We start from the raw sequence: 269,861 nt of genomic DNA on the forward strand, positions 1-269,861 counted from the left end.
TAATTGGATTGGTTTGGTTTTAGTTTGGTTAACCCAGCCATCATGATTCATTCAATAATCCATGATTTAACAAACTATCGTTTAGCATGTTTGAATCCAGTCATAATTTTGGCACCTTCAAATGACCTGGCCTTGATTGCATAGCATGCTCATCTGAAAGGAGGGAAAGATCAAGATTTTCAGGAGAAAATAGCTGACTGAAGACAGTGCTGCAGACAGGTTAGAGAGCTGATGATTGCAGCCTTGTACAAAGTAGCAAAAGCAGATCGGCAGCCTTTGATCTTCTCTGGATCAAGGTGAATGACACGACATTGCCCAAGCTGTTTTTCCTTATGGTCATTCCTTTTCCTCATGAAGAGACAGCAATCTTGGGTGGGGGGACTAAGGACCAGGAGGTGGGGGAATTCATCATTTTGCTACAACTGCAAATTGGAGCCTTTTGAGGACACCAACTTCATGTATTTCCCTTGCTAATGATCTTTGGAAATTGGATTTAAGGAAGTTAGACACCTCCAGAATAACAAGATTGGAAACATCAGGTGAGTGGGTGCTGTTAATCCTCAATATAAGAATATGAAGATTTAATTTTATAATTTTTAAGAATTTAAAATTAAGAAAGTTGGATCAAGTTTTGGCTACAGAAAGTTGTAAGAGTTTTAAGTGTGAAGCTTTGGATATTAATACTTTGAAACTATTTTTGAAACAATAAATGTATAAATGGAAAAGAAAGAATGTTTTTGAGTTTTGGAGGTATAAAACAAGGAATTTATAATGGTATTTGGAGACATATTTGAAGAACTGTGTAGGGATCTGCACCAAGAAATGAAAACTGTGTTGTGTCTTCTAGAGAACATTCTGTTATCAAAGATATCATAGAACAATATGTCTAACAAAATTTATTTGAAGAGAATATGAACTTTGAAGAAAAATACACTGGATGAGGTACTAAAAATAAAAAAAGAAATAAAAATGAGAATACCAGGAAATAATGCAATAATTTCCCTTTGTTGGATTTATAAGAAAGACTGTTTAAGGCACTAAAGAAATGTGTATAAGGATCAACAACCACATAGATGGATTTATATAAAAGAAAATTTAAAAAATTATAAAGTTGGCTTTTTCTAGCAGGGATAAATAGGTTACATTGTTATACAGGGTGATTCTTTCTGGAATAGTGATGTTGTGCTGGATTTGCTTAAAATGATATTATGTAAAATTTTCTTCCCAAAGAGTTATTTTATGTAATTATAATTTTATAGTATTTAAATTGGGTTTACATTTAATTGTTATTCTTCAGTTAAAATAAGGAAGTTTGGATAATTTTTTAAATAAAGAGAAATTATTTCTTTTTGCTATATCTAATTTTAGGGGTTTTTAAAATCTCTATTAGGATATTGGGATTATTATATATGTGAAAAGTGGAGGGTGAAGATGAGGAAAATGTTAAAATGTTATTTGAAATATTTTTTATTGGGGCTTGTCTTTTCTAAAGGGGATTTTTTTTTTGGTCATATTTAAATTTGGTGTTTTAAAAATTTTGTTTGCAACAGAATGTTGAGACTATTTCATGACTTAAATTAAATGCAGTTTTCTTCTAGTTAACAAATAAGGTGCGGAATGTTGAGTTTTGTATATGTTAATACAAAACAGCCAGAGTGGCGCAGTGGTTAGAGTGAAGTACTGCAAGCTACTTCTGCTGACTGTTGGCTGCCTGCAATTTGCCTGGTGTTCAAATCTCACCAGGCTCAAGGTTGACTCCGGCTTCCATCCTTCCAAGGTGGGTAAAATGACGACCCAAATTGTTGGGGGCAATATACTGACTCTGTAAACCACTTAGAGAGGGTTGGAAAGCACTGTAAAGTGGTATATAAGTTTAAGTGCTATTGCTATCACTAAGTAATGTTAAAATCTTAGAGCTCTGTATGGATCTTTTACTATTAACTGGATTGAAGATGATGTCACTTCTTTGATTTTTCTGTTGTTAAGAAAAGGGTTATGAGATGAAGAGTTTACAGTTGTTAACTAAGAGGAAGTGAAGAGATTAGGGAATTGTTTACACCTGCTATGAAGGGGGTGGAGTTTTTTTCTTCTCTTTATACATTTATTTTTCTCGTAATTCCTTTCTTTCTTTTCCTTAGTCTCCATTATCTTTTATTGTTTTATTCAAATTTTTAATAGGATTATTTGGGGGGGGGGATGAAAGGAAGAAGAGATCGACTAAAAGTAACAGGAGCTGCTGCATTTAGAGAGGATTAGTTGAAACCCAAGTCAGACCTGGATTTGTTTTTGATTAAACTAATGACCCCAAGTCAGCTATGTCATCCAAATATGGAAATGAAGGCTGACATAGCTGCCAATCTTCTGTTGCCAGAGACAAGAGCCTTGAATGACCCTGCATGAAACAGGCTGCTTGACTGCACCTGTGAGTGTAGGGCAGGGAAGGAGAAGGTGAGGAGACAATCTTTTGTCTGCAGGCTACTCTAATCCCAGATATGACACCAGGATTTTTTCTTTAAAGTTTTCACCCTTAAAGAAAAAGAAGACAGCCACTGTAAAGAAAGATATAATGTTCCCAAATGAATTTTGGATAGCTTTGCTTTTTTTGTTGTTGAGAGTCTGGCACTCCTTCACTGGAGTGTCATTTACCTAGGAGGAGCAACAGACTGGATGTGCTATGTCAGGGAATCTACCTAGACTAGCTGTGGGATACATTAAAGTAATGAAGTCACATCACCATTTTATCTCTATTATTAGGGCAATAGAGAAGTTTCAAGATAGATATTGCGTATACGCTTCTTTATGAATGGTTATTTTGGTTTTATTATAGAACTGTAAATAGCCAGATACTATTATCTGACATATCTACTTATAAACAGCAATTTCCCTTTAGAACCTTTCCTGATAAGTAAGGCTTAATATCCCACTACAGCCCTAGATCACAAACAATCACCAAGCACTCTAATACTAATCAAATGTTCTCCAGATATGTTGGGAATCTAACTCCCATTGTTTTCAGCTGTTGCTCATGTTAGTTAGGAATTCTGGAAGCTGCAGCCCTAACAGATCTGCAAGATGCCAGGCAAGGAACATGACTGTTTGAAGGATGGTGAATACTGATTTATCTGAAGGAAAGAGAAGATAAATGAAACCAGAATCACAATCCACACAATTTAAATGCCTAAATACCAACAGTTACAACAGCTCCCCTTTATGCTATAATCATAACACATATGAATCTATTACAACAGACCTGCCATCATGCACTGCAGGGGAAAATGATCCATTTGGAACACAGAATCCTCCCCCTTGCCTCAAAGATCTGCTCCTTCTAGTAGAACCCAGGAGGTCAATTCTTGGTGAAATGTAACCCTGGAGAAGCAAATACTGTGGATGCTTCTGTGAGTGTTCATCCTTTCATGAGGGCAAGAGTGTGTTTATGGTTACACATAACCTATGTGATGGATAATCATGATGTGCTGGTGCTACAGATTCAAGAATAAGCCCAATCCTTTATTCCCATCTAGGGCTGGTAGCAGAAAGCTGATGCTCTCTCTTGGAGTAGTTCTTGACACAAATGACAACTCCAGCTTCCTATAAATAAAGATATGGAAAAGTTTAGATGTTGAAAAGACAGTCTAAATCAGAGCTGTCAAATTCCCAGCCCATGGGCCAGATGTGTCACACGCTGGCCATGCCCACCCCTGTTTTAGTGAAGAGGGGAGAAAAATCCCAATACATCATGTGATGCTGCCATGACAGCGTGAGTTTGACACCCCTGTTCTAAATGATACCCAAGACTGCAGGTAAACATGCCTCGTTCACTTTGTGTGCAGTTTGAATAATAGCAGTAGCTTTGTTTCTTATTTTATTTTCCAACCAAATACTAGCCAGACTTGATTCTGTTAGCTTTTAGGGATCAGCCAAGGTTAGTTCTTCTTGTCCCCTGCTGTAGGCAATTTCTGTCAAGAGAGAAGTTATTTTGAAGGACATCAGAAGCTATACAAGTATTTGGAGGGAGGTTCCTGTAGATGTTTTTTATATGTCCTATAGTACAGGGGTCCCCAACCACCAGTCCCCAGACCGGTACCGGTCCATGGATCATTTTTTACCGGGCCGCAAAGCTTGGGCACCGCCATCTTGTTTCGACGGCGCTTCCAGGTTTTCGGTTGCTTCTGGGTTTTTGGTTGGAAAGTGCTTCCGGGTTTTCAGTTTGAAAGTGGTGTTTGGGTGCTTGCACCTTAGTTTCTTTGAAGAGAGGGGGGGCGGCTTCAAACAAAGAGCCGTCCCGATGGCGGTGGAGTCTCACGTTTCTCAGATACAGGTCCGTGGAAGAATAAATAATCGTGAAACCGGTCCCTGGTTCAAAAAAGGTTGGGGGCCACTGCTATAGTATGTCCTTCTGTTTTCATTAACTGCAGTGACTACTGCCCTTAAACTAACAGCAATTTATTTCAGAGGCAGCCATGGTGGGTTAAATTCATATCCATGCCTGTTTTAAAAGAAACTTGCAATCTTCATCAACTGAATTCTCCCCATCCTTTCCTCTGCAAGCAGAATGGAACCAACCAAGAACCCAAAAATGCTTAGAGGATTCATGAAATGAAGGGACATGCTAAGGGTGGGACATGACTTCAGTTCTCACCTGTCCCACGAGGAATTTCTCACTTGTCTTGTGAGAAATTATCTCAAGTTTCATTGCTGCTTTGGTTTAAACAAAGGGAATTGCCTTTACAAGTTTAAGTGTTGCTGTCTGTCATAGGAAAAATATTTACCTCATCCCCTTTTCTTACAAAAAGTTTATTTTTAAAGTGTATATGACTACACAATTTGGATTATGCAAAAAGATTCATAATTCTGTCCATGAGCAGAACAACAATTAAAGGAATACCATAGACCACTGCATCTCCAAATTGAGGATTCAATGAATAATCATATCACTCCAAGGAAAGGATACACTGGAATTACCCACTCAAACCAGAAAAAGCTGTTAGAAGTAGTAAAAATTTTCATAGAATTGGCAGGCAGCCTCCATTCACTATGGGTGGAGACATTGAACCCATTGGAGAATTGTATGATTTAATCAGCTGATTTCCCCAAAGTCTGCTTATGAGCCTCATCACACGCTTCAGAGAATTATTGCCCTAACTTCTACTGAAGAGGCCTAAAAACTATCAGATTTTTTTCTCTAATCAAATTAACCTTTCCAATCAATAATAATTACTAGTGGGGAAGAGAAAGAAGTGTTTTCTGAACATTGCAGTGAAACTGGATTTCCATTAGCTTATTATTGTTTTGTTCACTGCTGGTATTTCAATATTAACATTGATCATTCAATATTGATCATTTCAATATCTGGACAGACACTATAACTAAATGTGACCTAAGGAGATCCTTAGATTTGTTGAACCTATGAAATGAACAAGATAGAAGCATTGGAAAAAAGCAGGAACTGCTTTAAACAGCTTTTTTTTGCCATGATTTGCATTGTTTAAGCTACTTTGATTATAATTTCACATGGGGAAGTATGATATAGCAAGACAAACCCCACATGGGACAATTTTCCTATGCCTTCCCTCTGGCTTTGAGTAAACAACGCCAAAACACGTACATGAATATTTAAATGATATTGATTGTGCTATCGTGAAATGATTGATACTCCAAGCAACTGTACCTTCTGGGGGTTCAGAGACTGGTGGGTTTAAGCAATACATATGGTAACCACGGTCACAGTCATCACAGAAGAGCAACTGGTCCTGATCCAGAATTGTTGAGAAAAGAAAGAAAGAAATGTTATTCAATCTTGCTAAAACATGTAACCCTGCCTATTGTTGTACTAAAAAGTTACTGCATCATGATAAGGAACCAAAGAGCAAATCACTAACTATGGATAAAGAGACTACTTCCTACAAATGTTAATTTTGTGCTACATAGTCATGTTCTTGAAGTCTAACTAATCTAACATTGAGATAGAAAAAGAAAACTCATTTAGAGAGGTTAATCTGAATCTGAGTGGCCAACAACAATGCAAGTAGGAATTAAGGGTGGGGGAATGTTACAGAACTTCTGAGAACACTCAACCTAATATTCCTGTTCATGGGAATGTTATGATTTTCCTTCTCATTCTCAAATGCCTTCCAGAAGAGACACATTTTCTGAACAAGTCTTAATAAGAAGTGGGTGGGCCAAATATCCAAGAGGAGGCTATTCCAAAGGAGGAATATTCTGGACCACCCAGAAGAGGTCATGGTAGATGACATTCCCTTGGTGGAGAGTTTTTCCTCTCTGATCTCACCAGATGGGTAGATTCAACTAAAATCCTGAGTCACACAGTGTTTTACAAGTGACAGCTATTACCTCGAATTGAACCCCAACTAATTGGCAACTAATGCAGCTTCCTTAGTCATATCTTTGTATGAGCAAAATTTGGCTTGCACAGGCTGTAAAACCAACTGCATGTAAAACCAACTTCCAAATGCTCTTCAAGGGGTGCTCTGCATAAAGCAAGCTTCCTGCTCCATGAAGTACCACAGCTGGCACACAAATATAATTATGCAAAGGCCATTTTGACCATTGTTGTAGAATTTGCTGGGACCTTTAAATTGCACATCAACTCTTTGTGGGAGAGTGCTATCCCTTCTAGAAATAATGATGGGCTATCTCTGGAATCTACAGTCACTCCATCGTGTTGGGATTAAGCCTGATCCCAATTTTCCCCATCTAGATTCAGACAGCCTCCAGGGATCTCTGCAGCATTTCCTGCTCAGCCCAAAGTAAAGATATACAACTGGATGTCACTGGCATATTGATGATATCTCACCCCATGCTGAGAAATTATTTCTCCCTGTCTCTGCAGGTGTATATTGCTCAGAGCACTACTTAGGGTAGAACTACATATGCATGCCAATTAGAAAAAGTTTCTTTTAGATAATGCATCAAAAATGCATAGTATCTCTAAAGGTCCTTCTTTTATTTGAGGCTCTATGGGTCATCACTGTTCAAATCCAATATACTCTGCAGCAAAACCATCATTTTAGAAGAGCTTATCATTGAATGGCATCATCACAGCCTTGAGCTCCAGAACTGACTGATGTAGTTGCCATTAGATAGGGATTTGCCAGATTTGAAAAGAGACAACCTCTGAATAGGATTGAGACTTTTGCACCTGATATATTGTTAGAACAGCATATCTTCAAATTTGTTCAGCTTGTTGCAAGTCTGTAGTAAAAATGACATGATGGGCAAATAATGTCTAATAAAAGCCTTTGAGTCATATCATTTGAACCAGCACACAATCCTTCTGGGGAAGGAAGTATTGCTCTTAAAAGATGAATTGTTTCCTTAGCTGCTAAGATTCAGTCTCCATGGATTGGCCTGTGTATTGCCACAAAACAGATAGGTTTGGTCCCTTAAGTAATCCCAAGTGAGAACTACCAATTTTGGAGGGGACAAAAGGAAAAAAAGAATGGGCAAGTGTACTGTAACTGAGTGTGCATGAAGAATTTACAAAAAGGGCTCCCATCTACTCCTTAGATGTCTTGAGCTCAATGAATGAAACCTTGAAGATTGTGTACATTAGTTTGCAACTCATTATTACAAATGGCTAATTTAGGTCTTGATAACAAAGACAAGCTTACGTCATTCTCAGAAGTCCCACAGAGGCTACAGGATTTGCATTCGATGCATTGCCACTGATAGGTTTTGACAGCCTCAGTCATATTTGCTGTGAACTGCAGGCACGTTGGGTGACCTGGGGGAATGGGAAACACCTCTGCTGAGTAGGCTGTACTTTGAATGGTTCTTTCAATCAAAGTCATACAGCTCAGGAACAAAACAGACATGGACATGGACCAATCACAACATGGGTTCCAAACTAATGGATATCAAAGAGGAAAGCAAGCATTAACCCTTTTGCTGCCGGGCACAAGAAAAATAAGTCATCCCTTCCCATTGCACCATTGGCAAAGCAATTTTATTCAGAGCTCTTAAAAACTTTGTGGTTGTTATTTTCCTTTTAATTAGAAAAAACAAGACAACTGAGTCGAAGGAAGGAAGAAAGAATAGGCTTTTCCTCTTCCTTTGTCAATAAAGGATTTGGAGGAAGGGTTTTTTTTTCCATGGAAGATTTATTTGAACTGATTGAAACATAACTGAAATGCAAATTCATACATCAGAAGGGCAATGGGGCAAACTTATATTTTTAAGAGCTCTGCACTACTAAGGTTAGCCTGCACAGAAGAAATCAAACTGCACAACTAAGCTTTCAGGATCAACCAAAAAAATCCCCCCACTACCAGCCAAAACAATTTATAAAAGGAAGAGAAGTAGGAGAGCTAGCAACAGGGGAAGGGCAACTACTGCTGAGACTCTAGACCTTCCCTACATGTGTGTGGATGGTTTTGCCAAACAGCAGGAGTACTATAGCAGGACCAGCAACGGGGAGTTCTGGAAGAGGGGTGATACAAACAAACAAACATAAGGTAGGTTCAACGTTCTTTCTTTATAACAGGAAAACAATAAGGAAATAGCCCAGTTTGTTTCTCCACGATCCTTTGCCCTATCTTCTGTGTTTCTGCCATAAGTGAGTGGCATCTTCCTTCAAAAAAAAAAAAAAATCTTTTTCATCCAATGTTCCCCGCTCCCCCCCCAAATTTTAACATGTAGCAAAATATCCATGTGCAGAAGCAGAAAAGGATAGAAGACCCATGTGTACCTGTATACTAAATGAGGCATTTTATATTTGTGCTAGTCAACAAGCCTTGGGTGGAAAGTCATTAGCAAAGGATCTTTGCTCACAACAAAGACAGTTATAAGGATCAGCAACTGAGAATGTGTGATGAAAATTCCCAGATAACTTATTCTCCCTCTGTTATTCCCATTTTTCCCCTCATAAATGTAGGTAGGCAATGTTCACCTTTCTTTCTTCTAGTCTATAAAAGAATTCCTACAACCAACGAAGAAATAATGTCTCCGCTCTGAAACCTTTCAGTCTCAAACTGTATGTTGGCTTTAATGAATATATGAGGGTGGAGAAAATGGATAGTAGGAAAAAGATTAACTCAGCCTTCCTATCAACCATTTCTCCGTTTTGACTAACAATTGTCACAATCTTTTACATTTGACACCCAGGCCTGGCCTAGAAAAAAAGTTTCATTTCTACATGAAAGAGCAAAAAACACTTTTCTTAGTCTTCTTGGAAACTAGAGGCTACAACCCAAGACAGACCTGTGCAAAAGAAATGAGGCCTTCACCTCTGTCAGGATGTCAGAGTAAATCCTTTGATCTCTTTACTTTCCTTGGATATGGCTTGGCAAAATTGCAGGCAAATTTTGTCAAATATGGTACCTCTTATCATTTTTCTTTTTAAAAAACTTTCCTACTTAACCCATGAGAAAGAAGAAGAGATTTTTTTTAAAAAAATAGACAAACTATTCTTAAGCCTTTAAGTCATTCCACACATTTTGAGAAACTTTGGGGGGATCAGGATATGACAAAGTTTGAGTATTAATTATTAAATTTGGGGCTGGGAGTATACAAGTAGCAATGGTGGGAAATAAGCTTACTCTTCCCACTCCTCTCTTTTACCAAGTTTTATGTGGTTTACTGGCTACCTTTTATTCTTCACATCCCCAGGTAGAATTTAATTCTCAAACACTTTTCTGTTCAAAGATCTCAACTTTTCATTTCAGTGTATTCTTTACACACTAACCTATTGCTTCAATTTCCAGTTATAAATATCTCTCTTTTGTTCATTTCCTGTCTCCAGACCATTACATCTTCCCATCCTCATACATACAGTACGCTACACATTGCTTTCAATGGTTCCCCTTTAATAGTGCTACTCTGCAGCTGAAGAATTTGGAGATAAATTTTTTTGGTATAAACTCCTGGATTTCTTAAGATTCTCAGCTGTTCTTCTTCCATGGAGGTTATGATGCCATGATAGCAGTCCACTCTTCGGCCTGTCTCTTTTAGTAGTGGGGAGTGGTTTTGCCCTTCCTGTATACAAGTTGCTTCTGATTTTTAATCAATGCAGAAACAGATGCAGGATTATATTGAGGAATGAGACACAGATGACCTGTCAGTTTTTGTACCATCATTTTGGTTAACTGAAAGGAGTGCTCTTCAATGGCCAAGTTGTAGCATCGCAAGAAAGTCGCCGTGAGGACAATTGCAGGATGCCCTGAACTGATTTGTGAAAATTTGGGTGAAAACAGAGAACCCTATGACCATTTCAGTGATACTGAGTTGTCTTCATTCCTGTGTATTCTCTGGTGCATGTGCACATCAGTTTCCTTCTCTTGAATCTGGGCAGATCCATTTATTTGTATATTTCACATCTTGCATGTAACCGTTCTTCTGATCAACTTCGAGAAAGGAATTTTAGAAAAGCAGAAGATCTGCAGGCCAGAAAGAGCCTTAAATAGAAACATCCATGGTTTATATTTTCTGCTACTTGTTTTTCTTCAAAAAACAATTGCAAAAGGAAAAACAGGCATCTGAGCTGTGGCCTCAGCCCAGAGGACATACTTCTCCATACAGTAGTCCTGCTCCAAATAGCCAATTCCCAAAACTGTCAAAATTGTTACACGTACAATTGAGAAATTTTGTTGAACAACTTTTTAAATCTATACCTTAACTTATAGCCCTATGGGAATATTACACAGGAATATCCAGTAATGGGCAGTATTCCTAAAATTCATACAACAGTGAACAATGCCCTATTATCTTATAGCATTTGCACATCATATTGCCTTCTGCATTTTCATTTTGCAATGAATTTTATGCAGTTTAAGCATCACATAGATTTTTTCCCAAAGCAAGGAAGATCCCATATTACCACAAGCAAACATGCAATGAATTGTAAGAAGTTCCCCTGATGGAGCACTGCATTTGTGTCAGTCAAAAACAGACAACACACTGGGGTAAAAATCTATACCTGGTATTCAATATTCAGAATGGTCTAAGGAGACCAAGAAAGGAGAAATTTCAAGAATTTAAACAAATTCTTAAAACAATATGCAGTGAAGAGTGACAGTGACCATGTGAGCTTTGCAATGTATTTTTGCTGTTTTCATATTATGAGCCAATGAGTGATTAAAATACTAGAATAATACTGGAGAAACATTTGCTCTTTCTGAGCCCAAGCCTCTCCAGAAGGTGGTGGTTGTAGAAATAAATCAGAAAGGAGAGAGCTAACAATACTATCCTGTGTTCCTGGCAGAAAAATGAGGTAGTAATCTAATAAATAAGCCATGTTAGGGATTATGAGATCATGGAATGTGGATTGATGCAATTAAAGTGATATGACTAAAAATTATACAGTTTTGAACTGTTAGCTGGAAAAGGATATTTGTTAACTGAAAGAAACCCTTTCTGGGCTATAATTCTCTGCTCAGAGTCCAGTTATAGCTGGCAACAGCTACTAACCTTTCTAATATAAGAAATGAACCAAAGTTTGAACATGGTGAAGTGATTTAGTGTTTGGGGGAATAATGAGGCTCTAGTCTTTTAGTCCTGGAAGCCACAGAGAAGATCATGGAGAAATTATTCTGAGATAGTTTTAGTCATCCTGAGGAGCCTTGTTTCCTGATTTGCTAAATTGCAAATGATTGACTTTTTTTAACCCCAGAAACTCCCGGAATGAGTTTGGGCCAGCTATAATCTCTTAGACCACCAAGATTAATTCACAGGTTTGTTTCTTGGGGAAAATAAATCCCCTTTGCTTTGAAGCTGCCTTAATGTGAAAAGTCAATAATTTCTCTCAGCTGTAGATAGCTAACACACTTAGCTATGTTTAATTTAACTTTGATTTAATCAATTAACCCAACTTCCACAGTACAATGAAATCTAAACTGATCAGATAGCATTCACAACACTATAAACATAGTTTATTAATTAATATAGACATAGTCCTTTTAAAGTGTGTTTTTAGTATAAAACATATAAACTCTGTTACTAGCCAGGATTGAATAAAAGGCCTAGGACCACTTTCCACCAAAATATTACTCTTTTGTCATATGCTCCCTATTTCCATTTCCAATAGCAAATATCCTGTAACAATAAGGCACCCTAAGAACAAGAATTTGAAGTTCCAATCTGCAGTTCTTCTTATCAACTCCCATAATTCCCAGCCAACATAACCACAGTGGCATACAGTAGACAGATCCAGGGTATCAGTTCTCCTCTAACTAAAAATGGAAATAGTAATCTTCTTATAGTTGAGTTTGACTCCTGGTGGCATCAGGGACATATTTCTATGTATACCTATTTTGAAAATCAGTAAGGAAGTGGTGTGCTACTTTATCATTAGTGTATCTTTTAACATTAAAAGTGATCTACCTATGGAAAGAAGAAGCATTTTTGGAAAAAAAACTATTGAATATATTATTCTATTCAGAGACATTTGTGGAATTATTTTAATGTTTTGTATGGAAGCTGATGAACATCACTATCCTAATAAATGTCCATAAATTCTTAAATTCAGAATAGTTTTGGCATTTCCTTACTCTTGCTATACTGATGCCTTAGAGTGAATTTTATTTTTTGGCCCTTGATAGTACAGCTCCTGTTTTTAGGATTATCACATATGAAACAGCAATTGAGAAGGCATTTAATCTCCTTAAGAATTTTTCAGGCAATGGGTTAATATATGATAGTTTCCACTGATATGTGAAGCTTTTTATTTTATAAAATTTTTGGCTTAAAATTAAATTCTTATTTAATGTATAAGTGACTGGCATTTACCAGTTTACAGATCATTAAATGTACTATCTTGAAAACATTTTTTTTTTAATGTAACCAAGTTATGTTTATGAGGAGCTCACTGTTTTTCCATTCTTCTTCTTCTTCTTTTTTTTTTTGCAGTTCTACTTTAAAAAATTGCAGGCTTATCTGATACCACTTCTGTGCCTGAAAGATTAGTCCTTAGGAGGATTATGGAAATTTAGACTATCGTTGCATTATTGATATAATCCACTACAAATGAACAGAAGACATTAACTTGAATCAGGGGTGTCAAACTCACATCATCACAGTGGTGTCATGTGACATATCGGGACTCCCCCCCCCCTTCGTTAAATGCATGGCCGTGGCCAGCACATGACGCATCCAGCCTATAGGCTGGGAGTTTAACAGCCCTGGCTTGGATATTAAATTGTCACCTACAATTAAAAGGTGCTCCTTATGCCAATGGAGAATCTCCATTGCAGAAAGAGAAAGGTCATTTCCATCAACCCCTCCCTTGTACTGAAGCTCTGCTGAAAAAAAAATCCAAGTCTAGAATGTGTTCCAAAGATTTTCAGGCAGAGTAGAAAGAAGAATTGAGTAAAGCTCTTTCCGCTGATTTGGGTATTCTATGTGCAAAGTGCTACTTATAAGAGGCCTACATCAGCAGCCAGGAACTCAGCACTGTAGCTATTGATTACTTTGCAAAAATATGATTCCTCATCATTATCACAGTAGCAGAGAAAAAGCAGAGCTATTGCAATAGTAGAAGCTCCTGGTTATATTAGGAAGATCAATAGACAGTTTTGGACCTCTTCCTGCCAGCACTCACCACCAACTTGATCCTGTGAGGACCGCTCACAACCAGTCTTTGTAAAATACCTATCCCATGGTGTAGCATTTAAATCCCATCTGCTGGCTCACTATGAAGAGGGGAAAGGATATTACATATCTGAAGGAAAAAAAGAACAGACTTTTCAAAGGCTTGTTAGAATCTAAGTTTAAGCTAATCCATTTATATTAAATAAGAAATAAGTTGTTTCATATGTATCTAGTTATGTACAATTCTACCGCAAAACTTAGAAATCAAATACTTACCTCACTACAGACTTTACCCTACTTCTTTACAATTTTTTTCTTCAATATCACCACAGTTCTACCTTCTTCACTACTCTGAACATCAATATAATCTGATCAAAATCAAGAGGGCATGTCATTTGGTATCTGAAGGGATCTCACAAAAACGAATTGCTTTAATTTTTAGAGGTTTTTAGAGGCTATATTACTATTGGTATTGGTTTCTATTTCAAGTTTTAACTCTAGTTTGTCTTTGAGAATTGTGGATCGGCCTGAATAATTAAATACAATTTACAGATCTATAAATACTATACAATATCATAAAATGGAGGAAAGACTGGCCATTTTCTGAATTCCCTAGCGTTACAGGTATATTTCATTTCTAGTCCAATAAAATCAAGCCTCCTTCAAGTCAAACTAAAGTTCTGGTGGCTTTGCAAATGCATGCATACGCTCATCTTGACAAGAGTATGGAAGTCATTTGTGCTTGTCTTCTTCCAGAATGTTTTGCTTAGTCTTCCCAGTCTAGGTTTCCTATTCACATACTTTTTAATGCTGCTCCTGCTTAGTTTTCAAGTCAGCCATTCTCAGGGAGCTTGTTAATGACCATAAAGGAAAGATCCAGGGACAAAAAGATTTAGTATGGAAAGGCAGAGCATATCACACCAGAGGTGTACACTGGAGCAATGATAGCTCACTTTGAGAGCTGTCTCATAGCTCACCACATCAGCAGTCCCTCTCGAAGGATTCTTCAAGATCAGCTATTTAGAACACGTTTCTTGACCCAAACAATCCTATGGCAGAAAGCTTAAAGATTTCAACAGGGGTCCCAGATTTGAATCACCATCCAGCGAGCTAATTCTAGGTCACCCTTCGTGAAAAGGATGCCACATAAGCAGTTCCCATTTCAAATCTGCTACGCATGCTGCACTCCCTGTCATTTGTTCCAATAGTGCAAGTAGAACTGAATCTAGGTCAAGTTCTGAATTACATACTCCATAAAATAAAAGCTTTTTTTTTTTAACCAGGAAACAGTTGGGATTGGTCAGTCACCTGGTGGCTCATAAGGATTTTTTTTCTTTTTAATCTTGCATAGGCAACAAGAGCATGTGATGCATTTACTGTTATGATCATTTTTTCGGGGTTGCATAGAAATATTTTCTTTTGGAGGGAGAAATCCCTAGTCTTTATCCCCAGCTCAGTCTTTTCTGGCAGTGAAATGTTTTTATGACAAATTATAATGTTTTGGTACATGGCTTATATAATACTAGTTTTTTGAGAACTTACATTAGGTGAAGAGTTCTTGTTCTCAATTTTAAGAGAGTTGGAAGTACTCTAGATTATTTCATTCCCCTCAGCCCACCTCCCTTTTCTTTTTCTTTCCTAATGACACCCTAAATATTTTGTGGCTGTTAAATGTTAATGCCGTGCAATATTTGGATTTGATATCCAAGATATACTTCAGAATATACAGAGGTGTGAACAAGGCAAGAATATGCCAAGTCAGCTTTTATTTTAAAACAGTTCTTCAACCTCAGCATCTCTAAGACATGTGGACTTCAATTCTCAGAATTTCCCAACCAGCATGCTGGATGAGGAATTCTGGGAGTTTGTGTCCAGACACCTCAAAGTTTCTGAAGTTGAGAAATACCGCTTTAAAACATTGATCCAGGGTAAAGAGACAGCTGCTTTGAATTGCAGATGGGCACAATGTTTTACACTCCTATATACTCCAAAATGCGTTTTAGAGATCACCGCTGAAAGCACTACACAATTCTTGAAAATGAAAGGTGTATATCTATTTAAATCTTAAGTATCTCTAAGGGCACCAAATGAAATAACTATGTTCAAAGGAGGATTCCTTCTGTAAAACAAGGTGTACGTGGCAAAATAGTGAAGCAGCAAAACTAGTTATGCTCTGTTTGTCTATCTGACATGTGTTGGGTAGGCAGTAAAAAAAAAATCTTTGGGTTCTCTGCCAGGTACAAGGACAAAAGAGGTAAACGAATAAATGAAGAGGAAAAGGTGAATGTGCAAAAAAAAAAAAAGCCTTTAAAAAAACCTTGCATACCATGTCCTAATGTAAACTTTCATAACCTAGGACGTATCAGCAGGCAGGACACAGATTCACTGCCTAGTCAGCTTAAGATGAGGAAATGATCCGTCCATACCTCGAATGGATGTTGGGCTCCCTCAAGGAATTTTCTCCATGTTAACAATGCCCACCTCACTGCAAAGGCCTCCTTCCCCCAAACGGCCCAATTTCTCTCCCTCCACCTCCCAACATTTGAGCTCCTGACAACGAAGCACCTTTATCAATGTAAATGAGGGGCTCTGAGCTTTCCATTAAAAAGGATAAACTTTGACCCCCCACCCCACCTCTAGACCCTGGCACACAGCATTATAGACAAAAGTCTTAACCTGATAACTACCAGGGGGCTACTTACACTCTTCTCGTTAGGATAAATAATTAATTTTATGCTTTACCTTGTTGGCCCTGAAACTACCAGATGTTAGGAAAGCTACTTGCTCTTTGTTCATGAAGTCTTCTGAGAAAGAATTGTATTCATGCATCAGCCTGACACCATATGGGAACAAAGTAGGTGATCCAACCTCCAGAGATGCACACCATTAGGTCTCATAAACAAATACTATGGGTTATAAAGAACAATTGCCTAAAGTAGCTAATAGGAAGGAAATCTGTCTTTGCACATTCTATCAATTTGCAATACAGGGAAATTAAGGGTAGGAATATTTATCGGAACAGCTGGAATCTAAAGTAGTAGCGTGAAGTGCTCTTCAAAATAAAATAATCTCTTCTATTTTATAATATCAGCAATGAAAAATGCGCAGATTTTACCTATTTATGGTAAAAGCTGTCATTAGATATTATAATTCTACGGAGGGGGGTGCGGAGGGGACATTTCAATGTTTACTTCTCAAGCAAAAAATCAATAGAACACATTTGAAATTGGAAATCAAATCACTAGGCAGAATAACCAGCTATCTATACAAAAGCTATAGATACTGTATCTGTACCCATTTTTGTTTTCATGACATCTTCAACCAAGTTTCTCCTAAAAAATTTCTGCAGGGCTCAGAAATTTATGATTGGTTTGCCACAGGCTTTCCACCCAGACAGTTCACGTGCCACAAAGCATTCAGTTAATTGACAAGCTCACTAACCTTTTGAAAATGTGCAACCAAGCAAAAAAAAAAAAGACAAGGACATAGATGCAAATATGCAGAATGTCTGACGGGTTTTTTTAAAAAAAAAAACACCTTAAAATTTCCCATAAACACACAGGTACATTTAAAGTTCTAATATAATGCCCTCTCTTGACCTTGTTTCTCTTAACACAAATAGTATTATGATTTCATGACTTGTGAAACTGCTTAGCATATAAAAGAATGTAAATTCATACTTAAAATAAATGAATCTATGCTTCTGTACTACAGTGTCATCTCTTACTGGGAAATGGAAAAAGTTTCAAATGTACCTTTTATGACAATGTCTATCAACTGCAGCAATTTTAAGATGCATGGACTTTGACTCACAGAATTCGGGGAACTGAAGAGCACAGATCTTAAAGTTGCTGAGGTTGAGAAACATGGCTTTGTGATGACAGTCTCACCTGTACCTACCTACCCCAGTAACTTTTTGAAACTGAAAGATTATCCAAAAACTTAGTGATCCCTCTTTTGAAACAGGTTTATCTTGTTGCATATCATGCATCATTTTGTTTATACCCTCCTTTCCAACCTTTCCGAAGTAGATTATATTGGTATATTTGAATTAAAATATGTGAATATCTTTCAGAATCGAGAAATTACAGTTTGAGAAATCTAATGCAGCATAATACACCATGGAATGTAGTGTTGGATCCTGATTCAATCAGTTCAGTCAAACTTAAGTATGGTCGGCTGAATAAGCTACACCATTGTTCAGTTACAATGCTAAGCCATAAACCCATAAATTCTAAAAATATGTAGACCCAAATTTCCACAGGTTTCAGCAACATCAACACTAGCAGAAGAATTCTCAGAATTGGAATCCAAATATCTGGAAAGCATCCAAATTAGGAAGAATTGCCGTAAAGTAGGATTTACAAACCATAATTAGTCTGACAGAACAAGCTATGCTGCATTAATAGCAACAGGACTTATATACTGCTTCATAGTGATTTACAGCACTATCTGAGCACTTTACAAAAGTCAGCATATTGTCCCCAATAATCTGGATCCTTATTTTACCAACCTCAGAAGGATGGAAGGCCGAGCTAATTTTGAGCCGGTCAGGATCGAACTCCGGGCTGTAGGCAGAGTTAGCCTGCAGTACTACCTTCTAATCACTGAGCCACCAGGGCTCTCCTTATGGTTTGTTTGGTTTCAGCTTTCAACAAAGAAAGCATTGCCCTTTTGATGAACAGAAAGGGAATATATAGTATATTCCTTTTATATAGTATATATAAATATGTACTATAGCAGTGAATTAATATCTCTGGTCCTGTGATCTTAAACATACTTCCTTAAGAAGGCAGTATTTTGCATGTACCAGGAGTTAATTTCTAGCTTGCATAGACTAAGCTTGCCTAATTTATAGACATATTTGTAACCATGCTACTTAAAATCTTGATCAAAATACTTCCAGTATCAAAACACAATTGAACTGGCATGCACACATGATCTTTTCTGCAGATTTTCCAATGTAACGTGTTCCACACTTTATATTTCTCTGGGTCCACTTAAGCTATTGTAGTTATCCTGTATAGTGTTAAAACTATATAAATTTTATAGTTAAATAAATAAGACTTAAACTACACATTATGTAAATATACATTTAAAAAACAAGTTTATAAAAGCCACTTTTACTTTGCTTCTAAAACTCAGCGCTATCCAATATGAGTCTGAGAACGCATTTTTGCTTCTATGATTAATTTCCATATGGCCAAATGACTCTTTAGCTTGTGATATTTGCATCTGTAGTTTTTCTGTAGAATTAATTGTGAATTCTGGATTATATCAGGGTTTAATCCAGGTCAGGGTTCCACAAAGCTATTTTTCGTCAACATAAAAAAGCCAATTTAACAAGTCTTTAAGTCTTCTTTTCTACATCCTACAGTTTGTAGAAACCATTTCAGTCTCCCTGAAAGCTGAGTTCAATGATATTAGGATTGCAACTTTCAAAAGTTCAGATAACATGACCTTCCTAGAACTGGAAGTAGCAGAACTGGGAAAGGCTTTGTGTTATTCAAGGCCAGAGATATGAAACTTGTTACTCTCCTGTTGATGTTGGACTCCAACTCAATCAGGCCCAGTCAATGACAAGTATAACTCCCAGAGAAGATGAGTGATAGATTAGGCAGTGGAATCATACAAATTGAAAGAGATTATTTAGACCAATGAGATCATTTTGTTGCTCAAAGGGCAAAGGAATGGGTTACATGAGCAAAAGTCTGTTTTGAATCAGCTGTTTTGGTATGTCCTGATCTGTTTTGCTACAAAGTTAAAGCAATAGGGAAAAATTTAAAAATATTTTCATAAAAAGCATTTAAACAACCAAGTAAGTAATAATTTATCAATTGGGGAAAAAAACAAAAATAATTAGAGAAGGAAATTTTATTTGCAGACTGGAGGACAACATTGTAAACCATGAGGACCTTCAAAAATTGTATACAGCAATTGCAATTTCACAAGTTTTTCTTATTTTAAAAAGGTGGACAAATAAATATTTACAGAAAAGTATACAGGATATGTTTTGGAAGTCAATTGTATATGAACACAAAAGCAATATGGACACACATTTTTTTCACCTAATGGAATATTTATATAAAATGGCAGCATAATTTTAATTTATGGGTTGTAATTGATGTAATTTTTACACATTTTTTCCTCTCCTAATAATCCTAATAGGAATTTCATTAATTTTAGTGTGCAATATCCTGGGATATTAACTTCTCATATTGGATTCCATGACTAGAATGTATGTAGTGCTTTTTTGGGCTAGATTCTGCATTGCCCTAATATCCAGCATCCCTGAGAGTCAACAGGATATGCAAAATGTATAGCACCATTGCCATGCAACTTTAATTTACTTAACTGTGGATTCACATTCCTGGACTCCTGAAAAAGCCTAAACGAATTATATAGTGATTATGCAGCAGCAAACTAAAGATTGCACCCAGAAATTCAGAGAATAGATACACCCTAAAAGAATATATGACATTATGTGTTTAATTTAATAGTTTAATGGCAGGGGTGTCAAACCTACATCATGTGACATGCCATAACTTTTTTCCCCTTTGGGTCTGGCCAGCACATGATACATCCGGCCCAAGGACTGCGAGTTTGACAGCCCTGGTCTAATGTGAGGAATGAGGGTCTGTTATACCTGAATGTCTGTTATTGGCTAATAGGATTTGACGCATATATAAGAGAGAGTTGTGCATGCATACAGTGATGGTATGGAGGTTTTAGAAATGCATATAATGTTTTTCTAACTGTATTTTATGGCAAACAGATTTTATCCAAGGATTACTGTATTCAACTACATATCAGATTAAACACTTCTATGCACACTTATTAGGGAATAAGTCACACTAAAACTCTGCAGAATCTGCTTCCAAGCAAGCACGCATAAAAATTGCTTTGCACCATACAATTCCAAGGTATTGCTGGTCCACATACACAATGGATTATTTTACATCATCTGGCATAATTAATTTAGAAGAAAACTTTATCCAGATAACTCCTTCCAGGATCATGTATTGCTCCATTATTTACATGCACCTCCAAGCAAAATGATTAGAATAATTCTGTTCTCATGTTGCAGAATTTCTGACATATATCTTATAAGCTACCAATTGTCCATGGATCATATCTTGGTCCTAAAAAAGCCTTTCGTAGAGAACAGCTATGGTCTGTTACTATATCCCATTTTATAATTTGTAGAAAAAGAAAATTAATATTCTAAATATCCCCAAATGTTCTTTCAAATACTTCATATAATACTATTAGAGGTATAGGCTTTTCTCCAAATATACTATTCCAGTAATTAAATATTCAGTTGTTCACGTTTTCTTGATTTATTTCACAAGGAGCTGTTAGCATGAGGTGCTAACACAGAAAACAGCATTTATTTTCCTTAAAAATACCTAGCTTCAGTAGCATTATTGCTAATGTCTACATTTTTGTTATTCTATGGTTTAAACACTTGCCCAGAAGTCAGCATTTGCTTTTCAAAATATTTTATTTAGACTAGGGTTTTTGTCTAATTTAGTATAGCTAAGTAAAAAAAAACATTAGCAAACATTCAAAAAATAATCCAGAATAATTTAAACTTACCACATCCACTTTGAAAAATGAAAACCCCAGCATGGTCTATGAATGGCATATTTAAAGTATAAGAGAGAGCAAAGTTTATCTTTATTTTCATAAGTTTAAAAAATTATTCTGCAAGTAAACAGCCTTTATCTTGCATTAAGCGCTTTGCAAAAGTCCCACCTTCACAAAAAAAAAAGCCTTTAAATGCTGAAGTAAAATCCATTTTAAACAAAAATACTGTGCAATGTCAGCACTACTTTTCTCTCTTAAATATTGAAATAAATAAAATAACTTGTTCTAGTTTGTGTCAAGTTTTTTTTTTCATTAGTCTGTTGTTTTCAGTCATTTCTGCTGTTGAACAGTTCCAGTTTGACCTGGGCTTAGATATACACGCATACACACACACAAACCTGCACAACACTTTAAAGATATTTTTCTTTTTAAAAAAAATGTAAGGATTTTTTTGTATTGCACAAGCTTAGGGAACCCCCAAAACTTCTCTGAGCAAGTGCCAGCAGGCATTCCACAGTCCAAACTCCCGTGTGGGAACAAGACACAGGTGAGACAGGATCGGGCAATGTGAGAAAGATCAGAGCATTTTGAACACTCTTGGTTGGTTGGTTTCTTCCATAGATTCCATGAAGAATTCAGATTCCAAATAAGCACAGGGTATTATCTGCAGAAGAAAAGCAAAGAAAGAAGGAAAAACTCAAAGATATTTCAAACAGCAATCAGATTTTCTTTTTTAAAAAATAGCAATAACTGATTTAACAAGAAATCCCATCTCCAAGCCTGGATGAACCAAAACACACTAAGACTTTCTTTGGAACATGCTTTGTGTCACTGCATCACCTCACAGCTCTGGAGTAATCAAACTAAAATATATTCAGAATATAAGTCTCTCATTACTGAGTAGGGGCTACACTTTACTACAATAAGAACTGACACTGTAAATTCATGATACAGTAGTTTAAAGCTAAGTAGAATTATGTGACAAGTCTAAGAATAGTAGACCATATAAGGGAATGATAGCTGCCTGCTTTTAATGCTGGAACTAAATGAAAAAGTTTCAGTTTATTCTTCACCTAAACTATCTGCGAGGGGATTAAGTTAACGCACCAATCCTTCAGCTTCTTAGTTGCTAAAAATAGCGACAATGATAACTCTTTCAAAAGCGCACCACTATAATCACCAAATTCTTTTGGACTTGATAAATTTTCAGAAGGATTTATTACACAAATGTTCATACTATGCCTGAATCAAATTCAGAAGTGTTACAAATTAACTCACATGTCTCCTAAAAATCAGGCCAAACAACATATACAAAGTTGCTTATTAGGAATGCATTTGATATGTGCATTTTATTACTCGGTTTCTGAATTTAAAAAATTTTCTTTAAAAAAAGATGCAAGGTGATAAGAAATCTATGATTAAGTAACGAATGAGTAGTGCCTATCAATAAAATATAATATATATATATATATATATACATTTGAATCTTTATCTAACCATTCCATTCTTTCTCCACTCTCTGGAAGCCAGCTTTTTATGACATTTAAAGATGTTCAATTCTCAATGGTCAGCTGTGATTCTCTATGGCAGGGGTTGCCAACCTTTCGGACCTCAGGGACCACCAAATTTTAAATCCCAGGGACCACTAACCAGTTCTGTGGGTGTGGCCTAATTTGTGGGTGTGGCTTGGTGGTCATGTGATTGGCTGGGCATGGATTGTATGTAAATATTATATTTATATAAATATTGAATTCTTTTATTAAAAAAGAACAACTTTTACCCAAAATCAGGCAAAGCAGCCAGGCAGATTGAGTTGCTCAAAGAATTACAGATTCATTCAGAGATCTATCTATCTGCCATCAGCTAGCTCAGTCTGTCACATAAAATTTGCTTGCAAGCAAACTCACAAAATTAACTCACAACACACCATGTATGCAAATATTGAATATTTTATTTAAAAAAGAGCAACTTTTACCCAAAATCAGGCAGAAGCAGGCAAGCAGATTGAGTTGCTCACAGAATCATTCAGTGATCTATCTTTCTGCCATTGGCTAGCTCAGTCTGTCACATAAAATTTGCTTGCCGTGAGTCTGCATTGAATAACAGATCCTTCAGTCCTAAGGGAAGTTCAGCTGTGCTTAAAAGCAGAGCTGAAGATCTAAAGACTACCTAGAAAGTAAGAAATCCAACCATTTCCAGCTTCCTAGCTAATCTAAATCTCCCGGCACAGCAGAACAGATAATGGTCGGAAAAAGGAACAATAGTAATTTAGCAGGTAAGTTTGCGGGGTAAGGAGTAAGTGGGCAGGGAGGGTTCCCACAGGCCACGTGGGTGGTGCAGCCTTGTGTTTCTGCACAGCCTGGAATAATTGCTTTGTGGGGTGCTCTGGGGGTAAGTTTTCTCTGCAGCCCACCAAAATTTTCTCGTGGACCACCAGTTGGCTACCGTTGCTCTATTGACTATATATAGACAATGAGACCATTCACTAGTCACTGAGTTATTATATATTCTTATATATAAACACTGTTAATGGTGTATTCTGTCCCTATTCTATGAGATATTGTGTTACTCAGTTTGATCATTTTTCCCCCTTTTTCCTGTTAAGTGCACATTTCCTTTTATTTAAGAGACATCATACTATTACCTTGGGGGAAGATCCTCCAAGTGCTCATATCATCCAGATTCTGATGAAGACAAAATGGTGTTCTGTAATCAGATCACATTGTTCAGATCTGTCAATATGTGGCAGCTTTAAAATATGTGGCCAGCGCTTTGAAGGCCACAGATACTGATTGAAAAGAGGATCCCCTTGCTTAACATATTGAATATACCATAATAATTGAGTGAAGATTAATTTTATTGTTGTAATGTTATATGGGAATGACCTTGGGAGCAGATACCAAGTGCTGGCTGGGGAAGCTGAATAAGGGACAGAGGAAGAGCTAAGAAGGAAGACTCCCTACTTTCTCAGGCTGTATAAAAGATGGCAGGAGATTTGTACTACAATATCAACTTGCAAGATTCTGTTAATGTAGCCCCATGGTAAAATAAAATTAGCTCATCTGATCTGGCCTACTGGGCAGGCTGACAATTGTTTTGTACTTTATGCAGGGGATTACAACTAAACTGAAGGGTTATCTTACAAAAATGCCCTCTTTTTCCCCAGGCTATAATCCATACAGATGAAAGAGAAAGAAAATATCCCAAATTTTGCAGATACTTTTGGAAGAAGTATTGGTGGACTGAAGCAAATAGTGATGAAAACTGGGGAGTAGTTGGTTCAGCATTCATGAAGGACATTAAGATAGTATTTGTTAGCTATAACTTCTGGGAAAGAGCTGCTTATGCTGCTCCCTGAGTGATGTTAGAATGAGATAGAAGTAAAAACCAATCAAAATAGAAATAGTGTTCTGCAAGAGAAAAATCAAAAGCCAGAATTTGATTTGGGGCATATGTGAGATTGCTCATGGCACATTTCAAGAATATATTAAAAGCAGAGGCATCTTTGCTTATGTTCTACCACTTCAATTATAGGCCCTTACGTATTAGCTAGTACTGAATTCATTGGGCATAAGTACACCAAGCTATTTGTTGGATTGTGGCCATAAGGAAGTCTTTTCAAATATATCTGTTCAATCATTAGAATTTGAAAAATGTACTGAACAGCAGCTACATTTTTGGGAAATGTATGTCAATTACAAATTATCATACTGTGCAAAATTCCATGTATGTTTAATTATACAAACTGTTTTAAATTTTAAGCCTAAAATTGAGAGACTATAAATCTAAACAAAGGAAGTAATATTGAAGTTCTAATGTTAAAGAAATCGGATTTTTACTTTCCCTCTATACAATTCACAATGTGCTGTACAGAATTCTGCCTTCCTTCAAGTAAATCTTCATTTTAAAAGAGAGCTTTCATTTTAAACCTGTTTTTGGTATTTTCATGACTGATGACAACATCAGCCACAGGGCAGAATATGGCTTATCATATAGTTAATGTATAATGGAACAGCCAGACTGTGGATGTTGTAGAAACAAACCAAATTATACTTAGGACTAATTCAAATTTTGGACAACAAATTTTGTTTTTGTTTCTGACCACAACAATGATAAAAATAATTTTCCAGATTATAATTTGACAGCAGGCACAGAAGGCATTTTTCACAGATGGTGTCCCTTGCACAGGCTGTGTGTATTAGCTCTCTGATCTGCTTCAGGCATTAGCAGGGATGATTTGCTACATCTTTGAAACTACAGCCAGAAGTTGAAAAAAATGCAAATTTGAACAACCACTAACAATGAACAACACTTATGAGTATTTGCTGAGGGACAGAAGATTAAAGATGAAATAAATCAATATGCCACTATGTGTTTATCCTGCATAGAAGCGAGAGAGCATTATTTTTAGATATTTTGGGATTACAGTAGGTAATTTGAGACACTAGTTTTTATCAAATCTAGTTTGTAAACTTTATTAGGCAACCTGATACTCAAATTAGTCTTCATCTACTATTAGAGTTCATGGTATATTAAAAGGTATTCCTCTTTAAACTCATTGTTTTCAAACAACCACTCATTTCCTTATACTGGCTCTAAGCATAGACAGAGATTATATGGGGAAAGGACAAATTATTATATCACTAATTTTGCTATCCTCCTGGACAACTGTTCTGAAAGTCTGATGGTAGGAGAACAAACATTTTCTTTTACTTAATATCTACTAGGTTGTCTATCATTTCAGAGGCTACTGCAACATTGTATTTTGCTTTCCTTTGTAATTGTGGGGATGTATGACACTAAAACAGAGTATGTCTAATAATGGGTAGTGCCTAGATAGGCCAAGCCCACATTTCTAATACTTAGGACCAAGCTCCTAAATTCCAACTTCTTCACTACCGGTAGCAGTAATTTCAACTGATAGTAAAATCTATCCAAAAGGAGACAAGAGCACCTTGTTTGGCTGTGAAAATGAATGATAATTATACAATTATATACCCCCATTGTTTATTTTAAATAAAATTAGATTACCTACCCATGGAAAGACAGATATGGTTAATTAACAAGGAAATAAGGAATCTAATTTATTACGTAAATTCATTATTGAAGACTATGTGCCCCCCCACCCCAAAAATCTGTTTCCCATTGCTGTTAGCCTTTTCTTTTGGAAGTACTGTTATCTGTAGCCAAGTAACTCTTGAAAATGTTTTGACTGTCTGACTAAAATTCAGAAAACAAGAATGATATATTCTCTTTGGATTAACATATTATTAGTTGCTTTGTTGTTGCATTAAAAGATCTTGTGCATTTAAATCTATGTGGGGAGATCTTTTTTTTTCCAGAAAAAAAAAGAATCTCTTTTATTTCAGGCAGAATGCAATGACTTCAGTCCATCCAAATGAGAAGATCCAGAAAAAGGGAATGAAACACAGACTCGTTCAATTTTAAAAAGGGGGGGGGGAGAGGGAGGAATAAACCATTATTACGAGAGGAGGGCAGAATCTGAAAGTAGGTTTGTTTGCTGGGGGGTGGGGGAAGAGTGTTGCAACGGAAGAGGGGGACTCAAAGCATGGGGGGTAAGGGAGATGTTAGGAAGAGAAAGCTCCAGTTTTGGGGTTTTTTATTTTTTTATTTTTAGGAAAAATAGATTTTTGGCACTGCTGGCTGGGCGCTAGGGGTGATGAGAACATGAACTATGGTTAAAGGGGGCGGGGTTATGAAAATGTCTCACCAGAGGCCAAGTTCTTCTCTTAGTTTAAGGTATGGGGGTTTCCCAATGCAGCCACTTCAAGACTGGGGGGACCTCAACTCCCAGAATTCCCCAGCCAGCATAGGTCTACATAAACTTATTTTCTTCTATTTGCATCCTGAATATGTTTTGTATCAACTAAGAATCTTTATAGAAAAAGCTTTTGATTATAGAATGGTCACTTATTAATCATTAAAAAGAAAAAAAGCACAAAGAAAAACATTGGCTTGCGTATAAATAGATGCAGATTTAGAAGGTTTATTTATATAATATTATTAGTTGTAAATATAAACTATATGAAGATGTAGTTTTGTGGGAAGAGATTACATTGCTAAGATGTTTTTAAGTTAAAAAAGAATAGAAAATGTATTGAGCAAGAAGTTTTTCTCCTAATACCGTGTTTCTCATAAAATAAGGCCCGGGTCTTATGTTTTTTTGAACCCCCCAAAATGGCTAGGACGTCTTTTCAGGGGTAACTTAATTTCTTCCCCCATGCGCACCTCCACCAAGAGCGCCCCATGCACACTCACCTCTCCATGAGGCCACCACTGGAAGCTCCCCAAAGGTGGAGTCACCAGCCACTTCTATCAGCCAGTAGAAGTGGCCTCGGGGCGAGCACCCACGCGCACTCACCTCACCACGAAGCTGTTTCTATCAGCCGATGGAAGCTCCCAAAGGCAGAGTCACCAGCCGCTTTGGGGTGAGGCATGGCTGCCCACAGGGAGCTCCTCCCCACCCGTGCTCTCCTCAAGGCCGTTTCTATCAGCTGATGGAAGCTCCCAAAAGGCAGAATCACCAGCCGCTTCCATCGGCCAATTGAAACGGCTTCATGGTAAGGGGAGTGCACATGGGAGAGCAGCTGCAAACTTTTCTTAGCAGAAGGGAAGCAAGCTGAGTTTTTCTCTCTCTCTCTCTCTCTCTCTCTCACACACACACACACACACACACACACACACACACAAACACCACCCCTGCTAGCCCTCGTCCCTGCACTGGGTCAGCCAAGCTCTTCTGGCAAGGGAAGGTCTCAGCATCTGCGGGGTTCCCACTGCCACCCTCCCCTCTCCAGGCCAGACCTTTTCCAGGCACCCTGCCAAAGTCTCAGGGCAGCCAACCTCTCTTTACCTGCTGCCGCCGCTGGTTTAAGGGAGTGGGGGAGCCTCCAGGGAGGGAAGAGGAGGCAGCAGAGCTCAGCTACCCTTAGAAGGGAGATTGGGCAGGCTCCCGAAAGGAGTCGTGGAAGTGGTCCTCGTGGGAATGCAGTGGGGAAGCAGGGTGAGTGTGAAAGGGTTGCCACCACGGCACAGGAGGGCAGGAGGGAGCTGGAGTGAAGAAGGGCCAGGGAGAAGCTAAACCATCTTTTCTATTGTTCTGGTGCGGGCTGAACATTTGCAGGGGCTGGTTGGAAAGGCCTAATTTTAGTATGAACCTTGAGTCGTGGGGGGAGTTGAACGGTGAAGGCACTTTGCACATGATCCGAGGCAATCCTGCCACATCTCACGGGTGGTGTTGCTAACAGTTGGGGGGAGTCTGAGAACTTCAGCAATGCCTCCTTTTCTCTCTCTCTCTCTCTCTCTCTCTCTCTCTGAGCGCCTGAAAGAGCGCCCATCATTAACCAATTAACCAACGCTAGCCTCGGAATTCCTTATTTCAGCATAATTTGGGATGAGAGAGGACCCGTAAAACCAGGGACTTGGCGACGAGGTGCAGTTTCTTTTTTCTTTTTTGATTGAGTTCAATCATGAGACATTTCTGGATTTCATCGGACGTCCAAGGCGTTCAGAAGAACTTTTGAAAAACTTGCGGGTCTAACTTTGAGAAGCAATGAGTTCGGTCCTCTCAAATGGCGGAGGTTAGGGACAGTCTTTGGAGTCCTCCCCTCTCCTTTAGCTGGGGGAGATCTGGGATTTTAGGCCAAAAGCTGCCCCAGAGAGATTGATCAGAGAATGGGCAGGAAAGCAAAACAGGAACACATTTGGGCTAAGGCCTTTTCTCCCATTCCCTCTGTTGCAATCTCACAATTTTTATCCAGACACAGATACATGAGTGCTTTCTCTCCTGCCCTGCTAGTAGATTCAAAGACAACTAATGTGCGCTCCCCTCACCACGAGGCCATTTCTATCGGCCAATGGAAACTCCCCAAAGGCAGAGCCACCAACCGCTTCTACTGGCTGATAGAAGCAGCTGGTGATTCTGCCTTTGGGCAGCTTCCATCGGCTGATAGAAATGGCCTTGTGGTGAGGGGAGTGCGCACAAGTGCTCGCCCCGAGGCAGCTTCTACCGGCCGATAGAAGCAGCTGGTGACTCTGCCTTTGGGGAGCTTCCATTGGCTGATAGAAATGGCCTTGTGGTGAAGGGAATGTGCATGGGCACTCGCCCCGAGGTCACTTCTACCAGCCAATAGAAGCAACTGGTGACTCTGCTTTCGGGGAGCTTCTATCGGCCGATGTTCTATCAGTAGTAGATCAGGGTATTCTAGCCTAGGCTACCTGCATGGCACTCCTAAAGGCAAGTTTTCTTACCTCCTTCCCTTCCCATTTCTCTTCACCTCGTGTAGTTCTAACGAACGATGTGAGAAATGGTGGGGAAACGCATGGTTTAAATAGGCCTAAATTTGGGGGGGTGGGGCTTAATTTCACCTCATGCCTAGAATTCATGCTGGGCCTTCCTGTTCTTGGAGGCTGTATTGTTGGAGAAACACGGTAATAGAATTTAAAATAAGCCACTGAAACTAAATGTGAGGAAATTCAGGACTGATAAACAGAATTCTGCATCATCAAATAAGTAATCATATCATTTAGATAAGTTTAAAAGGAACTATGTATTCATAAAATTAATAAATATGAATTGCTATTTCTACTGATAGCTCTGTTTCATCAATCAAAAGTACCATATTTAAATACAAGGGGGCTATTATATTAATGTCCTACTTATGACACATATTAAATTAATTAAATTAAATTAATAATTTAAATTAAATAAATAAGGCATAAAAATAAAATAAATGATACAGAATTCTGAATACAATAATGTTCTGATTCCCCAGTTTTTCAAATGTATTTGTTTATGTGATACCAGGTGGCACAATTACTGATATCTCTACTTATACTTGCCTATCAAAACACACAAAGATTTAAATATATATACTTTATATAGACACATAGAAAACAGGACATAATTCAGTTAACTAAATTGCATTTTCATTTTGAATTTGTATATTAACCACAGTTAAGTATGAAATCTTAATTAATGTAAAATATGAATATTCTCAATAAATACTATGAATATGAAATATGAAAAGTACTTTGCCTATCTATTCAGTCCTTCATTAATCTCGTTACAAAGTAGGAAGTATCACATTAACTACTATTCTGTCTGAACCAAGAAACTGATTTTCAATTTTGAAATCCAGGTAATTAAAATTAAATAATATCCTGGATTTTTCTGAAGTTGGTGGCCATCATTTCCCTATTTAAAAACAATAGATATTAATATTAATTAGACACTTCCTGTTTGATTGGTTGTATCACAAAAAGGTATCTCTTATCTCATTCATATCTTGGCTTATTTGTATCTCTACCTTGAGTTTCACTAGCCACAGTGGTTATGTCAAAGCACAAACATTTAATGAAGAACAAAACATGCTTATTTTGCAACTTACCTTTTTAATCCTGCTGTTCAATTTATGTTGCTGGAATAGCAAATCAGTTTCGGTATTCTCTGCTGCCCTTTGAAAATTAGTGAGTATTGCTTTGGTTTATTTCAAGAAAAATATCAAAAATAAGACTAAATGGGTTTTTAATATTATTTTTAAAAAATAAAATAAGGAACATGAGGTATATTTTTTTCTTTTCATTTCTTTCAAGATTCACATTATTTATTTCATCCACAGAAATAACGGATGTATTCCACAGATGTGCTCAGAAAGTTCTTTCTAAAATGGTGAAGGAAAGAACAAACAAAACTGATCCAAAAAGCAGTATCTGGTAAAAAGATGCCAAGCTTGGATAGATGAAGACATAAAAATGTGTCCAAATGAAAATCGCAGGAAATTTGTGTTTGTGATTTTGTCAATCGTCCTTGTGTTTGGCATATTCTTAGAGGTGAACATAGCAGTAGTACAAAAAGGGAATAGGAAAAAAAAATCCAGTGTGCTACAATAAATGCAATATTTTTGCAGTGCAAAATTCACACTTGCAAACATTTGGATTTCCTTTTCATCTTGAACTATTCAAACTATCATTGTTTCTCTTTTTTAATAATTAGATTACCGCATAGATTTCATGCTTTTTTTTGCCTTAATCTCAAAAGTCTTTCTTCTAATAATATATAGAATATAGAAATAAATATTTAAAACACTATTTGAGATAGGTACCTCCTGATGTCCAACCCTTCTGATTTTGTGTTGTTTCTGTGTATAATATCTATATCTATATATATCTTAAAAGCTGAGAAAATTAGCGCTCTTTTATTTAATTGTTTACTTATTACTTTAAAAAAAGGATATCCACATTTCACATTTGCGCTGTTAAGGAAATATTGAAAATAAACTTGTCCAAAAAAAAGAGTTCAGAGGGGTTTTTTTTTTAAAAAAAATTAGTTTGTTGTGCTTTCAGTGTATTCGCCCCAAAGTGAAAACGGGTGGCTCTAAAAAAAACACGCAGTAACAACAGTAAGAGTTAAGAGTAGCAGAAAGGGCAGAAAATGTCATTCATAGAGTTTGTGTGCTTTAGTTATTTTAGCAACTGCCCTTTTTCTTTGCAGAGTGGGAGCTGCTGCTCCAGTTTGAGACAGGCTCTTCTGAATCATCCTCATCAAAACCATGAAAAGTTGAGGTGTCGCTTTCCGAGGTGGAACCGAACAAGTCCTCCGTGGGATATGCTGCAGCCGCTTCGTCCTTCCTGCTTTCTCTTCCCAAATGAGCTGACATGTATGATGAATATATCAGCACATGGGTTAAGTAACAGGCATCACGATTTATTTCATTAACATTACTTTAATCATGATTAGAAATTTCAGATATAAGAGTTGTTTCAGTCATAAATATATATGTATATATGCCTGTGTATACATGCACACATGCACACAAACACATATATTCAGGACAATAATGCAAAGCGATAAAAACAAAACATGAGTAGTAGAGAAATTATAAACAACTGATATATTTTTTAAAAAAAATCATACCACTCCAAATGCCCCATATCTAAGGCAGCAAAAGGGTTAACCCTGTTTTCCTCTCTTTTGAAACACACAGAAAATATTTTTGTAATTATGAGTAATTTTATCTTGAGCCCAGAGTTTATATTGTGTATCCATTAAAGGAGCAGGGTACAATGATTATCTTTCATTTGATATCAACCACTCTATTTTAGCATAATAACCCATTTCATAAGTTCTGCATATATATTTTTTTAAATAACCTCATTGTGTTCTCTTTCTGTACCAGTTCTCCTAAGCGGTGTGACTTCTTTGCAAATTAAAATGGAAAATACTTTTAACAATAAATACATATTGCAATAAAAGTCTTTGTAAAAATATCTTATATAAGAAAAAAAATAAACATTTCAAAGCAGGAGTGAAAGAGAGGAGGAAAAATTCTAATACAGTATATAATTTTTAATATATATCAGAAACATTATGTTACAGAATACATTCCTTAACTCTGTATTAATAGTATAATTATATTATCATTAGAAAGCCATATATAAAATCAGATTGCTATGGCATATTTTGAAGATGGATTACAAACACGAAAACAAGAAGATAAAAAAAACCTTTTTTATATAAAAGTAAGCATGAGAAGTAAAGTATATTGAAAATTCTGCCTCAGGGTGGTGGTTCACAGACAATGAATATGGTCAGTATTAATTTTTCTCAATAAAAAAAATATCCAGAAGGAATTTATGCTTTCCTGGTGTAGCAAATTAAAACATCTTGTGATATTTTAAAGATAAAGTGACCCAAGCTTTCATGAACTTTCCTAAGATGAATGCATGCATCACACAGACATATGGATATAGATATAAAGAAATAGAGGGAAGAGCCCTCTAAATATTGAAGTCAACTGGCCATGGAAAAAAAGGGATATGTTTATGTGACACAGCACAAAACCCCTTTTTTTTTAATTTTCAGGACCAACATGAAACTAAAACCACTCACTTCATTTTTTTACATTATTGCCACTGCTTTTTATGCTGGCAGCAGCAAAGATAGTACTGTATTCCTTTTATTAGCTGCCAGTATATGGTTACTATACTCTCCCTAACACCCACAAAATCCTCAGAATGATGTCATGTGAAGGATGTCCATAGCAAAGGGTCAAAAAAGTCAATATTTCTTTTGTGCACAAATTTCTGCCTTTTTTTACATGCACTGCAATTTTGCCTTTTGTACATATATATACCTTTTTATTCTATTAGATAGCAGATAGTACTGTGGAACAGCCATCTATATCAGTAAATACTACTTATGTTTATATAGTATCACAGTTTCAATGGATACCAAAAATATATCTATATTATATTAGACTGACATTTGAGGGATTTATTACACTAACATCCTAGTTTGGGGCTTTCCATTTGCATCTGTTTGGCTATTACGGTGTGCTAGAATACTAGATTAGATGGATCTTTACTCAGAACCAGAATGTCTCTTTGCCAAGTTTTTATGCAAGCGTAACACATATTGAGGAATTGTAGATCTTACAATACCATTCTGTAAATATATGCATGAATAAAACTGATGGTTGGGTTGACAGAGCCTCAGATTTGCAAGTTTTTTGTCCTTTGGTTTCTATGTCTGATCAGCAGCCTGTTTTTGTATACCAATAGTTCTTTCAGATGAGGGAAAACCCACAATGCTCAAGGACAGGCCTACTGTTCAAGTAAATGTAACATTGTTCAAGTAGGGCTTTACATAATTGATCATGTTTAAATTATGCTAATTGGAACATCTGATGTTTAGGCTTTTTTCCCACTCTAGGATTAATCTGACATTATCTGTCTCCAATATTGTTGTGTTTTGTCTATTTTTCCACCTGAATGGGCTATGTGGCCTGATAGAAATCAGAAAGGATGGCCTGATAGAAATCAGTAATTTGCTGAGAATTTAATTGATTGCAGCAGAGTATAAAGGCTGTTAAATAAGCAGATAAATAATATTGCAACCAAAATCCTGAAATCAGTGTAGCTAGAGAATATGTCATGTGATTTATTCTGGTGGAGAACAAGAAACACGTATATAAGGTCAGGGATAAAAGGTAAAGGTTTCCCCTGCCCAGTCGTGTTAGTGGCCATGTAAAACATAGAAATCCCTTGCTTGCATTTTGTGACTGAAAATGCATTCTGTAGCCATGTTTTTATAATATGTCCATATATGCATGTGTGATCCATACACACAATTTGGTTACCCAGGATAAGTTTATTCAGCTTTAATTTTATTAAATTTATTATGGTCACTCATTCCAAAAGACTGGGTGACTAAGGCTGAACTAATTTTATGAAGCTGATTCTTTAAAGTGCTACACAATTCTTTGTTGTCCCTTTAATAAGTATAAAGCTCCAGAAAAATACAAAACCATTCTGCTGCTGGCAATGTTTATTTAGTGAATCAAGGGAAGTTACTGAAGGATTTCTGATATTTTTTTTAAAAAAAGCTTTGGCATTGTTTTGACAACAGACTCAAGTTAACAATTTTCAGAAGAAACAACAAACTCAATTTTATATTGTGTATATGCAGTGCATACACTTGCATTATTATCCCCATCCATATACATATTTAACACAAAAAAATAGTTCCTGTCATATATAACATCTCTGGAAACTTAAGAAATACAATAAGAAATAAAAACCTTGTCACAGAAGGGCTGCATGTATACTTTTTCAAAAAATGTGTTTTTAATTTAAGCCTTAAAGTGTTTTTTTTTAATGAGTTTTAAAACAATGCTTTTACAAACTTCAGTTTTTTTCTTTGTTAAAATAATATTCAACTTACTCATAAAGTAATAAGTTGGGATAAATTCTAATTCTAATAAATAAATAAAAATATTCAAACACAACCTCTAAAGAATAAAAAGTATTTATGATGGAGCAAGTAATTTATATAAAACACACACTCATAAATACATATACAAACATATATATTAAATGGAGAAATCAAAAACTCCCTAAAAGTTACATTCTAAAAAAAAAAAAAGTTAGACAGTCATCTTCAACCTTACCCCATAATCTGAGGTGTGCTTGTTTGTGTGCAAGTATGAGAAAGGGAAAGACAAAGAGAGACAGAGACAAAAAGAATGATCAATTGCATTGATCATAATCCAGGCTGTAGAAAATTTGAGTGGCACATCACTGAATACCAAATGTAATGTGTGAAGAGAAAAACTCTCCTTTAATCTTGTCTTCATTTAAATGGGAACAAATGTCTTTCTACAAGACTTTCCACTTTTGCAGTTTTCCATTAGTTTTAAAGTATGCATTAAATCATATATTGTAAAATATAATCCACTCAAAAATCCCTTAATCTTATCTGTATAAACATAAATATATGAAAAGAGTGTTGTTGTTGCTTAATGCTCACAGATAGCTGCAATAACATATCACCTACCAGAACGCCCACAGTCCGAACATGAAACAAGCTCCTCTGGTCGTCCACTTTTTTTATTCATATTAGATCCTCCAAGGCAGAAATCACAGTAGTTATTGGAAATGATGGCCCCATCTGGTCCTTTTTGGGCTGTAGGTAGAAGTATGATATTTTAAACTGAGAGAAATTCCATGTGTATTTTTTATTCTTATTAACTTAGTTGTATTTGTACAGTGTATTTATCAATTGAAAATTTAAACTGGCCAAAGCCAAAGGATCAAAGTTGGACTTTAATCCTTTGGCTCTCCAAAAGAAATTAAAGTAGTTGGATCTCAGTTAAGTTTTAAAGTGTAATACAGCTCAAAAGCAGTAATAATTATGACAAAAACTATTATTATACAATAGTGAGCCACAATGTGTTTTATCTTTGGCTTAGTATGATATATGAAGTCATTTACCATGGCTTATGAGCACCATTTCTTTCTTGCGATAGGTTCTAGGCCAGAAAAAATAAATAAATCTCATTGTTTAGCATGAAAGTGTACCACACATGAATCCAAAACCATGTTTTTCCCAAAAGCCTTGGATATAGCATGGCTTCAAAAGATATAATTTTTAATGCAACTGGGGAAGAAAAGTATTAAGTATCTACACAATACATATAAATGGAATACAAAATATCACATTAATGTTATTTAGTAATGTTATTAAATAATTATTTGATTAATAAGTTAAATTACACCAAATATCATCTTCATCCTGAACTAATTCACTTGTTTTTCCTGAATCCATTCCATGGTCCTGAAAAGATCAGCATGGTTCTCAGCCTGCAGGCATGGCAATTCTTACTTTAGTACTACTATATGAGTGAAGGATGACCTAAGTTCAACCAACTTAGTAGGAATACAATTCAATTTTTGTGTGTGTCAGAATTCAAGAATAGTGAACAGCCATTATTCTTTCCTGACCACTATGGCCCTTTATCTTCATGAGAACATCTGGGAGGGAGATGGAAGCCATAGCAGTTCCATCCTCATCCTTGGCCACTATCACAAATTTTCTGACCCTCAGCTGTGTTGGATATAGCTACTATGGGGCCAAAGATTATTGGCTCTGGTAAACAGTATCACATCAGTAATTTCACATATATTTTCAAAGTTAAGGAACAAACTGATCTATATAGCTCCTATGAATTGCTACTCAAAAATCAACTGTGGCAGTTGGTTTTATTCTTTTAATTTAAAAAGAAGCTTTGGATCACCATCCTCACTTTTTAAAATGAGGCCTTCTAGAAATGTTCAGAGAGAAAGGCAAGAGTTTCGTTTCTGGTTTGCCTTCTTCCTTTCCTTTCTATTTCTATCACAATCCCCATCATTGCCATCCATCATCATTTTAGCCATTTTCTGTCTATTGCAAGATGAAAGCCTCTTCTGCATGTTTCAAACCAATACTGTCCTGAACTGTCTTTTGCCAATTGGGCCTATTCCCATGCTGGACAATAAATGCTAAACTATCTCTGGGCTGTGCTAATTCCTGAAGATGTCCTCTACCTTTATCCAGGACTTTAAAGTACATTTCCTTAAGGGTGGGTTTTGAGGTGGAGTAGGGCTATAGAAACACACACACACACATCCTCTAGCACAGAGCATTATAACACTCTTTGAATTTAATACTCTGGGTAGCATTTCACCAGAAAACCAGAAAAACTGCTACCAGTTTTTACCCTCTATAATAGCATCTGCAATGTGAAATTTGTTATCTGCTTCTAGTGCAACTTGTCTACCTGCCAGCAGAGCCTTTTCTGTTGGCACGAAGACCAAACGGCACACGACACAATGGGAAATAGGGTTGGGGTGTTTTCTTTGCAAAAAGAAAAAACAAAAAGCTTTTGTTTGATGGCTAAGGTGTGCAGGAACCCGGTTTTGAACAGTTCCAATCTGTGGGCGGGATTTGGCTTCCCCATTTTCATATCTTTCCAGCCTTCATCCCTTGGAGGGACAGCTGACATACAATCTGAACCTACAGGGTAAATGGCATTGAGTTTCCCCTCGTGTGCTTTTCCCCCCCCCTACTGCTGACAGAGCTCATCTCTCCACAGGCTGACATGTTTCCATGACAACCAAAATTCCAGGCTCTGGCTGCCTCTGATCTTGCCACCTGTTATTACTCCATTTCTCAAGTGTAAAGAACTGATTTGTGACCTTTTCCCCCTCCTCCCCCCTCCCCACTCTCTCTTTTCAAAAGGCATAGATGGGTTTGAGAAATTAAAACTACCACCATCCCCACATCAAATAAACAGGAAGAGGAGAACAACACTGGCAGCTGAAAGTAGGCACGTTCCTGGAAGCGCCATGTGCATAGAGAAGAAGCGATTGAATCCCTGTTGGAGATGAGTCCACTTCCGGCTGGCTTTCTCCCAGCCATTTAATGAGAAATGAAGAAAGTCATTGCGGTAGGATTCAAAGGGAATGGCTCACTGCACAGACTGCACATTGTTTTGCCCAGGACAGAGGTGGGGACGGAAGGAAAATACAGCAGGCAGCATAAATCTCCCAGAGTGCTAAAGGACAAGCCAGATGGAGCTTACGTTTTTTTTTTAAAAAAGTTCAGACATTTCCTCTTTATTCAAAAGGATTTGTGTACTAGCCTCTGCTTTCACTGTTGCATTTCTCTACTCCTCTTCCTTAGCCTTTTTGATAGCCTGACTTTGTGTGTGATAGGAAAATGCTAATATCACTACCATCTCAGCCAAGATGCCTTATCGTTGCTCTTAAAGCCAGGTTTCTGTCACTACAGGGGAAAGCCTTTCTCTGCCCCACTAATGCTATATATATATTCCAGATCAACTCACCATTTTGTTCAAAAGTTATTCCGTGATTTGCATTTGTTTCTGAACAAGAGCTTTAAACCACAGGGCAGTGCAAATGTAGCACCTGTTTGTAACTCTTTGAAGCAGTTGTGTCATCACTACACAACATTGAGAAAAGATGAAGCTGGTTAGACAGGTGTTAATTTTTTTTTACTGGTATTTGTTTAGCTACTCATCTCACTTATATACTACTTAGTTGACTATGGACCTATGACATTTTACAAGAATAATCAACAATGGATAATTTAATTTGCAACCTCTTGAGCATTCCCCCAAGTATCTTTCTGGAATCAGGTCTAAAACTTTATACAGCCCTATGCTGTTCTGTTTGCAGTGAATTTTAGAACATGTTTTATTACTGCTGCCAATAGATCAGCAGGGCTCAACCCTACTAAAAGCATTGGGTATAATTTTCAGAACCTGACCTATAGCCTGTATTTTAAATATGACTGAAGAGAGAATTTACTAAGAATTTGTAAACCATATTTATTTAATTTGTGTTAATATGGATTAAATTTAAATGTAGTTAAATGTAGTTTTTGACCTGGCCCTGCCTTCCTTTGGAATATTATTTAAAGGCAGGGATGCTTGTCAGCTCTGTGCTGGATAATTATTTAAGAATACTAAGTACAATTTATAAAGATAAAATTTTAAAAACTAAAATAATAAATGAGCTCCTGCAATGAAATGCATGTTTTGCCTGCCACCCATCTATATACTGGTAATACCAAAGAAAACAAAGAAGGAAATGGTGCAGGAGGCTGTAAAGTACAATCTCAGTCTTATTAAGCTCTGGCCAGCCCCATGCCACTCAAGTATTGATCTTAGGCCTGTTTGCTACTACCTTGAGCACTTATCATCTTCTAGCTAGTATACTAGCTGTGGATAATTGGAGTAGCAGTTTAACTTGTTTGGACAGTACTAAATTGAGAAAGATTGCCGTTCATCTGATGATACTAGACTAAATTAACATAACAATCTAAATCTCAAAATTGTTCTACAGATTCTATTACAAAATCTGATCCTATTCTGATAGTATCAGGAACATTTGGTAAAAAATATTAAAATGGTATGAGATGATGTTTTCATATGTCATTAAGAGCCAATTTAATCTAGTGGCTAAGATAACAGGCTAGAAATCAGGAGGTTGTGAGTTCTAATGCCATTTTAAAGCATGGAAGCTAGGTGGGTAACGTTGGTCAGTCATTATCTCTCAGCCCATGATGTCAGCTCAAGTGACAAGGCTGGTGGAGGAAGAGGGGGAGGAGGCTAGTTGTTCCCGATAAGAACAGAAAAATTTGTGAGGAAAGAAAGAAAAAGAAGAGAGCCAAACAGTGCAACAAATCAGGAAAAGAGAAGACTTGAAGTGGGTTCAAAAATAGGGCAGCTCTACAATTCCAGTGGTCTGTAGACAAAATATAAGTATCTGCTCTACCATATCAAAGCTCTGTTATCTCAAGCCTGTGCTTAAAATACATTTTGAATCATTGGCGGGAAAGAGGCAGAAGATATTTGAAAAGAAGATTTCAGAAGAGTGCATTCTTCTACTATGACTCAATAATATGGTAAGGATTATGATAGTCGAAAATGCAAATGACTTGGAAATTCCAATAATGAAAGTCAGGGAGCATAATGAATATTAAGAAGACTAAACTAATGATAATAGATACGGTTGCTAACTTGAAATTATTGAAGTAATGAGTAGCTTCTGCTCTTTAGGATTGACTATAAGCAATAAAGGAATTAACAGTCAAGAAATATGCTATAGACATATTGGCTATATTTGGTAGAATAACCAGTAAGGCCTTTTGTAAAGGCTGTGAAAATAACCTTGGGAGACAAAAGACAATAATCAGACAAAAGATATATTAGCCCATAGAAGGAATGGGAGGTGTGGGGAAGGTTGTCTTAGAAGGGACTTTTCCTAGTTCTCTTAAAGGCAAGGGAGGGCAGAAATCTTTCAGGCTTGCAAGATTGATACCAGTCCTTTGAGATAGACTAGACAAGAAACCAAAACCATGAGTACTAATACTACCTTTATTGTAAGATTACAGTAACAGAATTTGGGGAGGTAGGGTTGCTTATGTTCTCAAGTATCCTTATGAAAGACATTAATGCCAATATGGAAAGTAGCCATGGGATCTGGACTATCTGTGTAATTAAAATATGCATATGGACTGTAATTTTACAACTATCCTGAAAAAAACGGTTTTCATATACAATGTAGACAAAAGGAATCAGTCATTAAAATATCTAATTTCTGATATGGTTGTAAATCAATATTTGTGTTAAACTTTGCACCTTTAGAAGGATGGGTCTTTGCAGATGAAGTATCAGTATTTGTATATGGAAACGGAGATTATGGCAAGGCTTTACTATGCAACTAAGTACATTCATTAAAACTACAAGAGTGCTCTATGCTTATACAATTGTTTGGAATTTGAAAAGGATGTGCACAGGTAATGGTCAGAGTCTATAACATCTCACCTTCTATCTTCTAGAAGGAATTTGGGCAAGAGGATTGCATTACTTCTGTTCACAGACATGTGCCAATAAAGAGACTATTATATTTAATGATAGTTGCCATTATTAGGAAACGCCATGCATCAGAATGTCTAGCAAGTAAGATCAAAAGCCATTCTCTCTCTCTCTCTCTTTCTCTATGTAAGGGCAGGGTCAGATTTGTCAGTTCTTGTGGATTGTATACAGCATAAAATGGAGATGCTGACTATGGGGTTTCCAGGAAGGAATTATGACAGTCTGATGTCTCCAAAGAAACTAAGAGACACAACAACTAAGAATGCCAGCTGGAAGATGGGCGCTCCCTTCATCCAAGGGAGATCATGAGATAACTTTTGTGCACTCTGAAAAGTGGATCCTCCTGGGTAAACTACAGAAATGAAAGTTTTTGCATCAGCTCAGGAATTGAACTGCAGGGAGTCTCAGAATTCCATGCATGCTTACAATTGCAGTGTAGTTTACCCAAACATCAACCCTTGCTAGCCTAATTTCTTAACCACTTTTGGAAATAATAATCTACAAATTTCCTTTGCTGCATAGATTAGATTATTTTATTTTAAACCTTTTTTTTTCAAGATTACAAAATAAAAAGAGATTCTAAGGATTTTAAGACTTAAGAACATTTTGCAAAAAGCTTAACAAAGAGATTTAAGGGAGTTTTAAAATGGATAAAAGGAACAGTTATTTTCCTGTTTGTTATTATTTTTATTTTTGAGGATCGTGCTTTGGCATAAACTTGAATTTAGCTGCTTAAAGAAACCAGATCTTTGTGTGAATGCTTTTTGTTTATCATTAACATATGCATTTAACTGGGGGACTCTATACAAACAAAAGATAAGATACTAAACTAGACAGTGATATTTTGGTGCAATTGTGATGTGGGTTGAAGTTATGAGGAGAGGGAAGCCTTCCTTTTCCTCTTGCTTGTTTGAGATATTTTCAGTTTTGGTTTTAATATACAATGGCAACTACTAGAAAAATTGCAACAGAGGGCAGGAGGAGATTTCTAGAATAGCCTTGAGAGAAAACAGCTACCAGATTTGCTTCAGAAATTATTTGAAGAAAGGGCTCTAAGATAGAAACTTATGAAAAAGAACAACTTGCAAAGATAAAAAGGGACTTGAAAAAAATCATTACAAATTGGATAGTTCTATAAACCAAATATATGGAAAGGTAAAACAAATCAATGATAAAGTGAGAATTTTGGAGAATAAGAGAGAAGTGCTTGATAAAGACCTGGGGGAGGAATTATATAATTTATTGGAAGCTTATGATCAAAATATTAGACAAAAAATATTAAAGTCTTGGCAATTTTTCTCGATTGGAAAGACGAAAATATGATGACAGAAACTGATAAAGTTTTAAAAAACAAATTCTAGATTGATAGAACAAGAAAAAAGCCAAGGAATATTCTGTTGTGTTTTGTTAGGAAGAAAATGACAAGGAATCAAGTTCTGCAATAGCATTTTTATACAAGATTGTAAATTAATAAGATATAATTGTTTTGAAAGAGATTTCTATAGGAGAAATGAATACCCCTTTTAAAACAGTTGAAAATTACATTATGTTCTAATTTTAAAAGGAATTTTTATAAAATGCTGTGTTGTTGATATATGTCACCAGAGATAAAGACTTGTGCTAGATATGTGAATAGTAATAGCACTAACAATAGCACTTAGACTTATATATCACTTTACAGTGCTTCACAGCCCTTTCTAAGCAGTTTACAGAGTCAGCATTTTGCCGCCAACAATATGGGTCCTCATTTTACCAACCTCAGAAGGTTGGGAGGCTGAGTCAACCTTGAGCTGGTGAGATTCAAACTGCCAAATTAATCATCTTTTTCTCCTAGAAGAACAAGTTTTTAAAGCAGGTGGTGATAGAAATTACCTTAATGTGTGGGTCTCAAAGGCTAGTCTTTCCATTGCACATAGTTCTAGCCCATCTGGAACACCAGATTTGGATTATTTTTTTTAAAGTGCAGTAAATGACTACTTATATCACACTCTCTCAGAGAATTTGTACCTTTTGAGAAGGTACAAAACACAGCTGCAGAAATGTTGGTAGGAGTTGTTCTTGGGCAAGAGCTGGTTCTTGGGCACATGTTACTCAGACTTTATACCAATGCCACTAGCAGTCACTCCACTGATGAAACTGAAGATATTTCTAGTTCCTATTACCACAAAAATTATCTGAGACAATTTCCTTAAAAGGACGTTTCCATTAAATCGGCAAGAGATGTTCTACTCTGTCTCCCATCAGTTCACCTTGTATTCATGCTAATGAGAAGATTCTTCAAGTCCAGTCTTTAGTGATTTTCTCTTTAATGATTTATAGTATCTTACAGCATCATCTAGCCATTGTTGGGCAAGATAATAGTAATGAGGACAAATTCTATATTGCCTCAACAGTGGCTGGGTGATACTAGATGATGCTATAAATAAATCACAAGTGAGGAAATGGCCCGTGTAACAATGCAGCTCTGTCAAAACTAAATTCGAGAGCCACCCACCCTAGCAAGACATGAGAAACTGGCACTCTTCCCTTGCTTTATTCTGTGTACAAGGAAATCAGCTAATTATGGAACAGCAATATTAACAATTACATGTACTGCAAGATTACATGTACCACAGCATATTTTACATCTGACCAATGAAATTGAATTGACTGGGTTTGAAACCTACCCCACCCCAAGACATCAATAACAGTCTCAAAACAGATACAGACATCTTTCACATCTATGAGAATGGAGCACTTCTTGTTACAGTACCCAGTACAAGGATTGTTTCTTACATTTAGGCCCTCTTTATTTATCTGTCACCATTGGTTGGAGGCCACAATGTTTTAAGAAGTTTTAGTCTATATTTTGTTAGAAATTTTTGTTTCCTTTGGAAACAAAGGAAAACCATTGTTTATCCTTGAGCATATGTGTTTGTTTCCTTTCTACTCCATTGGGTTAATCATGGAATGCTATACATTTATGTAAACCTCTTTGAGTACTCTGTTCAGAAGAAACTTTAAAACATCTAAAATAAAATGTACAAAATTATGCAGAAACCAGGGGTGGGTTTCTACCAGTTCTGTCCACCTCTGTAGAACCGGTAGCTCTGAAGAGCAGCAGCCATAGAACCAGTTCTATGTCTACTGATGTTTTTGCCCACCCGCCCACCTGGGCTCTTGCCTGATCTTTATTTCCTGATTTTTCAACTTCAGCTGCCGAACGAGGCACAGCTACAGTTTAAAAAGCAGGAAAAGAGGGCTATTTCAAAGGCTGCTTCTCTGCACACAGCATGCTGATGACAATTTACAGGTGTGCGGCTTGCAGAGTGCAGGGAAGCACATCATAAATCACCGAGCCTCGTAAATCCTGAACCAGTAGTTAACCCTGTCATATCCCAGCCCTGGAAACCACTTGAACTTTCTTGTTTAGATACTAAATGCTCTAAGAATCCTTATCATAGAATAACAGGCGATCTCTTCCAATGTTTCTATTTTCACCCTTGTTTTATATGACAGTTTAATAAACTGAGCAGGGAAGGGGCTGTTAGTTTAACCATTCCATTAGCCTGAAAAAATACCTAAAGTTAGAAATGGGGGGCACCAAGCTTATATTTAAATTTTAATTCTAAATAGCTAGTCCCTATGACTGTTTAAAGAACATACAGAGAAACTGTGCCATTTCCAATTTTTTTTGCTGTAATTGTTTCTGTAATAGGCAAATATCTTAATAACCTCAAATCAGGTGTATGATCCAACTTCCATGGAATCACAGACAAGTGGGGGCAGACAACTTCATTTAAGCAAGTTCATTTAAAAAGCAATTTCTGACTCTTAGGATGGCAAATGACCTTCCTGAAAATGTTTGAAGAATAGCCACTGAAATCTCAGAATTCAAAGAGGTAGCTGAATATTATTTCCAGTAGTTAGAATAAAGTTATGATACGTAATATTCCACAAGCCCATGAAGTGTTTGCAATATTCTTCTCTTCCCTTTCAGATTTTAAAAATTATGTGTAGGCTGTTGGTAAATGGATGGAGAGATGAATAGAGAGATAGAAATAAAGTACTGCAGATACATATAGTGAGGGATTTCAAAGTAGACACCTTGGCAGAACCAGGACAGTTTATGGCTAACAAAATACATCTTTTCAAAAAGCTCATTTCCTGATTTGATTTTAAAAAATAGAGAAAAGACAAAATAAAAGAACAACTTCTCAACCTCTTCACAAGTAGAAATAGTTTGATTGCCTCTTCACCTCCTATTTATTAATCTTCTGCTTATTAACAGATATAAAATTATTCACTCCTTATCATCAACTTTTATCTATAGGCAATCCCAATGGGCAATGATTTTTTTCTCTTTGTCCAGGTCTCTGGAGTTGATATTTTTTCTTTCTTTCTTAACTTTAAAACCTCATGTGGTTTTTTATTATTATTATTTTGTATATCCACTAAAATCTAGTTTATGCTGTTGTCTACAATCATCTTTTTCGGAAATAGTTTCTTCCAGAAATGGCTTGTCATAAGAACACATAAGAACACAGTGAACATTGTTGATACAAAGTCTTTGTGCAATTCCTCAAAAGTATCTCTGAATATCACTGTTGAGGTAATTCCCTGTTAGGAGAATAAGCGCATAAAGGGAGACGTAGTGAGAGTAGTGTTTGAATAATATACACACAGCACACAGATACACTGTACAGTAAATGTAGGTTTTTACTTCCACAAATGTTTAAGCAAAGTTCAGACACAGTCCAAAGTCATTCACAGGTAAAATCAGTCAGTTTTCAATCCAGGGATAATCCAATAACAAAGTCCAGTGTCAAAAACAGTTCAGTATAAGACTTACATCAAATCCAGGAATAAGCAGTCAATTAGAAGGAATGGCAATATTCTCCAACAGAAGGAAAAAGAGACTCACTGAGACTTCTTCTGAGACTAAGACTAAGACAACCCAGGTTTTGGCTCTATCTTATGGCCATTTGAGAAACCACACCCAATTACAAATTTTGCTTTTTCTTAAAGAGACAGTATTAAAATGTCTATCCTGGTTTATATATTTCCAACCCAAATAGCTGTTAGGTGACTTACATTCCTAACAATCACTTTAAGTTACCTATCTTATTATGTCTCCAATATCAACAATAATTTTGCTTTCTTGTGAAAAGGCATTTATTCTTTAAAATTAATTTCAAAACTCTTAATAAGCAAAATCAAATATTCTAATGCTTTCTTAATTCATTAAAAACTTTCTATAGGTAAAGGCATGTATTGTTTATTTTAAAGTCGTAAAGCTTATATAGTTTCATTTTGTTATGTGAAGAATTGAAGTGTGAACTCAGTATTTTTCAAAGCTGTTGGAGCAAGAATGGCAAATTGCCTCACCTCCTGGTTCCCCCATTTTCCACAGACTGCTGCCTTGCAGTCTCCTCATGAGGAGTGACCCTATGGAGCACAATATAGACAATCTCTCCTCCTCTCTTTCTTCAGAGAGGGCCAAAGAAGATTGGCTCCTTGACATTAGCCACAGTCATCAGTTCCAATTTTCACTTGAAACAATCTGGAAACCACTGTGGTTGGCACAGAATATTTAATTTGGTCAAAAAGTCAAATAATGTGTTACACGTATGTATGGAGATTCTCAATTATCTAGGTCCTGGTTGTCCCAAAGGTGCTTTTCAAAAGACAAATGACAGAGCTGAAGAAGCTTCTTTGATGAGAAGCAAAACATTTTTGAGGAAAGGGAGGGAAAAACAAGGAAGTCCAGTTGCCTTTTGAAAAGCACCTTTGGGACAATCTGATTACACCTTTCTACAATTCCAAAAGGATAATGTGTGAATCCATTCACATACCGGGAGCATTACTATACAAGGGGCAAGGGATTTAATTACATTACAACAACTGGAACTTTTGACTCACCCTATAAACACCACTGGCTGACAACCAGATAGGGGAACATACAGAATGAAACAGACTTCTGGGAAAAGTCCGAGACCTCTAAACCACCACTCTGCAGACTCAGCCCAGCTCTAACAATTTACCATTAGCCATAAGAATTCTTGCAAAATTGTAACCATTCCGAACAAAAGGATTTCAAGGGCTAGAACTTTTTGACTCACCTGATCTGGGAAGGGACAATAAACTTAGGAGTTAAAAGACATGATGATATAGTAGCAAAATGAATGTTTTTTGGCTACTACATCTGTTTATTTAATTCACTGCATATACTTTTTAAGAGACTTTATCATGTCAGGCAATCCATTTAAATGTATTTTGACTGTTTATCCAATACTGAAAATATTTGATTCCATGCTTTCCAAATTTTTCATCCTCTGCCATAAAACAGCTCTGGATGAAAGGGAGGTCCTATCAGTGTCATCACATTTGCCAGAAACATGAAAGTGGATTTAATATGAAACTTTCTCCATGCTGAGTTATGGTTGGTGAACAACTGAAGATTGAATAATTGACTTAAGATACTTGATGACTTGGGGCTGTTTATTTATTAATGTAATTATTTTATTAGAAATATTTTTATAACAGCCATTTTAATCTGACCCTTGGCAGTAACATATAAAACAATATAAATAAACACAATGAATGTAGATAGCTACCCACTGCTTCTTCTATTTTTTGTTATTGGCAGTCTTGTGGGATGATAGTTCTAAAAACGTATGAAATTATATTGTGGATTTTTTTTTTCAAAACAAGGAAAATTGACAATATATTTTTATGAAATATGTAAAATAATTCATAGAAAATTATTGTTAGCCATTGCATTGGCATTAATAAATTAGCTAATTGATTCACAGAATAATTAGGGATTTTCCTTGCATATATTTTCAATTTTATTTTTTATACTGTATCTATTATATTTTAAAAGAAATATCACATATGCTTCAGATTATCAAAAAAAAATCTTAATTCAATGAGATTTAATATTTTCATAAGTTTACATTTTATCTCGATCACATGGGAGTTGATTTCCAGACAAAGAAAATAGATTTACAATAAAAAGTTGAATAGTTCAGCATTAGAAAGATAAATATAAGCCTCCAACTATTCTGTGGTTTACAGAATTGATTAATATAGAAAACCATAGATGACTATAATGAATCTTGGCTTCAAGTTATTGATATGTATTGTTATACATTATTTTTTTCCAGCTTTCCTCTCTTCTTTTATAGTTTTTATATTTACTTATTAAAAATAAAAAAATAAAAGAAGCACATATTATACCACCAAATATAACAAAATAGCAGTTTATACTAATTTAGAATTATACTTCTAAAAAAAGACTAAAAGCCTGTTTAAAGCTATACTTTCATCTGATAAAAAAAACATTATTATTTAAGCTGCTTTGACAGGTATGCAACTCAACATTTCCCCATTTCTCCTTATCAATAGAGAGTTACATCATACCACCAATTTTATTTTACTTCCAATAACACATTCATATTATAAAATACATTATAGAGAAGCAACGTGTTCCTACAGCCATTTACTCTCTTAGAAAGGTGCAATGTTTTATAAAAATTTATAAAGGGTTCACTTTTCAATCCAACATCCAACCTTCTGTCATAAAAAAATGAGGCAAATAGAACCTCAATGCATTTTTGATAATGTTCAAATGCTTCGGGAGCAAAAAAATATTGTTGGACCTAAAGCCAACAGTAAATCTTTTTCTTTAACCAAGATCTTTGTCTCTTATTTGATCCCTTAATAGGGAACTTTACAAAACTTGGGGAATTTTGTCCAGTGACAAGAAGGAAAAAGAAATGAAAAGGGAACATATATGTTGTTCTCAAAAGGAACCACTACAAAACTGTTTGTCTTGTCTCTTCTCCACATGTTCATCCCAGAGGAACAGTGATGGCAAGCGACCCGCTGCTAAGCTAATGGGAGATCTGAGACAAATTTGGGATTAGCTGAGCTCAGCATCTGGAAAAGCTGCAGCTGATTAGTCCCATTAAAAAGCCTGGTCCTCACAATTCACAGAGGAGCAAAGTAAGCATAGCCATAACTGTAATGCAAAGATGGATGCAGCGGTGGGAGGGTATAATAGGGACTGGAGCTTTACATTCTAAAATATAAGGGGCACATATATCCTACTCACGTTTATGATTTTCATTTCTGTGGACAGGTGGTGAACATGTCTCCTGTTCCTGAGCATCATCCCCTTCCTCGCTAGCAAGATGAGTGTGAGCATAGTGATAGCTCAGTCCTGGTCGATTCTTATAGCGCTTGCCACAGACTGCAAACACAGAAAGTGCAGAGAACAACAAACAGGTTGAGCAAACGTTACATCAGAAATACTGGGCTCCTCTTGCATACTTCTGCACAAGTTGTCTGCCTATGTCAGTCAACAGAAATTCTATTTCTTGACTTAAAGCTTTGCATCCTAAAGAAATGTCATATTCCAAGAAGTTGTGCATGCTTCAAAAATTATGCAGAAGAATTGCTTGGAACCATATACAAGTATGAGTACCGAACATATGTGACATTCGTTAAAGCCACCTGATATTTTTCAGGCTTTTGAACAGCTCTGAAAGAAAAGTACTGCTGCTTTAAGCATTCCATTCATTAAAAGTAACATTGTTAGATGAAGTCCATTGTTACATGAAAGTCCTATTAAATTGATTTATTGCTAAAAATCCTATGCACAGGGATCTTCTCAACTAATGATCAGCACCTGCTTGGAGTTAGATGAGAGTCAACCAAATTTGGGGGGTGTCGACTTAGTCCATCTGTGGCTATGTAGGGATTCTAGGCTGATCCCTTTTTTAACTCTGCCTCTTGCCTCTGCCAGTCCTTCTCCTACAAATATGATTGTTCAAGTACAGCTGTATGACACATGTGTAAAAAAAAAAAGGCAGTGTTTCAATTGTGCATATGAGTCTGGTGGTGCAATGGTTAGAATGCAGTACTGCAGGCTAATGCTGCCTATAGCCAGGAGTTTGATCCTGACTGGCTCAAGGTTGACTCATCCATCCTTCCATGGTTGGTAAAATGTGAACTCAGAGAGTGCTGTAAAGCACTTTGGAGAGGTATATCAGTCTAAATCAGTGGTGAGATTCAATTTTTTTTACTACCGGTTCTTTGGGTGTGGCTTGGTGGCCGTGGCATGGTTTGGTGGGCGTGGCAGCGGAAGGATACTGTAAAATCTCCATTCCCTCCCCACTCCCGGGGGAAGGTTATTGCAAAATCCCCATTCCTTTCCCAACCCACTAACCTGATTTCCAGCACCATTTTCCTGTGCAGGGCAACTAAAGAAGACCCAGCCAATCAGATGGCAGAGAATAAATGGGGGTGGGGCCAGTCAGAGGTGGTATTTCCTGGTTCTCTGAACTACTCAAAATCTCCACTACCAGTTCTCCAGAACTGGTCAGAACCTGCTGAATACCCACCTCTAAATACTATTGCTATAGGTGGTTCCCTGATTCCTACTCCACCCATCTTATCTCTTATCATCTAGAAATGACTAACATTTAGAGAATCAGATCCTGCATCTGAGGCACGTGCTATATATACATGCAACATCTAAATACTATATGTGCTGTCTAATACAAAAAAGTCTATTCCATATCTGAATATAAAACACTAGGTGAGAACTTGCTTTAAATTAGTTGAGTTGAAACTAGCTTCTGAACCCTAGTGATCAAAGCTGAATTCACTGATGTGCTAGTTATCTGCATATCTCATGTTAAGTTAAACAAAAGCTGTCCTCTCATACTGGCTCAATATAGTAGATTGGTTTGAATCTATTTGATCTGTGTTCTATAGTAAGTTAGAATAAAAACAACAGATTCACAGAATAACAGAGTTAGAAGGGGCCTTGGAAGTCTTCTAGTCCAACCCTTTGCTCAAGCAGGAAATCCTATAACATTTCAGACAAATGGTTATCAAACCTCTTCTTAAAAACCTCCTATAACTTCTGGAGATAAGCCACTCCACTGATTAATTGATCTAACTGTCAGGCTATTTCTCTTTAGTTCTCGGTTGGTTCTCTCCTTGACTAATTTCCATCCATTGTTTCTTGTCCTATTTCAAGTGCTTTGGAGAATAGATTGATTCCCCCTTCTTTGTGACAGCCCCTTAGATATTATAACACTGCCATCAATATCACCCCTAGTCCTTCTTTTCATTAAACAGAACATACCCAATTCCAGCAACCATTCTTCAAATGTTTTAGCCTCCAGTCCCCTAATCATCTTCGTTGTTCTTCTCTGCATTATCTGAACGAAAATGCACTTCTCTGCACTTTGGACTCGTCTGCAGTCTGCACTAAAATGCATTATCCAAACGTAGATCATAAAGTGTAATATTTTGTCCCTGATGACAGCATGATTTTCATTTGCATGATACATTTGTGAATTTGTTTATAGTATTTATGTCTTTGTGATCTTTAGTGTGTATTTCTGTACAAGTTTTTCTCAAGACAAACACAGATTATAGATGCCCCCAATTAAACTTAATCTAAGTGAGTGTTAGGTTTCTAGAAGAAAACCAGCCATTTAGCTGCCAAACCTCATGATTTCAGAGAGCTGGAAAATCACAAATGCAATGTTTGGGAATCACAGTTGCAATGTCTGGGATAATAGCAATAGTGCTTAGAGTTATATACCATGGGGTGGGATCCGACCGGTGTAACTACCGGTTCAGTGATTTATGATTTGCACACGCATGTGAATCGTCGTCAGCTTGGTGCCTAGACAGCTGAGCAGCACTGCGCACAGGTGCGCAGTGGTTGAAAAAGCACTTTTTTCTGATTTTTCAACCGCAGCTGTGCCGCACAAAGCAGCTGAGGTTGAAAAACCAGGAAATAAAGGTCAGGTAAGAGCCCAGGCGGGTAGGTGGGCCAAAACAGCAGCAGACACAGAACCAGTTCTATGTCTGCTGCTTTTCAGAGCTACCAGTTCTACAGAGGTGGACCAAACCAGTAGAAATCCTACCCCTGTATATACCGCTTCACAGTGCTTTATGGCCTCTCTAAGCAGTTTACAGAGTCAACATAATACATAAATATTAATTGCTTATCAACACATGAACATAATTATGATATGATATAGCTACATTCTGCACTGACGAGTGTGAAATGAATAACCAATATTTAAAGTGAACATATTTTAGGCATCCCATCTTTGTAAAGACAGAAAGCAAGCTAATGTGTAAACTTCAGAATATTACTTCTGCTGTTTAGGAGTAATAGCTATCACATTCAAATTGAAACGAGTTCATGGAAGAAAAATGCCTAAAAGAAACAGAAGTTAGGTGTACAGGGCAACTGCCTTGAAACACTGGAAGAAAAAACCCACACTAATTTGTATTAGTCATCAGGAACAAAACAACAATGTTTCTTATGCAACACAGGCATTTCAACGCTGTTATTAACAAGAACATTAATTAAAATGCAAAAGGCAAGAATGACACGGTCATTGCTGAGAAGACTTTAAGATTATAGTCAATGCCTTTTCCTCTAAAAATTAGTGAGAAAAAATATAGAATATTTAATAAGAAATTATGCTATCTATTTGCATGAAACACCTCTCACCTTGCACTCTCTATTTACCTTGGCAGAAAAGTGTCCAGCTTGATGGAACAAAATTCTCTAAAGTGAGTTATTAGGGATAAAACACCTAAAACTGAAGGGAATGTTGGAAATTCTATATTGTTTTTGAACTGAATTTTCTATAACAAAAATATTATTTATACATACGATGGAGTCCAAATAAATTCTAGATTAGTATAATAGATACTATTAAATAGTAACACAGCCTAAGGAGTCAGGGTGCTTGTTGATATGTAGATGATGAATGCTTAACGTGCATTTTGTACCCATGGAGAAAAACCCAAAATATAGTGATTGATTCATTCACTTATTGATTATGGGCCATCTAATCAGTGTCAATTTTAGCAACCATGTACTATAGATGGATTTTCTCCAGGACATCAATAGAGTGGAGCAAGAAATAAGCAGAATTTTTCCAAAAAAAGAACATTAATGAAATTCTTATAAAGAGCAATTACATTCTGTAGATACTCTTCCATAAAATGGATCCAAAATGAACAGAAATTATTCAACTGAGTACACAGATATTGCTCAGATGTGTAATTTAAGTGACACTTATATTTAAGGATTTGTGGAATTTTTAGTAATATACAAAAATCACTTGGAACAATGTGCAGACAAGCATAAAATATAGAATAATTTTACATAATGTATGTTAGTAAAATAATAACAATATTAATAAGACTTAGAACCCACAACTGGAACCAAAATTTTCATTACTAAGCAAGGTGGTGATAGAGCTAAGTAACAGGATAATAGATAATCAGAGTTGGAAGGGACCTTGTAGGTCATCTAGTCCAACTCCCTGCCCAAGCAGGAGACCCTACACCATTTCTGACAGATGAGAGTCCAATCTCTTCTTGAAAGTCTCAAGTGATGGCGCTCCCTCAAGTTCCAAGGGCAAGCTGTTCCATTCATTGATTGTTCTCACTGTCAGAAAGTTTCACATAATTTCCAGGTTAAATTTCTCCTTGTTCAGTTTCCATCCATTATTCCTGGTCTGGCCTACAGGCGCTTTAGAAAATAGCTTGACCCCTTCCTCTCCTGGAAGACTGCTATCATGTCTCCCCCAGTCCTTCTTTTCACTAGACTAGCCATGCCCAGTTCCTGTAACCGTTCTTCATATGTGATTGTTAAACAATCGTTAAGTGAATTCTGCTTCCCCCATTGATTTTGCTTGTCAGAATCTGGTTGGGAAAGTTGTAAACAGCAATCAAATGATGCCAGGATGTTGCAACCAATGTAATTACATGTTGGTTGTCAATCTCCTGAATTTTGATCATGTGACCATAGGGATGCTGTGTAAGTGTAAGTGCAAGAACTGATCGTTAAGTCACTTTTTCCGGTGCTGTTATAATTTTGAGCAGTCACTAAATGAATGAGGCCTGTTTAATGCATCATGCAATGAAAGTTATATAAAACCAATAATGATGCTAAAAAGAATGCAGCACATTTTCAAAATGGAGGGAAAACAAAATACAAAAATGCCTTTAACAAAGAAAAGTCCAAGCTATTCATCTTCAATTTTATCTCAAAACTTCTCCAGCAAGAGAACATGGATTCTACTAGGCAGAATGAAGTGGCTGATAAGAACAAGGCCAGGCAACAACTATTCACTTGGTATAAGTTTAATTCCTCGGGGTTAAATTAACTACATCCTCAGGAACAGATGGCCTTGCTGGACCTTTATTCAACTGTTATAAGGTTTAAAAAATCTTGGAGAAAAGAGGAAGTGCCAGATGGCTGGTAGAGGGCAATGACCATATCTTCACAAGGAAAGAAAGGAAGGAAGGAAGGAAGGAAGAAAGAAAGAAAGAAAGAAAGAAAGAAAGAAAGAAAGAAAGAAAGAAAGAAAGAAAGAAAGAAAGAAAGAAAGAAAGAAAAAGTTAGTTTAAGAGAACTACAGTAAATTCTATGTAATACTAAAACCTGGAGAAATTCTAGAATTTGATATGTAAATACCTTGAAAATAATATGGTGATTGGCAAAAAATTAACATGGAATTGTCAAGAACAAATATTGCCGAACTAAATTCGTTTCAAGTTTTTGATGTAGAACTTCCTTAGTAGATTATGAATATGCTGTAAATGTAATGCTGAGATTTCAGCATTTGGCAAAGTATCCCATCATATTCTGTGTAGCAAACTACTATTATGCCAAATGTTATGGCATTGACATTAAATGAATACATAACTGGTTGAAAGATACACTTAAAAAGTGCTCATCAATAGTTTCTTATCAAATAGGAAGGAGGTACTGGGAAATGACAATGTTTTGTCCTGGACTTTGTGTTTTTAAACATTTTTTAAATTAATGACATAGATGAAAAGATGAGGGCATATTAATGAAATCTATAGATTACACAAAATTAGTGTGTTAACTAATACCCTAAAGACAGAAATAAAATTGCAAAGAATTTTGATAAGCTAGATAAATGATTTGAAAATAACAGAATGAATTTTAACACAAAAAAGCAAGTGAATAGCGCTTGAACCCAAATCGAACATGAAGCAAATGCAAATTTCACTTGCATCAACAAGAATATAAATTCTAAATCATAAGATTCTAAATCATAGTAGAAAAATAAGTATACTTCCAAGGAAGAAATGATAGACTGAAGATGGCTCCATGAAAAACAGAGGCAACAATTTTGTCAAAACGAAGAACTAAGGAATAGACCAGCTCTTTAATAATTCCTTTGTGGACAAAGGGAGGACTTGATATCTCTCATAAGGGCTCTAGACAGTTGCTCTTTGCAAGAAGACCACAAGATAATATTCTCCAATGGGTATAGGGCTCTGGGAGACAAACCATGTAGCTCAAACATTGGTTTGTGCCTTTGAAAGGACATTAGATTTACATACTTTGTTTTCTAGTTACTTTCAGCTTGTTTCAGTTAATCAGAATCTTTGGACTGACAAGTTTTAGATGACATTCCTTCAACCCTTAAGAAGTTTTAAAGTTGGGATATAGGAAGAAGAGGAAGCCTGTATATAAAGAGAAGGCAGAAAGTTACTGAATTTACTTCTGTTGGTTGTGATAAAGGTTGGAGGTCACTTCTTTATATATTTATTTTCTTTTTCTTCTTTCTTTTTCTTTTTCTGCACTTTTTATTCTTTTTTCTATTCACTTTTTTTTCTCTTAAGTGTAGTTTGTATTGGTTTTTTACTACTGTAATCAAATTATCGGTAAAAATTACATTTGAAAAAGCTGAGTGAAAGTCTGGAGATTACTTACTGTCGCAAACATAAGGTTTATCATGGTCATCCATAGAAGAAACATCATTCCTTCGCCTACCACCACCAGAGCCTCGGGCCTAGAATGAAACCAAGGTATTAATGCAAAAACTATGCTTTATAGCTATGCCAAAACACTAAAACTCAACATAATTTCACAAATCATACAATGAACTTTCTGCCTTGTCATCATTATTAGTACACATTCATGAGAAAAGCTGCCCTTGAGCAGATTAACGAATTAACACCAGCTTCTAAATTAAGTCACTTCTGATATTGAGTTGAAGAGCTGCTTGTAGATTCTGCAGAAGAAGAAGCATACATCTTTCTAATCATTGACTCTGGTGGGAAAATGTAGCATTTGGGTCCACATAAATTGGTAGAACAATATCCTTGGGTACTGCTAGGCTCCTCAAATAACATTAGCATGTCTATGCTACACTTGTCCCTATCTAAGTTGCAGTTGCTGGAAATTGGGAAGTTCCCATTTCATTGTTCCACATCGCCTTGGACCATGTGGGAATTGCAACATAGCAACAACGTTCACTCTTTCATATCCTATATGAATTCTCAAAAAGACTACAAAGAATTAGTGAAATGAGGCTTATTAAAATTAAATTAAAATATGTGTTGCTAGAATTAAGAGAGGCAAAAATAAAATAAAATACTTAGTCCCATGTATGTACCTTGATTTCTAAATGTCTCCTTTTTTCAAAGTCGTGGTTGATGGGTTATGTACATTATATTACCACTGAGAAATTGTACTATTAGTGTTATGCATATTGTTTTGCATAATAATTTGCAACCGCACCTAATCTTCACTGAAGTGTATAAAATATCAAGTATACAAAATAGGGTATGAATTGAAAACATCCACATTATCTGTATAATCTGTGTTTTAGAGTCTCAGATTTTAGTGTTCCACCACTTTATAAATCCAAGTTCTTAAGTTGCTTTCTGTGAATTCACATGTCTTTGGCCTTCAAATCTCTTTATCAACATTCCGATAATTTTATACCTGGCCTCAGGGGGTTGGCAAAGAGACAACTAGCCTCGAAGCACAAACTGAGAGCTTCATGCGTGTTCTCATTGCTTCGGTCTGGCATTTAGTCATCTACAGCTGCCTTCAGCTTCTGCCATCGTATAGCAAGAATTCATGCATACAGCTGAAAAGCTTCAGCGGCGCAGCCTTGGAGCACTCAAATGCAGCCAAATGGGAATGCTTGCCAGGAGGACAGATGAAGGAATCCAGGATTAAAAATGAAATCATGCTTTACAAAGAAAGGGACCTGCACAAATTTGGAATGTGTGGCATATTCATTTCTCTGTCTTATTTCTGCCTTGGATCCTTTCCAGTGGTGGGCTGCTACTGGTTCAGACCGGTTCTAGTGAACTGGTAGTTCCGGTGAGCAGTTGGCCCCATCCACCCACCCCTGCCCTTTCCTGTCCTATATTTCCCTGTTTTTTAGCTCAGCTGATTTGCGTGGCACAACGGATTGCCACACCTCAACTGTTTTACTCACCAGCGCTGACATAGAAGGTAAGCTTTTAAGCCGAAAATGGGCGGTTCTTGAACCCTGCACGCACGCGTGAACCGAACTGGTTGTTAAACCGGTTGCAGCCCACCATTGATCCTTTCTTATTAATTCTCTGAAACAATTGATTAGGAACCGACCTTCTAAATATAATTTAGAAGATCCAGGTTGCTTCAGAAAATCTATTGCAAATGGCAGCTTAGTGCAGACAAGGAGAAAGTCCCATTTATTTTAGGAACAAAATCCGGTGTACATAAGCCAGTCACATGTACTGGAAGTATGCCAAGAAGAGAGAGTGTTTGAAGCAAATGATAGTACAGCTTGGAAATGGGTGTGAAAGAATTACAATACATTAAAGCAAGGGTGGGCAAGTTAATGCTTTACTTTTTATAAGCTGCAACAGATAAAGGAACAGGTTTTCCTGTCCAGTCATATCCAACTTTAGGTCATGGTGCTCTTCTCTGTTTCATGGTCAAGGGAGCCAGCGTTTTCTGAAGACATTTTCCATGGTCATGTGGCTAGCATGGCTATATGCTAAAGGTGCACAGAATGCTGTTACCTCCCCACCAAAGTAGTACCTATTAATCTATTTGCATTTGCCTGCTTTCATATGCTAGGTGGGCAAGAGGGGGAGTAAGTAATGAGAGCTCACACACTGCATAGGATTCAGGTCTCAAACTGGGCTGTCAGCTTTTCAGCTGACAAGCTCGGTGTCTTTAAACACTGAGTCACTGTGCCCCCTTTTAAAGCTGCAAGGCCCATCAATTAGGACTAGGCGCAAAACAAGAATGCAATGTCCTTTATTCCATAAGCCATATAGGTAGTCCTTGATTTTCATAGTCCCAAAAGCCTCAGAATGAGTGCTATATGGCCAGTAAAACACTTCCAGGCATTGTAAAACATTGTGCTGTCCTGCCCAATTCACATGACTGCATTTCAGGAACTTGGCAGCCTATTTGCATTTACAACATGTTGCAAAATGCCCTGCAATCACGTGGCCATCATTTGCAATCATTACTGCTGGTTACCCCAAAAAGTCAGTGGAGAAGGCGTGTGGAATGGATGTTGCAGTTGAGATCTATTCTTCCTTGAACGGAGGATTTCTCCTCTCTTCCATGCAGGGAGAGGGGATTCTTCTTTGTGCTGGAGGAACATATTTTCTGCCATTGGGATTACGTTAGAAAGCAGAAATCTAGCAGTATGCACTGTTTTAATTGTTATCGTATTAAAACAATTAAGAACTAAATAGCTCCTGGTGAAGAGTTCTCTGCTGGAAAGATACTCCTGGGACTTTTGGAGGGCTGGGCTTCACTCAGTTCTGAGAGTTCAGTTCACCCCAGTGGGCTGAGACAGCCAAGCAGCAGGAAGAGTAGGAGGTGAGGTGAGCTGCCTGCCTACTGCGTGGGCTTCTTGCCAGGGGACCTGATTAGTGAGAGCCTGCAGCTGGCGCATCATGTGGAGAAGACTGATCAATAGCCAGCTTTCTCCCTTCCCTGAAACTGCCAAGGGAAATTCACACACACACACACACACACACACACACACACACTTTCAGTTGATCTACAGAGAGAAAACCAGCAGCAAATAGTACAAGTTATGTGCCATAATATAATATAATATAATATAATATAATATAATATAATATAATATAATATAATATAATATAATATAATATAATATATATGGGTGCTTTCTACATCATTTCACTTTGTGATGGCTTTATATTAAAGATCAAAGAGCGAAAAACAAAAACACCAGTGAGCCACCCATAGAGAATTTGCAGAAGATACTGATCCAGGGAAAAAATGATTCAAATGTTTAGAAATGTGCAGAAATGACTAGATTAACACTGGAAATTAAAGAAAAAAAAGAATCTGAATATTACATGGTATGGGATTTATTTTACCAATGGTTAGAAAATAAAACAAATTAAAATGGATTAAATGTATACTGTACATAAAGCAATAAGAGAAGGTTGTAAAACAGATATATTGGGTATTACTTATACGAAAATGTGATTATTGTTATATTGTTATATTGATAAGAAGAATATTAATTATAAACTGTAAACACATGAAATATATACCTAATCGACACACAGTTGGAATGAATGGAATTGTTGTAGATAATAAATAAATAAATAAAAAAGAATTTACAGGTGTGAATTAGCTACCACGATTACATGATTAAATGATCATCCTACCATTTTAGAACATACCACATACCACTGTGGGCAATATATAAAAATGTGTAAAAATGAGAATTGGGATTACTCTGGCCTCACCCGCCTCCTTCTTCCCTCAAGGCTAAAGCGACTTACCCGTCCTCGGGCTCTGTTTTTTCGTTTTGGAATATCTTCTTCTATCTCTTCCTCTTCGTTCACTTCATCTGCATTCTCATCGTTTTCCAAAACCCGCTGGAGTTGAAATAATAAACAATAATTAAAAACAAATCCCTGTGCAATGGAAGACCTTTTTGTTTTTTTAGCAGAATTGCAAAGAAAATATATCACAGAAAGAGAGAACTGGGAGAAGCCATTTGTCCAAGCTTCTGTTCTACAGGGACCCAAATTAAATCACCCCTAACCTGATGAAGGGGAGCTCACCATTTTTCTAAGAGATTGGTTTGACTCTCAAATTGCTTTTACTGTTCTAGAAACCATTTTGACATTCAGCTGAAATCTGCCTTTCTATACCTTAAATCTATTAAATTTAAGTTAAATCCACCCTTTAAAATGACAGGGAATAGACCTTTATACCTTTCTGGTGCTTCATCCTTTTAAGTTTTGCAGAGTACTATCATACATCCCCTTTGGTCAAGGATGAACATTATCTCTCCCTTCAACCTCTCTAGGTAAGACTTAATTTCTGGTCCCTGATCAATCTTAATTGCTTTTCCAAAACCTGGTTCAGTTTGTCTGACTCCTTCTTAAAATGGAACCCATAAGGTGATACAGTACTTGAGGCAAAGGCTCAAACATTTTATATCTGGCAATTCCAGAGCAATTTAAAGGATTCTTTTGACATGAACTTATCTGAATCAGAGTTTCAAGTAAGATATAGGTAGCCTAGACTTCATTGTCTTGTTGGGTAACTTATAGTAGAAATTGGATATAGGAGGGAAAATGTAGGTTTCTTTCTATAGGAGCATTATAGCTCCATTCATTCCTTTGGACTTTTAGTCAGTTTTTGATAGCATTAACCTACATTACTTTTCTCTCTCAGAATATTATGAGGTAGTTTGTTTCTAACTTTAAAGTAAAAATAAATGCAATATCTCAGTGAGAAGTGAGGACTAGAAGTGAGTTCTAGTCCTGCCTTAGGCACGAAGCCAACTGGGTGATTTTGAGACAATCTCTCTCTCTCTCTCTCTCTCTCTCTCCCTCTCTCTCTCCCTCTCCCTCTCCCTCCCTCCATTCCTCTCCCTTCCTCTCCCCCCCGCCGCGTGTAAATAGTTCCAATCTTTGCTCTCAGGCCACTTCTAGAAGGTAATGTTGGAAAATTATTATTCAAAGCCCAAGCCACTGATTTTTTTCATACCACAGATTCTGTATGTCAACAAGTACATGAAACTCATAGGGATATCAGCCACAGCATTAAAGTAGATACCATCAGTATGGTGAGAACACACATTGATATTATTCCTTATCATCCAATCCTCTAAAATGTTTACTAGCCGGAATGTCTAATTTCAAGAGGATGAGTAAGAGTACAAGGTTAACTTTGGACAAAGATAGAGGTATTGTTGGTTAATTGCCATGGAGATCACAGTTCAGATTGCTTTAGATAAGAATATTAGTCTGTTTAAAAAAAAACAAGTCCACAATTTAGGAATGCTATTTTATCCCTAGATGACACCGGATTCTCAGGAAGTTGAATTACACAACTTTAGTTGGAATGCTAGCAATTAACAATTCTAATGGCTTAGGATCAACTCATCTTGACTATTGCAGTTTACTTAGGGCTTAGAAACTCTTTTAAGGCCTTCATTGTATGCCTTTACAAAATCTGAAAAAAGTATCTTTATCCAATCTTTTAACATGCAATGATATTACTAGGTATTTTCATTTCCTTGTATAAATTGTTTAATTTTGTAAAAAAACTTGTTTGTGTTTTAAATGATAAATGATAAACCACCTTAAATATTCCATTTGACTGAAAAGAAAAATATAAATCAAGTGCATTTAATCAAGTTTTTCCCCAAGAAATACTTATATTATTTTATTGCCAATATGAGTTGATTATATCAGGGATGCACACTTTTTCTCTTTGGCTGGTCATTAAGTGGAATGCAAACATTTGTGCTCTAAAAAGTATTTGGGGAGAAGGATTCACATACATTCGTGTAAAAATAAATTGGTAAATTCTTTGAAGGATAATTACACTCAATTAATATGATTACTCCTCATTTAATCATTTTTCTTTGCTGCATTTTCCATACTAGATAATATAGCAAAATGGATGAATGAATGGTGAATAAAATTTGTTGGCAATTTTTGTAGTGCCACCTGCAGCTGTGTTCAATGCTTCTGAGGACCTCATGCAGTCTTAGGACCTCAAGTTGTGAGCTTTTTCTGTCCCAGATGGAAGAAACATGCTTTAGAAAGGTTAATTTGGAAATAAAAATACATCAGAGCAACAGCTAAATAAGGTGGTAAAGAAGCTGTAAGTTGACAATGGAAGCCTCCCTGTTCTAAAGATATTTCTTCCACCTCCCAGCTAGAAGGGATCTGTTTTACAAGTGCTTATTGCTAACACGAATATCTGTCTCCAAAATGACACTTTCCGTTCCTGTCACTTTTTATGCAATGGTTTTACAAAATTCTGAACTATTTATTTATTCAATCCATCTGGGCTCCAGGCAATCTTCTTACAGGCAACACATTTAATCTGAAAATAAAGATTAATTAGCCTATTTACACATGCACACACTTTCTTACAGTTTATGAACCGAAAATATGAGGAGATTACCTGGATTTCTTGTAGAGTATCCTCCTCTTTAGTATCTATCTTTTTCTCAAGCCCTTCTCCACGCAACAAGGCTTCCAGTGTGGTCCCTTCTGATGTGAAGCCATCCTTCTTCAGAGGCAGATCAACTTCTGAAAAATCAAACAAGAATGGCTACTATTATTTCCTTAGAGTAAGCAACAAGATGATGGATAGAATATCATAGAGTTTTCAGTCTATTCACAAGCAAGAGCAAATGTCTTTAAACATTGAGCGATACAATCATTATTTTGACATGTTAATATATACAAAAGTCAAATTTGAACTCCATGAACTAGCCTTACTCGTAAAATATTGTCATCTCTTACCAATACTGATTTTTTTCCAAGAAACATTAATGTAAATATTTGTTTAGTTGATCATTTGAAAAGTGCTTTTTATGTGGAAACAGCTCTTAGTTGGTGTGACATCAGGTTATCTTGTCTAGTCTACAAATAAAACAGTTTAACCTCGTTAGTAGTTGGAGGTGAAAGCTCCAGAAATACTAAGAAATATACACTGTACTCAATGATTGAAAAAGATTTTGGGAAATGGCCAATGGCAAACTACTTTGGTTATTGCTGACAAGAAAACGGAGTGGTCATGGCCATGAAGTAACAGGAAATTGAGCTCACCACAAAGAGACGTCATTTTTTTATATTATCAAACAATGAAAAATACAGCATCCCTTTTGACATGAAGCCTAGATGATCAGGAGATTCCATCACTTTTCTTTTGCCCAAATAATCTCTTACCCAAATAATACCCAAATGTATCACCTAATCAGCCTTATCCTTTAGACCAGGTATGGGATTCAAATTTTGTAACAACCGATTCTGTGGACATGGCTAGGTGGGTGGCCATGTGACTGGGTGGATGTGGTTTCTTTTGGGGGGTAGCATACACCCATCCCATTTTTAGGGCCTTCTGAGCCTCATGGAAGCCTTCTAGGGGAGCGTTTTTGCTCCCAAAGGCTCCTCTGGGGCTCAGGAAGGAAAAAATGGAGCACGGGGGGGGGGACACAGCACCCCCCTGTGCTCCATTTTGGGGCCTTCCGGGCCTCAGGGGAGCCTCCCAGGGGTGTTTTTGCTCCCAGGAAGCTTCCCTGGAGTCCAGGAAGCCAAAAAACGGAGCCTGGGGAAGGTGCAGCTCCCACTCACACTCTGTTTAGGGACTGCCTAGGCATCCGGGAAGCCTCCTGGGGGTTGTTTTTGTTCCCAGAAGGCTTTCCTGGGGTTCAGGAAGGAAAAAACAGAGCATGGGGGCTCTACACAGCAACCCCATGCACTCCATTTTGGGACCTTCTGGGCCGCAGGGAAGCCTCCCGGGCGAAGCACTAAGTAAGCAAGGGGAATCCCAGCACAGCTGATCATAGAAACAGCTGATAGTTGGGAGGGGGGGAAAAGAAATATCTTAAGAAGTGACTAGGCAGGGAAGTCAGTGATATCGGGCATACACACAATATTGCGCATGTGCGATAAGGACCGACTGGGAGGGGAGGCGCAGGCAGAGAGGGGAGGGGTGAGCCAGGGGCACAATTTGCTGGTTCTCTGAACTGTGCAGAATCATAACAACCAGTTCAATAGAACCAGTCTGAACCGGTAAAATCCCACCCTGTTTCAGACCTTTGGTGCCACACACTAAATAAATGCCACACTGGAAATCAATATTAAACAGTTCCCTGAATTGAATGGCTCTCTCTGACGAAATATTTATGTGCAGCTTCAAAAACTGAATAAGCTCATCTACCGTCTACCCAAACTTTGCAAAAATATATATATACATAGGACAGCAACTGTACCGCACAGAGAAAAATTCCTGCTTCCTGTGACAAATGCCTGCACATACTAGCATAATCCAAGGAAAGTCACCAGCCATGGTGGTAGTAGTGGTGGTACTAATGCATTCTTCTAGTCGGTTTAAAATGCCATAATTGGGATAAAATTCAACAGCCTGCAGCTGGATTCTTATTGTGCAAAGGACTTTTCTCTCCCCATCCCTCTCCTTCAGGCTTCCCAAAACTGCTTTGGAGGGTCACAATGTTTTGCAAGTAGAGTCTGAGGACATTTATGGGCTTTTTTCAGTGGGAAGGAGTTAACTGGATTTTTTTTCCCCCAAAAAAAGCCTCCTTTGAGTCAGGCTTGAATTCTGGTAACTTTACAGACACAAAAATAGTATCTTCTTCCAAGATGTTCCAGTCTTTTTCCTCCTCCAGTCTAGACATCTGGGAATTCCCACAGATGTCCCATCCAATTATTAACTAGCCTCCGGTTTATTAACTAGCCCAGGCACTACTTAGCTACTGAGCACAGACTCAATTGGGTAGATGCCATAACCAGAGTTAAACCAGGTAATAGGATGTCACCTTTTATGGCCAAGCACCAATTTGTATTTGAATGTTGGTAACATATCATTAAATATTATCAATTTTCCACTCAAATATTGGTGTATTAAAACAAACAAATCTGTTTCTATGTATTTTTATAGCTATTAAGCTCATTCCACTCTGCTTTGAGAACTGATACCTGATCACATTCCACCACCACCACCACCCATACACAAATGCTGTTTCACACACATTGTCATTTCAACCCTAGATGCTTCCTGCCGAAATTCACAGCATACCGGTAAATAACTTTTCCTGTTCTCTCCTCCAGGGTCAAGGGTGAAAAGAAACAAAGAATAAATCCTTCCTACAAACAGTATTGTTTTGGAAAAAAGGAGTGTATCATTTCAGCATCGTAAAAACTTCCCCTTATATTGTTCTGTACCAAATATAGAATTAGGGGAGAGAACTTTACATTCTTTCTTATTGTGCAGGAGGGGGTGTTTGTTTGATTCATGTCTTTTTTTTCTCTATGTTTTGCCCATAAAAAGTTTCTTCTCTTTTTGTTTGTTTTTGTTAATACAGTCTAAACTGGCAAAAGGCAAAAGATCAAAAGCCAATCTGTTTCTATATGACTGGTGAGAAATTAAAATGGATGAAGATCAATGCCAAATAGTGTAGATGACAGTGTTTAGGCTTCAGAATGTTAGGACCAGGCCTCAACCTTCTCTAAGTCACCTTCAAAGATGTGTCTCTTACTTGAGGAAGACAAGGACTCCATGGAGGACTGGTAATAGCCAACATCTCTCAAACGAATATGTCATGACAATAGACTAATATCAATCTGAAGCAATTATTTCACCGTTATATTTTTCTATATAATTTTATAATATTTTACTGCATAAGAAAAGAATACACACAATACAGCTCCCTTTCTGTCACTTGTGAGACTGTGAAAAATAAAAAAGCAATTCAACTTCCAAAAGAAATACAGGGGGTATTTTTAGTGGGTAGAGGGGAGGAGGAGTGCCTTCAGGTCAACACTGATTCCTGGTGATTGTCTGGTCCCTACAGTCTTTTTGGCAAAATTTCAAAAGTGGTTTGCCACTGACTGTTTTCCGGGGTTGACAAAGAGTGACTCAGGGTCCCCCAACTGGCTTCATGTCTAAGGCAGAACTAGAATACACAGTCTCCTAATTTCAGGCCTAATGCCTTAAACCACTGCATTCAATTGGTTCCCAAAGAAATGCTTTACACAATGCACATATAAATAGTTTGTCACTTGGATTCCTCGGACCAGTTTATTTTCATAAGCTCTACACTTTAGCTGATTCTGATAGATAACCATTTAACATGGCAGACCTCTTAACAGTTTTTTAAAAATTGAAATGCATGAAATGCTTGGCACATCAGAGATCTACTGCTGGGTGAATGTAACCACACAGCTCATTAACAAAACAAGGCAGAAAGTGCCTTAAAGGGCAACTGAGAGCCTCAATGAGCAATTACATCTCACGTCAGTTCCAAATTAGAATCTATCAACATCACAAGGGTATGAAATACCAGCTTCATTTCTGCTTCCCATTCTTCCCATTTTTATTTTATGGAAAGTATTTATGGCATTTATTCAAAACAACAAGTCGGAAAGACAATCATGAGGTATGCCAGGGGAAGGGGAAAAAACAGATTCAGCTTATTCTGCTGGGAAATACACACACACACACACAGAGAGAGAGAGAGAGAGAGAGAGAGATTGTCTGCTAGCTGTCGAGTTTGCAAAAGATACCATCTTCTGGGATGGTGCTCTCTGCCAGCAGCTGGAAGGCCCCAAGGGAAATGGTGGTAGAGAATCCAGGCAAGCTGCATCCATCCATCATGTTGCTCATTTCCACATCTCCAAGGCATAAATGCAACATTAGAATGCAAAACAAGGGATAAAGTTTTAGAGGTGGGGGAGGAAGAAAGTAGTATAAACATTCTTCCTTGAGTAGTTGATAGTTTAGATAAATGATGATGTCATAGGAATATAATATTGTGGAGTCTTTTTGTTTTAGCACTATACAAACTCCATATAGAGAAGGATTTTTATGGACTTATATTAGCTTCAGAAGCCCCGAAAATCAAACTAACAGTCTCCACATTGTCTTGTAACACTCATTCAATGCATTTGTCTTCCAATGTTAACCAACCTTGACTTTACCCAAACTAGCCACTCTAGATTTCTGCAAATTATTCTTGGGACATACATGTCCCACCAGTCTCCTGCCCACAAACATTAATATTGTCCTCTGCTTATCCTCTGCAAGCAACAATGTTTTTGCTTGCAGGCCTCTTCCCAAAGGTTAGTAAAAAAAAAAAAATGAAGTCTGGAAATTTTATCATATTCTTAAGAAAAAAATGGTAGATCTTTTATAAAATGAATAATGCTCAAGGGTAGTTCAAAGCAAGCTAAATTTTGCCCTCATTGTCCTTATAGATCTTTTTACTATAGAATAATTATTCAAATAAGCAGTTCTTGCAATTTTGGATATTACTGAAATAAGTAAGATTTAGAAATGAGAGATTCTACACAAGGAAGAATTGTTGTCCATCTGAAATTCTACTTACCCATTGCATATTATGGATGAGAGGAAAAAGATATACATGTTTCTGTTTCAGATATAATGATGAGAGATCTCTTTGCGGTTTTGTATTCATTATGAGTTTCATAAATTGTACTTATCCAGAAAAAGACCAAGCAATGTATAAAACTACAAAACCACAAAACACACAAGGGAGAATCATCCAGACAATGTAAATGGCAACCTCTAGGCAATATTAGATTAAAGTAAATTTGGTTTAAGGCCTCAATTTTTAAAAAAAATGTCTTTGAAAAATGACAAACTGGGTATATACAAGGACCTATAGCATTCAAATCTAAGGAAGACCAAATCCCCTTTGGAGGTGTGTCTACTAACAGAAGATTGCCTCAGTATGGCATGTGAAAATGATTTTGTTATACTATTAAAATAAAAATAGTTTATAAAAATAAACTATTTTAGCCATCTAACATTAACTACAGAACGAAGGCATCCATTTTTAAAGAACAATAGCACAGTGTACTAAGCATTTGTACTGAGATATAAATGATAACATATTCATCAGGGATTACATCCAATTAAGTATTTGAATATGTTGCTCTATGTATTGTGATTAACCTACCAAATTTATGGAGCAAACATGGTGCACATAGCCAGACATGGTGTTCTTGCACCATAGCCAACAGAATCCAAATTCTCTCTTCGCTACAAAAGGTACTTGGTGACCTTGGATGAGTCACTAATTCTGAGATAAAAGGAAACATATGACTGATATATACTTCCCTAACCCTGGAGAAAAAATAGGGGAGGACAATGTAATAAATGAACAATAAAGGATAAACAATAAATGATGTTTCTCTAATTATTAAATTTTAGAAGCAGGCAATACCTAATGACTTTTATTTCAATATCCTCCTTATAACCTTCTGAGTGACCAATGCTGGAGTCAGAGGACAGGGATAGGATGGGATTGGTCCGTCTGATTTTGGAATGTAGCCAAATGATTTTTTAGATAGAATCAACCTTGAGTGTAACTGTGCAGATTTGAAAGTCAACACATGGGAATAATCACCCTTCACTATTTATCCAAGTGTTTGCACGAGCATTGGGGAGTAGAACTAAATCCGTACGTTCAATTGATTGTTCTTACTCCACCCACCTTTCCCAACCAAAACTTCTAAAACTTAAGAAAGGAAAAGAAATCTCTCCTTAAGAAAAAGGCAAATTATAATGAAGAAGGTGAAGTGCTGATGACTTTGGATTTCCTTCGTTTGATTAACAATGAGCCAAGAAGCTGTGGCTTTGGATAAAAGATGGCTGGCTGCAGAGAGGTGCTGGATTGCAAAGATGAATGTTCATCTGTCCTTGATGTGTACAATGTCTTTTCTGAACAGCCAGGCCAAATACAGGCATGTCATGTCCCTGTTTCAAAGTCAGATAAACAGAAGGCAGATGGATCTCCTAGGGTGCATAACCCTTTTTGGATTTGTTTAATTCTTTAGCTCAGAAGGCAGGAACACACAGGCAACCTTGGGCTCCCCTTCAAGGTCAGTGTGTCCATTCATTAACATCTGTCCCTGAGGTTTGTTAAACAAGTTTTCTTCCTCTGGACATTCATCAGTCTGTAGAACATAAGCGAGGCTTATGTTACTAGGTAAAGAAAAGACTGCAGAAACGGAAAAGGTAATAAGCCAATCAATCTGTGGACCTGTTTTGATGCTGAACATCCTGCAAGCTGCTTTTAAGAGAGAGAGAATTGGCAGTGATGGTGAAAGATGGAACAGCAGCAATGGCACAGTGAGCTGGAAGACATCTTAACTCCATTAATGTGCTTATCTCATGTATCAAAGCAGTAGGAGACCTATTAAAATTCAGGAATGAAGAGCCAGCCAAAAGAGTTGGAAGGTTTGGCTTCAGCCATCTTAATGATACTTCAGATCCCTTTTCAGGTATCATTTCTAGGGAAAAAAATGGATTGATTTTTGCCTGTTAGGTTACGAAAAGTAGGAATCACCAGAGTATATAATTAGAGGTATATGAGTCTATCCATTCCAAAAGAAATGTCACTTGTTAAAAGTCTTAAATTTCCCCCAAAGGTCCTACAAGATTTACATTTACAAGAATGAAGGAGACTTACAAATTTCCTTACATTAAATCCAATGATGAGTATCTTTAAAATATAATTATAAAATTATAATTATTTACAATTACAAATATAATTTTCATTAGCTCTATGTTCTGTACCTGTAAGAGTACAGGTATTTCACTTAGGCAGCTAACTACAATTTTGATGTAGTTAGTCCTAACAACAACTGAGCCCAACATTTCTATTGTGAAATGAGACATTTGTTAAGTGAGTTTTGCCCCATTTTATGACCTTTCTTGGCACAGTTGTTAAGTGAATCATTGCAACTGATAAGTTTGTAACCTAATTGTTAAATGAATCTGGCTTTCCCATTGACTTTACTTGTGAAAAGTTTGCAAAAGGTGATCACATGACCTTGGGGCACAAAAATGGTCATAAGTTGCCAAGCATCTGAATTTTGATCACATGATCGTGGGGATGCTACAAAGGTTGTAACTCTGAAAAATAGTCATAGGTCACTTTTTCAATGCTGTTGTAATTTTGAATAGTCTCTTAATGAATTGTTGTACGTTGAGGACTACCTATATAGGCTAAACATAAAACATGGATTCATGGATTAATGCTTCATCATATTTTTGATTCCTATTGCTGTAGAATTCTATAGCAACAAGTAGAGATTAATGCAGAGTCATCTGCCTCCTTTGGATTGGTTCCAGCATCAAATACTTAAAAACTAGGTTCAACCCTCCCATGGTAAGCCTAATGGCCGCAGTCAACTCAAGTTTAATTTGCCCTTATAGCGTTCACTTGAACTAACCTCTGAGTGTAAGTCTAATTAATTGCTCTGCTTACACATTGTCAAACAATCACATTTATATTGTGTTTCCTGCTAAAATAGAGTGCTTCCAAAGCCAAGTCTCTTTTGCTATTTTTATTACTTTGAAAGTTTTGCGATGAATTTTCTAAATTATTAAATTCTTAGTTCACTGAATGCATTTTGCAAATTCACACTCTCTAAAAACCTTTGACATGATTTGTTATTTATTTGTATACAAATAAATGCTCTAAAAAATCAGATCAATCGAAAATAGATGGTGAAGAACAGTAAGGCAGATTTAACTATACAAACTAAATATAATAATGAAAAATAACATAATAACAACAGTGACATTTTAGCACTCTTTCAATCTTGCATCCATAGCATCCATCACTGAAAAACCAAGGATTTATATGAATTCAGAAGGGTATGGGAGCAGATATCACCTTTGCCTCAGGGTGGCTTCAGAAGAGGGAAACTTGGAAAATAATATTCATTTTGCTTTATGCTCACTTTATTTCCTTTCTTGGTAGAGGGGGCCCCTCACTGGATGTACTCAAATCACCTGGATTAGAGGGGCAGAATCTATTTCCAAAAATTAACCTTGTAGATAGCTAGACCCCAGAAGAGTCCTTCATAGAGAATCAATGATAATCAGCACCATAAAATGAACTTGGAAACATGCTGGCTGGAGAATTCTGGGAGTTGAAGTCCACACATGTTAACATTGCCAAGGTTGAAAAACATTAATCATTTCTGCAAGCTCCCTTTAATGCGGACACACTCTTTCCCTATCCTTAAGGTCAACTCCAAATTTCTTCACAAGTAAGCACATCAGTTGGCACTGGTTTCCACATGATTTCAAGAATGTCCCCATGTAAAGCAAATTATGGCAATCCAGATGAGAGAAGGTTAGTGGAAGGACAACCAAAGGACAAGTTACCTCCCTCTCTCATATAACTCTTCAAATTGCCTAGGCAAATGTGACCACATTATATTCCTCAGGGCGGAGGAAAGAGACCCTCATTCCATCTCTGAGGGCCTTCACCATCTATTTAGTGTCTGTACTAGGACAGCAATTACCAGGCTAAATGCTTGGGTGATTGGATTTATTCCAGCAATCTCATTTCTCAACTGCACATTCAAAGGGTTATATGGAGATCATTTAGACAAGTAGTTCTTGCCTAAATGGTGGTCTCCATATACCAAAGGCATTGTGGTGTAGTAGCTTACAATTGCAGGCACAGAAGCTCAAGTCATGCCTAGTGCCAGTAATATGATCACTATTTGCTGACATTATTTGTAATCCATAACAGTTATTGGTTCTCTTGCAGCATTTGCACCCTGCAGAATCAAGGGCACTGAGTTACAGTGACAGGTGTACTTGTAGTTGAATACCGCATTACTTTCTATCCACAGTTATGGGGGGCTTCATTTCAGTTTCAGGAATCTTTCACCACTTGGACAGGTTTGGGGGAAAGCATTTAAATTTTGGCTTATGGAACCAAACTTTAAAGACTGAGCTTCTGAAAAAAAAAATGCTTGCTTTTTTTTTGTTTTGTTTTTTAAATAACAGCAGATGTTGGATTGAAATTACCATGCTGTGATGCAACAGGAATTGCACAGGGTATTGTTGAGTTGCTTTTTGGTTTAATGTCAAGGTAGGAGCATTGATCCCAAGTCATACGATCCCGAAAGCACAGGTGCTGAGTTGAAGCCAAAGGTCCACCGTAGGGCAAAGAATATAATGCACAAATGTCAAACTCGCCATGTCACGTTGCCGTCACCTGACGTTTCATGACATTTCCACATTCACGGAGCTGGAGTGGGTATGGCCTGCGTGTGACACATCTGGCCCATGGGCTACCAGTTTGACACCCCTGGTGTAATGGAATGTGTGGATGACCTTGGGGGATGAAGGAGAGAGATGCTGCCCAGGAAAATAACTATCGCATAAGAGAGGGATGATGGATTAATGGTCAGAGCAAGAACCTTAGGAAAGTCTCAGCCTAATAGATCAAGCAGTTTAAAAGTGGGAGTGGGAAGTTTGTGCCTTTAGATCCTCAAGGTTCTGTTATTGTAGGCTTACAATAAAGGACAACAGTGTTTCTCAACCTTGGGAATTCTTGGGAGTTGAAGTCCACACATCTTCAATTTGCCAAAACTGACAAGCACGGACATAGAATTAGTTCATCTAGTTGCATTTCCTATCTGGTTTACCAGGGAGAGCTGAAAGAGGATTATACTTTGGAAGGTACAAAAAGACAAGAGAAATGCTAGATATAATTTAAAGCTAATTTGCATTTTTAAATAATTACTTTGTTAATTATTAATAATTAACACAAGGCTTTTCTTGGAAGCTGTACATCCAGGTGCCTGCAGCTGACAGCCCTTGTGTGCTGATAGGAGCTAAGCAAGGTTGGCCTGTGGCTGGACTATAAATTAGACAGGAAAATCAGAAAACAACCTGGGAGAAGGTCATGGGTGCTACATTGCTGCCAAGAATGGTTAACATGGCTATGAAGTTACCAGAATTCCAATTTAATTTCCAGACCTTTTTTTAAAAAAACTTTTTATGCCTGGTTGTAGCAATGCAGGAGTGGAATTATTGTTTCTACTAGTAGTGGGCCTATATGTAAGACCTCACCTTTTTTCCACAGGAGGAGATAAATCTAACTGAAGACTGCTACATGTGAGCTAGATAGAAACAGACACAAAAATATCTACACGTTGGCTGTCACATAATTGTCTGGATGTTTGCGTGCAGTCTCCTAAACTGTCTTGCTCTCATCCATTTGGAGCGCAGTTTAATAAAGAACTATTTTCTGATATTTCTGATATTAACATGTCATGTTATATAAAAGACAGGATGTCTGTTCTAACAAATCATACTATGTAGCTGTATCCTGCTTTAATGAATATTACATCACCTGTCCTCCTTTATCTTATCCTATAACGTTGGCACAAACACATATCTAATAATTGAATTCATCAAATACAGCATTTGGCAGGCCTATTATTTTAGCATGAAATGTTTACATTTCATTAGCATATCAAGTGCAAATTGCAAGGAGATATTAAAGTGAATTAGAAACCAGTAGAAAATTATTTACTATCCTTCAAAAGTAAAATAATTATTACACTATAAAAAGTTACCCAGGAGTAGAATAAAGGCAAGAGATTGAAAATACCCACTACAACAAATGAGGACAATGGAAAATCTACAGCCTGTACCATAAAAACTGGCTTAGAACATTTCAAACAAGAGTTTAATATCATTTATTACTTATTCCTTCATGCTGTGCACTGGAGAAATGGGGGAAGGGGAGATTATTTAAATATTAGGTTACTTCAACACCCTGAACAGTTTTATCTACAAGCCTACAGTGTAATTGAATAGAAAGAATATGACACTTTAATGAAGTATTATTCCAGGTTTCTGTAATATATAAAGTATATGAAACTTTATTCCACTTTCTATCACACCAACCACTATTTCAGATTTAGTCCTTAAACCAGTGGTTTGGGTGCCAGGGACTGTTTCTGTGGAGAGGCCGGAAGAGGCTTGGTTTCATGCCCGCTTGCATTCCACACATGCGCAGAAACACACATGTTTCTGCAGCCAGGTTTCTGGCGTGCCGCAGACCACTTCCAGACTGTGACCCAAGGTTGGGAACCCCTGCTTTAAATGGATATTAAATGGAACATATGAGATACATATAGAAAAAAAGCTGCTAGTTAAAGGTTGGGATGATTTTGCCATTCTTCTAAAGAATGATCATGATTCTTGTCATTGTCATCTGTAACTATGTGATCCAATTTCATGACATACTCTAGCCTAATCATTTAAGGTATTCCAAGCCCAAACATTTTCACCATAAAATACTTCCTTCAATTCAATTCTAGGGGGAAAAACAGTTGGGTTTTCCTGGGCAATGATCAGAAATGTAGAACTTGTGAAGAGGGAAGAGAACTGAATAAAGGACATAAGCTATATAAACATGCAATCTTGCATTTGATTATATTATATTATAATATATATATATATATATATATATATATATATATATATATATATATATATATATATATAAGTTTTCGCAGGTACTTACATGTATGGCATTCGGCTTTGCTCGGGTATTTTCCACGTCATAGTAGTTGTGCTTTTAAAGTTGTAGCGACGTTTCAGCAGAAGCCTGATGATGGCAGATGAGACTCTGCTGAAACGTCGCTACAACTTTAAAAGCACAACTACTATGACATGGGAAAATACCCGAGCAAAGCCGAATGCCATACATGTAAGTACCCGCGAAAACTTAAGAAAACATATATATATATAATGGATCTTTGGTTATTCGGGTTTTCTCCCGCGTAAGATTGGAAGTATCTAGGCAACATTTCAATGAAGTCTCATTCATCATCTTCAGGCTTGTGTCTTCGGCTCTGTACTTCTCATTACTCTGAAACATTACTTCATCGAAACATTGCCTAGATACTTCCAATCTTACGTGGGAGAAAACCCGAATAACCAAAGATCCACATACAAATACCCGCGAGAACCTCAGAAAACAAATATTATATTATATTATATTATATTATATTATATTATATTATATTATATTATTATATTATATTATATTATATTATATTATATTATATTATATTATATTATATTATATTATATTATATTATATTATATTATATATAAAATATGCTCCCTTTTAAGACAATAGAGGCAAATCTCTAGGTAGAAAAAAGTTGATTTGACAGAAAAGAAAGGATGGGAAAAGACAATAACCATTCAAATGAAATTCCAAATAAAATAATAAAGCCAATGTAATTATTCTAGCAGCAATTTTTATCTGTATTACTAATTTCGTTTGTGATGCATTTATAACTAACTTCAATTCCAGCATAGAAAAAAAATGATACAGTCATAACATCATAAAATAAGATGTTTCTAAACTAAAAGTTCCATGACATGTAATATTTTTGACCTCTGAACATTTCAAAGTGACAGGTGTTTATTTATGTATTGATTTTAAAGCAACTTCACAGAGGCCAGTGAAAAAGAAATGTGCTTTTTCAAACTTTAAGCAATTTGATTCCAAGTGTAATCCTGGTGGAAGTCTAATTCCTGGTGAAGAAACTGGAGCCTGGTGAGAACAGGCTCATAGCTATGATGTGACTCTTCTAGTGCACAGGGGAACTAAATCTCCTTGGGTAATAATTAGGTCAGCCATACAGGTCATGAGCATCAGCAGTTCCTTCCAATAACTGGGTGTTCATATGCAAGTCTTGATATGTCAATACTCTCAAATTTTACTGGTATGTGTCATGCCCCTGTTGGAATCTGATTCCGAGGGGGAGGCCGATCCGCTGACAGGGAGTGGGGGTGTGGCTCTGTTGGCTGTGGAAGAAAGTGAGGAAGGGCAAAGTGTGGCTGGGCAGAGCAGTGGAGAGGTAGAGCAAGGCAGAGGGAATTCAGAGGAAGATCCAGGCCTACTCCCTCTTTATCCTAGGGCATGCAGGGAGGAACAGAGAAGGGAGCAATGTGAATTGCGTGGCTTACGGGGGACGAAAGGGCCCTGATCGTCTTCGTTAGATACAGCTGGGAACGCAGTATTTAAAAAGGGAGGTCGTGCACAGCAACTTGTGGGAAGCAAATCGTGAGTTATCTTTTATGGTCGAGGCTTATCTGGGTTCCTCGTGTCTTCTCAACTGCGTGTGTTTTGTTGGCCTTTGAAGTCTGCAATTCCTTATCCTGCCCTGTCCAATTAATTGCTGTAGTGTGGTTTGTGTGGATTTTTATTTACAGTTTATATGTACATTGTTTTTGGATTGAATTTCCTTCATTTAAAGACTATTCTTGGGATAATTTTTTCTCCAGGCAAAAGTAATTGGACACTGGGGGCAAAGTTGGAGGTATTAAAGGGACTTTTCTTACTTATGTGATTATGTTGCCTTTGTGCCACGCCCCGGGTCATGATAGATAGATAGATAGATAGATAGATAGATAGACAGACAGACAGACAGACAGAGAACAGTATGCCTTTTATTATTCCCAACCAATGTAATAACTGAGTAAGATCAAAAGATAGCAGCAAAAGAAGGAATAGTATTGTCATGCCTCTAGTGGAGACTGACTCTGAGGGAGAGGAGGAACAGCCGACAGGGAATGGAAGTGTGGCTCCAGAGGTTGTGGAGGAGGCTGGGGAAGGGCAGAGGCCAGCTGAGCAGTCAGAGGAGGACCCAGGCCCATCCCCTATCCATCCTAGGGCACACAGAGAGGAGAGGATAAGGGAGAGATGTGGTCTACTTGGGAGGAGAGAGCCTTGATACTCTTCATGGGCTGCAGCTGTGACAACTGAATAAGAGTACGGACCTGCATATTGGCGAACGCTGGAAACAAAGCGTGTAAATATCTCTAGTTTATAGTTCCTCTTTGAGTTTGGCATCCTTCCCAGTGTATGTTATCTGTGAACACACTCCAGCCCTTATCTTGCCTGGTTTGTGTTGCTTTTTTCCTTCTTTATGTAACTGTGTGGGAGTTTTTTTGTCTTCCGTCAAAGAAATTTGGAGCTTGGAAGCAAAGTGAAGGAATAAAAGGAACTTCACCTGTTTTCTGTGACTGTGTTTGTTTTGTATCCCACCCTGAGTCATCACAAGTATTCTAGACATCAGTCAAAGGGTGGAGCAAGTTCTCAGGTAACTCAGACATAAGGCTGGTCTAATAATCCAAGTATGATACAACTAGGGCATGAACAAAAAGCTTGGCCATCTCAGTGGTGAGCAACTAATACCTTCTTTCAACATTTATCATTAAATGGAAATAATATATTTTAGTATTTTTTCAGTGAAAGAATTTGGATTCCTAAGGTTCACACAACTGGGGAACACCACATAGTAAAACTTCGTACTGGAAAGAATGGGTACAAAAATGTTAAAACTGGAGGCATTCATAAGGAGTTGACAGAGTTGGATTAAATATTAACAGGAATGGAAGATAAGCTAATTAAAAATTGTATTGTTATTTACTAGGTGTTAAATTAGAAGAAGAGCAAGTAAAGGAAACGATGATAGCATGGGTGAAAAATGTTGGGTATATCATAGAATTAGATAAAAGGCAGGAGCTATGGGAAAGAAATTATACATTAAAAATATTGACAGTCTTCCGGTTTGAGCTTCTTCAGCGACGGACCAAAATCACGATCATCTGCAGTTTTGATCTGTGTTTGCTGCTGGAGCACCCCGAGCCACCTGGATTCGGGGCTGGAGCCACCCTGTAGAGGTGGTGAAGAAGGGGGAACCATCAGCGGGGTTGAGGAGAGCCGCATCTCTCCTCCTTGGCTGGCCATTATTCCCTTTTCCAAAGGCGGTTGCAGCGGTGGTCAGAAATGGCCACCTCAAAGAAGAACCCGACCAGACAAGATTGTGCAGGAGGAAGTTTAAAGGAGAAAGTTTAAAGGAGAAAGTTTGACTGACCGGGTTGAATGGAGAACATCTATTTAAGGTACCTGGAACCTGAATTTTAAAGACTAATACTATTCCTAAAAAAGATTTTAAGCTGCGAAAGAGAAAGGGAAAGGAAACGGAATTGGCTTTTTTTCCTCTAACATCGACAGTTTTAAATGACTTGGAACATTGAGAAGAAGAGATTCGAATAAGAAATTGATACTAATCCACTTTGACATTAATAGGCTATTTCTAGCTAAAAATAAAGTGTCAAGGGGATAAAGATTCCTGGATAATTTAAAAACTTTCTTTAAAAAAAAGAAAGAAAGCAGTGGAGGGAAAAAGGAAAAAAGAGGGTGGAATCTGGAAAATGGAGGAGACCACCTTTAAAAAAAATTGATAGTAGAATTTTAACAAGGCTTGCAAAAGATACATTGTAGCTGAAACTTTGTTACTAGAGAACAAAGACCCTGGAAAGAGAAAGTGAGAAAAGAAGCAATAATCAGTTTTGGATTATTGGATGATTCCTGGAACTTTGGATGGAGGATCCTAATGAAATAAAATAAAATCAATTGGGGGTTGTTTAATTTTTTAAAAATTTTTAAAATTCTTCACTCCTGGAAAAGTTAAAAATGAGACTTAAAGAACAAAAAGAAGAAGCACAAGATGGAAGAGGATCTTTTGGCTTCGTATTTCAATTTTTAGAAATGGAGATCTTGAACTATGAGAAACAACAAGAAACGCTGGCAGAAGAAGAAGGGCTTGACAATGAAGAAGCCATCTTTAATGACCAAGCAATTTTAAGCGGGGTAAAAAAGGGAAAGGGGGGAAAGGGAATTAAAAACTTAAGCACTGAAGCAACAACCAAAAAAAAGATTAATTTGAAAAGTAATCATAATATCAGGAAGAAGCCGAAGGGAGGATCACAGAAGGGAGAATCAGATAGAAAAGAAAAAGGAATAAAAAGGGGAGGGAGAAGAAGAGAGGGAAGAGGGAAAGGAAAAGAAGCTACAAAAGACAGAAACAAGATATAGAGGTACAGGAAAAACATACAAGAATTAAAGGTATAAACCTATTTAAAAGACACAGAGACAATGGTTAAAATTTAACTTAAGAAGAGGATTCTGCAAGGGTGCATGGGATAGCATTGTTATATTAGAAATAGAAAAGGGTTAAAAAATATGTTAGATGATTAAAGTGATAGAAAAAATTTCTATTGATGTGTAGTGGAATATTTCTTAGTAAAGAGAATAAGGCTCTCAATGATTTAAAAAGAACATTTAAAAAAACTGAAAAGAAACATGGAAAATTTTTATCAGTTGATAAGATGAACTTGAATAAGAATAATAACTTTATTGACTACTGTTAATAACTATTGTTTGGCTTTTTATTTAAAAACAATAATAAGTAAAATATGAAATATAGATGATTAAAGTGAAAGACAACTGATATTACTATGTAATGTTTGTTAAAAGAAATAGAAATGTAAAAGATTGTTATTAGTATTAATGGCAGAGCTGTACTTGAATAGAATAATTATTCCATTCACTATTGTTATACATATATGCACAGATATATATAGATATATACTTTTTTTCTTTTAAGAATTTAGTGTGTATTTTAAGGGAATGTACCAAGCAGAATTCGGTTGAAAATAGGTATGTGTTATAAAATAGAGGTTAGAAAAGGAATGTTATAACTGTAAAGATGTACCTTAAATTTTTAAATAAGATTTGAAAAAACATACAAAGGTGTTACACTCCAGTCTAGTAATTACAGGGGAAAATTTGTTTTATGAGAAAAGATAATATGAAATTGTAAACAGGACAGACGAAAGTATAAAAACATTGATTAGAAAGATTTTAAAAATTAAAATAGATATGTAATTGAATTAAGAAAGGAATGAGATAATTTAAAATAAGGCTATAGGAAGTAAAGAAAGGGAAAAGCCATTGAAAAAATTATGAAAATAGTTATAAAATATGGATTAGAATGTATAAGATAAATATGTATTGAGTGTATGTCTGTATGGAGAAGTGATAACCCGGGTCACGCTGTTCTCAAAAAAAGATATTTTATTTGCATTTATATGTTTTGTGAAAACTTAAATAAAACTTTTATTAAAAAAAATATTGACAGCATATAAAGAAAATCTGTATAAGATGTTTTATAGATGGCACTTTGCACCAGCAAAACTGGCAAAGATGTTTAAAGATAAATTAGCAAAATGCTGGAAGTGGCACCAGACACCCGGATCATATTACCATATGTGGTGGATATGTGCAGAAGCTAAAAGATATTTGACAAAAATACACATGTGGTTGGAAAAAAAATTATAAAGCAACACATAGATTTGAAACCTGAAATATTTTTATTAGGGATGGTACCTGGCTGTTACAGCAAAGAAAAAACATATTTGATTATCCATGTATTAACAGCAGCTAGGATTGTATTTGCTCAAAACTGGAAAAGCGATAAAATTCCGGCAGAGGGAAAAGTGATTGAGAAAATATTTGAATGTGCAGAGATGAATAAATTAACATTGGTAATTAAAGAAAAAGAAGAAACTGAATACTATAAGATATGGGATACACCAATGATTGGAAAATAAAACAAATTAAAACTGAGCAGATGAATATATAGAGAAATAAGTGAATATTAATATAGAGGTGATAAATGTAAACATAACTATTTATAAAGGAAATGTGAGTATTGTTACATTGCTAAGAAAAATACTAAACTACAATTGTTAAGATATATGTCCCCAGTCGACACACTTGTTTAAAGAAAGATGGATTCATTGTAAATATAAAATAATAAAAAAACCTTTGGAAAAAAAAAGAAAAATGAAAAAGAGATTTAAAAAGGCTGAAAAAAACAAAAAACAAAAATGTATCATTACATTAGATCAATATTGTTCAACTATGACTTAAATCTTTTCAGCAGCAATTAAAAATAGAATTTTCTTTACCATCAATTCAACAATGGAGATATATCCAGACAAAACATTTTAATAGTTCAATATGGCCCTAATGCTTTAGCACCGTGATGGTGAACCTATGGCATGCGTGCCACAGGTGGCATGCAAAGCCATTTGTGCCAGCACATGAGCCGCAGGCAAACTTACCTCACTGTGCATGCACGTGCCTCCTATAATACCAGAAGTGATGGAACAGACCTATTTTTCGGCCTGCAAAGGCTGCAGAAGCCATCCTCAAGCCTCTGGGAGGCCAAAAAAGGCCTCAAACAGGCCGAAAATCAGCTGCGAGGAGCAGTGCAGGTAAGGGGACAGTGGGGGGGGGATTATGCACGCATGCGCAGGAGGCATGGGGGTGTGTGCTCATTGCCTTCTGGGTGCTGGCATGTGAGCATAAGCACACACAGGCACAAGCACGCACACAATTTTTGGCACAGGAACCCAAAAAGGTTAGCCACCACCGCTTTAGCATCTTCTAAAATCCTCTAAAATGGAGAGGCAATTTCTGTAAGCAACACCAGAATGTTTCCTTCCTGCCTTCCTTACAGGATTAGGCCGGTAATTTCTTCTAACAACCAGTTCTCTGAACTGCTTAGAATGTTAACAACCGGTTCTAGCGAATCGGTGAGAACTGGTAGAATCCCACCCCTGCATGTACCACCTTAGGGAATGCAGTGGCTCAGTGGCTAAAACGCTGAGCTTGTCGATCAGAAAGGTCAGCAGTTCGGCAGTTTGAATCCCTAGCACCGCATAATGGAGTGAGCTCCTGTTACTTATCCCAGCTTCTGCCAACCTAGTAGTTCAAAAGCATGTAAAATGCAAGGAGAAAAATAGGGACCCCTTTGGTGGAAAGGTAACAGTATTCCGTGCGCCTTTGGCATTTAGTCATGCTGGCCACATGACCACGGAGACGTCTTTGGACAGCGCTGGCTCTTTGGCTTTGTAACCACTCCCTAGAGCCGGAAATGACTAGCACGTTTGTGCAAGGGAACCTTTACTTTATGCACCACCTTTCTGATATAAAAAGCTGCACTGCCATACAATTTTAATACAAACGTATTAAAGGGGAAAGATTTCCCTGTCCAGATGTGGGCACGGCATTCATCTCTGTTTCAAGGCCACAAGAGCCAACGTTGCCAAAGACATTCTCTGTGATCATGTGGCCAGCATGGCTATACGCCACACTAGTAGATGAAAATTCAGAAGTTGCAAGTACTTAACAGCTCCTAATGAGGGAGCAGAAAAGGCAAATTCATTCTTCCATGTTTATTCAGCTGGTAGTCAGACCCTAATCAAAACTTTCAAAATCAGAACTGCAGTTTTTCCCTCCAGTGAGTAAAAAGTTAAGTTTACAATATTATATTTATTCCATGAATCATTTGATTTAAATATGTAGCATTTGAAATGGAAGCAGGATCAAAACCCTTATATAAGTAGTTCTGTAATATTACTCCCTCTGCTGGCCCTAAAATAGTAGTTTTTCTGTATCGATTCAAAGAAATAAAGCTTTTACGAATTAAGTATTGACAAGAGAGAGAGATATATATTTTGTGTTGCCATTTGTTACCAGAAAACTCTAAAATAAACCTCTGAACTCTGTAAAGCATGAGTTTTTTTAAATAGACATTTCAAAGAATGGAAATTGAAAAAGTCAATATCAGACAGTTATGAGGCTTTTTAACTTGTCGATTGACATTAGTTTTGTTTTCATACCCCACTGAGTTCAGAGCAAAATGTCTAGGTGGAAAAAACAAGTCATGAGAAACTGCTTCATTTTTTTTAATATGAGCAAATCTGCAAACAAGTTTAAATTAAAATTAAAAAATTCACAAAAGTTAAATTTGGTAGCTTTACCTGAAAAGCTGGAAGGCACTGAGGCCTCAGATAATGAGGTCCCAACTTCAGATGTTATACATTAGTAACAAAGTATTTTTTTTTTCCTTCCCAGAGTTCATTTCATTCAAAAGAAAAGAGAGTTTTGGTGAAATTCTCTTTGGTGTTTTAACATCTGGTTATGAAGTTTTGATTGAGATACTTCCTCTTTTCAACAGACAGTACTGCAGCTTCCCTGAGTTTTCATCTTTCAGTTTAGTCACATGGAAGGAGACCGTGAGCAGCCCTTTTCTATGAGGATTTTTCAAAAGTAGCCATCACCCTTAAAAAAAATTCTGGAAAATTAATTTCACCTTCCTCTGGGGGAAAAAATGGGGAAATCATCCATCAAACTACTTTGTCCACAAGGTTGGTGGTCATTTGTGCTCAACTCCAGGTTAGGTATAAAATCTTTCATCTAAGAAAATAAAATCAAAACAAAGAAAATCCTAGCAAGAACTCTTTACAATTACACTTGAACTGGTTTAAACTCCTTGTTCCTTACATTTTTTTCTCTGTGAGATTTGCTTAACCATTTTATTCTTTTATTCTTTTTTTCCCCCTTATTCCGGGTATATACCAACCAACTTCTAATGATTTTGGGCAGTTTGCAAAAATATGAAAAATTACCATACAGCAAAAGAACAAGAGGCAATGATGGCAAACTGAGCAACAATACATACCCATCCTAAGCAAAGAAAGACCTTAGTAAAGAGCCAGGTTTTCAAGGCCTTTTGAAATATCAAGAAGTAGGCAGGGAGCCCCCTGGATCTTAGGGGAAACCTCATTCTGGAGAGGCCTCAATAGATGGAATTGTTTAATTGGGATGACCCAGAGCACCTTTAACCCTATTGAACTGAAGTGGCTAACAGGTATTAGGGAAGACAATTGAATTTGAAAAAGAAAGCCAAGAAAGAAAGAAAAACCAAATCAAAAGAAATCATGAGACATTATCCATTATCCCCACAACAGTTTCTAGGATACAGTGGAATTATTCTGTTTGAGCTAGTAAAAGGCATTTCTGCTATTGCTGCATATGCCTTCATCTCCATCTAACATTTGCGCTACACATGGACTAAAATGGAATGCCTGCTATGTAATTGCTGCCATGAACCAAAGGCCAGCTACTCAATTTGTATTCCACTCCTTCAGGTGAAAATCTTATATCAGTCTTTTTCTTTTTGGCTGGCTTTTTATAAGATAGATAAAAATTCAAAAGTCTGGAGAAATCTCTTCATTGTATTCATAAGAACATGTATCTGAAGATTGGGTGAACCTTCATAGCCTTACAAATAATATCTAACAGAAGTAAAGGAATATGAGCAGAAGCAATTCTCTTATATGCTAGTATTTGCTCTAAATCCTTACAAGGCCGGTTGAAATCCCACAGGACCTTTTACACCCAGTAATGTACACACACTTACAAATGCCTGATAAAATGGGCAAGGTTGTTAACTTGGGATAGTTGTGTTTTACAAGTTGTCTCAATGATAACAAAAAACTAGCAGCCTTTTTTTTTTTTTTTTTTTTGCTTTCAAAGACTCCTCCTAAGTCAACAAGCCACCCAAAAGACCTTTTGCTCACTAAAACAGATGTGATAACAGAAGCTGAGCTCAGCCTCGGAATGCAAACAGAGAACTGTGTTGAGGCAGACCACGGAAGCAATCCTTACATGCATTAACGCTAACCAAACTAGCAATTGAAAGAACAGAGAAGAGTCCGTTATCTATCCTGTCCACATCATATGGTGTTGTGGTTCCAAGTGCTAGCTGTGGTTTGAAAGTAGTTGAGTGCAATAACATGGTAGAAAAAAAAATGTTTCGGTTAAGCAGTTAGAAAACCACACACAAATATGTTGGTTCTTCGAATTAGACTCTCTCTCTCTTCTGAAGGCCACCTGCTATCTTTCAAGGATGAGCCAAGTCACGGCCAGTTCAAATTCCAGCAATGATATAGGAAGAGCTCAGAAGCACAGAGAGAAATAGATAAGCAGCGCCCCATTTTCACTTATACATTGCTTATGGAGGAATACATGCTCTTTAACTCTCTCTAGTTCTGGTTCTCCTTTAGCAGTTCAGTTTTACGTTCTCGGATCTCCACACAGGGAATCGATGAATGCAGCAATTAGGAAAATAAAATAAATATGAATGATTAGACATGCAATTTAGCTAAAAATCAGGAAATCAACCAAAAGTTCATCATCATCGTTTCAAACCTTTCTAGTTCTCTGACACTAGAAATAATCATGCTTTTTATCTAAATAGCACAGGTAGTAGAGAGGTAATGTTTTGCTCATTTTCATTTACATCTTAGCATACTTCAGTGAAGGACTTCATAAAGTTTATAATACAAGACCTCCCTGAGGAGATAGCTGTTGGAACTGCTTAAAATTGACAGCTGAACAATGTGGAAGTTACTTCCCACTACACCTTTTCTCGTGTTCTCATTTGCAAATGCAATACCCAATTATGCTACTATGGTAATAGACGAATGGAACTTTAGAGCAATTTAACAGGGGATCTTTCTATCACTCCAAAATCAGCTCCAAAGATGTGTATTCTCACACCTTTAGCAGCTAAACCAATCGATTTCTACCGTAGCCAAATGAAATAGCACAAACAAGTTATCTTTCTGTAAGCAACAGTAAAACCCCACAGAACATTTGGGCTGTCTCTCCATCATTGCAGATATTGTCCCCTGGCTTCATTTGACATAGCGTTCTAATTCTGAGTCCTTCAAAGGGAAAGAGGCTCTGCAGGTTCCATTTCATACCAATTCCTCAGATTAGCAAATGCAAACCATTTCAGGTGCTGAAACTGACATGAGGATTGTCTCCTTTTTCCTTCTCCTTGGCAGGAGATCAGTTCACTGCAAAACATCAGAGCAACTGTCTCATAAGGGAGGACTATTGATTTCGTCTGGCATGGGGAATGACGGGATTTTTGTTCTGCCACTTGCTGGTATCCCCAGTTCCCACAGCAACCTTCAGCATCCCATTCATAGTATGTACCTACCCTCCCATCTGCTTCGGCCACTTTAGCAACTTGCATCCAAGGTTAGAGTTATTGGGGAGAGTACTGGATTGCCAAATTGCCTTCTAGCAAAAGGCTTTTGAAATAACAGAGGAAAAGAAACCTAGAAGTGCCAACGTTGCTTCTTGGAGAAAAGTAATGACTGAATGGTCGAGGAAGATTCTCAGTCATCCAGGTAAAATTGTCAGGAAGTTGAGTCATGGCAACTGATTTTCTTGTCAGTTTAAGATGTTTTGCTGCCCATCCAAGCAGCTTCTCAACATCTCAAGCCAACAACCCCAGTTGCCACACCCAACTTCCTGTCAATTTTACCTGGATGACTGAGAATCTTCATCAACACATTGCCACATGATTTGCAGAAGAAATCCTGAGGTTGGTGCAGGAATACCCTGATGAATTTTAGGAGTTGGCACATTTCAGTGGCTCTCTGCCTGTTCAGATTCCCCTAACCCAGGGGTAGGGAAACTTGGCTCTTTCATCACTTATGGACTTCAACTCCCAGAATTCCTGAGTGAGCCATAAAAGGTTCCCTATCCCTGGCCTAGTGGTTTTTCCGTTGTGGGGGAAATCAATGTTTGACTGGAATGGGACTGTTTAATATACAAATGTAGGACATATTCTTTATATGTATTATATGTATATTCTTTATATTCATAAAGAATATGTCCTACATTTGTATATTAAACAGTCCCATTCCAGTCAAAAATTGATTTCCCCCACAACAGAAAAACCAGTAGGTCAGGGATGGGGAACTTTTATGGCTCACTCAGGAATTCTGGGAGTTGAAGTCCATAAGTGATAGAAGAGCCAAGTTTCCCTACCCCTGCCCTAACCAACTTGTTTAGACTGAAGAAGCTGCTTGGATGGGCAGTGAAACATCTCAAACCAACAAGAGAATAAGTCCAATTGCCATGATTCACTTCCTGATAATAACAACATGGTTTTCTTGCCTGTTCCTTTTGATCAGAAGGAGAGAGAGACAGACAGACAGACACACAGAGAGAGACAGAGCTAATTGTCTTACGCTGTTCCCTTCCTGCTCTCTGCCTTCTGAGATCTGTAGCAGTGAAAGTAACTGCATAGCTAACTTCAAAATGGTTTGGAGTGAAAAGAGCACCAAGTAGCAATGCCCTTAGAAGGAGTTTTTGAACCCACCACAGTAATGCTTTCAAGGCCATCTTAACAGCACTATGGGCCCCAGGCAAAGCAGAGTACTGGGGCCCATATGACAACTACTCACAGGAATAAAAATGTTAATGGTCAATAAAATTAAACATATATTTGCATGTTGGTATTAATTTAAAAAATGCTGTAAAATGTAATAAATATGTTGCTGTATTTATCTGATGCAAGGTGCATTGAAAGGTTAACATACACATATTAGTATGGGCCCCCTATGCTCGTGGGGCCCACGGGCAAGTGCCCATCAGGCCCAGGCGTTAAGACAGCCTTGTATAATACCTAAGAGAGTTACTTCCATTTGAAACATCAGGTTCTTAAAAGATAAAAGAACACGAAGCCCTCACATACCTACTGTAGTTTCCACATCTGTATGTTAACTTGGAATGGACTTTTTAAATTCTATTGCACATTGTCAGCACAACAAAAGACAGATAAAGCTGGAAGAGAAGCAGAAAATACACTGAAGTTTGCAATGTAGATTTTTCTTCAGTGGCTGTAGCTGATGCTCTAGTCTACTCCAACAGTAACTTAAGGCCTTTTTTTTTTTTTCAAAGGAAAAGGCATTTTTCAAAGGAAAAGGAAGGGTCCTGGAAACAGTTTTTTTCCCCTGCCTTGTCCACGAATGAGACAGCACTCAATCAATCTTCGATGAAGCGATGTTAAATTGCTATATTCCTCCTTATTCTACCTAGTCCAAGAGTACTGTCACCTTCTAACCCTGGAGGAAATTCATGTGACTTGAAAGAGAGGCAACAGAAGAGATCAGTAATGAGGACAGCCCATTTCATGCTAATATAGTTTTCTTCCGATTCAAGGATGGATAGATAGGACTCACCGGTGGGCAAAGGCAAGCATGGCGAAGGAAAAGAAATGAGCAGGAAGAGAGCACTTACCAGGTTTAATCTCCAGCAACTTCAGCCTGGAGTCCTCAGGGGGATGCAAACGTCTCTTCTTGCGCCAGCATCGAGCAGGATATGTATAGAGCTGCCCTGGAGCTAGTCCTGAAGGTCAAAAGGAAACAAAAATAAGAGAATAGATAATAGATAGATAGATAGATAGATAGATAGATAGATAGATAGATAGATAGATAGATAGAAGATAGATGGATGGATGGATGGATGGATGGATGGATGGATAGATAGATAGATGATACATAGATAGATAGATGATACATAGATAAATAGATAGATAGATAGATGATAGATAGATAGATAGATAGATAGATAGATAGATAGATAGATAGATAATAGGTAAATAGATGATAGATAGATAGATAGATAGATAGATAGATAGATAGATAGATAGATAGATAGATAGACAGACAGACAGAATTTTTTAAAAAGAGAACAAAAATACAGGTAGTCCTTGACTTACAACCCCAAGTGAACCCAAATTTTTGTTGCTAAGTGGGACATTTGTTGAGTTTTGCCCCATTTTGTTGCCACAAATGTTAAGTGAATCACTGCAGTTAAGTTAGCAACATGGTCCTTAATTGAATCAGGCTTCCCCATTGACTTTGTTGGTCAGAAGGTTGCAAAAGGGGATCACATGACCCCCGGGACACTGCAACCGTCCTAAGTATGAACCAGTTGGCAAGCACCTGAATTTCGATCATGTGACCCTGGGGAGGCTGCAACTGTCATAAGTGTGAAAAACGATCATAAGCCACTTTTTTCAGTGCCACTGTAACCTTGAACAGTCACTAAACAAACTGTTGTGGGTCGAGGATTACCTGTATATACATGTTTATATCATGTTTTTCATTTAACATTCAAGTCAGTTTATTTAACAAGGGGGAGAAGCATTGAACATAAAATCTAGTGCAGTGATGGCTAACCTTTTTGTCATTGCATGCCGAAAGTGCATGCGCAAGAGCATGCATGTGTGCCTGCACCCATAATGCAATGCACGTGTGACCCCCGTGCTCCCTCTGCTCCCTGCGCATGTGCACGCATCTCCTGAATGCACCCCCATGCATGCGCAACACATACCCCCAAATCAGCTGGCTGGCGGGAGGCGCATGCACATGCACAGTGGAAATGAGCTGGGGCGATGGCTCATGTGCCCGCAGAGATGGCTCTGCATGCCATTTCTGGCACACGTGCCACAGGTTCGCCACTATCTATCTATCTATCTATCTATCTATCTATCTATCTATCTATCTATCTATCTATATATATATATATATATATATATATATATATATATATATATATATATATCTGTGGTATTCAGCTTTGTTCAGGTATTTTCCCACATCATTATAATTGTGCTTTTAAAGTTGTAGCAACGTTTTGGCAGAATCTCATCTGCCATCATCAGGCTTCTGTATTGTGTTCGTCTGTGAGTCAGACTTTCACAGCCATTTCTATTTTAAATTTGGGGCTAGCCTACTGCTGTGCCAGAATGGTGTTTTTCTTCATCCTGATTGGTTGGGAGTCTTGGTCTGTGTTTATTGGTCTTGGAGTTTGCTGTGTTCTGCTTGATTGGTTTTTCTAACATCTTCTGTCTGTTTTGTGGCTTTTTTTGTGTCTTGATTGGCTGGCAACATTGTGTTCCTGTATTGGAGGCTTTTAGTGCAGCTTGGCTCCGAGTAAATGGATGGCTATCATTTGTTAGGAAGCTAGGTTTCGTCTGGGTGCCTGGTTGGGGTGTGTTTGAGCTGGAGGTATCAGGGGGAGTCTGTTTGTGCCCAGGTGTTTGCCTGGCTTGTGGTGTGGAGATTTTTTTGTTTGTGAGTGCAGGGTTCCAAATAATTGACAGTCTGGTGGAATCATCTCTTCTATTCATGCTTTCAGGTCTTTTTTCAATCTCTATGGCTTCTCTGATAATTCTGTAGCTGGGGTTTTCTATAGTGGCTAGGGTTTTGGTGCCATTGAAGTCAGTGCTATGACCTGTTGCTTTCATGTACTGGACTAGTGAGGAAATGTGTTCCAGCTTTTTTACTGCATTTTTGTGTTTAACTTTTTTGTGTTTAACACAAAAATGCAGTAAAAAAGCTGGAACACTCTATGTTCATAGATTTTCATGGATACAGGTATGCAGGTCTTGGCATGTTCGGGGCTTTTCCTGTGTAAGATTGAGAGTATCTTAGCGACGTTTTGACAACGTCCCAAGGCGACGTTTCAACGAGGCCTGAAGATGGCGAGAGGGACCTTGTCGAAACGTTGCCAAAATACTCTCAATCTTACACAGGAAAAGACCCAAACACGCCAAGACCTGCAGTGCATGTGGCCTGATACCAAAGACTATTTGCACTGCGTTCTGTTATGAGGAGATAAGGTCAGTGGCTCAGTCATGGACTCTGCGGCTTAAAAAAGAGCTCAGTTTTGTACTCTTCTGAAAATAAGCTTCTTCTTTTTTATTTATTTTTCTTAGCATCTTTGGAAAATCACGTATAATAACATGACTCAGATTAAAGAAGAGATATGCACAGGTGACCCAGAAAAATTCAACCTGGAATTTTTGATCTTTCTGCCTGATAACCCTTGAACAAGCGACAAAGAATCTAGCAGGGTGTTTTCATCAGCCTGGGAAGCTGACAATGAATTGGTTAATAGTGGCATAGACTTTAGGATGCAAAACACTATTTTCTTCTGTACTCTATACACAGAGTAAAAAAAGTTATCCACAAAGAAATATTTGGAAGGCAAAAGTAGGCTAACAAGTACGATTTAAAGATTGGGAAGTGGACACTGCAAACAAGGAGTCCTCTTTACAGTGATTTCTATTTACCAGAACATCAAAGAATAAACCACTATAACTGACACCGCATGGGGTGTCAATTTTGCATGGTGCTTCTTTAGTGCAAGAAATAAATAGTAGTAAAATTGATAATGAACTCTACTCACACACCATTCATTCTAATTCTTTAATTCTCACACTAATGCTCTTAAATATTCAAAATATGAGGCCAGAGGCAGGGAGTCTCAAAAGTGCTCCAGTGGTATGTTTCTATTTTTATATTCCAATTTATAAAGTCCTTTAATTCCCTTACTTAGAAGCTGACCTATTTGGCTTATAGAAATAACATATCCTTGCTAGCAGGTAAAATGATCACTTATCTTGATGGAAATTACATACAATAGCATCTACTAAAAATGGTGCTGAAAATAGGATTAGTTTAACCAATTAAAGCATTTTAAAAGTGTTAAGGGGCAGTGCCTTCTTTCATGGAAAACAAAACATTGTATATCTCACCAGGAAGACAGCTCCACAGATGAGGGAAGCCATAACCAAAAAGATCTCTCTAGCACTTACTACTCACCTTATTTCTCATAGCACTCAGGGAGAAACCTTGGTACACTCTGTACTAAATGGGAAGGCAGACTTGGAAACAGATATTCCATTGAGCACCTAAGCCACAAATCTTGTAGGAACCCAAAAATCGCAATAGCCCTTAGACTTATATACCACCCCATACTGCTTTACAGCACTCTCTGGGCAGATTATAATGTCAGCATATTTCCCCCAATAATCTAGGTTCTCATTTTATCAACCTCAGAAGGATAAAAGGCTGAACCTTGAGCCCGTCAGGATCGAACTCCAAGCAGTGGGCAAAGTTAGCCTGCAATACTTCATTCTAACCACTGTGCCACCAGGGCTCTTATTAGGGTCCATAAATATAGAGAACTGAGCTTTAACAGATCTAACTGCTATCCAGAAGTCAATGAAGCACTTTCAGCTTCAGCATAAGGTTTTCCCAGCAATCAATTTTTCTTATGTCTAACCATAACTTTAAGCCAAGAACAGTCCCATATGCAAGAAAATGTGCATCTTGAGCTTCAAGCAACCCAGCTGAACCTAGGAAAACTCCTAAACTGTGAATTGAGTCGGTTCTCCAGAAAGAAGGCAATTCTATGCAAAATAAACTGAACATCACTTTCTGGAAGAATCAAATACTGATGTGCAAAACTGCTCTTATCAGCACTGAGAATCACTTTATTTTAATTTTAAACTTTACAAAAGAACTAGTTAAATCTGGTAACAGTCTACCTGAGCATCTTGTTCAGGGCAAGGAAACTAGCTGTAAGCAATGATGATACTGCTAGAAATATACATACATATACCTCTCTCTTGACATTCCCTTGGAAGGTAAGCAATTTATGTAAGTGAAGAAAAAGAGTAACAATTGGTAAGCACAAAAAAAACCCAACTAAAAGACATGAGATAAGAAAAGAAGATATTGCAAAGACCTTTTTTCCAGAAAAGCATTCCCCATTTTACTTGATGCTTTTAATTTTAAGTATTCCAAAGAATTATGTTCTTTGTAAGTTTTGTAACTATCTTTTTCACTACATACAATACCTTTTGCTCATCATTTTTTCTATTAATCATTCCCTCACACTACACTCACTTTTTTTCTTATCTACAACCTTTCATTGTTCCACCAAGCATTTTTTCCCCAGAACTTTCCATGTGCATCACTCAAAATTCACACACTTCAGGGCACTCTAGAACATAATTATTTTCACCTTACAATTCATTCTGTTGGTACATTAATCTATTTCTTTTTTTATTTATAGTTTCATTTCCTGCATCATCATGCAAGAAAACAACCAAGCTCAGAGAGCACCCAGAACTCCTCATTCAACCCTGAGCTACAAATATTCTACTTTAGAGGTCATTCTGCTCTCACTCTCATTTTGGGCTACTAAATAATCATTTGCTTGTTCTGCCATTTTTTTTATCTATTTCAGGGTAAATCTCAGAACCTGACTTGGTGAAACGTCAAAAAAATAATTGCAGACTACTTCTTCAACTACTAATCACTGTTTCTAAGCCATTTGATTTGTCCAACAACATGGCTCACAATTTTCTAAATCCCTTTCATTGGTCATAAAAATGAACCTCTGCCGGTAAATATAAATCATAATAGAACTAAACTTTTCCCACATCCCATAGCCTGTCTCCTTTCTGGCTAGAAACTAGAGAAAGCTCTCAAGGTTTTGTCAGTGAGACCAGAAGCTAGATGCACCACCCATTATTCTGGGGGTATTGATATGCTGCTGTCTTTTCTCTCAAACATTACAAAGGAACTTTAGTTGTTTTCTTCTTTGCCAACTAAGTTTATCTGAATCCCTTGATGAATTCTAAGGAGAAAGTAGTATTAAATATACATATAGAACAGAGGTGGCATTCAGCAGGTTCTTACCAGTTCTGGAGAACCAGTAGTGGAAATTTTGTGTAGTTCAGAGAATCAGCAAATATCACCTCTGTAGATTTTACAGTAGCCTTCCCCTGTCACGCCCACCAAGCCACACCCACAGAACCGGTAGTAAAAAAAATTTGAATCCCACCACTGACATAGACTATAGTGATAGACACATACACACTGAATTCAAAAGAAGCATGATTTCCAGACAGCAAAATAGTTAATCACTGAATGGCAGAGCAATTAGAATAATTAGGTGACTTACTGCTTTTACTGCATTTTTACGGGAGTTAAGCCAGGAGATCAAAGGAAGAATTTAAAGATCTCTTTAATATGCTTTAGCTGTATGTTACTTACCAGCTGTCTAGCTATACAAATGTAAAACTCCCAGAGAAACCAATGCTTTTTATATTATAGTGTTACAAATGTGTAACACAAGAATGTGTACAGTAATAGTTGTTCACAAAAACCATGTCAGCTCCATAACAATTTGCTTGAGAGCCTGGATTTATTAATTTATCTTCTAATATGCCCTCATCTTTCAAGATAACAATACACACATAGACACATGCACATGCCCAAACAAACACATGTGCATGCACGCACACACATACACACACACTCCACTCCCAGAAGCTTAAAATACCAGAGGCTCATAGGTAGAGTAGTCACCCAAAACTCAAGTTTTAGATTGACCAATGTGAGCATAGGCTAGATTGACTACAGGTAACCTATGGCTCAATACTCCACAGATATACCTGTGGATCCCTGGCACTATGTAAATGAAACAGGGTTGTGGCAGACAAAACCTGTAGTCAACTAAAGACAGCTTGCACAAGATCCAAGCCATCAACATGTGTGCCCTGGTAGTTATTAGATACCCTGCTGATAGTGAGCTGGCCAAAGGAAGACATGGAGGTTGTCCATATGAAAACTTGGAAGTTCCTTTCAATGTACAGAGGTTTCCACTCCAAGTCTAATACCCAGAGACTATACAAGAGCCAGAAAGAGGGTGGGTGGCATCTAGTAAGACTCAAAGCCACTGTTCTGGATGAAACCCAGAGCATCCAGAAGTATATCAGTAAGATGCCAAGATAACTTGCTGAGAGAATGCCTGAGGCAATAGTAATAGCACTTCAAACTTATATACCGCACTATGGTGCTTTACAGCAGTGGTCGCCAACCAGTGGGCCGGGGACCACTGGTAGTCCACGAGAAAATGTTGGTGATCCGCAGAGAAATTTCCCCACCAAAGCAATTAATCCAGGCTGCACGAGAACACAAGGTTGGTCACCCACATGGCCCACAGGAACACAAGGCTGTGCCGCCCACAGGGCCCACCAACCCACTGGCCCCCACCCTCAGTTGAGCGCAAATCTTACCTTGAGTAGAGCCATGCGAGCTGGAACTGGAAGGTAAGACCAACAGCAGGGAAGGGAAATCTGCCCCAAGGTGGCTTGCTGACATTGGTGGGAAAGTCGGTCCCATATTCCAGAGCTGCAGTAGTCACAAGATTGGCCCTTTGGTCATCCCGGAGCAGCTGCTGGTGCACCTGGATAGCCGAGGAGCTGCTCCAGGATGACCAAAGGGCCAGTCTTGTGACTACTGAAACTCTGGAATAAGGGACCGACTTTCCCACCAACGTCAGCAAGCCACCGTCAGTCAAAATTCATATTAGTGGTCTGCAGGATTCAAAATTATGAGTTTGGTGGCCCCTGAGGTCCAAAAGGTTGGTGACCTGTGCTTTACAGCACTCTCTAAGTGGTTCACAAATTTCAGCCTATTTCCTCCGACAATCTGGATCCTCATTTTACTCATTTTAGAAGGATGGAAGGCTGAGTCAACCCAGATTTAACCTTTGCTAATGCTGCATTCTGTATTCTTAACCACTGCGCCATTGTAGCAGACATGGAAGGAAGATCAAGCAGAGGAAATGCTATGGTAAAATAAGACCTTGCATGGGGTGTTCCATGAAGTGATAACTGATGTGGCAGACATTGGGAATTCTACCAGTGGGTGAAAAGAGCTGGACTAAAAAAAGAAAAGAAAAAGAACCCAGACACTGATCATAGCAGCACAACAACAGGCACAAAGTACCAGATCCATAGAAGAAGGAATCCACCACACTAGACAGGACTCAAGGTGTAGATTATACAGAGACCTCAGAGATAGTCCAATATGGTAGACTGCAAATGGAGGAACAGCATATACTGAACAGCACAACCAAGTACAGGGACATATGGACAGTGTCTGGGCTATACCCTCTGAAGTCCAGTTGGGAGATTCCACAGAAAGCCACAGAGAATAAGAGGGCTAAGACCCTGTGGGATTTCCAGATCCAGATCCATGCGGACAGGCATGTGCTGGCAAACTAACAAGATTTCATGAGAATAGACAAGAACCAGAAGACAGCAGCAGTGATAGATATAGTGGTGTCGTGTGTGTGTGTGTGTGTGTGTGTGTGTGTGTGTGTGTGCAACACACAAAAATACACATCCTTGGCAATGTTACATCTATCACACACACAAACATGCATGTACAGTATACGATATCAGCCTGTGGAAAGATCCATGGGACATTTTATCCTTTAAGAATAAAGTCTGCAGAATAAAGTCTGCGGTTCACACAAAATGTGAAAAAAGTTCTCCTGAATCTGTTTTCTTACCCCCCAAAAACCAAAAATACCTCTCTCCTTTTTCTGAATGCTTTTATTATAGGTCTTCAGGCAAGTGTGATGGCTATGTACTCCCAAATACAGTCTGGGCTATCCATTTTACTGCTGGGGAAAATGTACGTTCCTTATATAAACAAGGAAAATCAATCCATGGAGTTTTTCTGTCTGACTGCAAAACTGATTAAATCAGGTTCTCTAATAAGATCAGATTGAGAAATTGACTAGAGGATGGAAGGCAGGGAGCATTTCCTATCTGTCCTTTCCCCAGAGTCTTGGCAGACAGGAAAAGATGAGTTTGGCTTAAGGTATTTTTAAAGCCACACCAAGTGCACATGGATGAATTTTTTTTTGGGGGGAAGAATTGTAAAAATCCCACACTCAACAAGTGAAGCAAGTTAATATATATAACTACAACCTTCTTTATAAATTACATATATGCTGTGCTCAGATCCCAAATCCTGGGCTCTTAAACATGACATCATCACACCATTCCAGAATCAGCTCCACAAATCTACAGTCATTGTCTGTGTTTAGAGCTACTTGATTTATTTCTGGCTCAACCCTGAAATCCTGTCAAACGTCTGGGCAATCTGTTGTTGTTGTTTTTCCCCCTTGGGCAGGACTCAGGCCTCACTCCACCTCCTCTACACAAGCTTCAGCTGATGTCGCTGTTTCTGGATGCTCTTTCTGGATGTTGCAGTTTCTGGGTGGCCCTGCAGCATATCAGCACAACAAGGAGCCAAACTTCCTGACAAAGTCTTTAATTTGTACTGTCTGTGAGCTTTGTCCAATAACATCGGCAATCATCTATGCCCTTTCATTTGCTGGTGCATTGAGCAAATTTGCACAAACTTTAGAACAGGATTGTTGCTCTTCTTAGCTCAGCAGAAGAGACAAGGAAGGACCCAAGCTGGCAATAAAGGGAAGAAGAGTTTGAAAGAAATGATAAATCAGGATTGGACAGGGACAGCAAAAAAGTCTTTATTGTTTCTCTTTATGTATACAGAATTCTAATTTAGGATCTCAGGTTTCTACCATTAACTGGAATAAATGGACGATAGATAGATAGATAGATAGATAGATAGATAGATAGATAGATAGATAGATAGATAGATGATTGATGATAGATGATAGATGATAGATGATATGAGGGCTATCCACAAAATAGATTACGTTTTGCGATGGAAAAAAAACAAAGTATAGGAAAAAAAATTTATTATATACACTTGAAAGTGACACTTAAATACTACTTTTCAACATATTCACCAAACAAATTGAGGAACTTGTCATAGCGGTGAACAAGCTTTGTAATTCCACTGTCATAAAATTCAGCCACCTGAGATTTGAGCCAGTCAGTCAAGCCTGCCCGCAGTTCCATGTCGTCATCAAAGCGCTGTGTTCCAAGCCAGGTTTTCATCCTTGGAAAAAAGTGGTAGTCACTTGGTGCAAGATTGGGGCTGTAGGGCGGATGAGGAAAAATCTCCCACTTGAAAGCATTCAGGCTTTCTCAAGTGGCGTAGTTCAGCCATTTTTAAACTTAATGCACCATTGGCGCACTCCACCTTCAGTGATGATGTTGTGCCCGTACACTTCACACAGTTGCCGAAAAATTTCAATCGGTTTATGGTTTTTTGCCAACAAAAACCTTATCACTGATCGCACCTCACAACTCGCGGGATTTTCAACTGCAGCACACATTTCAAACGTTTGCTGTGAAATAACGGGCAACGATACGAACCTCCCACTAGCACGACTAGATGCAGACTGAGCGGCAGACGCACAGACCAAAGATGGCCACGCTAGCTCTGCCCCTTCTTGTTACAGATGAAAACGTAATCTATTTTGTGGATAGCCCTCGTAGATGATAGATGATAGAAGATAGATAGATAGATAGATAGATAGATAGATAGATAGATAGATAGATAGATAGATAGATAGACAGACAGACAGATAGATAAATTATTCCTTTAGTTCAACAGTCCACAAACTTTCTGGCTTGCAGACCAGCATGGGGGTTGGGGGGGGAGGGAGAGGGGATTGCTCCAGGCGAACGGTAGGCACATGTGTGCACACAGCTCTATTTGTGTGAGCAATGAGTGTGCATGCCTACTGCTCATGCAAATGGAGCTTTGTGCACTCATGTGAGCACCTGCAATGGAGCTGCATACACAAGCACCTGCCATTCGCACAAGTGGAGCTGCACAAGCAAGCACACTCCCGCACTGCTCTCATGACCCAGTTCCAAATGAATGAGCCACAGCGCAGTAGTTCGGCTGTGGGCCGAGGGTTGGGGACCTCTGCTTTAGTTGAAGTAGTATGTTTTTTTTTTTAAGTAGGTAATACTCATATAAGAGTTTCTTCAAGAATATTAAGGCTTTTCTTCAAATATTTATTCAGAACTATATCTCATATTGATACGGCTTCCAATCACACAAATAAAACCCAGTGCTGAATAGGCTAAAATCCTTTATTTCCTGGGAAAGTAAAAGCTAAACAACATCCCTAAGCAGAAGCAGAGATTCCAACTTTCTCTCCTGTGTAGAGATCTCTGTGGGCAAATGTTTTCTCTATCAAGGTGCAGCAGACTGGAAATAGGAGATAAGATCACTATCGCTAAATATCATTGAATCTAAGAGGCTGAAAAAACATAAAATATATAAAATCCGAGGTGGAGATTACTTCAGTATGTTGGAGGCTGGCAGTGAGTCAAATTGTGACAATGCTTGGCTAGTAATTTTAAACCGCTACATAAAGAAATGGCCAAGACCTTTGAGACAAGTTTTTAAAAAGCAGAGCACAAGAAGAAACACATACTTCTTTTTCCAGCAAAAAAGGGGTACTTAATAATGGAGGAAAGTGTTCTGTCGCCAGTAAAGAGACTCGCAGACCGGAGTTGACTTCAGCTCTTTAATAATAAACAGTAACTTCAACTGCAGTCGAACCTCAGCAGCCCTTTTTATAGCGGCTGCTCCACGGCTCGCAACCAATGACGTTTAGTTAAACTTCCCACCGCTATAGGCGGCCAATCAGGTACTAATGTTACTAACCAATCGTATCTTTGATTCTGCTAACCAATAGGAACATCGCCCTAGAAGTCTCTATTTAAATACACTACAGAAAGTATTTCACTTTCCCCACTTCTTAAAAAAAAAACCTAAACAAACTGGATTGAATTTTGCAAATATAACTGCAGGGTTTTGCTTTGTTTTTATTGTGAATTATCCAGACTTGTTGGCAGTAAGAGTTTGAATGAAATTAGTCTGATCCACCCTTCCACCTCTTGAGGCTAACAAATTATCAGATGATTCATAAATAAATTAGAAAATACAGACTCAGTGGAGTTGCTTTTGTCAGGCTAGTATAAAAGCAAGAGATCTTTGAATTCCTCCTCTTTAGGAAAAATTGGTTTTCTAGACCCTACTATAATCATTTCTTCACCTGTAATATTCATCAATTTTGCCATTGCTTATTCTGCAGAAGCATCAAAAGTATTATAGGAATTTAATAAGAGCAGATGATAACTGTGACAATACCAGTAGATTGCATACTGGTTTCCATTCACAAATAAGCAGTGAATGGAAAAATAAGAAAAATAAGCAGTGTTTACATATGTTTTTCACAGTTTAGAAATCAGAGTGAGGCCCAAAAAGTTTATGGCAGGAGAATTCTAAATACAAATCATCAAGTTTCTTATATGTAAAATTACCTGTAAGAATCTCTCTTGAATATCTAGTTTAGCAAAAATAAGTTTAAGGTTCAGAATAAATACAAAATAATATTTTGAGAGGGAGCACAAGATTAATCATTCTAGCACAAAAAACACACGTTGAAAATTGCAGTCTCCAGCTCAATACAAAACAATTTTGCATTCTCCCTTATTGCTTGAAAAGGCTTTATCAGTAAATGTTGCTCTACATTGTAATATTTCAGTTTTGATGAATTCACAGAGGTAGTCCTTAGAGCAGCTTCACAAATAGGATCTTCTGGACTTTTTAAGTAGCGGCATACAAGAAAACCCCCATTTTTCCCCCAATAACCATCTTTTAAGGTTTCTTTGCTAGATAATGTGAAGATCTGCTGATTTAAATATAAACTATCACGTCATCTGGCAAAGCCTGACATCTTATCCAAGATTTCTATGCAAGATGCTGTCAAGATGAAATTATTACCAAAACCAGCTGAGATTTAGCCAAATCTCCACATACTAATTTTTTTTAGATGGGTTAATATAAATAACATACAGGTCAGAGGTGGTATTCAGCAGGTTCTGACCAGGTCTGGAGAACTGGTAGCGGAAATTTTGAGTAGTTCAGAGAACCGGCAAATACCACCTCTGACTGGAGATTTTACAATATCCTTCCCCTGCCATGTCCACCCAAGCCACGCCCACAGAACTGGTAGTTAAAAAAAATTTGAATCTCACCACTGATACAGCTAATCCTTACTTAACAATTGCCTGTTTAGTAACTGTTCAAACTTAAAACAGCACTGAAAAAGAAACTTTATGACAAGTCGTCACAGTTATGACCATCACAGCATTCCTCACAGTCAATGTTATTGCCATTTGTGTTCTTCACAGCCAGCTTCTAACAAGCCAAGTCAACGGAGAAGGAGAGAACAAAATTGAAATTGCAGTCACATGATGTCTTGTTGAACAATTGTGGCACTTATTGATGGAGTTGCCAGTCTCAACTGTAGTTGCTAAGTGAGTACTACCTGCATATTATATATTTCTCTGGAAGTTAAAGGTGGGAGTGAGGGAGGGAGAAAGGAAGGAAGATCAGAGAATACTGCTCAATGTTAATGTATTAGAAAAGGAAGGGCCAATATCAGTACCTTGTTTTAAAGAAAAGACTGTACATTTAAATACTTGGCATTTGCAAGGTTCATAGTGGAGCTCTGGAGAATCACTGGCAGTAGACAGTATTGAGAAACAAATATTTGGAATTTCTATGAAGCAAGATTTGAGAAGGGAAGCATTTTTATAGCACTGTCCTTTGCCCTTTGCTTCATCATAGCAATTTAATGCATTTTAATTAATCCAGCTTCGATCATATTTTATGGGTGTCTGTATACCTGGGGACAATGTTTTCCCTATAGGACTTTAGCTGCTCAAATTTGAAAGCTCATCATATATTTTCAGAAGCAAGGAAAGTATGGCAAAATGGAAGGAATCAACCAGAGAACATCTAGAAATTTTCATTTATTCTATAACCCCATAGAGAAATGTGATGAAACACATTTCATTGAATCTCAACTAGATTTTGTGGAACAAAAATATAGGATGCTATGCTACTTTAATCGAAATCAGATGCTAGCTCTCAGACTTTCAGATTAATTTGCAGGCATTAAAATGTTGGTACCATTTTGACCTGCATATTTCTATACATACTTTCCCTGATGCAAAGACCTTCCCAGAATAAGCTTTGGGCCGATTCAATCCTGCCTTTCCACTAGGAAAGTCCTCTGGTGAACAATTTCCTTGACACCATCATGCACCATTACAGGTCACTTTGTTTCACTGGAAAGGGCTGCAGTGATACAATTTGCACAAGAGTGTAAAATTTCCTACTTTTAAAATTATTTTTTCATTCGTTTTAGTTGTCAAATTTCTAGGTAGCCCAACTCCAGAATGACCATGGGTGGTTTCACAACATTAAAAGACAACAGTATCCATACATACAACACATACAGGGAATTGTATAAAATCAAAATGAACATATGATCGGAACAACAAAATGTATCTTATAACCACCCTCATCTAAAAGGAGCCTGCTCAAACAACCTAAGGCCCGGGGAAGAATATTTCTTTAAAAACTACTTGAAGGTAGGCAAGATGGGAACAATGTGTATCTCGAGGGAAAGGGTGTTTTTCAGAAAAAATCAGGTATAGCAAAAGAGAAAAGTTACTTCTTGGATCCTGCTACATGACCTTGTTAATTCACAGCCCAGAAGAAACCCAAACAACAAGCAAACAGTTTGGGAGACAAGTGATCTCACAAAAATAGCAAGGCCACTTGCCACGTAGGGCTATATAGATTCAATGACTATGTATCCTTTATTATAAAGGACAGTCCTTTATTCTAGAAAGCTGCACTTTAGATTTCTTTCTTTTTCAAAAAGTCCCGCTGGATCTTTATTTAGGACTTGAACTTTTACCATATAAATGGTAGCACTTAATACACAGTTTGTCACATCCGTGTGGAAAATGTAGAAATTGAGTTTTCTTTTAAAATATATTTACATATACTATTTGATTTTGGACAATTTTATTAGAAAATGCACTTTTGTAGGAAGTGGGGGGGGGGTTGGTTTCTTTGAATTTTCCTTTGTAAAACAAAGTTATAAACATAAACAAACCCCAAGATATGAGACAAAAGTTTCCCTTCTCCCTCCCAAGAAATCCTCTCAAATACCTTATATTTTTTTCTGTGCTTAACATGATGAAAAAAACTGTGGATCTCTATAAAATCTATATTTATTGTTCCACAGAGCAAAAACAAAAGGACCTTTAGCCTGAAGTGTTACTCCTAAAATTGAATCTGGGAGAAATATATTTAAACAATTTAAGTTAATTAATTATGATGTTCATTAGTATAACTAATGTATTTAAAAGTGTGGAGATCCTAGGAGCTCATCTAATTTCACATTCACCAACCTGATACTTGGATCAGAGAAGAAGGTGACAAAACATCTTCAAATATATTACTGTGTAATCTCAGGCTACATCATCTCAAATAGGCCACTGAATCTGATAACCATTGGTTCAACATCATCTCAAGTTTTGTTTATTTCTATTAAGTTAATTTATTTATAAACTACATTCCATGCTATTGGCTTTATTAAGCCTTTTTAACATTCAAACCTTCAGCGTGGTCTAATTCCACAACAATATACGTTAGGTGTGTGCAGCCATCTAGATTTGAAGAGCAAAATGTTCACTGGAGCACATGTTGTCAAGGATCTAGAATCTTCTATGAGCAACAATTTGTGTTCTAACCTGAACATAGGTAGGCCTCAGGTTACCACTACACATTCAGCAACCATTCAAAATTTCGATAGTCCTGAACAAAAGATCTTACAACTGTTGTTAAAGTTGCAGCCATTGCATTCATATGATCACGATCAGGTTATGATATTGCATTCACAATAGTTGCAGCATCTCGCAGTCACATGATTGCCATTTTTTGACTTTCCATGCCAGCCTCCCACAAACAAAATCAGTAGGGCAGAAGGTTACAGGTCACTCCAAAAAGTTTTTTCTGCTCCTGCCAGTTTTTCTCCCACATTTTTCTCCCATCAGGCTGCAAGGAGTTTGTGGACCCCAGATAGCAGGCTGCCTTTTCACACTCACACCATAGTCCCCCCGCCATTTGCCTGCACTCAAACCTGCCATAGCCATACCTCCTTCCCAACCCTCCCAACCCCCATCTGCCCTTCCGTACTCCATCTGTATGCACTTATACCATGTTGCAAGCCCACTCCTTGCCTGCACACATGCTGCAGCACTCACCTGCCCGACAACCTGCTTGCAAGTTGATGAATTAAAGTTGTGTCTGGAACTTGCAACTTCCTGTCATCTTCCCATTTTAACTTTGCTTGTTGGAAGCTGGCAGGAAGTCACAAGTCATAGTCACACGAGGTCCACACTTAATGACCTATGATCCTCACTTAATATTGGCAACAGGGACTGCCGGGATTGTTGTTGCTAAAGTCATATGGTGTTGTGCTTTATGATTGTATCACTTAGCGACAGAAATTCCAGCCCCAATTATTGTCATAAGCCATCTATTATGTTCACAACAGTCTACAGGAAGTACTCACAAATGCCCAAATCCTATGTGCCTTCATACTGGACTAGTCTCTGCAGTTTTCTACACAATCTTTTCAGAAATGGGTTTCAAGGATGAAGAAAGAGTGACTGGCCCAAGGTCACACAATTGGCAGAATTTTAACTCATTTTCCCTGTTCCTGATCCAATAATAAAAGTACCAAACCAATATACCTACCCTTAATCTTTTTTAAAAAAAAAAAGCCTTCTGAATGTTTGTGATTAAAAGAGTATTAAACAGTTTTCAGGCAGAATTTATAACTTCTCATGCTAATTAAAGCAATATTTGATAGGCTTTGATGTTTGATTCCCTCAAAGTGACATATAATAAAGTGGAACCCCAATGTGTGAATTGCAAACCCAAAGTTACTCCTGCCTTCCACCTGTGAGATCAGATGTTCAGATGTGCACACAGAGTTATGATGGATAATTCTGTACAGTACTATGAGGTGGCTAAAACTCAAAATAAGGAACAAGCATGATGTATTATAATATAATATGGGCCTTAATAAAAGACAGGATGTCTCAAAGTAAGTGACATTTGTCAATCTCCTTCTCATTTTGAAAGTAGTGTTTAAGCAACCTTGCATCACAGAATCAGATTCAACTGCAAAACTATGTGACAAACTAGGTCACCTAACTGAAAGAAGATTTCTTTAAGGTGGGGAATGGTTAGATCAGTACAACAAATTGGTTTGGTAGCTTGAAAACATCAAGTGAGAGACATACAAAACAAAACAAAAATTGAAAGATCAGACTCAAGCAAAGCACATGGTAAAAGCAAGATACAAAGATGCTTTCTTGCCTGGTAAGTATAACTTAACAATTGTCCCAGTTAATTTCAATAGAAGAAGCTGCAGATGGGTGGAATTTCTTTGTGTGTGTGTGTATGTGTGTGTGTGTGTTGTGCTGTACATTTTTATTCCTGCAGAGCAATTGTACTTCCTAAGAAAAATGCAAGAGGAAAGGAAACAAATCTCTGTCACTCGCTCTAGTTTTCAAGTGACAAAAACCTTTCCAACTCAGAAAAAGAGCAGATAACCCCAAGAAGCCCGGATCAAAAGAGGCACAACAAGACTGGAAACTATCCTACATAAAAATCTGGTTTTCCTTTACTAATTGACAAGGTTCTGAGCTAACAAGCAAGCAGGGTAACTTCAGTCTTATTCATCTGAGAAGAACTCTTCATATGACCATCCATCTTAAAAGTAGAAGCTATTGATTTCGGAAAAGGAAAGGGAAGTGGTGAGATGAAGTCCCTGCAAGATAATTTCCTAGAAAAAAAACCTCTCTCTTTTGTTCTTTCTTCTACAGTCTTTCTCTCTCTCTCTCCTTCTCCTACTCTTTCTCTCCTCTACCCAAAAGACCCCAAGCAAGACAAAGGTAGGGGAAATATCAAGAAAAAGAAATGTTCCTGGCTATGTATGCATCCAGCCAGGTCTGCCTGAATAGAAAGGATGATCATAGGCTGGAATTGGTTTAGGGTGGGTTTGGCTTAGGGTATTGTCTTCTCTTCTCCCGAGCTGCTTTGCATTTCAGTGCTTTGTTTTTAACCAAAAGTACTAACCATTTGATTATAGAGGAAGTATCCGCATCCACAGTGAAGTACATTGCTTATCTCATTAGTGTGGAAGAGCCATAACTCAAAGCTAGTGAAAAACCTACAGGGAGAGAGGAAGACAAAGAGAGAGAAGGACTTGCGCACCGTATTGTTTAAGATTAACCCTGAACTGTTCACCATGAAATACAGCTTTTATCTGAGGAATCAGATTAGTGCAAAAAAGAGGGATGATTTAAAAATAAAAGTTGGTTTTGCTTCTTACTGTAAGTAAGCAGTAGTGCCATGAATTGTACATAAGTCAAAGAGAAAGGGAATTAGGGACAAATACATCAGTGTCAATTTATGTATTTTTATTAATTTGTTAAGCCAGCCATATGGTTGATTCATCATCATCCCAAGCCTGGATAAATGGGAAGGTTTAGGGAAAGTAATGGTGAACTACTTTGTAAGAAATTGATCAAGAATTTTCTTATGTACAAGCTGGCTTTAGAAAGGGGTGTAGTACACGAGATCACTTTGCCAATGGATTATGGAAAAGGCACACAAATATCAAAAGGGTCTATATGGTGTTTTATCTATTACAGAAAAGCTTTTGACTATATAGAACACAATAAGCTATGGGTGGCTTTGTGTGATCTTGGTGTCCCAACTAAGGCAGGTAATAGTGAGAACACGCTATGCAGAAACAGGATCAGGATCAGTAAGTGAAGTTCAGGATCAGTAAGTGAAGTCAGACAGGGATATATTTTATCACCATTTTTGTTCAATCTGTATGATGAGGTCCATGGAGATTCTCAGTCATCCAAGTCATGGTTATTTAAGAGGCAGCTGGACTTTCTGGTCAGAGTTAAAGAAGCTTCTTGGTTGAGAAGCTAAACGTCTTCAAAGAAAAACAAGAAAGTCCAGTTGCCTCTTGAAAAAGGACCTTTGGGACGTGTGTGCTAAGGTAATCATGCAGAAATTAGATCTAGAATTGCTTAATTTGGAAGTGAACATTGGAGGAAGAATCATAAATAATCTGAGGTACGCACAGGGGTGGGATTCTACCAGTTTGCACCTATTTGCTAGAACCGGTTGTTAACATTCTAAGCAGTTCGGAGAACCGATTGTTAAAAGAAATTACTGGCCTAATCATGTAAGGAAGGCAGAAGAAAACATTCTGGTGTTGCTTACAGAAACTGCCTCACCATTAACCCTTATTACATTCTTGGCAGGACTTCCTATCTCAGGAACTTCTCTGGAGTTATTTTTCCCTCCTTTGCCGGTACTTTGGTTGTGTGGAGTGACCATTCAAAGTTACAATGGCACTGAAAAAAGTGACTTATGACCATTTTTCACACTTACGACTGATGCAGCATCCCCACAGTCATGAGAGGCCAGACGAGGAGATGTGTGCCTCGATGTGAGTGATGTTGAGTTGGCCACATCCAGCCAATAACATGACCACCAAGCCATGTCCACCAACTAAGCCACACCCACAGAACTGGTTGTTGAAATATTTGAATCCCACCCCTGGGTACGCAGATGATGATGCAACATTATTGAGTGAAAATAAAGAAGACCTGGAAAAAATGATCTGGAAAATCAAGCATGAAAGTGAAAAAGCAGGACTGAGTCTTAACTTCAGGAAAAGAAAGATAATGACAACAGGTGCAGATGAGATGTTTAAAATCAAGAAATAGTTTGAGAATTTATCTTCCTTGGATCAAAAATTGTTCACAATGGTAATTTTACACCTGAAATCAAGTGCAGGCTAATCTTAGACTGCACTGCAATGGTTAACATGAATAAGATATAGAACAGCAGAAATACTGATATAAGTACAAAAAGCAGGCTACTTAAAGCAATAGTCTTCCCTATAATGATTTATGGATATGAAAGTTGTACAGTAAGAACTGCTGATCGAAGAAGAATTAACACCTTTGAACTGTGATGCTGAGTAAATTATTCAATATACCGTGGACAGCCAGAACAACCAAAAGAGAGGTGCTGAATCATATAAAACCAGAAACAGCACCGGAAGCCAAAATCACAAGACTACATCTGATTTACTTTGGCCAAGTCATGCATGCAAATTCATTGGAGAAGTCAACGATGCTAGGAATGGTTAGTGGATCAAGAAAAAAGGGCTAGCAAAGAACTCACTGGCTTGATCCCATCATATCTGATTCAAAGATGAAATTCAATCACTAAAAGAAGCTGTGCTTGACATACCAGCATGAAGAGCACTCACCTATAAAGTTATCAAGAGTTGGACACAACTGAACAGTTAAAACTATCAATTTATTTAATTTTGCTGCATTTATTTAATTTAGCATTGCAAATTTGTCAATGCTATTTATATGCGTGTTTTTTAAAGGGCTAAACCCAATCTATTTGAAGTATGCAGTAAAAGATGATCATCTGCAATTAGAAAATATTCAACAACTCAGGATAAGACTAGGTTAGAACCTAAGCCTCGGAGTCCTAAACCATGATTCTAAATATTTAATCATTCAGTGACTTATCAGGGAAGTTGAAATTTTACAGGAAAGACACGTCTTTGAGCACATATATCAACCCTTACAATATAAGAATTGTCAATAAGTCCTAGATATTGTTTTGTAAGAAAAAAATGGAAGGGATCCTCAAATGAAGTAGCAGAAGCAAAAGATTTCTGTACCTACCATTATTTTACGGAGCTCCCAAAACTGATTTCTTTAAACTCCCCCACATGCCAACATTTTTCTGTAAAATTTAGGAGAACAATCATAGATTGAATATCATTCCTTTATTTCCAATAATTTACTGACTTATTCTTCAGTCCTGTTCTCAAGGTCCTTCCTAGCTTTCTTCAGATTGTAATCCAGAGGCTCACTCTGACTCCCAAGGATAGATTTGGCACCACTAGGTTAGCATTGTTAGGTCATAACTGCAGAATTAAGCTTTCTAGATTCGATAAGCAAAAGCATAATGTTCAACAGAAAAACAAATAAATGAAGAAAAATGTTAAAAATGTTCCATAATAGTTCTCTAAAAGAGAACTCAGCAAATGAAAAAAGGAGGATAATAAATGCCTCATAATACTTGACTAAAGAATGGAGCTATTATTCCAACATTCTGCTTTTTCATGTGCCCACACACACAGTGTCAATTGTTCCTCATCAATTGGACTGCTCAGCTGGGAAATGAGCCTTGGTAACCCAAGCTGTCCATGGTTACATCTCAACAGTAATGAGAAAAGGAACTCATGCTGTACCAAAAAAATTGTAACAGCTGATTTGATCCCACATTTATCATAATCTTGAGAATAAAGAGAAAATCGTGCAATGTTTCTTTCAGTATGTATCAGTAACTAACCTTCAAGATTTATCAGTTAAGTATCATTTTTTACATTATGTATAAGATTATGGAGGAAATAGTGATTATCAATTTAATTTTGGAATTTCGCGCAAAAAGAATCCAGGGGCCATTTTGACTAAAACTAATTTTTACACATCCTGAAGTGACCACATTTAATCTTCAATCAGAGAAAGTAGAAGGTTTGGCATAACTGTTTATCAATTGACCATAATAATGTCATGCATTTGACTGACTGTTGTTCTCTTTCTATATTGCTCTCCCTACTTCGATCCCATATCGGGAGTACAATGGCAGAATTTTTCATCTAGAACAGGTATCTCCATCTCATGACCCGTGGTCATATGCAGCCCTGGTTAGCTAGTAATGTGTCACCACAAGATCATAATAAAAAAATATAAAATAAAGGGAGCTTTTATTTATATACACGAAATATATTATATATTTTATAAGTGGCCCAAGAAAAATCTTCTTCAGTCAAGTAAGCCAAAGGAAACACCTGATCTAGAGTGATTCTGAACACTGAAATGACCCTCTGAACAACTGAAATCTGTCATTTTCTTTGCAACTATCTTCCTTCTTCTCTGTGCACATTTCTTAATTTTCTTATGCAATGGAAGAAATGCCTGTAGACAAATATTGTTTAATTTCATATTCTTCAGTTCAAAATCACCTACTACAAGTTTTTTTAATTATCTAACCCTAACCCTAACCCTAACCCCTGTGTCTTCACTGGATGCTTCTTTCAGCAATTAAAAAGCTATGCAGAAAAGGCCATATTTTTTAAAATAGAGGGGGGAAGTTGTATCTCATTGTCTCCCAGTCAGAAACAGCTTACATTGCTTACACACACACACACACACACACACACACACACACACACACACACACACACACACCAGAAGGAGGAAACCACAGAATTCCATATAATACATCACTTTACTTTTATATTATAGTTGCAAGTCAAGCTCTTTCTCAAACTGAATGTCTTTCAAAATAGTGACTTTGTGGATTAGTGGATGTAGTGGTCATTTGTGGATTTCTCTTTTGAAAAATAATGTATGCTATTCTCAGGTGTCTCAAAAGTATTTTCCTCTCAGCTCTGTTTAATACAATTAAACTTTTGATTTAAGGAACTAAATGACGGAAGGTGTCCATTATATCTGAATGCCTGTTAAATATGAAAATATCCCTTTCATCAATTTATAATGTTGATGTAATGATGTCATTACATAAAATCATGTAAATTCTTGGTGTAATGACATCACTACACCGACAATATGAATTGCTCATTAAAATAAATGAAAATAAACTGAACTGTTTCATCCAGACTACCTCTGATGCAGCAAGATTCTATGTGATTTGGGAGGATGTCCAGAGTTAAAATTTGTTCATTGCCTCCAAGGTCTGATAAATATGGGTTTGTTCAATAAATGTTTTAATGAATTGTCAACTCTGTTAAGTACTGCTTTTCCATTGCATAGAAATAAACAAGCTGGAGTAATATAAATTGGGGGTAGGACAAAATTTGGCTTTACACTGGCACAGAATGCAAACTGGGAGAATAATCGAGACTTTCTCATATTCTGTGGCTACCAAGTCAGCCATTTTAGGCTGGTTCTTCAAAAAGTGGCTGCTCAGAACTTTAACATTCCTAGTAAAGGAAGCCCACATAGCTTCCCACAGGTCATATTTGTACCTGGTCCTCGATGTCTCTTTTCCATCCATATGTAACAGTTATTCTGAGCAACACCAGTCTGCGAGTCCAGGAATGGAAGACGAACACTACGCTCAGCACAGAGACGGGAATTGTAACTGCGGCAGTGCTCTATGGCTTCTTTGTAGAACTGGTCCCCAAGACTGCAAAGGAGAGAAAAAAGACAGAGCACCCATAAAGTAACTCCATCTACCCCAAGAATGAGCTAGCACAAATAGGAGAAAGTGTATGGAGTAACACGCGAGGGATAAAGGTAAACGAAAATGTATGCTCAAAATGGATTGTTGACTTACAAAGGAAGGGGTTAGTTATTTTTCAGCTTAGGATCAGCCCAAAGCTTGACATGAGTAATATTGCCCAGATTAGCCTACAAAGGACTTGTCCTGTTTATTTAATACTCCAAATTTTGCAGGACACTGCAAAAGTCTATATGCTGAATGTGAGAAAAGAAAAAGAGAGAGAGAGAGATTCACTCCTTTGATAAGTCAGCTCCCTCCATCACTTCTTGCCAGATGACAGACAATATTGCAGAGATTTTAAAATCATCAAATTCTCCCTCAATATAATCTGCCGGACTCTGTCGCTTGGGCAATCTGCCATCACTCCTCCCTTCTTAGCTGTCTCCATTTCTAACAAAAGCTCTCGCACCTGAACTACAAATATCATGGCAATCCGTAGTAATTTTAAATAGTCTGTTTATCCATGCTTTTGCAGCTCGGATTTGCTATCCTTGGCATTAACAGCCACTAGACACTAACTAACAAAAATGCAGCTTAAAATTGGGTAAAAGTAGACAAAAAGATGTAAGCAAAATAATCTGCCTTCCAGCTGATTTCACCCTCATCCCTATCCCTACCCCAAAAGGGTACTGCACCCTCTTTATCCAGAATCCTGTTTCATCTTGCTTCTGGAAAGTTTGGAAATTTGCCAGCTTAGGCTAAGCCAAAGTCTAAGAGAGCAACATAGGGAGAGGGAGGGAGGGAGGGAGGGAGGAAGATCCCTCTCTCATTTCCCTGTTTTTCTCGTCTCCTTGATCGATAAACTGATAGAGAGGCAAGATATAAATCCAATAAATAAACTAAATGGGTTGGGGTTGACTTTGACAGGGGCCATTTAGAGTATTGTTCATATATTGTCTATCATACAGCCATAATGAACCATTAGGATAAATGATGTTTTCAGCACAAGAACCAGATCCGAGGATCAGTTGACATTTTTAGCTGCTTTCAAAACTGAACATTCTTGTACTTAAGTGAAAATGCATCCCAAATCCCCCTGCTGTGTCACCAAGGATTCTGTGGTCCAGGTGGCACAGGAGGCAGCCATGCCAAATGACGCACAAGAAGGAAAAAAACAGCAGTGGTCCAAACCGCCTCAATCCGGAGCTGGCACAAAAGAAGATGCTGCCTGAAATGATGGACTATATACCACCCTCTCCAGTTCCATATGCAAAGCTGACAGCACTTGTGGCTGAATTTTATTCTGAAGCAGATGACAATATAGCCAAGATCTACCAGCTACTGGAAGGCTGGTTGACACACACGAGTCTCCCAACCCCCAACACTTTCCTACCTTTCTCCACCCCAATACCCCCATGCCTTCCAGCATATGCAATCTGATGCACCTCCCTCTGTTCAGTACAGCTGTCCCTGAGAGGGCTCCTGTATGGCTCCATCTAAAAAATGCATGTTCGGAATCTTTTTAGGGAAAAGAGGAGAGGAAACAAAGCTAGTTTTAAACAACAGGGCCTATTTCACCATTATCTCTTATTCCTTTAACCATTTCCACCTAACAGGCAATTATATAATTTAACTGAAGACAAGTACACTTCTTTGTGGACAATTGTTTGTGCTGACACAGGCACCAGTCAGCAAACTGAAAGCTTGTCATTTGAACTAATAGCTATCTTATACATTTCTTCAAAGGGTACATTCCTCTCCGGAAGGAAGGAAGGAAGGAAGGAGGGAGGGAGGGAGGGAGGGAGGAGAGGGAGGAAAGGAGGAAAGGAAAGGAAAGGAAAGGAAAGGAAAGGAAAGGAAAGGAAAGGAAAGGAAAGGAAAGGAAAAGAGGAGGGAGGGAGGGAGGGAAGGGAGAGGAGAGGAGAGGGAGAGGAGAGAGAGGAGAGAGGAGAGGGAAGGGAAGGGATAGGAAAGGAAAAGGAAAGGGAAAGGGAGGGAGAGAGGGAAGGGGAGAGCAGAGGAGAAGAAAGGAAAGGAAAGGGGAAGGGGAAGGGAGGGAGGGAAGGGGAGAGAAGAGGAGAGCAGAGGAGAAGAAAGGAAAGGAAAGGAAAGGAAAGGAAGGGAAGGGAAAGGGAAAGGGAAAGGGAAAGGGAAAGGGAAAGGGAAAGGAAATTCTTTCTGAGCAACCAATCTGCTTCAAGCTGAGTTTATACTCAGTCTTTCCTGAAACTCAGTATATTACAATAATAACAGTTCCAGGCCTATTAAATTTCAAGGTTTACAGTTTCCATTCAGAAAGGCTTTCCCACTAAATCTGTTAGGAATCAGAGGTGGATATATGCTGCAAAATCATGTGGCTTGCATGATTTTTTTAATTATCAACAAGTTATACATAAGTTTCAAACTAGGTAGACCAGGAATCCCTGAAATATTATGCTGCTTCTGCCCTCCTTTTTGAAAATAATGAAAAGAGGAAGTACATGATGCACTTGGGTTATTAAAAAGCAAAGGAATCTAACATGGAGGAGGAACAAGTAGGAGAAAGTTCCATCAGGGCTTGGGAACTGAATCAAGACTGAAGATCTTAGGGACAGAAATCCACACCCAGGTAGAAGACTGACCCCTAACATTAATTGTATTCTATTCTCCATGGATGAAAGAGGAAGTAATATTTACTACCTTTCCTTCTGTGATGGTAACACATCTCTGAATCCAAAAAGAAGAGTTGCAAAGGATCCTGCTGCCATCTTGTCTGAGCCCATTCTCTTCAGTAGATGAAAGCCAGGAAGCCAACCTTGAAATGGGAGGCACGGCATGGCTGAAGGAGAGCCTCTCAGACAAGAATATATCAAGAGCCTTTCTTATCAATCTCAGCCACATTTGCCATCTGTGCTTTCTCTGATGAATGTGGGAGATGGTTGAAACAGAGCCAGGTACGTTACACTCTAGCTGGAATCCATGAGCACTGCAGTAGCCAACTTCTGCCATGCCTTGCTTCCCGCTTCCAAAAAGAAAAGGTGTGGGTCTGATTTGATCCAGCTGGGGTATGGTAAATTCTCATCAGCACTGTTTAGTAATAGAAGAAGGGTTCTGTGAAATCTTGCAACTCCAACCCCAGCCCTGAAATGGAATTAGGCTAACTTACTCCTCGGAATGAGATGGCGGCCGGCAGATATCTCTACCCTGATGCCTTTAATAGTGGTGAAAAACCTCTTAATTGGATACTGTAATAGTTTATGTGGGAATGACCATGGGAGGGAGGATGAAGACCCACAGAGAAAGGGGGTTGTATGGGGAAAGGTGTGTTGACTGTGGAAAGCAGTGATGAAAAGATGCGCTAGGAGAAAGCAAAAAATGAGGAACTACAATTTAGCCTTGCCTGGGAGATGCCATTGTCAGCATCAGTAAGAAGCTCCCTTCCATGATCTCTAAACAGACAGGTCATGTACAATGAAACAAAGCAAAAAAAAAAAATTCCATACACTGTCAGGACATTCTAGAAAAGAAAAGTGACTAGTTAGTGCTTTAACAGACTGTATAGGGACAGAGCCTTTGTATGTGTGAAAATATAAAATTTAATAATATAACGCAAAAGCACAAGTTAAACCAATAAGAAATAGACTCAAAATGCTATGGGTCTTTATAAGCACTGTAAGCATCCTGATGCTAAATTTGTTCTTGGGGTACAGATCCAATTATCACTACATGCTAAATAGTTTTCTCTTTATGTGGGAGCTATGGTGGCATAGTGCAATATTGCAGGCTAATTCAGCTCATTGCCAGAAGTTTGATCCTGACTGGGCTCAAGTTTGACACAGCCTTCCATTCTTCCAAGGAGAAGCCAGATTGTTGGGGACAATATGCTGACTCTGTAGACCGTTTAGAGCAAAGTACTATGAAGCTGAATGTAAATTTAAATGCTATTACTGTTGCTATTTACTAAGGTGACCAACCGTCCTCCTTTAGGGAGGACAGTCCTCCTTTTGTAACTTCTGTCCTCTCTCAAAAAGTGTCCTCCTACACATCCTCCTTTTTTGATATTTGAAGACTAATCTGTAAATCTCTGTATTTGATCGATGCTGATCCGATCTGTTGTGTGTGATGTGACATATTTGTATTTGACATGACGATTTGTCAAGGCTCGGTACAATGCGGCGAGATGCGATTATGAGATGCAAGTGCTCCACACAGGAGAATTGTTTTGAGAGAGTGCGCCGCACGCAAGTGGCTTTGTTTTTTTTTTGTGTTTTTTCTTCAATTTATTTGTGTCCTTTTCATTGTAAAAAGGTGGTCACCTTATATTTACTCATGAAGCACATATTTGTTTTCCTGCATAATACAAGTCGGATGATCTGTGCAAATAAAATTGATTCACATTTTCCACATCAGAAACATAGCACCATGTATGAAAATCCAGATGCAATGCTAATCTTTTCAACCATGAATTACCAGTACTGGGAAATGAATTCAAACACTGGGAAATGAATTACCAATACTACTCTTTTTAAAGGCCAGAGCAATCACACATAAATACAACCTTGTTCTCCTTTTCTTTTCCCCCCTCCCTGCTTAAACTAAGACCACCATTTGTGGCAAGTTCCCTCAAAAACTTCATGACAAACAAGATACCTAACTCAGGAGTTTACAGTTAACTAAAGCCAAGGTGCAAGGAAGATTAAATATTAATGTCTACTTTTGAATTTGTCTGTGGCATAAACAATAAAAGCACACAAAATGTCACCAGAAATTGTGGGTAATAATCCTTAGGATTTTCCAGCAGTCAAAGAGTATGGGAAAACTGATCCCACAAAATGGACTCAATTCCTAGTGGAAGTACAAGCAAAGGAGCCCAGTTAGGATAGTAAGGGAGAGGGACAGCATGAAGGAAATGCAAGCTGTGTAAGGCAATGCCAGCCTCCCAAGACAGTTCGCTAGACAGAACTTCCAGAACTTCCTCCCTGTTTTCAATTAAAAACTTGTGGTGGGGAGTGGGAGAAGAGGAAAGTAATAAAACTCAAGCCTCACTCCAAAGCCATGACTCTGAATCAAAGCTATAATTAAAGATGGAAAATATGCACATTTGAAATCTAACTCACAAGGAAAACGAACATTTTATTTCCCGCCTCCTCCTTCATGGTACATTCCACTTATCAGTATTATCCAAATTTCTTTCTCTGTTGAAATGAAGATGCACAATAAAATTCCAAAGAGAGCATGCGGAATGAAAACAAAATAAACTCTCCCCTTTGCTTAAGTTCCCTCCCTCATGGAGCATTCCTTCCAATAATGAAATATGAGCAGTGCCTGTCACTTTGTATTAACAGAACCAATGAAATGATAAACTACAGCACTCCCTTCAAGGGATTATTTTTAGTTGAATGCCTAAAAATAAAACTAAGTTTTTGAAACTAAATGTTTTTTTTTTAAACTGGCAGCATTGAGGATTGTTTAATGTCCAGTTTTGCTCTAGGCAAAAAAAAATGTTGCAGAAAAATTGAAGGGCCTGGCAGTTATCAACCGATGGCCGAAAAAGTTATTTGTAGGTCAGCAAATAATTTCAAGCAATTTTAAAACAATGTATTCGAAAAATCATATGCTCAATTGTCTCCCTGTTTGAATGGTAAGCAAAGTTCAAACAAAGCCACACAAGAAAAGAATGCGCTGCATTTTAATATTTATGCATGAAACCTAACAGAACAATCAGAGAAGCATGCTATCTATGAGTATGACACGTGCTTGTGCACGCACACTTGCACAAGCAAATGGAGAGGATTGCCTGTGAAGCAGCTATGCAAGTCATCCAGAGGACTGTCTGGTGTCCTTGGTGAAGCATCTCTCTCAAATGCCTTGCATAGCCTTGGGAGGACCATGTTTTCAGTTCTGCTAACTGACAAATAACTGGGGAATATCAACAAATTAGGACAGTATTTCTCAACCTTGGCAAGTTTAAGATGGATGGACTTCAACGTAATTCTTTTTGCTGGCTGGGGGATTCTGGGAGTTGAAGTCCCCTTATCTTAAGGTTGCCAAATTTGGGAAGCATTGCTGTAGGCAATGACAAGTGGTTGAACATGGTTGGCATTCTGTTGAATTGAAACTGGGACCATTGTTGCGGGTCCCAGTTTGCCTTAACTGTTTTCCAAACTAATCAGAATTATTTTTAAAAATCCCCACAAAAATGCTTGCCCTCATGATTATTTCATGAAAGAATATTTACAGAGCAAGTAGCAAAATAGATAATTCTGAAATAAGTGATTTATATGATAAGTGCTCAAGGTTTACAGGCTGCAAACAGCAAATATAATTTATTTAGGCTAATACAGCAGCTGTTGTTTACAGTAAATGCTTACTAGACTAATGTTTTTTACTCAACCAGATTGAATAAATGAAATGAACTACAGTTATCTAGTACATACTACAAAGATAAAAGTTAACATGAACTTAACAGTTTGCTGTAATTACAGGACTTTTGCATAAATACCATTCCTATAGCTGTTCTTCCACTTATTATTTTTTCTACCGTAGTCCTGATATTTATTATTACGCCAAGGTTTCAAATACACTTGATATATTAGCATCTTGGTGGGGCTGCCACAAAAGATAAGAGGCTCAAATCTTTCTCGTAGACTTACTGTCTGACCTTAAGCAAATGACAATATTTTAGCTTCAGATTTTGGTCAGCAAAGCAACAGGAATGATAATTAGAAGGATTGCCAGCAGTGCAGTTTACCAGGGCAGGTCAAGATGGTGATTGCAACTGTACATCCAAAGATCCATCACTTTTTGTAAGCATTGCTTACAAAAAAAGAGGGTAAAGGTTCAATTATGCAGTCACAGCTGCCATCTTGACTTTTAGAAATCCCTCCTTATGGGTGTTCCTGACTGAAAATTTATCTGCAAATGCAGTACCAGTCTCTCTCTCTCTCTCTCTCTCTCTTTTAAAGGCAGGGAAGAATCACTTCATCTCCTTCATCAAATGATTTGTTCCTCTACTTCTAACTTTAATCTGTTGCAGAAATTTTTTGGGAGAGCGCAGAGGATGAACACACAAAGACTTTAGTCTTTTTTAAAATGTTCCGTATAATATGAATACTGTAACTATACAATCAAAATGGATCAAGAATTCAGTCCTCCAGCCATTAACTGAGTTTCATATTTCTTTCTTTAGCAGACAAATATATGATAAGGTAGGCAAGTGCAACATCGTCTAGTTTTCCTCATACATTTCATATCCAGAAGCAAGCAGTAGTGGCACATTCGAGAGAAGGAAAGCCAACCAAGCTGCTGCTATGTGTTAACAGCCATGTAGCGGGGACAATGTAGAGAAATACTGCCAATCTAGCCAATGTTAGAAAAATGGTAACACTTATTCCTTTCTAAGAAATACCAAAAGACTTCCAAGCGCCATGGGGGCACAGTGGTTAGAATGCAGTACTGCAGACTACTTCTGCTGACTGCGAGCTGACTGCAATTTGGCAGTTAGATTTCCACCAGCTTAATGTTGACTCAGCCTTCCATTCTTCCAAGGTCAGTAAAATGAGGATCCAGATTGTTGAGGGCAATATGCTGACTCTGTAAACCACTTAGAGAAGACTATAAAGCACTGTGAAGCAGTATATCTAAGTGCTATTGCTATTAATGGACAGCTGCTGGAAGAGGAATTTCCAGTAGCTTTTATGTGTTAAGAAGAACTGTGGGATTCAGTCCTATCAAAGATCTAATTAGAATAAACACCCAGTTTATTCACATATAACCATACACATTAATTAAATAAAATTAAATCAAGATTTCAAGGAAGGCATAATCCCTAAATAACATGAGAAGTACAACCTTTATTGGCTAAAGTCACAAAAAAAATGGCAAAGATACGTTCACCAGACAAGTTATTATCAGTAGTCTGGAGCTGGGAAGGAAAAGAAACTGAAACTACAACATTCAAGAATTAATTTAAAAAGCTGTACATTCTTCTCCCATCTAGCTATAGAGGTAGAAAGGGAACATAATTCCTTCCCTCTTCCTTTTCCCCTCCTTTTCAACAGTAATCTGTTTTTTGTAAAATCTATTCTGAAGAAAACTGCAAATTCAAAAGCTGGGACCTTTTTTGTAGTCTTTATGAACTGGAACAAAAGAATTGAATTAATATGGAAGTTTAAACATGATTATTCCATGCCTTTGGAGGTGATGGATCACCCATTGACAAGTGAAAGCATTACTGCCAAGACAGATGAATAAAAGCAATCTTTGGGGACATCTATTCTAGTAAAGGGAAAATATCACACTTTCTATACAGAGTTCTTCCTGTTTAATAGACAGCTTGTCATTATTATATGATTATACCGGTTTGTTGGACTTCCAGGCAAGATTTTGTGAACTAAAGATATTGCTGTGAAAGAAGAGTTAATGAAGATGGCAAAAACCAAGGAATCGGTGAGTGGACCACTTTCTTGAAACCTCTTTGGATAAGGGAGAGGATGGGAGATTGCCCGTATAAGCTCCAGAGAGCTTATTGCCCATATAAGCTCCTGCTCACCAGGAGACCACAGCGCAATGGTTTTCAGCACTTTGGTTTGAGCACTTGAGAACAATGAGATTAGCTACCTTGATTGAAATCACAAATCTTACTCTCTACTACCTTTCAGAAATTGCCTATTCATAACTTTCACAAACCCCACTAACTATTAGAAATTCCCTATTAATCATTTAACAGTTATTAGAAACCTTTGGAATGAAAAGATCGAAAAATCATCAGGTGTAATGGATGGTACCTGTGATGGGGATACTCAGGAATGTAGAATAGTCAGAATCTTGCCTAACTAAACCTTTACAATTCTCACCCTAACAGATATACCCTGGGAGATTCTAGAGAGTAGCTATCCTTACTTTCTTCTCTGTCTTCTATGCAGCTCCAGCCCGCGTTGCCTCTTGTGGGGTTTCCCCATCCCCAAACTGGAATTCTCCTTCCTTGTTGGAAAATTGCTGGTTTACTGTACGTAGTCCATCAGACCAACTCCCCTTCTGTGGGCATCATGTCTCACATTAGAAGCAGTGTGATAAAAATGTTGGATAAACAATATTAGGTTAAGATATTGGATTAAGATTAGGGAGTCCCAAATTCAAGTCCATTCTCAACCATGGATGACTTTGGGACAGTCATTCTTTCTTAACTCAACCTGCATTACAGGAATATCAGAGAGAGGCAGAGAAATGAGAGGAGAGAGCCCTTAAGCGCCTGTTGAACTTATGTATCTTTCATTATTGACTTTCAGAACCCATATAATGGCCCCAGTGGCATCTGTACCAAGGACATCAAAAGACAGCGTAATTGTCATGGTGCAATTTAATTACGTTAAGTGATGTAAGGGCATCGTATCTAATGCAAGTGCATAAATTCATGTCATTTACATGTTGACATTATAATCCATATTTCATCATTTCCCCTTCCCCACTTCCTCACCCCCATGGATGCCAGTAGACAATGTGCAAAATGGATCAATTCATTGCATTTCTTTGAATTTGTCTCGCATGCCCGAACTTAAAGCATAATCCAGTCCCATAATTGCATAATTTGCCTGTCACACTGCAAGTTTGCAAAACTGAAAAGAATTATGTAATTCTGTCCTCAAATGACTAGCTTCATGTAGTGAAATAATTTTGGCTTTGCAATATGACTCTCGTAAGCTACAATTATATTTAACAACTCTATAATAAATTTATATTAGTATAATAATTAGATTTTATTTTGCTCCGGAGTCTGGCCTTCAACAAAACAAATACAAAGATATATTTAAACATCTACCTCCCTTGAATAGATTTGCAGTAGTAGAATTTGATAATGCATAAGAAATGCAATCAGCTTACATAATGAAAGGCTAAAACCAATTTTAGCAGTCTCATCCAATACATTATTATCACCTTAAAAAAGTACACAAGACTGAAAATTAAAATTTCTGCTCTTTTAAGGAGATTCCCAAATGTCATTTTAAATTCACATGTCTTTTTTGTCTATCAAACTAACATCATTGAACCACACTAATAATATCTGCCCACAAATATAAGGCTATCTCAAATTCTATAATAATACAATAAAAAGCTGCATCCAGATTATTTCTATTCATCAGTCACAACTGTATCTGTGAAAAGTAAACGCTGGGCTCACCTGTGGGAAAATTCCATGGAAAAGGACCAATATTTTCATCCAAGATATTGCCATTATTTAGAGCTCTCTAAAAGGATGAGTGGGTTGCAAATTCCTTGGAAGATAAATGCATGGAATGCTGTGATTTTATCAAAGTTGATACGTCAGGATTTCCATAAAACTTTGTGTGGGTAGGACTAGATTTGAGGTACAGATTTGTATGAAGTCTAACCCAAAGTATATGAACCTGCTTTGGTATGGTTTTTTTTTTTTTAACTTCCATTTCTTGTTAAAGGAATTTGACAGATGCAAAAAAAAAAAAAAGGATTAAAGAGCCATATGCTTGTTCAGAAACCATGGTTAATAACACTGCTACCTCTGCCAATGGTCTGAAATCAGGTTAACTCCAGCAGCATTTATTTCTGAAACCATCTACCATAAGCATAGATGAGCCTTACCAGTCTAATGCCTTTTTAGTCTGTCAGCTGAGAAAAGCTGGTATAAATGACACTCTGATTCCACAGATATCTAAAAGTCAGCTGGGGGACCAAAATATTCCCAATGATGACATCTGTACTCCCTTTACTCCCTCCTTCCATTGAGAAGTCTAATGCTGAGATGTAGACAAGAATATAAGAATTCCATCAGGCTGGGTGCAATATTGTGCACTTTACACAACTTAAGTTTTAATTATTCATTAAAATTATTTTTGCTGCATTGTGGTATGCCTCAGAAATGAAATGCATCCAGGTAGTCCTCAACTTACAGATTTCACAGATAATCAGAGTTGGAAGGGACCTTGTAGGTCAGCTAGTCCAAACCCCACCCAAGCGGGAGACCCTACACCATTTCTGACAAATGGCGGTCCAGTCTCTTCTTGAAAGTCTCAAGTGATGGCGCTCCCACAACTTCTGAGGGCAAGAGCTGTTCCATTGGTTGATTGTTCCCACTGTCAGAAAGTTTCTTCTTATTTCCAGGTTAAATCTCTCCTTGTTCAGTTTCCATCCATTGTTCCTTGTCTGGCTTTCAGGTGCTTTAGAAAATAGCTTGACCCCTTCCTCCCTGTGGCAGCCCCTCAAATATTAGAAGACTGCTATCATGTCTCCCCTGGTCCTTCTCCTCACAAGATGAGCCATGTCCAGTTCCTGTAACTATTCTTCTTATGTTTTAGTCTTAAACTTACAACAGTTCGTTTAGTGACCATTCAAAGTTACAATGGCACTGTAAAAAATGATATGACCATTTTTCACACTTGCAACCATTGCAACGTCCCCAATGTCACATTAAAAATATGCATTTCTACTAAGCAGGTCTGTGGCATGACAAATTGTAGTACAAATTACAATAGCACTGTAAAAAGTGACTTCTGACCGTTTTTCACACTTATGACCGTTGTAGCATGCCCATGGTCACATGATCAAAATTCAGATTCTTGGCAACTGACTCATATTTATGATGGTTGCAGTGTCCCAGAGTCATGGGATCCTTTTTTGTGACCTTCTGATAAGCAAAGTCAACGGGGAATCCAGATTCATTTAACCATTATGTTACTAACTTAACAACTGTGGGGATTCATTCAACAACTGTGGCAGAAAGGTCATACAATGGGGCAAAATTCACTGAACAAATATCTCACTTGGCAACAGAAATTTTGGGCTCAGTTGTAGTTGTAAGTGGAGGACTACTTGTACTAGAATCTGAAAAAAATAAATTAAAAATACACACTTTGACTCAGATGATTTAATTGTACTTTTTAAATTTTATATTGGCTCATATGAGAAAAATCATGCAGTCCTATTGTGATTTGATGAGGAAAACCCATATGGGTGATAAACTGGGCTATTGAAGTTATACACCCCTAACTCTGGTTTGCTGACTAAGCAGAAAGGAAGATTACATGATCACGTGCAAGTATAACATTGCTGTTTCAAGTACTGTAATTATTTCCAAATTAATGGACAGTCACTTATCTGAGATTGTATAGGTTCTCCTGCTTGAGCAGGGGGCTGGACTAGAAGACCTTCGGGGTTCTTTCCAGCTCTATTCTGTTCTATTCTACTCTACTCTACTCTACTAACTTCAAAATTGACAAGTGCTAATTTTATGCAACTTCATGGCACCTTTTGAGGTATGTGTGCTTTGTTTCTTTGTCTTTTGTCTTTTTTGTTTGGCAATGTGCAATTAGTACGATGTGCAACTAATTAGAATTACTTAATATGACTATATAAATTAATAAATGTATTGAACTTCAGGCTTAAATGTACAATGAAACCTTGATTTAACTGAACACATGGAGGAAAGTTGCCTGTTCTCCTGAATGTCTGTCAGCCTGAAAACTACATATAGTATTTGTCAATTATTTATGTGGTTTATGTAGCATCTGGACAATGTCAAGCCTTGTACTACAGAGTGCAAATCAAGAAAGTCAGAATCTCACAGACTTCAAAGAGCCGTTTTATTGAAAGAATTAAAGGTAGAGAAGTACAGAATCTTGAATACTGTAAAGGGAGCCCCAACCTTCTTTTAATTAGTGAGTTCATTAAGGTCAAGTCTCCTTGAATTAGGAGCTCTGAAAGGCTTTAGAAAACTCATTTGAAAGACCCCAGGTTTTCTTCTCACTCTGTGGCAGGCTAATATATTTTTTTCTTCCTTTTTAATCACTGAAATCAACAAACCGGTAAACTGAGAATAGAGGATGAACTAAAAATAAATAAAAGGTGAGATTGCACTATGAAGGACACATCCTAAGAGAAATCCTATACAGTGGATTACACAGCATTTGTGTCACTCCTTGGTTGGCTCCCTGCTCATCTGATCTCTAAGTGCAGGCAGCAGGACCAATTTATTTCCATCTCAAATGCAGATCAAAACACAACCAGGTTAGAGCTTCTGGGACAGGAATCTCAAACGAAATTATGGGCAGGATCTGGATAACATCTTGGTCTACAATAGGGTTGAATCACACTGTTGTACAGAGGCAAAACATCAGGCAGTGGATGATATATTTCATGAACTGGCAGTTTTCACATTTTCAGAACATGGGCGTCCAGATGCTTAGAAACACCCCCTAACATTCTCTAACTTTATCTCACTTTCTAATAAACATGGTTTCTGAAGAAAGATTGTAGTTTCCACAAACCTCCAGGCTGCCTCCTTGCTAGAAATGTTTGTCTATAGTCTTTGGATGCTAAGTCTTCTTCCTTAGGATCAGAAACCCAGCAATTCCAACAAAGCAGGAGCTTTCCTCCCCTTGGGTTGCCATGCTCAGTAGAAACCACCATTGCAATCCTAATCATGTGCATTATGAAAATCGCAGTTTAGGAAAACAAAGGTGGGATACCTACTTCCACTCAGGGTCCATTGTAACTTCAAATAGTCACTAAGTAAGTCAAGGAATGCCTGTACTATAAATTTGCTAGCTATTAGATGTGAAGGCATTGTTCAACCCTATGTGCCTGGAAGTGCATACTGCACTTCACATGCTTTTAGGTCTCTTTCTCCTCTCCAGATGCAGCAGCTGGAACGAAATAGAACACTGACCAAAATCCTCAGTAAAATTCAGTTTAATTTAAGTTATTTTTATGAGGTACACAAGATCACAATTACCAGTTGATACAGTTTCTTTGAACCATAGTTAACTTTAACGAGAATCCCCCCTAAATGGAAATTCATTTATTCATTTTTTTTGTTGTTGTTCAAAGGCATATCTTTAACTGCTACCCTCAAACCTGAGTAACAACCAGACTATTTTTGGAAAAATAAAAAATCCAAGCTCTCTCCAAACTTATAAGTGTGGCTTCTTCTATCTAAGACTATACTGTTTTGCTTGCCAAGTATAATAAGGATTTTTATTCCAACATATATAATTAAATTAAAAAGCAATGGGAAATTTTAAAGTTCTATGCATCATTGCTGCTGTGTAAAATGGAACTTATTCTCATTATTCTCTTATTTTCTCTAAAAGGTTCTGTTCACTGGACACCAAATGTTTTAATGACTGGGAGATCATATCTGATTTTCTATTCCAAAACACATATAAAGCAAATATCATTCGGATAATTCTCTCCTGGTATGCATGTGTGCATAATGCAAACATTGGCTTAGAAATACTTATTTCTATCATGCAGGATAGTGGCATGACAAATTGTAGTACAAGTCTTTCAACTTTTGATAAACCAACAGCAACCCAGCTATCCCTGTAGAATAAAAATCACAATTTAACAGTGGAGGGAAAAAAGGGACTGTGAAGCCTATTTTAATTGCAAGCTGTATAGTAATTTATTATATGTGGGAGGGAGAAAGCCCACTTGAACATGTTATCTGTCAACTTATTCCATTCCTTACATTTGTTGCAGACAGAACCTTGTGAGCAGTTTACAATCGCTTTTGTCCCCCTTGCATCCAAGGAGGACAATTTCATAGGCTCCTGATATCACATGAAACTACAACCCAACCTGGAATATATTTTCTTTGTCTCTTCTCCAACCTGAAGACTCAGGGTTGCAGTTCCTGTGTAAGCTGGGAATTCTGGGAACTGCAGACTTAACACAGCCAGTGAGGGCGGGTAGGGAGGGGGAAACAGATGGTGGAAGCCTGTCCTAGACTGAATGGATTAAATTAACCGTAAGTTAACCTGACAAGATAAGAGCAAAGGTGGTTTACCAAGATGCCAGTACTATAACTGATACTGTATCACTAATTCCCTGTTAGAGTTGACAATAGCAGAGGGACAAAAATTCTTTATCTGGAGGATTGTAGCAGCTAGAAAATAACTGTAGAAATGAAAGTGGAAAAGGGAACCCTTCTTGGACTGTGATTTATCTTGCAGAAATGGCACAGGTTTAAAATCTAGTTATTCGTTTTGCACAGTAGAAAAAATAATAATAACAAAACGGTTATATGCATCATGGGGATCATTTCTTTACCTTGAATAGTTTACCTATCAATTTAGTTTCCGAAACTATGACAAAAGGAACAGACTGGGGTGAAAGAAAATGTTTATATACCATTAGTAATAGTCTTCTAACAAATATCTGTGTTTGCAGTGCCAATGACATAGGCAAAGGAAGTAAAAAAGTTAATGATTAAACTGTAATTGCATTGCTATCATTTTTCTAAAATAAGTCAGTGGAAAAAAAATATTGTAATAGCTGATGCTCCAAATGTGATGCCACCCACTCTAAAGTTCTTAGAAAGCTTTCAGATAGTACCAGCTATATACAAACTCCTGAAAGCCTTGGATGGTATTCCAAAGAAAATAAAAAATAGTTATCAACTTGCATATTTTAACATGGCAAGAAATAGAAAATATTAAATGATATACAGATAGAACGACAGTTATAAGCCATTTCGATTCAATGTAAATGAAATAATAACCATTTAGTTCTTGTTCTCTATCAGTTCTTGTTATGCTTCTGACAAGCTAGATAAAGTGCCTCTTAGTTTCTAAAGAAGTAACAAGCTATTTCTTTGCTGAAATACCACCACAAGTTACTTCTGGAGATTATCATTCAGAAAAGCTATCATTGGATCTTCAATCTCAGCTAATTAGCTGGCAATGGTTGCACAGTAATTCTCATTCTTTAATACCAGATCAGTTGTGACTGGCTCTTGACAAACTCCAGATTTTATTTATTTTATTTATTATATTTTTTTAGCCACACATCTCCCCTGCAAGATTACTCTGATCAACGTCAACTTAAAAAAATCCTGCTGCCAAAAAGTAATTTAGAATCAAAGAACAATGTAAAGTGATGGCTAAGAAACAAGGGACTACAACAACCATCCTTCTTTACCATACTGAAGGAAAGAGAAAAGCTGAGAACTCACATTGCTGAATAGTAACAAAGAGAACATTCTTTTTTAAAATGGGAAGATCAAAGCTAAAACCTGAAGCATCCATATGTGGGAATAAAATACAGAAAGGGAAGTGTCAAGACAATAATAAACTGCAGTATGCAAAAACAAAGGGAAAATGTTCTGGAATTGCTCCAGCTGAAACCATCTACTCTTGCCTGGAATGCATCTGTGAATTTCTGCTTTAGGTCATAGAGGGAAAAAGGCTAGAACAATGAAAGGCAGGCTGCAAGCTTTTTGAAGGAAGATAGCCATGTGCAAAGCAATCAGCACAAGTCTTTGACACGACATATAAGTACATGGGCATGTGTTAATTATCCAGAAACCAAATATTCAAAAATTCCTTAGGAATTCTAAATAACTTTTCTCCTAAAAAGTTTACACCACTGAAATAACATTAGAGCTTTAATATATATCGCCTGTCCTGAAGTTTTTACATCTGTTTCTTTTCTTTTATTTCCATTACACGCTCAGAAATAATTTTTATAAGGAATAAAAGAAGACTTCTAAAGTTCTCTGTTGCCAAGATGCATAGTTACTAAACAAGGTGCAAAATAAGATATGCTGCCCAGTGCCTTCATCTTGTATGACAAATTACCACAACATCAGTCATTAAGAGGGATATTATATTTGTTATGAAAGTCAGTTTGGTGAATTGGATAAGGCACAGGCTACAAACTGGTAGACTATGAGTTTTAGTCCTGTTTTAGGCATGAAGTCAACTAGGAGGACTTTAAGCTAGTCATTCTCTCTTGGCCCTAGGAAGGAGGCAATGACCAACCGCTTCTCAAAATGTTGCCAAGAAAACTACAAGGCTTTGTCTGGGCAGTTGCCATGAGTCAGCCTTGACTTGAAGACAAAAAAGTAAAAATAAATGTACTGTATTTGTCAGCTATTATAGAAAAGATGGCAGACGGATCTGGTTTTTATACCAAGTTTAGGAAAAATGTGATTGCTTGATGTACTATAAGTTAGAACATGATCATTAATTTTACATTCAGTTCCTAAGCACATTCAGCTTTATGTATTTTCATCTGAACAGCATACATTCAGTTTGGTTCTACATATGAAACCAAAATGCAGAGCTAGAGAGGGATGAATAAGGAGCTGATGGAAAGGTACAGAGGTTGTAGGATACTATAAACTGGGGGTGTCCAACTTTGACCATTTTAATTTGTCAACTTTTAACTCCCAGAATTCCCCAGCTGGCTGACGAATTCTGGAAGTTGAAGTCCACAGGTCTTAAAGTTGCCAAGGTTGGACACCCCTGTTATAGATTGTATCTGGACTCATGTCTCCAAATGCTTCTCTACATAAAAAAATATCTGCAATTGGGAAAATAGCATATCAATGAGCACATTTTGTCCTCCATGTGGGCCTCCTGTTTGGTTTGTTTGTTTTTATGCACACAGTATCTAAATAAATGAACAATATTTATCAAACTCTGAAATATTTTAAAGAACTTTTCCTCAGATTGATTTCAGAGAGCTGGGCAAGAGAGCTTCTGTTACAATGAAAGCTACATACATATTTGTTACAGTAGCATTTGATTCTCCTCCAAGACACTCAAAATAGAATTTTAGTGTTGTAATATCTGGGTGATGTAGGTCAAGCTGAGAGATTGCCATTTGTCAGAGGCAATTAGTTCTATGTTTCAGCTTCAGAGATTTTGTCACAGAAGACATAGGAAAACTGCCTATTTCTTTCCTTTAAGCCACCTTATAGTTTCATTTGCTTAGAGCAGCTTTTGACAATTTCCAGCAACAGACATGCAGATCAAGGAATCCTGCAAGTTGCAATTCACACATCTGGAGATCTTCCAGACTGGAGAAGGTGGCTAAGAGAGATCCAGTTGCCTTGCACTCTTGGAAAATGAATTTTATTTCCTGTACAAGTACCATTTTGTCCTAAGACTAATTCCATTGGCAAAACTACCAAACTTTGGAGTACTTGGAATGATGAGCACAGGCCAAAAGCCAACTATGGTGACCAGAGCTTATTTAGCAAGGTAAAACCAAGCAAAACTTACCACTATTTTTAAATCAATTAATTCAAACTTATAAAATAATTTGATTTATATCAAATTGGGACCCATAATACCATCTAAGCTTCAGTTCAATCTCTGTCATAACTTGTTGAACAGAACTTCACTTTTAAGCCAGTCTTGTATAATATGGCTCTGAGTCCTTTACCTTATCTAAAGGAATAGGTTCATAATAAAGTGGAAAACTACAGATTGCCTACCTTCATATTATTTTTTAAAAATACATTTTAGCCTATAACTTACTATTTTTTATCAGTGCTCAGGATTACTGTGGTGAAGAGCAACCCACACCTTTCCATTTCTACAGTATGTCCTTCAACTTCTCATTTCGTCAATATCATTTTTACTGGTCTTCATCTTTTACAACCTTCTTTAGGATGAGTAGAAAGATATCCCTCATGTTTCAGTGATTTATTATAGAAGCACTTTTCCTTCCCCGCCCCCCTTTCATACTATGCATGCCTATTGCTCTGTGTATATCTTTGTATATGCATTTTAAAATGAATTTTTAAGCTAGCATTTTTTTTAAATCTCAGTGATTGCTTTGGTTAATTATTCCTCATTTTGAAATGATTATTTGTCTATTAGACAAAACATATTTGAATATAACTTTTGCCTGTTTCAGTTGATGGAACTCCGTGCGTAAATCCACATATACATGTGAATGAAGGACTCCTTGCTAGAATTTTTCATTGTATTAAAAATCTTGACAGCTTGCCAATATTTCTTTCCTATATTTATTATGAAAGTATATGCTGGATCTGGACTTCAAAGTCATATCAGTTTGGCCAATGCAGTTTGAGTTCTCCTTCAGCCTAGGACGGTTTTCTCCAACAAACCCTCTATTTGAATGGAACTTGAGATACAGTATGTCCACCCTGGCTGAAGATGGAAGTTGATCTCCATCTGTTAGTAATTCAGACATTAATGAAGAAAATCCTCTTTCATTAAAGTGCTTGATGCAAAGGTGGGGGAGGGGAGAAATCAGATGTTTTATAAAAAAAATAATTGTTATGTTCAATCTTGAAAGGCTGAGTTCACATAATATATTTAAACTCAGGTTAATAGGACCTACCTCCACTACTGCAGCCAGATAAATAATCTATAGTCAGCAAGATGATCTGGTTGCAAGAGCTCTCTAAAGCACAAAGTATTCCACTTTATTTAGCCCTGCCAAATTGCGATCAATGTAACTCTTGCTTTGACTGTTGTTGCTTCTCTACCTCTGACCACTGTTGAAATCTTTAGGGTTATTTTCAGTATGATGAACCCCCTTGATCTCCCATTGGGGAAAAAAAAACCTAAGCTGGTTGAATGAATGAAGTTCCAAAAAGCAAGTCCAACTCCAGAGGAACTGCAGGAGGACTGACAGCTATCCCGGGGTAGGATATTTGGAAACAAGATGCCCCTTCCTTGTGTGAGCCTTCCATTGCATTTGTAAGTGTGTTACAAAGACAACCTCATCCTACACCCTGACTTACCTGTATATAGCAAGTGAATCAATGTAGTTCTAAGCACAAGTAGTGAAGAAGGCTGCCTGACACATCTGCAGTGGTACCACACAAGAGCCAATAAGCAAGAACAAACAGGCCAGGAAAAGGGTAGAGTTTGGCCTCTCAAACAGGAAACCCTAAGAAGGAAGAGGCAAAAGCAGCATGCTAATTAGCTGCACAGTGTGGCTGCAAAAGGCACAGAGAGATTCTCTCATCTCCCCACCACAGCCATCTAGATGACAGCAAGGCTTTGTGGAATAGAACAATAGGTACATTATACAAACCTATAATTATCTCAAGAAGAGTGATAGCTAATGCGCGGCTTTACATGGGCGCTGGAATATTGGATACAGTCCTGCAAGAAGCAAGCAGTGAAGATTGGGGTGTGGGGGGGAGGGCAGGCAGAGGGACAAAAATCTTGGGGAAAGACGGAAAGCTGCCTGGCACAAAACACAAGGATCACTTCTAGTTAGATGGGCAACTATATACCGTAAGTTTGATAAATAAATAAAACATCAAAGATATTTCAGGTTTGTATTACATTTAGGTTGACTCAGCCTTCCATCCTTCCGAAGGTTAGTAAAATGAGGACCCAGATTATTAGGGGTAATACGCTGACACTGTAAACTACTTAGAAAGGTCTGTAAAGCACTGTGAAATAGTATATAAGTCTAAGTGCTATTGTTATTTACTTGAATTCCTCTCCATAACCACAATCCCTGCTGAAACATAATGATTTAAAAACACAATATCTTCTTTCGTGAATTTCTTGGCCAGTGATGGAAGATCCCTTTTAAAAAAAAAAAAATGGGAGAAGTTTTCATTGCAGGGGATGAAAATCTCATAAAAATATCCTGATCTTCGTTTGACATTTGCAAAGCAAAAACAAAACTGCAGATAACAAAAGGCAAAGGGACAGAAACACAAATAAAAGGATTTACCGGATCACATCAAATCCCCAAGAACAAATTAAGAAAAATATCTGAACCTTCAATCTCCTTTCACTCATAAGGGACTATCTGCCACCAAACTCAGGGAGGAGGAGAATAATTAAATAAGACTGGAATATCCATGGTTGCCCAAAATAAGACTTTGGGCATTTAATATATTAATTAATTTGCAGAATAATTCATAATGAGGTCAAGAATATTCTTTCAAGCAGAGTTAGACAGATGGCTGTTCTCTTTGTAGCAAATGCTTTATCATAATTTGCCACAAGAACTTGCCGTTATCTCTCTCAGTAGCATTCTCATTCAGATCTCATTAGGCTTAATCAGATGGTTAATCTGTCCTGCTCAAGTCATTGATACCAGAGATAGACAACCTGTGGCCTTTTAGATGATGACAATGGAACTCCCAAGAACATCTAGAATGCAAAAGTTTGCCCTCCTGTATTTTATACTGGCGTTTCTCAACACTTGACCATTTTAACTTTCATCAAGGTTGAGAAACATTAGTCTATGCCAGGGATGTCAAACTTGTAACCCACAGGCCGGATGTGTCATGTGCTGGCCACGCCCAGCCCTGGGGGGGAAGTCACAATATGTCACATGACAACAATGCGACACTGCGAATTTGATACCCCTCTGTACACTGATTAGCAACACGTTTCAATGATTTCAGTCAGTTGCAGGCATCTTTTTCTGCAGACAGCAAGGACTGAATCACAAATTCTCTGCCTGCAAAACATGGACTTTCTACTGCAATTCTTTCATAGTTAATATCTAAAGTATTATATGTACTTAGCAGAGAAAGCTGAATCCCATGGAAAGCAATGGGCCTTAAAAACCTTCTTGCCCTTTTTACAAATGGAACTACCTTATCGGTGTACTTTTCACTGAGCTATACATACAACAGCTGAGCCTGCACAACTCTTTACAATCTGATTAATCTGCTTTTTCACCATATGATGCATATTACATGTAACCTTATCCAAATACCGTTTCCATTTATCCAACTAACTGCTTACTTGAAGGTCTTTCATGTGCCTCCCTGTACCCTCACCTCAATTTGATACATCTGGATAAGTAACATTGGTTTTCTGCATGAAATAAAACCCATGCAAACTGGGGGTTGGGGGGAGGGGCACTGGAAAATTCATAGAACTAAAACAATTGACTCAGAGCCAGACACAGGTTGATGTAAGATCAGTTTTGTTTCTCCCATTCATTTGTGTCCAATTCTCAGAGACTGCCTGGACAAGTCTGTGCAGTTTTTTGGCAAGGTTTTTCAGAAGTGTTTGTGACTTGCCCAAGATCACCCAACTGGCTTTGAGCCCAAGCAATGACTAGAACTCATGGTCTCCTGATTACTAGCCAGTGTTTTAAGCATTACACCAAACTTGCTCTCAAAGTCAATTACATTTAGTTCCAATTATGAACGTCTCTGTCCTTGGGTACTTGTTACTGATAGAACCTGGTCACTTCAGGGGAGAACAGTACCATCTAATGGTTGCTTTCAGGGGTCTTGGGATTGCTGTTAACTCTGACAACTTAACCTGGGGTGGAAGGGTTCAGGTTGAAGAATATTAATGTACTGTGCTTCAGGTGGAGAAACTGCTATCAGCCTTAAGACTAGAACTGAGCAGGCTACAAACCTACTAATCATACAGAACAGATGCCTTTCCACTTGAAAGCTTTGTTTAAAGCACACAATGCTGTTATCATAATGAAGAGTCCTCTCCCTTCTACCTTAGGTATAAATAAATATTTCCATAATAAACCTTTTATAGAAGAGTAAACAAATGCTTGCTGTTAGGTAGAATTTTTTTTTGCTAAAGTTAATATGCAGAAGTATAGTAATCCCTCGCCAAACTGTATATTTCAATGAATCCATAAGAAGACCAATGCAGTTACAACCCGTACATGGAATAATATTAAACATTGAGTTCTTTCTGTAAATTAGAATGTATGTTTATTATTACTGTACAATTCTTTACAGATTCAAAAAAAATACCCCAAGAAAACTATAAGCATGACAGGTGCACACCTTCAATCTGTGACATCTCATTTCCATAGCCAGCTAAGAGTCTGTCTGTTCTGGCTTGGTGAATGTTTTCACCATTCTTCCTTGCAGAACTCATCTAGCTGAAAAATATTTTTATGTCTCTTTATATGTGCTGCCTGCCTGAAACTTTCCCTCGAATATTCAATAATGTTCAAATCTGGAAACTGTTGAAAGCCACCCCAAAACTTCATTTTTCCTTTTTGGTATATACTGCATGGTTTATTTGCAAGTATGTTTCATATTGCTCTATACTGTAATATTCAAAGTTTTTTTTTGTAGTGTTGGTTTCTTTGGTGCATCTGGCAGGCATCAAAACCAGGAAGGATGCCCTTTCCTGTTACAGCCAGTAACTAGTTTAAAATGCAATTTTATATCTGTTTTGTTAAAATCATTTCCCTATTATGTTTCATACTGCTGATGGCCAAGTAATTGTACATATGAGTGAAGACATGTACAGGTAATCTTTGACTTACAACCATTCATTCAGCAGCCATTTGAAGCTACGATGCACTGAACAAATGAACTTATGTCAATGTTACAGCCATTGCAGTGTCCCTGCAGTCACGTGATCAAAATTCAAGTGACAGCCTGCAGGAACACAAGCAACTACAGGAACACAGCAATTCCCCACTCATCTATCTCCCCACCCCCATCTATGGCCTTTTGGCTTCCTACTATCCTGAGGAGGTCCACAGGCCCAGCCACCCTTTAGCAATAGCAATAACACTTAGACTTTTATACTGCATCACAGCCCTCTCAAAGCAATTTACAGAGTCAGCGTATTGCCCCCAACAATCTGGGTCCTCATTTTACCCACCTCGGAACGATGGAAGGCTGAGGCAACCTTGAGCCTGGTGAGATTCAAAGTGCCAAATTGCAAGCAGTCAGCAGAAGTAGCCTGCAGTACTGCATTCTCACCATGGTGCCACCTTTGCCATCTTCTTGCTCCTGCTGCTGAGAAGGTGTGCCAGTTGGGTCTGGCTTTGCACTGAAAAAAAAGTGGGGGGGAGACTGGCTTTGGCTTTTGGGGGTGTATATGTGTGCATGGGGTTGTTGCTGTTGTTTTGGTTGGGGTTTATTGGCAGTACAAAACCAGACATGCTTCACCAATAGCAGAAACAGGAAAACAGCAAAGCTAGGGCAGCCTCAGAGCAGTGCAATGTGTAAGCTGTAGGGTGGCAGGGGTTCAAAAGAGCTGAAATGCGGGGAAGAGAGGCAGTTGAGGGGAGCTGAAGGCAGTTCCTTACTGAGGATTGGGGTTGGGAGAGATCAAAGCCAGAATGGCTTGGATTGGAATGGGGTTCTCAGGTAATGACCAGTAAATTTCACTTAAGGACAGCAATGGTGAGTGACAGGATTGCAATAGGATCACATCGTGTCTCACTTTCCCATCCTATAGCTTAGAGATCGGAATTCCAGTCCCAATTGTGCACAAACTGTCCGTGCAAATGATATAAGAAGCTCGAAGCTAACAGCCACATATATATGTCTGTTCTTTGTGGCAACTGTCCTATGCTGAAGCGTACCCATCTCCAGCATTTTCTCCTCACAAGGAGGAAGCACTGAGAGAAAAGAATTAGAATTAGACAATCTCACTTGGCCTTTTGCTGAAGCAAAACAAACACACAAACGTCTGCAGGGAAGATAAGAGGCTGTCAGACTCAGTTCAGCTGTTTGGGAAGCGCTGCGCACTCACTGTGCAGCAGCGTTTTGTGCTCTCGGCATCAAGCCCACTTCTACACTGAGTTGCAACAGCAGAGACATTCCACTGAACTGAGAGGGACCCACCAGGATGGAACGTTTAGCCATGGGAGACCAGATCACAGAGTCAGAGTGAGAAGCAATGACAATAATGTGGAGGATCACTTGGAGCATTATCCTGAGCATCTGGGGTGACAAGGCATAAATATTTTACATTAAGGCACAAAAAAGTACAGCTCAGCAAAAAAGATTATCTTCAAGCGCATGGAAACCACAGCAATGACTTCTGCTCTCTCTCTTTATTGAGCAGTAAACAGGGGAAACCTTAGCCATCCAGATCCTATTTCCCTCACCCACAACACAGTCAAACTGATCTCATAATCTTCTCTGTGCTCCTGCGGACTTAGGTCATCCCATCCTCCCCATGTAGGAGTGGCAGTAACTGGTATTTCACCTGAAATGGATGCTTCCTGCATTTGTAATTCTGCCATTGAGTACAATTTAAAAAAAAAAACCATCATCTGGAAAGCATCCTAGAAAGAAATCTATGCCCTTCTTCAGTCTTCAAAACCACGCAAGTGGACTGGGATAAGTAAACCCACTAATGTGCTAAGCATTTCTAGCCAATTCAGTATGCTGTGTTGGTATTTTAGGAGAAGATGAAGATTCAAAAAGGATTTTTTTTTAAACTAGAAACATATTACTATAATTTGTTTTCTTATGTTTTTGTGGGTATTTATATGTATGGTATTTAGGTTTCTTCGGGTATTTTCCCACATCTTAATATTTGTGCTTTTAAAATTATTGCAACGTTTCAGCAGAATCTCATCTGCCATCCTGTATTGGGTTCTTTTTAATCATGTGAATGGCTTGGCAGCCATTGTTTGTTTGAATTTGGTGCTGGTTTTCTGCTTTATTTGCATGTTTTTTTCCTCATCCTGATTGGCTGGGAGTCTAGGTCTAATCAAGAAAACCACAACTTGAAGACCAATAAACACAGACCTAGACTCCCAGCCAATCAGGATGAGGAAAAAACCATTCAAAATAAAGCAGAAAGCCAGCACCAAATTCAAACAAAAAACGGCTGCCAAGCCTGACACACACGATTAAAAAGAACCCAATACACAAGCCTGAGGATGGCAGATGAGATTCTGCCGAAACGTCGCTATAATTTTAAAAGCACAAATATTAAGACGTGGGAAAATACCCGAAGAAACCTAAATACCATACATATTACTATAAAGTTTCTATCATATTACCGAGTTTCTATCTGTTACAGAAAACTATATCAATGTATCCTAAGTTTGTGAAATAAGATGAGGACAGCTAGTGATGTCATGCTCTTCGTCCTTCTTTTTCTTGATATAGTTATTAGTGTAAAATCATATACTTTCCTGTCTCTTGAAGATGTTCCCTGCTTCAAGGACAGCAGAAAAACAAGAAGAAACTTCTTGTCCTATAGTTGTGCAATAGAGTGTAATTTCTGCATACCGTGCCTCATGGAAGGCTTTGCCTTCTATCTAAACCTTTTCCCACTCAAGCTGCAGCTGGACTACTAACTCCCAGTATCCCTCACTGCTGATCAAGATGGCTTGGGTTGCCAAATACATCCAGGGATTGCAGGAAGTCCAGCCACCCACACAAGAACCCTTGGAGAGATGCCCAATCTGTAAACTCTGCTCCCTTTCCTTAACATACATTTGGTTATGTCATCATTTCACTGTAGTTTATTGTCAAAAGTCAGCATAACAAATATTTCGTTTTAATCCCATATTTGTTATTTTTATAAATAACTCAAAGCAGTGAACGTATTTAATGTTCCTACCTCTTCCTATATTTGAGATGTGGGTTGAGCTGAAAGTGAATGACTGGCTCAAAGTCAACCAGCCAGCATTCATGCCCAGGGCAGGACTAGAACTCATGGCCTCTTGCTTTCTAGCCTGGTACTAGACCAGACCAGTCTACATATTAAGAAACTGTGAATCCAGCCAATAACTGATAATGAGGATTTGTCTGTCTGTCTATTTCTATCTATCTATTATCTATAAAATTTCGGTACTGTCTGTCTGGATGCAGAAAAGATGGAGAAGCCCAGGGAAGACAATGATAAGGCAGAGATATTAATACTCTTGGTGACCCTGTTTAATGAAAGTATAGGTCAATGTTAACCCTGACATGTGCAGAAAGATCAACATTCAATTGGTATTTCTATTTTAAACAAAGAATCAAGCTACACAAAAGAAGAAATACCACAGCCAAAGATCATCGTAAGTCAGCAGCCTTAGACAGTAATCAGTGCTCAATTAACATGGACAAATAAACTGGTCTGATATAAGACACTGTTTTAATGATCCTACCCTTTTGCCCTTGCAATTTTTCTACTGGGTAGAAACTATGTTTATCCTTTCAGGAAAAAAAAAATTCTAAGGAAGTATCTGTCCCAATTTCACCACAATATTCAAAGCTTAGGAACTAGGATCAATTGAAAGGTTATATCCTATTCAGCAATAAGAAATGTAATTATTTGAGCGTTTGTTCAATTTCTGTCCTACAGATGTCATGCCAGCCATTTTTTATAATCCACCTATGACAAAGATTGTTTTAAACTGATACATCTTACACTTTTTATCTTTAAGTGTCAGCACTATGGCTAGAGAGAGAAAAATCAGCAACAGTGGGGTTTTTTACACCCGATTATTCATAAAGTACTGCTTTAGCAGTCTCATAATATTCCATGTATTATTCTGCTAACATGATCAAGTGCAGAGTAATACCACAAAAGAAAATCCATCAGTCCCAAATTACCAGGTGCTATAAATACAACAATTTAATAAGAAAGATTTTTCCATGAGTCTCGGATTTTGTTTATTGGCAGCCTTTTTAACATAGCACAATGTAAAATCAGTGATTCCCCCCAAAAAAAAACTAGCTCAACCATTTTTTTCAAAACACAAAATATTTCAAAAGATGTAACACACCCGTGTGCACAGGGATGGTTAAAAAAAAATATTTTTTTTTGGCCTTATTTTAATGAAAAGCCTCCGGCTTCTACATGGTGAAGCACTAGGTCTGGTCTAAAGAGTTTGAAAATCAGGTTCAAGAGGGGAATTAAACAGTAAACCATAACGTAAAGTAAAGCATATTCACACTGCACCCTTAAGCTTCGTTTATCTTGTGCTTGGGTCAACTTGACTCTGAGCTATCTTCAGAAAATCTGTCTGGTCTTCGACACTTTGGCAACAAGCTGAAAATATTCACTCTGAATGTCAAGCTACCGTCTCCTCCTTCAACTGCTGTTCTCTTCCAATTTCTGTCCCAGGAAAATGATTGCCAGCTTTTGGTGGGTCTTACTGAACATATGTATTTTTTAAAAAAACAAATTTTATTAGTTTTTAAAGGCAAACAAAACATAAAACATAAGAACATAAAACCTCTTCTCTGAAAGTTATTTATAAATTTTAACAAAACAAATAAAACATTATTTTGTACAACATTGTCACGTTTCCTTATAAACACATACATATCCTTTCAAATTTCTCATTATTTCTCCCTTTACTTTTATTCAATTATATTTCTTTTCTATATTTATCTATTTTATATGTTTTTATTCATTATACTTATATTTTCCTCTGACTTGTCTTATTCTCTTCTATCTTTTATTCTCAATTATCCTCTTGTAACATTCCCCCAAGGTTTTATTAACTCAATCAAGCATAAACACACAAAAACACAAAACATAGAAACATAAAAAACATCTTTTCTGAAAGTTGCTTAGTCCCGGGTTACAACTCTTCGTACAGACACAATTCAAATTCATATTCATTTTATATACCATTCCATATCCTATTACCATTTTCAATGTTCTATATAGCTTCTCATCTCTTTCAAACTTTCTTAGTTTTATTTTATTTATCTCATCTCAATTCAAATCATAATATTTATTATCCTTTGTCTGTTCTGTTTCCAGCTATCCATTTATCTTTCTTCTTTAAACAAAACTTCTCCTGTACACTAATTGGAGTATGATGCCATTATCTCTTTCCCCTACATTTATAATACTTAATATAATACATAGCTTACATTGGGATTCTGTTTGGTACATTCTAAAATTATACAATATTGTTTATTATCAATGCCAATACAAATCTAATCATTAATGCCTATATTCATTTATATCTTAAACACTTTACACATTACTTTTCAGTTGAATATCATACTTTTTTGGGAACACTTCTGTTTTCCATAATTATTTCCCCCACACATCACATATTTTAAATCATTATTTCATTAAAATGTTCCCCCTTCTCCTACTTCAAATCTCTCATTTATTTCATTGCCTTCTTTTTCTTCACAAAAAAAATTCACGAAAGTTACACAATCTAATCATTAATATTAATATTCATTTATATCTTAAACACTTTACACATTATTTTTCAATTAAATATCATACCTTTATGGGAACACTTATGCCTTCCATAGTTATTTCCCCCCCACATCACATATTTTAAATCATTATTTCGTTAAAATGTTCTCCCTTCTCCTACTCCAATTCTCTCATTTATTTCATTGCTTTCTTTTTCTTCACAAAAATTTCACTAAATTACACTAAATGTTTTATCACCTTTTAAATTACATATTGTTTCTAATTTTCTAAGATTATTTCTAAATACAAAAATAAAAATACAATCTTATGTACCTTTCCAGAATCCCTTTTTCAATAAAGTTTACCCATTATCTCTAAAAGAATTTTGTTTCTTTGCATCTTGCTCCCACCATTGAGGCTTCTCATCCCTTCCTTTCTCCCTTGCTTATTCTTCTCCTTGCCCTTTTTACCCCCTTGTCTCTCCACCTCCCTTTTCTTCTTCTGCTTTCCTCCTTTCTGTTGTTTTCTGACATAGTATCCACTTTTCACCTTATTTTTCTCTTTTTGGGTTGTTTTTCCAAGTCTTAAAGCCCCCTTTTCCTCTTTCTCCATTCCTTCCCCAAATAAAGTCACTTGTTCATCAAAAATGGCTTCTTCTTTATCCCAGTCACCCTGTTGCGCAAAGAACATATGTATTTTTATATCTGTTTTACACATATGCACAAATACACACACACATACTTAAATTGAATTTATATACCCAAGATTAAAGCATCCAAAAGTAGGTATGTGAAGTCTCAAAAACCAGATTTCTTTCAGCCCTGTAATTTCTAACACATTCTAAAGCTATCTTAACCAGAAATGCTACAACAGTTCAATGGTTACAGCTATTGCTGTGCAAATAGAAGATTGCTAATTCAAAACCTGGCAGGTTTTTTATTACTATTCTCCATTTCCTGGGCTAGCTATTTTTTCATTGACTTTTTTTTTTTAGAGTAACAGGGTAATTAAGTCCAGTAGTATACCATTTCATCTTTTTTTTTCCCCCACTAAAAACCTTCTACATCAAATGGCTGTGAAAATCCTTTTAAAAGCAACACGTTTCTGGCAGGTTTCAAATCACCAAACTTCTGCTTGCAAGGCAAGCATTTCAACTATTGTGCAACTGTACTATACGGATAAAAGTAATGCAGGCAGTCCTTAATTTATAACCAGCCATTTAACAATTGTTTGAACACCCAGTTTGAAGGGTGTTTTACAGTTCATAAAACACTTGTGGCCATTATAAAATGCCTTGTCTCTCCCTCCACCCCCGCCTCCGTGGTCACATGATGATGATCTGGGCGCTAGGTAGCCTCTTTCCACTTATGACCACTTGTTGCTAAACTCACTGCAGTCATGGGATTGCCATCTTTAATCTCTACCAGCTCCTTCAGAAACTCAATGAAGAAGCTGACAGGGATGGTTGAAAGCTGCTGCTGTCTACCAGAGGAGTTTCCCTCCCTTCAATGCACGGGGGACAGGGAGTCTTTTGCTGGGCTGCAGGAATGAAGCTCAGATCTTGGGGATCTAAGCTTTGCTTTTTTGCAGCCTGACAAAGGAGAAGAGAGGAAATCCTACAGCGGAGCACAGAAACAGAGCTCAGCTCTTCAGGGTCTGAGAGCTTTTTTTAGGCAGCCTCCTGCAAGAGTTTTCTTTTGCAGATAGAAGGAAGGTGAAATTCTTCATCAGGCTGCAGAAACGGAGTTTGGGTCCGTAAAATTTGAGGTGTGCTCCTGCATCTTGCCGTAGGAGTTCTCTTCCACACATGGAGGGGATTTCCTTACCTGTGATGACCCAGAGTATCTCAGAAATATAACAAAAACCAAAACATAAATAAAAGTCCTTTAATGCCTTCAACTTGGCTTCACTGTTTAATTGTTCACAGTAGAAGAGTAAACTATTTTCAAAATAACATTTCAAAAGCAAGAAACACAGTTCACATTCAAAGAGCCGATAACAAAGCAAAAACCAAAAACAAACTGCACTGAATAAAGTTCCTTGTCAGACCAGGATAGACAATTGCCAACTTCAGGAAGATAACCAGGTACAGTCCGTTGGAAGAACGCCAACCAAGATAAACCTTCTTTAGGAATAAAACACTAATTTGTCTCCAGCGTCTGTTAGCATGTAGGTCCAACTTTTTATGCAGATCTCACACCTGCAACCCATGAAGAGGACCATGGCCCTCTTCTCCTGAGCAGACTACATTTTACCCTGATCCTCTTCTCCCCGCGGGCCCCAGGATGGACAAGGGATGGGCCCGGGTCCTCCTCTGACTGCTCAGCTGGCTTCTGCCCTTCCCCAGCCTCCTCCTCTACCTCTGGAGCCACACTTCCACTCCCTGTTGGCTGTTCCTCCTCTTCCTCAGAGTCAGTCTCCACCAGGGGCATGACATTACCCTTCTTTGGCAGCAGCTCTTTCTCTCCATTCATTTAACAACTCGCAGTCACTTAATGACTGCAACAGAGGAAGTCAACTTTGCTGTCATTGAGGAAAGTAATCATCTTCCTTAACCACTGATTTGCTTAACCAAGATTCCAGTCTGAAATACATTAAAGATAATGGTAACCACCAATTCAGGCAATTCCCCCCCACCCCCCCATGAGGTAGACAATGAACTTCTGGGATTAGCTTGCAAGAAAGTAAAATTGCCAACTAAAATAGGCAGGAATGTTCCAAACAATGGAAGAACCCTATAGCAGGAAGGTCACATTTGCAATGTCCAATCCTGGCCTCTCAAAATGGCCACTGGCCTGTTCTGCTGACAGAGCAAGAAAGAAGTGCAGATAAAACTCCCATTCTACTGAATACCTCTTTATCCTGTAGCAATGAATACCAGTAAAGGCCTAATTCTGGGCCTTTATCAAGAAGCAAAGGGATTAGGAATCCAGCCTTTATCTAGCATCCTAAATTTGATCCCAGAATAATCCATGATGGAGCCTATAATAGGCTATTGTTGGTGTAACCATCAATAGTAACTTTTGAATTCCAAACGTATACACAAACACCTGAGTAGAACGTCCTCTTTTGCTCCATAAGGAACACACTGAACCAGTTTATTAGCTTTGTAGTCTAATGACAACTAGAGTGTGGCTTAATTAGTAGGCTTGCTTTAGTGATGTTAGAAAAACTTTATTTCTACTTTCGTCCACGTTATAGAAAGCTAACAGAATTTCTGCTTATTTGTAAGACCCAAAGTGAAAAAGTGTGAGGAAAAGAATCCTAGATGGAATTAGAGTAGAGCTATTGAGAGTGTTTGTCCACATAAAAGAGTCAAGGGTGAAACCTCTCTTCCCCAATCAACACTGACTAGAATCAGCCCTGAAGGAAGGAAGTGAAAGGGCGTTGGTACTTACCTGACACGCCCGTTCTCTTTGAGCTGTGAAGAGCATCCAGTGGGAGGTGCTTCAGTCTCTGCATGTCTAGGCTGGGCTTAATTTGTGGAACTCTCCTCCTCCTCCACGGGACTCCTCCCCAGCGTTCCCCAGTTTTGGCGAAGATGAGAGAAATAAACACCCTCGTCCTCAGTGCCCTAAAAATTCATTGGCCGAAACAGGACCCCACCAGATGGAAAAAGAGTGGGGCTGGATGCTCTTCACAACTCAAAGAGAACGGGCATGTCAGGTAAGTACCAATACCCTTTCTCCCATGAGCTGTTCAGAGCATCCAGTAGTGTAACATACCAAAGCTTGGCCTGTCCTACGGGAGGGACTTCATCTGGCCTGGAAACCCCTCCTGGTTCCTGTGGACCCATTGCAGAACTCTTCTGCCAAAGGAGGCCCCAGCGGATGCAAATATGTCTATTTTACAATGCCTAATGAATGGTGATGGAGAGGCCCAGGTTGTGGCTCGACAAATTTCAGTTATTGGTGCCTGTGTGGCCCATGCTGCTGATGTTGCGGCGCTCCTTGTTGAATGAGCTGTTATGCCCCTAGGCACCTGCAGTGATTGAGACTGATATGTTTTCGCTATCATGGCCCGTAGCCAACGGCCTATTGTAGAAGGCGAGACCTTGCATCCCTGAGTGTTGGGCTGAAACGACACAAATAAGGCTTCCATTTTTCTGAAAGCCGCTGTGTGGTTAATATATATTTGCAATGCTCACCTCACATCAAGCCTATACCATTGTAGTTCCAACCCTTGGGATGGTCTGGGACAAAAATTAGGAAGTAGGACCACCCAGTCAGAATGGAAAACACAAAGATCTTGTCTGATAGACAAAGCTGCAATCTCCGAAATACGACAAGCAGAAGTGATTGCTACAAGGAAAACTACTCTATATGTCAGAAATTGGAGACTTGACGATTTCAAGGATTTGAAAGGGCCTTTAGTGAGTGCGACGAGGACCTTGTTAAGGTCCCAGGTGGAATAACGGTGTACCACTAGAGGGCATAAATTTGTGGCTCCTCGAAGTAAACTCCGTATGTGTGGATGATGGGAAAGAGATAGTAGGCCTTCACAAGTGAGAACTGATGCCAAGGCCGCCACCTGTCTTTTCAATGTATTAGGAGATAATCCCTTGTCAAGTCCTTCTTGCAAGAACTCTAGGATTTGAGCCACAGATGGAGATATGGGATCAATTCGAGACTTGGTACACCATTTGTAGAAACTGGACAAGAGGCATTGTAAATGCGAGTTGTTGAGGAGCGTCTGGCAGCTTGAATAGTGGAGATAACTCTGTTGGAAAACTTTTTACTCTTCAGACAGCTCCGCTCAACCTCCAGATGGTCAGGTGCAACCATTGAGGGTCTGGATGTTGAAGGGGTCCCTGGGTTAGCGAGACCCTGTCTGGCGGAATTCTCCATGGTGTTGATACAGATAGACTGCGGAGATCTGCAAACCACGGCTGTCTGGGCCAGTAAGGAGCTACTAAAAGCAGCTCCGCCCTCTCATCTAGCAGTTTCTGGATGACCTTGGGAAGCAGTGGAAGTGGTGGGAATGCATACAGAAGTCCCGGGGGCCAACAACAGCGGAGCAAATTGAAGTTCTCTACTCCTTGCGAGGGGTACCTGGAAAAAAATCTCGGGAGCTGAGCGTTGAGGGGGAAAGCAAACAGGTCCACCACCGGCTGTCCAAATGTCCTGACCGCCTCTTGAAACAGGGTCGGATGGAGGCACCACTCCGATTGATCAATCATGGCCCTGCTCAGCCAGTCTGCCTGTGTATTCAACAGGCCCAAAATGTGCTCTGCTTTGATTGAAAGTAGGTTGCTCTCCGCCCAACGACATAAGCGTTCCACTTCCCACATGAGATGTTTCGACTGTGTGCCCCTGTTTGTTTATGTGAGCTTTGGCTGTTACATTGTCAGTCAATATTAGTACGTGCTGATTGTGTACCTGTGGAAGGAAGCTGCGGAGAGCCAGGTGTACTGCTTGAAGCTCCAGCCAGTTTATGCTGCACGACTGTTCTATGATGGACCATCGGCCTTGGGTTGTGAGCGATTGAACGTGCACTCCCCATCCAAACAGGCTGGCATCGGTGGTGATGGTAAGTCTGTGTGGCTCTTTGAAGAGGCAGCCTCTGTTGATGACTGGTCTGGTCCACTAGAGGAGAGATATGAGGACCTTTGATGGTACCCTGACCTTGTATTTGGAGTTGCTTTGGCCGGAGCGCTGGTACAGGAGCAGGAACCACTGGAGGGATCTAGTGTGGAGCCGGGCCCAAGGGATGATAGAGATACATGAGATCATCTTGCTTAACAATTTTGATAGTTCCTCTAGGGACACCTTTTTAAGACCCCTGATCTCCTTAACTAATTGCTGAATGCTATTTAGTCTATCTGGTGACAGGTAAACTTTGCCTTCCACCATATCTATGACTGCCCCCAGATGGGTTAACCGAGTCGATGTTATTAAATGACTCTTTTTCCAATTTATTGAGAACCCATGCTGTTGTAGGGATTGTAATGTGTTCTGAGTATCTCTGACTGCTTGATGAGTGGAAGATGACAAAATCAAGATGTCATCAAGATAACACTGGAGTTGTACAGGGATATCACCGAGATGAGCAGCTAGCGCTGCGAGGACCTTCGTGAAGGTCCTGGGGGCAGAAGCTAGTCCAAAAGGAAGGGCCACATATTCGAAATGGTGGTTATTATAACAGAATCTCAGAAATTTATAGTGGGAAGGCTTAATAGCAATATGTAGGTATGCCTCTGTCAGGTCTATGGACATGAGAACATCTCCCTTTCTGATGCAAAGTAAGATAGATTGCAGGGTGTGCCAACAGCCAAATTGAGAACGCCTAAAGGCCCAGATTGATAAGGGTAGAGGCCTTCAACAGCTTCCCTGAACAGGCAGACACAGGCCTAGGTGCTCGCTGTTGTGCTGCTGGGTTGATTGGGCTGTGAGGGTTAAGCCAACAAATTAACTGTAGGAATAGCCTCGAATGTAGAAAAAAAACCAAGACGAAGGTATAATGATCCCCAGTGTTCCTGAAGGGAACCTCTGCTCAGGACAGAATTATCTCACATAGCATGAAATCGAATACAGTCAGCGTGACCATGAAGTGTTTGTAAGAAAAGATGGCCTCCGGCCGTTAATCTTTTGGTGCGCTCCCCAGCAGCAAACTCCCGCCATTTGAAGGAATAGCCTCCGATGGCTCTTCCTATAAGGCTAAATGGCGGGGAAGGGTGGAAGGCACTAAGCGTTTGAGTCCTCCATCCCAAGTGGCGTTCAGAGGGGGAAGGAAAGCGATACGACTCCATAGTGAGCAAAGAGCTCATGCCGCTGTTCAGGAAAAGGAAACTCTGCGGCTATCTGTTGGAATGGCAGGGGTAGAAACATCGGTTGTGGGGAGGGGGCACGGAGCAGCACCGAAGCCTCCTGCTGCTTTGGGGCATGAATTGGCGCTTCCCTGTAATGTGAGCGATCTCCGACTGCCCGATAAGGAGCCAATGTCGAGAGATCGCAATGCGATTAGAAGGCTAAAGGATTCTAAAGACAAGCTGATTAACTTTCAAACCTGCTAGCAAGGAAAGAATTTTTCCTGTTTTGGCCAAGGAAGAATCACAAGCACTGCCTGTCTCTCTCTCAAGAGGCTGAGCCAAAACTGCGGAATGCTGGGGATGAGTCCCGTGGAGGAGGAGGAGTATTCCACAAATTAAGCCCAGCCTAGACATGCAGAGACTGAAGCATCTCCCACTACTGGATGGTCTGAACAGCTCATGAGAGAACCACAACAACACCATGCCACCCACTCACAATCCTTCAAGCCAATCCAAAAGGAGAGTGTGGACTGATGATATTGAAAGCCACTGAGAGTCAAGTAGGGCAAGGATGGATGCCTTAACTCCGTCCCATCCATGCCTGAGTCATCCAAAAGTATGACCAATGCCATTTTTGTCCTATAGTCAGGTCTGAATCCTAACTGAAAAGAGACCAGATAATCCACGTTCTCCAAGGCCCTCTGAAGCTGTTGCTTGACCACTTCACCACTACCTTTCTCCCAAAAGAGTGGTGGGATCTAGCAATGGCTTCTTGAGAAGAACCAAAGCTTCTTTAAAAAGTAGAGAAACCACTCCCTGACTCAGAGAAACCAGGGATAGAACCCATTCACATGTCACCCATAGGCCACATTAAGAAGTCAGAAGGAGGAGCATGAATCTAAAGAGCAGGTGGATGAAGTGCAATCCTTCCTCAGGTCCAACAGGTTTAAACCATTCCCAGATAACCGGACAAGATTCTTCACTGAGCATTTCTTCTGGACCTGCGAGGCCAACAATCAACTGAGAATGAATCCAAACAATTGAGGCTGCACAAATTTCTTTGCATGCCTTTATAAGCATTTCTCAGAATCCTCCTTACCCAGAAGGATCTCTGTCACCCAAAGAAGACTGCAGGGCAACTTTCTGCAGATGAAATAAATACAAATAATTTATTTGGCTATTTAAATCTAGCAATTTTTTTAGAAAGATGCATATTCATTAAGTGTATGCATTGCAATAATTTAAATGGTTGGCCACATTAGTTAGATTTATATCCTTTATCCAGAAACAAATGACAACATATTTACCAATCCCTCTTCTGATTCTACCACACAGTACAAAATCCAGCAAAAAAATTCTTTTCAAATCAGGATGGTTCTTACCAGATCAAGACTAAATTCTTTAGACAGTTCTATCATGTGGGCCAGATAAATCCTTTATCTGAATTAAACCCATCAAAATCTATTAAACTGGGCATAGAAAAAAAATGTATTGTACTAAAATTATGAAATCCATGTTTTTCCACATTTGCCATTTTATTTTTTGACAGGCAAAAACTGCTTGTTTAACCCTAATGTTTTGTCTTTATTCCCAGTAAAGCTTACTGTATATTTTATGACTCTGAGATTAAAGGGAGAAGGGTAAGGAACCATGAAAAGATGACAGTGTCCCAATTTAGGAGTTATACTCACCTATTTTAAACGTACCACACATTATTACAACTTTGTAAATGGATCAACCCAAGATTCAATTATGGCAACCAAGCATTAAAACAAATCCTAATAAAAGCTTGGCAATCAAGTTGCAAAGGTGCTTCTCTTCTGCAGGTAATATTTAGTGCTAAATCACATGTACTGAAAAGTAAGGACTAATATAATAATTGAGGGACCTACCTCCAGGTAAACATAGTTTAAGATATATCGCACAAGATAAAAGGTGACCCTACAGAATGAACTACAATATCAAAAGCCAGAGACAGAAATGAAAGTACTTTCATTCTAATTTCAGAATAAAAATATTTTTAAATTATTTTGACTGCCATATTGCCATTTTTTAAAATCAAATATAAATTAAATAGTGGAAGGCATGTATAAAAAAGCTGTCCTAAGTAGCCTGCAGTGGAAAAAATACTATAAAAGAACAGCTATGAACAAATGCAGACTAAAGTGAAAGGTTACATTCCTTTTATAAGAAAGATCATCCTAGTAGGATCTCTACTTCCCTAAATAGAAGATAATAATGCTAAGCATTATCTTCTCAAAAGGCAAGAGGGAGTTTCTATAGTATAGGAATGACCCAGGTAAAATGGCCTCAAATGCATCCCCATCTCACAATGGGAATAATCACCATCTGCTACACAACTGCAGGAAAATTGAGAGAGAAGGGGGAGGAGGAGAACACAGTAAATGCAGAATCCCATATTCCAAGAAGGAATTGCTTTCGGGAGCTGAATAAACACTCCGAATAAACCTCCAGAGTTTTTCTGAACCAAAGAATTCTTCCACCTTTTTTTCTCCCTAGTCATTCAGGTGCAGAACTAGGTCAACTCAATATAACATTGCCAGCTTTGAAGCCATTTCCTATAGCTGTCCTTTCCCAATAAATTGATAGTGACAAGACCGCCTGCACTAAATGCTGGACATCAAATCTCTGTTTCAGTCACAAGATCCAGTTAGATCTTCTACCAAGTGACCAAGTAATTCAAGATGTAATAGTGCTGTAAGATTAGGAGCCACATATTCATATATGTACCTCTGCAACTAACCGGCACATAATTAGTGCAGGTATATACTATGAATGAGTTGCCATTTAAAATCCATGGAGATATTAAAGGCTACAGATTCTCATCATGAATAGCCAGACTTATGGGCACATGCCATTTTGAGGATATATGATCTAGGGAAGATGCTGGGGGGATAGAAGTAAGTTTACGAGAGGGCCCAACCTTTGTTTTCACAAAGCCCCCTCCTCTGAAAAGGTTGCCCAGCCTTGCTTTGAGATGAAGTCTATGAGACTACCAATAGATAAAGAACATCAACAAGCTTCTACCAATAGCCAGGAAGATACCACGGATAGTTCTACTGAGTTTTTAATAAATGTTGCAATTGACTCAGATTAGATCTAAAGGTAAAGGTTTCCCCTGTCCAGCATTTCCAAATCTAGGGGACAGTGCTCATCTCTGTTTCTTAGCCAGCATTGTCTGATGACAGTTCTGTGGTCGTGTGTGGTTGATTATACACCGAGGCACAAAGAACACTGCTATTTTCCCATTGAAGTGGTACCTATTTATCTCCTCACATTTGCATGCTTTTGAACTGCTAGGTGTGCAGAAGCTGGTGCAAGTAACTGGAGCTTACCCTATCCTGTGGTACTTGAATCTCAAACTGACAACATTTTGATCGACAGCCCAACGTCTTAAGCATCGTGCCCCTTCTAGAATAGATCCAGCGATATCCTTATAGATGGGGAAAGATCACATTTACTGCCAGACTGTAAAATCATAGAAATCAAGAAATTGTGTCCTATTGTGGAATAAAAATGAGATAAAGAAAGAGACTAAATGACATTACACAGACCTGTAAATTGAAGCAGTTAGTAGACACAATTTCTAAGGAAAGATTAAAATGGAAATCCAAAGGTGGTGATATCTGTGGTAAATGTCGGCCTTTCTCAGCCTGGGGTCTTCCAATGTGCCCACCATCCTGGGAATTTAGGAGTTACAGCTTAACCCCTCAGACTATTTGTGGAAGGCTGATGTACATATGCATGGGAAACATGACGATTACTTCTCCCACTGTTGTCTGTGATCCAGCAATAGTGTTCAGCAGGTTCTGACCAGTTCTGGAGAACCGGTAGTGGAAATTTTGAGTAGTTCAGAGAACTGGCAAATACCACCTCTGACTGGCGCTGCCTCCATCTATTCTCTGCCTCCCGAGTCCCAGCTGATTGGCTGGATCTTCTTTTGTTGCCTGCACAGGAGAACGGAGCTGGAAAGCAGGATAGTGGTGTGGGGAGGAAATGGGATTTTGCAGTAACCTTGCCCCAGGAGTGGGGAGGGAATGGGGATTTTGCAGTATTCTTCCCCTGTCACGCCCAGCAAGCCACGCCCACAGAACCAGTAGTAAAAAAAATTGAATCCCACCACTGCTGTGATCCCTGTTGTTTTGAACTCCACAAATTCTTGAGGAGTATTAGCTCAGACAACAAGCTGAAATAACAAGGAGAATGGCGCCTCTTTGATTTTGTGATCAACTTTCTGAACTCTGGATCATTTATAGGAAATATTAAATTGGGACCATTTCACAGAAAAAAAGTTTTTTCCCCTTTAAAAGCAGAAAACAAATCACTTCAGATAACCTGTCTGATATAGCACAGTGGTCCTTGACAATTTAAGCATTAATAAAATCATCTCTCTCCCATTTCACACAGAACAAGAATAGTTTCAACACATTCAAATCACCAGCAATAAGTAACATAAAAAAGTCTCTACGTGATATATGTAAAGATTGGTGACCAAAGAATTGAGCAGAAGATAGAACTCCAAAAAAGAGAGGCCTAGTTTAACTGCTGACAACTTAACAATTGATTAATAAAGTATCAAATTGATTGAGAGACCTTAAAATATGAAATAAAATCAAATGTAGTAAAAAAAAAAGATTGCCATTATTCTCTTTTTTCTCCTTGCAAAAGTTTCTAAACTATTTGAAAATGCAGCTCTTTCCACAAAAAAAATAAAAAAATAAAACTCACGAATTCATGACATGGGGGTTGTTGTCTTAAGACTTTCGGGCAAACCATTGAAACAAATTTTCACTCCTAACTGAATAGTAGCTCAAAGTCTATCTTTGCCTCCATCAAACCGAAAATTATTTGCCAGATTTCAGTGCAGTAAACAAGTGAAACAGGATGTGGCCAAACGAGCAGAATAAATTTTATTCTGAATCTGAACGGTGCCCACACTCACATTCAAGACAGTGTGTTTCCTTTGCAGGTGCAAGAGGACATTGGAAGACCTATCTACAAAGGTTAGCCATTAAAAGCTTCTGTGACAGCTTCCTGAAGACACAGTTCCAGAAAACAATGCGGGCAAAGTCAGATAGAGAAAACTGGGTAATTGCTATTTACATCAGAGAACATATCCAGTAGGACCCTGCAATATTGGCATAATTCCACTGCATTGGACAATCATAGTGTCAGTCTGTATATGTAGGTTAAAAGTTAGAGGAAATGTTACTTTTTTTAAAGTAAACTATTCCACATGCACAGCTTGGAATTCAAGGACTATGTTGAATGACAACAAGCAAGTTTTATGTAACATAGATTAATAGTACAGGTAGCCCTCAACTTACAACCAAAATTGGGACCAGAATTTTCATTGCTAAGTAAGATGGTTGTTAAGTGAGTTACACTTGATTTTACGATTTTTTTTGCCACAGTTGTTAAGCAAATCACTACAATTATTAAGTAAATGTTATTAATTCCAGCCTCTCCCATTGATTTTGATTGTTGAAAGGTAGCTAGGAAGATGACAAACGATGATCACATGACCCCAGGATGCTGCAACTATTATAAATACATGCCAGTTGCCAAGCACCCAAATTTTGATCACATGACGTGGGGATGCTGTGACAATGGTAAGGTAATGGTAATGGTGTGAGGATTAGTCAAGCCAAGCCCAAACATTTACTATTTACCACTTCCATGTTTTGCCATTCTCTTTGTAATTATAGTAGTTCTACAAGGAGGCTGGAGATCCTATAGAAAAAGATTCCCCCAAGCTAATTTCCTTGAGGAAAAACTACAACAATTGAACTCTTACAGGTATAAATGTCACTATGTTGTGAACCTATAACTGAAACATCATAGCCACTCCTAAACTGGTCAACCATAAACCATGGTTCCTTGAGTTTGCACAAAGCAAAACCATGCAAACATCATTATGGCTTAGGAATTTCCTAACTGGAACAATTCCAGCATAAAAAGAAGCTCTACCATGGATTCCTTCCATCAAGTCCACGACTTCTGTTAGTACTAAAGAAGTACAAAGAAGTACACCTTGATATGCAACCACAACTGAGCCCAAAATTTATGTTACTAAGTTAAAACATTTGTTAAGTGGCATTTGCTCCCTTTTATTACTTTTCTTGCCCTAGTTGTTAAATGAATTGTTAAGTTAGCAACATGGTTGTTGCTTCCCCATTGACTTTGCTTGACACAAGGTCTCAAAAGCTGATCTCATGATGCCAGCACACTTCAACTGTCATATGAACCCGTTGCCAAGTATCTGACTTTTGATCATGTGACAAGAGTCATAAGTGTGAAAATGGTCATAGGTAACTTTTTTCAGTGGCATTGTAACTTTGAATAGTAACTAAACCAACTGTTATAAGGACTACCTGTATAACACTGTCATGGAAAAAGGAGAGTTATAGACTAAGAAATAATAGGTAGAAATGGGGAAAGGGAGCATTCTAATGACGGAAAAAGTAACATTTACTGCAATTTGGGACTATTTTCTACAGTACAGAAGTGGCCCTCATGATATAGGAAGTTGCTTACTGAAGACTATTCCAGGTAGTACAACAGAAGAAGCAACTATATACAGCAGATAGCATGAGGAAATTTAACTTACAGTGATCTGAAAGACAAATATTTCTCTTTCAGAATATCCTTCGCAATTCTTGCTTGAAAGAAATTATGGTATAATAAACCTATTTTTAGAAAAGAATTGCCAAGGAAGTGCTACTAGTCCGGTGGCCAGATAAGACATTTATATGAGCATGTCAGGACATCCTTAACTAACCTTGACAGCTGGTACTATATAAAGTTTAATAAATGACTACTCATTGGGTGATAATTTTGTCACATTGTAATGCTTTGATCCTAAATAGAAAGGAAGGTAAGAATGACTCTGAGGTTTGCCTATCCAAGAGCAGGAACTACATATTCTTTTCCTCCTCAATGATGGTATATATTGGGCAACCCAAAAATGTTAATTGTTTTAAGGATATCTTTTGAATATTCAGACCTTAGAGGAATCCATTCTTCCATGTATGAAGCATTGCAATGTTGGCATATAACAAAGGCAAATGAAAAAGAACACCACAATAATTCATATCTTTAGAAAGTGAGTCTGTGTCATATACCTCATAATGATGGAATGGAAGGAGCAAGAAAATGTATAAAGACCTCCTCTTGACTAGGAGCTCCAGTTGCTGCTGTGTTCATTTCTTTCTTGGTCCAGTTTTCTGCCTATGCACCATTTCATTTATTCTTCTGCATTTAATGCAGGGTTGTCCTTTCTTGCCTACCAAGCTTGTGGAGATGAAATTAGAGATGCTTCTCTTTCATTCTCACCCTCTGTGAGCTTCCTTCATTCTCTAGTTAATAGTCAAACCTGAACCAACAGCAGATTGTATCTAGTTGTCTTCCTTAGTCCTCCCTCCTCACTTTCACAATAAGAAAACGCTAGAAAACTCTCTGGTTTGATTTGTGCTGCTTATTTACTTAAGTAACAAGTAGCACAAATAAGAGTTGGAGACATGTGCAATAGCAAGAATTTCATCATGAATAATGGAATGTTTATGGATTTCCCCTTTCTTTTTTGCTACAGCTCAACCAAAAGTCTGTAAAGATTCTCGGTCACCCAGGTCTTGGTTGTCCCAAAGGTGCTTTTTCAGGAGGCAACTGGACTTTTTTCTTTGAAGACATTTTGCTTCTCATCCAACACCTTGGATGTTGTCTTCAGTTGTCTTCTGAAAAAGAACCTTTGGGACACAGCGCAACCAGTCACTACTTTAATGGGGAACCCAGAGCTGTTGAAGAAGAGGCCAAGGAATTTTTTTCCCCATCAGACTGATGTAGGAAACAACCCTTAGAAGTGGCAAACAAAAACAGGAAATATCTCTGATTGTATGCAAATTAAATAGGAGGAGTTGCTTAGAATATTCAAATACCCCAACTGGCTTTCAAAGTGCTCCAAAATGATTCTGTATAAACTAAATATTGTTTAGCTTGTTTTTTCCATTGCCTTAATTAATTTACATTGTTTTACTAGAACATGTTTGCTTTCTTCTCCTTCAGTATTCTATGAATAGGAAAGTAGGATACTTTGTTTAGTAGGGTAATTTGTTTAGTGGGGCCACTAAACAAAATTAATACCTACGACCATTGAGATTCAGATTACATTAAATATGTCTTAGCCTCATTGAAATCACTTCCATAAATGAGTTACCATTACACAACAATGACCCCAATCTTGCTGGCATTTCATTAGAGTTTTAAATTTTGGCTGTGAACTGAGCCTTGGGCTCTGAATGTGCTAAGGGCTCCACTTTGGGACTTTACTATTAATTGGCTAATTATCTCGGCTGCTGTATATATTTATTTTGGATGTTTCTTTAGTTTTTATATTTTTAGACTTACAAGGTGGTTGAGATGGGTGACTGTAAAGAATGAGTGAATGAATCAGAGGTGATATTTAGCAGGTTCTGACCAGTTCTGGAGAACCGTTAACAGAAATTTTGAGTAGTTTGGAGAACCGGCAAATACCACCTCTGACTGGAGATTTTACAGAATCCTTCCCCTGCCACACCCACCAAGCCACTCCCACAGAACCGGTAGTAAAAACAATTGAATCCAACCACTGGAATGAATGAATAAATGAATGGGAGGAATTAAGTTTATCCCAAAACAGTGTTCTCCAGGTGTGCTAGGATTATAGCTTCCAGAATTCCCAGCAGCTTGATTAATGAATTCTAAGAACTGTATGACCAACACACCTGGAGGGCACCAGGCTGCTGAAAGATGGGTTAAAATGTGCCTGGATTTCGGCTGGTTTATCTGATCTATATACATATTTACCTAAAACATCTGTTTCTAAACTTTGTTCTGTTCAGGGTGTTTCTGCATTCCAGATGTGCTGATTTAATAACTATTCCCTTTCCCCGGGGGAACTTTGGAGAATGGTAGATATACGAGCACAGGGATGTTCAGAAGTTACATTGGAAGAAGCTATGGCAATTGTTAAGCAGTACATCTGAAGATTAATCATGATATATCCTTTGGCTTCCATACCATCCCACCAATTCATGAACCATTTGTTCAGTTGTATTTTCACAATGTGAAATTTCTAAGTCACATTAGGACACTCATGAATTTGATAAAAATAAATTCATAGATGTGGGCAATTCTAGATTATGGAATGGAAAAGAATAGCCAGTGAAAAGGTTATAACAAAGTGAATATATTGGTTGGTCTCTCTAACTTGCATAAATTGAATCCTAGACATTTATAAGTGTTACTGCTTACAGTACACATAAAAATGTGTTGCTATAGTATACTAACCCAAGCTAAACATTTTTTGAGTATGCATTAAAAAAAGCAAAAGCAAAATAGCTATATCTCTCTATCTCTATACATATACATACAGTATATATGTGTGTGTATATGTATATGTGTGTGGGGGGGTGTATTTGTTTTCATAGATTTTCACTGGTACAGGTATGTAGGTCTAGGTGTGTTCAGGTCTTTTGTAAGATTAAGTGTATCTTGGTGAGGCAAGGTCCCACTCGCCATCCTCAGGCTGGTGCTTTCGGCTTCGTGCCAGTGCAAGCAGTGTGTGATCGGAGCTGCCATCTCTCTATAAATACTGGGGGGGACTGGTGTGCTGTGCTGGTTGGCTGTGCTGCTGTCTCTTGATTGGTTGATGGAATTGATGTTGGTATAATGGGCTGTGTGATGGCCTTGTGAGTTTTGTTGTGGAGATATCCTGGAAAACTCACAAGTCCATCACACAGCCCATTATATGGTATTCAGCTTTGTTCGGGTATTTTCCCATGTCATTATAGTTGTGCTTTTAAAGTTGTAGCAACGTTTCAGCAGAATCTCATCTGCCATTATCAGGCTTCTGTATAATGTTTGTCGGTGTAGTAACGGCTTGGGTAATGGGTTGTGTGATGACCTTGCGAAATGTATTGCTGTGGTATCCTTGGTCTTGTGCTGTGATATCCTGGGTCATTTGCAACTTCTTGAGTTCTTGTGGTGTAATTTCCTGAGTTTTCTGATGTGATGTCCTGAGCGGGTGGCTGTGATGTAGCATTCTGGGTTTTAGTCTGGCTTCGAGTTTGGGGTCTGGGTCTGTGTTCTTGGCATGTGTCAGCTTGTTTGGTTTTGGGGCCAGGGGGTGTGACAGCTGGCGAACAACCCATTACCTAAGCCGTTACTACACAGGAGGCTAATGGAAAAGAGATCAAAACACAAATGACCCAGGAGATTACAACCCAGGACCCAGGATACCACAACAAAAGAACTTGCAAGCCCATCACACAACCCATTACCCAAGCCGTTAAAACACAAGAGGCTAGTGGAAAAAAGATCAATACAAAACAAATGACCCAGGAGATTACAGAACAAGATCCAGGATATCTCCACAACAAAATTCACAAGGCCATCACACAGCCCATTATACCAATATCAACTCCATCAACCAATCAAGAGGCAGCAGTGCAGCCAACCAGCACAGCACACCAGCACCACCACCAGGATATATAGAGAGACGGCAGTTCCAATCACACACTGCTTGCACTGGCACGAAGCCGAAAGCACCAGCCTGAGGATTACAAGTGGGACCTCGCCAAAACATTGCCAAGATACTCTTAAGCTTACATGAGAAAAGACCCAAACACACCTAGGCCTACATACCTGTACCCATGAGAATCTACGAATATATATATATATATATATTTATATTCATATTCATATTCAAATATACTACATTTCAAGCTTATATAATGTGCAGTACAGTTGGGTTCCTGCTGCCCCTATGAACAGGTTCATATAGTTTCCTTGGAAATACAATTGATAAATCAAGAGAATTACCCATATAATGAGTTTTTATTAGCTTTACAAAAGATATTTACTAAAGCTTCAAAGAAAGGGAAAGAAAAATTGAAATGAGACAAAAAAAATCTAACAACAACATCTGAATGAATTAAGGATCAAGATTGTTAGATGTAACAGGAATGAATATAAAGTTGGGTTGTTTGATCAAGTTTAAAATATGTTTCTATAACATTCTTGAAGCCCTTTGTGGATTTTTTGTTGACATCAGGACTAAAAAATTGATGATGTATGTTTTGTAATCTTCTAGAGAGTGAAGAGCTGTTAAGTTTGTTTACAGTAGGTGTGATGAAGATCAGACATAATTTCTTCATATTTTTTAATATTTATCTTACCTTCTTTTTATTTTTTCCTTTCCTAGTACTTTTTTGTGTCTTTCTTTCTCATTCAGTTCTGGCAACTAAGAAGATAATTGTGATTTTAGCATTTTGCGCAAAAAATGATTTTCTTTGCAACCCCTTAAAGATTCCTTAGATTTTTTTTTTCCTAGAACAGTGCATTCAGGATCCTTGGTCTAAGCAATATTTCTCTACATTTCGCTATATTTGTGGACTGCCATTGGCGATCAGACTGTAAAACTGAACGAGGAATTTGATTCTGAAACCACCACTATGTTTTCAATCCTGGGTGAGGAAGACATGAAAAAGGTAGCATGGAGGGGAAAATCGTTTGTTCTTTTTGTTGATATTCAGCACACACAAATGGTTGGAATTTATTTTTTCAGTAGAAACATTTCACAGTGGGATTTCTTTACACCCCCACCCCCATCCTGAAAATGGATCAAAGAATACCTGGAGTCCTGTTCATGAAAGCCCCTGGCTAAGGGACTAAGACATGAAATAAATTGTAGTGTACTATCCCTTCCATCATCCATCACACTGATGAATTTAAAAACATAAACATGGTCTCCACATGGTAAGCTGGCATCTCTAAATCCAGGCACGACTGCATAGTAATTTTGTGAGTCACCTTTGACTACCCCTATAATATAAAGACAAAGCCTCTTGTGACAAGAACATGGTGAGCTAAATGTTTGTGGGCGTTACTATGAAGGAGGTCAGGTTGAATTATTACAAGAGTCTTCTACGCACTCTTTCATCATTTGAGCTGGGGCAATTTAAGGGTTAGGATTAGTTTTCTTCAGAGTTGGTATTCAGCAGGTTCTGACCAGTTCTGGAGAACTGGTAGCAGAAATTTTGAGTAGTTCAGAGAACCGGCAAATACCACCTCTGACTGGAGATTTTACAGTATCCTTCCCCTGCCACGCCCACCAAGCCACGCCCACAGAACCGCTAGTAAAAAAAAATTGAATCCCACCACTGGTCTTCTTAGGCACCAGCTAACATTCATTCCCTCATAGGGGACCTGTAACTTGGTTTATTGCTCCTCCCTCTCAACTAGGGCTGCCATATTTGGGGGACAAACCTCCAGAGATGGAGAGATATTGAGGTTTTCTCTGTCTCTTTGATGGCATTTAGAAGTCACATGGATTATTCCAGGCCAGGTATGGTAGGCTTACCTTCCCATTCACCTGACCTTCTAAGCAAACAGGAAGAGAAGAATAGAGGGAAATGCAGCAGAAACATGTTGTGCTTTCTCATTTGGGGGGGATGCAAATTGACCCAGAAGCAGAGCCAAGCAAAACAGCAGCATCAAGGAAGAGGATTACTGTCTGCATCTTGTCTAAACTCCCCCTAACTCCCTTTCTGCAAAAAAAAAAAGAAAAAACCCTCTGAAAGCCACAGTAATAATCAACAAAGAAACTCCCAATCAATCCACAAAGCTTTCTGTCCCTTATTTAAACCCTATGTGTATTGTTTAAATTCATCAATATTATTACAGGTGCCTTCTCAGGTATAACCCCCAAAGCAGTGAGATGTGCCAAGAGTCGTCGTCTTCCTTTTTTTTAGCACCAAGCAAAGTTGGTTTTATTCTCCTAAGCCCTTTATGACAGTAGTGTGCTAATATATTACACAGCAACTTTTAAGATAATATTTCTGCTGTTACGTTTTTAACAAATGCATATTATGTTTTTAGTTATGTATGCGTACAGGTGTGTGCCTATATCTGTGATTGTATGTGTGCAAGATAAACTGTTCTGGGTTTTATGATCAAGTTTTGTTAAATTAATAAATAAAATATTATTAAATAAATAATAAATAAGTAAAATACTAACCCGAGCAAATTTTTATTTGTTAAAATCAATTTTTATATTTATATTTATATTTATATATATATATATACACATTCATTCATTCATTCATTCATTCTTGGGAAAAGCTTTAAGTCAGCTACTGAAGATACAAGTTCACAACAGGTGTACATACCTATACCAGCAGTTTGTGGAATTAATTCATCATTATGAAGTTGGATAGTGATATACCTACCCACAGTGGTGGGATTCAATTTTTTTTACTACCAGTTCTGTGGGCATGGCTTGCTAGGCGTGGCAGGGGAAGGATATCTGTAAAATCTCCAGCCAGGGCTGGTATTTGCCGGTTCTCCAAACTACTCAAAATTTCCACTACTGGTTCTCCAAAACTGGTCAGAACCTGCTGAATACCACCTCTGCTACCAAAGTGTGCAGTCACACATGCTTGTACACACCTTGCACAAACCCATTATGATTTTATTTTAGGTACACTTCAGAAAAACGTAGAATGAAGTTTAAGGGAGCAAGTTCCTAAATAAGTGTACCCTGAATTTCACGGTACAATCTTCAACAAAATTCAGATGCTTAAAGGTAACAATTTTAATTGGGCTTCAGCTCATAATGGCTGGTGGAACAGCCAGTGCCCTAAATCTGTACGAAATAAGCCTTTTCAGTAGAACATTTCCCTGCAGAGCCATGCAAGTTATTTAGCAACATCAGTTTGTTGAGCAGATATTTGCATTTCCTTATTCATAGAATTATAGAATAATAGAGTTGGAAGTCTTCTAATCTAAGTCCCTGCTTATTGCAGGATCCCTCTCTAAGAGATGACAATCCAGCTCTTCCTGCAGAAGAGAACGCTCACATTGATCTATTCCACTGGCTGACAGTTCATACAGATGTTTATCCTGAATCTACTTCCTCTAAAATGTTTTTTTTTTCCAATATGGTGCTTTCCAAAGGAGTCAACAGCCACTCAGAAAAATTTGCTTTTAAAATAGCACACAATTTTTTAAAAAGTTATATAGTCAACCCCCACTCCCCTGCTGCCTTTGGTTTCTGGGACCTTTAAACAATGAGTATGGAGAGAACCTAGGCTGAGAGAATGTCTTAAATCACTGTAAGTTCTTCTAAAAGTTATTTATTGCTTAGCTTTTGTTTAAATAAACTGCATCTACTCACAGTAATCTAACTTCCAGAAAACTGATCCAAGAAATTTTAAAGAACATCTACAGATCCTAAACATTTTAATGACTTTTCCTTTCCTTTCCTTTCCTTTCCTTTCCTCTCCTCTCCTCTCCTCTCCTCTCCTCTATTTGAGAACTAAAAATTGTCATTATAGTGAATCTTTTCCCCCTTCTGCGAAGCAGGAGCAACCCTGCAAAAGTGATCTTCTTACAGAGATGCCCAGTGTCTACTGATAAGCCAAGGGGACCGCATCCTCCTCCTTTCCTCTCTTAGGTGTCAGGTCAATGGGTCAGATCCTTATTTAGTTTAAAAGCTTCGCCTTCCTGAGAAGGATCTGTAATGAGCAGCTGCATAATGAGGGGCCACAGGATTTGGCCAAAAGAGGGAACTCCCAAGAAAATGTGGCCCTTTTCGAAATCTATAGTAGATTCTGACTGCTATGCATTCAGCTGAACAACTATACTGTGCGCCTATGGAGATTCTCAGTGAGCCAGGTCATAGTTGTCCCAAAGGTGCTTTTTCAAGAGACAACTGGACTTTTTTTTTTCTTTGAAGATGTTTAGCTTTTCATCCAAGAAGCTTCTTCAGCTCAGAGCTGTACTAAATAAGCCTTTTCAGTAGAACATATCCCTGCGGAGTCATGCATGAAGAAGTTTCTTGGGTGAGAAGTGAAATGACTTCAAAGAAAAAAAACAAGCCCAGTTGCCTCTTGAAAAAGTACCTTTGGGACATTTGATCCCTTTGATCCCAACTTCTGATCCTTCAGTTCATCTCTCCTGTCAAGTATATACTATTTCTGAAGACTTATCGACAGCTACACTTGTATAGCGGAACACATAGGTGCAGTGTATTTTGGTTGCCTCCATAGCTCCACTTCCCAAATGATCCTGTGTCCATTATTAGGTCGGACAAGGATTAGGCTGCCAGTGTTGCATTCTAGTAGGTGTCAACAGCATTCTTGGCTGCTCTGCTAATACAACCTGAGTTTTAAAGGCTCCAGAGTAGGCTGAAAGAGTGGAGAGAGATTTAATCCTGTTGTGATGCAATAGGCTTTATTCTGCCTTGCAGAACAATGGTTTTGCTTTGGGCAAGCTAACAAACACTTTAAAATCCACCAGGTTGCAGGCCTCCTGCACTTTTAATTTATTGTGCCAGACAACAGATCACAACCAGAGAAAGCTGTCAGCCAGAAGACATTAGCTCCAATTTAATGTATGTATTGCATTGTGCAGAAATAAGTTATCATATTTCATGATGATAATATTCATAATTCAAGGATCAGCATCTTAGCACTCCTCAGATGTTTGGACTTCCCTTCAATTGTCCTAGCATGGTTACTGACTTAACCGAGAAAGGTTTTCTCTGCTCCTTTGTTTATCAGGAACATTAATTTGTCTTCTCTTTAATAATATGGAATGAAATCAAGAGCTACAAAGCATTTCCCCAATAAGGGAATTGAGGAGGAGTACTATTAGGAGTATTGCTAATAATAGTAGTAGACTGGGAGGCAAAATTAAGAAAGAAAAATGTTTGCCACAATATGTTTATAGAGTACATAATAGATGCTTGAATCCTCACTAATCGCATCATGAAATTGTCTACACAGCGGATAAAATGTTTTCAACTCTACTGTTTCCTCTGTCTGGCCTTTTATCCTGCCAATTAGGAGAATAAAAATTCAGGATATCTTTTTAACTAGAAAGGTAGCATAACAACAAACAAGCTTCTGATACCTTAAGCAGATACTTCGACTTCCCATAATATCACATACCAGTCCAATAGCAGGAATGTTATTGTACCATATTGGTTAGTGAGATATATGAAGATTGCTTGAAAATAATCTGGCCATGTAAAAAGGAGCAGAGACCCCATTCCAACCACCAGGAAGGCATTGGCATGCAGGCTTCTTACAGCCTATGTGCCAGTATAGCATTTATGCTAATGAATAAATAAAAATGATAAAACAGACTACAAACTCAAATTGACCCGTGATTGATGGGTCTAATAAACCAGCAGTGCTCCAGAGTAGAGGTTATCATACTTTACCAGGGGGATAGTCTGAGAAAAACACACCACAAATAAAAAAACAGAAAATGCCAATCAAGCTTTGAAACAGAAGACCAGAAATACAAAAGAAGCGAGCTGACTCAAATCTAAATAAGCCCACAGATTTCCAGGGGAAGGAGAAGCTGAATCTGATGCAACTTAATCCACTAAAACAGGGAGGGAAATGTACCGATCCCCTTTACCCTAACCCAGATAGTACAGCCTAATGACTACAGTGGCCAGATGGAAAGTTAGCCTGTTGAATATTTGGACCAAAGAGAGAGGCACCTGGATTGTGGATAGATTAGTTTAAAAAAAAAAAGCCACAATAATGTGTAAGTAACCAAGAAAGAGCCATGATCATCTAGAACAGACTTTGGTTCTAGAGAGACTGGATCTGTAGTTCCAGCAGTTCAAAATATAAAGGCTTTTTAGGCATCAGGGAATCATTGTGGGGAAAACTGATCTAGGAATAGCTGAAAGGAGCTGCAAAAATATGACACATGAAATCTCAAATCTAACCCTTTCAAAATTCTGCCGTGATTTCAGCCCAAGAAGATCTTTTGTAGTGACACGTTGCTGTCTCACAAAGGTGTTATCATAATTTTGCACAGAGCTAAACAATTATTCTACGCTCCTAAATCTGAAGCAGTAAAACATTATAATGAGACATGATAAGGTTTTCTGGCATGGTTTCATTGGGAGTGCATCGTACTAATTTGGCAAAAATTTGCCTAAAATGAGAACTTTGGAAGGGTTTTCCTAGGTCAAGGTAATCAGAAAGCCAATAGGAATCATGAATCAGGTCTTCCTCCCACCATATAAATTGTAAAATCAAAAGTATACAGAAGCTCCTGTAAATAACAAGGGACAGAAAACTTGTGGGTGAAGGACAAACACAGAGAAGGAGGAGGAGGAGGAGGAGATCTAAGGCTGTCTTGGCAACAGAAGGTTAGCATTCATGCCTGTCTGGTCTGCACTTTTGTGGCTAAAAAAGTAGCAAGAAAACCAGAATATTTCAAAATAACAGCTGTGAGCAAAGATCCCCTGTTCACGTCTTCGGTTAATCACAAACAGTACCCCCCACATATCATGGAATTAGTATAAGATGGCACAAAAGTTAAAAGAAATCATTTGAGAAAAGTAGTAATATTTGTTGTTATTTAATTACTTAAAAGGGTCTGGGTTTAAATAGCTTTAGATTGGGCATCCATGCTTAGCAGAACATTTTCATCTTTTCTCTCATCCTTTAAAGGAAACAGTTAAATAGCCTTCCTCATAGGGTGGATGAGAGATATTCTAAATAATATACTGTAATCCTACTTCAGTGCTTAAGAGATGTACTTACCAAAAGGATTATATAAATACTTTGATGGTCCTGAATCTACTTCTAGTCAATTTCAGAAAATGGATTCAAACAATGATATTATGTTTGAATACTATTTTATAGGCTTATTACTCTACATCACATAAAAATAATTTTGTAACCCTATATTTTATTCTACCATAAACTATGATTTATCAAACATGTAATTTTTTCCATTTTCAGATTAACAGTATAAGCTACTGGTACATTTGAATATCCAGTTCAGTACCTTTGTTTTAACTCTATGAGGTCCTTTTGGAATGAGAGAATTCTATCCATTCACAATTTTTCAGTTCTGGCTGCACTCTAGACATGCCCATGATAGCAGTTTTAGTTCCAGTCCTTTCCTTGTTATTGTATTCTTATGAAATGCAAACTGTACATTTAGTGCAACAGAAATATTATAACTATCATTTTGGGAGATGGCAAACATATGCTTGGCACGAGTACATAATACAAGTTTGCAAAGGAAAATAATACAAATTTAACTAAATCTGGAAGAATGGGAAACGGAATTAAGAATCAACCCTTTAATGAAAAAAAATCTCTACAAAAAGAGAAGCACAGTTCCAGCGGAAATTGAGAAGTTAGGTTTGTCATAATATGACTTCCGTTCCTGGTGTACTCTGTCATCTACAAAACGTATTCTATATTAAGAACAAGTATTAAACGTTATCATCTCTGAAAACACAAGCTGCCTTTGTTCTTTTAAAATGTACAGCACTGTCTTAAGACTGTCTTAAATCTCTGAGTGTGCTTAATCATTGAACTCTTAGATCTGTAGAAAGAAAACAAAAATAAGTTTTAAAAGATCATATGGAGGGGGAAGGAAAATATTGATTCTCAAAGCTGAGTAAGGTTAAAGTGCGTGTTCATACGTATCTGGGCACATTATGCTGGATTTATACTTGATGCAATATGAACCCTGATCAGAATGGTAAAACGTTCAAGACATAGCCATACATTAGAAAAATAACTTCACTATTTTACCGTTCCCCGTGTTCCATCACATCACTGTCCCAAAGTTCCTTCATACTATTACTATTGTAATTGAACAAATAATGTCTCAGAAATGGGGCTAAACGCATAAAATTACTATGCATGACATAGAGGATCAAGTGCATTTCCTTTCTGTCGTTGCATTTGCTAAACTCCATGTTTCCATCATCCCTGCAGAACAAATGAGAGTATATTAGCATTTTGTTAGGTGAGCAAGGAACTGACAAATAATTCCACAACCATAACCCCAAATCCACTTAGGCTGCATACTAATAATCCTTCCTGTACAATTTCAACATCCAGCTACTACAAATGGGATAGTGAGACTTTTCTTGTCCAAGGTGCTATGAGTTAGGGGCCCCAAGGGGGGGGGGTCTTTTCCTGTTAATAGCTTGATTAAATTCTTGCTAGCAACAAATGCACAGAGACAGACAGACAGACACTGGGTTTTTCCTCAAAATAGGACTACCACACATTTTTCTATAATAGTTTTGCCTTCTATAAAGTTGGCTTTGCTTCAGTGATGAGACCGGCCACATAATAGGAAGTCTGCAAATAAGAATGGAATCCAGCAGTGTAAGAGAAAGTTTTCCTTGATTGTTTGAGGAGTGTCCACAAAGGGTGTGGTCAGAAAAGGCAAAATGGCAGCTGCAGCTGTGCCACAAAGCTCATCCTGGTGTTTTTTTTTTTTTAAATGTGCACATATATCAAGCACATAAAGAGGCCTGCATAATTTGTCCACTTACTTCACGGCAAAATCCGAGAGGGAGAGCCACAAGACTTGAGACAAAGACATTACATTTTAGAGTTTCGTCTTTCCATTTGTACAGGGTTAACAGATATTCTGCAGCAATTATGTAAACGCCCACTTCCTCTCCTTTCCCAATATAAAAAATATAGCAGAATAAGAAAACACTAACTGATCTTATGATTTCAGGGTTAGAGATCAGTAACAGCTGGGGTAAATTGAACTTTGCCAAACTATTATATGCACAGAAGACAATTCCTATCCATGTATAGGGGCTATATTATTTATGCATCATGAATATATTGTATTCACAATGAAATTAAACAAAAAGAATAGGTTAAATTAAGAGATCTAAGGTTCTTTGTGGCAGGGGAAAGGAAAAGCCCAAGACTTTAAAATCTTGCCAACATTTTTCTAGTTTCAAGCTTAAAATTCTGTGCTCTAGCTCTTCAACTGCATTATGTTCATCCTTCATGTTGGTTTGTTTATTCTTCAGTAAACGATTTTTAATTTGTTTAGTATGAGATTTTTAAAAAAAAATATAAAAAAAAACCACATTAAGATATAAAGAAATAGTACAAGTAATATGTAAGCAGTGCATACATACAACTCCATTCTACCGCTGGGGGAATTGCGGTGCTCTCTAATATAGGATACCTGTAAAGTTACTTCACGGATAATGAGTTAGCAGCTGCATAAGGCAATGCCCACCTCTGACTTTGATAAGCATATCTATTGAGCAGGTTGTTGAAGCTAGAAACAGTTTACTCATAAAGTATTATTTTGCTCTGTGCCATCCTGAAACTATTTATAGCCAAAGATGATTTGCAAAAGAGTGGAATAGGAGGTTTCAACTCCTAGGAAAAAAAGGAACCTTGAAGTAGAGTTAATAAGATAAGATTCCAAGGCTGCATTCCAAGTTTCCACTGTATTTTACATTTTATGTGGATCAAAGGGGAAAATTATTAGATAGATAGATAGATAGATAGATAGATAGATAGATAGATAGATAGATAGATAGATGGATGGATGGATGGATGGATGGATGGATGGATGGATGGATGGATGGACGGACGGACAGACAGACAGACAGACAGACAGACAGATAGATAGATAGATAGATAGATAGATGGATAGATACTGTAATTAATCTAACATGAATTTAAAGGTAAATCAAATCAAATTTATTTACCCCCCATTCATTTGTCTGTCCCACTTTACTTAGTGCAAGCTTGACTTAAATTAAGGCAACTTGGTTTTTCAACAACAGTGGCAACAGTCCTCCATTAAATATACACAAGACTTTTCACTATTTCAATGTAAGACAGCATTACCTAAAATAACATAAACAAATGCTGTAATTTTTCTCAACCTGGTGCCCAACAGGTGCACGGACCTTGCTGATTAGGAATACTACATGAGGATACAAATCAAGTCTACCTCAGGGGCAACAGGCTGAGGAATATTGAATTGCTCAGTCATTAGTCATCTAACTCCAAACTGACTTTGTGTAGTGTACAATAAAACCACACAAAATCTATATATATAAAAGCAAAATATCACTCATGCATCATCACAAAATCTCCAGAACCGTAAAGCCTACAAACTTGAAATTTTGCACATATGTTCCTCTTGGCTTCTAGGTGCTCACTAAGAAAGGATTTTTCGAAATGACCAACAGAGCATTAGTATTTTGTATATTGTTATTAACACGCTCTGGTGCTAAGGAATTCTACTCTCCTTCCCCACCTGAAAAGAAATCTGTTCCAAATGCAAAACACAAGCAGAGGAGTTTCAGTTCCACAGCACTAAGCAGCTTTAGTACAGAACAGTTGAGCTAAGCCACACCCAGGCTCCTTGCTGTCTCCTTGCTCACACAGCAAATACTGCTTCAATTTCCAAACAGCCCTCAACTCTCTCACACACTGACTGGACGCTAGCCAGATGAATACCCATGGATGCTGGTAAGCAGAGGCACAATTTTTTCTCCTTATTTTCCTCCCCAAAAACTAAGCCTGATCACATAGTTTCATTGCAAAGCATGCATATAGAGCTAGTATAAAATATAAGGAATGCAACATAATAACAAAGGATAAGAAAGGGAATAAAAATCAAGAACAGATGGCAACTCTGGCTACCAGTTCCTACTCCCTCAAACATTCTCCCGCCCATCTAACCCAAGGTCTTGGAGAACATTCAGGTCTTTGGAGCATTTCAGAACACTATCAGCATCGGAGCAAGGTACTATTACAGAGAAGGCATGCTTCCTGTTCCTAACAGATGACACTGTTTAATTCTCACTGCCAACCCTGTCAGCTCACACCAACTGGATAAACAATTCTTCAGATAATTAGGACCTATGCCATGTAGGTCATAATGTCACGCTTTGTATCACATTCAGAAGCACACTAGTAACTAATGTCATTTGCAAAGCAGAAGTGTTACATGAACGTATTGTGCCACTGCATTCTGCCCCAGTTAAAGTTTCTGAGTGGTCTTCAAAGGCAGCTCCATATAGAGCACATTGCAAAAGTCAAGTTCCAGGGTCACTAAGGCATGAGTGATTATCTAAAAGGCATCCTGGCCCAGGAAGGGACACAACAGGTATACCAAATGGAGGCATGCAAAATCCTACCTGGCCAGAGCTGCCACTTGTTATTGAGGAAGATTTCCAGAATGTTCACCATTCTACATTCTAAAGTACATTCCTGTCCAAGGTTAGATGTGTAATTTTTCCCATATCCATGTGGTCCACACGTCCACTTGGTCTTGGCAGGATTGAGCTGAAATCAGTTCCTCTCTATCCAGCCCACATAGCCTCCAAGCATCAAAGCAAAACTTCATTAATCTCATTTAGTTGGCCTGGAGTCAGCAGATATAATCAGTATATTGATAATATCACGGCATCCAAAATCTATGGATGACTTCACCCAGAGGTTTCATGTAATTGAACCAGAGAGGAAACAAGCCTTGTCGAACTCCATGAAGGGCAGACTAGAGAGTATCCTCTCCCCACAAACCAACACTGACTAAAACCAGCCCCAAAGGCAGAATAATAACTGCCATGAAATAGTGACACCGGGTCCCAACTTCCAGAATTGATATAGAACAATACCATGGTTGATGATATCAGAAATGGCTGGAACCTCAAATAACACAAAAACCACCCTTCCCTAGGGTCTTAGCGGATGCAGAATCCAAAATTCAAGTGGGCATAATTCTTGAAAAGTAGACCCTTTCTGGGGCTACACAGGTCTCACTTAAGCATGCCAGGTTAGGATCCTCATCCAATGATAAGTGTTAAGCTTCAAATGGCATTTTTTTGTTGTAGCAGCTATTTTTGCTTCTCAGCTTGCCAACAGACTATGGTGGGGAGGAAGGGGTAGATAAAACAAAGCTCCAAATATCAAGATGCCAGCCCTGGAAACCAAGGATATTTTGGCAGATGTTTACCAGAGCCAAAAAAGATTTCTCACAATACCTGAAGTCTCCATTGAACAATTGGACTTCTCACCTAATATGGGGGAGGGGAAAATGTTAACTTTAACCATGTGGGATTGCGAGGGAATAGTTAGATCTAGTTTTGCCCTCATCTTTGCCAATATGATGTACTCATTAAATTTTTGCATTAAGAGATTGCTTTTGGTTGGGTTCATCAGTCAGAACCTACACAATAAGATCAATTTGTTTACACGAGCCTGCCATTCAACAAGGATCCAATGACTAGGCATCAATTCAGTAATAGTTGTAGATATGACACACAAAAGAAAGAAAATATTTACCAGAAGATATGAACTACTCCAAGCATTGCTTTCTGTCATTTATTAGCTTCTCTTATTCTATTGAGGGAGACCATCTTTATCTTCCTCCAAAGGTGACAGTTTATAGGCCCAAAGTATTTGGTCCCTTCATTCACCTTTATATTCCCTATTAAACTTTGTATTTCAAGGCCCTTAAAAACTCCTTCTACATTTGATACCTATTCCAGAAGAATCTCTACCAGAAATAATTTCCTCACATAACCTGAATGTAATCACCTGACCAATTCATGCAACTTCTTTCTTTTACCAAAAGTAAAGGGGAAAAAATCCCCTCGGGAGCCCTCTGTCAAAGGTCTCCACCCATCCTTCCATTCCACTGCTTGATATTGGGTGCAATATCAAGACATTTCAGGTGTCAGCTTTGGAAGCATATTCCACGCTGCCACATAGAAAGTGGGAGGGAAGTGATTTTAATTAAGTAGCTCTAAGTAGACAAAATAAAATTCTTTTGTTAGTTCAAGGTCATTTAGTATGGCGAAGAATGAAATAAGGATTTTACTTTTGAACGGATCGTGATTGGGCCATGTGATGTGATGACGGCTAAGGAGGGATGGATTTGTAGTTTGGGAATGTATGGAAAGCCCAAAAACTTTTAGATTCGGGATTCCACAGACGTGCCAGGTGCTATTCTAATAAAGGTACTTTTGAGATACGTTTTGTCTCAGAGTTACTGATTGGAATGGAGGTTTGCTGGAACGCTGACATCAGGCTGGAAATCGTAGCTTTACAGATGCTGCTAGATACGAGGGTGGAAATAAATAGCATCTCACAGGGTGGAAAGAAGGAGGCGTCTCTTGCATAATTCTCTAGGCTGAAACATCTGTTTGGGGCTGATCTTATTTTTGAGTTGCACATTGGAGAATGCAATTTTTTTTAAAAAAAGAATAGAATCATGATAAAAACATAAATGGAAACTTAAATTGATTACATTTAATTCAAAATTAATTCAATATTATTGCAATGATTACTCAATATTATTGCAATGATTAGTGTTTAGCAACTATCCTATCACATCACAAACTGGTGAGTAATATTTTAGAAGGCTTTGGAAGCACAATTAAAATTTGGGAGGCTTCCTGGTGACCCTAAAGCTATAAGTTATGCAGCCAATAATACTTGCGTAGGAATAAATTCAGTTGACTTCAGTAGAGTTTAGGGGTTTTTTTATGCAGAACTATGCGCAGACTTACAGTATGTTTAGGGTTTTTTTTTTCCTTTATTCTCCTTCCTTTATTTTTTCAAGACAAAAAAAAAACAGGAAAAACTAGCAAAATTTTAAAATATAACTAATAAATGCAAACAACATTATCAACAGTTCATTTGAAGTATAGAAGTATGCAGTCTTACCTGAATACATCTGATAAGAAGTATGTTTTAAATACATTTTTGTCCAGAATAATATATGGGCTTCCTTTCGGTTGAGTTAAACAGAGAAGAGATGCCTGTAACCTATCTTGAACTGAAGCTGTTGGAGGGTTAAAATCAATTCTCCGTGAGCAATCTGAGGTCTTCTGTGCACCACATTCTTTCTTATTGATTTAAAGGATGGAAACATCTGGCAAAAATCTGATTTGTTTGTTATGGGAATATTTCTCCAGATGTCACCAGACCTGGAGAGAATTACTAGGTAGTTCTTGTATTTTCAGATGACTGGGGAGGGGATATTTCAGAAGACAGAGTTGGAAACAGAATATCATGTTCACATCTGTGGAAAAAGGGGTGTTTTACGCTTCAAAAGAACCGCCCTCAGAAAAGTCTGTTTATGGGGTTAATCCTCATGGTAGTAATTAACAACTGCATTGTTATTGAATTATACTGAGATATGAATATGCATTTGGGAAGGAGAACAATGTCGTGCAGATTTTCAAATGTTGTGTTGATATGAAACTGGTTTTCCATAGAATCATGCTTTACAAAGGCCAAGTGAGAGTGCTCGACTTGCGATTACAATTAGGCCCAAAATTTCTGCTTCCAAACAAGGTGGTTGTTAAATGAGTTGTGCCCCATTTTATGACCATTTTTTGCCATGGTTGTTAAGCAAATCACTACCACTGTTAAGTAAAGCAAGACAGAGTATTAAGCAAATCTGGCTTCCCCCATTGAGTTTGCTTGTGGAAAGCTCCTAGGGAAGATTGCAAATGACAATCCCAGGACTACATGCCGGTTGCCAAGCACCCAAAGAGTGACTGTGGGGATGCTGCAACACTCATAGGTGTGAGAAATGATCATTAGTCACTTTTTTCAATGCCGCTGTAATTTTGAACAGCCATTAAAGGAATGGTTGTAAGTCAAGGATTACGTATAAATAATATTAGAGGTTTTTCTTTAGCAAGGGAAAGATGACTGAGCAGCAGAAATTGGATGTGAGGAAAGTCTTACGATGAAAAAAACATAACCGGTTTAGCTCACAGATTCCTATTTTTCATGTACATGTAAAATGTCACAACACCACAAGGAAAATCCCTAAGGAAAAGAGCATCTGAAAAGAACACTAACAAAATCTCCCTTTCTTCACTTTTTTTTTTCCAGCTGTCTTTGAGACAAGTTACGGAAACTTGAGATATTTACCAATATTATTTGTTGGCATCACTAGCATAGAGGGGAAAGGGAAACAATCATTTTTAATGCTCCTATTTTGTTTTAGTATATCAATTGATACTTTATGACCTTTATTTATTTTATTCCAACTATTTCAATTTCTCATCGAGAGCTGTAGAACTCTAGATGTGTGACTCTCAGGAAATCAATCAAGTTTGTGGCATCAAAATCAACGCAAGTGGAGAATCGTAAAAGACCAGTTGTAATAAAAGAGTGGAGGGATAAAGAAAGGCATTACAGCGTATTAGAACAGCATACCCTAAAAGAGAGAGAGATAATTAAAATCATCCTATACTGTATGTTATAGAATGGCTTCAGAAATAGACTTTTAAAGATGCAACAAGAGAATTATGTGCTAGTGAGCTGCATTTTCTTCCAAGATAACATTAAAAAAATGAAAGTCACTGAGCGGAAGGGGGAGTAAGTAAAAGAGAAAGGGGGCTGCTCCAGATGTGGAAACAGGTTGTGATTTCTCTCCTATAATTTCTATAGGAATCTGAAGCTGTTTTGAGCTTCTGCCTGCTGTGATAGCCCCTCATATATTGCTCTCAATTTAATGTGGATCTAACATGCTTCTCTCTGGAGACATCTCCACAAAACATAACAGGCAATCAGTCTGTCTCCTGAGCCATTCAACTGAAAGCTTTCTTGAACTGTAGAAGGGTTAGACTCAGTTTACTGCACAATTAAAAAACATGCGCATAGAAACCTTGCCATAGTTCCAGAACTGACATCAAGGAAATCATGAAATGTGATCAGAAGCTGTTGGATTGCTCCTGTTAAGATTTTAAGTCATAGAAAAAATGAAACCAGGCTAAATATCTGTTTTAAAGTTCAAGAGTGCATGACAACATTCATAAAGATGAATTTTCAGAGTTCAATAGAACTGGGCAACTGATAAATTCAAATGAAACAATAAATAAAATGAAACCATTCCTACTAATAAGTAAGCAGCTGAAAAATAACTGATGGCATGTGATTGCTGAAATATTCAAAATCTGAGGTCCTTGGTGCTCTCTGAGCTTGGTTGTTTTCTTGCAGACATTTCATTATGCAACATCGTAGGTACCATCATCACATCCTAAACCCACTTATTGGGGACTTGGAGGAAGCTCTGCCAAGCACAGAATTCATTCTGAGTAATCAAGTATGGGTCTGGCCTGCATGACACAGCTTACTTATTGTGGCATAAATGAGATGTGGGGGAACACAGAGATAGATAAATCAAGATAAGATAGGGCAGTGGTTTCCAATCAGTGGTTCACGTATCACAGATGGAACTCATTTAGATGGGACATCGTAAGTCACTGAAACTTTAAATTGAGTCTCCAAAGGATACTCTAGATAATGTCTCTGTGCATATCTATGTCCTTCTCTGAAATAGCGGACTTTTTATTTGTATCAGGGTAGGATCCACATTCTTTAATGGAGTGGTTGTTGGATCTTGAGAAATGACAGAATAGAAAAACAGAGAGAAAGACAGAAGGAGCAGGTAAAAGACTGGCCTTGTATAACTTTGTAGAGAGGACTTTACAAGGAGGAGGCTCTGTCATGCTCACACACCTTGATTATCACCACAATTTTCAGAGATCCTGTAAATGTTGCTTGCTAAATGAGCTGCTTAAGTCACTAAGAAGCTACTGATACCCTGTAAGTCAGCACCCTACACACACACAAACTTTTGAGCACCAGGGACCATTTTCCATGGACTGGAGGGGGCATGGTTTTGTGTGCTACCTGGGTCCCGTGGATGGGGCTTTGCTTGTTTGTGCAGCCCAGTTGTGGACCGGGGGTTCCAGATGCCTGCTATAAGTTATAGCCTTTCTCTGAAGGCTGCACACCTGTTGAACTCAACCATGCATTGGGTGTGCAATGTGCGCCTGTGAATTGTACATCCTTTTGGTATCTTCTCAAACTTTAAAGTGTGTTAAACATCCATTCATGTTTTCCTCTGCCTAGCAGCTTCCCTTGTCTATTTCATGGGTTCTCCCAATTCTCTGCCACACATTTGGATGAGTTCACAAAAGAAACTGTAAAGTGTAGATTTTGCACATGGTTTTAAGCATACTGCAGATAGGCAGATACAACCCATAAGCAGAAATCCCTATTCATGCTAACACTGGAGTACACTCTATTGAAACTCATAATTATTTCCCAGAAAAATAGGTCTAGGATTGTATTATTGGCCCAATTCTTTGTTTTAGGTGTTTCTATGCTGCTACCACTTCCACCCCCAATCCCTCCAAAGCAGTTTGGAATTTACCCACAATAAGAATTACCTCTGCCTACTCTGAAACAATAAGAACAAGAAATAAAAATGTCACATGTGTATACACATTCTGGAACAAGCATTTGTATTGATTTCCTGAGGAAAAGAAGTGGAAACTGACAGGATCTTGTCAATTTCATCCATGTTTAGGCTAGACTGAAATTACAGGGGTGTAGATCCAATTCATCGAGCAGCACAAACACCTTTCTGTTGAAATGCCTTCCAGTTAGAGTCGTCCGCAATCAAATGACAACATAATTTTTTTAAATGACCAAAGTCAATCAATTTTTAGAAGAGGCAGTCTTTCCAGTTACATCTTGCACAAATATATGCTGTTTCTAACTCAAAAGCAGTGACAGCTGAGACTGTAGGTGTCCACAGATAACTGAGATGGTGTAAAAATGATGACATCCAAATGGTGACATCGTGAAAAACCCTCTCCCCTTATGCACTGATTTTCTGATGTTTGACATAAGTACTAAGTTGTGGGTTTTTCATAATGACACACATTACACACAATGTATCACTTGCCCCTGTCTCGACCTCCCACAGAGCTAAAAGCTGAGATGCTTGCATGCACAAAGACCAAAAAAAAAAAATTGTACTCTTCAAAAACAAAACCATCCTTAATTTCTGGAAAGGAACTAAGATTTATATCATTTAGTGTCCAATCCCAAAAGTAAGTCATGAGGCTAACTCTGTGAGTAGGTTTTGACTAGAAAAATGGATGGATAAATACCAAAATAACTCAGGATATTTTCCTCTGTGTGTATTGATATATGCATTAAAATCTGCAGGGCGTTTTCCCCCAGATTTCCAGATACCCAAGATATCAACATCAACAACAAAAATCCTGGACAAAATAATTACCACAGGAAATATTTTAGTAATGGTACTCCAATAATAGAAAGTTCTTTGTAAGCTGCTTGTTTGGTGTTAAATTAATAGCATTGACTGTATTTCCTGATGAAGGATTTCAGAATTTGGATTTTGATATTTTTAGGCTATGTTCATACACAATTAACAAATCTTAATTATCTATTTTCACATAATAATCTACTTTTCAACCCTTCAGCAATTACAGAGGTACGTAATGTTTGGTGGGAAAGGCAAGAAACAAATATTACCAGGGCGTATCTGCATCCTAACAAACAGGAAATGTGACCAAGGCAAAACACAAGTTTGTTTCACATGTAATTAAAATTAAATGCAATTAATTGATTATTCTCTATACCTATATTCAATCCTTTTTTTTTTTTTGAGCTTAAATATAAAAATTTGGTAATCCTTTTGTAGGTCTGAATGAACACCAGCTGCACTCCTCTGTGTAAGAGCTGTTTTCCTTAGAGAAAATGCTGGGCACAATCCAGGAGACTAAAAAATGCACCAATATGCTGGGCTGGCTATCAAGGTAATAGCCCTAAACATTTCTATTGAGAAATAAGCGTCTTGTGTAAGTGTGTATAAGGTAAACGTAAAGGTTTTCCTCGCACATACATACCAGTCGTTTGCGGTTCTAGGGGGCAGTTCTCATCTCCGTTACAAAGCCAAAGAGCCAGCGCTATCTGAAGATGTCTCCATGGTCATGTGGCTGGCATGACTAAACGCCAAAGGCACATGGAACATTGTTACCTTCCCATCAAAGTGGTCCCTATTTTTCTACTTGCATTTTTACATGCTTTCAAACTGCTAAGTTAGCAGACGCTGGGACAAGTACCGGGAGCTCACTCCGTTACATGGTGCTAGGGATTCGAACTGCCAAACTGCTGGCATCAAGGTTAGTTGCCACAGATAGATTTTCTCTCAAGGATTTGGTTTAATCATCTTTTAATATCACTTAAACTAGAACGCAAGTGCCTTGGGCAACTGCAGTCCTCTACACACTTACATGGGGACACGGTGGCTCATTGGCTAAGACGCTAAGCTTGTTGATCAGAAAGGTCAGAAGTTTGGCGGTTCGAATCCCTACAAGAAAGAGGTTAGTTTGCTTCTACATGTTAAATCCACAGGAGTAGTGACTGGAGAGAAGGGCTATCTTGATCTTCTACTTGTGCGCCTCTCATATGAGACAGAGTGTTGTCTAGATAGACCTAGACCTGATCCTACATGGATAGACCTATCACTATCCATGTCTTCTCATAAATTTAAGTCCCAGTGAAAAAGGCTGAACTCAGTGAAATTCAGCTACATAACCTGCAATCTAAAGCTAAGCTTCCAGAAGATAGGCTTAAGATTCAGAAGGATCTTGACAGACTTGAACATTGGGCGCTAGCTAACAAAATGAAATTCAATTATGAAAAAGGTAAGGGTCTACATTTAGGCAAGAAAAACAAAATGCTTAGGTACAGTATAGGTGGTACCTCACTCAATAGTGAGAGAAGTATGTGAGAGAGATCTTGGAGTCCTAGTGGACAATCACTTAAATATAAGCCAGCAGTGTGCTACAGCTGCCAAAAAAGCCAACAGAATTCTAGGTTGCATTAACAGAGGGATAGAATCAAGATCACATGACATGTTAATACCACTTTATAATGCCTTGGTAATGCCACATTTGAATACTGCATCCAGTTTTGGTCACCTCAATGTAAAAATGATGGGGAGACTCTAGAAAGACTGCAGCCGGTTAGCCCTAGACTACTACAGAGAATGGGCCTCTGTTACCAAGTAAAAAATAAATCAATAAAAAGGAAATTCTGATTGAGTGTTATTTGTAATTTATGCTAAGTAAGTTCATTAGTAACCCCTTGAAATGTTTCCAAGATAAAAATATGGAATCATTCATGACCTGTTTACAAGTAGCCAAAGTAGAGTTAGTTCCTTTGGACTTAACCAAAATTTCTGCCACAATGCAAGATGTGAGAATAGTACTGTCTACTAATATAGGATGTATAACTGAGGTAGTATTACTTTTTTTAAAAAAATCAGTGTTGGAAAAAGTGCTGAGAGTTAGCAGCTCTCGTTCTCTGTGTATATGTGGGATGTGTGTGTGTGTGTGTGTATGTATGTATATATATAGAGAGAGGAGGGAGGGAGGGAGGGAGGGAGAGGAGAGAGAGAGAGAGAGAGAGAGAGAGAGAGAGAGAGAGAGAGAGAGAGATTTGTATACGGTATATATAAACTCTCCGTCCTTCCATAGTCAAACCATAAACCTGTCAATAATATAAAAGATGCAAAAGATTTTGACCAGCTCAAAGTGTTCGTTTATTTCCTTTCTGGGCAGGAATCCCAGCCAAGCAGATACTTATGCATAGCCTGTCCTCATTTCATCTAATTACAAGCTTCTCTTTCAGAGAAGGAGAGGCAGAATGGGCAGAATGGTTTGATCATCCAATGGAAGGTCATTTAAGCAAGGAGTTTCTAAAATATTCATTGATCTAGTGCACATTAAAAAAAGTCACAAGGTTCCCAGGGCTTGCTAGCAAAAAAAAAAAAAAAAAAAAGACCTTTCCATTACACAGCCAATGATTAGCGCATCGGGAGTAGAACATGCGGTACAATAAATCAGCACAGGGTGTACAGGAATGTTTAAAGTACCAGAACATTAACCAGCCACCCTGCTTTATTTTTCCGAGGTCTGTGGTTAATATAGCTTTCTTGGAGAGGGAACATGGATAAGTGCTGCTTTCCTTGACCTTTCTCTTTCATCCAAATCTGTTGTGGGGAAGACTGAATAATGGGAGTGTCAAAACATAGACATTGTTTTATTTTGGCCAAATGCAAAAGGACTCATTCAACCCACACAGAGTTTGTTCCATGCTGCAAGTGGGCACACACCACAAACAGCAAACACTGAACCCAGAGACACACAGCTAAGCCCAGAGCCAACTTTACTATGTCATCCCATCATGCAGTGAACAAATTTTCTGTTCCTACAAATTCTCCCATCACTCAGTAAAGAATTGGGGGGGGGGGGATAAACCAATTTTGGATTTAATTTGTCCAGCACCCAAATCACCCCAATTCTATAGACACTTCTATATATTCATGTTCTTTTACTTTCTCCCATAAAAGCAAATGCTTGCCATTGTTGTTTTGTAGAAAATTAATGCAATTATATTATGGATTGCTGCAGCGGTGGTGGGATTCAAAGATTTTTACCACCGGTCTGATGGGCGTGGCATGGTGGGAGTGCTTTGTGCGCGTGCATGCACTTTGCACACGTGCATGCACTTTGTGTGCGTGCACGCCAAATGCGCACTATGCGCAAGCTTAGAGGCGTTCCAACTCACCTCCTGCCATCCTGCACTCTCCCTGTCACTTCATCAGCTGCCGTGCGGCACTCTGCTGTACCATGCAAAGCAGCTGTGCTTCAAAAGCAGGGGTAAAGGCAGGGTTGGGATTCAGATTTTTTAACAACCGGTTCTGTGGGCGTGGCTTAGTTGGTGGGCATGGCTTGGTGGTCATGTGACTGGGTGGACATGGCTTGGTGGTCATGTTATTGGCTGGGCGCGGCCAACTCAATATCACTCACATCGAGGCACGCATCTCCTCGCCTGGCCTCTCGTGACTGTAGGGATGCTACAACAGTTGTAAGTGTGAAAAATGGTCATAAGTCACTTTTTTCAGTGCCATTGTAACTTTGAGTGGTCACTCCACATAAGCAAAGTACCAGCAGAGGAGGGGGAAAAAACTCCAGAGACGTTCCTGAGACAGGAAGTCTAGTCCTGCCAAGAATGTAAAAAGGGTTAACGGAGAGGCAGTTTCTGTAAGCAACACCAGAATGTTTCCTTCCTGCCTTCCTTACAGGATTAGTCCAGTAATTTCTTCTAACAACCGGTTCTCTGAACTGCTTAGAATGTTAACAACCGGTTCTAGCAAATAGGTGCGAACTGGTAGAATCCCACCCCTGGATAAAGGTGAGTATGGGAGCCCAGTCAGGTGGGTGGGCCCAACAGCAGAGTAGTGGAGAGAACCAGTTCAGTCTCCGCTGCTCATCAGCACTACCAGCTCAGCAGAACTGGGCCAAACTGGTAGAATACCACCACTGGATTGCTGCTAAGTGATGTCAAACCTATCTTCATTTTTCTTCTTTTTTGGGGGCGGGGGTGGCTTCCCCTTGTCAGAAGGTCGCAAAAGGGGATCACATGACCCGGGGACACTGCAACCGTTATAAATAGAGGTCAGTCGCCAAGCTTCTGAATTTTGATCATGTGACCGTGGGGATGCTACAGCGGTCGTAAGTGTAAAAAACTTTTTTCAGTGCCATTGTAACTTTGAATGGTCACTAAGCAAACTGCTGTAAGCTGAGGACTACCTGTACAGACTACACCTCACTGAAAAGCAGTCTCCCAACATATGGTTGCTCCGCTCACACAAAGGATATATACGTGATGGCAAACCTATGGCACACGTGCCAGAAGTGGCACGCAGAGCCATTTTTCCTAGCACGCAAGAGGTCGCCCGGAAGAGCTCCACTGAGCATGCCTGCATGCACCGCCGCCTGACAGCTGATTGTCGGGCATGCATGGGAGAGACGGGGGCGCTGGAGACACACATGCATGCGCAGAGATGCTCAGAGATGTGCAGCGCACGGGGGGATCACATGCATGGCATAGGGGTGGCATGCATGCACAGGGGCATGGGGGTCACACAGGCATGCGCAGGGGACATGGGGGGCACACCTTTTGCCTTCTGTGTGCTGGCATGTGAGTGCATGGACGCGAGCGCAGTTTTCAGCATGGGAGCCTAAAATGGTTAGCCCCCACTGGGATATATCATCCCTCAATATATAATACATATTTCTACTCAGAATGATGTGTGGAGGAAATCCAGAATATAACAGCCAATTCCCAATATTTCTGCCTCCCGCAGGCAGGCGCTGAAGTTTTTCAAAGAAGAAAATTAAAAGAAATAAAGAGAGAGGAATGTTCCCACACAGGAAAAAAAAAGTGTTATCTGGATTAAATAAGTCTGATGGAAGGAAGAGACATTGCCTTGTCTCGTATTCATGTCTCCCCGTTCTGTGGACAAACAATGCTAAAATGTTTGCCGACTATGCTAGCCAATCACTGATTGTAGCACTTGAATCCAGGATATTCCTGTAGTCAACCCACAAGCCCTTCCCTATTTCATCTAAGTAAGCGCATGTCCCAGGACTCAGGTGTCGCGCATGAGGGAGAACGACACATTACTCTCTCATCACAGAAAGAAACCAGTGGGGACAGTAGGGTTTCATGCCCTACCGCACATCTATCCATAATACATAAAGCTCATATGTCTTCTGACATTACTCAGATATCACCCGTCCTCTGAAATCTCAAGTGAAGAAGTAGGATCTGAGGAAAACCCAATGAGTGAACCCATCAAATGTGCCCACTGCAGAAGAACAGAGATTCATTTTTCTAAATCAGGAGAAAAATGGAAAAGAAAAAAAAAAACAAAAGGATGAGATCTGTACTGAATGACATTGGTCTCATCCAGATTACCAATAAACATTACATCATATATAATATTTATATTATATGCTGGAGAAGACTCCTGCAAATCCCCTGGACTGCAAGGCAATCAAACTGATCAACCCTGACTGCTCTTTAGAAGGCCAGATCCTAAAGATGAAACTCAAATACTTTGGCCACCTAATGAGAAGGAAGGACTCACTGGAGAAGAGCCTCATGATGGGAAAGATTGAAGGCAATAGAAGAAGGGGATGACAGAGAATGAGGTGGCTGGATGGAGTCACTGTAGCAGTAGGCATGAGCTTAAATGGACTCCGGGAGATGGTAGAGGACAGGAAGGCCTGGAGGAGCGTTGTCCCGGGGTCACGAATGGGTCGGACATGACCTTGCAACTAACAACAACATTATATAAATACACATTTTATATAGAATATATAACATATTCTAAGTGTAAAAAGTCATATAGCTTCATTGCATATCAGAACAGAAAAAGGAGGAAAAATCGATTTGTAGATACAATGAGCAAAGAGTAATGTAGATGTTTCTTGTTCTTCTGTTTTTGCTTTGGTATGTAATAATGCCAAGACTAAACTCACGGCCTATTGTTGTTGTTTTTTAAGATCCTGAGCATTACCTCTAAGCTATGGTTCCACCCTAACTAGCATTCTATAGAAGAAACAATAAAATCATGGCCCTTTTAACTGACAACATCACAGTCCAATATACATAGTAGAAATTTCTTGTTCTCAGGATTCCTGTATTTGAGGGAATGAATGCTCCAGAAGCAATGGACTTACGAGTCCAATGCAAACATTTCAAGCAAGTAGAATAAATGTGTACATAGGGGGAAGGAACTAATATACTTGGCAGCAAGCCTCGCCCTTCACCTTCGTGCCTTTGTTAGTTGGTGTGTGTGATCTCTATGCAGATAAGAACTCCATGAGCAATCAGGAACCCTGAGGGAAAAAAATAGTTTTCTCATCCCACATAAGCAGACTGTATGGGAACTAAACACCGTTTAGAAGATTTGCATGGCTGAAAGATAAGGTCTCTCCTTGTGATCCACATCCAATCCCTATCAACCTCTGTTACTCTTCTAACATCAGCACGGAGTTTGCTTGCTCTCTAAAAGAAGGAATCACAGCAGCAGTTTTGTTCTCCCCACCTACAATCAGTACTTGACAAAATTAGCTCTTTGGGGAAGTTAAACCAACAACAACAACGGCAACAACAAAAAATACCCAGAAGAAGGGAAAGGTAAGCCACTTCCATATTGCTGCCAAGCAAATGACATGGATGTGTCCAGCATAAAATCACCAGGAGACATTTGAAGACTTGGCCTGTTGTTCTTATTCAAAGGAGGAATGATTCTCTGTCCGCTAAAGCAACTTGCCAGATTAAATAGCAAATAGCACAATGTTGATTGGATATAACCCTTCCCAGTTTGGTAATCTCCAACTGTGGATACGGTTTTGAGTCTCAACGGATCAGAACCACACCCAGTTGGGGTAGGTTTCTCTGGTACATCTGATCGCCACCATGCTATTTGCTTTTGAAAGTTTGATCTGGCAAGTTGCCTCATTAGAGCTTGGTTAGACTCTGGCCCAAGAACTAGACTGACTAACAGAATAAAACCCATTTATTTGTGTAACCACTGTGAATTGGAAAATGCAGACACAGTCACTAACTCTGTATCTCCTGATCTCACACCTCAGTGCCTAGAACTATATGCATGAAAGCCAGTTGTTACGAATGTCAACAGTTCTGTTTTCACACTGTACGTAGGACCAATGAACAGAATTTTATAATTGCATTGTCCACTTACACTTTTAAATTCTATATCTAAAAAAGCCTACCAAAAGATGGTGATGACTGATGATTTGTGCTGATGATGGGAACGATGATGATGATACCCAACTCATTTCAAATAAATTTTAAATGGCAAGTAATACATGCAAATAACACGTGTGCAGCCTCACTCATACAAGAATATGCACAGATAATGAAGATGAGATCTCAATCTTGACACCTCTTGATTGACAAGAGGGCTGTGACTGTGAAAGCCTGCTGGGGGAGCTGCACTCCAAATCCTATAGCAGCTGCTTCTTTTCCAGAAGAGTCGTGTGTGATTGCTGACAACTGGCCACTGGGAAAGTTTTAGCAGGGGTGGAATTAATATCTCAGGTGCACTATTCCATTCTCAAGGAAAAGACCCCATTCTGATGGAATTGAAATCCCTTCTCTTGCCACCAGAACCTTGTTCAAAGTCACAGCGACGTGTGCTTCTCCTCCCGCCACCTCCTTCGCCCGCTGCTGCTTTCCCACCTCCCAACTCCAGTCACCCTTAACTTCATATCGGAGAGATAACCTGGGAAATGCATTGCACTTGGCTGACCAGCCTTGAACTTTGTGTGCTGGTTGCTTAGCAATGGCTAACCTTGAAGACAGACTGTGAGACAGAAGAACCCAAAAGTGCTTTCAATGGATAATATTGCAAGGCAAATAAAAGCAGGAAGTAAAGGTTCAGGAGAGAAAAACTGAATGTTTCTTCAAATTCATACCCAGCCTGCACAAAAGCAAAACTCAATTAAAGATGTCATGTAAAGAGGCAAAAGATATTCTTCTTGCAAATACTAATATAAATATGTATCAAGGGAAGTGACTTCTAACAAAAGAATAGCCTAAAGAGAGATGCAGAAAATCACTTCTAAAACCAATTGACTAAAAAGTGATGGTCAATATTATAAAATTAATCAGAAGTCTGTGATTATGTCAGAAGTGCTCATTCTTAACAAGAGATAAGCCTTCTTTCATCAAAATACATGTGCTCAAAGATGCAGAAAATCACTTCTAAAACCAATTGACAGTGACTAAAAAGTGATGGTCAATATTATAAAATTAATCAGAAGTCTGTGATTATGTCAGAAATGCTCATTCTTAACAAGAGATAAGCCTTCTTTCATCAAAATACATGTGCTCAAAGATAAAGCTAAGCAGTAAAACATTGTTTTAGATACCTTATTTAAACAAACAACCAAGTATAAGATACTATCTAGATAAAATACTTCTGTTAAAAGATATGTTGAAAATTATTTTTATTATATTCCACAAGGACGCCTGGCTTTGGTCAAAATGGAATTTGAACCACTACTTATAGAAAACATATGTAATCGGGGTTTCCTGAAATCAAGATTTGGGGAATATACGGCCAATAAAATTACACAGCAACTTTGCAGAAATGACTTGCTACTGCCTTTTATTTTACTAATTACATTCCAGTCTAACCAATTGCTCTGGGATTCTCCGCTGGTCTCCCATACAGAACCTAATCAGATCTGGGCTTGCTTAGCTTCCAAGTCCAAGCAAAGTCTGCTACTGTCCATTGAGATGTTTATAGAAATATGTTCTATATGAAAGCAAGTTCTTCACCTTGATACACTACAGAGAAGTGTGGTACATTACAGAGGTAAGAGTTTATCTCTATCCCTAACTCTTATTTTAAATGGAGAGTCAAAGAGCTGTCAGCTCTTGAAATGTGATTAATTCTGGGTATTTCCTCCCAAATCTAGTGAATTTTATTACCAGGGGTGGTATTCAGCAGGTTCTGACCAGTTCTGGAGAACCAGTAGCAGAAATTTTGAATAGTTTGGAGAACCAGCAAGTACCACCTCTGACTGGCCCTACCCCCATCTATGCTCTGCCTCCTGAGTCCCAGCTGATCAGCTGAGACTTCTTTTGTTGCCCTGCACAGGAGAACAGAGCTGGAAATCAGGTTAGTGGGGTGGGGAGCGAATGGAGATTTTACAGATCCTTCCCTTGGAGAGAGGTGGGAATGGAGATTTTACAGTATTCTTCCCCTGCCATGCCCACCAAGCCATGTCACGACCACCAAGCCATGCCCACAGAACCAGTAGTAAAAACTTTTGAATCCCATCACTCTTTATTACCTCTTTACTCTTGAGAAAAAAACTTCTTTAAAAATCAAGATGTGTACAAATGATCCACGGTAAGACAAATATTAACAGTCATGATGGGTAATAGAGGTAATGACCATAGAATATGGAAGATTACAACTGGGAAGGGAAGGGAAGGGAAGGGAAGGAAAGGAAAGGAAAGGAAAGGAAAGGAAAGGAAAAGGAGAGGAGAGAGAGGAGAGGAGAGGAAAGGAGAGGAGAGGAGAGGAGAGGAGAGGAGAGGAGAGGAAAGGAAAGGAAAGGAAAGGAAAGGAAAGGAAAGGAAAGGAAAGGAAAGGAAAAGGAGAGGGGCAAAGGGCAAGGGGTTAGGGCAGGCCTGTCAAACCATATCATGCACAGCCCAGCTCTGGAACGGGAAAAACATAGCAAAACGTCATGTGACAGCAACATGATGCTGTGAGTTTGATACCCATGGGCTAGGGGAAAGATTCCTTGGGTCCCCTAGAGGTGATAAATCTGTAAAAAAAAAAATAATAAAGATAGTGATAGCTGCAAGTTTCACTCCAGTGAATGGTGATGATGAAAGAATCAGAAATGAATTCTGGGGGGGGGGAGGAAAAGAATATACTGAAAGAATGTGTTCCAGAGAAAAACAAATATTGTGACATGAATGGATGGATGGATGGGAATTTTAAAAAAGGAAGTATCCCACAAAAAATAATTGGATTCTTCTGAGTCCCAAATTATATCAGTTTTTACTTAGAAAGAGATCTGTTCATTCCAAATGCATCCTTTAAACATATTTATTTATGCATGTACATGGCAAAAGAATTAATCAAAAAGCAAAGCTGATTTAATTAAAATAATTCATGAAGGATACAAAGGTTAGAAGATGTTCTGAGTGTGGGATAGAGAGACTTTTAAAGTGGAAATTGTGGGTATCAGGACAAAACAGAGGTGGAATAAAATAAAATAAAATAAAATAAAGTAACAAGACTGCAGAGGGGGGAAGAGCTACAAATCCAGTTTTAAAAAGTATCAGGAAATAAATTAATTTCCCAATAGAGAGGAGTATTTCAGAGATTGTATGGGAACGATAATAGTTGAAGAGTGGAACTGAAACTTATATGATGTATATTAAGTGTCCACGAAAAAAAATAATGAAAAGGAAGCCATTGACATGGTTAAACTAAAGATCTATATAGTGTAACTGGATAAATGTTAAAGTATGGTTTTGACTTAGTTGTGTGTTTTATGCACTTTGTAGCTTTATACCAGGCAACGGTATGTAAATTAGGATTTGCTCTTCAGTAGCTTGCAGAGAAATGTATAGATATAAAAAAAGTTTATGCTTGTTAATTTAGAGAAAGCATATGATAAATAATAGACTTGAGTTATTGAATTGTCCAGAATGCTCTCTATTACTTTTACATGATGAGGGCCAAACCAGCTAAGACACATTGCTTAAATAATAATTTTACCCTTTTCTTTTCCATGTATTCCCCAAAACTAGTAACTTCAAAGAAACAACTTTGTTCAAAGCTAGCTTGCTTTGAAAAACCAGACCCATGGGATGGAGGAAAAGTAAAAAAGATACTAAGACAAACCATTCCATCCAGTGGGAGAAAGGGCCAGGTCAGACATGCGGTTAGAAAGTGACACATTTTCATCTGCATACAAGGGAATCTTTCTTTCAATCTCATGAAAGCAATGACCTTCTACTACGAACTTTCAAAATTAGCTGGCCAGACCTATTTAGCTTACAAAAATATTACATTAGAAATATTTATAGGGTTGGCTGCTTGCACATTGTCTCCTGTCAGTGTTACTTTCTAAATTGATTAGATGAGATCGATAAGAAAGTTTCTATTATTATTTTTTTACATCAACATCTTGGCTGGTAGGTTTCTCTTATATCTATTCTTCCAGATATCCTATACAACATTAGTGGCTCCCAGGAGTTTTTCACTTTTTCTGCCTTCTCCTTTCCCCTGAAGCACTGTTCCCTTCTTCTATCCTACTGTTTGGAAACAAATTAGTTTAGAAATAACGCTGTTGTAAAAACGCTGTAAGGCAGGACTGTGAAATCTATCAGCAATCTACCCTGTTTCTCCAACAATACGGCCTCCCCCAATAGGAAGTCCCAGCATGTTTTATAGGCATGAAATGAAATTAAGCCCCTTCCCCCAAATTAAGGCCTATATTAAAACATGCAAAATGGGGGGGGGGAAATGGGGGGGGGGGCTTGCCGTTAGGAAGTACTTTTGTTGCACACCCAGATATGGTGCTGCCTGCGTTGACCCCAATACAAAGTGCCCCACCAACGCCGAGGTCAACATCCAAGCCGTCGCTGCCCGCCTGCCCGCCCGAAGATGCAAGGGAGGGGAATTAAGTCACCCCCCGAAAAGATGGCCTAGCCATTTTTTCGGGGCTCAAAAAAAAATAAGACCCGGCCTTATTATATGAGAAACATGGTAGAAACACACACACACATGTACACACACACACACACACACATTCATTACTAATTGCTTTGAGCAAGAACTCAGTCCTCCCAGAAATATAACCATTTACAGAAGAATTCTGTTCTTCAGCTAATGTACAAGTCTAAAGTTAAATTGAATGAGCTTAATGTATCAGTATAATGTATAGCTGTCACTCTCTGATCTAGAAAAGATATTTTTGTAAAGCAGAGCACCTTGTCAACAGAATAAAAGACTATGATGGGCTGATCCAACCGAAAGCCAATTTAAAAATCATTCCTGAAATTCCATGAAGCAATACATTTAATAATAGATGGCAGGTGGAATAAAATTATCAATTCAAGTGAAAACAAACAAACAAAATTATTCCCAAGTTATCAAATAATAAGGAATAGAGGACACACTGCCCATTAAGCCAAGCTTTGTTCTTCAAGCTAGAATTGGCCTTATGATCCCCACTGACTTCAATAGGAATACTTGCAAGAAGCAATATTTGCAATATTTGGCAAATGGAGGTGGGAAAACGACATTTCCTCCCCACCCGCTGAATGCAAGATAGGTTAACTATGTTTTAGGAACTCCATTTCCACAAAGTTTGCAAGCCTTGGAACTTAATTCTGTAGCACTGAAAAATATTCCAGTGAGTCTCGGCTTTTATGTACAAATAATTGGATAAACCAGCTTACATAAATATCATTCTGAAGAATTGGCTCAAGCCTGGAGAATTCAGTGAATCAGGATTTTGCAGGAACATCCTGCTAATCACATTCGCTACCATACCATCTTCCTGCCATAATGCAACAGTATTAGGCATTGCCATCTAACAATTCAGAGTGACTAGATCTGTCTGGTTTACATTTAAACAGTGCAGGGAATATATTGGCCTTCAATATATCTTTCTGAAATTATCTGCTGTTCACATATGGATGGAGAGCAGGTTGTGTTACTCCAGAAGCACTAATTTTACATTCTTCCTTAAGGCTACTGATTTGGTATCCATGGCTTTAAAAGATTCGTTTAGACAAAAAAAAAAAGCACCTTTTCAAAAATTCTGTGCTCTTTCAGAAAATCTGAAATGTTTTCCCTCTGATAGTCTTTATTAGTGTTGCGATCAAGCAGAAAATCAAATCTTGCTTTGCAACACCCCATTCCACTTCCCTCCTGTTTGGCTCTGAAGGTTATCACATTATAGCTTAGGTTGAAGCAAAGGAAACCAACAAGTGAAAAAGGGGTTTAAGTCTTCACCGTCAATGTGATTTGTACCACTGCTCATAGCCCAAGCAGACCAGCAAATCACAGGAGAGATGAGCATTCAATTTCCCACTGTGTATTTTATTGATTGTTTCTGAACGAAAAGTAAACCTAGATCTTACAATTCATTTCTGAGTGACATCCAATAAGAAGGTAATTGGGGGGTCCTTGACGTTTAATGCTAACATTTAATAAAATGACTTTTTTTCTCCTCTTCCTGAAAAGAGAAAAGATGGGTAGAAAGGAATGGAATTCAATGTAGAACAAGTACCCTGTCCAGAACTGGACAGTCATAAGAAATTCCTAGCCTCAAAATTGTTACATTTTCTATATTTTGCAATGGCATCAGGGGCAGGATGTCAATGTTTCACTTTGTCCCATAAACCTAAGCTATGCCTGTTAAAACAATTACTACCCACCTGCCTTCAGTCGAGGACCTGTATACTGCACGAGTCAAAAAGAGGGCTGTGAAAATATTTACAGACCCCTCACATCCCAGACATAAACTGTTTCAACTCCTACCCTCAAAACGACAGTATAGAGCACTGCACATCAGAACAACTAGACACAAGGACAGTTTTTTCCCAAACACCATCACTCTGCTAAACAAATAATTCCCTCAACACTGTCCAACTATTTACAAAGTCTGCACTACTATTACTATTAATCTTCTCAACACTCCTTATCACCCATCCCCTCCCACTTATAACTGTATGACTGTAACTTTTGTCACTTGTATCCATACAATTTATATGGACTGTTTCCTAGTATGATTTGATTGCTTATTGTACCCTATGACTATCATTAAGTGTTGTACCTGATGATTCTTGACAAATGTATCTTTTCTTTTATGTACACTGAGAGCATACTCACCAAGATAAATTCCTTGTGTGTCCAACCAGACTTGGCCAACAAAGAATTCTATTCTATTTTATTATAGGTACTCCTTGGCTTACAATAGTTTGTTTAATAACTGTTAACAGCACTGAAAAAAGTGCCTCATGATCAATTTTCCACATTTAGTACAACCACTGCAGCGTCCCCATGGAGACCTGACCAAAATTCCGCTACTTGGCAACTGACTCATATTTATGACGGTTGCTGTGCCCTGAGTTCCTGTGAACTTTCCAACAAGCAAAGTCAATGGGGAAGCCAGACTCATTTTAACAACCATGTTCCTAACTTAACAACAGCAGTCATTCGCTTAGCAACTTTGGAAAGAAAGGTCGTAAAATGGGACAAAACTCACTTAACATTTGTCCCGCTTAGCAGCAAAAATGTTGGATTCAGTTATGGTCATAAGTCAAGGACTACCACTACTGCTGTAAATAACCATGACTAAATTTGAATTTGAATTTTGAATTTTACCTTTATTGTCATTGCATTCCACGAATACAATGAAATTTGAAAGCTACTCCAGCACAGTGTCCCAAACACATCAAAATCACACTACAACTATTTAAAAATTAAAATAATTAAAATAATAATAATAATTAAAAACCTAGTCTAAAACCTAACTAAAACATTTAGTAAGTTAAATAGTTTAAAAATGCCACTATATACATAGGACTAGATCACAAATGTGCTGTTTGATTCAAGACAATTATTGCCTTGGAAAAGAAACTGTTTCTCAGTCTATTAGTCCTCATTTTAAGACACCTATAACGTCTCCTTGATGGTAACAATTCGAAATATGAATGACCAGGAGGAGAATGGTCTGTGGAGATTTTTAGTGCTCTAGAGAGGAGTCTGGTCTTCGCAATCTCTTCCAAAGAAAGAGAGCAATCGATGATTTTTTGTGCTGTGTTTAAAAACTCTCTGGAGCATCTTCTTATCAACTGCAGAGCATCCAGCATACCACACCGCTACAGAAGTATGCCAAAATGCTCTTGATGGTAGAATGGTAAAACGTAACCAGCAACTTCTCACCCAGACCACTCTTTTTCAGCAGCCTCAGAAAGTGCAGGCGGTGTTGGGCCTTCTTTGCAGTGGCCATAATATGGACCAACCAAGTAAGGTTGTCGGAAATAAGAGTTCCTTAGAAATTACATACAGGTCTCAAATTCTGACCTGTAAGCAGTATTTCCAGCTTTTGATCAACCCTTCCGTAATCATCCCTTTGACAAAGGTTTCATAGCATTTAGGCCTATGTCATGAAAAATCTCACCTTGTGATTTTTACCACAGATCAAAAGTAACAGAAATAGAAACAGGAACATTCAAATTGTTTTGTTCTGTGCTTTTTCTTCTTCTTCTAAAAGTTTGCAACCTTTAATTGTAGCACCATGTGCATAACATAATGAGTAGGATGAGTAAGATAATGTCTATCTGTTTGGGCAGATGGTTACATCTAACTGAGCTTGGTTAATCTCGGAAGCCAAGTCTGATCAACTCTGATTACCAAAGCACTATTAGAAATGAAGTGAGCCACAAAAGACCAGTATTTCTCAGGCAAAAGTGAAGCAGACTGTCACCCAGTCCCCATTCTGGGACCTTGATGAAAATCGCCACATATCCATTAACTAGAAAGACGGGAGAAAAAAGCCTAGAATATAAAGGCTGTAACATCGAATATACAGTTGAAAAGATTGGGTTGATATAAACTGCAACAGGCAAATTTTCCGTTGGAGTTGGCTTCTTTCTTGCCTGCAACGAAGTAATTTACTACTGTAATTGAGTCATGTCTGAGAATCCACCCACCAAGTAAACCAATTCCAGAATAAGGTGTGGGGAATCAGAAGAACCTAGAGTTAGAGCTGTGACAAGCTGAAAGGTGACAAGTATTTGGAGGGAGGCCATCTTGAATTCCAGGACTGTTGATTAAGACTGGAAATTGAGGGAAACAAAGCCATCCTGAAATGGAAAACCATGGCCATTCCCAGCTATGAAAACAGACTTTGCTAATTGTATTAATTATATTTTATAAACTGTCTTGAGATTTTAGAGCCTTGCTGACCTATTTCTTACCCATGTGTCACAGAGTTCAATCAGCAGATTTTCCTTTCCCATATGTCGAACCTGCATAATTCAAAAGCGTAAGAGCCACTCGGTTATCTGAGATAGCAGCACTGAGATGGGGAGAAATTCCAGAGAAAGTCAGCAAGTGTACATTGGAAATTATGCTTACAATTGATAAGCAGTGCGGTTTACAGGTGCTCTTCTAATTCTATTTGCCAATTTTATCTGACAAGCTATTGATCAAGTTGTTATTCAGGGCATAGAAACACTCGGGGCTATTTTTATTGGTCAACTGGCAACTAACAAAGCCCTATTTAACTTGCAGTACCTAAAAAAAAATCCCTTATAGCATTTTCATAATTTTAGTTTCCAAGCTCTTAATATTTGGTTTAGGTATAAATGCAATTTACTTGATTTCTTTATACACAGTTACTTGCACGTTAAATGTGTAGTTGATAAAATATGAACTTGTGGCTCATTCACATATACAAGTAGTCATCTCAAACTTGTTCCTATAATTTATAAATGAATTAATTCTATGATATCTAAGCATCACAGGAAGGTAGAATAAGGAAAACAAAATTAGAGTATGGTAAAGACAAAATCCCAAAACATCTCTTTCCTTACAGTGTGATCATAATTGTCTGTATAACCTACTTCAGGGGTGTTAAACTCAATTTCAATGAGGGCCACATCAGAGTTGTGTTTGACCTCAGGGGGTCAGGGGGCATGGCCAGGGGGCATCGCCAGCTTGACATCACTTGTGTTGGGGGCACTTGTGGCCCGAGCGCTCTGTCGGCAAAAATTAGTTCCCGAGCTCTGTTTTCAACTGGGACAGCTTCCTGCAATCCCCTGACAATGAAAACGGAGCTTGGGCACGCAAGGAGGAGAGGATAAGGGAGAGACATGGTCTACTTGGGTGGAGAGGGCCTTGATCCTCTTCATGGGCTGCAGGTGTGACAACTGCATAAGAGTTTGGACCTGCGTACTGGAAAATGCTGGAAACAAAGTGTGATTTATTTTGGTCTGAAGTTATCTTGGTTGGCGTCCTTCCAACAGATAGTGCCTTGTTATCTCCTTGAATTTGGTAAATACTTCTCCTGTTCCATTGTGGAAATTTCATCATTGTAGTTTGTTTGATTTTTCATTTCACCTCTATCTGCTCATTAAGTTCAGATGGTTTTGCTTTCTTTTGAAGACTATTTTTCAGAGGTGGCATCCAACCGGTTCGCACCTACTTGGGCGAACCAGTAGCGGTTATTTGGCATGGGTCGCCGAACCAGTGGCAATCCCTGGATGGCCACGCCCCCAACCCAGTCGCCCGGTCACTCACTTGCAATCGCTCTCCTAGCTTTCTGTTCCCCATGTCCTCTTTCTCCCCGGGGGAAAGGAAGAAAGGCATGGATGCTGCAAGTATTGCTTTCCCCGTGTGAGTAAAGTGCCTGGAGTGAGAAAGAGTGCGGTCTGACAGAGGGGGTGGGGGTGAATCGAGACTTGGAGCACTTTTGCAGCGTAAAAGAAATGCATTTTGGAAGCAGGTCCTTTAAAAACTTCTCCAAGGATTCCCCATGGATGCTGCAAGTATCGCTTTCCCCTTGTGAGCTAAAGTGCTGGAGTGAGAAGGAGTGTGGTCTGACAGAGGGGGTGGGAGAATCCACTCCAGCCTTGGAGAAATTTAAAGGAGCTGCTTCCAAAATGCTTGTCTGTTAAGTGCTCTGTGTGTGTGTGTGTGAGAGAGAGAGAGAGAGGGAGGGAGGGAGGGAGGGAGGGAGGGAGAGAGAGAGAGAGAGAGAGAGAGAGAGAGAGAGAGAGAGAGAAAGAAAGAAAGAAAGAAAGAAGGAAGGAAGGAAGAGAAAGAAAGAAAAATAGGAAGAGACAGAGACAGAAAGAAAGAAAGAAAGAAAGAAAGAAAGAAAGAAAGAAAGAAAGAAAGAAAGAAAGAAAGAAAGAAAGAAAGAAAGAAAGAAATAGGAAGAGAGAGAGAGAGATAAAACTCTGTGCTATTATTTTTAATTGTTCCATTATTTATCATGTGTTAATATTTTACACTGTCCCTAGACCTAGAGTGATTTTTTCTGCCTTTCTTTTGCCCAGGGCTATTACATATTTTTCAGGGTTTACATGCATTCAATGTCAATAGTCCAGAGCATAAAATACGCATGTGTTTAACAAGAGTTGAAAGGGACCTTGGAGATCTTCTAGTCCAACCCCCAGCTCAGGCAAGAAAACTGAGGATGCCAAACTCTGAGTAGAAATCCTGGGAAAGGTGTCAGAATAATAATTAGAAGGGACCTTGGGGTGAACCCTATACCATTTCAGACAAATGGCTGTCCAGTCTTGTCTTAAAAACTTCCAGTGATTGAGCACCCAGAATTTCTGGAGACAGGCAGTTCCACTGGTTAATTGTTCTCACTCATAGGAAGTTTCTCCTTAGTTTTAAATTGCTTTTCTCTGTTCAATTTCCATCCATTGCTTCTTGTTTGCATTCTGCTTCTTTGGAAAATACATTGTCCCCCTTTCTTTGTGGCAGCCCCTTAAAAGCCTGTTGCCTATCACACTCTTGAGTAAAGCATGTGAGCCATTTCCTTCTTTCAGTGGTCCCTGAAAGTACATCTATCGTATGCAGATAATAAAGTCAAAAAAGGTGAGCAACATTTTTACAGAACTATAGATAAGTTGAGGCTGGGTGACTAGGGATGGCTGGGAGGGGAGGGGCCAGGTGAGGCACCCCTTGATGTGAGTGAGATTGAGTTGGCCACACCCAACCAGTCACATGACCACCAAGCACGCCCACCCAGTCACATGACTAAGCCACACCCACCAAATAAGCCACACCCACAGAACCGGTAGTAAAAAAAATTGAATTCCACCACTGCTATTTTTGAGTATGTTTTATCTCCAACTCAGTATTATTGAACAATGGGGCCAGGTTGGAAGCATTAAAGGACATTTATTTACGTTTTGGATTTTGTTACATTTGTGTTACACTCTGGGTCATCACACTTGGCTTCCCCATTGACTTTGCTTGTCCAAAGGTCACAAAAGGGGATCATGTGACTTTGGGACACAGCAACCGTCACAAACCCAAACCACTTGCCAACCATCTGAATTTTGATCACGTGACCCTGGAGATGCTGCAAAGGTCATAACTATGAAAATGAGTCCTAAGTCACATTTTTCAGAACCATTATAACAGTCACTAAATGAACTGTTGTTAAGTCGAGGATACTTTTTTACAAAAGGGTAAAAGAAAACCACTTTTGGCTGGTATAATTTTAGGTAGTCTCACCATTTTTCACTGGAACAGCACGACATACTAGTATATTGAAATTACAGGCTAGAGTAATTAAGAATATATATGTTGCATCCATAGAAGTCAGCCAGTCTAGTCAGATATTGCATTGGACTGCAAACATATGGAAGAATATAGACTTCAGCTCGCATAGTCTGGAATCATCCCACTGCAACTATGGAATTATTTAGGAATAAGTTAATTAAGGAGCAGAGCCAAAATGGAATAAACTACTGCTATGGGATGGGTAAAGTCAGCCAGGTCCCATGTATGTTAGTTCAAAATACATTCAAAAAGATTTTATATTCTATTGGGATAAGAATTGTTTCTTAAAGGAAAACAGAATGGTTAACAAAGACAGGCTGAATTCATATATCATATTAAGCCATGGTTTGTTCAACAGTTTGCCGAGTTCCCACAGCATGCTAAACTAAAATTACAGTAACAAACTACATTATGGCTTTATGCCCTGTGTGAATCCAACCAGAGCGAATCGCTGGGATGACTTTGGCTCAGCTGATTAATAACAGGCTTAGCAGTGTAATTTCTCAAGGGACCATTCTCATTCATCACCAAGAACAAGTCTGCAATATGGAAAAACCACTTCACCTTCTAAATGTTGTACTTCCATCCACTGAAATTGATAGAACAAGCTAGTTCAAGCTAATTTAACGCGATATCAGGGGGAAATTCTTTGTGGATTTCTGCTAAAAAAAAGTTTTTTTAAAGACCAATGCTACAATCCATTAAACAGAGTCTGGTAAGCATTCTTCAAATTCTGTCCCATTACTGTGAAATGGGGGCCTTGCGATGGGATTTACAAATATGCATAAAATGACTTAGTTATTCTTGTATCCTTTGAACATTATCTTCCTCCATTCCTATTAATTGCTGGGGAAAGGGAAGGAATAAATTCCAGAAGTACAGGATATGTAGAACCCATTTTCCACTGTATGATATTCCATCCATTCATATAAATTCAGAGACAATGAAATATCCAAATGTAGAGAAAACAAATTTATGAAATGTTATAGCAACCATTCATGCTGGAGTTTTTCATGCAATCCACATAAAGCAAGATAACCTAGAACCTCTGATTCTCCAGGCTAGCAACATGACAGTATTTCCCTAGATCACAGCATTCTTCTTCAGCTCATGTTCAATGTCCATCTCCTCCTCACATATGTAGCTACTGTATATTTATCTAACGCTTCCCTAGAAGCAGTGGTGGGATTCAAAAAAAAATTACTACCAGTTCTGTGGGCATGGCTTGGTGGGTGTGACATGGCTTGGTGGGCGTGACATGGCTTGGTGGGCATGGCTTAGTGGGTGTGACATGGCTTGGTAGGCATGACATGGCTTGGTGGGCGTGACATGGCTTGGTGGGCATGGCTTGGTGGGTGTGGCAGGGGAAGGATACTGTAAAATCTCCATTCCCGCCCCATTCCTGGGGGAAGGTTACTGCAAAATCCCTTTCCCTCCCCACCCCACTAACCTGCTTTCCAGCTCCGTTCTCCTGTGCAGGGCAACAAAAGAAGACCCAGCCAATCAGCTAGGACTCAGGAAGCAGAGAATAGGCGGGGATGGGTCCAATCAGAGTTGGGATTTTCCGGTTCTCTAAACTACTCAAAATTTACGCTAATGGTTCTCATCAGAACTGAGGTTCTCGTCAGAACCTGTTGAATACCACTTCTGCGAAGGTTAAAGCTATAAGGAGTGTAGACTTTCATTGATTATGAGGATTTGGGTTCTGAAGCAGATCATCGTTACCACAGGTCAATGCTGTTTGATTTCTGCTCCAGTTAGTGTAGCTTTGACAGTCTCAAACATGTGGGCTGTTTAGGAACCAAATGCACTTTTCCCAAACACCCTCTCACATGCACCCCTGCCATTTCATTTTAAAAACCCATGCTAGAATTGCTAACCATGTAATTAGTCTAGGATATGGTTAGACTCTGAAAGAGAAGAGTATCAGTTTTCCACCGGAAAACCCACAGTGACCGTAAATTAAGCATCTATCCTCCAAAGACAGCATAGTGAATTGGGCAAGTTCAAAAGCCACAGAAAGCTAAAAATTAAGTGGGAGGCTGGAGAGCGTCCTAGAAGATGTCTCACAATCCAAAATACCGAACATAGAACATAGAATAACAGAGTTTGGAGGGGACTTTGGAGGTCTTCTAGCCCAACCTCCTGCCCGAGCAGTAGACCCTATACCCTTTCAGACAAATCTCTTTTTAAAAGCCTCCAGTGATGGAGCACCCACAACTTCTGAAGGCAAGCTATTCCATTGGTGGATTGCTCTCACCATTAGGAAATTTCTCCTTAGTTTTAGGTTGCTTCTCTCCTTGGTTAGTTGCCAATCATTGTTTCTTGTCCTGTCCTCTAGTGCTTTGGAAAATAGTTTGACCCCCTCATCTTTGTAGGAGCCCCTCAAATATTGGAACGCTGCTATCATGTCTCCCCTAGTCCTTCTTTTCATTAGACTAGAGAAGATTGTCGAAGGGTTTATTGTAGGGCACAGTTATGCTTCTCATGTTTTGCTTCAATTGCTGTACATGATGATTCAGCAGCTCCACCACAAGACATCTGTCTATTGTGACACTAAGAGTCTGATGGCTGTATTACAGTATGGTCCACCACTCCTTGCAGAAAAGTATGCTGACATCAAATGTGCCTCCCCAATTAACAAGCCCTATCCTGCTATACTAATGGAGTTAGCAATTAAGGCCGTCCTCGCTGTTTTAATGCCAGACAAATTAAGTAGAGCGGATTGGTGATTTCCCCCAGTTTTGTTGCTCCTCCTACTGGGCTGGTTCTAGACATTTTGGCACTGTGGGCAAAGTCATATTCTGGTTCTCCCTATGATTATATTTAACTCTTAAGCAGACACTCCGGTTACTGCTTTATTGGGCATAACTTTGTTAAGCTAATAGTCAATCTCTCAGTACATTTTGTCTCGTTTCAGCAATATCTTCAGTTTCCTCAGGTCCACTGTTGTACTTTCTTTTTTCGTGTGGCTTGCAAGGTCTGGTTACTATTCCTCACCAACTTGGTGGGTGTTTTTCAAAAAGCACCAAAAGAAAAAGTTCTAAAGCAAGAAGGAGAGATGATCAACTTTTATACTCATATTGTGCATTTTGGAAATCTGTTCAAGGCTAGAGCCTCCTATAATTTGGTATCCTAGGTGACTGCTTTGACTTAGTTCCTAGAATCTTGAAGCAGCTGACTCCTGCCAAGCATCACCTGCTGATTGGAAGAAAAAAACACCAATCATTTTTCCCGATGTTGGATGGGCAAGTATAGGCATGTGCTTGGGAATGACCTGTTCATTATTTATTTATTTATTTCATTTATATGCCACCCACTGTCAGCCCTGAAGCCATATTGGAACATCTTCAGGGCTGCCACAGCGAGGCCAGTTGAAGCTGTGGGAATGGGAGGGGGGAGATAGAGATAGCTGGGGATGTGTAGCCAAAATAATAAAACGATTTCTCCTGGGAACCAAGAACGTTCTCATCAGGTACTGGGAAGGTGTGGACTGAAACCAGCTGCAGTTGGGACTGTGACCTGGTTGGACTATGTGACAGATGTGTGACCTGTGGGGGCAAGGATTTTGGGCTTTAGTTTGGGTAGAGAAAACCTTAGGTCTTTCAGAGTTGGGTTTTCACCAGCTGTGCCAATATGACATTCCTAATAAATTTATACTTTGAGGAAACTCCAGGCCTCAGAGGTTTGATTGTGTTGTGCTTGTTACTTGTCTTAAAGTTGCCAAGTTTAGGGACCCCTGGGTTAGAGACACAGGTGACAGGTCAGTCAGGCCCCTTCTGAATTACCTCACTCACTCCTCTGAAAGACCAAAGACAGGTAGGGTGAAGTGGGAGAGAGCAATCATTACACAAGCAAGCTCCACCCTCAGCTGTGCCTTCAAGGGAATGGTGGGGACAGCTGCTAATCTTATTCAGTCCTTGTGGGCAGCAGCATCTGGAACTGGGCCATGGATGTCCCAGGGAGCTGGAATGAGGTAGCCAAAAAGGCACTTACCCACCACCAGCATCAAGGTAGCAAAACAGTAAAAAGAACAGCCATGTAAAAACTGTTTTGACAAAGCCATGGAAAAGCTATTGTTCACTCAACAATGACAGAGGCAGCAATGCCAACGGAAGATTGACCAGTCATGCAGCACAGGACTAACTCTTTCTCTCCAGAGTGGATAGGCCTGTATTTTTAAACACAGCTCTTGTGCTCTTTCAAAGGGTCACAAAACTCGTGCCTAAATAGCAAGTTTTATAAGGGACTCCGTGTTCCCGATAAACCTCTCAAAGGGCACTCGGGACAGGTGTCTTTGTGGAAACCAGGTGTGAAATGTTTTCCTGCAGCACAAGCCACAAAACAGGGCCACGAAGCATAGCCTCCTTAACAGAGGAAGGAGTAGCAGCCTAAAAGAGAAAGCTAGAAGAAGCCCACCTCTGACACTGCACCACAGAGCAAAAGGGGGAAAAAGAAGGAAGAGGGAGGGGAAATGTTAAAACTGCAGCACCAATGACAATTTTAATTTGCTTCAGGTGTGAGCTGGGAAGGAGGCAAAGGCAGCATAGTGAGAATATGGTATTTAAAAAACCCACCACCATGTTTATGATGCAGTTAAGAGGACGCAAGGAGGAGTCCCAATGCTCCCCATTATTCTGCCTCCAGTTCAAATATTTTGTCCACACAGGGTGATCACTGCAGTCTTGTGCCAGCCATTATTCAGTTCTTCTAGCCCTTTCACAAAAGGGAAACACCATAAGATGGTTCTGGTTTCTATTCCTTTTCCCATCCACTCTCACTTCCTACACTTACAGAATGGGTAGATATAAAAGAAAGATAGAAGTAGACTTCCTAAGAAAACTCTTATTTACTAGAGCCTCTTTCAATTTCATCTCTGTTAGTGATTCAGGAAGGACAGTTAACTCTCTTGTGAATAATCCACACCACACACTTGACCAGAAGATAATAATTTAGCCCTAAACAATTCTCAGCATCACTGGTACAGGTTAGTGTGTGCTTGCACAACACATGTTGACCCCAGCATATCATGCAAAGGTTATCAAGTGGTTTTTATTAATTTCTTGGACCCATATAACACTAATGTTATATGACCTAAGTGCCAGAGCTCATTGCAACAGCATTGCCAAAAAGGCATTAAGAGTTGCAAATCTAATCTTACAAAGCTTTTCCTCCAGAAATATAGAATTGCTAACAAGGCCATATAAAACCTTTGCTAGACCAATACTCGAATACAGCTCATCTGTCTGGAATCTGCACTGTATATCGGACATTAATACAATTGAGTGAGTCCAGAAGTATTTCATGAGAAGAGTTCTACACTTCTCTGCTCGCAACAGAATACCCTATATCACCAGGCTTGAGATTTTGGGCTTGGACAAACTTGAACGACGCTGCCTATGGTTGGACTTACACAAATTATCTGCTACAATTATCTGTCCTACCAGTCAATGACTACTTCAGCTTCAACTGCAACAATACAAGAGCACACAACAGATACAAACTCAATGTAAACTGCTCCAAACTTGATTGCAAAAAATACGACTTCAGCAACAGAGCGGTCAATGCCTGGAATGCACTACCTGACTCTGTTGTTACAACCTTTAACCTTAAACTATCCACTATTGACCTCATCCCATTCCTAAGAGGTCTGTAAGGGGCGTGCTTAAGTGCACCATCGTGCCTACCGTTCCTGTCCTATTGTTTCCATTCATTCGTACCTATTTCCTGTATTCTTACTCATGTTTATACTTATGCCTATTATCTTGTAAGCGATTGACAAATAAAATAAAATAAATGAACAAAATCTAAGATGTATTATCATTATCTGAAGACTATATATCCTATTTGTAGGGATGCAGTGGTTCAGTGGCTAAGTTGCTGAGCTTGTCAATTGGAAAGTTTGGCAGTTCAGCTTCTGACAACCTAGCAGTTTGAAAGCATGTAAAAATGCAAGAAGAAAAATAGTGTCCACCTTTGGAGGGAAGATAACAGCGTTCCGTGAGTCCTTGGTGTTTAGTCATGCCGGTCACATGACCACGGAGACGTCTTCAGACAACACTGGCTCTTCGGGTGTGAAACAGAGATGAGCACCGCACCCTAGAGCTGGAAATGACTAGCACGTATTTACGAGGGGAATCTTCACCTTTACCTTTATATATCCTAATTCATATCCAGAAGTTGTATTTGCGGTTGTCAAGACTGACACTCACACAGCCAGGTAAAGGTAGGTGTGTAAGCCATATAATCCATGGTGTATAGCAGAGGCCTCCAAACTTGGCAACTTTTAAGACTTGTGGACTTCAACTGCCAGAATTCTCCAGCCTGCTGTACAGGCGGTCCTCAACTTGCAACAATTCATTTAGTGACCGTCCAAAGTTACAATGGCACTGAACAAAGTGACTTATGACCATGTTTCACACTTATGACCCAGTGGTCACGTGATTCACATTCGGAGGATTGACAACTGGTTCATATTTACGATGGCTCCAGTGTTCTGGGGGGGGACCTAGAATGGGGCAATACTCACTTAATAAATTTATCACTCAGCAACTTAAATTTGGGGCTCGATTCCGCTTGCATGTTGAGGGCTACCCTATACTGGGTTGAGACGGCTTGAGAAGTCAGAATATGTTCGGGGACTAGGGAAACAACTGGAGATATAAAATAGGAGGGAATTCCTGGAACTACCAGTACCAGCATTTCTCACTTGAACTTTTTGTTCCAGACTTCCTTTGTATAGGTGTTCATTTAATACACACACACATGTTGTGTTGGGGTGGAAGGGTGGTATTCAGCAGGTTCTGATCAGTTCTGGAGAACCAGTAGTGGAAATTTTGAGTAGTTTGGAGAACCAGCAAATACCACCTCTGACTGGCCCCGCCCCCATCTATGCTCTGCCTCCCGAGTCCCCGCTGATCTTTTGTTGTCCTGCACAGGAGAACGGAGCTGGAAAGCAGGTTAGCGGGGTGGGGAGGAAATGGGGATTTTGCAGGAATCTTCTCCTGGAGTGGGGAGAGAATGGAGATTTTACAGTATCCCTCTCCTGCCACACCCACCAAGCCACACCCACAGAGCCAGTAGTAAAAAAAATTTGAATCCCACCACTGGGGTAGGGACTAAGTGCCATCCCAATTCTTTGTCTGTTGGCCCATATGCAACCAAAATGTGAGAAGGATGTACAAGTGTGGAGGGGGAGGGGTTGAGAGCCTCCCAAGTTGTGCAAAAGTACACAACTAACTGGAGAAACATTTCTTGGAGGAACTCCAAAAACAGTTCCTGGAGGGCTGAATATGTTTTATTGGTCACAAAATACTATTGGGAGGAAAAGTTGCGGTGGAGGGGAGGGGGAGAAAGAGGTTGGAAGATGGACTGCTAGTCCTGGAATCCTGAGTTTGTGACATTATACATTATAACCAGGGGTGGGATTCTACCAGTTCGCACCTATTTGCTAGAACCGGTTGTTAACATTCTAAGCAGTTTGGAGAACTGGTTGTTAGAAGAAATTACTGGTCTAATCCTGTAAGGAAGGCAGGAAGGAAACATTCTGGTGTTGCTTACAGAAACTGCCTCTCCGTTAACCCTTATTACATTCTTGGCAGGACTAGACTTCCTGTCTCAGGAACGTCTCTGGAGTTTTTTTTCCCCCTCCTTTGCTGTTACTTTGCTTGTGTGGAGTGACCACTCAAAGTTACAATGGTACTGAAAAAAGTGACTTATGACCATTTTTCACACTTACGACTATTGTAGCATCCCTACAGTCATGAGAGGCCTGGCGAGGAGATGTGTGCCTTGATGTGAGTGATGTTGAGTTGGCCACGGCCAGCCAATAACATGACCACCAAACCACACCCACCAACTAAGCCACGCCCACAGAACTGGTTGTTAAAAAATTTGAATCCCACCCCTGATTATAACCACCTCACAACCCCATCCAAAGACTCAAGGAACATCCAGATTTGCTGAAGAGCAAGAAAGCTTTGGAGAGAGAGAGAAAAAAAACCTGTCCTATTTGGGGGTTGTTGACAATAAACAACTCATGAAGACTGAACCAGAGTAGAAGAACTGAGGCTGGGGGAGAGGGGACGGGTGTCAGCGATGTCCACAAAATATAGTCAGAATCCAGATGGTGTCCACAACAGTGCAATCGAAGCTCCATGGTGCACATAACAACGCGTGAAGCTCTGATCCCCCACAGGATCCATATCAGGAAAGAGGCACGGAGGAGTAGGAATCCAATGTGGAAAGTGGGTATAGCAGCACTTAAATATTTGTCCTGGAAGCTAATATTGAAAGTGATCTTCACCAATGTAATGTTGCTGGGATGTATTGGAGCAACTTCTGGAGAATTGTCCGTCAGGAGGTATGGAACGGATTTAAGGCAGGAGTACATGTCAAAGCATGTACAAAAGGACAGGGTTTGGGAAAAGAACTGGCTCCTTACAGGAGAGAGAGAAAGAGGGAGGGAGGGAGGGAGAGAGAGAGAGAAAGGGAGGGACAGAGAGAGGGGGGAAGAGAGAGAGAGAGAAAAGGAGGAAGAGAGAGAGGGGAGGGGAGAGAGAGAGAGAGAGGGAGGGGGGGAGGGAGGGAGAGCTCTTTATATATCTCCCTTGTTTGTGGCTGCTTCAAACAGTTTTGGTACAAGTTGTGTCATTTAATCATCAAATGCAACTGGGAGATGGGGGCATGGAGGAAAAGATGGGCAAAAAAAGGGAAGCTGTATATGGAAAAGGGAGAGAGAGGGGAAAGAGGGAGGGAAGGAGGGATGGGGAGAGGGAGGGAAGGAGAGAGAGAGAGAGAAAACTACGCCGTATATTATAGGTCTTCCCGCAACTAAAGAAGTAAGTTAGGAAAGCGCTTTCTATTCCGGGAGCGGGGCATGCTAATTTTAAAGAAGCATTGACTCCCGGGGCCGCTCGGCGCCCAGTCGTATCGATTCAGCCCTCTCCTGCTTTTTCCCCTTTAACGCCGTGTGGGCAAGGAGGTGTTTCCACGGCAGAAACGAGACAATGCGCGCTCCTGGCTGTATCCCTGCCTGATTTCGAAAGGAAAGGAAGAGATGCAACGAAGCGCCGCGGGAGGGGAACATCCCACACAACACCCCCCTCTCCCCCCCCCCACGAGCGATCCTGCATGGCTGCCGTAAGAAGGCGGCGAATCGGGGGGAGGGGGGTAACAAAGGAGTCGTTGCCTCGGATCTGGCACTCCGAAGTATTTCTTCTGAATATTCCGGGAGGCTGGAAACGAAGCGGGTCCCCATAGGGATTCGTCGCGGGAATTGAAGGGCTTCCTCTGGCCAGCGCCGGAATTAAAAAGGGGTCTTGCGTGCAGTCAAAGGAAGCGGCCAAGACAAGCCAAGACACAAAGAGTTGGAGAGATCACCTGATTTAAGCAGGTCTCGGAAGCGATGCTCCATTTCGCCAATCTTCAGACCTGGCGAGGGGGGGCGGGGGAAACCTTTGTGCCAGTTTCTGGAAAGTGCGGCGGGGGCAAAGGGAGCGCAATCTTTTTAGACGATGCTTTGGAGACGGCAGAACAAAATGCAGACGGAGCCAATGCAAATGTCGTTCGGCCCGCTTTCATTGTCAAGAAGGACACACGGGGGCTGAAACGCTGCACGCCATATCGCCCCCTCCCCTCCCCTCCCCTCCCTTTTCCTTAAAAAAACAAAACAAAAAAAAGACCACCACCACCACCACCCATTATTATATGCCTGCGCTGGTTTTGTTAGCATTGAACCCCTCGGGACGAATTCCAATTCTTCTTGCCGATCGCCAACTTTGGAAAAGCAACGCTCTTTAAAAATAAACCCAACAACTTGCGAATTGACAGATGGCCAGCAACGTTACTTTAAAAAAAAAAAAAGGCGCATTTGCCATGCTTGGTATCTATTGTTTCCTCTCCTCTCGCCCCAGTCAGACAGGGTGCGGGGGGGAGAAAAGAGAGAGAGAGAGAGAGAGATCTAATTATATTAAAAGCCTGCCGTGGCTCCTGAAAGATTTCAGGGGCAAGAACTCTGGGCCACAAGACGAATGAAGCTCCAGAGCTTCGGCCCGGCTGGGTGAAGAAGTCGGCAATGATTGATGCGGAACGGCCTTGCTGCAAATAAATTTCACGATGTAGCGTTAAGAGGGCAGCAGCTTCCCTCCAAAGCCCGGCTCTTTTTGTCTTTCTCCACCCCGCGCCACCCTGGTTAAACCCCCCGGCGGCTCCAATATAGATACACGCTTCATTTGCACCTGTGATGTAAGCAAGAATCGATTCCGGATCCTCCCACTCCGCCTCTTCTGCCCCCTCCCCGTCTTCCTTCATCACTCTCCGAAAATATTGTCCTTCCTTGGAGGAAAACTCGAGCGCAAGTCACTTCCCCCCTCCACCCCCGCCCCCCACCCCCCGAAGAAACTCCATTCCGCCTCTCATTTGTCCCGGCGAGGTATATAGAGAAATCCCTGAAGTTATTGTCATCCCCAGCGCGTTCGGGTCCGGCAAGGGCTTTCGCGTGAACCCTCCCTCCCGATCGTGGGGGGCTGCCTGTCTGTCCGGCGGTTGGCTGCCAGCCAAACCTCCCCCGCCCCAACGCTTCTTTTCCCAGGTGGAGGAGATGGAAAGAAACGGGAAGGGCCGTGGGACAGAGCACTCCCCCCCCCGCCCCCAGCAGCCCGCTACTACTCTGGAAAAGGGAGGACCGAGAAAGCCATCCCCAGGAAAGGGGGGAGAGAGCTTTCCCCACACCCACCCGGCCTCCCTCGGACAGGCCAAGCCCATGGGATACCCGCCGGATGGGCAATAATTCCCTCCAAAGCCTGGCTAAGTCCTTGTGGCGTCCTCTCCTTCAGGGCAACCGGCTGTTGCACACACGTGTGTCCTGTATCTTAGTCAACCGGGTTGCCAGACTTCGGGTTTCCCACGGAACTCCCCCGGTTGTTCCTCCAGCCTTCAGGTGCGCGGCGAGGATGCTCTGGATCCCGAAAGCCACGCGCGCCGCCCTGAGCTTCCTCCAGGAAGGGCGCGATGGGAACGACGCCGAATTGCAAAAGCTTTGCAAATCGGCGGAGAGACCGCAGATTCCGGAGGTTCTTTTAACCCCAAACCCCTTGCCGCTCATTTGCCCGCCCGGCGCCGCCACTCGCGTATACCTACCTACCCCACCCAGCCACCCATGCAAGAAAAAGAGTTGAGATCCTTGAACCATCATAAGCAAGGTCACGGTTGGAATTGGATCAAAGGTTTAGCCTCCCATTTTGTCCCAAAATGGGGGAGGGGGGGAGAGGAGGGGGGGGTGTAGCGAGGTCACGTCTTGAAATTCTCTGCAACACTGCCTTGAATCTCCCGTTGAGACTTTCGAGAAGAGATCGGACGGCCATTTGTCAGAAATAGTGTAGGGTCTCCCGCTTGGGGGGGGGGGTTGGACTAGATGACCTATAAGGTCCCTTTCAACTATATCTGTTATCTGTTATCTCCTCACCACCTCACACTCCCCCTCGCGCGACGCCTTTCTACTGGGGGGGAGAAAGCCTCCTCTCTCTCTCTCTCTCTCTCTCTCTCTCTCCAGCCGTTGCCCACATCAAGAAGTATGGCCTGGAACACCCTTTCCCAAGTGTTTGCCAACTCCGGAGGGAAGATTAAAACTGGCAGAAAAAAAAACTGCAGTCGGAAGCACTTCAAGAAAAGAAAAGAAAAAAAATACGGGCTGTTGTAAGAGCGAGAAGCCCGCAAGAGCCAGGATCCCCGCTGCGCCAAGTGCCCGGTTCAAAACTCCCTTCGCTGGGCTTTCTGGGCCCCGCCCCTCTCCCCTCTCCCCTCTCCCTCTCCCTCTCAGCGAAAACTCCTATGTCAAAGGTAGCGGGGCGGGGAAGAGGAAGAGAGAGGGGGAAGCGCCTCTCCCCACGCGCGAGAGCGCGCCCGCGCGTCCCCGTCCGCAGGCAGCCGCCTCTGGACCCGTGTGCCAAACCCCACCCACCGTAATGCCTTGGGGGATTAGCCACCGATGCGTGCCTGCAGACCACCTGGGAAATGGGGGACGGGGGGTGTCTCTCTAAAAAGGAAGACTTGAACTGCCCACCTTTGATCCCGAAGGGAAGGCGAGCTTTTTTCCCCAACCCCCGTCCCTTTTTGGCTGCTTTGGGAACACCCAGCCACGCCGGTCCACCTGCACCTGCGTTGGTTGGGAGGACTTTCTGGCGAGAAGCCAGAGTTTGCTTTCGGTTGCATCCTCGCCATGTCTTTAATAACAATAATAACAGCAATAATAACAGCAATAATAGTCATATTCTTCATCATCATCATCATAGTTAGTAGCCTATCGGATCTGTCCATCCCGGGACTGCTCTGCTACCAGCCTGACTAAGGGTGGGATCGCCTTAACTCAAAGAAGCGAAAAGCGAATGATATGCAAACAAAAAACCAAAAAAAAAAAAAAAACCCCAGAGCGCCGGACTTCCTGCGCTTTATTGGAAGCAACCATCCACGCAGCGGAGTTATTCCTCTGGGACCACAACTCTCTCTCTCTCTCTCTCTCTATCGCGCGCGCGCGCGCTTCCCCTTTCCTGCCCAATAAATAAATCCGCGATCCAAGCGGGTTGCCCCCCCCTCCTTTTTGCCAATATTGAAAGGGAGCCAAAACAGAAGCCTGGGGGAAAAACAAAACAAAAACAAAAAACAAAACCCCAAAACCAAACTCCTTTTCCTCTCGCGCGTCAAACCTTTTCCGCCACCCCACCCCCCAAACTACTGGAGCGTTTTGCAAAAAGCCAAACTCTTTCAAACTGCAGTCCGACTGCATGCCAAGACAACCATTATGCACCCAGTTTCCAACAATCGATCTTTCTCGGCTGGACCCCGTGCGGACGGCGCTGGAAGCCAAGCCGGACGCCACGCACAGGACTCTGTCAAGCACAAATCACCCACTCCGGAATCCGTAAAAAAAAAAAAAAGGAAAAAACAAGAAACAAAACCTGGCCAATTCCAGCAACCCAATAATCCGGGGTGAGAGGGGGTGGGAAAAAGAAAAAACCTGCAAGCGCTTATCCGTGCCTTCTCAAAGCCCTGAACTCTGGTGAGGGGGTTTTCCGTCACCACCGCGAAACAAAGTAGAAGGCATATATATATGTATACATTATATACACATATACATTACACATACACATACACATACACATACACATACACATACACACATACACACATACATACATACATACATATATATATATTATTTATATATATATAAATTTCCGAGCGAGAGATTTGTTAAGTGTTGCACAAAATAATAATAATAATAATAATGAGAATATTGGAAAGAAAAGAAAAGAAAAGAAAAGAAAGAGGGAAGACGAGATCAGCTGGGAGTCTGGAGACACACCAGCTTCAGTCTGGCAGCAAGCATCGGAAAGGCGCCCTTTTTCATATTTAAACCACGCGGAATATGTACATCTTTGATTCCTACTTACGCTTTCAGGGGGTTGTGAATGACAGTCGCCATTTTGCTACAATGTAACAGAATATTGTGTCTCGGAGTTCTAAAGGTTCGCTCAGGGGAAGCGGTTGGCCAATCGGGAAAGCGGATACCGGCCCGCTGTCCAATCAAAGGATAGAGGAGGAGCCAGGGTTCTGCTAGTTATTAGGGGAGCTGTCAAAGCCCAGAGGTCACTCCCTTTCTGTGCAACTGTTCAGAGAGCAGGTCTTAAAGAGACAGCAACATTAAGCAAAAGGGCAATCGTCACTAAATTTTAGGACAGTTAAAACACTTTCTGTAGTCATCTCCGTCTGTGTTTTGTTTTTTTCTTCTTCTGAAAGGACGCACAGAGACAGCTATAAAACAGACTTACTCATTCACGATCTGTTTGTAAGTCTGCGACGCTTCTCGTCTTTTATCCCTATACAAGAAATGGGTTCATATCACTTCAGCAGGAGTGGGGGGAGGGGGTTGAAAATCTCTTTCTGCATACCTAAAGCAAGCTGCTTCGGCAGCATGCAGGATTTTAATTATCCCCATTTGGTTCCTTTGATCTACAGCCACTTTCCCTTTAGGTTTCTTGGAACTGTTTGCAATTGGATGAGTTTAGGGCAGCACCCTTCCCCCTCTACCCGGAATTTCTGACAGGCGTCCAGCCTCTGCAGCCCATGCACTCGTTATATAATGCACAGTGGTCAAACCCGCCTGTTTGTTTCACTCAAAGCTAGTTTATGAGGTGATCATCTTGTTTGACATGTTGAGACTTGACCTCTCTGATCTTTTGACATGAGGAAAAGAAGGGGAAGGAGCATTAACTATATAGCTCTAAAAAAAAATAAATAACTGCAAGAAAAGAAGTGGAGACATAACCCCATTTCCGGGAAAAATCACCAAAACTCCAAGGCGTCTGAGTTTACCTGTAGCTAATTATACTAGTCTGTGAATTAATTATCCAGCTGAAGAAGAAGAAAAGAATTTTAAAGTGCTAAGACTACAATTAAACTGATTTGAGACAAAACTTATTTAGGCTAGGCTGCAATCCCATGCAACACTGTAAAGTGTCCACGAGACATATTACTGATTGGAAACTTTTTGCAATCATGAACTAACTTATGATGGGGTGATGAATAGAATATACAACTGAGTAAGCATTCCAACAATTACATCATTAAGAACACAGATAAATAACCCTGCTTTCATCACCACCACTCCTTGCAATAATGCTCCATTTTGAATATCACAGGAAGCTATATTGCAACAAGTCAATTCATTGGTCCACTTAGCTCAGTGCTGAATACTCTGATTGGCAGTTGCTCTTCAATGCTGCAACCTATGACAGAGCATATTCCTTGCATACAAAAGTTTTTCCATGTCAGTCTCCCTAGATATTTCACCCTTCCATAAGCAAGTGGTTGAGTACTGAACTCTGGATTTTAAAAGTCTCTGTATCTTCTGATGAAGCATGGATTCTGTTGCTTACTGCCAGGGACGCATTTGGAGAAAAAGCATGGGTGTTCTAGAATATACCATCACTTTATCTGGATTACAGAAACCAAAAAGAGCCACCTAGCTGAAAAATAACCCATGACAAAATGTGTGTACCTCAAACGAATAATGACTTGGCCAGAGCTGTTGGAGGTCTATCTGGAAAGACAGTGAATACTGAGGAGAGAGGGCGGTCATGATGGCTGCTCCGCAACCATTTATTCCTTAGAGTCCTTCTCTCTGTGTTACGCACTCTGTTTAGTGCTTCCTAAATCATGGAGTCTGGAGGAAGGATGGAGGACGGATGTTGTTCCATCGGCAAGGATTGAAGTAAGGTCCCACCTTCTGCTAATAACCTGTGCATAGTATGTGTAATGGGGAAGGTTTTCTTTGTCTCAAGCCACAAAATGTCCTGGCTGCTCCTGCCAACTTCTGCAGTTATTGGTACTGGCAGTGAAGCTGCTGCAGATTAAGTCTCCTTAGGGCAGGAAGCCACTAAGCCATTCCATTAGAGCTCCCAGCTCTAATTTGCAAACATCTAGGCCAGGATGGATTGCTCTATTGATAAGCAATTCCCACCATCAGGAAATTCTGCATTATGCTCACCCTGAATTTCCTTTCTTTTAATTTCGACCAGTCGTCCTTGTGTTGTTCTCAGTCTCAATATAGAAGAGGTCTGCCCCTCTTGCAAATGACAGTCTTTGAGATATTTATAGACATCTATCACATCTCCCCCTAGTCCTCTCTTTTGAAAATTAAACATGCCCAGCAGCTTTAACCATTCCTCATGGGGCTCGGATTTTAAACCCCTTTATCATCCTGGCAGCTCTCTTTTGAATCCACTCCAATTTCCCCATGTCATTTTAAAGTGCAGCACAAGTGTGGCCTAATTAGCACAATGGCACTGTTGCCTTCTACTGTTTGAATGTGATCCGTTAATGCATTGCAAGGCGTTTTTGGCCCTTTGACTTCCTATTTGTTTATGTTAGGATTGGTGGCTACTAGTATTCTTAGTTCCGCTTCATCTGTCTCCAGCGCAGTACCTTACTCAGATGAAAGGCTTTATACTTGTCCATCATCCTGAGCAATATGGCTTGAGTTTGGAGTCTGTCAGGTTCATTTTCTTTATTGCTCATTTTGCTCTTTAATCCACCCAGTTTGATGTCATCTGCAGACCTGACCAGCAGTTCTTCCATTCCATCCTCTCTGGCAGAGGATGGTCTTTTTCAAAAGTGGTGGAAGCACAAGGCTGAGATTGGAAGCCAGGAAGCACCACATGAGTTTCCCTCCAGAACAATGCAGAATCATTTACTCTTTGGATATGGAGGTTCTATTAGTTGGAAGCAGAGATGACATTCAGCAGGTTCTGACCAGTTCTGGAGAACCGGTAGCGGACATTTCAAGTAGTTCAGAGAACCGACGAATACCACCTCTGACTGGCCCCACCCCCATCTATTCTCTGCCTCCTGAGTCCCAGCTGATTGGCTGGGTCTTCTTTTGTTGCCCTGCACAGGAGAACAGAGCTGGAAAGCAGGTTAGTAGGATGGGGAGGGAATGGGATTTTGCGGTAACCTTCCCCTACCATGCCCACTAAGCCACGCCCACTAAACCACATCACGCCCACCAAGCCATGCCCACAGAACCGGTAGTAAAAAAAAAATTGAATCCCACCACTGGTGGAAAGTCCACCAGACAGCTCTAGCATTTATTTTTAAATTTTAAAAAAACCTTTATTGGAGTTCAATTATTAAAATACAAATATGTCTATATCTAGCATTTTATCCTCAGATAAATGCTTTACAGGGCTCAAGGAACAATACCCTAATAGCATTTCCTTGGTCTATCAAATTAATCATTCTTTCATGATCTGTTCTTGACAGATACACGGGGGCTCCTGGTAATAGTAGCATTCTATTATTAGGAGCCTCGGTGGCGCAGTGATTAGAGTGCAGTACTGCAGGCTACTTTTTCTGTCTGCCAGTTGTCTACAATTTGGCAGTTCAAATCTCACCAGGCTCAAGGTTGACTCAGCCTTCCATCCTTCCGAGGTGGGGAAAATGAGGACTCAGATTGCTGGGGGCAATACGCTGACTCTGCAAACCGCTTTGAGAGGGCTATAAAGTACTATAAAGCAGTATATAAGTCTAAGTGCTATTGCTAGTGCTATTCCTCCCTAGTAGATGGCAGACAACCTGTTCTAATCTTCTGTCCTTATATCCACTTTCCATTTGTTCTGATGAGAATATATTTCCTAGTAAGTCCTCAACCTACGATCACAATTGAGCTCTAAAGTTATGTTGCTAAAGGCGAGACATTTGTAAAGCGAGTTTTGCCCCCATTTTACAACCTTTCTTGCCACATTTGTTAAGTGAATCCCTGCAATTGTTAAATTAGTAACACGGCTGTTAAGTGAACCTGGTTTCCCCATCGATTTTGATTGTCAGAAGGTCACAAAATGGGTTCACATGACCCTGGGATCCTGCAAGCATCATAAATATCAGTCAGTTGCCAAGTGTCTAAATTTTGATCACATGATCCTGGGGATGTTGCAATGGTTAAGTGTAAAAAATGGTCGTAAGTCACTTTTTTCAGTGCCATTGTAACTTCAAACAGTCATTAAGGAAAATGTTGTAAGTTGAGGGCTACCTGCATTGTTTCATAGGAAATTCACACCTCCTGCAGTCATTTGACTTTAGTTTCTTTCTTTTTCTTCCTTCCTTTTTTTCTAATTTTCATTCCTGAAACTACCTAATCATATTATGTCCCATACAGTACTCAGAACTTCACATTGCTCTTGTATGCTTCTCTGATTCTCAGCCAGTTATCACAAACACTTAATTATACTTTGAAGATGTACTGATTATACTTTTGCTATTTACTACCAAAGAGATGTTTAAACCACATATTGGAGATGGGGGTTTTAACCAGGGGTGGGATTCCACTTCAGTGACTATGCGTGTGTGTAAAAAAAAAATCAGCTGTGCCGCCCGGACAACTGAAAAGCTCTGTGGGTTTGCAGCCTTTGAAAAGCCTCTTTTCCGCTGCTTTTTCAACCTCAGCTGTGCCGTGCGAAGCAGCTGAGGTTGAAAAAGCAGGAAATAAAGGTCAGGTAAGAGCCCAGGTGGGCGGGTGGGCCAAACAGCAGCAAACCCAAAACTGGTTCGGTGTTTGCTGCTCTTCAGAGCTACCCGTTCTATAGAACCAGGCAGAACCAGTAGCATCCCACCCCTGGTTTTAACTGATGCTCATCAGTCATTAGTCTCATTCGGTCTTCAAATGGCCCCATCATTTTCTATATCTGCTTGTCTCATTTTCACCTGTCCATCCATCCCATGTCATTTAGAAGAAACATTTTTGTCCTGAATTGAATCCTTTCAGAAAGTTGCACAATTTCTCTCCAAATCTGGCTCTTGGAGTAACCCCATTCCCTGAAGCATCGCCTATTGGGGTAGCCAAATAAGTCATCGGAAATAAGTCATCGGGATGGAAGACCTCCAAGCTGGCTTCTTTATTTAAGCTAGCAAAGTTACAGTGATGACGGGTGTCTCCTAACCCACCAGAGCTAAGAGCGCAGAGGCTGATCAGAACAGGTTGCACATTAAGGCTCACTGAGAATTGACAGGGGTGTGAGGACCGTTTGATCTTGTTATGGGAAAGAGTTTACAAGTAATAAGAAATGCTGGGGAATCTGGGCGTCCTGGAGTCTGGTGCAGCAATATTCTGTAGCACTAAGCACTTAGCTTTGACAATAACACAGATGCCAGGTTCATTGTCATGTGTTGCTATTTTAACAGTCTGACCCTCAACCCACCTCAGGCAGAGCAGCTGTAAAGGCATTTCTTATCTGCATCCTTGAGGAGACTGCAGCTGCAGAGGCATGCCATTTCTAAATCAAAACCATATCGTGTATAATTCAAGGAGAACATGACAAAGGGAACTGGCTTGAAAGATAGAGAAAAAGCTTGCAACAGTTAAGGCTGTTGCAGCTGGCCTTGTATTACGAGGAGCAGAAGACAAGAAATTTTAAAAATTCAGAGGCTCCACCTACACAAGCCAGTAAACTAATATTAACCAATGCATAAAAACATAAGAGGTGGACCAGCTTATAAAATCAACCTACATAATAACAATAGCACTTAAACTTCTATAGCACTTCACAGTGCTTTATAGCTCTCTTTATGTGGCTTACAGAATCAGAATATTGCCCCAACAATCTGGGTCCCCATTTTACTGACCTTGAAAGGATGGAAGGCTGAGTCAACCTTGAGACTTGAATTGCCAAACTGCAGGCAGCTAGCAATCAGCAGAAGTAGAATAGAATAGAATAGAATAGAATAGAATAGAATAGAATAGAATAGAATAGAATAGAATAGAATAGAATAGAATAGAATACTTTGTTGGCCAAGTCTGGTTGGACACACAAGGAATTTATCTTGGTGAGTATGCTCTCAGTGTACATAAAAGAAAAGATACATTTGTCAAGAATCATCAGGTACAACACTTAATGATAGTCATAGGGTACAATAAGCAATCAAATCATACTAGGAAATAATCAATATAAATCATAAGGATACAAGCGACAAAGTTACAGTCATACAGTCACAAGTGGGAGGGGATGGGTGATAAGGAGTGATGAGAAGTTTAACAGTAATAGTAGTGCAGACTTTGTAAATAGTTGGACAGTGTTGAGGGAATTATTTGTTTAGCAGAGTGATGGCTTTCGGGAAGAAAAACTGTCCTTGTGTCTAGTTGTTCTGCTGTGCAGTACTGCATTCTAACCACTGCACCACCACGACTCTTAATATAACTATTATCAGAGCATGGATTCCTCCTTTCATATGTACTCATACCCTAAATGGCACCACTTCATCTGTTCCAGCATACATTTTAGCATCCCCATCCCCCACTCTGTTCACGTAATCAGGATTATCCTTCCATTATTCTACTCCCTTCAAAACTCAAATTAACCCAGTAAGAAGTTAATCGTAACGTGAAAAGATCATAACGGTGGTACACTAGGGAAGTCTCTCTGGAAGGCCATACCAGGACTTGAATACATTTATTGCTGCTCTCACCATGATCCTTCTCTAGGAGGCCATGGTCTCCCATCGCTTGATGGAGGAATCAAAGCAAATTGGATACATTGTTTAGAGCAGAAGATAAAAGTGTGTGTGTGTGTCTGTGTGTGTGTATGTGTGTGTAAAAAATAAAACAAAGCTAATATTTTTATGGTAACATTGCTAAGGAAACCGACCCACTTCGTGTTTCAAACATCTCCTTTCACACATCTGATTCATGCTTCAAAAGCCCCAGTGGAAGCCGGGTAACATTCACAGAATAGCCAAGAACTCTTGGACGACCACAACAAATCAAGGATCGGGGAAACATGTCATGACCTGAGAATACCTCGCTGCTCAGAAAAGGTTGAGCTGCAGCACAAAGCGCTCTTTGATGTCTCCCTTCCTGGGAAGATCCACTGGCTATCCTGAGTGGCTGGAGTCACTCCAAGCACAGCCTCCTCGGACCATCGTCCCCTCCGGAGAACTGGACTTCAATTGCTAGAATTTTCAGCAATAGTCAAACTGAGGAATTTTAGAAGTCTGAGTTGCCACTTAGGAGCCGATTCTGACCCTGAATCAGAATGTAGGTTTCTTTTGATTTTGGCACTGTGCCATGATCCACAAAGAAACATAAATCGTACTTAGGAGACAGGTGAGTAGACAGTATTTATTTATTTAGGCAGGTATTAGCTACTAGCTGCTAATGAGAGGATTTATCTTGGATATGATTTTGAATTCCCTAAGTAATTCTATCTGTGTGGATATTGATTTGTATTGGGACTATTACTACTTTTTAAAAACTGTATATAATGAAATGGGCTAAGATGTTTCCAGATAGGGCCTTAACTTTATCTCATCCATAGAACTTATAGGAGTTTGGATGATTCATTTATAATCATTGCATGCTTTTCCATTGCTATAGTAATCTTTCAAATTACCAAAAAAAAAAAATAGAAAGGAAGAAAAGAGTCAAATAAGAGTGCACTTAATAAACAGAAAAATGTGATTGAGGATTGCTTGAAGTTGCTATCCCCAGGAAGATGAATGATCATTTCAATAGGCCTTTTCTCTATCCCTTACTACATATTTCCAATTGCAAAGCCATTTTGTGTCCAGCAAAACAAGCCCTCTCTTTTTCTTTTTCCAGGGATTCTTTCAGGCATATATTGTAAATTAGGAAGAAATTCCATTGAACTTACCCAGCCATGTTCCCTTCTGTGTATGGGTCCAATGGTAAAGCTGCAATCTTTTTACTACGCTTCAGTTTTAGAAGAATTTGAATCCCAACTTCACTGGGCTCGTTTTAAATGATAGAATAAAATTAGCACACATTTGGAAACGTCCCCCAATATTTCTTGTGGAGGAATATAGGCCTGACCCTGGGACTGAGGAAGGAAAGAGCAAATCTTGACTGTTGACCTTGGCAAGCTGCTGAGCACATCTGCAAGCAAGCGAGGGGGGAACTGGAAAACCTCCCTACTGTCTCATCAGAGAGGCATTGGTCCTTGACCTTGGCAACAGATATGGCAACCGATCCTCAAGGCACTCCTCTATCTGCAGAACAAGTAGGCAAAGCATGATGACAAGATCAACACATGGATGCACAAGAAACAAAGCCGCAGAATGCCCTAATGCATCTAGCACAGTTATTGTGTTAAGGGTTACCTTAACCAGAAATAGCCCCATTATTTGCAGCACAACCAGTATTGTTCAGATGCCCTAGAAGTCTACCAGAGAAACTTGGGGTAGCTCAAGATTAATTCCTGACTTGTACAAGTTAATGTGAATTATTTATGGCCAGTGGTAGTGCCTACAGGCCAGACCAAGATTGCCTTTATACTTAGTTTTCTGAAACAAAAGGTAATGATTGATAATGACACATGCTTGAAGAATTATCTTAATTCCATACAAAGATTGCACTCCCCAATCTATGAGCACTCCACATTAATTGATTGATTGGATTCAATTTCACCTATCTTAACAAGCAACTCTGACCAGAGTACATCAATGTCCTATGATGGCCCAAGAGAGCACATAGTTTTCAAAAAAAGTACAGTTTTAAGTAGGGCCTGATATAAACTACATTGAAGACTAAAATTCAAACTATTAGCCTTCCATAGACTGTTTTTCCATTTTGCATTTAAAAACAAATCTTACCTTGTTCAACCTTATATGTGCAAGACTAAATCCAAGAATTAGTTTAACAACTGCATACTTACTCTGAACAAAAAAAAAGTAGGTTCAGTACCATAATACTTCATAATAGTAGAGATTTAAGCCTGTAAACCAGTGGTTCCCAAACTTTTTCATTCTACCGCCCCCTTGGTGCTACAAACTCATCCTTGGTGCCCCCCACCCAGGGGGTGGGATTCAAATTTCTGTGGGCATGGCCTAATTTGAAGGTGTAGCTTGGTCAGGTGGCTGGATGGGCGTGGCTTGGTGGTCACGTGACTGGCTGGTGTGGCTTGCTGGCTGGGCATCGCTTGCTGGTCACATGACTGGGTAGGTGTTGTTTGGTGGTCATGTGACTGGGTGGGCATGGCCAGGTGACTGGCAAACAAGTGGTCCTCACTTAATGGCCGGTTGTTTAGCAAGTGTTCTAATTTATGACTGCCCTCTCCAGAGATACTTGACCTGTTTTTGGAGTTTTGACCGCCATGCACACACATATATACACACTCCTTTCTAACTCTGCTGCACTAGAATTGGCAAAGCATCTCTGATTAGATTCTAGTAGTGAATAAAATCTAATCAGAGATGCTTTGCCAATTCTTGATTTGTTTTATTTGTATCTCTTTATTTTATGTTGCTGAATAGCATTGACATGTGTGTCCCTTCTTGTGCACAACCCAGAAGCTTTTGTGATTCTTTGCAACAAAAATTACTGACCTCTGGCTTTGCTCTACTTTTCAAACATGCCACCACTGCCACGTTCTAGGTGCCGGCCCTGCAGGTCCACCCCATTGAGCCTGCTGCACTGGAGGGACCTGCCCAAGCAAGTCAAGTCAATGAGGTAAGCCTGAGAGAGAAAGAGAGAGAGAGAAAGAGAAAAGGAAGAAAAGAAAGAGAAAAGGGAAAGAAAGAAAAAGGGGCAGAGAAAGAGTGGGGTGGTGGAAGGAAGGGACAGAAAGAAAAAGAAATAAAGAAGGAGGGAGGGAGGGAGGGAGGAGAAAGATAATGAGATATCTATTCTAGTCCAACACCTGCTCCAACAGGGTTAGAAGGGAGTGTGTGTGTGTGTGTGTGTGTTCTTGTAATTTACCAGTACATTTTGGTTTTGCTTTCTTCAGAATTGGCACGGTAATACATTGGGGAAAAGTAATTTTTAGGGTGGAGATCTGGTCCAATGGATCCCGTTTAAAGCCTCAACAAAATGTGAGAGCTTCCTGATAGTCTTGACCATGTTTTGTCCACAAAACCTTTAATAAAAGCCAAAGATGTTTCAATGTGGAAAAGGGCCTCAGTCTAAATTAGATCTCATTTCAATCCGATGCATCAGGTCTCTCTCTCTCTCTCTCTCTCTCCTCCTCCCTCCCTCCTTCCCAGACTGGCTTTGCTCTACTTTCCCGATGTGCCTGCGGGGCTGGCGCTTCGAATATGGATGGATGGGTGGAGAGAGAGAGAGAGAGAAGTAGGTAGGTAGGTAGGTAGGTAGGCAGGCAGGCAGGCAGGCAGGCAGGCAGGCAGGCAGGCAGGCAGGCAGGCAGACCTTTTGGATGAATATATGGATAGGTAGGTAGGTAGGTAGGTAGGTAGGTAGGTAGATAGATCGATCGATCGATCGATCAATCTATAATGGTAGATAGGTAGGTAGGTAGACAGAAAGACAGGTAAGCAGGTAGGTAGGTAGGCAGGAAGGCAGGCAGGCAGGCAGGCAGACCTTTTGGATGTATGTATGGATAGATGGATGGATGGATAGATAGATAGATAGATAGATAGATAGATAGATAGATAGATAGATAGATAGATAGATAGATAGATAGATAGATAGATAGATAGACAGACAGACAGACAGACAGAGACAGATCTATATTGGTTGGTAGGTAGGTAGGTAGGTAGGTAGGTAGGAAGGAAGGAAGGAAGGAAGGAAGGAAGGAAGGAAGGAAGGAAGGCAGACTGACTTTTTGGATGTGTTTACACTGCTCAAAAAAATAAAGGGAACACTTAAACAACACAATGTAACTCCAAGTCAATCACACTTCTGTGAAATCAAACTGTCCACTTAGGTAGCAACACTGATTGACAATCAATTTCACACGCTGTTGTGCAAATGGAATAGACAACAGGTGGAAAGCATAGGCAGTTAGCAAGACATCCCCAATAAAGGAGTGGTTCTGCAGGTGTTGACCACAGACCACTTCTCAGTTCCTATGCTTTCTGGCTGATGGTTTGGTCATTTTTGAATGCTGGCGGTGCTTTCACTCTAGTGGTAGCATGAGACGGAGTCTACAACCCACACAAGTGGCTCAGGTAGTGCAGCTCATCCAGAATGGCACATTGAGCTGTGGCAAGAAGGTTTGCTGTGTTTGTCAGCATAGTGTCCAAAGCATGGAGGTGCTACCAGGAGGCAGGCCAGTACATCTGGAGATGTGGAGGAGAAGGGCAACAACCCAGCATCAGGACTGCTTCATCCGCCTTTGTGCAAGGAGGGACAGGAGGAGCACTGCCAGAGCCCTGAAAAATGACCTCCAGCGGGCCACAAATGTGCATGTGGTTGCTCAAACGGTCAAAAACAGACTCCATGAGGGTGGTATGAGGGTCAGACGTCCACAGATGGGGTTTGTGCTTACAGCCCAACACCGTGCAGGATGTTTGGCATTTGCCAGAGAACACCAAGATTGGCAAATTTGCCACTGGCGCCCTATGCTCTTCACAGATGAAAGCAGGTTCACACTGAGCACATGTGACAGACATGACAGGGCCTGGAGACACTGTGGAGAACATTCTGTTGCCTGCAACATCCTCCAGCATGACTGGTTTGGTAGTGGGTCAGTAATGGTGTGGGGTGGCATTTCTTTAGAGGACTGCACAGTCCTCCATGTGCTCGCCAGAGGTAGCCTGACTGCCATTAGGTACCGAGATGAGATCCTCAGACCCCTTGTAAGACCATATGCTGGTGCGGTTGGCCCTGGGTTCCTCCTAATGCACGACAATGCTTGACCTCATGTGGCTGGAGTGTGTCAGCAGTTCCTGCAAGATGAAAGCATTGATGCTATAGACTGGCCCTCCCGTTCCCCAGACCTGAATCCAATTGAGCACATCTGGGACATCATGTCTCGCTCCATCCACCAAGGCCATGTTGCACCACAGACTCTCAGGAGTTGGGGGATGCTTTAGTCCAGGTGTGGGAGGAGATCCCTCAGGAGACCATCCACCACCTCATCAGGAGCATGCCCAGGCATTGTAGGGAGGGCATACAGGCACGTGGAGGCCACACACACTACTGAGCCTCATTTTGACTTGTTTTAAGGACATTACATCAAAGTTGGATCAGCCTGTAGTGTTTTTTTCCATTTTAATTTTGAGTGTAACTCCAAATCCAGAACTCCATGGGTTGCTAAATTTGATTTCCATTGATAATTTTTGTGTGATTTTGTTGTCAGCACATTCAACTATGTAATGAACAATGTATTTAATAAGAATATTTCATGCATTCAGATCTAGGATGTCTTATTTTTGTGTTCCCTTTATTTTTTTGAGCAGTGTATGGATGGATGGATGGATGGATGGATGGATGGATGGATGGATGGATGGATGGACGGACGGATGGACGGACAGACAGACAGACAGACAGACAGACAGACAGACAGACAGACAGACAGAAAGAATGCGACAGCGGCAGCACTTTGGGAAAGTAGAGCAAACCCAGAGTGGGAATTGAAGTCCACACAAGTTGCCAAGGTTGAGAAACACGGGCTGAATATATCAACCCAGCCATTCTGGTTTAGAGTTTAGCATGATGTTTGATTCCGGCTTAGTCAATAAACCATGGCTAAGATCTTCCTGCTCCTTAATGCAGCTGCCCCTCTGCCCCTTCTCCAGCCCCCTGCCCCAGTTCTTTCTTTGGCATCCCATTTTGCAATGCCAACCTCCCCGAGGCAGCGTTGCAGCCAACTTCACCCTCTTTGCTTCAACCCAAGGTCCACTTCCATCGGGCCAAGCAAGGGGAGGTAGTCTGCACACGCTCAGAAACTCCCAACTTTGGGGAAGTGTTCCACCCATCTTTACACTCCACCCGGGAGGAGGAAGGCATGTGGAAGCACCCCAGACCGGCAGAGGCAGAGGGAACAATCACTTGGAAACTAAACAAGCAAACAAGCCAGTGCAGGGCTCAGTCGGAAGAACCGGGCTGCAGTGGGAGGCTAGGTTCTGGGTACAGGACCGCCACGTAGAGCCAAACCGCACCTTGGAGAGCCGCAGCTGCACTTACCCTCATCCTGCGCACAAGCCCGGCTGGCTGGAGAAGCGGAGGCCAGGCGGGCACTGCATGTTCCCTTGTTCTCCTCCAGGGAAGGGGGCCCTAATGCCGGACCACCCACCCCTTCCACTGCACGCCTTGGGAGGGTTTTGCTTTTGGGCCTTCTGGCACGCCTCTGTCACTTCCACCAGAGAGGGCAGCTTGCAAGCTAAGGCGCCCCCTTTTCACCACCTCCCACCTCTCTCTTCCCCCCCAGGTTTGGCAAGGCTCACCGCACACAGGTTCTGCATTCGAGGTGCCAGCTACGGAGTGATGAAACAGTCAATGGGTTGCGTAGCTGGCAGTCAGTGAGCCTGCAAGGCCAGCACCTCGAATGCCCCCCTGCCACCTCTTAGCTCCCCCTGCCAGCCCCCTTGCCTCTTAGCACCCCCCCCAAGGCATCCCACTGCCCCCCAGGGAGCAGTACCACCCACTTTGGGAACCACTGCTGTAAACCAACACTGAGATTGTGAGGTAATCAAAGGTTGGTCAGAGAAAATTTCAACCCAATAGGCAAGAGTTGTGGAAAAAAAAATATAAATATGTTTTGAACTCTTTAAATAATTAGAAATAATGTCCGTTTATGAATCTATAATGTGGCCATGCTTGAAATATTTTACTTAGTTCTAACTGCATCTCAAAAACGTTAATATAGGGTTAGGGTTGTAATCTATCTTCAAACCTAATTTTTGCAGAACCCCTAAAGTCAACTGATTTGGACCCACCTGTATTTGTGACCACTTCCCCCAATGCTACCCCTGCTGACCTTTCTCCCTCCCCTCCTTGGCATAATCATGTTCACACCATGGCACACTGCAGGGGCCACGTCACTTGGAGGTGATTGCCCCTCCCATAAGGTATAAAGGACAGGCAAAGGTAGAGAAACCTTTGCAGGAAGCAAAGTTGTTCACTCTGTTCAGATTAAACCTTGAAGCTCTGTGTGGACTTTGTACTTTGTTTTTTTTCAATTAATTTGTCACTTTAATTGAGATAAAGGTGGATGCTTATCTCGAGAAACTGTTTGGGACTCATTACGGGCTGGGAATGAACATAATTCCCAGCATTGAAATAAAACAAGAGTTGTTTGGACCAAGTGTGTGCAAGTTATGGTCTCAGGAAGCCTTGGTCAGAACAGCATCAAGCCACCACCTCCATGGTAGTGCTGTGGCTGAAGTAGGATCTGGGGTGGGCTGAGACTGCTGAAGGCCTCCGGTCACTATTTAGTGAATCTAAATGTATGACTGTCAAGTAAAAAACATGAAACAATACATAACCAAATGGAAAATTCACTTCCAATAATCTGTAATGATAATCATTAAATTGAACAGCTATAAAAGGGATTAAACAAATTAACCTGCTGTCACTATTGAAAGGTCATACATTTCAGTTTTATGCTTATTGTATTGTGTTTTGTTTTATTATTACTCTAATTTTCTGAAGAACTGACTACAGGTAGTCCTCGACTTACAACAGTTCACTTAGTGATCATTGGAAGTTACAATGGCACTGAAAAAAGAGACTTATGACCTTTTTCACATTTATGACCGTTGCAGCATCCCCATGGTCATGTGATTTATAGTCGAATGCTTGATAACTGACTCATATTTATGATGGATGCGGTGTCCTTGGGTCATGTGATCCCCTTTTGCAACCTTCTGACAAACAAAGTCAATAGGGAAACCAGATTCACTTAACAACCACTTTACTCATTTAACAACTGCAGTGATTCAATTAACAAATGTGGCAAGTTGTAAAATGTGGTACAACTCACTTAACAATCAACCAATGGAACAGCTTGCCCTCAGAAGTTGTGGGAGCGCCATCTCTTGAGACTTTCAAGAAGAGATTGGACTGCCATTTGTCAGAAATGGTGTAGGATCTCCCACTTGGGCGGGGGGGTTGGACTAGATGACCTACAAGGTCCCTTCTAACTCTGATTATCTGATCTGATTTGAAATTTCTCATTTAGCAACATAACTTTTGGGCTCAATTATGGTCATAAGTCAGGGGTGGGATGCTACTGTTTCTACCCAGCTTTATAGAACTAGTAGCTCTGAAGAGCAGTAGACACAGAACCGGTTCTGTTTCTGCTGCTGTTTGGCCCGCCTGCCCCCCTGGGCTCTTACCTGTCCTTGGTTTCCTGCTTTTTCAACTTCACCTGCCTTGCGCGGCACAGCTGAGGTTGAAAAAGCAGTAAAAAAGCTGTTTTTCAAATGTTGCACACCCGCACACAGCGCTTTTCAGCTGTCCAGGCGGCACAGCTGATGTTTTTTTTTAATACGCGCGCATAGTCACCGAACCGGTAGTAACACCAGTTGAATCCTACCCCTGTCGTAAGTGGAGGACTACCTGTGTATAATTGACTATTGAAATTCTTCCATATGGAAGTCCTGAAAAATGGGGTTGGATTACAAGTCATACACAGCTTATCAGCCCCAGAAGCTATTTTTCAAGGTATCCGACATGATAGTTATGCTGTTTTTTGCAGTCCTAGCAAAGGATTCTTATCAAAAACCCTCACAGTGCCAGGCCTCAAGTTGTACAGGACTGATATTAAAATATAAGTTGATAGTTTTTCACTTCATTACACTGCATGCCCTTGGCTTAAAATAAACTTTTGTTTAAAAATAAACACTTGATTGGTGTCTTTTAAAACTGTGAAAACAGTGATATTTTTATTACACGTCTAAGTAAATATCAGAATTAACAGTGCTTCAGCAGCTTTGTTTATCCTTTTGAAAAAATTTAGAAATTCAGTCAAGGTAAATGATTCTACGCAGCAAAGTGTACAGTACCAAAGACCTGTTTCATTAAGAAAAAATAACAGCTAGGGATCAACCTGTATCTTAAACTACATATTAAATATCAACTCCCATAATACTGATGGATATAAAAATGTCTGCTGTAAAACTACCTCATAATTAAAGGATTTATTTTTGGCGGCTGTAAAAAGTTCTTTGAGGACTTGTTTGTCAACTAATACAAAGGAGAATCTGGAACCGGCCCAGCTTTTTGCGGAATGGAGAGGCACCAGATTAAAACTATACACATAAAGGAGGCTATAAAGTCCAAAAATGTTGTTCTGAGAAAAGTAACTGTCATTTATCTTGTGTATTGCTCTGGTATCCAGAAGTATGACATCTTTTCTTACAATAAGTGATATTTGTCAAAGTGGTTTACATTCTACATTCTCTCTTCAGATTAGCTTTTCAAAGAAGTTGCAGTTCACATGATTTATAGAGTTCAATCACCTAGTAAAAGGGTTGCCATGCATTTAACTGGTTTATGGCTGGGTATCTCACAGTGGCTGTAAACTTTTCTTGGCTCCGAAGCCTTTTTTTAAAAAAATTAATAGTACCATGTATGATCTATCAATGATATTTGAAACAATGCAGGAAATATAAATTAGATTATTTCATTTCAGCAGTCATGCAAATGTTTGTATCCTGATCAGACACAACCTTTTTTAAAGGTTCGTAAGTAGCTGCAAATTACATTTAGCGCTACTGTATAAGAAGTACCTTTTCATGGATCAGAACAAAGGTCCAGCATTCTCTTTCCTACGGTAGCCTGCCCAATGCTTCTATGTTTCTCAATAGTATGGCATGAACACCAGAGGTGGTATTCAGCAAGTTTTGACCAGTTCTGGAGAACCGGTAGCAGAAATTTTGAGTAGTTCGGAGAACCGGCACATACCACCTCTGACTGGCCCCGCCCCCATCCATTCTCTGTCTCCCAAGTCCCAGCTGATTGGCTGAGTCTTCTTTTGTTGCCCTGCACAGGAGAATGGAGCTGGAAACCAGGTTATTAGGGTGGGGTGGGAATGGAGATTTTACAGTATCCTTACCCTGCCATGCCCACCAAGCAACGCCCACAGAACCTGTAGTAAAAAATTTTTGAATCCCATCACTGATGAAGACCACAGAAACTTCATTATCAGGAGTAATGGCTACTGATAAGTCTATTCCACATGAAAATATTTCATCCATATAAAACAAGGGTCTTCAAACTTGGCAAGTTTAAGACTTGTGGACTTCAACTCCCAGAATTCCTCAGCTAACATGACTGGAGGAGGAATTCTGGGAGTTGAAGTCCACAAGTCTTAAAGCTGTCAAGTTTGAAGACCCCTGATATAAAATATCTACAGGTAGTCTTCAACTTACAACATTTAACAACTATTCAAAGTTATGACAGAGTCTTCCCCAAAGTTACTTATGAACTGGATATGGGATTCCAAAGGCTAGGACCCCCCTGCATTCACATGATTGCATTTTGGAAATCAGCAACTGGTCCGCATATGATCATAATTTATATTTTTTTTGTCAGAAATCATAGTTTCTTTCCAGTTTCTGGCAAAACAACCTTCCACCCCTTGTGTACAATGAGTTTGCTTAACAATCTCCATATTTGTTTAATGACTACAGCAGAGGTGGTATTCAGCAGGTTCTGACCAGTTCTGGAGAACTGGTAGTGGAAATTTTGAGTAGTTCAGAGAACCCGCCTCTGACCAGAGATTTTACAGTATCCTTCCCCTGTCACACCCACCAAGCCACGCCCACAGAACCAGTAGTAAAAAAAGTTGAATCACACCACTGGACTACAGTGGTTCACTTAACAACCACTACAAAAAGGTTGTAAAAATCAGGTGTGGTTACCTGACTGGCACAACTTATGACCATAATTCCAGCTTTAATTATGGTCACAGGTTGAGGACCACCTGCACAGTAATGGAGTGGTTGAGTTGTTTTACATTTTTTCATTCATCATCTTATAGGGCCCTAGTGGTGAACCTATGGCACGCATGCCATCAGTGGCACGCAGAGCCACCACTGCCAGCACATGAGCACTCGCCCGGAAAAGGTCTACTACGCATGTGTGCACGCCGCCCACCCGACAGCTGATTGTCGGGTATCTGATGCGCATGTGGGGGGGCGTGCAAGAGACACTCGCACATTGTGCAGGGGTGCATGGGAGAGGCGCAAGAGGCATAGGGGGCGCATTGCCTTCTCGGTGATGGCACGTGAGCACAAGCAGGCAAGCATGCACACAGTTATTGACACGGGAGCCCAAAAAGGTTAGCCAGCCCTGTTATAGGGGATTCTCATTTTAAAAGACAATTATATATTACTTTGTATTTTCAAAACAATGCTGTGGGATAAGAACTTGTTTGGATAATGGTGTGCAGTATTATATTTCTTACAAAATGTAGTAAGCCAGACTACCTATATTTAGAGCTCTTGTGCTTGTTTTGATGAATAGAATTATGGTCTATCCTGGCATCGCCATCTTTGGAATTCTATAAAGTTTTTAACTCTTGTGACTACCGTAGAAGTCAAGGCTTCGTTTCATGTAGACTCACTCTCTTACCCCTCTTGGAGTAAGAGGAAGATTAAATTTCCTCCTGAGGAATCCATACAAATTAAGATGTTTTCCACCTAACAACATCCTAGAACCCTGTTTTCCACATATACAAATATTCCTCAACTTACAACAGTTCATTCAATGACCATTCAAAGTTACAACAGCACTGAAAAAAGTGACTTATGACCATTTTTCACACTTACAAGTTAATGGGGAAGCCAGATTCACTTAACAACCATGTTACTAACTGAAGAACTGCAGTGATTCACTTAACAATGGGTAAGAAAGGTCATAAAATGGGGCAAAATTCACTTACCAACTTTTGGGCTCAATTATAGTCATAAATCAAGGACCACCTGTATTAGCCTCTAAGTCAAAGAGAATATAGCTGCTTGTTTCCTAGCCTTGAAGTTTTCTGCCATCTCTCTCTCTTTCTTAACAAACTGGTTTTCACTGGCATGAAAAATCAGAGATTCCTGCTTCACAAGCTGCAACTGTTGATCCTCTGCCTCAGTTTAATTTCCCTCTTTTATAAATGTGGAAGTGCCAAGAGCATCTCCAATCAGAGGAGCACCTAGAAAGACACAGGTGATGTCTAACACCTGTGTGGACTGAAATGTGATGCTTGAGCAAGCTGTGGTTCTGGAAACTCTGTTGAATGAATAGACAAGCCTGTTTCAAGACTAGACAGGAGGTTACAGGAGGAAATTAAATGAGCCATCATACAGGGGGGGTGGAGGGAGTGGGAAGAAACCACCAATGGAATGGCATCCAGGTCCTTGAAATGTGATAAAGTATAAGAAAAACAGTAAAGGTGATAAAATTCAAGGAAACTATATTTCAAGGCCCTGCAGGGGAGCAGGGGAGATGGGACAGTCCAATTCACTTGCCAATAAAAGTGCTAACATTATGAGAGATATGGAAAGACTAAACATTGCCCTTGATATCAGCTCTAACTTGAGGCCCCCAAGAGTTACAGGGACGAAGATAGGTCATTTTCAATGCTCTGAAATATCCAGCTGGTCAATTATTGTGACACAGGGTACTATTTCTTTCCTCAAGGGAAGAGAAATTGTATGTCCAGTCCTTATGATGCCATTCTCCCCATTCCAAAGAAAAAGGAAATGTGATTGATGAGAAATTTCCTCGAGGTCGTTCACCCATTTCCATGCATATGTTGCTGAATACAAGTAATAGATCCACAGCAAATAAAAACTCCGAGGCAGGTGAATTCCTCAAAGAATAGTTTTGTTGGAAATATCATATTGGCACATATCTGGTGAAAACCAACTCTGAGAGGCTCCTTGGTTTTGCACCCAATTAAAAGTCTTTCCCTCAACCCCAAACAATCAATTACATGGCCTAATCATGGCAGCCTCTGGAGTTCTGCTGACATCACTCCTCCTTCCTCCGGCCAGCTGTGAGAATGTCCTTGGTTCCCAGGGAAAAGTATTTTGTTTTGACTACACAGCCCCAGCTATCTCTAATCCCCCACTCCCTATCCCTCGGCTCCAGTGTGGCAGCACTGAGGCTCCAAGATGGCTTCAGCCAGATCAGCTTCATTGTTGACACAGATTCTGTCAATTACGAAACAAGTCTCTCTCGCACTCCCAGAAGGTCATAGGAGACCCCAAGGTTTCCAGACACCAAACAGATTCGTACAAGGAGAAGGATATCAGACAAGAAATATTCTGGCTTATCGCCATGCTTGTTCTATGAGATAGGAATATAAGAGATAGAAAAGTTAAAATGGAAAGAAAATTCTGCTCATCTACCTTGATGCTGTGAAAAGCTCTTAGAGCAGTGGTCCACAACTTTTCTGGCTCTGCGGACCAGAGCTGGCAGCGGGCAGTGGTAGCACCAGAAGAATGGTTTCGCACACACAACCTAATCCCGCATATGCACAAATGGAGCTTTACTCATTCAACAGCCATTTGCTGGTGGGCCATGGACTGGTACTAGGCTGTGGACCAGAGGTTGAAAATCCCTGTATTAGAGGTTTATTAAATGTTCCAAATTTCTCTGTCAGTTCTGACACTGAGAGGGCATTCTGTGATTTAAAGCAAATAATGCCAACATTGAAAAGTGTCTTTGGTGGCCAAAAGCTCCTTGTTAAAAAAATACAACTGTTTCACTCAGCTAGAAGCAGCTGTCTGAAAGAAAAAGATCATAAGGAAGAAGCTGTCATCCAACTCTGGAGTAAATTGAGTAAGCATACTATATACGCATCTGAAGTAGAATTGTCAGCCTGAACCACAAAAGAGAATGTGGGGTCTAGATGATGAAGACAAGATTGAGGAAATTTATTCTTGTTAGTGATTCGTTTTGGGACTTGTTAGCATTTCCGAATCTCACCTAATGACAGTTAAATATCAGATACAGGTTTTTTTCCCTTCTGTTTAATTCTATCTGATATTCAAAGACTGCCTGGACAAGTTCCTGCAGTTTTTTGGCACAGTTTTTCAGAAGTCATTTGCCATTTCCTCCTTCCTAAAGCTGAGAGAAAGTGACTACTACAAAGTCACCCACCTGGCTTTCTGCCTAAGGCAGGACAAAACTCGCAGCCCCCCAGTTTCTAGCCTGATACAAGTTCAACTTTATATAGATCCATAAAGTCCCTCTGAGGAAATACATTGGCACAAATAATTCAATACAGGCAGATTAAAGTGCATTTTTCACCTTAGTGTTGTAGGGATGTCCGTAAGTCTTTCATTTTCAGAGTGAGATCCTCAGGTAATTTAGCAAATGATCTAAAATAAACCATAGGTCATGACAAAAAAAAAACGATTCATGAATCTTTGAAAGACTGCTGATATTGGATTCTAACTTTACATAATTAGAATGCAAAACAGTTAAATATTTGTGTCCTTTTATGAAAATTAAGTTGCAAACTACCCTGAAACTTAATTTGATAAAGATGCAGCCTTACTGTAAATATTACAAAAGTTTGGACATTTATTTATTTATATATTTATTAAATTTATATGGTTGACTCTATCAAGTGACTCTGGGTGGAAATGAGGAGGAAGATAGCAGTTCCTACAAATTATAGAATTTAGAAGCTAGTAATCTATCTTTTTTAAGGAAAAAAAGGTTTTATTGAGAAGAAAGAAGGAAAAATAAAGTCTTCCTGCAAATATTAATCAATAAAGATCCTTTTGAAGGTGAATTATACCTTTGAGACTCTGGTGGAATTTTGTGGGAATTAAGAATTTTAGGAACAAAAGAGAAAATAGGATAAGCAAAATATATAACTGCCAGGCGACATACACTTTTATCTTTAAGTTTTTTATTTGGATTTATGTAGCAATCCTGAGAATTTATCTGATGAAGATATAAAAGTCTTTTAATCTAAAATTGATCTTCTGCAGTTGGATCCTTCACAACAACAATTACTCTTCTGACTATGGAAATGCTTTTTTTAAAAATGAATTTTTATTATGAGTAATTAAAACACTAGGACTGCATGGCTTTCCTGTGTAATGTTATAAAGCATTTATTGATATTTTTGCTCCTAAACTGTATTAACTATCTAATGAGATCTTTGAGAATGGAATTTTATATTTTTCATCAATGAAATATATATTACAATCATACCAATGCATGATAAACATCATATATCTGAGAGGGAGATGGGCAATATCTAAATTAGATAGATAGATAACTAATTATCAATATATTTCATTCATTAATGTACATGTTAAAATTTTAGTTGTTTAACACATACATTTTAATAAGTAATGTTTTCAATAGTTAAGAACAAGCATGTTTTATTAAAACTAGACACAGAACAGATATTTAGCTAGCGATATATTTGTCTCACTTAAATAAAAATAACAACTGCATTTTCGTCAGTACATGAGTGGGAAATCTTTGGTAAAATTTACAGACAATATACGTAAATTACCTAAGTCAAAAATGGATATTCTAAATATGATGCATAATTATAAAGATGCATATTCACAGCATGATAAAAGCAGTGGATTCAGCTGAAATTATATGATCAAGCCATAAGACCAAATATCTTCCTTGTTTGAGCCCATTTGAGACAGCCTCATCCATAAGATGCAAACTTTTTATTAGGAGAAAATTATATACAAAAAACCCCTCTAGATAAATTGTTTCATTTAATAATATAACAAATGCTCACATCTAGGTTCTACATTGCCTGCTGTAGTGAACATAATTTTCCACTGAACAGAGATTCTGATAATCTTATTATATGTGATATCACTACTTGTGAGTATATGTGATGTTACTATTATATGGATATATCATTTTGTTGATATTAAAACTATCTATACTAAAGACCATAATATAACATAGCCGTCTTCCATGATTACTTGGATCCATGGAGTTTATATCAACATCAATACTGGTACCTTGATCAACATACAGTATTACTCTAAAAAATAGGGAAGAAACTTATAAGGGAAGGAAGAAATTGGGGAACATTGTTTATTTCTTTAATCCCCTCATCTCAACCATTACCCTAAATCTTATACAATTTAACAGGATGGTGGGATTGCCCAGAGAAAATATAAAACTAATCATTAATAAGCAGCTAAATTTGGAAAACACATCTCAATGTGATTAATTACTACCTGTCCATTAGCATTCTTTAACACTGAGTTAGAAGGAGTCCTGGTGACACAGTGGTTAAGTTCAGAATTGCAGGAAAATTCTGCCTGTAGCCTGGAGTTCAATCTTGATGGGGCTCAAGGTTGACACATCCTTCCATCTTTTCAAGATCAGTAAGATGAGGACACAAATTGTTGGAGGCAAGATACTGACATTTGTAAACCCCCTAGAGCAGGGGTCCCCAACCACTGGGCTGCGGACCAGTACCGGTCTGTGAACATTTTCTACCGGGCCGTCGGTTTGCTGGGCGCTGCCATCTTGTTTTGATGAGAAAGTGCTTCTGGTGAGCTTTTCCGGTTGGAAAGTGGCGTTTGGGTCCTGAAGGAATCCTCGCGCCTTAGTTTCATCGAAGGGGGGGGGGGCTTCTAACGAAACTAAGGCGCGAGGACTCTTTCAGCACCCAAGGCAAGGCGAGCCGAGCGACCGTCCCGAAGCCGTCCCGAAGCCCATCGACAAAGGTACAAAGGAGGAGTTGAAGGTGGTGGGGAGAAGCGGGGGACGGCTGGCTGGCCGGTCGCTCGGCTCGTCTTGCCTTGTCATGCGTGCTGATGCTGTTACCGGGCTGTGGATCATTTTGTGATGCTGGTACCGGGCCGTGGCACAAAAAAAGGTTGGGGGCCACTGCCCTAGAGAGTGCTATAAAATGCTATAGGGTAGTATATAAGTCTAAATGCTGTTGCCAGAACCTCCTTCTGATTTCAGAAATCTAATGAAAAGCTTTCAAAATGATTCCTAATGTTCCTCTTGAAAATGATGGGTATATGATCAATGCCATATTGTGAAAACCGCTTGGTTTCTTCTGGTGCTTTATTTTAACTTGGAATTTGTGCTTGATAAGCTTATGATCTGTTCCATAGCAAGCCCCTGACCACATCTTTGCTGCTCTTACTGAGCTTTTCTACCTCCCTGGCATTTTTCACACTTCTGTCCCAGGAACAATGCCCACCACCACCATCCAATGAGAGAGCACAGAGGATCTGGAGGATAAGATCTGCTTTTATCAAAAGGCAAACATCAGAAGATTGATTGGATTGATTGATTGATTGATTAGATTAGATTAGATTTTTATCCTGCTTTATTACTTTATAAGTAACTCTGGCTGACGAACATACATAATATTCTTTCCTCCTATTTTTCCTCGCAACAACCACCCTGTGAGGTGGGTTGGACTGAGAGTGAATGACCCAAAGTCACTCAGCCAGCTTTCATATCTAATGTGGAACTAGAACTCACAGCCTTCTGGTTTTATCTTTGTGCCTTAACCACTAGACCAAACTGGCCGTGTACAAACATATTTCCTGTGGTAAAAGTCAGGGGTGGGATTCAAATTTCTTAACTGGTTCTGTGAATGTGGCCTAATTTGTGGGCGTGGCTTAGTGGTCATGTGACTGCCTGGGCATGGCTTGCTGACTGGGCATGGCTTAGTGGTCATGTGACTGGCTGGACATGGCTTGTATGTAGATATTATAAATATTTAGGTAAATATTGAATTTTTTATAAAAAAAGAGCAACTTTTACCCAAAAGCAGGCAGCTAGATTGAGTTGCTCACAGAATCACAGATTCATTCAGAGATCTATCTTTCTGCTATTGGCTACCTGAGTCTGTCATATAAAATTTGTTTGCAAGCAAACTCATAAAATTTGCTAGAAAGCAAACTCACAAAATTAACTCACAACACACCGTGTATATAAATATTGAATTTTTTATATAAAAAAGAGCAACTTTTACCCAAAATCAGGCAGAGCAGGAAGGCAGATTGAGTTGCTCACAGAATCACAGAATCACTTAGATATCTGTGTTTCTGCTATCTGCTACCTGAGCCTGCACTGAATAATAGAAGCTTCAGGCTCAGCTCTGTTTTTAGATTAGTTAGAAAGCAAGAAATCCAATGATTTCCTGCTTTCTAGCTAATCTAAACCTCCCGGCACAGCAGAACAGCTGATGGCCAGGGGAAAATAAAAATAGCAACTTAGCAGGCAAGTTTGATGGCGTGCATGCCAGGTAAGGAGTGAGTGGGCGGGACAGGGCGAGCCAGTGGCATGATTTGCCAGTTCTCCGGCAGGTAGAATCTCACACCTGGTGAGAGTGCATTTTGTGTGCACATGTAGATCATTTCCTAAAAATCTCAGCTGTGCCACCTGGACAGTTGACAAGCACTGTGGGAAGGTGCGCAGCACTTGAAAATCCTCTTCTTTCCTGTTTTTTCAGCCTCAGCTGTGTCGCGCAAAGCAGCTGAGGTTGAAAAAGCAGGAAATAAAGGACAGCCAAGAGCCCGAGCAAGCAGGTAGGCCAAACAGAGCAGCAGACACCAAACTGGTTTGATGTCTGCTGCTCTTCAGAGCTACCAGTTCTATAGAACTGGGCCGAACTAGTAGCATCCCACCCCTGGTGAAAGTTCAAATATCTATGCCACCTTTGAGCAAAAACCTCTACCAAACAGACAACCCAGATTCCTGAGCTGTTTTTCATTTCAACTGTGCAAATCTAAAGAAGTACTTTATTGGCAGATATGGCAAAACCAGCCATCCGTGGAGTTCCTATCCCCAAATGGTAGATTGTCTGCTTCATGTACATGCTGTGGAAACATAATACCAAGTTTCAATTACAAATACGTTCTCAAATTTGGTAAGTAATGGAGCAAGGAGAGAAGAGATAGATGCTTGTTTCCTATAGCGTAGGATTAAAGCAAACAGATATTTTGGCATGCAAGTCTCTTCTGCAGTACTATCTGTGTTCCTCTGAAATGGAGAGTCATTTGAGATTGTAACTTAGACTCTTCCAAGTGAGTGGTGTTTTCCCCATTTGACCTCTCTGCCTTAGTAAGGAAATATTGCAGATGGCTTGTCAAGAATTATTATGGACTACTCAGTGATGGATGCATCTGAAAGGACATATGCTAAAGGTTCAGGTGCTCCTTTTTGCTGCTGATCTTGAGGCAGCCCTGGCATTCTTTTTGCAAGCTTCTGAAATGGAATCCATATCAGATCTGAAGGAGTATTATTCAAGAACTGAAACATGAGTGACTAACTCCCCCAATTTATGGTACACCACCAGTTACTTTTACTTGAACTCTACTTTTGCTCATTTGCACTCCACTGGGTGAAAAGCAAAACAAATGCTAATTGCTCATTGTTCTGAAACCATTGTTAAGTTTAATTATTTAAGGCCATTACAATATCTAACATAAGCCTTAGCTAACCATTTTTGTATCTACACTCATGCTGAGAAATACGCAAGTGTCCCAATTCAATGTAGGTTGTATGTATGCATGCATGCGCGTGTGTGTGTGTGTGTGTGTGTGTGTGTATTGTTTTCGTAGATTTTCACGGGTACAGGTATGTAGGTCAAGGTGTGTTCAGGTCTTTTTCCGTGTAAGATTAAGAGTATCTTGGCAACGTTTCAGCGAGGACCCACTCGCCATCCTCAGGCTGGTGCTTTCGGCTTCGTGCCAGTGCAAGCAGTGTGTGATTGGAGCTGCCGTCTCTCTATAAATACTGGTGGCGGGGGGTGGTATGCTGGGCTGGTTGGCTGCGCTGCTGCCTCTTGATTGGTTGATGGAGATATTACAGCACAAGATCCAGGATATCTCCACAACAAAACTCACAAGGCCATCACACAGCCCATTATATCAACATCAACTCCATCAATGAATCAAGAGGCAGCAGTGCAGCCAGCCAGCCCAGCACACCAGCCCCCCCCACCAGTATTTATAGAGAGACGGCAGCTCTGATCACACACTGCTTGCACTGGCACGAAGCCGAAAGCACCAGCCTGAGGATGGCAAGTGGGATCTTGCCGAAACGTCACCAAAATACTCTTAATCTTACACGGGAAAAGACCCGAACACACCTAGACATACATATATAAGTTTTCGTGGGTACTTACATGTATGGCATTCGGCTTTGTTCGGGTATTTTCCCATGTCATAGTAGTTGTGCTTTTAAAGTTGTAGCGACGTTTCAGCAGAATCTCATCTGCCATCATCAGGCTTCTGTATAGTGTTCATCTGTGATCTCACTGTGTTCATCTGTGTTCATCTGTCATCTCACAGATGAACACTATACAGAAGCCTGATGATGGCAGATGAGATTCTGCCGAAACGTTGCTACAACTTTAAAAGCACAACTACAATGACGTGGGAAAATACCCAAACAAAGCTGAAATATATATATATATACACATACATACATACATTTCGTAAACAAACCCAGAAATTTAGAATTTGTTTATAAAGCCCTTAGTAAGGTCACACTTAGAGTACTGCATTCAGTTTGGGTCACCATATTATAAAAAAGATGTTGAGACTCTAGAAAGAGTATAGAAAAGAGCAGCAAAGATGAATAGGGAACTAGAGGCTAAAACATATGAAGAATGGTTGCAGAAACCAGATTTGTCTAGGCTAGTGAAAAGAAGGACTATCAATGACATGATAGCAGGGGCTGCCACAAAGAGGAGGTCCACCTATTTTCCAAAGCATCAGAAGGCAAGACAAGAAACAATGGATGGAAACTAATCAAGGAAAGAAGCAACCTAGAACTAAGGAGAAATTTCCTAACAGTGAGAACAATTGACCAGTGGAATGACTTCCCTTCAGAAGTTTTGTGTCCTCCATTGCTGGAAGTTTTTAAAAATATACTGGAACCACTGGCCTGGAATAGTATAGGGTTGGACTAGAAGACCTCCAAGATCCCTTCCAAGTCAGTTATTCTGTTATTCTGCTAAAGTTTAAGTCCTATGAACTTAGAAAGACCTATTTCTTAAACAAAATACATGGGAGGATCAGACCATCTACATCAAGGGTCTTCAAACTTGGCAAGTTTTAAGACTTGCGGATTTCAACTCCCAGAATTACTGAGCTAACATGACTGGAGGAGGAATTATGGGAATTGAAGTCCACAAGTCTTAAAGTTGTCAAGTTGGAAGAACCCTGATCTATATCAATAATTATTCCACATAATAATAATGAATCATATGCTGTGCATAAAAAAGCCACCAATGTAACCTACAAAAAGGAATTAATATATAAAATAAAAGCTACCAGATGTACAAGTTAAAATTCAAAAGAAGCAGAGACATTATTATTTCTAAAATATGGTAGTGAAAAAGATGAAGCAATTCCTCCCAAAATACTTATTTTCGCTTTATTAATTACATCAGGCCTTTTTGTTTGCATACATCACAACAAATGGATAAAAAACAAAGATAGAGAGGCTACCCCATAGGCTTATTTAAGAATTTGTATAATACCCAGAAAGCAAGAGTTCAAATGGAATATGAAGCATCTAAATGGCTCAGAATATGGAAAGGAGTACACCAAGGGTGCATCACTGTGTTTAATTTATATGCAGAATATGAATTACTGAAGTAGAAGAAATGCATATTAGAATGAAACTTTCCAGGAGAATTACTGGTAGTCCTGGACTTACAACCACAATTGAGCCCAAAATTTATGTTGCAAAGTGAGACATTTGTTTTGCCCCATTTTGCAGGTTCTCTTGCCACCTTTGTTAAGTGAATCACTGCAATTGTTAAATTAGTAATATGGTTGTTAAGTGAATCCGGCTTCCCCATTGACTTTGCTTGTTCTAAGGTCTCAAAATATGACACAGGGACACGTAAATATGAGTCAGTTGCCAAGCATCCAAATTTTGATTATGTGACCATGCGGCTGCTGCAATTGTCATAAGAGTGAAAAATGGTCATAAGTCACTTTTTTTCAATACTGTTGTAACTTTGAATGGTTACTAAACAGACTGTCATAAATTGAGGACTACCTGTATGAATAATCTGAAGTGTGCTGATGACACGACTTTGATGGCTGGAAGCAAAGAAACTTAGAGAACCTCTTGCTGAAGGTGGAAGAAGAAAAATGCAAAGCCCAGACTGCAGCCCAGGACTAACTCCCCCTCCTCCTTACATTACAGACTAAGTCAACCCAACGCAAACAGGCAAAGAAATTGTTGAAAAACTTGCAAGCCTTATCTTTTTACCCTCCCAAATTTCATGACAAAAGCTATGAAATAAAAGCTACTTGGGGAGAAAATATGACACATCTAGACAAAATATAAACCAGCAGAGACATCACAGTGACAATAACAGGATCTAAGTCAAAGCTGTGGTTTTCTAGGTTGTAAGAGATAAAGGTATGTTGAGCTGAGATAACTGACTATCAGAAAAGCTGAATGGAAAAAAAAAGGATGCCTTTGAATTATAGTGCTGGAGAAAAATTTTGATAATACCTTGGACTGCAAGAACAACATCTCTCTCCGTACTAGATCAAGTAAAGCCATACTAATATCTGGAAGCACTAATAATAAAAGTGAAGTTTAGATATTCTGGTAACATACTGCAGTGGCAAATGTTATTGGTGAAGATTCTGGTGCTTGGAAAGTCAAAGGCAAAACAAATAAAATGAGGCTGGCAGGAGACAAGGTGGCTACCATTTCTTTCAGTAGAAGAAACAAATCCCTCTGCTTCTACTCCATTGAATGTTTTACTGTTCTCTAGGGTTATGGTTCAATCATTCAGCTTAGAGAAAGGAAAACTGAAGTTTAGATATTCTGATATTTAGATATTTAGATATTCTGGGTACATATACATGTTGCCTATATATGTATGTTTCTATGTAAGTATATGTGTATACACATATTGTGTGTGTGTGTGTGTGTGTGTGTGTGTGTGTGTGTGTGTGTTTTCTGAGGTTCTCGCGGGTATTTGTATGTGGATCTTTGGTTGTTCGGGTTTTCTCCCGCGTAAGAAAACCAAAGATCCATATATATATATATATATATATATATATATATATATATATATATATATATATATATATATATATATATGTAGATCTTTGGTTGTTCGGGTTTTCTCCGCGCAAGACCCGAAGCATCCAGGCAACGTTTCGATGAAGTCTCATTCATCATCTTCAGGCTTCTGTCAAAAGATCCGATGGCTCCCTAAGACACACCATCTACCAGAAGAAAACACATACTAACCGCTATCTACATGCACTCACACCACCACCCAGCACAGATCAATTCCGTAGCCAAGACACTCATCTCCAGAACAAAATGCTTAGCGATGAACAACACCAAAAACCGAACTACACACTCTCACCAACGTATTTACAGCCAATGGATTCCAAAGAAAGAAGATTACCCACCTAATCCAAAAAGAAGCCCCAACCAAAATCCAAGACAGAGAACAAGAAAACGGAAAAGCCCTCCTCCCATATATAAAAGGCACTACAGACAAAATTAGCAAGATCCTCCAAAACACAACATCAAAACAGCATTCTGCACAAACAAAAAAATATCCACCATCCTAAGAAACCCCAAAGACAAAATCGAATTAGAAAACCAAGGAGTATACGAAATCCCCTGCACAGCCTGCCCTAACACATACATTGGACAAACTAACAGAAGAATAAGCACACGCATTGAAGAACATAAGAACTCAATCAAAAAAGAAGAAACGACCTCTTCCTGGTCCAACACCTCAAAGCCACAGGACATGAAATTGATTTTAAAAATACCAGAACTATCGCCAAAACCGAACACTTCAACAGCAGAATAATCAGAGAAGCCATAGAGATAGAAAAACGCCCACACAGCATGAACAAACGAGATGACACCTCCCGCCTTCCAGCCATTTGGAAACCCGCCCTCATGAACAGACGAGTACCTAACATGAAGAAGGACACTGGACCCACACCCATGAGAGCCACACAAGATGCCACCACCACACTTCCATGTAGAAAACAGACTCCCACCCATTCAGAAAATGAGAAACGACCATGGACCAGAAGCTGCACTGCAGCTGCATCACTACCCACTTCAAACCCCCGAGCCATACATGAAGCAAACCAACACCCACTATGAAGATGCAGCAGGACCACGAACTAGAAGCCAAACAGCAAGATCACAACTCTCCAGCTCAAATCCCCAGCAACTAAAACTAACCTGAGCACAACCAAGCCCCCTCTGAACAGAACACGCCTCCAACCAATCAGAACACGGCTAACCCCCAACCAATCAGAACACAGCCAAACCCCTACCAATGAGAACACCCCCACCCAATCAGAACAAAGCCAAGCCCCCACCCAATCAAGTTCCACCCCACTGGCAGTTAAAAGGAGGAAGCAGCTGCAATCTCCATTACTCTGAGAAGCACAGAGCTGGAGACAGAAGCCTGAAGATGATGAATGAGACTTCATCGAAACGTTGCCTGGATGCTTCGGTCTTGCGCGGGAGAAAACCGAACAACCAAAGATCTACATATAAATACCCGAGAACCTCAGAAAACAAATATATATATATATATATATATATATACACACATACATACATACATATATTTATATGTATGGTATTCAGCTTTGTTCGGGTATTTTCCCACGTCATTTTAGTTGTGCTTTTAAAGTTGTAGCTATAATGTAAAGTTGTAACTATAATATATAAAGTTATAACTATAATGACGTGGGAAAATACCCAAACAAAGCTGAATAGCATACATATAAATACCCACGAAAACTTAAGAAAACAGTATATGTATGTATGTATGTATGCATGCATACATGTACGTGTGTGTGTGTGTGTGTGTGTGTGTGTGTATACAGCCAATCAAGATACAAAAAGAGCCAAAAAACAGACAGAAGATATTTAGAAAACACCAATCAAGCAGAACAGAGCAAACTCCAAGACCAATAAACAGAGACCAAGACTCCCAACCAATCAGGATGAAGAAAAATCCATTCTGGCAAAGCCCCAAATTTAAATCTGAAACCACTGTAAAAGTCTGACTCACAGATGAACACTATACAGAAGCCTGATGATGGCAGATGAGATTCTGCCGAAACGTTGCTACAACTTTAAAAGCATAACTATAATGACGTGGGAATAAGATCAACAAACCCATAGTTCTTTAAGTAGAAATTTCCTCCCAGCCAGAGGTAGTATTCAGCAGGTTCTGACCAGTTCTGGAGAACCGGTTGCAGAAATTTTGAGTAGTTAGAAAAACTGGGAAATACCACCTCTGATTGGCCCCGCCCCCATTTATTCTGATCAGCTGAGTCTTCTTTTGTTGTCCTGCACAGGGGAAAGGAGCTGGAAAGCAATTTAGTGAAGGGGATGGGGATTTTGCAGTAACCTTCCCCCAGGAATAGGGAGGGAATGGAGATTTTACAGTATCCTTCCCCTGCCATGCCCACCAAGCCACATCATGCCCACCAAGCCACACACACAGAACCAGTAGTATAAATTTTTAATCCCACCACTGCTCCCAGCTGTAAAGCACAGTCGCGATAGCTCAATCCCTTAAGAAATCAAAGCCTTTCCATGACATCTACAAGCAGCTGACTTATTCCATCTCAGAGCAGAACCAGCTTTAGGGCTCCATTTTACTTACTGGAGTACTAAATGGAAGCAGCTCTAAGGTAGCTTTGCCCAACTGGAAGTCCTCTACATGTGGAGAATTCCCAGCTGCTGTGGTCATTATCTCTCTGGAAACCACAAGATCAGAAAAGAGTGTCCCAGAATCATTTCCCATTCTTGACCTATATTTCACTGAGGTGGCATTCATTCATTTTACCCACTGCCACTTGAGGACCAGAATTTGAAACCAAATCCTGTGAGAATCACATATTTAACGTATCTAGATTATGGATTAACATATTTGTTAGTCCAGCTCCTGGATTTTTAAGTCTATGGTGGGAGTGCTGTGTACCTTTCACATCCTCCACAAGTGAAAGGTACATACTCGCAAGTCACGTCTGCACTGAACATGCTGGAGACGCCTCATGCTATTTATATATTTGGAACAATTCACCACCTAATGCTTTCCCTGGTAAATAAATGCCCACACTGCCTGAAATGGATGCCGTGTTTCCAGAGGACCGAGGTTACACACTAAGGGTCAGCTTGGAAAGCCTGATGCCAAAGCTAAGCAGCTGTTTCTCTCACTCAATTACAGCCTGCATTTATGGAACATGGGAAATTCGCTTGTACTCCAAATCCCAAAGTAAGCATATTATATTTGAAAGGTCCCCGGCAATAGCCCGGTTGTCCTACATGGCCCAGCAGTATGAGTGCTAGAAAGAACATCCATCTTTTCCATGCAGAACATGTTTAGCCTTTCTTTTTCCAGTCATTTTCCCCAACACTCCTTTCTCCCAGCTGTTTTTATTTATGCAGCTCTCAAAACTATTTGTCAGGTGAGCGCAGCTTGGATTACTTACAGAGGTACAACAGCTTTGAAGAGAAATGTTTTACGGAAAAACTGAATGGAAGAACTCCATTACCCATCCAGCCCCCCAGTGCCTCTAATCTTTTCCCTCTTGAAAATTTGCAGAATAAAGGGAACCTAATCAGCTTTGTTACATACAATTGCATTGTACATATATAAATTGTGATATCAAAACCAATACCTGGTGTGGAACTTTTGCTTCTTTGTCTATAAAGAGGTGTGGATGATATGAGGCCTGCCCACTGGTAAAGTACATCGCAAGAAGCCTACAAATTATATAATCTAAATCAGGGGGTCATGCCCATTTAGAACAAGACCACAGAAGCAGAGGTGAAAGCATATGCAGCGCCACTTGCACATGCAGCTTCAATTGCGTATACACAGCTCCACTTGCACACGCAGCTTCAATTGCACACGCAGCTCACTGGCTGTTTGTTTAAAGGGAGCCGCATGTACACGCTCGCCTCCTGCTTGTGAGGAGCCATCTCCTCTCCCCGTCCCTGGTCTGCAAAGCTGGAAAGATTGGAGACTACTGGTCTAAATAGTTGAAATGGTTGAAAGTTGACATGGATGGGAAAAAGAAGACTTTTGAAAGAGAGGGGGAGGGTCAGGAGGGGGAGGGGAGGGGGAGACAGAGAGAGTTCAGTATGCTCAGGAGAATTGACAATATGAAAAACATTAAACCTTTTTAAGAACCCAAACAAGGTGAGCCATTCACTCAAAACAGCTTGCTAACTGAGCGGCTCAATGACTTGTAGAAGATACAGAATGCCTGTATTTCATTTTCAACTCACTTTTTACTATTTTGCACCACCACATTCTTGTGTACAAGTTAACATGTGGGTAATCCACAAAAACACATACCACAATCGTTATGTTAATCCCTACAGAAGCCACAAGAATTCCTGACAGGATTAAAAGCTGGTTCACACATTAAGACATGACCAAAATTTTACAACACAGTGGCTGATTTTATACATCACTCTTATCCAAACCAAAAGTCCCCATAGGATGCCTCAGTGTGGTACATGAAAAGCATTTCACTGCAACGAATTAATATAGTGAATCCCTCAGAAGTAAAGCTTAACAATAAATTGTGGATGGGGAAAGCATACAAAATAAAAAACTATGGGAGGGTTGATTTTGTCTGACTCTTAGATCATTATGGTTGGCAATTGTGGGTTTTATAGTCCAGAATCTTTGATATTTTGTCTTGGAAGAGAATGGTATTTTTATCAGAAATAAAACCACTCTCGTTGGGATCTGTTGTGTCTATGTATGACAACGATTACAATACATTATTTTGATAGAAGTCCTTCTCATTTATTTAAGATCTCATTTATCAGTCAAAGGTACTCAGCTTACAAAAATTGTGTGTTGAAATAAGGAGACATTACAACAATGATTACATCCATATCACCAACATTAATATTTGACAGTAGGCATTTGGAGCCCAACCTTTAAATGGAACCCTTTCTAAGTGACTGTGCATAATGTTTCCACTTTCTTTTAAAAAAATATTTATTATCAAAAATTCATCCAATTCACATAATTTCACTCAATCCATAAACCGTCATCATTAGAAACACATCTCAAAGTGGATTTATTCAGTTTGTATCTACTAGGGCTGTGGTGGCGAACCTATGACACGCATGCCACAAGTGGTACGCAGAGCAGAGGTGGTATCCAGCAGGTTCTGACCAGTTCTGGAGAACTGATAGCAAAAATTTTGAGTAGTTCAGAGAACCAGCAAATACCATCTCTGACTGGAGATTTTACAGTATCCTTACCGTGCCACGCCCACCAAGCCACACCACAGAACCGGTAGTAAAAAAATTTGAATCCCACCACTGACGCAGAGCCATTTGTGCTGGCACGCGAGTGGCAGGCAAACTTACCTTACTGCGCATGCACACGCCTCACAGCTGATTTTTTTTTTCCGGTTGGCTTTCCGGTCCTGTAATACTTATTGAAATCATTTTGGTTTTTGGCATTTTTATCTTTTATGTTCCAAAAGAGAGAGAACATGTTGTGATTGCTCTATTTTTCACACACTGGAGATACCAAATAGGAATCAGGTAAGGTATTCCCTGGAAAACAGGTGGCAGCAGCAAAAACTAGCAGATATCATATGCAACTTTCTGTCAATGACAGAACAGCATCTCTAGCTTTCTTCAGAGAGACCCGTGACAAAGTCTTACTCAACAAATTATTGGAATTAAATTTAATTTTTATTTAGGTTTGAATTTTTTCCCCTGTAATGAGAATGTTTGTTCTGTCATGTTAGCCAGAGAAGCCCAAAATATTTCCACACCTTCTTATATGCTAAGATACCGATTGCAGACAGTGAAAGAAAAGCTCCTGAGATACATAGCCATTATCCTACAATAGCATTTTGATAACAGCTTTTGCACAAATGCGATGGGACAAATTTATATAAGGTACCACTGGGATAGCTTGTACCAAAAGCAGAAAGACTACATATGAAAAGGCATTGCAAAACAGTATTTATTAAATGAAGATATCCTGGAATAATCATATCTAACACTTTGATGTCATTTGAACAGATTGCTGAGTTCTTTCTTAACTTGCACAATCTACACCCAGTTGACAAAGGTTTTGTAGGTGTTCAAAAGAAAGGCAGTGGAACTTTGGAATGGTAAGCAAGTCTTGGCTGGCCCTTGGATCCTTAATTATTCACTGATAGTGATATCTAATGTACACTGCTTTACCAGTGTCCCAGTTTTCCAGCTGCAGACATATGATATTGCCATCATTTTTCATGTCAGATGTCCTTCTTTTGCAAGATAAATGGATGTTTGTTCAGCTATCTCATGTAGACTGCCTTTAAGATTGGTCTTGGGGACAACTGCAGAGGATGGCATGATTTATTTATTTATTTGCTAACCATACTTTATGCTGCCACATCATTAAAAAAATGATTCTTAGCTAGAGCCAAATGATTTCATTGTGTCACAGCAGAGGTAAATGACATGCACATATTCCCCTTCCCAAGATACCCAAGCGGGGATATACTCTCTATCCCACCTGACTTTTGAAAATAAATTAAATTTTGAAAGCAAATTAAATTAAATTGAATTGAATTGTAAGGTGCCCTGAATCATTGACTGAGATGAACGGCTGTAGAAATTGAATTAAAAAATAAATAGGAATCTAATACGCAGCAAAGGCAAGTGCTATCAATTAACATTCTCCTATCTCTATTTATAGCAAGAATATAGGCACCCAGAAAAGTCTTGGCATACTGTGAGCCTCCTGGGAGTGATTGCTCCACCTTCTGTGTTTTATGTTGAGCTGTCACCCCTGTGAGGTAGATCAGCTGGAGAAACTAGCACAGCAGGGATTCCATGAATGCTGTTTATAATTGTAGGGTTCTATTGTAAGGTTAAACTTATTAACAGGGCCTTGGAAACCTGTCCAAGATTCTCTCTGTCTCAGCTTCTACCAAAAAAAAATCAAGGCAGGATCATGTTGAGTTTCTCTCTGACACTGTCTGATTTCTCATCAGGATTGACACATCTTTCCTCAAAAAAGGCATCAATTGCAGATTCTCAATATTCCAAATCGATCCTGCCATCCTCTCCCACCAAAAGAAATTTGTGTGGCTGCAAAAAGGAAGTTACAATATACACCAGATTCCAGATCATTTTGAAGCTCAGTGGAAACGCATGGGAAAGCATTTTAAAAAGATTTAGAGTCTTTATCATTTCCAGAAGAGAAGCAGCTATAGAATCACTTTGACAGATTGCATTCATTTATAGCAATAGCAATAGCACTTAGACTTATATACCACTTCACGGTGTTTTACAGCCCTAAGCGGTTTACAGAGTCAGCATATTGCCCCCAACAACCTGGGTCCTCATTTTACCGAACCCGGGCGGATGGGAGGCCAAGTCAACCTTGAGCCGGTGAGATTCAAACTGCAAAACTTCTGGGCTGCCAACAGTCAGCAGAATTAGTCTGCAGTACTGTATTCTAACCACTGTGCCACCACAGCTCTATAGATAGAACATCCTCTTGTCCGATATACACTTTGAAGGGTTTTTTTGGCAGGAGAGGGGGATTAATTAAATTAATCTAAAAATAATTAATTAAAATTAATTTTATTTAAAAGTTTAAAATAAATGTAATAAGTTGAAATTTACAAATAAATAAAAATGGTTTTTAGATCTAATAGCATAAAGGATTTTCAGGGTTTTGCAGGACTTTGGAACTCTAGTGATTTTTATTTTATGTCTGTCCTTGGTTTTTCTATTATTATTTTAAGCTGTTTAGTAAAGCTTGATCATATGCCAGTAAGTGTCATAAATAAAATTATTTCATTTTTTGATATCAATAAATGAAAACAGCAAAATACAGTGGTTTGTTAATTAAGTACTGGCAATTTTTACAAGCAGCTCTTAATGTTCTCACAAAGAAGTGTTGTTTATCCCGTCTTTTTGCTTTCTGCGGCATGGACAACAAACAACAAATAATGGAAGCTACTGAAAAATATATAAGATGATAACTACCTCAGTTTGCACTTGCCAAGAATCTCTCCTGCAACAAAATTCAAAGGAAGGCTGTCCCATGATATGCTACTGTTTGCTTATCACTTAAATGTTGAATTATATATTGTTAAGAATAGTTCTACTGCATATACAGTAAGATCTCTGCTTGTGACTTTCTCCAGTCAACTCAATACTTTAAGATTTTCAGCTAATAGTATCATTTGTATTTGATCATACTTAAAAAATAAAGTATAATTACTATGAATGATTCTATTAGCTGAAAAATTTACCCAACAAAGAATCCATGGAAAATTTAAGTATTTAGCTATTACTGGCTGTTTGTTACAATCATGCTTTAATTAGGACTTTCAAAAAATAGATAGAAAAGCTCATTTGTGATTGCTGTACTCAATTATTGAATTGCCTTTACTCACACATATTCAGTCTCTACGTACATGAAATCCCTATCGGATTTCTAGAATAAGCAATCAGGCCATAAGATTTCTTGAAGGAAATAAAGCCAGCTCTTTCCTATGTTGTCTTTTTCTAGCAGAGACCCGAAACAACTAGCAACAAAGCCCTCTCTCCTGAGTCTTTGGGAGAGAGAGAATGAATCCTTACATTCAGGTAATTCAGTACATGCTTGGGCAAGATATGATTAATTCATATATATATATTCTTGAGACCTCTGAAATACAATCACAGCCCTTTGTCAGAAAATACAAAGCTTCAGGTCATTCACATTGCTAGCTGGACTCACAAAAAACTTTTCGCACTCAGGAATTGCAGAGTATGAAGGGATCCTTAAGAGATCTTTGATGCCAAACCACATCTCCAAATTTTACTATGGCACTTACTGTCACATGGCTTAAAACACTTATTGTGGCAATACAGAAACTATAAAAGATCAAACTAAAAGATAAGTCATGCAGATTTGTTATATAACAGCATCGCCTCACAAGGCAAGGACAGCACCGTGATTTTACACACTGTAACTTGGAAGACCTTTCATTATTTGCTGTGGGTGTAGTGGTTAAGGCATCAGGTTAGAAACCAGGAGATCATAAATTGTAGTCCCACCTTAGACAAAAAGGCAGCTGGGTTCTTTCTCTCAGCCCTAGAAATGAGACAATGGCAAACCACTTCTGAAAAACTTTGCCAAGAAAAAGTACAGGGACTTGTCTAGGCAGTTACCAGGAATGAAAAAAATGACTCAAAGAATCAAAAACAAAACACCTAGCTGAATTGCTAAGGCAATACAATGTTTATTTATTTTTATTTTATTATTTATTTGTCAAAAGCTTACAATATAACAGACACAAGAATAAATGTAAGTTTAAATACAAGAAATAGGAACTAATAATTGGGGACAATAGGACAGGGACGGTAGGCACGATTGTGCACTGCATTTATGTTTTAACTATTTTGATATTTAATTCCATTTCAGTAATCAAGGCCTATGTATAGATGAAGGTGTGTGGTTCTTGTGGAAAGGGAGCAATCAACAACTGAATGGGTGTATATGTATATGTATATATATGAAATGTATGTGTCACATACAAGGTGAAAAGCACAGAAGAGGAAACAAAACAAAAGAAATTATTACATGTAAAAGCATTGATTATACAGCAGTGTCTTCATTAAAAACAACTCTACATCTTTATGATACATTGTACTCCTTTAGAAAATACTCCTTGTAAGAGAAGTTTTACTATAATGCTTAGTCATTCAAATGGCTTTTTATATTACAGAATATTATAAAATACTAATTATAAATATTATATAATATAAAAAGAGTTGCCCTGTGATAAGATGGGTGGCCAATAAACTTTCAAATAAAAATAAATAAAATTTACAGTTCTCTCCCTCCTCCCCGCACCATGTAAAAATAATGTGAGAAGGAAACCTTGTAAATGGTACAACATTCAATGGAAAAAAGAGTTAATTACATAGAATGTGTGTTTAACGGAACAGAAATTAGAATATATTGTGCAGTGTACGAATCCCCCAGTTGAAGATATTCCAAGATTAGGATCAAAGAAAAGTGGTCTTATTTTATTTTACTCATTGATCTGCAAGGAAGGATCCAATATTAATTTGTGATAAGGGCACTCTCAGGCAAGGTACATCTAATATGGACCTTTAGACGATTCTCAATGTTCCATAAACTGAAGCGGGGTTGGATCTGATAGGCTAATCACAAAATGTAGTTGACCCCAAGCAAGTTTCTTGCTTACAATTCGCTGCTTATAAGAAACATTTATTTATTGAACACAGGCATATTGTATGGTAATGCATTGTTTTTATTGGAAATATAAATAATTTGCTTCCAGTTCCAGGCAACCTGAAATCAGCCATTCCTCTCACCCACCCCCATCCTCCTTAGACTGATTTTTAGGGGCATTTTTAACCCTAAATGACACAATATTTTTGTGTGGCAATATCTGTTCCCCTCATACTGCAAGTCATTATGTTTTGAATTTTAGTGTGCATCTCTTTTTAAAATCATGCATTATGTCTTAATGACAAACTTAGGAGTTAGGGACAGAAGGAAGTCCCAGCTACCAATGCAATTAATTCTCCTTTCTTGTCTCATCAAAGTTTCTTCTAAAAAAAAATGAAAGCGTCTGTGTTTCAACTAGTTTATGCTTCCTTAAAGTACTATTCAGTGACAAAAGGCCAAATATCTTTAAACCGAAGATTTTGTCCTGCCAATTCACAAAGAAAGCTTATGATTATTGATGTCTTTAAACATGGGGAATGGGGAGACAATTGAGGAGTTCTAGCAATTGGTTAAATGGAAGAAAAGGCTTAGGATAAACTGCTGTGTCATGGTGTAATACCGTGTTTCTCCAACAATACGCACCCCCCCATAGGAAGACCCAGCATGTTTTCTAGGCATAAAATGAAATTAAGCCCCTCCCCCCAAATTTAGGCCTAGTGTAAAGCATGCAAAATTGGGGGGAAGGCAGGGGGGAACTTGCCATTAGGAGTGCCCCATGGGCAGCTACGCCTCACCATCAGCCGCTCCTAACAGCCAATCATGGTGGAGCATGGAGGGCTCCCTTACCCATCCCTTACCCAGGTCAGCAGGCAGGCGGCGGCGGTGTGGATGTCTGGCAGTGTTTCAGCCGCTTCTCAGTCCTCTGTAGCTTCCACGGTTCCCACCAGTGCTGGCGCCTCTGTCGCCAGTGCCGTCTCCAACAACAGCCTCTGAGTTGCTCCCGCTTTTCCCCCGTCCCCGTAACAACAGGGAAAAAAAAACAATTAGACGTATCTGGGAGCACCACGCGCTGTGTTTTGGTTTAATCTCGAGCAGCTGGGTGGCCATGAGAAGAGCCGAGCGAGCGTCTCTGCTGCTGCTACCCTTGGTGCTCCAGCCTCAGGTTCTGCAAGTTTGCAAAAGTCCCGGTGCAGCAGCCCTTTCCTGCATTCCAAGCGCCCAGGCCAAGTTGCATCTGTCCCTCTCTCACCAGCACTGTCTCCAATAACAGCAGCAGCAGTGGTGGGAACCGTGGAAGTGTTTTAGCTGCTTCTCGAGTGGGGGAGCCGCCTCCGTAACTTCCACGGTTCCCGCCGCTGCTGCCACTGTTGTTGGAGATGGTGCTGGCGAGAGAGGGACAGCTGCAGCTCGGCCTGGGCGCTTGGAATGCAGGAAAGGGCTGCGCACTAGGACTATTGCAAACTTGCAAAGCCTGAGGCTGGAGCACCAAGGGTAGCAGCAGCAGAGACACTTGTTCGGCTCTTCTCACACCCACCCAGATGCTTGGGATTAAACCAAAATGCAGCGCGCGGTGCTCCCACGTACCTCAAAATCTTTTTTCCCCCTGTTGTTACGGGGACGGGGGAAAAGCGGGAGCGACTCAGATGCTGTTATTGGAGATACCGCTGGTGTGTGTGGGGGGGGGGAGAAATTAATTCACCCCCGAAAAGATGTCCTACCCGTTTTTTGGGGGCTCAAAAAAAAAAATAAGGCCCAGCCTTATTTTGTGAGAAACACGGTACTAATACATTGAAGCCAAGATATAACGTAACTTAAACCGAATGCAAATCTCAAAACTCAGTAAAAATACTACTTTGCTTTTGACAGTGTTTATTTATACTAGCGGAGTAGACTGTTTGTTTTTTTTCACAAATCAAAAATAATGAAAACTGCAGAGGTTGAATGGAACACATTCAGAATACATCCTGAGGGGTTTTCTCCTGAATGATTTATTATCACCCATAAAAACAGCATTAAGTTCACCAGCTTGTGTATCCAAGGGCTTTACTAGATATCGTTTAGCTGGCTTTTTTCCTGCTGTGGACTTAAATGGGATTCCTCTTTTGGAAGGGAAACTCTCCAGAGAGGACATCTGCTTTGGAAGAATTGCATCCAGATGCAGACAAATGTACAGATTTAGACTCGAGCCAAATCTAACCTCAGGAGAAGTAGGATTTGGTAACCCGATCAGGATGTCTGCTTGTGGTTGTGGGGGAGAATATTGGGCTACTGACTCTTGAAATAGGCTCCAATCCTCAAAAAGTTTACTTGATAACAAGCTGATTGGGGGAAATGAAAGGTCTGGCTAGAATTGGGGCAGCAAGGCTGGCAAGAGGGATTTGCTTTTGGATATCACAGATTGCCTTAACTAAAGTACAGAAAAGGTATTTGCTTAGTAAATAACATCCACCCTGTAGGTTAGGTTGAAAGTAAAATTGTCTACCAAATTAATTGCAAGATGCTAAAAACACCGCACATTGTTTATTTAAGGGTAGGGAATTATCCAAAACAGTGAATATCATCCACTGTGTTTATGGTTTAAAGATATGTTAGGAAGCAGAACATGCCAGCATACATTTGGAATAATACAGACCACTGGTGGGATTCAAAATTTTTTACTACCGGTTCTGTGGGCATGGCTTAGTGGGCATGGCAGGGGAAGGATACTGTAAAATCCCCAGTCAGAGGTGGTATTTGCCGGTTCCCTGAACTACTCAAAATTTCTGCTACTGATTCTCCAAAACTGGTCAGAACCTGCTGAATACCACCTATACACTTTTGGAACAGTGACATTGGTGTGTTCCAGGAGAAAAACAGAACATTCTGGAAGAAAAATACAACATTCCTTTCTAAACTATCCTGTTTTGCCATCCTGGATTCAAAGAAAAAAACACTTCATCCTGTTTTTCCATCCTGAATTCAAAGAAAAAAACACGTCAGAGGCTGACAATAGGGACAGAAACTGGAGACTCATGAATTCTAGTTGGGTCTTAGGCAGAAAGCCAACTGGATGACTTTGGGCCAGTCACTCTTGCCCAGATGCTAGGAGGAAAACAAGAAGAAACCATTCTAAAAAAATATTGCCAAGCAAGCTGCACAGACTTGCCCATGTAATCACCAGGAATCAAGTCCAATTCCCAGGTCCATGCGCACACTTATACAAAGAGATGTCAAGAATCCTTTTTTTGACTGTAGTCAGAAATGCAACCAATACAACTGAATGTATTTTTCAAACATATCCTTGAATTGCCCAGCAGACTCCCCACCCCCCCCATCCGCTTTAATTTGTACAGGAATGTGTCCATTCATGCCATCTGTTAAAAAGAAGGGGGGAAGAAGATATGGATAGTACATTTGGCAATCTTTATGTTAGTGCTGCTCTCTAATGGCCACAATGGGAAATGACAGCTTTTATCAGAAAAGTCTAAGACGACATATATATTGGATAATAAACATTATGCTGTTCATTATAGGTGTAAACATTTGACAACTTAGCTCCAATACTGAAAAAAACCCCAAGGGGAGAAAACAGAGCTGCTACATCAAGGGCCACATAATTCATTAGACCAAAATCAACATTTTTAATACAGCTGACAGCCTAGAATTATAATTTTTGACTCTTATAATTAGGTTGCATATTCATTTCAGATTAACATTATTCAAGTCATAATTCACGTGTAATCAAACTACACACTAAATATTTATAGAAAACAGTACCAATTCCACAAATTAAGTCTACGGTGTGATTTTTTTTTTTTAGTTCAGAGATACTCATAGAATGAGGACTGATGCCTGCAAAAGCAGATAGAGTAGATCACAATAAGTAGAGTTGGGTAATTCAATATTTTGAAGACAAGGCAAAGATATCTGAGGAGCACAAATATTTGACCCAAACAACAAACAAAAACTCTCTTATAAATTCATAATTACCTGTTTCAGAACAGACATCCATTGCAAAGTTGGGAAAATAGAGGCAAGTCAAGTATATGTAGAAAGCATGGAGTTTTACAATACTGTAATATAAATAAACCTGTCTGAGCATACATAAGATAAAAGGATAGGATAGTCCTGCAATTGGCACACCCATTGCTTATTTCTTGCGAAAGCTTCATTCGGTACTTGCTTCTGCTATTTTTGTCCACTTTGGGCTTTGGACTTGACCTTTGTGTTTAGTTTACTTTACTTTATTGTCATTGCACCTTGTACAACGAAATCAAACACCATCTTCAGTGCATATCATGACCATGAAAATAAACCCAAACACACATCCTTCACCCTCCACACATTGAACCAAAAACCCCCAACACTGCACTATACAGAAGAATTCAAAAGAGCTACTGCCCTGGGATAGAAGCTGTTTTTCAGCCTATTTGTCCTTGTTTTTATTATTCTGTACCAACTGCCAGATGGCAATAGTTCAAAAAAAACCCTTCTTGATATCAATATGCCAAGCCAATAGAATTTTTAAAAATCTTAGTGCTGTGGGTGTTCTGGGTTCTTAATAAGTTTCCATGCATTACAGTATTACACATTTCTGGAAAAAAATCCAATACTCTGCAAATAATAGACCATCAAGGCAGGCCAGGAGAAATTTGAATTTTTCCTGTTTTCTTCCTCCCTTTTTCTTCCTGCAAAGAATAAAGTATGTCAATATAGTCTAAGCATTTGCAATGTTTAAGGTATGAAGAAGGATCAGGATGGCTTAAGATCCAACTAGTCCTTTCTCAACTTTCCAAGGTTTCCCAGCTTATGAGACAGATATCCCTGATTTCAAAGATGGGGATTTAAAGAACCCATTACCAGCAACATATTTAGTAAAATATACAACTATTTACTGGAGTATAAAATGGAAGAGGAAACGGTCAAAGAGGATATGATAACCTGGGCTAAAAATTTTGGCTGTAGTATTGATTTGGAACAATGGGAACATATCTGGCAGTTAAATTATAAGTCAACATTGTCGGGCTCCTATAAGGAGAATTTGTATGTTTTACTGCTGGCACCTCCCCCCAGCGAGATTAGCCAGAATGTTTCCTAACATGACAGCAAAATGTTGGAGATGCACTCACAACCAGGGAATGTATTTTCACATGTGGTGGACCTGCCCTCAAGCACAGAGGTATTGGCTCAAAATTAAATCTTGGTTATAGGAGCTAATGAAACAAAAGATCAAAGTCAAACCAGAAACTTTTCTGTTAGGCATGTTAGAACCAAACTTAAATAAAAAATATCAACATCTAATACTTCATACTTCATTTAATACTTAACTGCTGCTAGAATTTCCTTCGGCCAAAACTGGAAACAGGTTACGATCCCCTCAGAAAACGCAGTAATTAATAAGATATTTGAATGTGCCAAAATGGTCAGATTGACGATGTTACTAAAAAATAAGAAGGAGAATATTACAAGATATGGGATGTTTGGTACAAGTGGCTAAGGAAAAGACGCAAAGATGTCAAATGACAATGAATGACAAATCACAAAGTAATATTGTTTATGTGTAAATATAGGTATATATGTATAAAAATGCTTAGAACAAGGGAAAACTTAATATAGTTATTGATAACAAAGTTATGTGTGTTATTAACCAATGTAAACACTGTTACAATGTTACAAAATGTGGAAATTTGTTTTTAATTGTTGAAATGTTGAATAAATAAATTTCTAAAAAAAACCAAGCAACATATTATAAGCTTTTTGTAAAGGAAACAGGAGTCCCCCAGCACTGTGACCATCTAAACCAGGAGTGTCAAACTCACGACGTCACATTGTCATCATGTGATGTATCGCAACTTTTTCCTGGGGGTAGGCGTGGCCAGCACGTGACACATCTGGGCCCTGGGCCATGAGTTTGACACCCCGATCTAAACTATTTTTTCTCAATCTCAGCACCTTTAAAATGTGTGAAGTTCAATTCTCAGAACTCATGCCATTAAGTGGCCATGTCATTTAAAGTTGCTGGGGTTGAGAAACACTGGTCTAAACCATCCAACAAATTTTGAAAGACTAAACATGTAAAATAAGATAAAATACTCAACATCACTAAATGCTCCTTACTAATATGAAACCAGCAGGAAACAATCTGATTGGACATGGCTGTCACAATAATAGATGTTGATGTCCTTTTCCTGCTGCAGATTTTCCTAGGCAAACTGGTAGCTAGTTTTGACAGCTCTGCCACCCACCATTCCCACATTGGAGAATGCAGAGCTAAAAGCATTTCTTCAGACGAACAATGGTGACTAGAAACTTATTAAAAGGTTTATTAATTGCTGGCCGCTCTCTGAAGCTATTATAACTTCTGAGTTGCAGATTGCAGGTTTAGCAGCTGGAACTGAATCAGAGCAGGAGGCAGAAGTTCAGGTTTTATAGGCAGTTAGATAAAAAGATAAAGAGTTCAGAAGATGAAAAGCAGACTATTCACTGCTCTTGAGGAGACAGTGGAATTAACACTGCTTTATCTATTAGATCTATTACATCACAGAAATAGCAAGGCTCTTCTATATTATTATTTTTTGCAAGGAAACAGACTTTATGAAATCTCTGGCACTAAGCTACTTCAGAAAAATGTTTGAAGTGCCCAACAATAAATACAGAATACCAGAGTTGGAAGGGATCTTAGAGGTCTTCTAGTCCAACCCCCTGCTCAGGCAGGAAGCCCTATACAGTTCAGACAAATGGTTGTTCCAATCTCTTCTTTAAAAATCTCATTCTTCAAAGGAAGGCCAGTGAGAACTGGATGACAATAGGTTCCTTCTCCAGTTTCCCTTTTTCGCTTGGTAGGATGTTCAGTCATGTCTTTAAAAGAGAAGTCATAAAACAAGCTAATGCAGCAGCAATATCTAGGGCTTCCAAACTGGTTTTCTCAACAGAATTTCTTAGAAAATGTGTACTTCAGCTCTACAATCCTGACAGGTTCGTCCTCTACACCCGCTGTTTCTTAACCTCGGCAACTTGAAGAGGGGGTGGACTTCATTTCCCAGAATTCCCTAATCCAGCGGGAGTCGAACTCCATACCTCAAGCTGCCGAGACTGAGAAATATCGTCCATACTAGTAACCCTTTTTGTATCTCTCTCTGTTCTCAGAGCCGCGTTCGCACATGCTCCAATCAAAATCCCTCTCTCCCCGGGCGCCCCCGCCTACTTTCGCGTGTGTTTAGTTAAGCCCCACCCGCCAACCAAAGCCGGACAATCGCGTGACCTCCAATTCTTCGGGGGGACGAGGCCACGTGACATCGGAAGCTTCTGTTTCCGCGTTGTGGCAAGAACGCGCAAGGGGATAGGGCGGCCGCTGTTAGCCAATTAAAATCCCCAGGGGGCTTGCCAAGCGGGTGGAAGCGTCCGAGGGCGAAAGCGAAGTCTTCGGCGGCGGGTTGGGCAAAATGGTTCGTGGCCGAGGTGAGGCCGGCTGCTTTCACGGCGGGAGAAAGAGGCAGGACGGGGGCCCAAATCTCCTCCCCCGTCCTCGGGCCCTTCAGTGGTGGCAGTTTAGATTGATGGAGAGCGGGAGGGCCCTTCTGCGAGGGGCAGGCATTTCAGACGGTTACTAGCGGTTACAGACCCAGGAACCGGGCGGATGCCTCTTCGGAGGCGGCTAGGCTGGAGCAGAGGGCAGCCCCCATTTTGGGGGGGGGAGGCTTTGGGCTGGATTCCTGCGCCGAGCAGAAGGCGATCGGCCTAAAAGGCGATCTGCTTTAATAGCATGTTCGTGGGAGTCTCCTCGGTGATCTTCACTGGTTTCGGGAAACTAAACAGGGTCGGACTTGGATGGGAGGCTGTCCAAGTCAAACTAAAGAAGTTTTTAAAAAATAAAAAAAAATCCCGGTAGAAAACAACAGCAAACTACCGATAGGAGGGAATATTTGCCGCTCAGGGTTGAACTGTGAGGGGTGTGGGGGTAGGTGTTATGTATATGTTTGGATAGATACATACTTTCTCTTGAGAGCAGGCAACAGAATTTCATTTTTAATGGGGGTCTGGGTGCTCGCAGTAAAAAAAGGACAAAGTTATCTTATCCTTGGTGCTGGTCATGAAACGTCTGGAAGAAAACAACCAAGCTCAGAAGGGCACCAAGGATCCCACAATAGCAAATGTTTAATGCTTAATGTTTTCCCCAGATCAATAGATAGATGGATGTGTCTGCAGGATGACTAAGCATTGAGCTAGCTGTGCGAATGTCTTTGCTTATGTTTTTGTTAACGGTCTTGCTTGAACTTTGAAGCGCTTTGAGATAAGGTAGGCTGAGATAAGGTGGAGCAAACTCAGAATCAAACAAATCTTTTAAGCCCTGAAGTCTGCGATGATTGTATGGTAATCCATTTCTGCGTGAGCTAACTCAGCAGATTGTTGTAAAAATAAAATGAAGACAGGGAGAAATCCTTGGAGCCAACAGGAGACTTGAGCAGAGTAATAATGTGAAGAGAATAGCCCTAAGTCACTGCAGATAAAAACTGCCATGCTAAACAGTATCTTGATGTTTTACCCCAGCTTGATAGTTCCCTAAAGCTAGCATTTGCAGAAGTTCAAATTTTAAAAATTCAAAAAAAGTACGATCACTACCCTTCAGTAACTTATAGCCCGTATATTGAGTTCACCTGGGCTCAAAATAGAATCGGTCCTAGTTACAGTAGTTATTGGATTGGGGACAGGGGGGGTCAAATCAAGTTGTAGGTTAGACTGAGAAGTAAAAAACATAACAATATATTTACTGTCATGGAAAAAGAGGTGTATCTGTGTCCATATAGTGACAATGAGTTAAGTTGGTCTTTTCTTCCTGTACTTTTTCCTATAAATGAATTTATTGAAAATAAAATGTTCCTAAAATGGACTATTTGTGTATAATTCTTGAATACGGTGCAGACTTGGATTAAATTTTTAGAAAGAAAAAATCAATTTGATGAACCTGTTTACAAACTGGTGGACAATTTGTGCCGAATTAAGACTCTTGTAAGCAGAATGGAACAATTTATCCTGTTCATGTTGGATTTGCAGATCAGGATCAGGATGCAGATCAGGATGGTGACCATCAGTTGTTCTTTAATATTTAACTGCACATGTTTATTTTTCTGGTAGATTATTGAATTCCAAAGCTGTCAATATTACTCAAAAAGCTTAAGTTATATTTTAAAGTACTTTTGTTTATTGCAGAGATGAAGAGAAATAGGTGGCGAGGTAGAAGAAGTGATGTACAACATAATCATAGACGAATGTATAATGGCCAGCCTTATACAATGTTCCACCATCAGCATTCTACTGAAAGGCAAGTATTTATTTTTGGCCTTTTAAAAATGTATTTCAAAGAGAGAAGATTATTTAAAGGTGGGTGCCAGAAGTTGATGAAAAGCAAATTCTCATCTAGATTACATTATATGGGTTGCTGTTTTCTGTCTTGCTATAAATACTTTGCTGCTTTTTATGTCCTTTTACTGTAGTACTTGGAACATTTTATGTTTTGGTTTATTATTACCAGTTGAGGTAATCCTTAAGAAATGCTGATACATTCAGCTTGTGAACCTCAGCTGTATATTAATCCTTTCATTTTCAGTGTAGCGCCTGAAAGTGCCATCGTCACTCTTCTCTGATTTAAGAAGACATGGCAGAGAGGGCTTTTATTGGCACAGTGGTAAATCCTCTTCTAAATGCTAGCTGCTGTCATAAACATATTTGGCAGACACCAAGAATTCTATTAACTACAGATTTCTCCTGCAGTTCCAAGATTCCCTAGTCTAATTGAGACCATTTCTCGGTATCCTCCCATGTCCTATCAGCTGCTTCAGTAAATTAATGAAAGGTCTGAGAAAAAAATTTAAAAGACATTGTTCCGATGAGATATTGTGCTATATACAATAATGGGATTTTTTACATAATTTTCTGCTCTGTGTAAACTTTTAGTCCTTTAAGTATTTTTTGTTTGATATTTAGCTTATTTACTATCTTCTTAATTCTTTCTTTTTCACATATTCATAGGCCTGAACAAAGAGAATGGCAAAGCTTGCAAAACTCAGATACAAGCCAAACTGAAGCACCCTCTGCATCTTCCCATTCATGCCAAAGTTCTTCAGTTCCAGGTAGGTTCCTATTACTTCCATAGGTTTGAGCCCAAAAAAAGTTATTAAACTTATCAAACACGACTTTTCTTAATGGTTAAAAAAATAAATTAATTTTCAAAATGATAAATTATATAGATAAATAGAAAACAACTATTTTTAGTAACAATTTCCTTTTTTCCAGGTATTAACATAGGAAGACAGGTTTTTTTAACATAATTTACAGTTTATATTCTTTTCTCTCAGACTGTAATTGTTAGACAATTTTATGAAATAGATCTAATGCGGATATTTTGCTAATTGCAGCAAATGTGCGTGACTGCCATAACTACCATAACTAGTTAGTTATGGTGCTTCTGAATATTTTGAGAAAAATATACAGTATAAGCACGGAATAGTTGCTTTTTGGTGAGGACAGTGTGTTAGTTAACTTTTACATAAAATTCATCATTTAAGAATAACCATTGCTGTTCTGCTTGCTGAATTTTATTTTCAGTTATTTTAATCATACTAGATTCATATCCTTTGTCATGGTTTGTCTTACACAGTGAGCCAGATGTTCAGACTGAATTTTTATTATTTTAGCAGCCATGCTTATTTGTAGTAAAACAAACGAGCAACTTCATTGGATTGAACTGAAAGCATGAAGTTTCTTATTCCAGATCCTAAAACTGCAATACTGTGTAAGTTATGAAGAAGATGAAAGAGCCTTGTAATAATAGAATCTGTCATTCTCTTTTTGAAGAATTACCAGGATTTTATTATGATCCTGAAAAGAATCGCTATTTTCGCTTACTTCCTGGGCATAACAACTGCAATCCTCTCACCAAGGAGAGTATTCATCAGAAAGAGATGGAAAGGCAAAGGTTAACACTTTTACAAGAGGATGAGAAAATGATAAAGGTAGGGTTGAATTACAGCCACACAGTGCAAACATTTAGTACCTGCTTTTAAAGCCTTTCATCTCATTAAAATTAGTTTTGTGATACATTGTGGAATTTTCTTTATTTTCATCTGAATTTCATTATAAATCTTTGTGCTAATAATTAGTAACAATCTTAAATTATTGGTTTGACCATAGTAATGGGGTCTACCATTGTATGAAATCCATCTAATTTTTGAATATTAAAATGGTAACCACACATAATTTAATCTGAACAAGAACAAGAAACATGATTTTGTTTTTTTACTGTTTCCAATAGAAAACCCCCAGATCTGGACTGAATTCTTCAATTATCTTACGCAAGAAACAATTAGGTTTCTATAATTCTATAACTTATTGCAGGTAAGATATTTTAAAATATATGTTGCAGAGCTTTTTCGCTATAATGTTGACCGCAGAAAAGAGAATGTTTGCTAGACTAAAACCTAATACCAGGGGGACAATTTACTGGAAACATAGTATTTTTATGGGTTTATCCTGATTTACCTATTTGACACTTTTATTAAATTGTCCAATCTATATAGACTCTCAACACTATACAATATTTTAAATATAATACATTTTTTAAAATCAATTAAAATAAAACTCATAAGATCATCCAAAGAAAAGTGTAAGTCCAGTGTAAAGTGTAAGTCCAAGTGTAAATAAGTGTAAATCCAAAGCACAGCGTATCAGTACCTTTTAACTTGCTTCCTGAAGTCAGGATGAACTGAGGCCACATGTACAGACAGGCACAAAATGTTTGATGCAGTGGGGTCTACCCTCAAGGAGATCTTATCACTTGGTCTGTGGCCCCGTGAATTGTATGAGGTTGGGGGACCTTCAAGAAGCTCTTTCCTGGATAGATACATTCTGTCTTAGGATATTTGATTCTGCATTACAGAAAGAGTAAACCTACAGATATTTATCTTTGTAGTTAATAGGCATTTCTTTACCTTTGATCAATTAATGTTATTTTAAACATATCCCATATACATCTAATACTCTTACATAAAAGTTAACTTTAACCAAATAGTCTAGTTAAAACTTACACAGGAATAAACAGGGTTGGAGATTTTTGAGCAATTGAATACTACCTTTTAGCTAAATAATAGTGTCTATTGAAATTTAATTTCAGTTTTGCGCTTACTTAATTTTTCCCTTTTTTGCTTTGTTATGTACTGTAGGCTGATTCATGAATTAAAGGTGAATTGCATGAAGAGAAGGAAATTAGAAACTGAGAACCTCAATTCTTCAGTTTCTGGAAGCAACAATTTTAAACTAATTGTGGTATGTTGGCATATTTGTTGATTTTAATTTTTTATTATGTATTTATTTTACTCAGATTACAAATTTATGGAATGGTGTGCTTCTTAGATTTAGTTGAGTAGAACAACCTATAAGCCCAATAAACAATATTTATGTTAAGATTGTACTGCAATTTTATGTTAAGGATTTTTTTTTCTTGCAGATATCCCCTTAAGTATTTTTACAAATTCTTTTAAGAAACATTTAGAAGAATGCAACAGCTAACTAGAATGGGACTGTGGATAAAAATTTGTCATGTGTTAAACTGTGACATTTGGTACATTAACTATTTAAAAGGAATAAAAATATTCTCCATCATTGAATATCAGTGGGTGTGGTGTGTCTTTCAAGAAAAACTGTGGAGTACACGATTATAGAATAATTCACATCTTTTGTAGGCAGACACTGCTTCTGAGAGAATAGTCACTGTGAATGATGCAGAACGAGGAGGGTGTAAATATGGAATTGTTGACCTCCGTGGTTTGGGAAAGGATTCTCTTACCGTAGAGGTGTATGATAATCCATGCTTCACAAATCGCAAGGTATTCTTGTCCTGCAGTCACTCATCTTTTGATCGCATAAATTATAATCTTGTGGTTATTATTTTTATTTGATAAACATTATAGTTGATGGTTTTAGTTAAATAATATTTGGTTGATTTTACAAAACGAAAAGAATAATTTAAGAGTTGAAAATGATAAATATAGCACCCAAATAGAATTCATTCAACTTTTGGGATAGAAGTTTTTGTAAAATTCAATATAACTCCTGCGTTGGATAAATTTTGTGTGAGTGTGGGGTGTGTGTGTGTTGCTTATGCTGTTGCCTGTATTCTAGATGTTGAGAACCCATGTCTTTTCTTTCTAAGTAACTAGTAGCTCATGATCATTTTTCCAGCCCCTGTCCATTTATGGCTTCACCATGCAGAGCCAAGATAGCTCATGGATTTCTTCAGTCCATTTGACCCTATTAGGTCAGTGTAGATCTCTAAATGCCCCCACTTATACATAAAGTGAAAGGTACACTTCAGTAAGAGCATCCTTTTGGGGTGCAGTCATTTTTACTGACATTTTGATGCTACGTAAATATTCTGTTAGACATTTATTATTATTCCATTGATGTATCTCTTTGGGGTTTTGAAATTTTTAATTATTTTATTATTTTTATAACCCTGGAGTGTTTTTTTTTAAAGGATATACCGTATTTATCGGCGTATAACACGCACTTTTTCCCCCTGAAAATAGGGGGCAAATGATGTATGCGTGTTATACGCCGATGTCCAGGGAGCGGAATCCTCTTTAAGGGATCCCGTTCCCAATAGTGCCTAGCGGCGGCGCAGCGTCGTGACGTGATGTCAGCGCTGCGCCCGCCACATATTTTTTTCCTGAAATTTCCCTCTTAAAGGGAATGCGTGTTATACGCCTGTGCGTGTTATACGCCGATAAATACGGTAAATGTCTTTCTAAAAATACTGGGTAAGAATTAAAAAGTATTACAGATTGTCAGTGTGCTGGTTCTTGTATGAATAAAATATCTCAGTTCTGCTGAGTAATTAATTTGAAAACTTGTTAGAATGTGTTTGTTTCCACTTCATCAGTTGGATTCTGTATTTGGCCTATCGTAATTTAGGTTAGATGCAGTGGATGTGTCCTATGCATTTTTTTATACATTGTTTGCAATCTGGCCTTTAAAAAGGAAGCTCTGTTCATGTCCATCTATATACCACTAAAACTTCTATGCCTGCGTGATACTTCGTTAACCTTCAGTTGGGCAAATACTGCATCAATACTTTATCAAGAACTGCTGGGATCCATTACTCCCCAGGGATTTTTTGCCGCTTCAGCACTACTGCACTGCCGCTGTTCAGTGCCTCTGCTTTGTTCAGCTGTTGCCACATGATCCTCATTTTCAGCGCTTCCTGACAGTTCCACAAGTCCAGAAAGGACTGATACGATTACTGATGCTTTTATGTTCCTTGCTGCCTTTCCTGCTATGAAGTCTTTTTTGTGGGAAGCTTGCAGAGAAAAAGTCAGTGTAGAAATGGTCTAGCCCTTCTGTACTGCCAGCCACATGCACACTCTCTTGTTCCCTCCCTGACCTACCAACAATCACCAGCCCCCTGGGAAGGGAAGATTTCCAGGCTCATTGGCAGCTTCCCACAAGGAAGCCTAAGGGGAGAAGCCAACAAGAAATTGGAAGTCCCACTGATTTTTTGCCTGCCTGAAGTCATTCTGTTTCTCTGCTTAGGTAAGGACGTTTCTCTGAAACAATGACCCAACAGGTTACAGGTTATCCAGTAAGCAATTAAAATAAATAGCAGTGATTCATACTTTCAACTAACTGAAATGCCGTAGAGTTGCTGCTATGTGTACAGCAGTTCCACCCCTGCCTGTAAAAAACTGATTTTATGAGCCCACTTTGATATGTTTTTCTGGTTATCTGAATAGCCGTGCATTGCAATTTGTTTTAATATATTTTCATTTTATTTTTGTTGGTTTGCTCTTCGTTTAATTTGAAATTATAAAGATTTAAAAATATACAGTATTTACAAAGGCCTACATAGTCCTTAATGATGTATTTCTGTTTTTCTATACAGTTACTTTCATTCCAAAGTAGTCCTTAATGGTGTATTCCTGTTTTTCTATACAGTTACTTTCATTCCAAAGTATTATCTATTAAAAAAAATTTCTAGCTTTTTAGCACTTGCTCCATTCGTCTCATTTAATGTTATCTACTTTTTGCTCTAATACGCTTATCTGCCTTTTATTTTCCAAGGTGAATTCTGTATGCTGGGCCTCTTTGAGGCATCAGGATTCTCATATTTTATATCCTTATTATTAAAGAAATGTCTAAGTTCAGGATCATTAAAATACCATTGCACAGAGTAACTTGGATTCTTAAAAGCTAAAACTGATAGGTTTCTTGATTGTCTTAAATCCTTCTGGGTTTGAGGTATAGCAAAGGAATGGGAAAATACTCATTGAGAATCATATGCAGCTACTTATTTTTGATTTGAAAGTTATCATTTGATACGAAGGCTTGGAGCTGCAGACTAATTTGAAGTCAAGATCATATCTGCCACAAACTAAAATCCTACATTAAAAACTAAAACACATTTTTGCTATTTTAGGGTTTGTAAACCAGATTAAGAAATGCTGATTTTAGCTTTTGTTGCTAAAACCTCACCCTCCTTTATGGACAAAAGGAGAAGAATATTCTTTTTTTCATTTTGTTAAAAAGAGAGGGATGGAATTTTAATTGTGTCAAAAACTGCCCAGAAACTCAGACAGTGTAATGTCGTTGCAATAAACCAGTAAAATCGGAGAATGGAGGCATTAGTTTCAATGAATGAATGTTTTACTGCATAGTTTAATATAGTCTGAACACTACTATTTTCTAGTGTAAAATTTTATCAGTGTTTTCAATGCAGAGGTTGATCTACTGTGCCACTTAATCTGATGTTATGTGACACACTTTGTTTTTGTGCACAATCTGCATCTATAGTATCCTTAACTGCATTTTTCAAGTTGTGCCTCATGGGTGTTGCAGAAAACGTAGGGTGTACCAGCCTGCTCCCAGCTTCCTTCTTCAACAGCTCTAACACAGGTATTTCATATTTGTTTGAGGATGGGGTGAAAAGGAAAAGTTACGCAGCTATATAAATGTTTTAAATAGATCAATAAATGCTTATATATCTCTTAAGAGAGTGTTGTTTCTGCTGTGGCTGCATTCATTCCTACTCATATAGATACATATTTTTGATCCATGAGAATATTAACAGGGAACTGATATTTAAAAAAAAATATCTGTGGATGTCACAAAATAGAGATGTTTTCCCTGGAAAATGTATTTGAACTATTTCAGTTAATGTGTGTGAAATAGAATAAGATACAATAATATTGGTCAAGGAGGAAAATATGAATATTTTTTGCTGCACAATATACACATATTGTAAGAGCTTGATTTCTATCTTAGGTTACGGATATAGAAACTTGTGAAGCCTAACATTAGTAAAAATCCTAAAGAATAAACACATTAAGCAGACATGATTTAACCAAGATATTGGGACAAAAGTTATTCAGTGTCTAATGATGCTGAAACATTACATTTAGAAAAGCTAATAATTATTTTTTTCTCACAAAATGTTGACTATCATGAAACGTGTAATGTCTGAAGGGTTTTTAATTCCAGGTATTAGTATAAACACCTCTGCCTCTAAATAGACAATTTGTCCAAACTTATTTTCACTTGCCTTCTTTACGACTTTTATTTATTTATTAAATTTCTATGCCACCCATTTCCATTACAGCGTTACTCTGGGCGGTTTACAAATTACAAACAATGTAATTGCTTCATTTTTAAAACATTGTTTCAAGTATTGCCATATTTTCTGCTGAGATAATTATATAATGTTCAGAAATGACATGACATAGATTTGTATGGAGCATATTCCCAACTTCATAGTGGCATTTGATATCTTCCTATTCTTTTTAGCAGTTGAACGTGGAATGTCATGGAGGTTCAACATCTCCACCGCCTGGTCTTGTGCCTGGTGTCATAATCCTCAAGCTAATAACTGCTTTAGCACAGGTTAGTAATTCAAATTTCCATTATGGTATCTTCTTATCATACACTTGTCACTTAACATTTTTGTTTGTCTTAGGTTTAAGTCAACGAATCATCGTTACTGATGCAGTGACTGGTCATCATCAAACATTTAACACCAACAGTGATGTTCTAGCACAGCAATTTGCCACCCAGGTAGGAGAGGCTATTAGCTTGATATACATATATTCACTGGAACTTAATACTGGCAGGACATAATAAGGGCAGAAGCAGGTAAGCTACTAAGACAATGCCTGTTTAAATATGTTGGAATAGCATTCTAGGAAAAAGAAGCTGCAGCCTATTATTCAGATAATCACATAATACAATGTCACTAATGCTGAATATTTCGCCACTAGAAAACATGCTGCTGAACTAAATCACTCTTTGCTAGACAACCAGTTTGGGATATGTAATAAAGATACATGATACAGCAGAATTTCAACCTTGCCCTCTTTCTTCAGCTGCCTGCATCATCGCTACCTTGGCTGTCATTTGGAGAAAATAGAATTCCTGAGCCCATTATTTGTATTATGATTTATATCTTATTAGAACTAACGACCCATTATGTGCTTCTCTAACCTAAAAAAGAATCCAATATAAAGTGTTATTAAAAACCGAAGGCTGTTTTTGAGGGTGGATTTATTTGAAAATGTTTTCATTTTTTCCTTGGCTTTTCTAGTCTCCAGTTTTATATAATGGTTGTCGTTCAGGAGAGATTTTCAGTATTGATGTCCGTCAATGCAACCATAAAGGGCAAAGATGGAAAGCTGGTCAATTCTTCCATGACTCAGCAGTCACGTCTGTTAATCTCCTGAAAAGTGAGCAGCATCTCATGGTTGCCGATATGTTGGGCCAGGTAGGTTTTTGTTTTTTGTTTTTTAAATAAAATTTTCCTGATAAAAGCAACTTCTACTTAAAATAGAGTTACATTAGTTCTGTTGCTTTGATCACTTGCAGATAAAGCTCTGGGACCTGAGAAAACTAAAATGTGTAAAAGAATATAGCGGTCATAAAAACGAGCACACTATTCTTCCTTTGCACATCAATGAGGAAGAAGGGCTTCTTTCAGCAGGTATGGCATTGTTAGTCATAGACTGCACTTATTATTAAATAATAAACAGGGTGCATATTGTTAGGGTGTACAAAATGAAGTTGGCCTGAGAACAAAGCAAAGACTCTAGAAGCAGTATTTATTGTTTTCCAACTTTTAAGCATTATACAAAATGAGATTAGCACCCAAACTTACTTACTTACTTACTTACTTACTTTTTCTTTTTCTTTCTTTCTTTCTTTCTTTCTTTCTTTCTTTCTTTCTTTCTTTCTTTCTTTCTTTCTTTATTTATTTATTTATTTATTTATTTATTTATTTAACTTATATTGCTGCCATGGCAAGTCGAGGCGGCTTACGCAATAATACGCTTGAGATATTGGTCCAGATTTCAGGAAAATTACTATTCTCTAAAAGAGATTAGTTTGTCTTCCACAAACTCGTATACCGCATTTTACATACATGTTCACTTTGCTCAGTTGATTGGAATTTTTTTTACCCAAATTTAGCTACTAGTTCAATGGCGGAAGAAAGAACATTCTGTTCTCCATCTTGGCATCACGTATGATCTCCCCCTAAATTTGTGAGGTTGTATGGCCATTTCACCCATTTTAATTACCATCAGCCACTTTTAGCAAAATCTATAGCAAGCATTCTGATTTGGGAAAGGCAATGGATGAAGAACTTACAAGGACAGTTTCACTGAAATGTCTGTAAATAGTTAAGTGTTACAATTTATGTTCATGCTTTAATTGCTTTTTCCTCCTTAGTGGGTCAAGACTGCTATACACGAATTTGGAGTCTCCAGGATGCTCATTTACTACGAACTATTCCATCTCCTTCTCCAGCTTCCAGAGATTCTATTCCAAGTGTGGTGTTCTCATCACAGCTTGGAGGTGCCCGAGGTGTTCCCGGCTTGCTTATGGCAGTCAGACAAGATCTCTACTATTTCTCCTATAAGACAGATGATCCATATTGCCTGGATATTAAAAATATGGACTGTTCCACTTTGCATAGTGACTGAAAATAAGAATGATGAGTATAGTAGTGCTGCATAGTTGTGCTGTGTTTCTCATAGCTAACGTTCAAGACTTATAATTATCAATATTTTTCAGTGTTTAAAATAAAACAGATTATGAATAGTGTACATTTTCTTTTTTTTGTTTTGTTTTTCTTTTCGTAGTATTATCTACAAACTGAAATTCAAATTTCTGGTATTTCTATGACTTCTGATACAACGAAAGTGAAAGCTGATAGGTTTCCCCATTAAGAAGGTGGCAGAATATTTGAATGTTCCATAAATAGGTCTCAAAATCTTAACAATCCAGAGTGAGCTTTGCTACATTCATGCACATATTTTTCTGCCCATCATTATTCAAAGATTAAGTAAAGCAGATAATTATAGTCAAGCATATTATTTGTGTAATGTTACCTTTAAAATAGAGATGGGAAGTTTCTGGTTTTAAGCCTAATGTAGGATAGATAGCATGAATGATATTTCCTCCAAAGCTTTCATTGCCTTGTGTTTTGCCACTGTTTTTTTTTAACAACAGCTGTAAACATATTTCTGATTGGACTGTCCTTAATTTTCCCTAATAGATAATTTTTTTACTGTGGGTACACTGACATACATTAAAAATGAAATTCTGTTGCCTGGTCTCAAAAGTATACTCATACATAACACGGATACACTTATGCTATATACAGAGAGACATCTATCTATACCTACACACACACACACACACACACACACACACACACACACACACACACACACACACACACCAACCAGACACCATGAAGCCTCCCAGATGGTAACAAGGAAAATAGGTCGTGAAGATGTGTAGTGTACCAGACAATACTATGGACCATGGTCAAGCATTTCTTATATGCTGTCTTGGATAGAAGGTTGTTACCTGCCAATAGTCTCTGCCATCCTCACCACTCTTCTGAACTGCCTTCCTGTCCGAAGCACTAATGCTTCTAAAGCAGACTAATGCAATATGACAAGATGTTCTTGATCGTCCCCTTATAGAAAGTGGTACAGACAGGGGGAGGAAGATGTACTTTTCTCATGCAACAGAGAAAATGCAGGCGCTGCTGTGTCCGCTTCACCAGTGTCTTGCTGTTGAGCGACCAAGCTAGCCTACTTGTTAAGCTGCATACCCAGAAACTTAGTGCTACTAAGCACCTCCACAGGTGAATCAATACTCAGAAGCAAGGCTTTAAAGCAAGACTTTAACCATTGGAAAAACTTTTTCCAACTTTTTTTCTTTGTATTCTATTCTCTGTTTCATGCTGCATTATGCTGCAAAACCCAGACCCCCGATATTGTCTGGTTAGCCCCAGCTGGATGACGAATTGGACTGGTTTCCATATACTTCAGTTCTCTAGTCTCTATTCATTACCAACATTATAAATGATTAAGAAATGTACATTTCCAGAAGAGGCTGTTTCTATTCAAAGAATAGAAGTGATAACTATCCTCTGCCTGTTACTATCTTCTTCAGAATATTTTATGTAACGTTAAAGTTTTGATTTAAAAAAGGGTTTGAGAATGCAGGCTAGAATAGAGCTTTTAGGAGGAGCGGAAAATTCCATTATTTGAATAGCATTATACATCCAGCATAAAAATCTATCCAACATGTTTATTTTTAGACAAAGCCACAAGCCTTACACTATTTCAGTGTTTGTTTCAATAGACCTTCAGTCACATATCCACTGAAATAGACTGATACATTATATAATAAAAACAAGCAAAGAAAAAAATCCCAATGGCCCTTTAAGAATGTAAAGAAAAGATTATATTATGTTTAAGAATAAACTTATATTTTAAACGGGAAGAAAAAGGTTTTGATAAATTGATAAAATCTTACTTGATATATGTCAATTGTTGACATATAAACATGCTCTATGTCAATTATTGATTTATATTTCATTGGATTTGGTTTTATATGAGTCTTGTACTGCCTAACCTCAACAAAATTGGTCTTGCAATCTTACAAAATCTAAAGCTATGCTTCAGTTTAATTACATAAAACACCAAAACTAGATAGCAGTTGGCATCTCTAATTGAGACACTTGTTGGGTTTCAATAAAGTTTGAGGGTGTGGCTAGTTTGTGTTTTTAGCTATTTTGTGTGAAAAGCAATCTTGCCAGGGAAGCTGTTAGGTTACAGAATCTGGCCTTTGTATTTGCCCATCTGGAACCATTTTACACTAGCTGAATGCATCACTGGAGGAAAGATTACTAGTAAATCTAAAGGTCTGCAAAACATTTTCATTTACATGCTGACATCAGACAGAGCTATAGAATTTGTGTTCTATTTTGAGCAAATAAACATTCTGTAAGAGTTAAGCAAATTACAGGAGAGAGAAGTTTGTGCCAAAATCATTGTTGTTTTTAATATGGTGAAAGTGTAGTAGAACAAAATGATTATATTAATGTATTTTAAATTATTCCAGTTATCCAATGTATAATACGCTAGAGAAGTCATTCTGTAACAGATACAAACATATTTTGGATTCTGCAGGGCATTTGTAGAAACACTAGATCCAAGCCCTAACATGGAGACAAGGAGGGGAAGATAGATTAAATCAGTTTCCTGTAAGTGGGATTCCTCTGCAAAGTAAAAACTTCCATGGACAATATGCTCTTCCATATCCAATTCATTTTGTAATGCATTGAACAGCGTCCATTATTTGTTCACATTTATAGAAATGTCAATGCATCTCTTTTTTAAATAGAATATTTGTCCAACTCCTCTCAAAACTTTATTATGATCCATTTATACAACAGCAGTTTTATCTGGATAATTCTCTGCAACCATATTGCAATGAACAGTTAAAATCTGAAACATTACTATAGCATTATGTTTGGCTTCCTATAATCTAGGTATGCTATGATCCTGAATTTAAGAATGTTACAATTTATTCTGGAAATCCAGGATTTTAAATCGATGAAGATCATGTACAACTTGACACCTTGAATACTTGTAAGTTTCATACACTGAAATTTGTTAAGTCAACCTAAAGTGTTTAAGCATTGATATAAGTGTTTGCATAACTACCTTTTAACTAACAAGGCATTCTCATTAGCATTCTCTCCCAATTTTCATACTGATGTTTAGTATTTAATTTTTGATTGCAAACTGAGCAGTAGTTTTTATTTTAGTAGAAAACTGTTTCCAGGGCAGGGGTATCCAATGTCATCAAGGCGGTGTCACATGATATATCGGGACTATTTTCCCCTTTGCTAAAGCGGACATGGGTGTGGCCAACATGTGACGCATCCAGCTTGTGGGCCAGGAGTTTGACAGCCATGTTCTAGGGTATATTTGGTTCTGTTCTAAGGATGACCTTTTAAGCCCACTTAATTAGTGACATAGTAAAGGCCATGCAACTACAGTCCTTTGACAGCATCAGTAGTATATTGACTACTGTGTTTTGCACTGCAGAATGCCTAGTCACTTGGAATAATGCAACTTGAAATTAACATAGCTTAAAGGCACCAGGATGGTGAAGACAGCATTACCAAACATTGATTGAGCTCCTTAGAATGAAATTTGATTTTAAAAAAAACAACTACATAAAGCAGAAGCTTGCAAGTGAGTCTTTTATATGAGGAACGTTCAATATTTCTGTATGTGCAATAACATTGGTGGAAGAGCTACATGCATGAAGAACACACATTCTACAAACAAATTCCATTTTCATGTTCCACCA

At 39.0% G+C, this 269,861-nt stretch overlaps 2 protein-coding genes and 2 long non-coding RNA genes across 18 annotated transcripts; 2 read left to right on the forward strand and 2 right to left on the reverse strand.

Moving 5' to 3' along the window:
• The first annotated feature begins 465 nt into the window (after positions 1-465).
• LOC148128202 (uncharacterized) lies at positions 466-31,757 on the forward strand. Its single transcript, XR_015741020.1, has 3 exons — positions 466-539; positions 1,651-1,777; positions 31,649-31,757. It is a non-coding gene; the product is annotated as an uncharacterized LOC148128202 (long non-coding RNA).
• Positions 3,155-207,227, reverse strand: DPF3 (double PHD fingers 3). Of its 10 annotated transcripts, none has more exons than XM_026709310.2 (11): positions 207,183-207,227; positions 109,769-109,929; positions 87,404-87,511; positions 62,170-62,297; positions 59,520-59,615; positions 55,666-55,744; positions 48,976-49,113; positions 35,492-35,620; positions 7,635-7,747; positions 5,672-5,753; positions 3,155-3,591 (listed from the first exon to the last, which is right to left on the reverse strand). In XM_026709310.2, the coding sequence occupies exons 1-11, from the start codon at positions 207,212-207,214 to the stop codon at positions 3,521-3,523; spliced, it is 1,137 nt and encodes a 378-aa protein (XP_026565095.1). In that variant the 5' UTR covers positions 207,215-207,227; the 3' UTR covers positions 3,155-3,520. The 10 variants fall into 10 exon arrangements, 3 of the variants coding, with proteins under 3 accessions (XP_026565095.1, XP_087777865.1, XP_087777866.1); XM_087921739.1 differs by lacking the exon at positions 207,183-207,227 and adding an exon at positions 112,645-112,769; XR_003374929.2 differs by lacking the exons at positions 3,155-3,591; positions 5,672-5,753; positions 7,635-7,747 and adding exons at positions 19,405-21,799; positions 23,780-23,819; positions 30,546-30,612.
• A 41,643-nt stretch (positions 207,228-248,870) lies between these two features.
• LOC148128203 (uncharacterized) lies at positions 248,871-254,355 on the reverse strand. Of its 3 annotated transcripts, XR_015741024.1 has the most exons (4): positions 253,807-254,355; positions 252,474-252,585; positions 251,136-251,833; positions 248,871-250,247 (listed from the first exon to the last, which is right to left on the reverse strand). It is a non-coding gene; the product is annotated as an uncharacterized LOC148128203 (long non-coding RNA). The 3 variants fall into 3 exon arrangements; XR_015741023.1 differs by having other exon boundaries at positions 248,871-251,819; XR_015741022.1 differs by having other exon boundaries at positions 248,871-251,833.
• Positions 254,356-254,442: 87 nt separating this feature from the next.
• On the forward strand, positions 254,443-266,284 carry DCAF4 (DDB1 and CUL4 associated factor 4). Of its 4 annotated transcripts, none has more exons than XM_026709194.2 (14): positions 254,443-254,603; positions 256,353-256,464; positions 257,172-257,272; positions 257,997-258,154; positions 258,454-258,536; positions 259,361-259,463; positions 259,880-260,023; positions 262,257-262,306; positions 263,008-263,087; positions 263,976-264,071; positions 264,145-264,242; positions 264,769-264,945; positions 265,047-265,161; positions 265,908-266,284. In XM_026709194.2, the coding sequence occupies exons 1-14, from the start codon at positions 254,588-254,590 to the stop codon at positions 266,159-266,161; spliced, it is 1,587 nt and encodes a 528-aa protein (XP_026564979.1). In that variant the 5' UTR covers positions 254,443-254,587; the 3' UTR covers positions 266,162-266,284. The 4 variants fall into 4 exon arrangements, with proteins under 4 accessions (XP_026564979.1, XP_026564987.1, XP_087777868.1 ...); XM_026709202.2 differs by having other exon boundaries at positions 263,979-264,071; XM_087921742.1 differs by having other exon boundaries at positions 254,446-254,603; positions 256,353-256,454; positions 257,162-257,272.
• The last annotated feature ends 3,577 nt before the right edge of the window (positions 266,285-269,861 follow it).

The sequence above is a fragment of the Pseudonaja textilis genome, chromosome 1 (genome assembly GCF_049901715.1).
Source record: "Pseudonaja textilis isolate UNSWEBS1 chromosome 1, rPseTex1.2, whole genome shotgun sequence".
Taxonomy (NCBI): Eukaryota; Metazoa; Chordata; class Lepidosauria; order Squamata; family Elapidae; genus Pseudonaja; species Pseudonaja textilis.

Bases quoted from the DNA above. Each gene is read 5' to 3' on its own strand.
- DPF3 (XM_087921739.1), bottom strand. From the start codon at position 112,727: ATGGGCTCAGACAAGATGGCAGCAGGATCCTTTGCAACTCTTCTTTTT. The intron at 109,930-112,644 runs GTAGTAAATATT...TCTCCTTTGCAG, and splicing joins TTACCATCACAGAAGGAAAG to TCTTGGGGACCAGTTCTACA. The intron at 35,621-48,975 runs GTGAGTAGGATA...TTCTACCTACAG, and splicing joins CAGAAATGAAAATCATAAAC to CCCAAAAAGGACCAGATGGG.
- DCAF4 (XM_026709194.2), top strand. The intron at 258,155-258,453 runs GTAGGGTTGAAT...TGTTTCCAATAG, and splicing joins AGGATGAGAAAATGATAAAG to AAAACCCCCAGATCTGGACT. The intron at 264,243-264,768 runs GTAGGAGAGGCT...TGGCTTTTCTAG, and splicing joins CACAGCAATTTGCCACCCAG to TCTCCAGTTTTATATAATGG.